The sequence below is a fragment of the Oryctolagus cuniculus genome, chromosome 3 (genome assembly GCF_051225735.1).
Source record: "Oryctolagus cuniculus isolate XC-2025 breed Fujian yellow rabbit chromosome 3, ASM5122573v1, whole genome shotgun sequence".
Taxonomy (NCBI): Eukaryota; Metazoa; Chordata; class Mammalia; order Lagomorpha; family Leporidae; genus Oryctolagus; species Oryctolagus cuniculus.
In genome coordinates this window covers 181,825,706-182,069,498 of record NC_142869.1, presented here as the reverse complement: position 1 = coordinate 182,069,498, position 243,793 = coordinate 181,825,706, and the positions used below count along the sequence as shown (strand labels likewise).

General features: G+C 49.4%; 5 protein-coding genes, 2 long non-coding RNA genes and 1 pseudogene across 40 annotated transcripts; 5 read left to right on the top strand and 3 right to left on the bottom strand.

Annotated features, from left to right (window-relative positions):
- Nucleotides 1-5,275: 5,275 nt before the first annotated feature.
- Nucleotides 5,276-6,483, bottom strand: LOC149127642 (uncharacterized). Its single transcript, XR_016231833.1, has 2 exons — nt 6,414-6,483; nt 5,276-5,427 (listed from the first exon to the last, which is right to left on the bottom strand). It is a non-coding gene; the product is annotated as an uncharacterized LOC149127642 (long non-coding RNA).
- A 1,596-nt stretch (nt 6,484-8,079) lies between these two features.
- On the bottom strand, nt 8,080-9,031 carry LOC149127641 (uncharacterized). Its single transcript, XR_016231832.1, has 2 exons — nt 8,903-9,031; nt 8,080-8,656 (listed from the first exon to the last, which is right to left on the bottom strand). It is a non-coding gene; the product is annotated as an uncharacterized LOC149127641 (long non-coding RNA).
- AGK (acylglycerol kinase) lies at nt 8,851-112,747 on the top strand. Of its 26 annotated transcripts, none has more exons than XM_089329647.1 (18): nt 9,346-9,365; nt 15,569-15,685; nt 16,076-16,193; nt 29,924-30,077; nt 44,418-44,457; nt 48,177-48,256; nt 54,994-55,069; nt 63,138-63,230; nt 67,546-67,578; nt 68,681-68,775; nt 77,580-77,649; nt 86,019-86,098; nt 93,649-93,706; nt 100,810-100,957; nt 101,347-101,444; nt 109,196-109,266; nt 110,797-110,881; nt 111,885-112,747. In XM_089329647.1, the coding sequence occupies exons 7-18, from the start codon at nt 55,049-55,051 to the stop codon at nt 112,020-112,022; spliced, it is 990 nt and encodes a 329-aa protein (XP_089185773.1). In that variant the 5' UTR covers nt 9,346-9,365; nt 15,569-15,685; nt 16,076-16,193; nt 29,924-30,077; nt 44,418-44,457; nt 48,177-48,256; nt 54,994-55,048; the 3' UTR covers nt 112,023-112,747. The 26 variants fall into 26 exon arrangements, 25 of the variants coding, with proteins under 25 accessions (XP_089185771.1, XP_089185770.1, XP_089185765.1 ...); XM_089329640.1 differs by lacking the exons at nt 9,346-9,365; nt 29,924-30,077 and adding exons at nt 10,154-11,987; nt 12,939-13,161; XM_070071395.2 differs by lacking the exons at nt 9,346-9,365; nt 29,924-30,077 and adding exons at nt 10,154-11,987; nt 12,939-13,161 and having other exon boundaries at nt 15,566-15,685.
- Nucleotides 112,748-114,356: 1,609 nt separating this feature from the next.
- On the bottom strand, nt 114,357-165,704 carry DENND11 (DENN domain containing 11). 5 transcript variants are annotated; one of them, XM_089329656.1, is made up of 9 exons: nt 165,341-165,704; nt 146,353-146,452; nt 145,442-145,600; nt 130,587-130,740; nt 124,266-124,404; nt 122,664-122,795; nt 122,361-122,511; nt 121,088-121,156; nt 114,357-119,268 (listed from the first exon to the last, which is right to left on the bottom strand). In XM_089329656.1, exons 2-9 carry the CDS (start codon nt 146,445-146,447, stop codon nt 119,073-119,075), a joined length of 1,095 nt encoding a protein of 364 aa, XP_089185782.1. In that variant the 5' UTR covers nt 146,448-146,452; nt 165,341-165,704; the 3' UTR covers nt 114,357-119,072. The 5 variants fall into 5 exon arrangements, 4 of the variants coding, with proteins under 4 accessions (XP_089185782.1, XP_069927494.1, XP_051691095.1 ...); XM_070071393.2 differs by lacking the exon at nt 165,341-165,704 and adding an exon at nt 164,267-164,464; XM_051835135.3 differs by lacking the exon at nt 165,341-165,704 and adding an exon at nt 163,696-164,142.
- A 19,734-nt stretch (nt 165,705-185,438) lies between these two features.
- WEE2 (WEE2 oocyte meiosis inhibiting kinase) lies at nt 185,439-210,342 on the top strand. Of its 2 annotated transcripts, XR_016231828.1 has the most exons (12): nt 185,439-185,910; nt 192,408-192,601; nt 194,385-194,436; nt 197,245-197,417; nt 198,852-198,973; nt 202,571-202,717; nt 203,528-203,635; nt 203,731-203,816; nt 204,482-204,652; nt 206,220-206,362; nt 206,817-206,938; nt 209,330-209,555. XR_016231828.1 is itself a non-coding variant. In XM_002721833.5 (11 exons), exons 1-11 carry the CDS (start codon nt 185,578-185,580, stop codon nt 209,490-209,492), a joined length of 1,692 nt encoding a protein of 563 aa, XP_002721879.1. In that variant the 5' UTR covers nt 185,439-185,577; the 3' UTR covers nt 209,493-210,342. The 2 variants fall into 2 exon arrangements, 1 of the variants encoding a protein (XP_002721879.1); XM_002721833.5 differs by lacking the exon at nt 206,817-206,938 and having other exon boundaries at nt 209,330-210,342.
- Nucleotides 210,343-212,179: 1,837 nt separating this feature from the next.
- SSBP1 (single stranded DNA binding protein 1) lies at nt 212,180-224,592 on the top strand. 3 transcript variants are annotated; one of them, XM_070069779.1, is made up of 7 exons: nt 212,180-212,593; nt 214,109-214,163; nt 217,083-217,143; nt 218,726-218,866; nt 219,047-219,134; nt 222,467-222,555; nt 224,442-224,592. In XM_070069779.1, the coding sequence occupies exons 2-7, from the start codon at nt 214,140-214,142 to the stop codon at nt 224,483-224,485; spliced, it is 447 nt and encodes a 148-aa protein (XP_069925880.1). In that variant the 5' UTR covers nt 212,180-212,593; nt 214,109-214,139; the 3' UTR covers nt 224,486-224,592.
- A 1,283-nt stretch (nt 224,593-225,875) lies between these two features.
- LOC127487941 (transcription elongation factor A protein 1 pseudogene) lies at nt 225,876-230,779 on the top strand (annotated as a pseudogene). Its single transcript, XR_016231827.1, has one exon. The product of XR_016231827.1 is annotated as a transcription elongation factor A protein 1 pseudogene (transcript).
- An 8,520-nt stretch (nt 230,780-239,299) lies between these two features.
- On the top strand, nt 239,300-241,402 carry TAS2R3 (taste 2 receptor member 3). Its single transcript, XM_051835128.3, has one exon. The coding sequence runs from the start codon at nt 239,649-239,651 to the stop codon at nt 240,597-240,599; it is 951 nt and encodes a 316-aa protein (XP_051691088.1). The 5' UTR covers nt 239,300-239,648; the 3' UTR covers nt 240,600-241,402.
- The last annotated feature ends 2,391 nt before the right edge of the window (nt 241,403-243,793 follow it).

The following is a 243,793-nucleotide window of genomic DNA, read 5'->3' as shown; positions in this document are numbered from 1 at the left end:
TTGCTGTATTTGGTAGTAGCCTCAGCTCTGTGTTCTGTCTTCTGTTTCAAAAACTGTCTCATCAACCATGTCAAATCTCCTGTTTAACCTACCACTGGGCTTTTTTATTTCAATAACCGTGTCTGGATGTCATGTTAGGATCTTTTAAAATCTGACTTTTTTCCTTGTGTCCTGTCTCCTTCTTAAGGTTTTAACATCTCTATGTTTTTTAGTACTTTAAACTGTTTGATTCCAAATAGCAACTCAATTGTTTAGAGTCTGGGCTCTGATTCTCCTGGTGTGTTTTTTCTGTTGACTCACTCCAAGCTCATTGCCCTTCATGTGTTCTGGGTTTCTGCTGAGGGTCCACTTTGTGGCCTGGTGCATGGGGATCCCCCAGACCCCTTTTGGACTTTCTCCTGTGACTCTCGAAGCTGTTATCAGTCTTGCACCACTATTTTTGTGTATCAGTTCCCCCAGCTTTGCGATTGTCACAGCAGTGTGGGTATTCGAATCAGAAACCCCACGGAGGCACAGGTTTGATATTCCGCTCTATTAGAGGAGGTGGCTTTCCGCCTACAGCTCTGGCAGGAGCAAGCTTCCTTGGGGAGTGGATTTGCTTTTTGTTGTAGCTCCTTCAGCGGTCTCACTTCCAGCCGCGCTGTGATTGGAGGGCTCACGTCTTCACCTCCTGTTCCCCCGCTGGGGCGGAGACCTGGCTCCTAGAGGCCTGAGGGTCTGAGCTGCAGACTGTGGGGAGCAACCCGGACTGGACTGAGTTACTGGAATTAAGACTTATTCTATGCATCTGCTCTCCCACAATATGGCGCTGGGAGAGGAGTAAACAGCTTCTACACAGCTGCCTCCAGTTCAGCCAATAAACTGTAGGACTTGCTCCTGATTGGAGAGCAGCGTACTCGGCGTGTGGGCAGCCGAGTTAGGATTGGCAGAGGAGGACTATAAAGGAGGAGAGAGACGGCATGCACCAGGAACATCTAAGGGGAACACCTGTGCAGCCCCCGAGAGAGCCGGCCGGCGGTGTGCCACTCCCCTGCGGAAGTGGGGAATGTGGCAGGGGGAACCGCCCTTCCACGGAGGTGGAAGGGACAGTAGCCAACCCGGGAAGAACCAGCAGCAAACCCGGGGAGGGCCGAGCAGATGAAAGAACAGCGCAGGGTCCTGTGTCGTTCCTCCATGAAGAGGGGGAGCGACAGCAGACATCACCCCAGGCCTCACCCCACTGTTGGTCAAGGGTTTCAGGCGTGGCTCTGTGGGATTTGCCTTTCTTCCTGCAAAGATCAGGTATTCACTTTGTATAATATTGTGAGGTTTCACCTGGGGTTTCCATGTATGGAGTAGGGAGGCCTGACAGGACTACCGCTCTGTCAAAACCAAAATTCCAAAAACCAGTGGTGTACCACATAATGACGTTTTAGTCAGCAGTGGTCCTGGAAGACTCCAGGGGCTGAAAGATGCTCTTGCCTGGTGACACTGTAGCTGCTGTGATGCCTAGCACGTCACACCGTGCAGTGTCTGTGTTGGTGCTGGTGGCACTGTAGTTGTGACGCCCTAGCACGTCACACCGTGCAGTGTCTGTGTTGGTGCTGGTGGCACTGTAATTGTGACGCCCTAGCACGTCACCCCCTGCAGTGTCTGTGTCGGTGCTGGTGGCACTGTAGTTGTGACGCCCTAGCACGTCACACCGTGCAGTGTCTGTGTCGGTGCTGGTGGCACTGTAGTTGTGACGCCCTAGCACGTCACACCGTGCAGTGTCTGTGTTGGTGCTGGTGGCACTGTAGTTGTGACACCCTAGCATGTCACACCGTGCAGTGTCTGTGTTGGTGCTGGTGGCACTGTAGCTGTGACACCCTAGCACGTCACCCCGTGCAGTGTCTGTGTTGGTGCTGGTGGCACTGTAGTTGTGACACCCTAGCATGTCACACCGTGCAGTGTCTGTGTTGGTGCTGGTGGCACTGTAGCTGTGACACCCTAGCACGTCACACCATGCATGAGTTTTTGATGGTGCTGATAAGCAGGCCTTCTATGCTTCCAGTTCTGTAGAATAATAGGAATCCAGTCAGGAACTGCACACAATACTTGATAATATAAATGCCTATGTTATTGGTTTATGTATTTACTATACTTTTTTAAAGTTTATTTATTTATTTGAAAGCCATAGTTACACACACACAGAGAGAAGGAGAGGCAGAGAGGGGGTGGGTCTTCCACCCACTGATTCACTCACCAATTGGCTGCAATGGTTTTATCTGCGCCGATCTGAAGCCAGGAGCCAGGAGCTTCTTCCAGGTCTCCCACGTGGGTGCAGGGGCCCAAGGACTTGGGCCATCTTCTACTGCTTTCCCAGGCCACAGCAGAGAGCTGGATGGGAAGTGGAGCAGCCGGGACTTGAATTGGTGCCTGTATGGGATTCTGGCACTGCAGATGACAGCTTTACCTGCTATGCCACAATGTCGACCCCTACCATAATTTTTAATCATTACTTTAGAGCATACTTCTACTTATAAAAAAAGGTTTGCTGGAAAAGTATGCCATGTTACACCTGTAGCACCTCATCCATCCTGTGCTCAGCATGTGTCTTTTTTTTTTTTTTTTTTTGACAGGCAGAGTGGACAGTGAGAGAGAGAGAGAGAGAGAGAGAAAGGTCTTCCTTTGCCGTTGGTTCACCCTCCAATGGCTGCTGTGGCTGGCACACTGTGCTTATCCAAAGCTAGGAGCCAGGTGCTTCTCCTGGTCTCCCATGGGGTGCAGGGCCCAAGCACCTGGGCCATCCTCCACTGCACTCCCGGGCCACAGCAGAGAGCTGTCCTGGAAGAGGGGCAACCGGGACAGAATCCGGCACCCCAACCGGGACTAGAACCTGGTGTGCCGGCGCCGCAGGCGGAAGATTAGCCTAGCGAGCCACGGCGCCGGCTAGCATGTGTCTTGAATGCACCATGAGACCACATAGGCATGTGTAATCACATTCCATGATGTCACACAATGATTGAGTCACTTAATGATGCATTTTAATATCGCCTTATTTGTTAAAGCAAAGCATACCTCTAAGCCTTTTTTGAAAATTTATTTATTTATTTGAAAGAGTTATACAGAGAGAGGAGAGGCAGAGAGAGAGAGAGAGAGAGAGAGAGAGGTCTTCCATCTGCTGGCTCACTCCCCAGATGGCTGCAATGGCTGGAGCTGTACCGATCTGAAGCCAGGATCCAAGAGCTTCTTCCAGGTCTCCCAGGCAGGTGCAGGGGCCCAAAGACTTGGGCCATCTTCCACTGCTTTCCCAGGCCGTATCAGAGAGCTGGATAAGAAGAGGATCATCCAGGACTCGAGCTGGCGCCCATATGGGATGCCGGCACAGCAGGCAGCAGCTTTACCCACTACGTCACAGTGCCAGTCCTGCCTGGAAACCTTATGACTATGCTAAGTTCCTGTTACTCTCCTAAATCCTTCATCTAAAGAGCAATTCATAGTCATAGGAAGTATAAAGATGCAAATTTTCAACTGTGTAGTTATGTATTAGGTTCACGCTATAATAGCTACAGTTTTGATTGAAACTTCATTTCCTTAAAACAAAACAAAATAAAAAACAACAAAGCAGAGATATTCTGTTGGACTCTATGCTCCTGGAAATGAGAACAATCTTTCAAGTAAACTTAAAATCTATTAAAGGTGAAATTTCCCCCTTTTTGCCCCAGGGTACTTCGAGACTGTGTTACTCTGAGAACTGGTTTTTATTTTATTTTATTTATTTTTAATTTTTTTTTTTACAGGCAGAGTGGACAGTGAGAGAGAGAGACAGAGAGAAAGGTCTTCCTTTTTGCCGTTGGTTCACCCTCCAATGGCCGCCGCAGCCGGCGCACCACGCTGATCCGATGCAGGAGCCAAGTGCTTCTCCTGGTCTCCCATGGGGTGCAGGGCCCAAGCACTTGGGCCATCCTCCACTGCACTCCCTGGCCACAGCAGAGAGCTGGACTGGAAGAGGGGCAACCAGGAGAGAATCCGGCGCCTCAACCGGGACGCAGGCAGAGGATTAGCCTAGTGAGCCACGGTGCCGACCGAGAACTGGGTTTTGCAAAAACAGTACTGGGGACCTTGCTTTGTATAAGCACCATTAGCCTATCTTGTTTGTTTTTGCTCTCATGTAAAATAGGCAGTGGGAAGTGCTAGCCAGGGCCCAGCCGGTCAGGAGGAGTAGGAGGCAAAGGATGACAAGGAGAGAGAAGTCACAGTTAGGACAATCGGGGCCCCTGCAGACCAGGGATGACGGAGAGCCATACAGAGGGCTCCTCCAAGTCCCCCGTGGTAACGTGGTAACGGGAAGACAGTCTCTCTGCTGGGAGCCCGCTGGGTTCTGGAAAGGCCTCATTTACATGTTTCCAATCTGGTAGTAGCAGATTCAGTGGATATTAAAGGTCATAATAAGGAAAGGATTTTAAGCATAAATATCACAGGAATACCATTTCATAGTTTTCTTCTTAGGGGGAAACCAAGTAGTCTAAAGAAGTCTCTATGCATAAGATAATTACATAAACTGACATGGATGTTACAAGTTTTTCATGTAATTCTCCTTAATGGACGTGCTGCCTCATCGGGGCAGCACTGTCCTCACGAGGAGATTTTGTCTGAGCTGCTCCAAGCAAGGCTCCTAAAGTGGCCCGAGCACCACGTCTTCCTCTGAATCGTCAGCTCAATTTTACTGTTAGTGAATCCATAGAAAATGAGCCTGGCCCGGGTTCGAGGTGCAGGGAAGTGAGCAGAGGATGATTTTTGGGACAGTGAAAGGCTGAGCAAGGGCAGGTGCTTGGCATAGCAGTGAAGTCACTGTTGGGTTGCGAGCATCCCATTCTGCAGTGCCTGGCTCTGCTTCACGTTCTAGGCTCCAGCTGTGTGCACCCCGAGTGACGGCTCAAGTGCTTGGTTCCCTGTTACCTGTGGAGGGGGCCTGGATTGAGCTCAGACCTTTCGTTTCAGCTGTGCCCCAGCTGTTGGGGTGTTTGGGAAGTAAAGCAGTGGATGGAAGAAGTCTCCCTCACTCGCTCGCTCTCAAATAAAATGCAAATGCATTTTTCAAAAGGGTTAAGCATTCCAGTGGTGACAACTCGCTTTTTTTGCCATTGATTGTCACCCTTTTCACCTCTTTTGAAAAGCAATGTCTTTATTGTATCTCTTACCCTCAGAAAGTCGATGGCTTGTAATTTCTTCAGTGCCCATTCAAGGAATGGAAAATGTGGACAATAAGAGAATCTGTTATTTCCCATAACAGGATGTCCAGCGTGTGGGGAAGCTGCAGACGCAGTGCAGTCAAATCACTCGGCTTGACGACATCATCAGGGACCCAGGTGCTTCCCTTCATCGTCCTCTGTCTTTGCCCCAGGCTGGCTCCCTTCAGGATCAACAGTGACCACGGCAGTTGCAGGCATTATGGACAAGATGATCCTGTCCAGAGGGAAAGATGGGGCCATTGCATTCTTTTTTTTTTTTTTTTACAGTTTTATTGAGATAACGCACATACCATACGACTCTCTCAATGTCTTTGATTCACTGGTTTTGAGTATACTCATAGAGTTGTGTGACCATTACCACCGTCAATTTGAGAACATGTTCATCAGTCCTAAAAGAATTCCCATACTATTATAGTCATTTTCCATTTCCCCCAAGACTTCCCCCAACCCCAGCCACAGGCAACCTCTAATCTACTTTCTGGCGCCGTGTCTTGCTCGGCCTTGGAGGTTTCATGCACATGGAGTCACACAGTATGTAGTCTTTAGGGACTGGCTTTCCACCTGGCTTTATGTTTTTAGTGTTGATCACCATTTCTTTCTTGAATCCCCTGTTTTCAGAAGGAGGTAACTCTCCCTAGAGATTTCTCAGCAGACTTCTCCTAAGGCTGTGGTCTAAACTGAGCTATGGATTGACTCCTAACCTAAGAAATGGCTGAACAAGAATTACTATTGGGGCTGGTGAACTGGCAGAACAAGAATTACTATTGGGGCTGGCACTGTGGCACAGTGGGCTAATGCCCTGGCCTGAAGTGCCAGCATCCCATATGGGCTCTGGTTCAAGACCTGGCTGCTCCACTTTCAGTCCAGCTCTCTGCTGGCCTGGGAAAGCAGTGGAAGATGGCCCAAGTCCTTGGGCCCCTGCACCCGCGCAGGAGACCTGGAAGAAGCTCCTGGCTCCTGGCTTCAGATTAGCGCAGTTCTAGTCATTGCGGCCAGTTGAGGAGTGAACCATCGGATGGAAGATCTCTCTCTCTCTCTCTCTCTCTCTCTCTCTCTCTCTCTCCCTCTCTCTCCCTCTCTCTCTCCTCTCTGTGTAACTCTTTCAAATAAATCTTAAAAAAAAAAAAAGAATTGCTATTAAGGATTATCTTAAAGAGTGCCAACCGAGCCCTCGTACTGGAAGTGGGATTGACCACTTACCTGTGACGTAGGTCCAGGCAGGCAGCGGTGGGGAAGGTGAAGGGTATGCCTGAACAAGAGTTGGTTCCTGTTAGGAAGGGAGGGTGGGGAGTGGGTGTTGGGTAAGGAAGTACAAGGTACACCATACTTTGCCAGTGCAACATAAGAGGTGCAGGTAGAGCAAAGACTCAACAGTGAAAAGGCCCATCCTTACCTGGTTTGTGCTGCTGCCACTCTTCCACTCCTCCTCTGTGTTTTGCACCTGTAACGTACAGACTCTGGGGCAGTCTTGACTTGGCAGTGAGCCGCTTGTCTTGCAGGAGCCACTGCACACCCTATCCCTGCTATCGAGTCTACCAGCAGGGTTAGCCAAGCTGGCCAGCTGTGAGGGCCTCATGGAAGTGGCAAAGGCAGGGAGGAGTAACCAAGAGGTGAGAACCCCCTGGTGCCCACTTTGCAGGAAATCAAAGGACAGTTTGGCAGCCACCTTTGCAGTCCCCGCTCTGTGTCGTTGACATATGCAACTGGGAGGGAAAGTCTGAGCCGTGGGTCACTCAACTGTGAAGACGCAGTCTGAGAATTACATCTTTGTGTGAACGTCATAGACCTAGGTGGTGTAGCTCACTGCACTTCTAGGCCATACACGCTTTCTGTATATGGTATAGCCTTCTGCTCCCAGGACCGTGATGAACAAAACATATGAGATCACAAGAGAAAACGATGCGATCAAGAGACACAGTGTGAGGCTGCTGCCAGCATTTACAGTAAATACCTTTTCATAAATAGAAAATCATTCTAACATAATTCTTTAAAAATGTTAAGCACATAAACCAGTGATGTGGTTGTTAGTAACGATCAAGGGTTAGGTCTTGTACATAATTGTATGTGCTATAGTTTTATGTAATTGGCTACAAGGGAGGCTCGTCGGCACCAGCACCACCACAGACAGGAGTGGTGTGTGGTGTTCTGAGGTCACAACATCGCCACGTCGGTAGATGACCGGCATTTTCCAGCTTTGGTTGTGGGACTGCCACCACGGATGCTGTCCTTCACTGGCAGAAATGTCGTTACACAGCAGGTATGTGTACATCGTATATCAGCTGGACTGAGCTGATCTGAAGCCAGGAGCCAGGAGCTTCTTCCGGGTCTCCCGTGTGGGTGCAGAGGCGCAAGGACGTGGGCCATCTTCTGCTGCTTTCCCAGGCCATAGCAGAGAGCTGGATAGGAAGAGGAGCAGCTGGGACATGAACTGGCGCCCCTATGGGATGCTGGCACTTCAGGCCAAGGTTTAGCCCACTACGCCACAGTGCTGGCCCTCATCCTACTTCTAAACAGGCATTTACCTCTATAATCCTCAGTATCAGACTGATCTAATGGGAAGCTACAGAGATTCAAGGATGGCCTGTCGTCATTCTGGGGAGACGCCTCAGATACGGAGCTGTAGGCACGGCTTCCTGGGAGTGACTGGACACCGTCAGCAGTTACTCCTATGCCCTCACAGGAATATGGGTTTATTCTATAAGCAACTGCAGTACATGCTTTCAGTTTGCTCAAAGTGTTACCGATTTGCTTATTAATACGAATATATTAACATATATTAACATATATTCATATTAATAAGCCATGTGGGCTCTTGCCACATATTCAGACAATTCTGAATACTGGCACAAATAGACCAGGCAGCATGTTAAGTTTTAGCTTTTATTCAGTGAGAGCAATGCATAGGAGAGTGAGGGCCCTGTCTAAAAGAGAAAGGGGAATCTCGCTTCTTACTGAGCACCAGTGGTGGACATGCAGGCCGGGAAGCATGCAGCAGGTGGCCCCAAGGCATGGGGGCAGCAAGGGGTGGGGCAGGGAGGGCAAAGGACAAGGCAAAGTGAAGAAAGGGGAAAAGGCAAAGAGGGGCGGGCCCACCGCAGGCACTTCCAAAGGGGAGCGGTTAATTAGCCTGATTGGCAGGTGGGCGTGCAGGTGTGGCCAGTAGGGGCCTGAGACACACAGGGGCGTGGGAAGGCGTGGTCCTCCAGCTCACAAGCCTAATCGACTCCATCCTCTGTGCCTACCACAGAGGCTCTGTACTGAAGGGTGTTGTCCGTCGGTGCAGCCGCAGTACCTGCACAGCAAGTGTTGGATGATGGATGAAGGAAGACGCGGCCAGGTCCTGGCTTGGTCCCCACGCCCACGTGGGGGCTGAGGACGGAATTCAGGGGGTCTGCACGGGCCCTGGCTTCTCTGTCGCTCTTTGGGTCTTTAGAATCTGTTCTCTGCGGCTGCAGAGATGTGCCCAGTGTCAGCCAGACCACATCACACACACACACAGCCCAGTGAACCCGCCCCATTGCGCGTGCTGTCCAGGGCCGGAAAATACAACCACTCTCCCCCACCCTCCTGGGTTTGCAGTTGGCCTCGATGCGGTAACAAGAAACAGACGATCAGAGAAAAACAGGCTCGTTCATGAACACGCGCAGGGCACGCGTGGGCGGGGTATCGCTCGCCAAGCCAGGGCTTACCCAGCACCTGGCGGCAGAGGAAAAGGACTTCGACGGACACATGGCAAACAAGCTGTATCAGGGAATTCGGGGGTCCCTTCCGGGGAGAGTGGGGGCAGGTGCGTCCCTGGGACGGAGGGCCGAGCGCCGCTGCACCTGCCGTCCTCAGAGGCAGGCGCCCGCGTTGGGGGCCGGAAGCCCCGGGCGCGGGGCGCTCCTCTCCCGACCTGCCGACCCGCCTCCAGGCCCCGAAAGCAGGGTCGGCCTCGGCAGGCGCGCCGGGACCCAGCGCCGGGCGACACTAGGGCGGAGGGAGGCAGCCCCCGGGGCGGTGGGCCCCGCCGACCCCTACCCCGGCGGCAGCGCCGCGCCCGCACGCGCCAGCGGCGGAACCCGAGGGCGGCGGCCGCGGTTTCCCTCGAGCGAGCGGGGGAATCTTGAGGGAGCGCACAGGAAAGGCAGGGCGAGCGCGGGCCCGGCGCGGGTGAGTGCGGCGGGCCGGGCGCGGGGCGGCGGGGCCGGGGTGCGGGCGCGGGGGCCGCGGTGCAGGCGCGGGGCTGGAGTGCGGGGGCCGCGGTGCAGGCGCGGGGCTGGGGTGCGGGCGGCGGGGCGGCGGGGCGGCGGGGCCGGGGTGCGGGCGCGGGGCCGGGCGCGGGGCTGGGGTGCGGGCGCGGGGCTGGGGTGCGGGCGGCGGGGCTGGGGTGCGGGCGCGGGGCTGGGGTGCGGGCGGCGGGGCTGGGGTGCGGGCGCGGGGCTGGGGTGCGGGCGGCGGGGCCGGGCGCGGGGCCGGGGTGCGGGCGCGGGGCTGGGGTGCGGGCGGCGGGGCCGGGCGCGGGGCCGGGGTGCGGGCGCGGGGCTGGGGTGCGGGCGGCGGGGCCGGGCGCGGGGCCGGGGTGCGGGCGCGGGGCTGGGGTGCGGGCGGCTGGGCCGGGCGCGGGGCTGGAGTGCGGGCGGCGGGGCCGGGCGCGGGGATGGGGTGCGGGCGGCGGGGCCGGGCGCGGGGCGCGGGCGGCGCGTGTGCAGGGCTCGCGTCCCAGCGCCGCCGCTCGCCTGCGGGCCGTCGGCTCGGGCAGCGGTGCGGAGTGGGGCCGGGAGTGGCCGCGCGTGGAGGGCGGGAGGTTCCTTCATGCCCGGCGCCTTCCCGGCTCTGGGGGGCCGGCTCTGGGGGGGCGCACACCCCACCTTCCACGGCGGGGGCGGGGGGGCGCCGTGGAGTGGAAGCGCTCTCTGGAACGCAGGAAAAGCTGCCTCTACGATACGGTACCTCGATTTTAGCCAAGATGCATAGCCTCTGATGAGATTGGGGAGCGAACATTGCCCCGGTTACTTTGAAGGGGACATGTGTATGTTACATGATGTCATGTGACATGTATGTTACGTAGCTGAGGATTGCATGTGGTGATGACAAATACAGAAAACGTTACAGGTGCTCTTCCCAGCCCCAGACGGTAACCGGAGCAGGTGTAGGTGGTCAGGGCGGGTGTAGGTGGTCAGGGCGGGTGGTGGCCCCTCACTGGTGCAGCCAGAACAGGTGTAGGTGGTCAGGGCGGGTGGTGGTCCCTCACTGGCGCAGCCAGAACAGGTGTAGGTGGTCAGGGCAGGTGGTGGCCCCTCACTGATGCAGCCAGAACAGGTGTAGGTGGTCAGGGCGGGTGGTGGTCCCTCACTGGCGCAGCCAGAACAGGTGTAGGTGGTCAGGGCGGGTGTAGGTGGTCAGGGCAGGTGGTGGCCCCTCACTGGTGCAGCCAGAACAGGTGCAGGTGGTCAGGGCAGGTGGTGGTCCCTCACTGGTGCAGCCAGAGCAGGTGTAGGTGGTCAGGGCAGGTGGTGGCCCCTCACTGGTGCAGCCAGAACAGGTGCAGGTGGTCAGGGCAGGTGTAGGTGGTCAGGGCAGGTGGTGGCCCCTCACTGGTGCAGCCAGAACAGGTGTAGATGGTCAGGGCAGGTGGTGGTCCCTCACTGGTGCAGCCAGAACAGGTGTAGATGGTCAGGGCGGGTGGTGGTCCCTCACTGGTGCAGCCAGAACAGGTGTAGGTGGTCAGGGCAGGTGTAGGTGGTCAGGGCGGGTGTAGGTCCCTCACTGGTGCAGCCAGAACAGGTGTAGGTGGTCAGGGCGGGTGGTGGTCCCTCACTGGCGCAGCCAGAGCAGGTGTAGGTGGTCAGGGCAGGTGTAGGTGGTCAGGGCGGGTGGTGGTCCCTCACTGGTGCAGCCAGAACAGGTGTAGGTGGTCAGGGCGGGTGGTGGTCCCTCACTGGCGCAGCCAGAGCAGGTGTAGGTGGTCAGGGCAGGTGTAGGTGGTCAGGGCGGGTGGTGGTCCCTCACTGGTGCAGCCAGAACAGGTGTAGGTGGTCAGGGCAGGTGTAGGTGGTCAGGGCGGGTGGTGGTCCCTCACTGGTGCAGCTGACCACTCTAGCCTTGGAATCCAGGTCCAGGCTGTGGCCTTGCTCCTTCCAATACGTTTTCCTGTAATCCGCAAGCCATTAAGCACTCAAAGCAGGGTTCTGCTAGGTCAGGACTGGCCTTTAGGCAGACTTGTCACCTCTTAGATTGTTCTCCGGCTTGCTGGCATTCTTTTCACTCCATGGTCACGTTGCCTGGTTTTTTTACTTTCAGTTTTTTAGATGTATTTATTTGTTGGGAAGAGTTAACAGAGAGAGAGGGAGAGCCACAGAGAGAGATCTTCCATCTGCTGGTTCACTCCCCAGATGGCCCCAGGGACCCCCGGCTGGGGCAGGCCTAGCCCGGAGCCAGGAGCCTCCTCCACGTCTCCCACTTGGGTGCCTTGCCTGACTGGTATCTGCGATCAAACTTGAGTTCCTTTAGGAGGATGAATACCAAGTCTGTCTGCTACCCAGTTTCTCCTGGCTTCAGGGGCTAAACCCTGACCTGCCGTGGGCATGTCCATTTGGTTGCCCCTCAGGCATCAAACGCAGTGTCTCCTCCAACCTTGCACACTGTCTCCATGCATGCAGTCCAGGTCTAAGGGACTGAAATCTATTCCTGGCTGGGTTCCTCCTCACCGCTTACAGTCAGTGTATCATCACGTGCTTCGAATTTCCATCAGGACCTCCAAATCCTCTCCGTCTTGCTTGTTCCTTCCTTCAGGTACCGCGAGATGATTCAAATAACTTCCCGGGGGCTTCTTGATGTTTATTTCAGCTTCTGCCAGTGCACTTTCCATCCTGCTACTTAGTGATCTTTGTGCAGTTCAAATATGATTGTATTTCATCAAGGAGTTTTCAACATAATAGCCAAAGTGCTTAGTATAGGTCTCTTCCAGTCTTCCTCCCAACCCCTAGTCCCTTATCTGAAAGCCAGTGGTTACTGGTTCTAAAACATCTCCCCACGGCAGTCATGGGCGTGCTTGTTAAAAACGAAGATAACAGCTGAATTCAGAGCACGTGAGATTCTTGTGTGGACGGTTAATGCCCAAGTGTGTATTTTTAACAAGCTCTGCCCTGGACCCTTGCTCTTTAGGGGTTCAGGACATGCTGCCCCAAAATGTGGTGCCTTGGCGTTTGAGGGACCAGCAGAGGCAAAGCTCACTCTAGGACTTTCTTCATTCATTCCTCCCACGCTCCTCCCCAAAGCTGGCCATCGAAGAATCCTCTGGCCGTTGTGTAAGGCCCTCCTGTAAGGCACCCTGCCTGTACCCAGAGGACATGGATGCCCTTCTCGCTGAAAGCAGAATCCAAACCAACAGGCCTTGCTGACTTGCCATGTTTATTACTTTTAGGTCATAGCTTCTGCCACTCTTATCAAACAGCATAAAAGCACACATTTCTGTTTCATTGAGTCTTCGTTTCTGAAGACTCCTGTGTCACGTAGAACTTGCATTAAATATATTTATATATTTTCTTAAGCCGTCTTTTGCTGTAGGGGTCTCAGCCGTGAACCTAGTGTTGGGTGAGGAAAAAGCCTCCTGCCCCAACACTGCCTCGTGTGTGTCTGAGCACACCTTCCTGTTTGTCCTGCCCTGTGTGCGTCTTAGTTGGGGCTGCTTTAACAAGATACCATAGACTGGTGGCCTAAGCAGTGGCTGTTTATTTGTCCTAGTTCTGGTGGTGCGAAGTCTGAAGTCAGGGTGCTTGGTAATGGCTCTCTCTCTCCTTGCCGTATCCTCATGAGAGAGGATGAATGCATAGATCTAGGGATCAGGGCTTTAACGTAAGGACGGGGCCACGCAGGTTTGCAGCATAGAACACACGCAGCTCCTCTCTTGTTCGTGATGACTCGGAAGCCGCCCCTGACCATGCCCCACCCCTGATGCCCAGACAAGGTGAGCTCTGGTCTTGTAGGCTCGCACTGAGCCCGTGCTCCCCACCTGGCATTCACCTGCCTGTGTTGCAGCCATAACTGTGACAGGTGTGACTCTGTCCTGGTGCCCGGCACAGGGCCTAGCACGCAGGTGCTTTGAAAGGCCTCTGGGATGAGGGAGTGCTTCAGAGCCAGAAGGAGGGGAGTTGAGGAATTCGGTGAGCCTTTGGGAGCCTCGGTACCAGCCCGGCTGGCAGGCAGACTCCCAGGAGGGCGGGCCCCCTGCCACTGGCTTCATTGCTCCTGGTGATGCCTTGTGTTTTAAAGAGTATTTGAGAGGTAGAGTTAGACAGAGATGGAGGGAGAGACAAGGAGAAAGGTCTTCCACCTGCTAGTTTACTCCCCAAATGGCTGCAACGGCCGGAGGTCAGCCGATCCAAAGCCAGGAGCCAGGAGCTTCTTCTGGGTCTCCCACGCAGGTGCAGGATCCCAAGGACTTGGGCCGTCTTCTACTGCTTTCCCAGGCCACAGCAGAGAGCTGGATCGGAAGTGGAGCACCTGGGACTTGAACCGGCGCCCAAATGGGATGCTGGCACTGCAGGCAGAGGCTTAGCCCACTATGCCACAGTGTCGGCCCTGATGTTTCTTACCTTAAGAGGAATTTTAAACAAAGGAGGCTAAGAGTGAGACCTTTTGGTGGAAGTAGCATGGTTTTTTATTTTTATTTTTTTTGTCTATTTACATTGCACACAGTCACAGGAGATTTTGTTTAACGTACATATTTAGCAAGTAATTACTATTCATCTTAGAAAACTTAGAAAACACATTGCAATTAAAATGTAAAATAAATAATAATAAAATACCATTAACTGTCCCCAACTTGGAAATACTTTAAGATTTTGTTTGTGATTATTTCTATTGGTATTTTTTTTAACTTACAATCTTTTTTTTAAAAAAATTTATTTTTATTTGAAAGACAGAGTTACAGAGAGAGAGGTCTTCCATCTGTTGGTTCACTCCCCAGATGGCCACAACAGCTGGAGCTGCGCCGATCCAGAGCCAGGAGCTTCTTCCGAGTCTCCCACAGGGGTGCAGGGGCCCAAGGACTTGGGCCATCTTCTCCTGCTATCCCAGGCCATAGCAGAGAGCTGGATCGGAAGAGGAGCAGCCGGGACTAGAACCGGCGCCCATATGGGATGTCGGCGCTTCAGGCCAGGGTGTTAACCCACTATACCACAGCGCCAGTACAATCATTTTTTTAAATAAGAGTCATCTCCCTTAAAATTTTTTATTTATTTATTTGAAAGGCAGAGCGACAGAGTGATTGGTTGATTGGTTGATTTTGTGACTACTGGTTCTCTCTGTGGTTAGGTCTGGGCCAGGCTGAAGCCGGTAGCCGGGTAACTGCATCCTGGCCTCCCACGTGGGTTGCAGGGACTCAAGCACGTGGGCCTTCATCCACTGCCCTCACAGGTGTATTAGCAGGGAGCTGGATCGGAAGCAGAGAGGTCAGGACTTGAAATGGCACTTGGGTGTGGATGCCAGCATCTCAAGTGGTGGCTCCACCCACTGTGTCACACACTGGTCCTTTGCACTCATTTTATTTTTTTAAAGATTGACTTATTTGAAAGGCAGAGTGACAAGGAGGGACTCTTTCATCTGCTGGCTTACTGCCCAGATGGCTGCAACTGTTGAGGTTAGACCAGGCTGAAGCCACCTGCCAGGAATTCTCTCTGGGTCTCTCATGTGGCTGTCGGGCTCAAGTTCTTGGGCCGTCTGCTGCCTGCCCAGGTCGTTAGCCGGGAGCTGGGTTAGAACAGAGCAATGTCGCCCCCACTCCCTTTTAACTTGATTGAAATATTACCAGTTACGTTTATTGTCTTGTCTATTTTACTTGATATTTTGAGGTTTTTCTGTCATGAAGAAAAACATAGATACTGTACACTGTACACCCTTTTTCGTAAAGTTGTGCTAATTTACCTTTTAGAAATGTGTGAGTGAGAAGCTGGCGCTTGGTGTAGCGGGTAAAGCTGCTGCCTGCAGCGTTGGCATCCCATATGGGTGCCGGTTCGGATCCCGGCTGCTCCACTTCCGATCCGGCTCTCTGCTGTGGCCTGGGAAAGCAGGAGAAGATGGCTGAAGTGCTTGGGCCCCTGCACCCATGTGGGAGACATGGAAGAGGCTTCTGGTTTCTGGTTGGTGCAGCTCCGGCTATTGCAGCCAACTGGGGAGTGAACCAGCGGATGGAAGACATCTCTCTCTCTCTCTCTCTCTCTCTCTCTCTCCCTCCCCCTCCCTCCCTCCCTCCCTCCCTCCCTCCCTCCCTCTCTCTCTCTTCTCCTTCTCTCTCTGCGTAACTCTGACTTTCAAATAAATAAATTTTAAAGAAAAGGGTGGTGAGTGTTTCCCTCATTTTATTTCGTCAGCAGTAAAAACCACCTACACAGCCTGTTCCGTGGGAGTGCTGCGAGTTCTTTGTCATCTGCATGCCTTCGAGCACTCAGGAGGCTGCACGTCTTCACCTCACCGTGTGCTGCTCCCCTGCCGTGAGTCTCCCTGCCCAGGGCCCAGTGCATGCCAGCATTTGGAGAAGCCCTTTACCTCGCTCGTGCGTTGTTGGGTCCCTTATTTGCAAGGACCAGCATGGAAGGATGGCAGAGTGAGACTCTAAGCAGGAACAGCAGAGGAAGCTGGGTTCCCTCTCTCCTGCCTTCCCCTCTAATGCAGTAAGGAAAAGCTGACCAGACCAGGGAGAAGGGGAGTGTCGGTGGGCTGCTGTGGAGGTGAGGATGAGGCCAGAGAAGTGATAAGAAGGAAGAGGAGCGGGGACGGGCAGCCGGAGTGAGAGAGGATGAAGGAGTGGACCACAGAGTCCCAGGGGTGCTCTATGTGCCTTGAATAATTACTTTTTTTTTCTTTTTCTCCCTCTAACCTAGCAAGTCCTTGGGAGAAGATGACTGTGTTCTTTAAAACACTTCGAAATCATTGGAAGAAAACTACAGCTGGGCTGTGCCTGCTGACGTGGGGAGGCCACTGGCTCTATGGAAAACACTGGTAAGTGTCTGGGAGCCCCCCCACCTTCTCCCCCAGCCCCCAGCAGCAGAACTGCCAGACAGTGCCTGAGCGTCAGTCGTGTCCAGCTGGGCTTGTCACTGAAATGCCGCATACGAGAAGCCCAAAGACAGAGGCTTCTCGTTGTGAGCGGTTCCGCCTCATCGCCCCGTACGCAGCTGTTACTCCCCTGCTGAGGGGGGCTCTGGCAGCAGGGGAAGGAAGCTGCCTTTACTCCTTCGATTACTGGGAGTCGGTGGTCTCCTGGATGTTACTGCGTCCGTCTCTCACTGCAGCCTCGTTCCCCTGCCTGGCCCTGCCCTGCCCTGCCGTGTCTCACTGCAGCCTCGTTCCCCTGCCCAGCCTGGCCCTGCCCTGCCCTGCCGTGTCTCACTGCAGCCTCGTTCCCCTGCCCAGCCTGGCCCTGCCCTGCCCTGCCCTGCCTCTCACTGCAGCCTCGTTCCCCTGCCCAGCCTGGCCCTGCCCTGCCCTGCCGTGTCTCACTGCAGCCTCGTTCCCCTGCCCAGCCTGGCCCTGCCCTGCCCTGCCGTGTCTCACTGCAGCCTCGTTCCCCTGCCCAGCCTGGCCCTGCCCTGCCCTGCCGTGTCTCACTGCAGCCTTGTTCCCCTGCCCAGCCTGGCCCTGCCCTGCCCTGCCGTGTCTCACTGCAGCCTCGTTCCCCTGCCCAGCCTGGCCCTGCCCTGCCCTGCCGCATCTCTCACTGCAGCCTCGTTCCCCTGCCTGCCCCTGCCCTGCCCTGCCCTGCCTCTCACTGCAGCCTCGTTCCCCTGCCCAGCCTGGCCCTGCCCTGCCCTGCTGCGTCTCTCTCTGCAGCCTCGTTCCCCTGCCTGCCCCTGCCCTGCCCTGCTGCGTCTCTCTCTGCAGCCTCGTTCCCCTGCCTGCCCCTGCCCTGCCCTGCCGCGTCTCTCCCCTGTGACTGGCTCCAAGCATCCTCTAAGCCTAGGGTAATTGAAACAAGACAGGACTTTAGCCGTCTGTCTGAATAAGAAATTCCGAGGACTCATGGTGTTAGTATTAGCCTTCCGGCACGGAAGGAGAAAGGCCAGAGCTCCTCTTTTGGTTTAATGTGATAGTAAGATTTAAGTAGAGAAACTTTTCAGAGTTACACAAATCATTGAGACAGCCAGTCACACTGCCGTCTTTCGGGGGTTAGGACTTTGTTTCAAGAGCACAGCAACACTGAAATGCAGGTGTGTGACATGCAGGTGTGTGACATGCAGGTGTGTGAGATGCAGGTGCGTGAGATGCAGGTGTGTGAGATGCAGGTGTGTGAGATGCAGGTGTGTGAGATGCGGGTGTGTGAGATGCGGGTGTGTGAGATGCGGGTGTGTGAGATGCAGGTGTGTGACATGCAGGTGTGTGAGATGCGGGTGTGTGACATGCGGGTGTGTGAGATGCGGGTGTGTGAGATGCGGGTGTGTGACATGCGGGTGTCTGAGATGCAGGTGTGTGAGATGCGGGTGTGACATGCAGGTGTGAGATGCAGGTGTGTGAGATGCGGGTGTGTGAGATGCGGGTGTGTGAGATGCGGGTGTGTGAGATGCGGGTGTGTGACATGCAGGTGTGTGACATGCAGGTGTGTGAGATGCGGGTGTGTGAGATGCGGGTGTGTGAGATGCGGGTGTGTGAGATGCGGGTGTGTGACATGCGGGTGTCTGAGATGCAGGTGTGTGAGATGCGGGTGTGACATGCAGGTGTGAGATGCAGGTGTGTGAGATGCGGGTGTGTGAGATGCGGGTGTGTGAGATGCGGGTGTGTGAGATGCAGGTGTGTGAGATGCGGGTGTGTGAGATGCGGGTGTGTGACATGCAGGTGTGTGACATGCAGGTGTGTGACATGCGGGTGTGTGAGATGCGGGTGTGTGAGATGCGGGTGTCTGAGATGCGGGTGTCTGAGATGCGGGTGTGTGAGATGCGGGTGTGTGACATGCAGGTGTGTGAGATGCGGGTGTGTGAGATGCGGGTGTGTGAGATGCGGGTGTGTGACATGCGGGTGTGTGACATGCAGGTGTGTGACATGCAGGTGTGTGAGATGCGGGTGTGTGAGATGCGGGTGTCTGAGATGCGGGTGTCTGAGATGCGGGTGTGTGAGATGCGGGTGTGTGACATGCGGGTGTGTGAGATGCGGGTGTGTGAGATGCGGGTGTGTGAGATGCGGGTGTGTGACATGCGGGTGTGTGATGCGGGTGTGTGAGATGCGGGTGTGTGAGATGCGGGTGTGTGAGATGCGGGTGTGTGAGATGCGGGTGTCTGAGATGCGGGTGTCTGAGATGCGGGTGCGTGAGATGCGGGTGCGTGAGATGCGGGTGCGTGAGATGCGGGTGCGTGAGATGCGGGTGCGTGAGATGCGGGTGTGTGACATGCGGGTGTGTGACATGCGGGTGTGTGAGATGCGGGTGTCTGAGATGCGGGTGCGTGAGATGCGGGTGCGTGAGATGCGGGTGCGTGAGATGCGGGTGCGTGAGATGCGGGTGCGTGAGATGCGGGTGTGAGATGCGGGTGCGTGAGATGCGGGTGCGTGAGATGCGGGTGCGTGAGATGCGGGTGCGTGAGATGCGGGTGCGTGAGATGCGGGTGCGTGAGATGCGGGTGCGTGAGATGCGGGTGCGTGAGATGCGGGTGCGTGAGATGCGGGTGCGTGAGATGCGGGTGCGTGAGATGCGGGTGTGTGAGATGCAGGTGTGAGATGCGGGTGTGTGAGATGCAGGTGTGTGAGATGCGGGTGCGTGAGATGCGGGTGCGTGAGATGCGGGTGCGTGAGATGCGGGTGCGTGAGATGCGGGTGCGTGAGATGCGGGTGCGTGAGATGCAGGTGTGACATGCAGGTGCGCGAGATGCGGGTGCGCGAGATGCAGGTGCGCGAGATGCAGGTGTGACATGCAGGTGTGTGAGATGCGGGTGTGTGAGATGCGGGTGTCTGAGATGCGGGTGTGTGAGATGCGGGTGCGTGAGATGCGGGTGCGTGAGATGCGGGTGTGTGAGATGCAGGTGCGTGAGATGCGGGTGTGTGAGATGCGGGTGCGTGAGATGCGGGTGCGTGAGATGCAGGTGTGTGAGATGCAGGTGTGTGAGATGCAGATGTCTGAGATGCAGGTGTCTGAGATGCAGGTGTGTGAGATGCAGGTGTGTGAGATGCAGATGTCTGAGATGCAGGTGTCTGAGATGCGGGTGCGTGAGATGCGGGTGTGTGAGATGCGGGTGTGTGAGATGCGGGTGTGTGAGATGCAGGTGTGAGATGCGGGTGCGTGAGATGCAGGTGTGAGATGCGGGTGTGTGAGATGCGGGTGTGTGAGATGCGGGTGTCTGAGATGCGGGTGTGTGAGATGCAGGTGTGAGATGCGGGTGTGTGAGATGCAGGTGTGAGATGCGGGTGTGTGAGATGCGGGTGTGTGAGATGCGGGTGTGTGAGATGCGGGTGTGTGAGATGCAGGTGTGAGATGCGGGTGTGTGAGATGCAGGTGTGAGATGCGGGTGTGTGAGATGCGGGTGTGTGAGATGCAGGTGTGTGAGATGCGGGTGTCTGAGATGCGGGTGTCGGAGATGCGGGTGTGTGAGATGCGGGTGTCGGAGATGCGGGTGCGTGAGATGCAGGTGTGAGATGCGGGTGCGTGAGATGCGGGTGTGAGATGCGGGTGTGTGAGATGCAGGTGCGTGAGATGCGGGTGCGTGAGATGCGGGTGTGAGATGCGGGTGTGTGAGATGCAGGTGTGTGAGATGCAGGTGTCTTAAACAGCCGTTGGGTTAACAGAACAGAGGAGCTGTGCGTTGTGTTGGGAGGTTTCACATGGGAAGGAAATTCAGACTGACGCTTTTATAAGTGTCCTCAACTCGCCACCTTCAGAAGTAGCTGTGATGCAGCCTGCTGTTTGCTGTGTGTTTTGCAGCCCTGGAGAAGTTGGGACAGACTCTCTTTCTCCAAGTGTTTGCAACGCTAAGTAGCTTGCATCTGAAGAATAGACCCAAGAAGTTTAAAATTGTTGTGTAAGAAGAGTTTGAGCAGAGATTTTACAAATAGGGAATACAAGGCGTATATTGTTTGACTTCTCCCCAACATTTTTAAATTTTCAATTTCACAATTCTTTTAAATTTACAAAACAAAAATTGAGTTCCCCTGTGCCCCCTCCCCGGCTTCCCCTGCTGTGGACATCTTGTATTGGTGTGTTGTATTTGGCATAATCCATAAACTATGCCGAGCTTCTGTTACTAACATCTTGTATTGCATAACTGAGTAGAACTGCCACTAATGATCCCCGCCCAGTTCGCCGTATATTTTTTACCCCAGCTCTCTGTCTCCCTCCCTCTGCTAGCCTGTCGACAGTCTGCGTCCAGGTTGAGAACCCCTCCCCTGCTGCACGAGGGAGAACGTGCGGTATAGTTTCTGTGTCTGGCTTGCTTCGCGCAGCCTGGCGTCCTGTAGGTGCATCACTTGTGCTGCAGACGACAGGATTTCATCCTTGAAGGTGGAACAGTTTTCCTTAAGCCCTCAAGGGAAGGCTCCTGCGCGCCTCTCCAGAAGCGTCCAGTCTAGGCCGTGACCAGTGCAGCCAGGGAACTGCTCACCCACTGAGACGGGCGGGTTTGGGGAGCTCACGGGTCCCCGTCCTGTATGTAGAGATACCATCATAATTTCTTGTGCACGTAGTCTGTGCACTTTAAACAAGTCCTGTTAGATGTCGAGCGTGAACAGAAGCCTCGCTCTGAGTTTGGTCTGAGTAAGCGTGAACCAGAAGTGTGGTAGGAGCCCGGAGACCTCCCTTTGCTGTCTGTACCTTGACTTTCCGGGCTACTGCCCCTCACAGAAGCCCCTGTCACCCCCTCGCCTCTCCTGTTCTCACCCTTTCTCCTGTATGCTTGGGTACTATTATGCCCCTTTTATTTATTTATCTTTTTAAAGATTTTATTTATTTGAAAGACAGGTACAGAGAGAAGTAAAGCCAGAGAGAGAGAGAGAGAGAGAAAGAGAGAAAGGTCTTCCATCCATTGGTTCGCTCCCCAGATGGCCGCAACAGCCAGAGTTGAGCTGATCTGAAGCCAGGAGCTTCTTCAGGTCTCCCACACGGGTGCAGGGACTCAAGGACTTGGGCCATCCTCTACTGCTTTCCCAGGCCACAGCAGAGAGCTGGATCGGAAGCAGAGCAGCTTGGACATGAACCGACGCTCACATGGGATGCTGGCGCTGCAGGCCGCGGCTTTAACCCGCTGTGCCACAGCGCTGGCCCCACCCCTTTTAATTTTAAATCGTGATTAAAAGGCAATACCGGATTTGCCGTGTTAGCCATTTATAACTGTAGAGTCCCGAGGTGTTGAGGATGGTCACATTGTTGTGTAATTGATGCCCAGAGCCTTTGTACCCACTAGGCAGGGCCCCGTTTCTCCCGCCAACCCCCCCCAGCCCCGGCAACTCCGTTCCTGTCCATTTCTGTGGGTTTGCTTTATATAACCCTGATAAGCAGAATCATACAGTATTTGGGTTTGTGACTGGCTGGTTTCACTGAATGAAACACCCGTGTAATAGCATGTGGAGGGATTTTTAACATTTTTAAGTGGAATAATGTTCTGTTCTGTGTATATTCCATATTTTCTTTACCTGTTGGTCTGCCAGTGGACGTGTCCAGGTCTTGTGAATCGTTGTGTGGGTAACTTGGGTGTGCAAGTACCTGAGTCCTGCTTTCAGTTCTCTTGGGTATATGCCCAGACGTGGACTGCTGGATTATATTGAGTTCTGTTTTTAATTTTTGAGGGGCCTTCATCCTGTTCTCCATAGCAGCTGCGTCATTTTGAAATCACACCAGTAGTACACTAAGGTTTCATTTTTGCATATTCTTACCAACACTTGTTATTTTTGTCCTTTTTGTCTGATAATGGCCATTCTAATGGGTATGAGGAGCTCCACTATACACTCTTCAACTCCATTTTCCTATGTGGCCTTTTCTTTTTCTTTTTTTTAAAGATTTATTTATTTATTTGAAAGTCAGAGTTACGCAGAGAGAGGAGAGGCAAAGAGAGAGAGAGGTCTTCCATCCACTGGTTCACTCCCCAAATGACTGAAACTGCCAGAGCTGAGCTGATCTGAAGCCAGGAGCCAGGAGCTTCTTCCGGGTCTCCCACACGGGTGCAGGGACCCAAGGACTTGGGCCATCTTCTACTGCTTTCCCAGGCCAGAGCAGAGAGCTGGATTGGAAGTAGAGCAGCTGAGTCTTGAACCATCGCCCATATGGGATGCCGGCACTGCAGGGAGTGGCTTTACCACTGTGCCATAGCACTGGCCCCCCTCTGTGGCCTTTTCAATCTTTCATTCAGAGCTAAACTCATTCAATAGATTTTCCTCTCCTCCCTGCCTCCTCCTTGTGCCACGTTCCGTCAGTCTCCATTAGAAGGGTTTCTCCAGTTCTGCTCATCTGTGTCCTGGCCCACTCAGCCTTAGACACAGTCGACTCTCCTTCAGACAGTTACTTGCCTCGCATTTTGGCCTCACATTCCTGTTTTTCCTTTCCTGCTCCTGGCGGTCCTTTCCTGTTTGTCACCACTGCTGCCTGCTCGGTGTTAGAGGAGCAGTCTTGCCCAGGGGCCCCTTCTCACGTTGTCCTCCCCGTAAGGTCCTAGTCTCTCACACTGTCTTCATTTACCAGCTCTGTACATCCAAATGCCGGGTTTCAGACCTCTGTATGCAGTCATCCCTTGTTATCTGAGTGGGGTGGTTCCAGGTTCTTCCACCCTGCAGACACCAAAATACAGAATGCTCAAGTCTCTTGTACGAAATGGCATAATAAATATTTGCACAAAACCTATACACTCGATGAATTTCTCAGAACACATCCCATCATTAAGTGACCCCTGACTGTATGCAACGTTGATACTGTGGGGCCGGCACTGTGGCATAGTGGGTAAAGCTGCCGCCTGCAGTGCTGGCATCCCATATGGGTGCTGGTTCGAGTCCCGGCTGCTCCACTTCCCATCCAGCTTTCTGCTGTGTCCTGGGAAAGCAGTAAAAGATGTCTCAAGTCCTTGGGCCCCCGCATCCACACGGGAGACCCAGAAGCTCCTGGCTTCTGGCATTAGGTCGGCACAGCTCCGGCTGTTGCGGCCATCTTGGGAGTGAACCAGTGGATGGAAGACCTCTCTCTCTCTCTCTCTCTGCCTCTATAATTCTGTCTTTCAAATAAATAAATAAATCTGGAAAAAAAATGCTGATGCTTGCAACCTGCCTTTGCCTCTGTACATCTGCTGCACAGAGCTGGGACGGCAAAGTTGGCTGCTAAGTTGTTGTCTTTTGTTGTTTGCCGAGAGAGCGGTGAGGGCTCTCAGCCCTCGGTAATTTCTCCTGCCTTAGCTGCATCCCTGAAGCCTGGCAGCTGGGAGAATCCATTGCAGGGGTGGGGTGGGGTGTGGCCTGGCTGGTCAGCTCACTGCTCCCGAGTCTGAAGAGCAGAAAGGACAGACCGACGGTCAGTGCAGTCGCGCGACCTCGGGATCACAGGGCCGCTGTCCCCGACACCAGCATCCCAGGGCGCTCGAGTTCTGTGGCTAGAGTGGCGCCTCGCACGTCCTGCCCTGTACTCCAAATCAGGACGAGGTGGAAATTACGAGTGACTTTAAGAACTGAGGGCATTGGATAATTGTTTAATCTTTGCCTATAATAACTAAAACAGTGTAAGTGCTATGTAAGTAGTTGTTGTTTAGGGATTGATGATGAGGGAAAAAACGTCTATGTATGTTCGGTACAGATGCAGTATTTTTGCATAGTTCCCCTCCTTGGTGGTTTTATCTGTGGCCATGGAACCCAAGGTTAGGGAGGGCTGATTATACGTCCAGCTGCTTGTCTATTGGGTGCTTCGCAGATGTCTTAAAGTAAGCCCTCTGAATCTTCCCTGCCACACCTGCTCTTTGGCAGTAATTGGTGCCGCTCACCATCCATCCAGTTCCCAAATCTGGAACTTGAACGTCATCCTCTATTCTTCCTGAGCCTCATTTCCACACCCAGGTCTCACATGCCGAGTGACTCCTCCCTGGGTGCTCACCCAGGTCTCACATGCCGAGTGACTCCTCCTCCCTGAGTGCTCACCCAGGTCTCAATGCTGAGTGACTCCTCCTCACCCAGGTCTCACATGCCGAGTGACTCCTCCTCCCTGAGTGCTCACCCAGGTCTCGTCTCAATGCTGAGTGACTCCTCCTCACCCAGGTCTCACATGCTGAGTGACTCCTCCTCCCTGGGTGCTCACCCAGGTCTCACATGCTGAGTGACTCCTCCTCCCTGGGTGCTCACCCAGGTCTCACATGCCCAGTGACTCCTCCTCCCTGGGTGCTCACCCAGGTCTCACATGCTGAGTGACTCCTCCTCCCTGGGTGCTCACCCAGGTCTCACATGCCGAGTGACTCCTCCCTGGGTGCTCACCCAGGTCTCACATGCTGAGTGACTCCTCCTCCCTGGGTGCTCACCCAGGTCTCACATGCTGAGTGACTCCTCCCTGGGTGCTCACCCAGGTCTCACATGCTGAGTGACTCCTCCTCCCTGGGTGCTCACCCAGGTCTCACATGCCGAGTGACTCCTCCCTGGGTGCTCACCCAGGTCTCAATGCTGAGTGACTCCTCCCTGGGTGCTCACCCAGGTCACAGGCTGAGTGACTCCTCCCTGAGTGCTCACCCAGGTCTCACATGCTGAGTGACTCCTCCTCCCTGGGTGCTCACCCAGGTCTCACATGCTGAGTGACTCCTCCCTGGGTGCTCACCCAGGTCTCAATGCCCAGTGACTCCTCCTCCCTGGGTGCTCACCCAGGTCTCAATGCTGAGTGACTCCTCCCTGGGTGCTCACCCAGGTCTCACAGGCTGAGTGACTCCTCCCTGGGTGCTCACCCAGGTCTCACATGCTGAGTGACTCCTCCCTGGGTGCTCACCCAGGTCTCACATGCTGAGTGACTCCTCCTCCCTGGGTGCTCACCCAGGTCTCACATGCTGAGTGACTCCTCCTCACCCAGGTCTCACATGCCGAGTGACGCCTCCTCCCTGGGTGTTCATTTCTCTTGTCTGCCCCGCTGTCACCAGCTTCGTCCCCACGAGCACCCTCTCTTGCCTGGACCCTTGCTCTTGACCTCCTGTCCGTTCACCTTGCACCTGCTCTTGCCTGTCTGACGGTTTTGCAGCCCATTGCCAGGCTGATCTTGTGCAAGGCTGGACACTGTTGCTTTCGTACTGAAGTGCAGAATTCTCACACGCCCCACAGAAGCTTGGCCCCATCTGTGCGCGTCTCTAGCCTTGCCCTGTTCCACACGTTACCATGTGGAGCTCCCGGGTGTCGCACAGTGGCTGCTCTTCCTGTTGCAGGATTCCGTGGCCCGTGCTAGTCCTCGTTGTCTCCTCCATGAGTGCTCTCCGGCTCTCTCCTTGCGAGGCAGCTACCATTTCTGCAGGTCTCGAGTGTTATTTCTTCAAGGAAGTCCTCCATGTCCCCTGCAGTCTGGGTTGGGTGGTCTTCGTCCGTCTTCTCCGTAGCACTGTGCACTTCTCCTGTGTAACGCTCATTCCTATTTTGATTTTTGGTTCCATTCGTTTCTTCTAAGACCGTAAAGGCAGGGCCCCTGTTTGTCTTGCCTGGTGTTGTCCTGAAGGCCCAGGCCATAAAAAGTAATTTTTTATGTATGGAAGTAATGTTTTATGTATGGAAGAGGGATAAGCAGGAGAATGAAAGCAAATATCAACTCAGAGGGCAGATAGGGAGTTCCTGCCTGGCCACTTCTGAATTCATAAATCCACGGTGCTGGCTTCTGAAGGAAACAATGCCCTGACTCCCTAGAGAGGTCACTCCTCTGCTTTCTGGGGCATTTATTTTGAATGTTCACGGTCTTGCTCCCTTCCTGCCTGCCTTCTATCCTTCTCCTTTGACAGCCTTAACCCCACTGCCAAGAGAAAGTAAGAGACGTGGGGCAGATGCCCGGCACGCATCAGTGCTCCCTTCCTGTCTTGAGGGTGAGGCGCCGTCTTCCTGCACCGGGCCCCCTGCGGGCCCCACTTCCTGCCCAGAAGCAGCCTCCCGGCCCTCCTCTCCCCGACACTGGGTCTCTGGTCCCTCGCCTGTACCCTGAGTTCGTACTTCGTGCGTCTTTCCTGGCTTAAACATGGCACTCAACTGGCAGTGCTGCCGGTGGCTCAGTTCCTCATTACCAGAGTGTGCCTGCGACAGTCTTTCCCCCATTTCTAGCCCAGCGAAGAGGCTGGTAGCATGGGAGCGGGCAGTGTAGGACAAAAGCTGTCCCTGGAGTCGCACAGAAGTGGTCACTTCCCAGCAGTGTGACCCCGGACTCTGTTGGTCCTTAGTCTGTAGAACAGCGATCTTTCCTTGGGGCATTGAGGAGTAAATGAAATAATCAAACAGTTCAAGCTGTTGGTGTGCTGTCTGCTAGACATAGAGGATCAGTGAATAGTAGTAATCGTGCGTGAATTTGGGGAAGTAGATTTTACTCGGCGCTTTGGAAGTTACAGTGCTGCCGGCGGCTGGGCAGGGGGGGCTAGGGACGCAGCTACCGGGGAGGAAGACGGGACCTAGTAAGTTGGTGTGGTAAGATCTGGTTTTATGTTTATTTCACCTTCCATGTGTAAGGAGACGGTTGTAAGACTGACACAGCCACCGCGCAAGAGGCAGGGCGCAGGCAGCTAGAAGCAGAGAGCCGTGTGGGCTCAGAATGCTGCCTTCACCTCTGGGGACCTGTCTGGCCCTGGACTGTTTGCCTTGGTCTTGGCTGGTGGGCCCTGGTGTGACTCTCAGCCAGGCCCATTGTCTCGTTCGGGGTGGCTCTGCTCCTGTGAGTTCCGGCCCCTGGTCCCCGCTTACCCTTTCGTAGGTTTGGGGGGGCTGTGCTCCTGTGAGTCCTGGCCCCTGGGCCCCGCTCACCCCTTCGGAGGTTCAGGGTAGCTCTGCTCCTGTGAGTTCCAGCCCCTGGTCCCCGCTCACCCCTTCGGAGGTTTGGGGGGCTGTACTCCTATGAGTCCTGGCCCCTGGGCCCTGCTCACCCCTTCAGAGGTTTGGGGGGGCTGTGCTCCTGTGAGTCCCGGCCCCTGGTCCCCGCTCACCCCTTTGGAAGTTCAGGGGGCCCCGCTCCTATGAGTCCTGGCCCCTGGGCCCTGCTCACCCCTTCGGAGGTTGGGGGGGAGGCTGCTCCTGTGAGTCCCGGCCCCTCGTCTCCGTTCACCCCTTGGGCTCAGCTTCTGACAGTCATGCAACCCCCCCCTCCCCCCATGTGAGCGAGGGCTCCCTCTCGTCTACTTCCCCAGAGCGTCCTCTCTCTCAGCCAGACTCCCGGTACCTTCCTGCAGATTCTTAACCTCACAAACACTGTGCATCCACCGTGTTACCCGATACAGTAATGGGCCATGGTCCTGGGCCTGCTTTCATAGGACTTTATTAATAGCGGAGGTTTCTCCCCAGGCATGAGAACGTTAGCCTTGATTACTGTATGCTAGCTTCTCTGAGCATTGGTGCAAGCCACCTTCCGATTCTGTGCTCAGAAACATTTCCTAGGAGAGGTGAAAGGGGATAGCTATGGTTTGCCTGAGGGATGTATTCAGTGTCATTCAGCTTTATTGAGAACTTAGTAATAATGATAATAGCTAATGTTTAGTCAGAGATTGCCATGTGCCAGACATGATTCTAACACTTTACAAGTACTTTTTTATTGTGGTGATAGTTTGATGAGCTGGCTATCAGTCTTAACACCAGCATGAAATTCCTAGCCCTACACAGATGAAGAAACTGAGGGCCAACGGCTGGCGCTGCAGCTCACTAGGCTAATCCCCCGCCTTGCGGCGCCGGCACACCGGGTTCTAGTCCCGGTCGGGGCACCGGATTCTGTCCCGGTTGCCCCTCTTCCAGGCCAGCTCTCTGCTGTGGCCCGGGAGTGCAGTGGAGGATGGCCCAAGTGCTTGGGCCCTGCACCTGCATGGGAGACCAGGATGAGTACCTGGCTCCTGCCATCGGATCAGTGCAGTGCGCTGGCTGCAGCGGCCATTGGAGGGTGAACCAACAGCAAAAAAGGAAGACCTTTCTCTCTGTTTCTCTCTCTCACTGTCCACTCTGCCTGTCAAAAAAAAAAAAACAAAACAAAAACAAAAACAAAAACAAAAAAAAAAAAAACAAAAAACAAAAACCAAAAAACAAAAAAAAAACTGAGGGCCAGCAAGATTAAGTACTGTGCCCAAGGTCACATAGCTAGCAAGCACCAGAGCCACAGTTCAAAGCCAGAATCCTGATCCTAGAGAGACTAAAGGCTGCCATGTCCCAGGTGCCCCGAGAGGTACAAAGAGCCCGGAACCATAAGCCCGTGTGGTGTAAGTGGGGTCGTCGTGATCTGGGCTCCCGGTCAGACCTGAGTTCAAGTCTTACTTGTGCCACTTTCTGGTTGTGTGACTTGGAGCAAGTTATTTAAGCTTGCTAAACATCTCTCCATTCACCACATTGCTGTGATGTCAGTAGTCACAGCTCCTGGTGCACCCTGCAGCTAACAGCCAGGCAGGCATTTAGCCTGGGCCACGCTACCAGTCCTGCACACTGCAGCTAACAGCCAGGCAGGCATTTAGCCTGGGCCACGCTACCAGTCCTGCACACTGCAGCTAACAGCCAGGCAGGCATTTAGCCTGGGCCACGCTACCAGTCCTGCACACTGCAGCTAACAGCCAGGCAGGCATTTAGCCTGGGCCACGCTACCAGTCCTGCACACTGCAGCTAACAGCCAGGCAGGCATTTAGCCTGGGCCACACTACCAGTCCAGCTGCCCGTGTGCTTTGTTGGAGTACCAGGGTTTGCTGCTCTGGCTCCTGACCCCAGCTTCTTGCTAACGCAGACCCTGGAGACGATGGTGATGGCCCAAGTGATTGGGGTCTTGCCATCCTTGTGGGAAACCTGGATTAAGTTCCCTGTCCCAGTTTTGACCCAGGCCGTTGTGGACATTTGGAGATGGAACCGGCAGGTGGAAACTTTCTCTCTCTGCATCTTAAATTAAAACATACGTTCACACATTTCTATTAGAGATGTGCAAGGGCGTATGTGCTTGTGTCTTATTTGAAGGACGCAAAGAAAATGTTAGAGATACCTGAAGAAAAAGAGAATTTTCAATCACATTATTATGGACATTTTAATCAGATAATTTTAGAGTAATGTGGCTCCCCATGTAACGTCACCCAGCTGTGGCAAATATCCACACTGCACTTTTAGCTAATATTGTTGGAGGCTACTGATTTGGAAGAGGCACTTGCACTGGGCCCAACAGACCAAATCTGTGTAGAGTTCACTCATAGTGTCAGCTTTGGATGGTGACAGAAGGCTCTGTAGCTCTTTTTGCTGCAAACAATCAACTAAGCTGTAGCCAAATAAGTTCTGACAGTGAGATCATGTTTGGGATTTGTTTTCACACATTCCAGTAAGAGATAAAGTAGAGGACGCAGGAAAATGAGATTAGTGTCTTCAAAGGGATAAGTCCTTAGACCAAGTGAATTTAGCAGGGTTTATTTGAGCAAAGCAAAACTGATTCCTGAGTTGAGGGCTCTGAAGAGAAGTTCCAGCGAAGTGACTGACAGCGCGCGCAGAGAGCAGAAGTGAGGCCTAGGAGAACTGTTTACATGTTGTTTTGTTCAAGAGAGCATCAAAGCAAGCTTGCCACACTGCATTGTGTCTTCTGAGTCGCGTGAGCTGTGACTCCCCTCCTTTGTAACAGTGTTCATCTGTTTTAGAAAGCTGGCGTACGTGTGCCTATAGACTTTCATCGGTGGGTAGGCCCGGCAGAGTGTGCAGACCAGTGCAGAGCCATGTGCGAGCCTGAAGTGGAAAGCGAAATAAGTAAAGCTGACCTTGACGTCATTTGGAATTGTGATTACTGTTTTCATGGTGGGTTTTTTGCATTCCTTTTTATTTTGTGCAGTGTATTAAAGTAGTTATCTCACTACATTTTGGTTTACCCTTAAACGTCGCACCTGAGGCCTGTCAACACCAGCCCTGGATTGTCCCTCCCATGTCTTGGTGACTGGTGATTAGATCCAGGTTCTAGGTCTTCTGTGGCTGTAAGGGATCTCCTAGGAGCTTCTTGGAATGCCGACTCTCGGGCTCCATCCTGAACCTGCTGCGTCAGACCCTGTGCTCCGCGCAGACCCCCAGGCGATCTGTCTGCACATCAGCATCTGAGAAGCACCGCTCTGGAGCCGTAATTTAAATAAAATTTAGTAGAGCCTGTTGATCGGGCTTGGGCTCCTGCACCAAACACTAACAGGCCAAACCAATAGACACTATGACCATAGTGGCTGAGCGTTGGGTGACTGCCAGAGGCCCTGCCGGCAGTTAACTAAACTGGAATCAGTTAACTAGTTAAGCTGTGGTCAGTTAGGCTTTCTGTGCTGTACTTCTGTTTTCCTAGAAATGCTCTCTGATCGTGTTGGCTGGAGTTCTTAAAACCAGTGGCTGCTTCTCAGAATGGTTTTGGTTTAGTTTTTATTTCAAAAGCCGAGAGAGTTAGAGATGGTCCATCTGCTGGTTCACTCCCAAATGCCCACAGCAGCCAGGGCTGGGCCAGGCCCTCGCCAGGAGGCTACAACTCAGTCTCGTCCCTGCTTGGGTAGCAGGGAGCCAGGATCACCTGCTGCCTCCTAGGTTGCTCATTAGCAAGAAGCTGGAATTGCAAAGGGCGCCGGGGCTTCCAGGGGCTCCAGGATGGGTTGCAGGCATCCGAGGCAGGTGTTTAGCCTCTGTGCTAAGCAGCTGCCTGCCCGTAAGGGATCGTCCACTCAGCAGGACTGATCGAGGTGGTGTAGGTCAACCGCCCGTTGCTCTGTGCCTGGACTGTGGTTTGCCGTCAGTAAGTGCTGGCTGTTACAGAACCACATGATTGGCTGGGTGTTTGCTCGAGGAAGCGGAAGCCAGGAGAAATAATTTTTTGGCTCCACCACTGGGATACTTGGTGATTTAGGAGGGGGAGAACTGGTTTGAGGAGGAGGTGTTAGGTTCTGTTTGAGACCGGAGCCGGACAACCAGGGGCAGGTGTGTGAGATTCCAGGGGTCAATTATGCGTGAGCCACCCTTGAGAGTAGACTCATATTTTTCCTTTTGGTGCAGATTATGGTTTTGTAACCTCCCGGACTTCGGTATCTCTGAGGTTTCTGGTAAACAGGTGTTTCACTGTGTCGTCAGTTCAGATCCCCCCCCCCCCCCGACGTCGCAGTCGGCGCACCATGGCCCAGCTGCTTCATGTAGCTGAGGTAGGGAAAGTTTCCCCACTCACAGCTTTTCCCATCGCAGACTAAGTGAAATTGGAAGGAAGCAGTTTGAGTTTGTTTTGCTGTTTTAGCCATCTTGAAGTTCATCTTTCATCAAGCGCTGATGCCGAAATTGGGGTGTTTGTGTGTGCTATTTAAATAAGCTCATTTATGGGCAATTAGGTAACACACATGTCAGCCCAGATTTGACAGGGAAAGGGGAATTAAAAAATAAAATGAAGTTTAATTATAGTCTCCTTCCTTTCAACTCTTCTGTTAGATTATCTAGAAAACAAATTCCTTTTAAAAAAACAGCCTACATTTGCTTCCTCTCATGTCTGTGGCCTGCAGGGGGGATGAGGTGCAAAGGCAGGGGGTAGATTTAACCTCCATTTTGTTTGCTGACTTCCTGAGATGGTCAGGGATTTTTATATCCGTGTGTGTTGTCCCAAAGACTGCAGAGAGAATAATCCTGGCTGAGGATCAGCATAACTAACCCCCCCACCCCGCCCCAGGTAGTAGCTGACACCTCAGAACTTCATGGTGCAGAATAGAACACTGACGAGAAGAGCTACCGAGGATCTGTGGGCCGGAAGTTGTCCTGTATCCTGGAGCCAAAGAGAATACCACTTTGTGCATGCTGCTTATAGAAAACAACTTGCTTGGTGGCAGGGAGGTGGGAAAGAACTCTCATCCTGTGCTGTCTTCTTGAATAGTATCATAATCTCCGTGTAATCTGTTTTCTGTGTTCTTTTTGGATGTACATAGACTGGAGTGCCTTATACATAACTTAGCCTAATTATGTGCTTATAATTGTATATGTAAATGTATAATGGCCGATGGATTGCAAAGAACTAGCATTTTGGTTGTCACCAAAACCTTACCTGATGGTGGTCCTGTCTGGCCTTGAGCATAAACATAGCAGCCAGTCAGTAACAGGACTTTTTTCCAATGTCTGCAGAGCTTGGCTAGCAAACTTTGGCCTCCATGACCATCAGGATGCTGAGAGAGCCCAGGGCTAGAATGAGAGTGTGAAAACAGAAGAGCTGCACGTGTCAGGAAGCCAGGAAGATGAAGGCCTTCTCCACGGTGTTTGTCTTGGTCCACAGAAGGCGGGAGGGAACTGAGAACTGACCCTCGGTTATGAGCAGTTGTGTCGGTCAGGGACAAGCCCAGATGATGAGCCTCGTTAAAGATGCATTTATTTGAGAGGCAGAGTTACAGATGGAGAGAGGGAGAGATAGGAACTTCTTCCAGGTCTCCCACGTGAGTGCAGGGACCGAAGCACTTGGGCCATCTTCCACTGCTTTCCCAGGCCATAGAGAGCTGGATCAGAAGAGGAGCAGCCAGGACTCGAACTGGGGCCATATGGTATGATGGTGCCGCAGGCTGAAGCTTAACCTGCCACACCACAGCGCCGGCCCCTTAGTTGGCTTGTTCCTAAGACCACTTGTTGGAGAGAAAATGTGATGGTGGCAGTAGTGTGAAGATGAATTGAGGTGACCACGTGGTGGCATTGGCTGGTGATGTGATGCCGCAATGGCGAGTGCTTTATTAACCACGTGTTGATCACTCTGGAATGTCTGTAGAGAGCAGATACAAGCAGAGTACTAAGGGGGAAGTTGCCAGGTTAAGAATCGGGAAACGTAAGTTTTAATGCTGCGCCTTTGGGCTGGCGTTGTGGTGCCGTGAGTTACGCTGCTGTGTGCAGTGCTGGCATCCCATAGTGGAGCCCAGGTTTAATTCTCGGCTGCCCTGCTTCCTGTTCAGCTCCCTATTCATATTCCTGGAAAAGCAGTTGATGGTGACCCAATCGCTTGAGCCCCTGCTACCCACGTGGGAGACTAGGGTGGAGTTCCTGACTCCTGGCTTGGGCCTGGCCCAGCCCTGGCTGTTGTGGCCATTTGGGGAGTGAACCAGCCGACAGAAGATCTCTTTCTCCATATCTCTACCTGTGTTTGTCACTCTGCCTTTTAAATAAATAAATCTTAGAAAGAAAACTTGTGTCTGAGACAAATCACGAGGCTGGAAGTTTTCTCGGACTAGATGTGTTGGTTATTTTCGAGGTACTGGAAGGAGATGAGAGTACTCTGGTAAGTGAGCAGCGCACACTTGTGTGGGGCTTGGACTTGAGACTGGAACCACACATGTACTGTGTGTGCCCACGTGCGTGTGGCTTTGCCCAGAGGAGAAACACTGCTCGAGTGGCCTTTGTTTCTGATGGGGCTCGCCATGCTCCTGGGTCGGTGGGGGTCCCGTGTGTGTGGAGCGGAGTGTGCCGAGCACTGAAGAGGACGCTTCCCAACCTGAGAGACTGAGGTCTCCAGGAAGTGGAATGTGGGCTTGCCGGGATGTGATGTAGGGTTTGTGTACATTGACAGATAAATACAGTACAAGTGGGGGTTGCAGACCTGAAGGTTAAGCCATGGTTAGGTGGTGGGCAGATCTTCTGTATTAAGTGGGACCAAGGCCCTCTGAGCAGGGTGACATGGGAACGTGAGCTGGATGAGCGTTGTGTGTGGTGCTTCATTCCTCACTGCTCGGGGTTACCACTCATTTCAGTGCTGAATTACTCTTTCTTCCTAGGAAGGAACTTGACCGCCTGCCTCCTTTCCTCTTTCCATTTTAGCACTTAGGTTCTTGGGGAAATGCTCTGGGCTCGCTTTGTGTGATCAGAAACGTTGCTCCTGTTAACTGTGGCGCCCACCAGCATCCGTTCCGAGACACCATTTGACTGCACAGTTCCCGAAGGCAAGGGTGGTACGCTTTTTCCTAGTCCAGGCGTCACTGCTGTGCACTTGTCCCTTAGAGCTGCTGGTGGAATTTTTCTTCTGCTTAAACCCTCTGAGTCAGCAACACGGATGATGGAATTTTAATGCCACTGATTATCTCTGTGTGCTTGTTTCCTCTGTTACGTACTCCGAGGAGTTATTAGTGGGACTGCTTTCTGCTGTCATGACAGAAGGGAACTTCTTTATTGTGTTGTGCTTGGCAGAGAAGCCAGACGGCTCCTCAGGAGCAGGAGCAGGAGGCCCTCAAACCCTCTAAAGTCACTACGCCCTGACTTGCTGGCACAGAGATCGTGATGCACTTGGAACTTCCTGACTGGGGGAAGTGGCTCTGCTTGTGCAGGGCACACCCACTGCAGACACCAGCTGAGCTTGTTTTAATGAGATGCTTTTGGGTGGGATCCCTAGGTGACTTCAGAATGGGGACAGGTGGCCAGAAAAACAAATGCATTCTTTGGGTTGTGTGGTGGGACTGAGCCCTGACCCTGTGATTCTAGACTGGGGTGGAAAACATGTAAGTCCTGCAGAATCATTTTGGTCTTGCCCTGCCAAGGCAACTGTTTGCAGGACTCAAATGCAAGGTGAGGTTAGAGATAAGAGTCTGTTCGTTATGCCAGTTTTCAGGCTTTGTTTCGATGATTGCTCCTGTCCCATCGTGAAGTCCAGGGCATCATCCAGTTGGACATGTCTTAAAAATGGAGCTCATTGGCTGGCGCCGCAGCTCACTAGGCTAATCCTCTGCGTGCGGCGCTGGCACCCCGGGTTCTAGTCCCGGTTGGGGCACTGGATTCTGTCCCAGTTGCTCCTCTTCCAGGCCAGCTCTCTGCTGTGGCCTGGGAAGGCAGTAGAGGATGGCCCAAGTGCTTGGGCCCTGCACCCACATGGGAGACTGGGAGGAAGTACCCAGCTCCTGGCTTTGGATCGGCGCAGCGCCGGGTGTAGCGGCCATTTGTGGGGTGAACCAACAGAAGGAAGACCTTTCTCTCTGTCTCTCTCTGTCATAGTCGAACTCTGCCTGTCCAAAAAAAAAAAAAAAAAAAAAAATGGAGCTCATTGTCAGTTGGAGTGAGGCTTCTTTGTTAGCTGGATCAAAAACCTGCCCTTCTAAATCAACTTTCAGTATGTTCCCAAAATTCCTAATGCAAATATTCACAGAAGCAGGAGAAGATAAAGTGTCTGTGTGAAGTTAAAATCTGAAAAGGGTATGGAAGATGACATTATTATGCTTACACGGGTTCCCGGGTGGACTTGGTGTTAAGCGGAATGCTAGCCAGAGTTCATTCTCTAATACAGTATCCATGTGGGATGCTGACACTGCTGGCTGTGCCTGCACCACGGTGTCTCCCCTCTACTCGTGCTCTTTAGAAATACCTCCTCTGGCTTGCTGGGTGGAAGGAGCACATTTTGGATCGAGAGATCTCTTTTCCCCCAAATGCTGGCTTCTCAAAATGAATGCGTTCCTCTTGCCAACACTCAATCTCTGGTGAAATCCAAGTGTCGAGTAGCAAGGGCCTGATTATTTGTTCAGTAGCACCTATTTTCTGCTAACTTTACTAAAAACTGTAAACACCCACAGACTGATTACCCAGTGCCTACATGGGCCTTGGTCAGTTCAGGCGTCTCCCTGGTTTCTTTGTCCCCACAAGTCACCAGATCTGATTCTTTGTGTTTCTTCTCCTAGTTTACTTCTGCTTCTTCCAGAGAAGAGTGTGCTTGCGTTTGTCTCTTGACGTTTCAGGGTGCTGATAGTGACTATTGGTACCACACTAACAGAATGTTTTTCTCTTTTTCCTCCAGTGTTTCTGCACAGATGTTTCTGTTATAGATTGTAGTTCAGGCAGTTCACTCAAAGATTCCAATAATTATGGGATGTTGCTTTCTTCTAGATTATTATTTGATGCCATTTTTTAAATTCCCCACCAGTGCTAATGCATGCTAAATGGTTTTTTTTTTTTTATTTTTTTTATTTTTTGACAGGCAGAGTGGACAGTGAGAGAGAGACAGAGAGAAAGGGCTTCCTTTGCCGTTGGTTCACCCTCCAATGGCCGCCGCGGCCGGCGCACCACGCTGATCCAATGGCAGGAGCCAGGAGCCAGGTGCTTTTCCTGGTCTCCCATGGGGTGCAGGGCCCAAGCACTTGGGCCATCCTCCACTGCACTCCCTGGCCACAGCAGAGGGCTGGCCTGGAAGAGGGGCAACCGGGACAGAATCCGGCGCCCCGACCAGGACTAGAACCCGGTGTGCCAGCGCCACAAGGCGGAGGATTAGCCTAGTGAGCTGCAGCGCCGGCCGCTAAATGTTTTCGATAACTGAGAAAAATACTGTCAGGCTGCAGGTTGTGGATAAACTCAAATTCGGTATGAAATGCTCATGGAGTGGAGGGATTAACTAAACTTTCATCGACGTGTATATTGTGACTTGTCAACACGGGGATGACCTTATTTCCTATTCCATCTGTAGTAACTGGCATCTCCACGATTATTCATTATTAAACACCAGTTTCCCGTGATTTGGTGTATTATATTTATTTGTACTGGTGACTAGTGATGTATCTGTAACGTTCTTTCAGTTGTTTGGGGTTCTACTTTACATGGATTGATGCTAAGGAAACAGTGTAATGTCTTTCTGGAAAACCGCCTGCTGTATCATTGTGTAACCCTTACAATTCTTCTGACCTAAATCCTAGTTAATCAGAAAAAAAAATCATTAGCATTTTCATTGTTTTCTTGGTATTCTCACTGGTTACACTATTGTCTCTCTCAAAATGGATGATTTTAGGCCCCAAAGATCAAGTGCTCCTCCGTGGGCTGCGTTTCCTCCTGCGTGGTCACCTGTGTTTTGGGCGGAATGATCCGCTTTTCCCACGTACCACGAGAGGCAGTGGCCATTGTCTGAGCGGGAGATTGGGTCGGGTGTGAACAGGGAGGTGCTGTGTGTGTAGGGAAAAGCTCTCCCCCTCTGCACACCCCTCTCAAATTCATTTCATCTTTGCTTCCGTCCGGCTGCTCCATGGACAACCAGTGGACGCAACCACTGGCAACATAATGGTTAATTATTCTAGGAAGCTTGGAGAAGTGGAAACAGTTGTTATCAGCATCTAAACTGGAAATCTGTTTTGAGTGAAGCAAAAACTGCATTTGCACGTACCGAGGGAAGAGCTGGTGATAGAAATTGCTACATGATTTGCTTCTAGACTGCAGTGGGAAATATCCTTTTTGGGAAATGGGGTGTATCAGTGTGAGTTTTCTCTCAATGTAAAGTTGTTATTGAAATAACTTATCTTATTTTGCAGTCGTAATCAAGCATTTATGGCTTGGAATAAATTGAGAGCATCCTATTACCTGACGTAGCAGCCAAGTTGGTATTCTTTTAAAGCCTCAAACAGTGACATCAGCAGATTTTTTTCTTATCCAGAGGCTCCTGATTTCTTTGTCAAAGAACCCACATTTTAGTTCTGGGCAGACATTCAGGGACTTTTTTTTTATATGAATACATTTTGTACCACCTTTTTTAATGTTGTATTTAGCTTCAGTCCTCAGGAGACAATTTGTATAAGGAAAAACATATGGGTTAGAATTTATATACAGTATTTTTGTCTGGTAACAGGGTCTCTGGTTCATATTTGGACTTCTGGCCAATTAACAATCTGGAACTTTCTGATGACCAGGCTCAGAATTCATCAGCCACTGGACGGTTCTCGTGGTGCATCCTGCTGCACCAAAACGAACTTGTCGGCCTCTGTAGAGGGCCTGGTTCCCCTCCTCCCCCCCTTCCTCTCTTATTTGAGAAGCAGAGTTACAGACAGAGAGGGAGAGACAGAGAGAGAAGTCTTCCATCTGCTGGCTCACTCCTCGAGTGGCCTCAAAGGCCAGAGCTGGGCTGATCCGGAGCCAGGAGCTTCTTCTGGGTCTCCACGTGGATGCAGGGGCCCAAGCATTTGGGCCATTTTCCACGGCTTTCCCAGGCGCACTAGCAGGGAGCTGGATCAGCAGTTAAGCAGCTGAGGCTTGAACCGGTACCCGTTTGGGATGCTGGCACCACAGGCAAAGGCTTACACCACAGCACTGGCTCCACACTAGTTCTATTTACATAGTGCGTGTGCATATGCACACACACACACACGCACACACACACCCTGGGATCTTCTTGTCTGGTGACATTTCATAATGGTTGGGCATTTTTGTCTTGTCCTACACTGTAACGACTCCTACGCTTGTCCTCTGGTGGTGATCACACTGGCGAACCTGGCCAGCTGATGTTTCAGGAGTCCCCTTCAGTTTTGTGGAGGACAGAGTCCGGCTGTCTGAGCACTGAGTCAGTCTCCTGCTCAAACATTTGCCACTTACTTATTAAACAAGTATTGAGTACCCTCTATCTGTAGGAGAGTGCTGTGGGCTCTGGAAGAGAGATGGGGAATTATCTAGGACTTCTGGCAGCTTATAACCCAGGAGGGAAGATAAAGCAAGAATTCTAGGAATGGTGCGAGGGCCTGAGGGTATTGCATTTGGCCTGTTTTTAAGGAGAGGAATGTAATGATCACATTGGGGCAGGCAATTGGCAGAGTACTCAGATCTGCACCCCAGTGCCCGGCTTCCAGTCCTGGCCCGGCTTCCTGTGGCTGTGCACTCTGGGAGGAGGCAGCAGTGACGGGCTGTGGACTTGGGTGGCTGCCACCCACACGGGGATCAGCCGTGACTTCTTCCTTGCTGGCTTTGCCCTCGCCCAGCCTGGCTGCCGCAGTCATTTGAAAAGTGAACAGCTGATGGGAGAAATCTGACTCCGTCTCGGTCTCCCCCTTTACCTTTCTGCCTTTGAAATAAATAAAATCAAAATTAAGGAAAAAATGATGAAATCCTGTTCAGTAGACTCCCCTGTGTCTTTTAGGAATAGTAAAACAAGCAGTTAGAGCAGGAGCGGCATTCAGGGGAAAATGGGAAATACGGAAAACTTGACCTCTTCCCGTTACGCACCAGATTTTTTCTGACTTTCAAGTGAAGTGCGGTGTCAACTTACTAGAGAGAGATTTGGCATTCTCTGACGATCATCCCAATATTCCTGCGTTTTTCCCTTCACTCTGCTTCTGTACTGTGCATGATTTTATCTAGTCTGATGCTTCTCCTGCCATTTTGGCCAAGTTGACTTTCTGGGACCCCAGACTGTGTTTCTCACCGTGCCTTAGACCCTCTGCTTGGCCTCCCGGCCGTCCAAGCTCGTTTCCTCTCGCATCTGGGCCTCCTGCTCTGTTCCATCTCCATGAAGGGCACTGCCTGCCACCAGATTGCTCAGTGCACAATGTGGGTTCCATTTTTGATCCTTTTTTTTTTTTTTTAAGATTTATTTTGAAAGATAGAGATCCGCCTTCTATTCACTCCCCAGATGACTGCAACAGCCAGCCCTGGGCCAAGTGGAAGCCAGGAGCCTCTTCCAGGTCTCCCAAGTGTGTGGCAGGGGCCCAAGGACTTGGGTCATCCTTGACTGCTTTCCCAGGCCATTAGCAGGGAGCTGGATGGGAAGTGGAGTAGCTGGGACTCGAACCGGCACCCATATGGGATGCCCGCACTGCGGACAGCGACTTTACCTGCTATGCTATGACGCTGGCCCCTGATCCCTCCTTTTCCATTAATTTCCATGAGCCGTCCCTGAAGTTTATCTCCCGTATTTACCTGCTGTGTGTCCTCCTTGTTGCTCTACCGCGGTCCTGTTCCAGTCACCAGCACTGAACCGCGTGACCGAGCGAGCCTCCTTGGTCTCCCCGGACTCAGTCTTACCTTCTGACCAGTGCCTGCCTTCAGTCTGCAACCAAAAGGGTCCCTGTAAAATGCACATCTGGCCACGTCAGTTCTCTTCAAACTCTGGGTCCTCATGGTCCTTAGAACAAAATCCAGAATGCCCTGAACAATGAGCAGGCCTCTGGGGCCCTGGTCTTCGCCTGGTTCTCGGTCTCCGGTCTGGCAGCGCCTGCACAGCTTGCTGCCCCCAGCTGTCCTGAGCTGCTCATGCGCTGGCACGGGCAGCCGTTTACATGCTGTTGCCTTTGCCTGGATTCTACTTCGCTTTTGCCTGGCTATTGCTTGTTTCTGTGCTGGACCTCGGCGTCAGTGTCGCTGTCTGTAAGGAACTTCTCCAATTCCTGCAGAGCTCGGTTAGACACCCTGTTGCGTGGCCCCTATGGAGCACATAGTGGCCACACTGCATAGTGGTTGCATGTTGATGTGTCTTCTTTCCCTTCTATGCTGGGAACGTAACGAGGCAGGAAAGTGGGGCTGCTTCGCCGGCACATCAGTGCCTGGCGTATTACCTACCAAGAACTGGTCCTCTACTCGGCCACCAGTCCTCACCAAGAGCCGCTGTTGGCCGGTGATCCTGAGGGACCCTGCTCATTGCGCCGTGCTGGCACTTACGTTAAATGAGTGTTTTCCTACTTTGGGGAGCTTAATCACACCTGAACCTTCAAACAACATTATCTAAATGTAAATTGTGGAAGTTGTATTAGATGAGGCTGGGAAGCAGTTTATGAATTTACTGTGCCGTGAAGTATACCTTTGAAGATTTGTCCACCCAGCGTTGACTGAAGTCAAGAAGGCACCCGGGCAGTTCCGTGGAGTCGGGTCGGCAAAGGGCTACAGCGCAGCTTCCCGGCCCGCCCTGCCTGCAGCCAGCTTCCCATCTCTGAGTGCGTGCTGTGTGTGACGTCCTCACGCCTGCCTTGCGGCGCTGTGACGGAGATGAAACGTTGATGAAGCAGCTGCTGTTGGGTGGTTACCGTAGGATGTTAAGTTACCTTCAGTTCCAGCTCTGCTGCTCTTACTGAAACGCTTTTGGGTTTCCTTTCTGAAATGGCTTTCCGAGCTTGCTGCGGACATCAGACAGTCTCAGTGGAGACATCTTTTTTTTCCTTTGAGGATGTGTTTGATTTTTAGGAACAGCCTGGTTCAAAGAGTAGGATCAAGATAGTTGCCACCTGCTTTTGATATCGAAGTGAAGTATGATTGTGAGATTTTCTTCTGTAGTAGCCGACGTGGTGCATATTCCGCCTTCCTTACCGGTGGCATTAACAGTGTATTCCACTTGGCATATTAAATTCAGAGTTAATTCCAACAGACTTTTGACTGTGAGAACACTCTGATAAATCAAGCAGCGTTAAACTCGAGATTGAGATCTTTAGATACGTGTCGCAGCCATCAAAACTTGGCTTGTGGCAGTAAAGGGTTTGGGGGGGTGAGTATGTGGTGATGACTTAGAGGAGCCTGATGCCTTGCAGTGTCTGTCCTTTGTGGAAGGGTTCTGGAACCTGATGGCAGAAATGAGGCAGCATGGGCAGGGATGTAGACAGGCTTGCAGCCTTCACAGTTTCTTTCAGAGCTTGTGCGGGAAAATCCGGAGTGAGTTCGCAGTGTAAAGGGTTGGAGGCACAAAGTAGTGTTTCTCTGCAAACAGCAAAGCACGAGGGCTGGAAGGTGTTCCTGGGGCCATGTGGAAGGTGGGCGGGGCATCGGCGCAGTCCAGGGAGAGCCAGTGGCCAGTGGCTGTGCCCACTCAGGGCAGTGTGACTGGCGTTCAGTTTCAGCTCTCCTTGTGTATGGTCAGACATGTGAAGTATTCATAAACTACGAGGGTTGTTAGTGTTAATTGCTTTAAACTGCTTTGCTGGTTTTTACCACATTGACCCTATCCTGTTTAGTTGGTTGCTGCTCTAAGATGACTCACTGACGACTGATGGTGAGGAAAACGGAACAGCAAAGCACGAGCATGCCTGTGTTCTGGGGAGGGAGAAGGTGGCACAGCTCCGCTTGCCGCCCGGGCGGGAGCAGAGTCTCACAGGGCCTTGTTGTGAGGACCCAGACTCCACCAGGCACTGGTTCCCTAAAATCTCTACCGAACAACCTGGGCTTTGAGATGCTGGTTCTCTTTAACGGAAGCTTATTCTTGGGCTTCAGACGTGCAGCATTGGTTCTCTGCGTTGGGCAGTGGTTTCCTGTCGCGGGAGGTTGCTCGATGGAACGTGGGCGTATCCTGCAGCTCGGCGGAGGGGAAGACCAGTCACTGAGCAGCTCTGACTGTGGCCGTGGCCAAAGGCAGCCGGTTGCTTATTTTCATTTATTCTCATTCAAATTTCAGTACCAAAGTGGACTTTGAATAACTGAAAGTAGTGCAGAATTCAAGGTCCTTGATGTTAGAAAAAGGAAGAGAACATGGCCTTTCCTTTCTTTGAAATTTTTTCTGCTAGGTTGGTTATTGGTCATCTTTTCTAGGTATTAGTTGCTATTTTTTTTTTTTTTTTTGAAAGAGTTAGGGAGGGAGGGAGGGAGAAGCAGAGATTGTCCGTCCTCTCTGGTTCACTCCCCTGATGGCCACAGCAGCTGGAGCTGGGCCAGGCTGAGCTGGGGAGCTTGTTCCTGTTCTCCCACGTGGGTGCAGGGCCCAAGGACTTGGACCACCTTCTGCTGCTTTCCCTGGTGCGTTAGCCAGGAGCTGGATCGGAAGTGGAGCAGCCGGGTCTTGAACCAGTGCCCCCACCCTGGCCCCATGTAGGATGCTGGCGTCTCAGGCAGAGGCTTAACCTACTATGCCAAAACACTGACCCCTAGTTTCTTGACTGAGGTTAAGCAGGTTGAAGTTGTCAACGTGGGTAGCACTGACTCTAATGGAGAAGATTCTGGAGCTATCTAGGCAGTTAGCACTATTTAAAGTCCTCTCTGGTTTATACCTCCTTTAGAGCCCTTTTGTATTTAATGTAATTCTTATTTATTGCTAAATAAACTAGATACTTTGGTTACATGACCAGGAAATTGTACTTTTTCACATGGATACTGCAAGAATTTGTTGAATCATGCTTAATCTCACATCTTTTCCACTTAATTACAGTCTAACTGTATTTTTCCATTTTAGAGATGATTAAAACATTTATTTGCATCCATTAACCAGTACAAATATGAGCATTTAAAAAAATTTTTTAGGTCATCAAATTCTGAGAGAAGGTTTTCATTTTTGGAAGCCAAAATTTTGCCTCTTGACAGAATTTTCCATTCATTATATAATTGAGTGTTTGACAGTGATAAAAGAAAACAAAGGACTTATATAAAACAGTAGCAAAAGCAAGTAAACATCAGATTTATTTCTGGCAAATGACCTTAGTAATTTCCATTGAATATGAATTCCATTGAATGCAGGAGGCAAATGACCTGAGTAATTTTTCCCTGGTTAAGAAATTGTGGGAAGTAGGGAATGCGTGTGTGTGTGTGTGAATTTCTCACCATTGTTTTAACAAATTCCCACAAACTTAGAGGTGCAACAGTGTCTCATCACACACGCGCTCTGTGGATTCGTGGGTTGCCCGGGACTCGACCTTCTGGGGGCTCCAGGAGGCTGTCCACTCCCTGGCCTTCCTGTTGCTGGACTGCTGCTTGTCTTGATGCCTGCTCAGCCTCCATTTCCAAAGCCATCAAGGCTGTGTGCTTCTGACCCTTCTTCTTCTTCAAAATTTATTTATTTATTTGAAAGTCAGAGTTACACAGAGAGGCAGAGAGAGGGGGAGAGAGAGGTCTTCCATCTGATGGTTCACTCCCCAGTTGGCCACAATGGCTGGAGCTGTGCCGATCTGAAACCAGGAGCCAGGTGCTTCTTTCTGGTCTCCCATGTGGATGCAGGGGCTCAAGGACTTGGGCCATCTTCTACTGCTTTCCCAGGCCATAGCAGAGAGCTGGATCAGAAGTGGAGCAGGCGGGACTGGAACCGGTGCCCATATGGGATGCCTGCACCGTAGGCGGCAGCTTTACCCACTACGCCACAGTGCCAGCCCCTTCTTTGTTTCTGATAATATTTGGGAAGGCTGTGCTTTAAGGACCCTGTGGTTAGCTTGGGCCTGTCCAGAGAATCTAAAATAATCTCCGCATCCCAGGTCCTAAATTTAACCACAGCTGCAAAGTCCCTGATGTGAAGTGAAGTAAGGTGTCCTCTGGCGATGAGGATGTGGATGTTTTAGGGGGAGGGACGCTGTCCTACCAACCACAGGACGGAGAGACTTGCATTTAACACAAAATTTCATTCAGAGAACATACATTTTTCAGAAGTGCCCGTGGTTTGTTACCGGGTCCGTAAGAAGCTTCCACGTGGCGTTTGAGGGAGGAGGTGTGTGTGTGGTCAGGATCTCGGCTGTTGAAGCTCATGGCCGTCTGCTTTGTTTCTTTCGACAGTGATAACCTGCTGAGGAGAGCGGCCTGTCAGGAAGCCCAGGTAATGCATTCTCGGGACAGAGTTACGGCTCCTTATCTCCACGGTGCAGGAAACCCAGGCCGCCCCTAGGACATGGCAGTGCTCGTGTCCAGTGTTTCGGCTCCTCTTCCCCAGCGTCAGGGATGAATCGGGCTGAGAGCCAACTCCGAGTAGAAGGGGAGGAAGCTGTCCACCTGCTGAAGAGCAGCTCTGGCGCCCGCCCCTTCAGCCTGGGTTGCTCTGGATCATTCCCAAGAACGCATACCTGGACTGGCTGGAGCTCTGGGAATTTGTTTCTGCAGTTGTCCTGGAAGATCTGGCTAAACTGTGAATCACCACTGATCCAAATAACCCCCAAGGATATCAGTTCAAAACAGGTGTTGCCGCTGAAAGTCAAATCCTCTTAAAATGGTTGATTCATATTTTTAAATCCCATCTGTTTAGCACAGCTGATTCTTACCATGTGTCCTGCTTGCCCAACTCCATGAGGTTTACTTAAATACTCGTTTGTCTGGGAGCATTTATAGCTGAACGGTGAATCCTTTGAACTGTAAGACCATAGTTCTGCTCCTCCCTCCCGGTTTGTGCGCTACACCTTGGGGCTGGATGGCTGGGACTCAGTAACTGGTTATATGGCAGTTAAGCTTATGACGTCAGAAGTACCACAGAAGAAACGTGAAGGTAAAAAAAATAGCAAAGGGATAAAGAAGTTAGTCAGAGAAGTGGTTTTCTTTTTTTTTTTTTAATAGAAAACATTTAATAAATTTCAAAAGTGCAACTTTTGGATTATAGTGGTTCTTCCCCCATAACCACCCTCCCACCCACAAACCACCCCATCTTCTACTCCCTCTGCCATCCCATTCTTCATTAAGATTCATTTTTAATTATATACAGATCAACTCTATACTAAGTAAAGATTTCAACAGTTTGCACCCACACAGACACGCAAAGTATACAGTACTGTTTGAAGACTAGTTTTACCATTAATTCTCATAGTACAACTTATTAAGGACAGAGATCCTACATGGGGAGCAAGTGCACAGTGACTCCTGTTGTTGATTTAACAGCTGACACTCTTATTTATGACATCAATAATCACCCAAGGCTCTTGAGACAATGAAAGATTGAGCTGCTAAGGCCATGGAAGCCTCTTGAGTTCACAAACTCCAACCTTATTTAGACAAGGTCATAATCAAAGTGGAAGTTCTCTCCTCCCTTTAGAGAAAGGTATCTATCTCCTCCTCTGTTGGCCCCTACAGAAGTGGTTTTCAGAGTTCATGCTTGTTTCTGAAACAAATAACCATGAAGACAGATGCTAGTCACAAATTTATCTCTTTAAATCCATGTTTTAAGAATTTTATTTATTTTTTTGTTTCAATGTGTTATGATTCTAAGTTGTTTTGGAAACCAATTCAAATAAACTTCAGTAATAACTGAGGTGGTCACTGCCCCCAGCTGGCCATTAGCAATGGAGACTCCTCTTGGGAGAAGAACTGGAGCTTTGAGTACATAAGATTCTAGGAGCCATGGGATCAGGACAAGGAGGAATAATGTAGTTGTGTAGATCTGGAATCTGGCATGCTGGAGAGCCTTGTTAATTAAATCACTTCTGGCCACATTCAAGAAAGGGTAAGAAAAGAACAAATGACAGTATTTGGACATTTGTTGGCAAAATGCTAAGTCTAAGACTGAAAACAAGGAAATGATAACAACCAGCACCTTTCTATATGTAACATATGTATATATATAAACAGTCCATCAGAAATAATCTGAAGGTTTTTGTTTTTGTTTTAGAAAGATTAATTTACTGGGGCCAGTACTGTGATACAGAGGGTTAAAGCCCTGGCCTGCAGTGCTGGCATCCCATACGGGTGCTGGTTCGAGTCCCAGTTACTCTGCTTCCAGTCCAGTTCCCTGCTGATGTGCCCGGGCAAACAGCAGAGGCTGACCCAAGTGCTTGGGCCCTGCACCCACATGGAAGATCCAGAAGAAGCTTCTGGCTTCAGATTGGCTCAGCTGCAGCCATTGCAGTCATTTTGGGAGTGATCCAGCAGATGGAAGACCTCTCCCTCCCTCCCTCCCTCCATCTCTACCTCTCTCTCTCTCTCTCTCTCTCTCTGTAACCCTTTCAAATAATAAAATCCTTTCAAAAAGATTTATTTATTTGAAAGGCAGAGTTGGAGATACCTTCCATTCGCTGACTCACTCTCCAAATGGTTGCAACAACTGGGGCTGGGCCAGGATGAAGCCAGGAGTCAGGAACTCTATCCTGCTCTCCCAGGCACATTAGCAGGGAGTTGGATCAGAAGCAGAGCAGCTGGGACTCACACTGGCGCTCATAGAATATTGGCATTGCAGGAGGCAGGTCAACACACTTTGCCACAAGTCTGGCCAGAAGCGTTTCTTCAAAGCAAGAAATCATCAGTCATGAGAAAGAATTTCTAGTGGATTGATAGTAGATTTAGTGAGTTATTTGATAAGAATCTTTGCATAACTTCAATTTTTCTCCTGTCTCTCCTTTCTAGAATTCTAGAATTGTAGAACTTGCTGCCTTGGTCCATCCAAGACTTTTTTTTTTTTTTTTTTTTTTTTTTTGACAGGCAGAATGGACAGTGAGAGAGAGAGACAGAGAGAAAGGTCTTCCTTTGCTGTTGGTTCACCCTCCAATGGCCGCCGCGGCCGGTGCGCCGCGGCCGGTGCGCTGCGGCCAGCGCACCGCGCTGATCCAATGGCAGGAGCCAGGTGCTTCTCCTGGTCTCCCATGGGGTGCAGGGCCCAAGTACTTGGGCCATCCTGCACTGCACTCCCGGGCCACAGCAGAGAGCTGGCCTGGAAGGGGGGCAACCGGGACAGAATCCGGTGCCCCGACCGGGACTAGAACCCAGTGTGCTAGTGAACCGCAGCGCCGGCTCATCTAAGACTCTTATCTTTGCCCCTCTTAGTGCTGTCGCTCTCATTCTCTTTGTCCACCTCATTCTCCAGTCCAAATATAATGGCAGCCGCTCCTACTCAGCCCCCATTTTCACTCCCCAGATCTAGTTCTCTGCCTCACCCTTCATTGTTCTTTAGCGCTGAGACAATGAAAGATTGAATTTTGGAGTTAGGTAAAAATTCTTGGCTTATGACTTTGAATAACTTAACTTTTGGAATCTTGGCTTTCTGATCTGTAAAAATGAGATTATTCAATACCTCTGTGGTTTCTAAGAATTATGTGTGTAAATGTGCAGCTGTTCGGGGCCTAGTAAATACTAACTGCATTTCTGTGTGAGTTGCTGTTGTCTAGTTAGCATTCAGAGTTGCAAAGAGGAGGAGGCAAATAGAGGGGTTCATTTCTCATATGTATAAAGATATGAAGATGAGTTGGTAATAAATATTTTTATGAACAAGCTATACCAATAAAAGTTGAAGAAAAGGATTGTACTCAGAAAACTAAACACTCCCTCCAGACAGCCTGTGGTGTTACAGGTTTTATGTTTATAAAGAAACCTAACCATATCTTACAGAGAAAAGAAAAAGTTACTTTCCTCCCGTAGGTGAGGCAAGGTGTTTATTCCAGTATAAAATTGAGCCTTCTGCCCTTAAATAATGGTACACTTTTGATGTTAATATGCGATCATAAAAGATATGGCATCCACTCTGGGAAGAAAACCAGATCTATAGGAGTGAGTTTTTTGGAATTGAAGAATGTATGTGATCTGAATGAAAGGACATTTGTAGAAAGCTGTTCTTTTTTTTTTCAGGTGTTTGGCAATCAGCTCATTCCTCCCAACGCACAAGTGAAGAAGGCGACGGTCTTTCTCAACCCTGCAGCTTGCAAAGGGTAGTTCAGTCTGTGCTGTGCTGTGTGCGGCGTTTCTAAGCGGGAAATCGCAGCGCGTCAAGCAGCTGGTTAGATTGTGTAGAACTGGAAGAAGGAGCTTCCGTACTCCTTTAGCACTGAGATTCATCTGCAATGTAGAAATAACACTTAATAAGAAATAGCTGTAAAGCGAATCGATGCTTAGCCCAGTTGTCTGATTGCAGTCTAATAAGCATTCTAGAGTTAACACACTCAAGGAAGTCTCCTCTGCTTGAACATAGTCCCCATGGGAGCGGCTGCTCTGCTGTGTGGCGTAATTGTTGGTCCATTTCTGTCAACAGGATGTTCAGAGATGGCTAAGAGCACCGGGGGCTGGGGAGGGCAGAACGTTCTTCCCGGAAGGCTTGGAACCTCGAGCGGGGTCTTGGGGAAGACACTGTTCTCCTGACTGAGGAGATGGGCCCTGGGGCGCGAGGGCCCTGCGTGTGCCCGTTTCGTCACAGGGCAGTCTGCGAGGAGAGTGGGGGAGGAGCTGGGGTGCCGGTAGGTAGTGATGGGTTCGTGGGGTTCACCGACTGCACCAAATGTAGCACCAGAAGGGGAGGCTGCGGGGGTTGGGCAGCTGGGAATTCAGTCTATTCCCCGGAACACATGCCATAGGCAAAAACCTCGTCGGCAGTGTTAGTTAGATGACAACTCTCATTTGGAAAGGTGAATACAGAGACCCCTAATGCCTTTGGAGGAAATCACTTAAAATTTACGTTAAAAAAATGTTGAGGAAGAAAAAAAATGTGATCCCTTTTATTTTCCTTCTGCCCACAACAGCTCATGTGGGCTTTCCTGAGGATTCGTCGTGCGCCACCCAGTGACAGGGACGCTCTGACAGGTGCATTGTTGCGCAGTTGGGCCATGCATTTCATTTTGTTCATTTTGTTGTGAGATTCCGTTGAGAGCACGCGCACTAACCTCGATGGTATAGCTTATTACACACCTAGGCTGCATGGTGTAGCCCATCACTCCCGGGTTAGTGTGCTACTGAAGTAGATACAGGCAGTGTGGTTGCAGTAGTATTCGTGTATCTAAACACAGAAAAGCACAGTGAGAGTACGGTGTAGGGCCAGGCATTTGCCCTGACCGTGAGGGTGCTGGTTAGGACGCCCATGGCCGTGTTGCCTCAACTCAATTATTTGTCTGCCCTCAGCTCCTAACTCTGGCTTCCTGCTGTTGCAGACCTTGGGAGGCCGTAGTGATGGCTTAAGTAATTGGCCATCTGCCACCCACATGGGAGACTTGGATTGAGTTCCTGGCTCTCAGCTTTAGCCCAGTCCTCACTGTAGCTGGCATTTGGAGAGTGAACCAGCGGATAGAACTTTCTCACTCTGTCTCTTTGCCTCTCAAATAAAAAATTTAGAAAATATGGCATGAAAGATGAAAAGTGGGGTCTGTGCAGTACACCTCCCACGACTGGGACTGGCCGTTGCTGTGGGCGAGTCCGGGGTGAGTGCCTACGACATTTTATACACTACAGTAAAGTGTACGTGGGGCCACAGTGGGTGTATACACATCTTTCTTCAGTAATCACTGTAGCTTACTGTGACTTGTATGCTTTATAAGCTTTTTTTTTTTTACTCCTGTACTAATACTTAGCTTAACTTTTTAAACTCTTCTGTTAAAACTAAGACACAAACACGCTAGCTTTGGCCTGTCCGGGGCTGGCCTCGTCCGTATCACTGACTGCCACAGCTTGTCTCACTGTGGTGAAGACACTTGTCTTCAGGGTGGTCACGTGCACAGAGCTGTCATCTCCTGTGGTGACAGTGCCTTTTGTGGAACAGCAGCTGGAGGACCAGCCTGAGACTGCTCTTATAGTGAACCTTCTGAGTAAGGAGTACGCTCTGCCGTGATGACTGCAGTGTGTACAATAGCCAGTGACTGGATTTATTATTATCACTACCATGTACTTCAGGTTGAACGTCTGTAATCTGAAAATCTGAAGTCTGAAATGCTCCAAAATTTGAAACTATCTCAAAGTTTCAGATTTTTTTTTTTTTAAAGAGGTGTTTATGTGAAGGGCAGAGAGAGAAGGAGAGCGAAGTCTTCCATCTGCTGGTGCACTCCCCAAATGGCTGCAGTGGCTGGAGCTGAACCGATCTGAAACAAGGAGCTAGAAGCTTCTTCTGGGTCTCCCTTGTGGGTGGCAGGGGCCCAAGCACTTAGGCTGTCTTCCATTGCTTTCCCAGGCCATTAGCAGGGAGCTGAATGAGAAGTGGAGCAGCTGGGACTTGAACTGGTACCCAAATGGGATGCCAGTGTTGCAGGCAGTGGCTTTACACCCTACACCACGTCACCAGCCCAAAAAGTTCCGAATTTTAAAACCTTTTTTTTTTAAAGATGTATTTATTTGAAAATCAGAGTTAGAGAAAAGGAGAGGCAGAGAGAGGGATAGGGAGGGAGGGAAGGAAGGAGGGAGGGAGGGAGGGAGAGAGGTCTTTCATCCACTAGTTCACTCCCCAAATGGCCGCAACAGCTGGAGCTGTGCTGATCTGAAGCCAGGAGCTTCTTCCGGGTCTCCCACGTGGGTGCAGGTGTGGGGAGCAACTCGGACTAGACTAAGTTACTGGAATTAAGACTTATTCTATGCATCTGCTCTCCCACAATATGGCGCTGGGAGAGGAGGAAACAGCTTCTACACAGCTGCCTCCAGTTCAGCCAATAAACTGTAGGACTTGCTCCTGATTGGAGGAGAGCAGCGTACTCGGCGTGTGGGCAGCCGAGTTGGGATTGGCAGAGGAGGACTATAAAGAAGGAGAGAGACGGCATGCACCAGGAACATCTAAGGGGAACACCTGTGCAGCCCCTGAGAGAGCCGGCCGGCGGTGTGCCGCTCCCCTGCGGAAGTGGGGAAAGTGACCAGGGGGAACCGCCCTTCCACGGAGGTGGAAGGGACGGCAGCCAACCCGGGAAGAACCAGCAGCAAACCCGGGGAGGGCCGAGCAGACGAAAGAACAGCACAGGGTCCTGTGTCGTTCCTCCATGAAGAGGGGGAGCGACATGCAGGGGCCCAAGGACTTGGGCATCTTCTACTGCTTTCCCAGGCCACAGCAGAGAGCTGGATTGGAAGAGGAGCAGCGGGGACTCAAACCGACGCCCATCTGGGATGCTGGCACTGCAGGCAGCGGCTTTTCCCGCTAAGCCACAGCACCATCCCCAGAACATTTTCAATTTGAGATTTTTGCATTAGAACTGGTCGACTGGTAAAACTTATGCAGGTATTGCGAAATCTAAAAATAGTGGATTGAAACTACTTCTGACTCCACTCACTTTGGATAAGAGATACGGAACCTGTGTGTACTGTATACAGTTGGTGCGCTATACGTTGATATAACCAGCAGCATAGCTTTGTTTATCTGAGTTGCCCACAAGGGTGCAGAGGTCCAAGGACTTGGGCCATTTGCTGCTGCTTTGCTGGTCACAGTAGCAGGAAGCTGTGTTGGAAGCAGAGGGGCGGGACTTGAGCTGGTGCTCCCGTGTGGGCTATGGTGTCACGGGCAGTGGCTTAGCCCACCGCGACACAGCACTGGTCCAGCTTGGATTCTGTCAGCTCTCAGTGACGTAAAACGAGAACAGCGACCACAAAACCGTGGCTGGGAACAGACTGTAAAGGGGTGAGGTCAGTGTTGTCTGAGTCAGACACAGCTCTGGAGTCGGTTCCTCTAGACATTTCTTGGGAGACAGTGGGGATTCACAAACAATGAAGACAAATCATGCCTTAAAAATAAGTTTTCTTTATTTGAAAGGCAGAGGCAGACAGGGAGACCAGTCTCCCACCCGCTGGTTGATTCCCCCAGATGCCTGGGCCAGGCTGCAGCCAGGCGCCCAGGACGCAGTCTGAGTCTCCCTGTGCATGGCAGGGACTCCACACAGCGTCGGCACCTGCTGTGTCTCGGGTGCACGTAGAAGAAGCTGGACTGGGAGCAGAGCTGGGGCTGCAGCCAGGCTCATGCTAACTGCTGGGTACAGTGCTGGCCCGTGCTTCAGTTCTCATCCAGTTTCAGACTTCTGCCCAGGTTGCCTCGGGGGGCTGTGCCCCTGCTTAATTGAATGTTTGCCCAGCTTTGCTAGAGCTGCTTCCCTCCGCCTGTGAACAGAGCAGTCATAGTGCCTGTTGATCACTGTTGTGTAATAGCAGTGCCGAGCGTTACCACCAAGTAAACAAGCTTGACCCCAGAGCCAGCGCTGTGGCGCAGCGGGTAAAGCCGCCACCTGCAGCGCCAGCATCCCGTATGGGCGCCAGTTCGAGTCCCGGCTGCTACTCTTCCGATCCGGCTCTCTGCTATGGCCTGGGATAGCAGTGGAGCATGGCCCAAGTGCTTGGGCCCCTGCAGCCACATGGGAGACCCGGAAGAACTCCTGGCTCCTGGCTTCAGATCAGCATAGCTCCGGCTGTTGCGGCCAACTGGGGAGTGAACCAGCGGATGGAAGACCTTTCTATCTCTACCTCTCTCTGTAACTCTTTCAGATTGAAAAAAACAAAAAAACGAAAAAACAAAACAAAAAAACAAAAAAAAAACAAAAGCTTAAGCCCGACTGAACACCAAGATCACTGATTAGTCCGTGCTGGCCTGTGGCAGAGGACCATAAAGAATTTGGTCTGGGGCCCGGTCTGGGTGCTGTTAGGCTAACTGGCTCTGTGAAACTGTGGGAGTCATTTCTTGGATCCTTAGTTGCTCACCTGTAAAATCAGAAAGGAAATGGCAGGTACGAGGTAGAATGGGTGATTTGGCCTTAAATGAGACACTGCTGTGGGGCCATGATCATCATTCCCATCCTGGTCAGCCTTCATGGGAGCTGCCGCTGCCCGGTCTGAGCTGTGTTGAGGACATCCTCCCCTTCGCTCTCCCATCTGCCCTAAAGCTCTCCACCTCTCTGCTGGCCTACTTAATGCCACTTGTGTGTTCTGTTCCTGTGCTAGAGACCTAATAAAGTGGCAGCTTGCTAGTTTCTGATGAAGCATGGCAATTTGTTTAGCCTCTAGTCAGCTGTTTTGGGTTCCGACGTCTACGACATCTCCACCTTTTGCATGTTTCCGTAGCTGTTTCAGAGTTTGACACGTAACTGCATTTGCACTTCCGAGGGTGGACTCTTGTTTGAGGTTGTGGTGCCTCTGTCCGAGGGCAGGCTAGGACACCGCCCCTGGAGGACGGCCCTCTTTTCTGGAGGCGTCCCGTGGAGCAGGCGAGCCCGCCTGCTCCGCCACACTGCGGCTCCATCACGCTCCAGCTCCGCTTCGCGAGGCTGCAGCTGCTGCACTCTGGTCCCGCCCCATCATGGCTCTTCCCTGCGGATGATTTATAATTTATCGTGAAGCTGATTTAAAACTACATAACAGCTTAAAGAAATAAGATGACTGTGTTTAGCATTAATTAATAATGCATTAAAGAGCAATTGTGTGCACATCTGAGAGCCTGGAAATTGCTCTAAGTACATGAAGTTTTCCTTCAGCCCTGGTGCTATCTCACCCCTAATTATGTAGTAAATAATAGATTTTTCCATCTTTTAGAGGGAGCATTGGGAATCAAAAGGATTCACCCTGGTTTTAGAGCTTTTCTGGACCTGTGGCGTTGTAGATGTGCATGACAACCCAAGTGCTCCAGTCACGGTCTTGACCTGGGTTGGAGATGTTAGCTTTGTCTGTGGGTGTGGCACGTCCCCTTCTCCAGGGTTTGCTTTTAGGAAATGACAGGCCACTCGATTGTTACGCTTTACTACCTACTGGACTTTGAGACCAGTCCCTGGCCGGGGTCGGGGAGGGAGGACTTACAGCTTCTGCAGTCCTTGCTCCCAGCTGTGTTCTCTAGCCTGACCTGAACTGGACAGTAGCTCCCTTCCACAAGACGTCGCGGTTGGATCACTTCCTTCTCAGACTTGCCTGTCTGCGTTTGGGACGGAGCATTCCTTCAGACCGCCCGTGTCCTCTCAGTGTGCCACCTGGCATCCTGGGGGCTAGGGGCTTCCAGCGGTAGCAAGAGCGGCTGTCCTGCAGTGCCTCCTGTGCAGTTCCAAAGGCAGCTTGGCCATGTGTGCCCCCACAGGTCTGCAGAAGGGCGTGGCTGTGCCTGCAAGGTCGAGGCGTGCCGCTGACCGGTCTCCTGTTGCCACATCAGATCATTTCTGACTTGATCCTTTCCTAGCAGAGATTCTGCTTTCATGGAGAAGATTTTTGCTGTGTGTGCGGGGATTTCACTGTAGGCTTAAAGTTCAAGGAATGGAGATAGCCCTGGTGTTGGAAATTCTTAGAACTGATGTATCTTTCCTCACAAGATGTTTACTGGGCTAGAATTGAAGGCACTGTTTGACTCCGTTCTCTGGCCAAACGAGAAATGTTGCAGTAAGTCGCTTCCCTTTTCCCACCGGGATAGAAGTTCCACGAGCACACGTGGTTTGGTCTGCGTTGTCACGCCCTGTCCCCAGCTCCTCCAGCCCTGTCTGTCACACGGTAGAGGCTGTTGACAGGCATTGAGTGTGAGCTATGATACGCAAATGGGCACAAACTGACGCTACAGACGGGGCCAGCTCATGAGAGCGTGAAGGTTCTAGTTCTCAGTCCATAGTAGTTCATGCTCCTTGTTCAGCCTCCTGTGCTTGACCAAAGAAAGAAGACCCGTGTCACATGGTCTACCCTAGAGAACATGGTTGGGCTTTTTATCCTTCTCCTGAGAACTTGTGGTGAATACTTATACTTTCTCTTTTGTCTGCAGCAAAGCCAGGACTCTATTTGAAAAAAATGCTGCCCCGATTTTGCATTTATCTGGCATGGATGTGACCGTCGTTAAGGTGAGAATGGCTCTGGTTGTTAATTTTCTTTTTTTTTATTTATTTTTTTGACAGGCAGAGTGGACAGTGAGAGAGAGAGAGAGAGAGAAAGGTCTTCCTTTGCCGTTGGTTCACCCTCCAATGGCCGCCGCTGCAGCCGGCGCACCGCACTGATCCGATGGGAGGAGCCAGGAGCCAGGTGCTTTTCCTGGTCTCCCATGGGGTGCAGGGCCCAAGCACCTGGGCCATCCTCCACTGCACTCCCTGGCCATAGCAGAGAGCTGGCCTGGAAGAGGGGCAACCGGGACAGAATCCGGCGCCCCGACCGGGACTAGAACCCGGTGTGCCAGCGCCACAAGGTGGAGGATTAGCCTATTGAGCCACGGCGCCGGCCTATCTGGTTGTTAATTTTGCCCAAGCTACCACTCCTTACAACATGCGCTCTTCTCTTGACTTCATAGCAGAAGTCACTTGCTACTAAGACAGGAGCAGAAGACTTAGTGGGGTGTCCCGTTCTGAGAATTAATGAGAGCCGTTTTGTTTTTTCCTGAACATTGTCAGCTTTTTATTTTCAGAATAGGACTGGCTGTGGCTGATCGCTTGATACATATCACCTGAGAGGCAGACTGAAGGGACATTCCTTGTGGAAGAGGGAAGTTTTTAAAACTAGGACTTCTTTTCTTGGGGTGGGTGATGGGACTCCGTGGGCTAGGCCGCCACCTGGGACACCTGCACCCCATGGGAGAGTGCCAGTTTGTGCCCCAGCACCTCTGCTCCCAGGCCTTGCTGCTGCTGTGTCCTGGGAGGCCGTCGATGATGGCTCGAGGACTTGGACCACCGCCACCTACGTGGGAAACCCAGGTGGTGTTCTGGGATCCCGACGTAAGCCTGGCTGCTGTGGGCATTTGGGAAGGGAACCAATGGACGGAAGATCTCTCTCTCTCTCTGTCTCTCTGTCTCTTTCTCACTCTTCTTTCCAGGTGGATGAAAATAAAGCTTTTATAGAAGAACGTTTTTCCTGAGAATACAGACCTTCACGATTGAGTAGTAACTTTCTTTTTCACAAATAAGTACAAACTTTTCTCTCTGGTAAGGGGTTATCTCTGATGAGGAATTTAACTTTGTAGATCTCAAGAGTTTGTGAGATTCGAGGCTGGCGTTAAGGCACAGCACGTTAAGCCACTGCCTGCAACACCGGCACCTCGTTTGGGTACTGGTTTGAGTCCCAGTTGCTCCACTTCCAATTTAACTCCCTGCTAATGTGCCTGGGAAAGCAACAGAAGATGGCCCAAGTCCTCGGACCCCTGCACCCATGTAGGAGACCCAGGTGAAGGGTTCTCTCTCTCCCTCTCCCTCTCCTCTCCCTCTCCCTCTCTCCTCCTTCCCCCTCTCTCCCCTCCCACTCGGACCTTCACCCCCTCTCCTCCTCCATGTGTTTCTAACTCTGCCTTTCAAATAAATCTTCAAAAATTATTAAGATTAGAAAAGGCAACAAAATGAGTTAGAAGAAATTGTTTGATTTCAGTAGGTGACTCAGAACACCACTTTGTTGAATTTTAATTGACTTATGTGTGGAGGTGTACATAGGAGTCTGTGTTTAGTGAAATTAGAAATCCCGCACTCTGTAGATTTGTCTGTTGCTCAGTGTAGTTTTGTCCATTTTTGCTCCTTGAGAATGTTATTAGGTACAATAAAGTTTCAATTTATTTGATTTTCTTGCATTTTGACCCTATGATAGAGTGACTCTCTTTAGCATTAATACTAGCTTTTGCTGTCATTCTGTCTTACCTGGTATTAGTATTAATTATATTAGCTTCTTGTATATTTTTTGCTGTTATAATATTTTTGAAAAAGGTCTGTTTGAAAGGCAGAGTAAGAACTGGAGAGATGGTTCTTCCGTTGCTGGTTTACTCCCCAGCCGGCCACAGCAGCCAGGTCTCGGCCAGGTTGAAGCCAGGAGCCAGGAATTCTGTCCGGGTCTCTGACAGGTGGCAGAGAACCAAGTCCTCGGGCCACCCTCTGCCTTCCCAGGCGAGCGGAAGTGGAGCAGCCAGGCCTCAAAGCGGCACTCCGGTATGGGAGCTGGCGTCTTGAGGCAGTCTGACCTGCTGCACCACAGTGCGGGCCCCACTGCGGTGCTGCGGTTTTGCACTCTTTTTCTTTCAACATTTTTATGGTCTGTATATTTAAGTTGCATCATTGATTAAGGCATGAGAACAGGATATTTTGAAGACTTGGCACACCCCTCAGTATCTAGCTAGGGAGTGGCGCCTCTGACACACCCCTCGGTGTCTAGCTAGGGAGTGAGGTCTCTCACACACCCCTCGGTGTCTAGCTAGGGAGTGAGGTCTCTCACACACCCCTCGGTGTCTAGCTAGGGAGTGAGGTCTCTCACACACCCCTCAGTATCTAGCTAGGGAGTGGCGTCTCTCACACACCCCTCGGTGTCTAGCTAGGGAGTGAGGTCTCTCACACACCCCTCGGTGTCTAGCTAGGGAGTGAGGTCTCTCACACACCCCTCAGTATCTAGCTAGGGAGTGGCGTCTCTCACACACCCCTCGGTGTCTAGCTAGGGAGTGAGGTCTCTGACACACCCCTCGGTGTCTAGCTAGGGAGTGAGGTCTCTCACACACCCCTCAGTGTCTAGCTAGGGAGTGAGGTCTCTCACACACCTCCCTGTGGCCTCGGTAGGCAATGACGTCTCTGAGCGCCTCTTGTGTCTTTAGGGTGCTGCTCACCTCTGCTGGCCCTGCGGTCTCCCCTAGGCGTCTTTATATGGCCGTTGTGTTCCCTGAGGCTAATGTCATTATCTCATTATACCCCTTTGTCTTTTAACAAATAAGGATACAAATAATTTTAACAAATAAGGATACTTTCTGTATAACTTTTTCTGTATAACTGCAGTGGCGTTTTTATATCCAGTGAAAGTAACAATTCTTATGTCATCTTATGCTAGCTAGCCCGTGTTCAAATTGTCATGTGACCCATGTATTTGCAATTTCCCCATTTTAGATACTTATTACTTGCAAGTACTTAAGTATTATGTGTGTTACATGCACAGAAACTAGAAATTTAAAAGGATGCTGTTTCAAAATTGGTGTCCTCACACGTCCTCACTCCTGCATTTCTTCCTGGTGTAGGGTTTCTGATGCTATTTGCTTTTTTTAATTTTTTTTTTTTTTGACAGACAGAGTTAGAGAGACAGAGAGGAAAGTCTCCCTTTTACCGTTGGTTCACCCCCCAAATGGCCGCTACGGCCCACGTGTTGAGGCTGGCACACCGCGCTGATCTGAAGCCAGGAGCCAGGTGCTTCTCCTGGTCTCCCATGGGGTGCAGGGCCCAAGCGCTTGGGCCATCCTCCACTGCACTCCCGGGCCACAGCAGAGAGCTGGCCTGGAAGAAGAGCAACCGGGATAGAATCCGGCGCCCCGACCGGGACTAGAACCTGGGGTGCCGGCGCCGCTAGGTGGAGGATTAGCCTTGTGAGCCGTGGTGCCGGCCCTCCGATGCCATTTTCTAAGAGGACGCTGTCAGTCCTGTGAGTTCAGAAGCTGAGAGACGGTTCTAATTTTGAGAGCTCAGACATAACCCTTAACATGGCGGGCTGTGGGTTGAGCCACTGATTGCAGTGCTGGCATTCCGTATTAGCACTTGTTGAAATCCTGGCTGATCCAGCTCCTTGCTCATGCATCTTGAAAAGCAGCAAAGAATGGCCCACGTGCTTGGGACCCTGCACCTATGTGGGAGACCTGGAGGAAGCTCCTGGCTCCTCACTTGGACCAGCTGGGCTCTGGCCATTGTGGCCATTTGGGAGTAAACCAGCAGATGGAAGCGCTCTCTCTGTGTCTGTGTCTCTGTCTCTGTCTCTCTCTCTCTCTCTCTCTCTCTCTCTCTCTGTAACTGCCTTTCTTAGGGAAGGAGAGAGAGGGAGATATCTTCCATCTTTGGCTCACTCTCCAGCTGTCTGCAACAGCTGGAGCTGGGTGGATCTGCAGCCAGGAGCTCGCGGGTCTCCCAGGCAGGTGCAGGGCTCAAGCACTTGGGCATCTTCAGTGCCCTCCCAGGTGCGCAGGGAGCTGGATTAAAAGTGGAACAGCCAGGATTCGAACTGATGCTTGAACGGGATGCTGGCGATGTAGGTGGCGACTTTACCCACTATGCCCCAGTGCTAGCCCCCACATTTAAAATATTTAAAAATAAATTTTAACATATAGATTCAAAAAAAATTTCTGAGGCAGATTTCCCATCAGCTGTTTCACTCCCCAAGTGCCTGCTTTGGCCTCGGGGTGGGAGTAGAAGCCAGGAACTCAGTCCGGGTCTCCCGTGTAGAGGGCAGGGACCCAGCTGCTTGAACCGTCTCTTGCTGGTTCCCATTAGCAGGCTGCTGGAATCAGGAGCTGGTTCCTGGTTCCTGGTGTTGAACCCAGGCACTCGAGTGTGGGACATAAGTATTCCCATTGGTGTTGTAACTGCGAGGTCAAATTCTGCCCCTAATGTAGTCTGTTGAATTTGTCAAGACCTCTTAAAATTTTGGTTCTTTCATTCATGTACTCATTCTTATTAAATTTTTTGTGCAAATTTATTGTGCCTACTATGAGCTAAACTCTGTTGTACGTCTTGCAGATACATTCTGAACAAAACAGACTCCTTATCTGTACTTAAAGGGCTTTCTTTCAAAGTTTGAAAGGTGGAACATAGGCAAGAAGCAAATGCATCCGTTGTCAGATGGTGACGAGTGCTGAGAAAGACGGAGCAGGGGAGGGGGCAGAGCGGGGGGAGCAGGCGGAGCAGGGGGAGGGTGGCAGGGGGAGGAGGGGGAGCAGGGGGAGGGGGCGGAGCAGGGGGAGGGTGGCAGGGGGAGCAGGGGGAGGGGGCGGGGCAGGGGTGGGGGCGGGGCAGGGGAGGAGGGGAGCAGGAGGAGCAGGGGGAGCAGGGGGAGGGGGCGGAGCAGGGGGAGGGTGGCAGGGGGAGCAGGGGGAGGGGGCGGAGCAAGGGGAGGGTGGCAGGGGGAGCAGGGGGAGGGTGGCAGGGGAGGAGGGGGAGCAGGGGGAGGGGGTGGAGCAGAGGGAGCAGGGGGAGGGTGGCAGGGGAGGAGGGGGAGCAGGGGGAGGGTGGCAGGGGGAGCAGGGGGAGGGTGGCAGGGATGCTGTTTTAGTGGAGGTGCTCAGTGAAGGCTGGGCTGACTGTGAACAGAGGCCTGAAGGAGACAAGTGAGCCATGCAGATGCTGGAAAGGGAACCCAGGCCAATGGTACGGCATGTGCAAAGTCCCTGTGGCAGCGTACTCGGTGTGTTTGGAGTGGAGTGTGCAGAATGCGAACGTGAGAGGGATGAGGTTGGAGGAGGAGAGGCAGCAGCAGCAGCAGCCTGTGTCAGTTACGGATTCAGTAAATTGCCTTCATCTCCCTCGCGTTACTTCAGGTGAGGCAGAAGAGAGAGCCTCAATGAAATGTCCCTGGTTATCTGCCAGCGCTTTGACCTCATTCCATTAAGCGTTTCACTGTAGGCAGGCGTAGTCATTCGGTAGCTGATCCACGTGACTGTCTCCTGCACACTGTTTCTAGATGTTTTTATAGCCTGCCCACAGGTCTGTCAGAGAACTTGCCAGGAGGAGCCTTGCTGAGGACCAGATAAACTGTCTCTGGTTTCAGAGACCCCTGATCCAGGCTCTGCCAAAGAAGGAAACGAGGATGGTCTGCAACGATTTGTTCTCAGCAGACCCAGGCTGATTCCTAGTGGCCGCGTGTGTGTGTTCAGAACCAACCTTTACTCAGGATTTTAAATTGTAGTCAAGGTATTCGCAAATATGTAGCTGGTGAAGCCAGTCATTGCGTTTTTAGAATAAAAGTACAGCTGTTCGTCGTACAGCTCAGCAGTGCTATGCTGGGGACTTCCCGCCTGCTGTCCGCTGTGAGTTAATGTCATGCTAGGACCCCCTGTGGTGTGTTCTCATGCCGGTGGGCTGTCCAGCCCAGGGCCGTTTGCAGACCCCAGCACGGTGGCACAACACCTGTGCTGATGACCTGCAAGCCCCTCCTGCGCACGTGGTGAGTGCTCACACGACTCAAGTTCACCGTCTGATCGTCAAGGACCAGCCCAATGGAACGATGCGTATTGGAAGGTGAGGGGCAGAGGGACTGGCAGAGAGCCCCGGTGCCCTCCTCGGCTGTGCCGGCCTCTCACCAACCTGGAAGCTCCCTGGACTGTGTCTGAGGGTTTATGGAGTCCTTGTTAAGTAGCCGTGGTTGAGTAAGTCAGGGGTGGCTGGCGAGCGAGCCTGCCTCGGGGCCCTCGCCCCTCTCCTGGGGATGGGGTTAGAAGTTCCAACCTCTAACCACCTTGCCGGCCCTTCTGGCCACCAGTCTGCATCTTGAGACCATGGAGGGACCCACAGGAGTCAGCTCATTAGCACAAGCTCTGGTATGGCTGGGACAGGCTCGCCGTGAGTATTGAGAGGCCCTCTCGGCTCTCAGGAAAGCCCAGGAGGTGCAGGAGCTCTGGGCCAGGAACAGGGGACAGAAGCCAAGGAGATGTTTTATTACAGCTCTGATGCCGCAGCCCAACTGAAAGCTGATCTTTGAGATTAACAATCTGAAAATTAATGAATAATCTTTGCCTATTAGTTTCTCTAGAGTACTGTCAATTGGAGGAAGTGTTTGCTGTTTTAGAATTGGTTGCATCATGCCTGTTAAAATGTAGGGTTTGGTTATAGAGGTGTGCACATCATTGGCGACATACATGCTTCATTTAGTCTATGTATCTGCAATGACGTGCTCTCAATAAAAATGATACAGCTGAGGTACTGTTTTGTGACCACGCAGGCCTGTGTGTGCGATCAGAGCAACCATAATAATCTCTTTATTTAGTACAGCACCAATTATGAATATTTACCTTGCTAGATACTTTACATACTGCTTTTGTTTGTTTTGTGTATGTGTGGGGGGGTGGTTTGTGTGTGTTTTAAAAGATTTATTTATCTCATTTGAAAGGCAGAGTTGGGGCCAGCGCTATGGAGCAGTAGGTTAATGTTCTGCCTGTGGCGCCAGCATCCCATATGGGCACCGGTTCTAGTCTTGGCTGCTCTTCTTTCAATCCAGCTCTTCTATGGCCTGGGAAAGCAGTAGAAGATGGCCCAAGTGCTTGGGCCCCTGCACACATGTGGGAGACCTGGAAGAAGCTCCTGGCTTCTGCTTGGACCAGCCGATGGAAGACCTTTCTCTCTATCTCTCCTTTTCACTGTCTGTAACTCTACCTCTCAAATAAATGAATAATAATAATAATAATAATAAAAGGTAGAGTTATGGAGAGAGAGAGGGAGAGACAGAGGTCTTCCATCCACTGGTTCACTCCCCAAATGGCTGCACTAGCTGGAGCTGTGCCAGACTGAAGCTAGGAGCTTCCTCCAGGTTTCCTACATGAGTGCAGGGCCCAAGCACCCTGGCCATCTTCTCCGTTCCTTCCAGCAGCATTAACAGGGAGCTGGATCGGAAGTGCAGCAGCTGGGAATCAAATTGGCACCCATATGGGATGCTGGCTCGCAGGTGGTGGTTTAACCCTCTGCATCACAGTGTCAGCTCCTACATACTGCTTTAACAGTATGATAAGGAAGCTATGATTACCCCCTCCCCCAGTATATAAATTGAAAAGGAAATGAAGATCCCGAGAGTTTAAGGCCATCCAGTAGCAGAGTTGAGATTGGATCTGGGTGTCTGGGGCTCCCAGATCTGGGCTGTTTGCATTACGTCTGCTGCTTGTTTGCATACACACTGGGCTTCCTGCTTCAGATGGAGCGCAGCGGGTGAGTGATGGGTGGGATCTGCAGTAAACGGGAAGAGCGTCCCTTGACGAGCTGGCTGGCTGACAGGCCAGTTGTCAGGTTTGAATTTTAAAGTAAGGAGCTGACTATGTGGTTTCTGAGGTTCTCGTTGGGCTCTGAAACTGTGAAAACTATGCATAATGATATGAGCTGTTTTCATATTGACCAGTTGCGTTCAGTTTAAGAAGACAGTCAGTGTAAAACTCTGATTTTTAGCCTTTGGCCTTGTGATGCAACAGCAATGGGTTTGATCAGGGCTTCCTCTGTATTTCAGACAGATTACGAGGGACAAGCCAAGAAACTCCTGGAGTTGATGGAAAGTACAGATGTGATCATTGTCGCTGGAGGAGATGGGACCCTGCAGGAGGTATGGCTGTCTTTCTCTTTGCAGCACTTTGAAGGTGAGAAAGCTAGAAGTGAAAATTTAGAGCAACGAGATAAGGTAGTTACAACTTACGGAAATGACCTCTTTCATTCTCTTAGGGTTGTTGCTCTGAGACTACAGCTGTCAGCTTTCCTTGTGTGCTTTTATTTCATTGCATTTTATAAACTCTCCATGCAGCATGTGGAGGGTTCATATGTTAATCAAATTTGAGTTTAATAAAACAGACAAAACGCTAGTGGGGGAATAAGCTTCTTATGTCTTGAGGATTCGTATAAATTAGCCCTGCTTGTAATGGAATCATAGTTTTATTATGAGGAGAATTTTTTTAAAGATTTTTAAAAAAAATTTATTTGAAAGGCAGAATTAGAGGGAGAGACAGAGACAGAGATCTTCCATTCGTTTGTTCATTCCCCAGATGGCTGCAATGGCCAGGGCTGGGCCAGGCTGAAGCCAGGAGCCCAGCTTCAGGGTGTCCACATGGGTTTGGGACCCAAACGCTTGGGTCATCTTCCACTGCTTTCCCAGACACATTAGCAGGGAGCTGGATCAGAAGTGAAGCAGCCAGGTCCTGAACTGGCATGTGGGGTGCCAGCATCGCAGATGGCTGCTTAATCTTCTATGCCACAACACTGGCCCTGAGGAATATTTAGTAAAAATTAAGCTGAAGGGGCTGGTGCTGTGGCTTAGTAGGTTAACCTTCCACCTGCGGTGCCTGCTTCCCACATGGGTGCCCTAGTGCAGGCTGCTCCTCTTCTGATCCAACTCTGCTGTGGCCTGGGAAAGCAGTAGAAGATGGCCCCAGTGCCTGGGTCCCTGCACCCGTGTAGGAGACCTGGAGGAAGCTCCTGGCTCTTGGCTTCGGGTCCACTCAGCTCTGGCCATTGTGACCATTTGGGCAGTGAACCAGCGGATGGGAGAGCTCTCTCTGTCTCTCCCTCTCTCTGTAACTCTGCCTTTCAAATAAATAAATAAATCTTTTAAAAAACTAAAAATTACTTGTAAGAAGATGGATTTGTCCATTCACACTTCGTTTCCATCATTTATCCTGTTATCACAGTGCGACATTAATAGGACGAGGTATGTAGGTGCAGAGTGTGCGTGCGTCTGCCTTTGTTTTAATGTTAGATAGCTTCAGTGAGGTAACACCACACAGCTACTAAGGTGGCCCAGAACCTGAACACTGACAGTATCAAGGGCTGGTCAGGCTGCTGGCCACAGTGCAGAACGGTGTAGACAGTCCAGGACAGCTGGGTGGTTTGTTAAACTGAACGGATTTTACTGTGTCATCCAGCGAGCACACCCGTTGATATTTACACAGAGGAGCTGAAAACCTGTATCCACACAAAGCCATACACATGGTTATTTGGGACATCTTTGGTCACAGTTGCCAACACTTGGAAACAACCGGCGTATCGTTGAGTAGTGAATAAGTCAAGTGTGGTACTTCCAGGCAGTGCCGTGGCACTCAGCACTGGGAAGGAAGGAGCTGTCTAGCCCTGGGAGGGTCGGGGGACCTGGTGCGTGTTTTAAGTGACAGAGAGGCTGATCTGGAAAGGCTGTACTGTGTGCGTCCAGCCTTTTGATGTTTGGGAGAGGGGAGGTGATGGGGACGATAGAGCGTGTTTGTTGTCGGGGGTCGGGGGTGGTGGATGGTCAGCACCCAGGGCTTCCAGGGCAGTGAGAACAGCCGCGAGGATACTGTAACAGGGGTGCGTGTCATCCTACGTGTGTCAGAGCCCACGGACAGAGTGACACTTGAGTGAACTGTGGACTTTGGGGGCAGTGTGCCGGTGCAGGCTCATCAGGAGAGCAAGTGTGCGTCCACTCTGGTCAGGGACGCCAGCCGCGGGGGATCAGCCGTCTGTGGCCGCAGGGGGACAGGGAAAGTCGGTTTCCCTTCCTCCCAGTTCTGCTGTGAGCCTACCGTTGTTTTAAAAAATAAGTCTCACTATAAAGAAATGTTACACGCTCGAAAAGATAAGTGTACTTACTGATTAAATATCACACGGTGTACACAGGTAATGAGACATAAATGTGCGCAGTTTCCTGTTACACTTTTTAAAAAATAAGAAAGCAGTTGAATAACCATGGCATGTCCTTGCTGCTTTGGTCCACCGTTCCCTGCAGATGTCCCCTTCTCACGCCGACGCGTGCTGTCGTGTGTTGGAAACCCCCGGAGAGCCCAGCGCAGGTGGCCTTGCCCGGTGCTCAGTTCTGGGTCCTGTGTCCCACAGTGCGCGTCGGTGCCTCCCCTCTGCTGGCCTCCTGTCTCTGATGGTTTCACTGGTGTCCAGGGATCAGACGCCAACAGCACACAGGGCACTGGCCTAAAAATTCTGGGAGCCCTACTAAGCTCCTTTTTAAAAAGCTGTGCTAATGGCCTTGTAACTGTTTCTATGGCTTTGTAATGAAGTGTGAACAGTACTGATGACACGCCGGACAAGAATGAAGTGGACCACTTGGTCCCTCACTTAATCCTGGGATCCAGTGAGGCAGGAAAAGATGAGAGATCTGCATCAACCTCTACTTTATAGGATGTCCTTAAAGATACCAGATTATGTTTGAGGATACTTCCAAACGTTTGTGAAAAACAACTAAAAGATAAGTTTATTTTTATGTAAAAGAAGTTTGAAATTCTTGTATCTTTTTTTTCTAAAAGTATTTTTCATAAACTTTTTGGATATCCTGTAAATGCCTGGATTTCAAAATTCTCTACACCAAAATCAACTTCGTGTTTTTTAGAGTTAGATAGAAGGAGAGATCTTTTATCTGCTAGTTCACTTCCCAGATGGCTGCAATGGCCGGAGCTGGGCCAATTTGGAGCCAGGAGCTTCCTCCAGGTCTCCCATATGCGTGCAGGGGACCAAGTCCCTGGGCCATCCTCCACTGCCTTCCCAGGTACACCAGTAGGGAGCTGGATTGGAAGTGGAACAGCCGGGACACAAACTAGTCCCATATGAGATGCTGGTGTCGCAGGCCGTGGCTTTACCTGCTCCACCACAAAACCGGCCCCCAAAATAAACTTAATTCTATTGTCCATGGACTTTTTAAAGTAGCTTCATGTTTGGTAGAATTACAGTGATGTATTGCTTTATAAAAAAGGATTAGGGGCAAGGATTAGGGGCCGGTGCTGCGGCCCCTAATAGGCTAATAGGCTAATCAATAGGCTAATCCTCCGCCTGCGGCGCCAGCACACCAGGTTCTAGTCCCGGTCGGGGCGCTGGATTCTGTCCCGGTTGCCCCTCTTCCAGGCCAGCTCTCTGCTGTGGCCCGGGAGTGCAGTGGAGGATGGCCCAAGTGCTTGGGCCCTACACCCCATGGGAGACCGGGAGAAGCACCTGGCTCCTGCCTTTGGATCAGCGCGGTGCGCCGGCCGCAGCACGCTGGGGCGGCCATTGGAGGGTGAACCAACAGCAAAAGGAAGACCTTTCTCTCTGTCTCTCTCTCTCACTGTCCACTCTGCCTGTCAAAAAAAAAAAAAAAAGATTAGGGAGAAATATTCCAAAATAAAAATAAGTGATTAATATTTGTTAACTGTAATGGATTTATGGGAACTTAATTCTTCTTGTATTTTTTAGTTTTCATAAGAATACTATTCCCATTTTCCTACTCAGAATAAGAAACGTTTATTTACTGAGTACAGACTTCTCTGAGTATAGCAAGGTGGGTTTGTTTTTTCCTGTGTGACTATTTCATAATGTAAACTAGGGTCTCTTATCTAATTGATATGTATTTCACATTTATATAGAGCCTGACATATAGATACCAGTAAGGTTATGTCACATAGAACTTAAAATACAACTTTAATAGTATGATGTAGAGTTTTTACAATTGTTGTGTCTTAGCCTTACTATTGATCATAAGTCGAGAATACAGTTTATTTTAGCTCTGACTGTAGTGGAGAATGCTGTCTGTTTTAAGATCTAATACATCATTTAAAAAACACTTCGTAAGAACTTATTGAGAGGCCAAGAGAGAGCTCCTGTCTAGTGGTTCGCACCCCACATACCAGCAGTGGCCCTGTCTGGGCCAGGTCTCATGTGGGTGGTTGGAACCCAAACACCTGAGCCAGTGCCACTGCCTCCCAGGGTGCGCATCGACTGAACTGGGACCCGGAGTCCAGCGCAGGCACTCGGATATGGGGTTCGAACGTCTTAACCGCTAGGCTAAACACCCATTCCCCAGTTCATCTTGTAACATGTTTCTAGGACCAAAACAAGGGTAAGTGTTTGGTCTGAAAATTGGGTCCATTTCCTTTGTGATGAAATCCGTGTTTATAACTTTTTTATGTCTGCAGGTGGTTACTGGACTTCTTCGAAGAGCAGACGAGGTGAGCCGTGAAGAAAGTAGTTGTGCTGTAGCTTTTCCTCTTCTGTTCCTTCACCTCTCTCCTTCTGTTTCCTCCCGCCACCTCCCTGGTTACCTTTCACAGCAGGCAGAGTTGGGCTTTCTTGGATTTTAGGCCAGAAAGTACAGCTGCCTGCGTCATAAAGGTCTCCATTCGCTTTGGTAGTCCATCGTATCCAGGAGCTCTTACCAACTGTTGTTGGAACACAAAGTCTCCTGTGGACTCACGTGGGAATAGATTGTAGCCAGCCAGCAGTTGAAGGAATGATGATGCCTACAAACATCAAACACGGAGAAGGCAACTTTCTGATTTTCCACTTCTACACAGTTTTAAAATTGAGAAAACAGTACTACAGATTGTTAAGGAATGTCTCACTCTGTAGTGAAAGAATAATAATCTAGGTGAAAAGGAGTTGCACCGATCTCAGGATTGGGGGAATAGGAATGATTGGAACAAACTCCAGTTATATCTGTAATCATTTTATTTCTTGAAATGTCTGAAGCAAATTGGCCAGTGTTAACGTTTGTTAAATGTGATTTGCGGGCCCATGGCGTTGGCAGTGTTACTTTGTGCGCTTCCTACAATAGTGTAAAATAGTTCAGAAGTCACAGAAAGAGCCTTCTGGCCCTTGGTGCTCCAGAGTCTTGAGGCCCCTTGCAGTCCCGTAGTGTTGTGGCCTTAATTAGCTGCTGTGCCTTCTGCTACCTGAACGTTCGCGTCGTCTAACGCACTCGCGCCTCGCTGGGCACTCTACACGTGGTAGGCCCTCCCAGTTGAACTTCGTCTGCAACTGTGAAACACGGGGAACCGTGCGCAGTGGTCTCGTGTCTGCAAATCCTCGCTCTGTCGACCAGTTTTCCTTCCACTGCTTGTCACTAGTGGGTACTGAAGCCTCCCTCTGAACTGTAGGCCGCTTGCTGCATCGATTGCTGCTCACTGCGTGTTGTTGGATTGCTGGGGTAGGGGTGGGGCAGGGAGCGGGGAGGCACAGCGGGCTCAGTGCTGTCGCGGCGGGCACACCTGCACATCGGTGTGAGGGCTCGCTTTGTGACCCTAACAGTACAACCTCCTCCTCTTCCCCCAGGCGACCTTCAGTAAGATCCCCATCGGATTCATCCCACTGGGGCAGACCAGCAGTTTGAGTCCCACCCTCTTTGCCAAGAGTGGAAACAAAGTCCAGTAGGTGTTCAGTGTGGAGTATTAGCATGTGTGGGTGAGCAGGCCCGGGAGTGAAAAATGCATGCATGCATGCATGTGTGTGTGTGTGCACGTGTATGTGTTTATGTATGTGTGTATGCACATGTGGGTGTTTATGTGCATGTGTATGTGTGCATGTGTGTATATGTGTGTGTACACGTGCGTGCACTTGAGTTCCCTGAAACTTTACATATTTGAGAGAAGGAACTGTGTCGGAGTTCCACCTCTCCATTCCTTGGAAAACTTCTCAGAACTCTGATAATCTGGTAGGTCCAGGGCAGGTGTGGAGATGAGTACTTCAGGTCCTGTGTCCGCTGTGAATGCCGTATCCCTGAGCCAAGCTCTTTGTGCGTTTTCATAGTAAGATTCGTCAGGGGAGACGGATTTGCACTATTTGATTGCTTTGAATAGACGTGGTGACAAGCAGCAGCAAGCTCCTTGTAAAGACTAAACTGGTAGCCTTGGCTTCATTACCTTGATATTGTGCTTGGCTAAAATAGTCCAGCCCTTGTGGGAATGCTGAAAGTGGTAGACAGTGTGGAAGAAGCGGACAGAGAAGGTGGTGTAGCTCTGATGGTAAATGAAATCGCCGTGAGTCTAACAATGCCGGCCGAGTTACTGCCATTGTTCTCCGTTCTTAAAAGCACTGGGTGGGTGCACTGAGCTCCAGTTTTTCAGGAGGGTAGGGATCTTGAATTAGATACTGGCTCTCACGCTGGTCAGTATGCAGTCCTGGGCAGATCTGAATGGTCCCCGCTAGGAAGGTGTCTGAGGGAGCAGGTGCATCGTTCCTGTACGCCGTGAGACGCTGGAGGTGGTCAGGAGTGAACAGTAGTTGAATGAATCCATTTTCTTTTCCTGATTATAGCCTATAAATGCCTATATTTTAGTTATGCTGTGGAATTCCTTGATTGGGTTAATTTTGTGACCTCGTTTTTCTTTTGATTTTTGGAGTCAGTTGTTATTTTTGACAGGTCTGTATTTTTCATATAAGCCGTGGTCCATATATCAAATACTAGGCATGCACTTAAGACGTTTATCAGACCTTCATTCAAACTCCTCTTATACTTAAGCTTTAATTTATCTACTCACCAACCATCCTGAGGCCTAACAGGAGAGATCATTTCAGCTAACCATACTTTTTATTTTTAGTTTAGAATTTTTGAGCAGCTATATATAATGACAATGAATTACTGAAATATTTGTGCTTATCTGAGATAAATGGTCCCTGGTTTGGCTTTTGGTTACATTAGAGAGCTTATTTTTCCCTTGGGTCAGTATAGATTATTTGAACTGCTTTAGTGAACATTTTCAAAAACAAATGTCAGTAATCAGAGAGATACCATTTTCCCTGGAGAATCCCTTGCCTGTCCAAAAGCCAACTTATGTGCAGTGCAGCAACTGTGAGAGCCAGAGATAGCATTCAGTTTTAGGGGAGCTGGTTTCCCCTGTAATTAAACTGCTGTAGTTGCTGCTTCTATTGATAATTTAAAGATTTCTGAAACAATTTATAAACATGCCACAGGGCTCTTAGGTAATTGAGTAAGCCTACCGTGGGTTCAGATTTTCTGTAGACTTCTTAACGCTGCAGGTGCCTAAGGCTGTTTACAAAGAACTAGGCTTTGCTCTTTGTACTGCTGTCAAGATTGTCGGACCATAATTACTACAAAGGAAGAAAGAATCCTGCATTTGGAGTGTTGGGGGTAAATAATCCTTAAAGTGCTGTTCGCTGCTCCATGTGGCTTTACTAACAGCTGTAAGTTACTGCCGGAGAGTGATAAGTCTGAAGTTTTGTTTTGGTTGTCTTCTGCTAAGCAATCTAGAAAAAAACTAACATAAAGAGAGTTTTCGAGTTGTGGTTTTCTTTTTCTAAGACCCGTCTTTCAAAGGCACTTACTAGACTGTCGCTCCCCCTCTTCGTGGAGGAACGACACTAAACCTTGCCTAGGCTTCATATCCGAGTCACGGCACCATTATGTCGCTCCCCCTCTTCGTGGAGGAACGACACTAAACCCTGCCTAGGCTTCATATCCGAGTCACGGCACCATTATGTCGCTCCCCCTCTTCGTGGAGGAACGACACTAAGCCCTGCCTAGGCTTCATATCCGAGTCACGGCACCATTATGTCGCTCCCCCTCTTCGTGGAGGAACGACACTAAACCTTGCCTAGGCTTCATATCCGAGTCACGGCACCATTATGTTGCTCCCCCTCTTCGTGGAGGAGCAACACTGAACCCTGCGCTGTTCTTTCTGTCTGCTCGGCCCTCCCCGGGTTTGCTGCTGGTTCTTCCCGGGTTGGCTACTATCCCTTCCACCTCCGTGGAAGGGCAGTTCCCCCTGGCCGCATTCCCCACTTCCGCAGGGGAGCGGCACACCGCCGGCCGGTTCTCTCGGGGGCTGCACGGGTTCCCTTAGATGTTCCCCATAGATGTTCCTGGTGCATGCCGTCTCTCTCCTCCTTTATGGTCCTCCTCCGCCAATCCAACTCGGCTGCCCACACGCCGAGTACGCTGCTCTCCAATCAGGAGCAAGTCCTACAGTTTATTGGTTGAACTGGAGGCAGCTGTGCGGAAGCTGTTTACTTCTCTCCCAACGCCATGTTGTGGGAGAGCAGATGCATAGAATAAGTCTTAATTCCAGTAACTCAGTCCAGTCCGGATTGCTCCCCACACTAGACGTCTTGCTGTGCTGTCTACTCTGCAGGAAGAGCCGGGCCTTCGGATCCTTTCAGAAGGAACCTGTTCATACATACAAAGTTCATCTAAACTGAATCTCCTTTTTAACTGCTTCCTACTTCCCAGGCAGCATTTGTATTAGAGGAAAACAATGCATGCAAATTTGTTGATAGAGAAACAAAGAAAGTATAACAGTTTGAACGTGCTGACAGAGCGAGTGTGAGAACCGAGAACTTGGGCGTTTGAGTGGCGTGTGTGTTGTGGGGATTTTAGTTTCTGAGGTTCTGCCTGCCTGGTTCACTGGCTCGGTGTTTACATGTTAAGCCTGGCCACACTGATGGCGGAGGGCCTGAGGACAACACAGCTTTTAGATGCGGCATCTCCTTTTGGGACTCCGTCGACACCCATTTGATGTGGCCGCAGCAGCCTCACGTGAAGAGAGCCCCTCTTTGGAGTTAGACCGAAAGTCGAATTTCACTCTGCCCCATGCTCGCTCTGTCACTGTGGGGATTTAATTGAATCTCTGTGAACCTCACTTTCCTTGGCTGTGTTTATCAAATACACGATAGCAGTATCTGAGAAAACTGACAATGCTAAACGTCAGGACTGCTGGGCGTCCGTAGTTAGCACGGTGAGGGGCCTCACATTGAAGACTTCAGTTAGGAGGAACAGAAGCTGATGATACACAGATGAACTGTACCTTTCCTGATTCCAAATTTTGTAATTAAATGTAAACAAAACCAGAGAAGTTTCCATTCTACTGATAACTGATTCACCTAGAAAAGGTTTTCAAGAACATTTTATAGACATTCGAGTCAGGTGCCATGGAAAGACGACTTTTTCTCCCAAAGATACAGTATTGACTCGACCTGCACATCTTCTTTGAATGGAAATTACATAATTTCTAAATAACTCATATCTTATAGTATAAATTAAAGTCCAGACAGAATATTTACTTTCATTTCATTAATACAAATTTTCCTAAAATAATTATATAATGACAGTAAAGGTGGTGGAATAACAACATTGCTGAATATAAGAAACATTTGAAATATTTAAGGATAAATCTAACAAAATGTGTAAGATTTTTATGCTGAAAATGTAGAACTTGAAGGAGAGAATTCAAGAAGACCAAAATAAAGGTATTATCTGTGTTCCTGGATTGTAAGACTCAACACTGAGCTGTCAGTTCTCCAAATTGACCTATAAAGTCAGCACAACCCTAATCAGGTTTCCAGAAGGATTTTTGGTATGAATTGACAGATTGATTCCAAGATTTATGTAGAAAAATAGATTAGAATAGCCAAAAGAATTTTGAAACAGAAGCAGTTTGAGAGCTCATCAACTTACCCTGTTCTACCCTCTAAAGCTGTAGGGATTGAGGTAGTGTGGTGTTGACAAAAGAGACATAAAGATGCGTGGAAGAAAAAGTCCAGAATTAGGCCCACACATGTATGGGCAGCTGGTTTTTCAACAAAGGTGCCAAGGTAGTTCAGTGGAAAAAAGACAGTTTTTTCAAGAAGTGCTTGTGGGACAGTTGGACAACCGTATACAAAGAGAATAACCTTCGGCCTGTGCATCATATTATATATAAAAATTAACATGAAATGGTTCAGAGACCCTATCTTTAAATCCTATAATGGTAAAGCTTCTAAAAGAAAACCTTCAGTTAATAGGTAAATGCAAATTGAAATAAATCCATGAAATGCCACTACACATCTATTAGAATTGTTTATACAAAACAAAACCAAAAATCAACCACCAAAACCTGGAGTGCTAAGTATACGCAGCAATTTAAGCTCAATTGAAGGTACTTCAAAAAGTTTGTGGAAAAATGGGATTAAGTGTATTCCTGGTACAAAAAAATTTTTGGAACCCATGCCTAGTTTTTTCATAGTACCATTTTCCATGAACGTTTTGAAGACCCGTTATTGATTTGCGGGTGTGAATGCAAAATGGTATAGCCACTATGGAAGAAAAGTTGACCGTTTCTTACACAACTAAACACATACTTACCTTATGCACACCAGTGACATTTCTATATGTTTCCCCAAAAGAAATGAAAATGTCCATTTAAAAATCTATATATGAATATTTATAGTAGCTTCATTCCTAACTGCCAAAATCTTGGAACACTGCCAATCATCTGTTGACAAATTCATCAACACAAACAAATCTCAAACTCACACTAACAGAAAAAACTTGAATTTCTTGATTCTGATGTCTGACATTCTGGAAAAGTCAAAACAGGAGCTGCTGGTCGGGGCGAAGGATTGGCTACAGGGCGTCTGCACTGTTGGAAATGTTCTCTGTCTTGGTCATGGTGGCGGCTGCGTGACCGCGTGTGTTTGTCAAAGCGTGTGCAGCAGTGTGCTTCAGGGTGAATTTTACCGAGCGTAGGTGGTACCTCCCCAGGGCTGGCGTTAGAGGTCATGTGAGGAGCTTGGAAGCAGCCACTCTGCCTAACGCCAAGTAAAAGCTGAGCAACACTGAAAACAGCACTGCTCTGGGACCTGAAGGGGGGACAGGTTCAGGGCGGACAGCTGCCCTCAGGACTGGAGGCCGGCAGGAGCCATGATTTGGTGGAGACTAATGGCAGAAGCCGCCGTGGGAAAGCCTGAACAGAGCCTGGCAAACGCTGGACATCAGAACAGTCGACTCTGACAATTAGACCTGCAGGGGGACCCCGCTGTTGTGAAATTTGCCTTCAGAAGCTCTCTCAGGACCCTGCAGTGACTATCAGAAACCTCATGCTTTTCACATGGGGAAGGGGAAGGAGAAGGGGAAGGGGAAGGGGAAGGAGCCATTTGAAATACGCCAGAGCAGATTGGTTTTCAGAGCCTACTCTCAGGAGAAACAGGTTGACCAGAGGCTGACCTAGTGGAGCGTTTTCAGGGCTTACTGAAGCTGGGTGAAGGAAAATACCTGACTCCAGTCAGTTCTAGCCATCCTGTCGCACCTAAGGAGGGGGAAAAAGGAATTAAACTAGAAAGGTAACTGGAAAAATCTCCAAATCCGTTGAGGTTACACAACATGCTTCTAAGTGACACATAGATCAAAGGAGAAATGAAATTGCAAACAGGAAATCAGTAGGAAAAAAAAGCAAACCCAATGCTAATTATTTGAAAAGATTGATGGAATCTGTAGCCAAGCTAAGAGAAAAAAGACACAAATTCTCAGTACTGGTAATGAAAGAGGACATCACTACAGATCTTACAGAAATTTAAAAGGATGATAAAGAATAGGAAGGACAACTCTGCCCACAAATTCCTGGAAAGACGTAATTGTCCCAAACCCACACGAGAAGTGGGCAGCAGGTGAATGTACTAATAAACTGTGGTGTGTGCAGACTCTGGAATATGATTGAGCAGTGAACAGAAACGAGCCGTCAAGTCTGAAAATGCCTGGAGGAACAACCTCAGTGCCTCTCACTGAGTGAAAGAAGGCTCTCTGGAGAGGCTGCATCCTGTGATGGAGCCAGGAGACAGGATTCTGACGACCTGAGAGAGCATCCTGTAGGATCAGCGGGGGATGCACTGCACCCCTGCAGAACGTCCAATACCAAGAGTGGCCCTGGAGGCAAGGGTGAGTTTAGGGTGATAGTGAGGGGTTAAGGTAGGTTCCTCGTTGTAGCAAACGTACCAGCCACTCTGGCGGGAGATGCTGTCCGTGTGTTGGAGCAGGAGAAATGTGGGAGTCTATGCACTTTCCTCTTAGTTTGCTAAGAGAGCCTAAAACTTCTCTAAAGAAGTAAAGTCCAAAAAATAAGTTAAAAAATTAGTTTTTTCAAACTGAAGTAATTTGCCTTCTTAGTGTTAAGAAAGAACTATTAATTTCTTCTCAGTTTGGTTAACATCAACGTGGACTTTATGTGGCTACCCTTTGTTATAGTTCATTTCAATTATGTATTAACCCTTGTAGTCCATTATTAAAGTTCATTCATATGGGATAATTTGAGTATTAGGCTAATAACTATATTACATTAAAACATCAAGTGTATATTTAAATCTTTGAGCTGGTAAGGCTAAGAAAATAAAAGTGAGAAACTGGTGACTTTGGGATGATGGTAGGGAATCGGCTTATTTTGAACACTGGTTAAAATGAATTTATCCTGACATTCTTGTGTGACCTCTTCTTTAGGGTATCCAAATTAAGGATGGATGCAGAGACTCTTTGTAAGCCAGATGAGAAATTAGAAGGGGTAGCAGAATTGAAAGGTCACTGGTTAGTAACTGTTAATACGTGTAGGTAGTGATTTTCAGAGCTTGCCACAGTCGTGAGAATCAGCCAGGTAGTGTCTGAGCTGGCGCACCACCACGTATGGGGAGTGTTTTTCCCAAAACTCAAGAAGCCAAACCGGATGCACGTTTTCTATCCTAGGTACAAATTTTCAGAAAACACAAGAAATGTAGATATGTTAATATTATGGGATGCAGTCAGTAAAATCCAGACCCTCATATACTTAATAAAACAACCCATCTCTTCAAGTAGGAAAAAGTAAAGGAGAGAAAATGAACCTATGGGCTTCAAGAGACTTGAGACATATGAACTAAGTGCAGTAGATACATCTTTTTTGGATCTGCTTTGAACATATGAGTTCCTTGATTAAATGTAACCATTGACTAAATATCTGCTGCTATGAAGGATTTTTACTGTTTGAGGTGTGATAGTGACAACTTATGTTATTTTTAAGTCTGTCTTTTGAAACACAATGAACTATTTATGGGTGAAGGGTATCCAGGATTTACTGCGGTTGACACGGGATGGGGTGATACATAGGGAAAATGAAAGGAGATAAGCTTGGTCATGAGTTGGTAATTGTTGAGGAGTTCATGTTACTGGGCTCTGTGCTGTTTTATAGACTTGAAATTCTACAGCATATAGTCATCCAGCAAATAATTGAGAGCCTACTGTGTGCCGTGCACTGCTAGACTTAATTATATTTTGTTTGATAATTAGATGTAAATTATCACTAGCCTGGTGGAAATTTTGTTGTCCAGAAGGAGGCAGATAAAAAAGTAAAGAACCATAAACTGTGACGCACTGTGAAGAGAAAGTGATAGTTCCCTGGTAGAAAGTTAGAGAAGGGCCCAGGTCTGGGCTTGCTGGTGTGGGCCTCTGAAGGCACACAGGTGGTAGACTTGCAGGCAGGGGTTGGGGAGAGGACGTGGTCCTGTGGGTCTGCTGCTCGTCGCGGCTGTGAGAGAGGGTGTCTTCAGCCACGTCTGATGTGTTTCTGTTGTTGACAGCATTGCGGATTTGTGTGTCTAAGTTTGAACAAGCATGAACTCCAGAATTGAGTAGTTAACACACTGTGAATGGGTGTCAGTAGTAATGTGTTTTGATTCATCGTTACCTATAGATTCTTAAATGGCTATCCAGGTACAAATAAGAACACATTTTTGTCTTTGAATAACAGAATCATCAGTTAAAATGAAGCCTACTTCCTGGTAATCTTGGAAAATAAGGGAAATGTATTTTGGGTTCTGGGTTATATTTTGCTAAGAAAACTACAACAAATCCTGTCATTAGCTACCCTTCTGGCTGTTAGGGTAAAAAGAAATACTGTTTTTAGAAGTATGTCAGGTTCTAAAAATGAATAGAAGATTTTTTTATTCATTTAAGAGTCATATTTTCCAGTGTTAAATATGCAGGCACAATGTGGAGACCCAGCAGATGTTAAATAAGTAAGTGATATCTTGTATGAGCTTCTCCTCGCCAAGGCCTGCTCTCTCTGAGCCCCAGTCAGAGCCTTCTACTCTAGTTGTGCCCACTAAGTTTGCAGTTTTTGAAAATATTCCCTTCCTGACAGGGCAAGAGGGTGTGTGTGTGTGTGTGTGTGTGTGTGTCTATGGCTAGGTGTGTGTCTGCATGTGCATGTGTGTGTCTATGGCCAGGTGTGTGAGCGTGTGTGTGTACATGTCTATGGCCAGGTATGTGTGTGTGTCTATGGCCAGGTGTGTGTGTGAGTGTGAGCGTGTCTATGGTCAGGTGTGTGTCTGTATGTGCATGTGTGTCTATGGCCAGGTGTGTGAGTGTGTGCATGTCTGTGGCCAGGGGAGGTGTGGCTTGGTTTTCACAGCACCTGCTTTCCTTCCCGTTCTCTTTCAGACATATCACAGATGCCACGCTTGCGATTGTGAAAGGAGAGACAGTCCCACTTGATGTGTTACAAATCAAGGTAAAGTCTTCAGATTCTCAACAATTATCGAAGTGATACATAGATACTATTAAAGAAATATGGCAGTTGGAATTAAAGTGAAAACAGTCCACTTTCCCTTCCCATTCCAAGTCTTACCCCCAGGAAAAACTACTTTCCCTGGTAATTCTGGTTGCTACAACTAATTTACTAGTGTTACTGCTTTTTTAAAAAGTGGAAAAACATAAATCAGAACCACCACGTTAACCATCTGAGGTGTGTGATGCATTACTGTGGAGCCAAGAACGCTGTTTCTTGGTTTACCAGTTCCAGACTTTGATCCTGTGACTTCTTGATTGAGTGAAGATACTTGAAAAAGTTCATGGAAAATGTGTATTAAGAAAATGTATAGCCAGCGCCGCGGCTCACTAGGCTAATCCTCCGCCTTGCGGTGCCGGCACACCGGGTTCTAGTCCCGGTCGGGGCGCTGGATTCTGTCCCGGTTGCCCCTCTTCCAGGCCAGCTCTCTGCTGTGGCCCGGAAGTGCAGTGGAGGATGGCCCAAGTGCTTGGGCCCTGCACCCCATGGGAGACCAGGAGAAGCACCTGGCACCTGCCATCAGATCAGCGCAGTGTGCCGGCTGCATTGCGCCGGCCGTGGCAGCCATTGGGGGGGTGAACCAACAGCAAAAGGAAGACCTTTCTCTCTGTCTCTCTCTCTCTCTCACTGTCCACTCTGCCTGTCAAAAAAAAAAAAAAAAAAGTATGAATTGGCTCAAATTTTTTGCTACCGAAATCTTTTAATTCCATTTGAACCAGAATGAACTTTTAATTTTCCCACAGTTTTTGTAATACTCTCGTAGGTAAGAATTCCTCTGCATCTCCTCCAGTCTGTTCACTGTTTTTGGTTCCTCTATGGGTTGCCTTTGAACTGTGAGGCGCTATCTGCCGCGGTGGCTGCTTTGAGCAGTGGCAGAGCTGAATAAATGCAGACCTGGGCGGTGACCGATTTCCTCTTCGCCCCTGCTGCCTCCGAGCTGGGACCTTTCCGTGCAGCCTGTCTTCCCGGAGTGCGGGTCGCTTGGTTGTCTGGTACCATCGGCTCTCTGACAAGCTTAAGAGAATTACGCTTTTGTGGATTTTCTGGCGTTTTTTTTTTTTTTTTTTTTTTTTTTTTGACAGAGTGGACAGTGAGAGAGAGACAGAGACAAAGGTCTTCCTTTGCCGTTGGTTCACCCTCCAATGGCCACCGTGGCCGGTGCGCTGCGGCCGGTGCACCACGCTGATCAGATGCCAGGAGCCAGGTGCTTCTCCTGGTCTCCCATGGGGTGCAGGGCCCAAGCACTTGGGCCATCCTCCACTGCACTCCCTGGCCACAGCAGAGAGCTGGCCTGGAAGAGGGGCAACTGGGACAGAATCCGGCGCCCCGACCAGGACTAGAACCCGGTGTGCTGGCGCTGCTAGGCGGAGGATTAGCCTAGTGAGCCACGGCGCCGGTGATTTTCTGGCTTTTTTAAAATATTTATTTATTTGTTTTACCTTTTTAAAATGGGAATGCTGTTCACGTAGCTTCTTCCATCCTGGGTGGGAACAGAGCTTCTGTTTTTCTGGTAGGCTGTCCAGTGTTTACTTGCTGACTTGTTGATGAACTCATGAATGGTTTCAGAAGTATACTTAGTATTCACTGATTATGCTCACTGAAGGCGGTCGGAGGCAGTAAGGCCCAAGAGCAGTGAGCATGCGCATCTGTACCGTTCATTCCTGAGAAAAATAACCGGGACGCCGTGAGGGGACGGCTTTCAGAGGCAGGGCAAGAACAAGGCAAAGAGGGGCCAGCGCTGTGGCATAGTCGGCTAAGCCTTTGCTTGCGGTGCCGGCATCCTCTATGGGCGCTTGTTGGAGTCCTGGCTGCACCACTTTGGGTCCAGCTCCCTGCCATGGCCTGGGAAATCAGCAGAAGATGGCCCAAGTGCTTGGGTCCCTGCACCTGCATGGGAGACCCAGAAGAAACTCCTGGCTTCAAATTGGCCCAACTCTGGCCGTTGGGGCCATATTAGAAGTGAACCAGTGGGTGGAAGACCTTTCTCTCTGTCTCTACCTCTTAGATAGATAGATAGATAGACAGACAGACCTTTTCTCTCTGTCTCTACCTCTTAGATAGATAGATAGACAGACAGACAGACAGACCTTTTCTCTCTGTCTCTACCTCTTAGATAGATAGATAGATAGATAGACCTTTTCTCTCTGTCTCTACCTCTTAGATAGATAGATCGATCGATCGATCGATCGATCGATTTTTTAAAAAGGTGAAGAAGTACTCACAAACCTATGGGCATCACAGAGGCGTAGTAGCCAGCCCAGTGGTGTCCTACTCACTGATGTTAGGAGTTTGAATGTCAGAAAGAATAATGTGGTGGTTATAATGCCATGAATAAAAATAAAGGATCCCTGACCCCCGGTAACTTCTTCACAGGTTTAGCAGTGCTGCAGAACTTACACACACGCACAGACGGTCACTCTCAGGCAGTGTTGGGAACCTATGTGAAGGGTACAAATGCTCAGTGTACTCTTCAAGTATGTTTGATTTGTCCAGTAACCATTCCAATTCTTGATCAGAATCTTCTCTTTAAAAAATTTTATTCATAAAAAAAAAACACTTATTTGGCCGGCGCTGTGGCTCACTAGGCTAATCCTCTGCCTGCAGCGCCGGCACCCCGGGTTCTAGTTCCGGTCGGAGCACCGGATTCTGTCCCGGTTGCTCCTCTTCCAGTCCAGCTCTCTGCTGTGGCCCGGGAGGGCAGTGGAGGATGACCCAAGTGCTTGGGCCCTGCACCCCATGGGAGACCAGGAGGAAGCACCTGGCTCCTGGCTTTGGATCAGCGTGTGGTGTGCCGCCCACAGCGGCCATTGGGGGGTGAACCAACAGCAAAAGGAAGACCTTTCTCTCTGTCTCTCTCTCTCTCGCTGTCCACTCTGCCTGCCTGTCAAAAAAAAAAAAAAAAAAAAAAAAAAACAAGAAAACAAAACAAAAAAACCACTTATTCATGTAAATTCACCCCCAGCCCCCAGAAAGACCAAATTCCTAAGTAGGCAGATCCATGAAGTTAAATAATCCTATGGATGTTGAGCCCTGTGTACTCTGCTCATATTTCTTATATTTCCGAGAGGAGTCCCCCCACCTTGTCATCATTCCAGACTTGGGTCCTGGAAGGTCTTGTGTATAGAGTTTGCTTTGAGCATATTCCCAGCTGGTGAACCCAGGAGCCCACAACCTACTTGCCTTTTATGTTCCTTTTTTCTTCATGCAGCAATGTCAGAACTGTCCATCACAACCTCCCTGGTCATGACAAAGTGATTTAATTTCTATTTGATCTTTTAGTATATAATAAAATTGTCCTCAAAAAATGGTACGGCTATGCTGAAAGATGTTCCAGCCTACGAAAGGTGTTATAGATGCTTATCTATGAAAATATTATTTTAAAATATTACCAAAGGAAAGCGGTCAGGATAAGTATCTTAGTAATGGAGTGACTTGCTGTTTCTTATACATACCTGAATTTAACTGGAATATCTTGCCTTGCTTATATTTAAATCTCTTGTCTCTCTCTTTCCTTCAAATATACTGACTTGGTGAACTGATGAAACCAGGGTTAAATTTACTACAGGCTCCGTATTTTCATGACAGCCCAGGAAACAAAGCTTTGAATCCATTCCTAGAAAATGTGGCGCGGCAGCCTCTAGTTTGGTCTCTGAGGAACCCAGCTAAGTCGAATTCTTGCTCTTTTTCCCCCTCTTTCTGGAAATTGCTTTCAGACATGGAGAAAAGCATTGTAAGCCCAGGCCTGATGCTGCATCCTTCACCTTGTGAACGATAGCCCCAACCCCATTGAACTGTAACACGAGATTCTCCAAAGAGAAGAGAAATTGTAACAGTGCCGTATGCTTAGCTTTTACACTGACCAGTGGTCACACCTCCAGCTCTGTATGTCAGCAGGAATATTTTGCCCTCGTAAATAGAAGACATCTGGTGATATGAGTAATTGTCCCGGAGACCGAACTAGGATCTAGGTTTACTGCCTCAGTCCGTTGCATTTTGCACTTCACGCCTTGTCAGGTGGTGTAACAGGTGGCACCATCCTGTGACTTTGAAAGAGCAGTTCTTCCAACAGAAATATCTGCACTGCCTAAGAGCTGGCTGTAAAGAAACTGCCAGAACAGGTTCAGAAATGTTTTCAACTTTTTTTTTAAATCAGATGTTTAGATGCTGCCAACCCACAGCCAAAGGGCCTATGCCAGAGAGGGGGTTGTGGGGGCTGGAGTATCTCCCTCTCCCCTGTCGTTCCTGGCTAGCTCCGTGGTTTCTGTTTTTTCAGACCCTGGCTTTAACCATTCTCTTCAGAGGTGCTTGGAGCCCCTTGAGAATTCCTTCTACCTCCTTCTTTTCTCTTGATCCCGGATCCCTGAAATTCCTAGAGGAGGCAGAAATTGTCTTCCTGTCCTTCAGTCTTTGCGTGGTATTCCAGCCAGCTCCTTCTGACTGTGTGCCTGTTTTGTTTTTTCTTTTTTCTTAAATTTTATTTAAGTTACACAAGTTTCATGTATTTCATCAGTACAGACTGTGTTTGTCGATTGACCTATTCATCTCATCATCTGATACCTGCCAGGACCTGATGTTTTGTCTCTTGGCTCCCCCTGTGTCCATCTGGCCTTGCTTGCCTTCACTGTGCTCGTGCGTACTCAACAGAAGGGACCGGTCTCTATCACTCACTTGCATTTCACGTCTGAACGGCGACAGCCATGCTCAAGTCACTGTCTGAAGATACACAGGTCGTGTGTGTCTGGGTGCTCACTTACTGTCCAGAGCCGTTCTTACCCTCCTCAGTGAAACCTTGGGGTTACAGGCTTTTCCCTCAACCCTAACAGGAAACCCCTGAAACACTTCTCCCAGACGAAGAAAGCAAACAGTGTTTGTTGTTGTTGTTGTTGTTTTCTTTGACAGGCAGAGTTAGACAGCGAGAGAGAGAGAGAAAGGTCTTTCTTCCGTTGGTTCACCCCCCAAATGGCCGCTATGGCCGGCGCACCGCACTGATCCGATGGCAGGAGCCAGGTACTTCATCCTGGTCTCCCATGCAGGTGCAGGGCCCAAGCACTTGGGCCATCCTCCACTGCACTCCCGGGCCACAGCAGAGAGCTGGACTGGAAGAGGGGCAACCGGGACAGAATCCGGCGCCCCAGCTGGGACTTAGAACCCGGGGTGCCAGCGATGCAGGCGGAGGATTAGCCAAGTGAGCCGCGATACCGGCCTGAAAGCAAACAGTGTTAGAGCTGTCAGCAGGTCTTGCCCGTAGCACACAATTCAGAACATCGTTTCTCAAGGAGCCGTAGTTGTGCTGAAGGGTCCTCCGGGGGGGCTGGCCCATTAGCTCAGGACCGCTTCTTTAAAAAAAATTATTTGAAAGGCAGAGAGAGAGGGAGGGAAGGAGAGGAGAGGAGATCTTCCATCCACTGGTTCACTCCCCAAATGATCACAGCAGCTGGGGCCGGGCCAGCTGAAGCCAGGAGCTTCCTCCGGGTCTCCTACATGGATGCAGAGGCCCACACGGTTGGGCCATCTTCCTCTGTTTTCCAGGCACATGAGCAAAGAGCTGGATTGGAGCAGCTGGGACATGAACCAAAACTCATAAGGGATGCCAGTGTCCTGGGTGGTGGCTTAACCCTCTGTGCCACAACACCAAACCCAGGAAAACTTATGTCTCTCTCCCTGTAGAATTTATAATGCACACTGACATATTAAAGACCTCAGTTTCTGTCAAGATAACTTGTTTCCAATTGGATAGCTTTGGTGTTTGCTAGCTAATTTCACCATGGCATCCTCTGTGGTACCTTCTGGAGTGCTTGTTAAAGTGCCTTAACCTTGAAATGTTCGTCCAGGGACACAAAGTTGCAGTCAGACAGGAAGGGTAAGCTTTGGGTCTGACTCACAATAATAAAAACATTTTAGCACAGCTAAAATTGCATTTCAAAATTCTCACCACAAAAAAATAAGGGAGTTGGTGGATATGTTAATTGGCTTGATATAATAACTTTGCATCGTGTATGTACATGAGGTCATCACATTGAATCCCGTAAATGCCAGTTAAGATAATGAAAGCAAACAGGTTTATGCTTCGTGCTGCCATGTGCAGTGCTTGCCCTGACCCGTCGTCCGTCACTGTCAGTACCGCGTCAGCTCTCAGTAACCGGCAGTCACCCCTCGCTCCGTGTCTGAACTGTTTGATTCCATCCTCCCCGCCCACCGCCTGCTGTTCCTAGCTCCTCTGTCAGTGCAGAGGAGGAGACTAAAGGAGAAGCTTCTACTTACCAAGTGCTCTCTCGCTCTTCCGGGTTCGTGGCGATTGTTGGGTGCCTCCCATGACGTAGTTGTCTGGTGTCGGAAGCCTTTCCTGGCTTCACCTCTAAGTTCCCAGGTTCGGTACCCTCGGTCCCTGGTGCAGATTCTGAGACGAGGCTGTCAGATGGCTCAGAGTCTGTTGCGTCTGCAGTGTCCACTTGGCGCAGGGAGGCAGAAGAGTCCTGGCCGTGCAGCCAGTGAGTTCCTCACACCCGTCTCCACGCTGCCCTCGAGTTCCTTCCTCCTCGCAGCGAGCAGAAAGGCACATCTGTGCAGGCAGATGCCCAACACTGGGACAAGAGGCCAGCATCTTTTTTTTTTTTTTTTTAAGTGTTGTTTTATTTATTTGAAAGAGATACAGGGAGAAGTAGAGACAGAGGTCTTCCATCTGCTGATTCACTCCCCAAATGGCTGCAACAACCAGAGCTGAGCTGAGCTGAAACCAGGAGCCTGGAGTTTCTTCCGGGTCCGTGTAGGTGCAGGATCCCAGGCACTTGGGCCACCCTCTGCTGCTTTCCCAGGCACATTAGCAGGGAGCTGGATCGGAAGTGGAGCAGCTGGGACTCGAACTGGCTCCCATATGGGATGCCGGCGCTGCAGGTTGGGGCCTTAACCCACTGTGCCACAGCACCTGCCCCAAGAGAGGCCAGCATCTTGTAGGTTTTCCTGTTCATGATTCTCCCTCACTTGGCTTTGGCAGAGTTGGAATGGGAGTACAGTGGAGTTGGAGGGCTGCACCCCCTTCCCTAAGGAGAAGGCGTAGAGTACTTCTCTTCCAGTGCCCAGGATTCTCATCAGTTCTTAATTTTCTGCTTATACTGGTTGTGGTGGGGCGATGACTTGGTTCTAGAAATTAAAAATGAGAGTGAGACAAAGAGTGCCCATCCACTGGTTTGCTACCCAAATGCCAGTGGCAGCCAGCACAGAGGGGACACTGGGGCCAGAACCTGGGAATGCAATCCAGGTCTCCCATGTGGGAGGCAGGAACCCAGGCACTCTGCTGTATTACTAGTTTTTTTGTTTGTTTGTTTTTTTGACAGGCAGAGTGGACAGTGAGAGAGAGACAGAGAGAAAGGTCTTCCTTTGCCGTTGGTTCACCCTCCAATGGCCGCCGCGGCCGGCGCGCTGCGGCCAGCGCACCATGCTGATCCGATGGCAGGAGCCAGGTACTTGTCCTGGTCTCCCATGGGGTGCAGGGCCCAAGCACTTGGGCCATCCTCCACTGCACTCCCTGGCCACAGCAGAGAGCTGGCCTGGAAGAGGGGCAACCGGGACAGAATCTGGCGCCCTGACCGGGACTAGAACCCGGTGTGCTGGCGCTGCAAGGCGGAGGATTAGCCTAGTGAGGCACGGCGCCGGCCCTCTGCTGTATTACTTGTATCTAAGTATTACTTGTACTTAACTTCCTTAAGGAAGGTTGCTTATGGAGTCCAAACTCTTAAACTCTGTAAACTTCATTGTTATGAATTGCTTAATTCACGATTTGCTGGAAACTTGCTGATTGGGATATGCAGTGTTTGACCACAAAGCTTTGGGCTAAATTCACCTCGGTTTTTTTATGGTGTGCTGTGAAATACTTGACTGAATTTTCAGATGTTCGAGTGCAATATTCTGAAGTATCAGGACTTGAGGGCTCTGGCCTTCCAAAAAGAACGCTGCTTAAATCATCTTCGTGCTGGACAAGTATGAGGCACTTGAAAAAGTTCATGGGAAAGTGGAATAAAAGATGCTTGTGTGAGGAGAGGAGTGGCTGCTGACCGAGCGCTCCCTGAGTGACGGTCTGCGGGTGGCAGTGTGTCCCCTCGCAGCAGGTTCAGGAGCTAATAAAGAACAACTTCTTGCATGGCTTCTTCATGTCCTCCTGCTGGGCACTCACAAGGTTCATTTCTTCAAAGTTGGAACGTGCCTTGTAGAGTTCGGGTCTGATAGAAAGCAGGCCGTGAGCGTTTGCTGGTGCCTGCCCATAGAGAGTTGCCAGTTGCCGTACTTGTTAATCTAAATGAAGTGCATTTAACTTCCAGGGTGAAAAGGAACAGCCTGTGTTTGCGATGACTGGCCTGCGCTGGGGATCCTTCAGAGATGCCGCTGTCAAAGTTAGCAAGTAAAGAACGACCATCCCGATGTGTGACTGTCTTTAAGATGTCTTTGCTGTCCTGGTCTTTGAGGTTTTAATGTGCAGTGATCTGCTGGGGATAAGTCTGGTGGGCCTGGAGTGGAGTTGTGTGTGAATAATGAAGGTCATACAGGTAGAGGTTGCAGAGGTTATAGAGGTCATACATAAGAAGGTAGAGGTTATACCCTCGGGGAAGACACTCGCTTGCTGGGAGTTGAAGAGAGAAGGGTGTGGCGCTCTCTTCGGAGGGCAGCCTGCGGTTGAGTGTAGCTTAGGCTCAAGCTAGACTGAGCAGAGAACGGGATTTCCTGTCCTGCTTAGCTGGGCACCAAGCCAAAGGCGTGCCTATGCCATGGCCTCCTGGAGCTCACAGACTATTCCAGAGGGGTGGTGTTTTTTCTTTCTTTTTGAAAGAAAAGCTTGAGAGACCACATGCTGCCCCTCTTAAGGAAGGGAGGCAGATAGCAGCTGTGTTATGGAATAACAGGCCTGTTGAGTGGCCGTCTTTTCCTGGAAATGGACTTACTCCTGGAGATCCATTGCTTGAAATGAAACTTGGCTTGGAAAGAGGGTGTGAGCAGGCCCATTGATGTGTGTGAGAGAACAGGGACACTGTGGGTTCACGTCACACCTGGGGGCTGCTGTTCATCCCTTACTTTTCTTACAAAATGAGGGCTTCCAGTTTTAGTTACAGTTTAACTGAATTATGACTGATCTCCCACAGCTCTCATCAAGAAATCCCTCTTCGTGTCGTGGGCCAGCCTGCCACACGGATTACAAAAATGTCTCACTTGTGTCATTTTATCATTTCTGCTAATGAAAGCCCCGACAGAAGAATGTCAGCGGGAGACACTATTGTGTTATATTACACCCTGTATTCTTAAATACTCTATGTCTTTATTTTCAAATGTGCTCTGGTATGTTGATGCCACCAATTGCTTTGTGTTCTATGCACAACCTCAAATTTCAGGAGCTCATCAAGAGGAGTTGTTTAGCATTCCCTGAAAAAGTCTGTGAGAGCAAATTGTTTTCCAAATGCTTTAATTAATAACTAAACACACGCACAGGTCGGCGTTTTAGGAGTATCTTGCCCTTTATTTCAGTTTTTTCTGAATGGTGAATTCTAACATTTTAGTGATGGTTGTAATGCCCGGCTAGTGCTGTCTGCCGAGTTGCTTTGTGTTAAGGAAGAAACAGTAAGGACACAATAAATCATTTCTTCACTGGCCATGGGAAGACTGCAAGCATAGTGTCAAAATGTGCTGCTGGTGGAGATGAAAGACCTGCCGACAGTATAGAAGGTAGTTAGCTGCCTGAGCTGGATGTGTTTCTGTTTGGCTAACTGGTTTAAAAAAAAAAACAAGCAAACTCTAAGGAAACACACACACACACATATATATATAGGGGGAAAATCATATGAGCAAGGATCTCATTAGTAGCATCAACTTGAATAATAATTTAGAATGGTTCTACATTGCCCATTGGATTTTTTTTAATTTATTTTTTAAGGAATACAAATTTTATAAGTACAACTTTGGGAATACATTTATTCTTCCCACCATACCTGCCCTCTCACCCACACTCCCATCCTCTCCCTTCCTCCTCCTCCCTCTCCCCTTGCCAGTCCCATCCTCCATTAAGATTCATTTTCAGTTAACTTTGTGCACAGAAGACCAACTCTATCCTAAGTAAAGATTTCAACAATTTGCACATACATACACACCAAAACACAAACTGTTTGAGAACTAGTTTTACGGTTAACTCATAATACAACTCATTGAGGACAGAGGTCCTGCATGGAGAGTTAGTGCACAGTGACTCCTGTTAATTTAACAGTTAACATGCTTATGTATGACATCAGTGCCCACGCAAGGCTCTTGACATGAGCTGCCAAGGCTATGGAAGCCATCTGAGTCCACAAACTCCATCAGTATTTAGACAAAGCCATAAGCAGAGTGAAGTTCTCTCCTCCCTTCAGAGAAAAGTACATCCTTCTTTGATGGCCACTTCTTTCCGCTGGGGGTTCATGCACAGAGATCCTTCATGTAGGACATTTTTTGCCCCAGTGTCTTGGCTTTCCATGCCTGAAATGCTCTCACAGGCTTTTCAGCCAGACCAGGAAGCCTTAAGGGTTGATTCCAAGGTCAGAGTGTTACTTAAAGCGATAGTCATTCTGTAAGTCTGCTGAGTGGACTGCTTCCCATGTTGGAACGTTATCTCCTTTTTAATCCTATCTACTATTATTGCCAGACACTTGATCCTATTTGTATGATCACTTTAACACTTAATATGATCACTTTAACAATTAAGATGGAATTTTTAGCACCAAGCTTAATGGGATTTGGAATCCTATGACAAGTTTTTTAACTGTACCTTTAGAAGTAACTCTGTAGAAATGTATGCAGAACTATACAGCTTTACAGTTACAAACTTCCTCCTCCCTCTCTTATTCCCACTCTTATTTTTTATTGAGATCTACTGTAAATTGACTTTATACACATATGATTAACTCTGTATTAAGTAAAGAGTGCAACAAATAGTGTGATGAAAAAACAAAAAACTGAAACTTGTCAAGACAAGGGTAGCTCAAGTCATTGCTTCTCGGGGCCAGTTTCACTTCTGCAGGCTCCCTTGTAGGTGCTCTGTTGGTTCTCACAGAGCAGGGAGAACATACGGTATTTGTCCCTTTGGGGCTGGCTTATTTCACTCAGCATGATGCTTTCCAGATTCCTCCATCTTGTTGCAAATGACCAGATTTCATTTTTTTTTTTTTTTTACTGCTGTGTAGTATTCCGTAGAGTACATATCCCATAATTTCTTTATCCAGTCTTCCATGATGGGCATTGAGGTTGATTCCATGTCTTAGCTATTGTGGATTGAGCTGCAGTAAACTTGGGGGTGCAGATAATTCTTTTTTACTGATTTCATTTCCGTTGGGTACATTCTGAGGAGGGGGATTACTGGGTCATATGGTAGGTCTATATTCAGATTTCTGAGGTATTTCCAAACTCTCTTCCATAGTGGTTTTACCAGTTTACATGCCCACCAACAGTGGATTAAGGTACCTTTTTCCCTACATCCTCGCCAGCATTTGTTGTTTGTTGGTATCTGTATGAGAGCCATTCTAACCGGGGTGAGGTGAAACCACATTGTGATCTTGATTTGCATTCCCCTGATGGCTAGTGATCTGGAACATTTTTTCATGTGTCTGTTGGCCATTTGGATTTCCTCTTTTGAAAAATGTCTGTTTAACTCCTTGGCTCATCTCTCTCTCTTTTTTTTTTAAAGGTTTATTTATTTATTTGAATGTCAGAGTTAAACAGAGTGAGAAGGAGAGGCAGAGAGAGGGAGAGAGGGAGGGAGGCAGAGAGAGAGGGAGGGAGAAAGGTCTTCGATCCGCTGGTTCACTCCCCAGTTGGCCGCAATGGCAGGAGCTGTGCTGATCTGAAGCCAGGAGCTTCTTCCAGGTCTCACACACGGGTGCAGGAGCCCAAGGACTTGGACCATCTTCTGCTGCTTTCCCATACCAGCAGAGAGCTGGATCAGAAGTGGAGCATCTGAGACTCGAACCGGCGCCCATATGGGATGCCGGCACTGCAGGCAGCAGCTTTACCTGCTACGCCACAGCGCCGCTTGGCCCATCTCTTAACTGGGTTGTTTGTTTTGTAGTTGTGGAGTTTCTTGATCTCTTTGTAGATTCTGGTTGTTAATCCTTTATCAGTTGCATAGTTTGCACATAATTTCTCCCATTCTGTCGGTTGCTTCTTCACTTTCCTGTTTCTTTTGCAGTATGGTAACTTTTCAATTCGATGTAATCCCAGTTGTTAATGTTGGCTTTCACTGCCTGTGCCGCTGGGGTCTTTTCCATGAACTCTTTGCCAGTGTCTTGCAGAATATCCCTGATGTTCTCTAATAATTTGATGGTGTCGGGTCATAGATTTAGATCTTTAACCCATGTTGAGTGGATTTTTGTGTAAGGTGTAAGGTAGGGGTCTTGCTTCATGCTTCTGCACGCAGAAATCCAGTTTTCCCAGCACCATTTATTGAATAGACTGTCCTTGCTCTAAGGATTGAATTTAGCTCCTGATCACATGTAAGTTGGTTGCAGATGCTTGGATTGACTTCTGCTGTTTCTGTTCTGCTCCATTGGTCTATCCATCTATTTTTGTAGCAGTACCATTGCTGTTTTAATAACAACTGCCTTGTAGTATGTCTTGAAATCTGGTATTGTGATGCATCTGGCTGTGTTTTTGTTGTATAGGATTGCTTTAGCCATTCGAGGTCTCCTGTGCCTCCATATGAATTTCAGCATCATTTGTTCTAGATCTGAGAAGAATGTCTTTGGTATTTTGATTGGTTTTGCATTGAGTCTGTAAATTGCTTTTAGAAGAATGGACATTTGATCATATTGATTGTTCCAATCCATGAGCATGGAGGATTTTTCCTTTTTTTTTTTTTTTTTTTTTTGTATCATCTTCTATTTTTTCTTTAGTGTTTTATAATTCTCATGGTAGAGATCTTTGACCTCCTTGGTTAAATTTATTCCAAGGTATTTGATTTTTTTTTTATTTTGTAGCTATTGTGAATGATATTGGTCTTAGAAGTTCTTTCTCGGCCAGCGCCGCGGCTCACTTGGCTAATCCTCCGCCTGCGGCGCCGGCACCCTGGGTTCTAGCCCCGGTTGGGGCGCCGGATTCTGTCCCGGTTGCTCCTCTTCCAGTCCAGCTCTCTGCTGTGGCCTGGAAGGCAGTGGAGGATGGCCCAGGTGCTTGGGCCCTGCACCTGCATGGGAGACCAGGAGGGGGCACCTGGCTCCTGGCTTCAGATTGGTGCAGTGCACACTGGCCATAGCTGCCAGTTGTGGGGGGTGAACCAACGGAAAAAGAAGACCTTTCTCTCTGTCTCTCTCTCACTGTCTGCTTGTAAAAAAAAAAAAAAAAAACCTCTCTCAGACATGGCATTGTCTGTGTGTGTTTTGACTATATATCCTGCTACTTTAGCAAAGTCTTCCCTGAGTTCCAGTAGTCTCTGAGTGGGGACGTTTCGATCCTCTATATGTAGAATCATGTCATCTGCAAATAGGGATTGCTTGACTTCTTCCTTCCCAATTTGTATCCCTTGGATTTCTTTTTCTTGCCTGATGGCTCTGGCTAAAACTTCCAGGACTATATTGAATAGCAATGGTGAAAGTGAGCATCCCTGTCTAGTACCGGATCTCAGTGGAAATGCTTCCAACTTTTTCCCCTTCAATAGGATGCTGGCTGTGGGTCTGTCATAAACTGCCTTGATTGTGTTAAGGAATGTTCCTTCTGTACCCAATTTGTTTAGAGTTTTCATCATGAGAGGGTGTTGTATTTTATCAAATGCTTTTTCTGCATCTATTGAGATAATCATATGGTGTTTGTTCTGCAGTTTGTTAATGTGGTGAATCACATTGGTTGATCTTCGAATATTGAACCATCCCTGCATACCAGAGATAAATCCCACATGGTGTGGGTGGATGATCTTTCTGATGTGTTGTTGGATTCGATTGTAGAATTTTGTTGAGGATTTTTGCATCTATTTCATCTGGGAAATTGATCTGTAGTTCTCTTTCTCTGTTGCATGTTTTTCAGATTTAGGTATTAAGGTGATCCTGGCTTCTTAGAATTTGGGAGGATTCCCTCCCTTTCAGTTGTTTTGAATAGCTTGAGAAGAATTGGAGGTAGTTCTTTAAATATCTGGTAGAATTCAGCTTTGAAGCCATCTGGTCATCGGCTTTTCTTTATTGGTAGGGGCTTTATTACTAATTCAATTTCTGTCTTGGTTATGGGTCTATTTAGGTTTTCTTTGTCTTCATGGCTCAATTTAGGTAGTTTGTATGTGTCCAGGAATCCATCCATTTCTTCTAGGTTTCCCAGTTTGTTGCCATACAGCTCTTTCAGAATGGACTAGAAGGTTTTTACCCGCTACGCCACAGCATCGGCCTCCCATTCACAATTTTTGGCCCTTCTTAATTTCCCTTACCAGTAAAGAGTCATCAGTTTATACTGTGTCATATATAGTCACTTTCTGTTACCTCTTTTGGTCTTATTTCTTCAAATCATAAGCACTCAAGGATAGGGATCTTATACTGTGAATTTCTTCTGTTTCATTCAGGTACATAGTTGGTGCTAAGTAAATACATAATGACCAGAATCACTAGTGCACAGTTAAGGTGGGGTGATTGGTAACAGATAAATCTAGGAGAGGAATCTACTGTATGGTAGTGTCTAATTCCAACCAAGCACCTTCCCTGTATTCAGTATCTTTTATGTATTTAGATTTAGCAAAATGTAGAGATCCTGTTCATTCCCATGCAGCATTCGACATCTCAGAGCTTCGTAACGTGAGTGACGTGAAATGGCCTGTGTGTATGAGAGGAGACGGAGGAACGGACCCAGTCAGAGAGCTCAGGCTCGGCCCCGGGTGACGCAGCCTCCAGCAGGGAGCTCACGCGCGGCCCCGGGTGACGCGGCCTCCAGCAGGGAGCTCGCGCGCGGCCCCGGGTGACGCGGCCTCCAGCAGGGAGCTCACGCGCGGCCCCGGGTGACGCAGCCTCCAGTCAGAGAGCTCAGGCGCGGCCCCGGGTGACGCAGCCTCCAGTAGGGAGCTCACGCGCGGCCCCGGGTGACGCGGCCTCCAGCAGGGAGCTCACGCGCGGCCCCGGGTGACGCAGCCTCCAGCAGGGAGCTCGCGCGCGGCCCCGGGTGACGCGGCCTCCAGTCGGGAGCTCACGCGCGGCCCCGGGTGACGCGGCCTCCAGTCGGGAGCTCACGCGCGGCCCCGGGTGACGCAGCCTCTAGTCAGGGAGCTCGCGCGGCCCCGGGTGACACAGCCTCCAGTAGGGAGCTCACGCGCGGCCCCGGGTGACACAGCCTTCAGTAGGGAGCTCACGCGCGGCCCCGGGTGACGCAGCCTCCAGCAGGGAGCTCAGGCGCGGCCCCGGGTGATGCAGCCTCTAGTCAGGGAGCTCACGCGCGGCCCCGGGTGACGCGGCCTCCAGTAGGGAGCTCACGCGCGGCCCCGGGTGACGCGGCCTCTAGTCAGGGAGCTCACGCGCGGCCCCGGGTGACGCGGCCTCTAGTCAGGGAGCTCACGCGCGGCCCCGGGTGACGCGGCCTCCAGCAGGGAGCTCGCGCGCGTCCCCGGGTGACACATGTGCGTCCTGTGTGACTGTCCCATCCTCTTTTGTGGCTCTGTGGGGTGAGGGGCACTCCACCATGTTCTGTGGTTGGAGGTCAGTACTACAGCAATACCTGCCAATCTGAGGGCTCGGGAGACTGGTTGTATATCCCTTACAAACTGCAAGAAACTCTTCTGTCTAACTACGTACTATTGGGCATTGTGTTGAAACGCAAATCAACAGTTCACTCTTGTGCTGAGCCGTGATCTCGAAGCCTCCCAGAGCAGCCCCTCGCAGTAGAGGTGCAATCTGATGTGTTGTGTGTCCTGGACGGTACTGATCACCGTGATAGTTACTCTCATATCCTAAGCTGTGCTCATCTTGTCTTTCTCAGGTACTGGTATCTCGGACCTTTAAAAATCAAAGCAGCCCACTTTCTCAGCACTCTTAAGGTAAATGCAGTTTGCATGATCAAGACTTGCTGTGTTTGCTTTGTTGTTTCTCTGTGATGTGTTTATTTGCGATAGTTTAAGGGTTCTTGCTACAGATGCACATGATATACTCCAGCTCTAAAGTGCGGTATTTTGGTCACATGCAAATATGGAAAACATTCCTGTTTGAAAAGCATCAGCCCCCAACTGCCAACTCACCCCCCCCCATGACCAAACCCATATTAATCTCTCAAAATGATGTATTTATGTATTTGGTTTTATTTGGAAGGCAGAGGGAGACACACATGTACACACACATGCACATGGCGCACACACACACAATCTTCATCCATTGGTTCAGTCTCCGTATGCCTACAATAGCCACGGCTGGTCACAGGCAAAGCCAAGAGCCAGGAACTCCATCTGTGTCTTCTATGAGGGTGGCAGCAACCCAGCCCCTGGGCCATCATCCACTGCCTCCCAGGCACAGCAGCAGGGAGCTGGGTGGGATGCCCAGAGTAACCAGGGTGGCGCTGGCACTCCTGTGTGAGATGTGGGCATCTCGAGAGGTGGCTCCACCCCCTGTGCCACGGCAGTCACCCCTGGGTTTCTCCTTAGCAATCTACTTCTTTGTGCTATTAATTCACACAGTCTGCTCGGACTTTGAGCAGAGTAACATATGTTTCGTCAGTTATTTGTAGTGTGTCTGTATTAGTAGCTGTAAATGGAGTTTATATCAGAATACATCTAATTATACAGGCTCACCTATAATATATTTCAAACTTTTCTTGCTAAATGTGGATAATGGTTACTATATTGGATAGTCCATATATAGAATATTCCCATTATCAGAGAAAGCTCTATTGGGCATTGCTTCTGTGTTGGTATAGAGAAAAGTGTAACAATTTATATGAATGAAAATGCTAATGAAGTCACCTGTGACTGTGGACTACATATTATGTTCCGCTTTTATGCAGATCAAAGTAGTGTATTCCCAGTTTGTCATCTGGAGGTTGGCAGATAAAGTTTGAATGTAGTGAGAAGTGTGGCTCCAATGTTACTATCCAGAGTTATCAGACTTTTTCTTTTCTAATTATAAAAGTAAGATCTGTCATTATAAAACTTTTTGGAATAATAGTTCCCTTTACCTGCTAAAAAATTCCAGTTTTAAAAACTCAAGTGTAAAAAGCAAAAAGTACTAGAGGTAAACCTGTGTGAGTTTCACAACAGATTTCCGAGAACAAGACCTTTCTGTATCTGGGGTCAACTGGGTTAATAAATGTATTTCTCAGGGAGCAGTTCCACTGGGGGAAGAGTGAGTGGATTCTGGAAGAAACAGGAGCTATGTGTTTAAATGTTAGAGTCCAGGAGAATGTAAACTGCTTTCATCCGTTTATTTAGCTAACAACTGTCGATATATTCTTGAGACACAAAAATCGAGTAAGACAGCTTTGTTGCCCTCAGGAAGTAGTCTTATGCTGGGGCAGAGGTGCAGGTAAGGAGATCCGTGGTTTGGCAGGTGTGGAGAGAATGAGACGGAGTGGAGAGGAGGGCCGTGTACACCTGACTGCAGGTCAGAGAGTCTTCCTGGGGAACGTGGTGCTTAGGGAACTTGGAATACATATGCAGGACCAGATAAAGGGCATCCCAGGCAGGAGGCAGGACGTGTGAACTCCCAGTGGTGTTAATATGGTAATTAATTGCTGTCCACACAGTAGGCTGGCAGGCAACAAAGGTAGAGGGCCAGAGAGTGGAAGGGCAGGGCAGGCTTTGAGGTGCCCTTGGACTTACCCCCTTAAAGCACTGGGGAGTTAGTGAGTCTTGAGCAGAGGTGTGACGTGAGCAGAGGTCTGACGTGAGCAGAGGTCTGACGTGAGCAGAGGACTGACGTGAGCAGAGGTCTGACGTGAGCAGAGGTCTGACGTGAGCAGAGGTGTGACGTGAGCAGAGGTGTGACGTGAGCAGAGGTCTGACGTGGGCAGAGGTGTGACGTGAGCAGAGGTCTGACGTGAGCAGAGGACTGACGTGAGCAGAGGTGTGACGTGAGCAGAGGTGTGACGTGAGCAGAGGTCTGACGTGAGCAGAGGACTGACGTGAGCAGAGGTGTGACGTGAGCAGAGGTGTGACGTGAGCAGAGGTGTGACGTGAGCAGAGGTGTGACGTGAGCAGAGGACTGACGTGAGCAGAGGTGTGACGTGAGCAGAGGACTGACGTGAGCAGAGGTGTGACGTGAGCAGAGGTGTGACGTGAGCAGAGGTGTGACGTGAGCAGAGGTCTGACGTGAGCAGAGGACTGACGTGAGCAGAGGTGTGACGTGAGCAGAGGTGTGACGTGAGCAGAGGTCTGACGTGAGCAGAGGACTGACGTGAGCAGAGGTGTGACGTGAGCAGAGGTCTGACGTGAGCAGAGGTCTGACGTGAGCAGAGGACTGACGTGAGCAGAGGTGTGACGTGAGCAGAGGTGTGACGTGAGCAGAGGTGTGACGTGAGCAGAGGTGTGACGTGAGCAGAGGTGTGACGTGAGCAGAGGTGTGACGTGAGCAGAGGTGTGACGTGAGCAGAGGACTGACGTGAGCAGAGGTGTGACGTGAGCAGAGGTGTGACGTGAGCAGAGGTGTGACGTGAGCAGAGGTCTGACGTGAGCAGAGGTGTGACGTGAGCAGAGGTCTGACGTGAGCAGAGGTGTGACGTGAGCAGAGGACTGACGTGAGCAGAGGACTGACGTGAGCAGAGGTGTGACGTGAGCAGAGGTGTGACGTGAGCAGAGGACTGACGTGAGCAGAGGTGTGACGTGAGCAGAGGTGTGACGTGAGCAGAGGTGTGACGTGAGCAGAGGTGTGACGTGAGCAGAGGTGTGACGTGAGCAGAGGACTGACGTGAGCAGAGGTGTGACGTGAGCAGAGGTGTGACGTGAGCAGAGGTGTGACGTGAGCAGAGGTGTGACGTGAGCAGAGGACTGACGTGAGCAGAGGTGTGACGTGAGCAGAGGTGTGACGTGAGCAGAGGTGTGACGTGAGCAGAGGTCTGACGTGAGCAGAGGTCTGACGTGAGCAGAGGTGTGACGTGAGCAGAGGACTGACGTGAGCAGAGGACTGACGTGAGCAGAGGTCTGACGTGAGCAGAGGTGTGACGTGAGCAGAGGTCTGACGTGAGCAGAGGTGTGACGTGAGCAGAGGTGTGACGTGAGCAGAGGTGTGACGTGAGCAGAGGTGTGACGTGAGCAGAGGTGTGACGTGAGCAGAGGACTGACGTGAGCAGAGGTCTGACGTGAGCAGAGGTCTGACGTGAGCAGAGGTGTGACGTGAGCAGAGGACTGACGTGAGCAGAGGTGTGACGTGAGCAGAGGACTGACGTGAGCAGAGGACTGACGTGAGCAGAGGTGTGACGTGAGCAGAGGTGTGACGTGAGCAGAGGTCTGACGTGAGCAGAGGTGTGACGTGAGCAGAGGTCTGACGTGAGCAGAGGTGTGACGTGAGCAGAGGACTGACGTGAGCAGAGGTGTGACGTGAGCAGAGGTGTGACGTGAGCAGAGGTCTGACGTGAGCAGAGGTGTGACGTGAGCAGAGGTGTGACGTGAGCAGAGGTGTGACGTGAGCAGAGGACTGACGTGAGCAGAGGACTGACGTGAGCAGAGGTGTGACGTGAGCAGAGGTGTGACGTGAGCAGAGGTGTGACGTGAGCAGAGGTCTGACGTGAGCAGAGGTGTGACGTGAGCAGAGGTGTGACGTGAGCAGAGGTGTGACGTGAGCAGAGGTCTGACGTGAGCAGAGGTGTGACGTGAGCAGAGGACTGACGTGAGCAGAGGACTGACATGAGCAGAGGTGTGACATGAACAGATATGCAATTTATTTTTTTTTTATCTTTGACAGAGTGGACAGTGAGAGAGAGAGAGACAAAGGTCTTCCTTTTGCCGTTGGTTCACCTTCCAATGGCCACCACGGCCAGCGCACCGCGCTGATCCGATGGCAGGAGCCAGGTGCTTCTTCCTGGTCTCCCATGGCGTGCAGGGCCCAAGCACCTGGGCCATCCTCCACTGCACTCCCGGGCCACAGCAGAGAGCTGGCCTGGAAGAGGGGCAACCGGGACAGAATCCGGCGCCCCGACCGGGACTAGAACCTGGTGTGCTGGCGCCGCAAGGCGGAGGATTAGCCTAGTGAGCCGCGGCGCCGGCCAGATATGCACTTTAAAAAATTGTTCGGCAACAGTGTGGACGAGAGATTGCATATGAGTAGCTAAAGGTGAGGGCATGAGATAGAAGATTGCTGTAACCGCAGGGAGAAGCGATTAGGTATAGACTGAAGTGCTGAGTGTTACCAGCAGAGGGTGCATGAAAGAGCTTACGGAGGGGGAACGGGCAAACGCTGGAAGAATATGGGTTTGCCAGAGTTTGGTGTGAGGCGCTAGAGTTTTGTAACTAGAGTTTTCTATCAGTGTGAGGGTTAGAGTAAGACCAAGTGTGTGCAGAAAGACGAAGTTTTCAGTTTGGTTCACACTGAATTTGTCAAGCCCACGGTACAGACAAGTGTGGGTAGAGTTGTGATTCAGGCCTGGAATTCGGCAGAGGTCTGGGCTGAGGAAATCCATGTGGATGTCTCTGAGTGCAGCTGTGGCATTGACACTGTGGGGGTGGTGAAGTTACCACTGCTAACAGCTGGCCAGGAACAGCCCTGAGGAATATGAGCATTTAAAGGGCCAGAAAAGACGACGAGGGCGTACTAAGAGCAGATCTAGGAGGGGGCGCTGACATAGAAGCCCACAGAAGTGAGAATCCCAGGAAGCAGCAGCAAGTGTGTGACTACAGACAGGACAGTGTCCACTGACTCGGCAGCCTCCAAGCTGGTGGCTTCCAGACTGGGGAGGCTGCAGCCATGTTTAAGAACGCTCAGGAACGTATGGGGGACGAGGCGGCGGCAGCGGCAGCGAGCGGAGGCCTCTCAGGCCAAGGAGTTTGATTTGCAGAGAAGGCGAAAGTTCTAAGTAGGGGTCGGTGGAGTGTTGCTTTTTTGATTGAAGAAATATCCTTGCCTTTACACTCCTAAGCACAAGAATAGAGTGGGAAGAGGTGAAGAAAAAGGAGAGAGGAAAGCATGAGTGGTTTGGTAAGGCCCACGCCAATAGAAGTGTGTGGGAGGGATCTTAGCCCTGGGCTGTCCCAGGACAGGAAGGGACACCTTCCTTGATGCAGGAGAAATAGAGAATAGGTGCTACAATCTTGCTTTCATCTGCAAGTTACGGAAGTTCTCTCCTGTCCCTGCTACTCTCAGGGAAGTGCTGAGAAGGAGGTGGGTGGTGGCGGGGGTGGGGTTGGGGGAAACATGAGAGAGCAGGTTCAGGGGGATGATCAAGCGGCTCTGAAGCCCTGAGACCAGGGATCTGTGGGGACCAAGAATTTGGGTGACTGGACGGATTCCCGAGCCGTGACGTAGTGACAGGTGTCTCCACAACTGGGCTTCTTGGCAAGTGCATTATGAACGAAAACAAGGGCCAAGGAAGCAACAGGAAGTAATTAACAAGGCGCTGAGAAAAACAGAATGGCCAGCGAGCGGAATTCCCAGTGGGGTTAGCATCTTCAGGGGCCAAACAGTAACATCCCTGTCCTCTGCCTTTGCATTCGGACCGAATCATGCAGTCGTTCCTAGGAACCCGGCAGATGGGGATGGAAAGTGTCAGTTTTATGCATGTCGCAGGAGGGAGGGACACAGTTTCGATGCAGGGTCACAACCTGACTTCCTGGTGCCACAGACTGGACTCGTCCACTGGAAGTGGCTTCTCCAGGGCAGAGACCACCGCAGTGAGCTTCCTGTGGGAAGCCGCAGCAGAGGCGTGCCTGGAGGACAGCTGCTGGCAGAGGGGCGGGAGGAAGGGGCGGGGCCGTGGGGCAGAGGGGCTGGAGGAAGGGGCGGGGCCGTGGGGCAGAGGGGCTGGAGGAAGGGGCGGGGCCGCGGGGCAGGGAGGAAGGGGCAGGGGCCGTGGGAAAGAGGGGCGGGAGGAAGGGGCGGGGGCCATGGGGCGGGGGCCGTGGGAAAGAGGGGCAGGAGGAAGGGGCGGGGGCCGCGGGGCAGAGGGGTGGGAGGAAGGGGCCAGGACCATGGGGCAGAGGGGCCGGAGGAAGGGGCGGGGGCCGTGGGGCAGAGGGGCGGGAGGAAGAGGTGGGGCTGTGGGGCAGGAGGAAGGGGCTGGGGCCATGGGGCAGGGAGGAAGGGGTGGGGGCCGCGGGGCAGGGGGCAGGAGGAAGGGGCTGGGGCCATGGGTCAGGGAGGAAGGGGCAGGAGCCGTGGGGCAGAGGGGCGGGAGGAAGGGGCCGGGGCCATGGGGCAGAGGGGCGGGAGGAAGGGGCCAGGGCCATGGGGCAGAGGGGTGGGAGGAAGGGGCCGGCCGGGACCATGCCTCAGCCCTCTGGACGTGGGCAGGAGTAAGTGGTGAAGCTGAGACCTGCTTCTTACTGTTTGTAATTCACGCCATGGAAGCTTGAGAGGAGGGAGAAGTTTACCCTGAGACTCTGGGTACGTGGGATGTGGGTGTGACTGGAGAGTAGGAGATCAGAATTTTCGCTTTTCAGGATGTAAGGGCCAGGGTGTGGCCACGGGAAGGGCTGGCCTGGTGAGTCAGAGCCGCCGTCAAGGGGTGAGGCGCAGACACCATCAGGTGACTCAGGACGACACTGGGCCGGGGGCTCCCAGAAGTAGAAAACAGACTGCAACCTGAGGCTGCTGGGCTTTGGAGCAGAGGCGAGAAGCCTTGGGCCGACTTGCAAGCCTGACCAAGCCTGGCTGGCCTCTGTGATGTGGGTGCAGAAGTGAAGTAAGTGCCGGATGCAACTGGCTGATTTCATTGTTGCGTCACCACGGATAGCGTTTTTAGGGGATGACTTTATTCATGGGTTTTTGGACCAGTGTAAGCAGTGGTTATCGGTCCACTTGGATTTCCTGCTCTGTGGTAGAGCGGTGGTGGCAACAGCCACGGGGTCTGTGGTTCTCAGAAAGGAACTGTCGCAGGAAACGACACTTGAGTCCATGCACCGAGAGGTGGCCCCAGCAAGTAGAGCTAGAATATCGATGTTTGCAGAGACAGACTCCCAGAATGAAGAATCGTGTGTGACGAAAGCTTTTCTCTTCTCATTTAAAGGAGTGGCCTCAAACGCATCAAGCCTCCATCTCGTACACGGGTCCTACAGTGAGACCACCCAGTGAGCCAGAAGGGACCCCTCCCCGGCCGTCTTTGTACAGGAGAATATTGCGAAGGCTCGCGTCATACTGGGCACCACCTCCGGAAGGTGAGCAGCGTGGTGACGGAAGGGAGATGAGAGCGCCCGAAAGCAGACCCCCAGAAATCGGTCTAGAGCCTTAGCTAGCACCGAGGTGGACCTGAAGGGTCGTTGAAGGCAGCCTTCCGTGTGCCACCAGGGTAGGCCCAAACGAGGCCCCAGCGATGGGCCCAGGAGGCTGTGCACTCTCCCTGACACTGACGCTGACGCCAGCACAGCTACTTCTGGTGTGGGTGTTGCAGACACATCCCACTTGGAGCCTGGCTCCTTACCCGTTGTGTCTAAGAAGGGTGAGGGACGGTCAGTAGAAGGGCTGGTGGAGCTGAGTGGACTGTGCTGCTAGTGGGTGGTGAGTTGTTGGTGCAAGAAGTTGACTTGTGCCTGTGCGTCTCCCACAGCCCTCTCCCAAGAGGTGAGCCTGCAAGACTGGAAGGAAGTACAGCTGTCCACCATTGAACTGTCCATCACAACACGGAACAGCCAGCTTGACCTGACGGTGAGTGTGCTTTTGCTTGAGAAACATCTGGTGTCTGGGAAAACTGACCAAGGCTACGTGTTCTTGCACTGATTGATTTTGACCCTGTGCAGACAGAGAGGAACCGATCAGGAGAAAAGGGGTGTGTGTGGCTGTCAAGGAGTGCAGAGGTGCCGGGGAAGCTCCGTGGGCTCTGAGTTAGAGTTCTGGCCGTTGCGTAGTGGCCTGTACAGATGAAAAGTTACCTACTCCTTGGGGCCGGTGCTGTGGTGGAGTGGGTGAAGCCGCCACCGGCAGTGCCGTCATCGCATGTGGGCACCAGTTCATTTCCGGGCTGCTCCACTTCTGATCCAGCTCCCTGATGATGCACCTGGGAGAGCAGTGGAGGATGGACCAAGTGCTGGGGCCCTGCACCCACGTGGGAGACCCGGAGGAAGCTCCTGGCTCCTGTGCCGTTTGGGGAGTGAACCAGTGGATGAAAGTGCTCTCTGTCTCTCTCTTGTTCTCTAACTCTGGATTTCAAATAAATAAATCTTTTTTTTTTTTTAATTTATTTGACAGGTAGAGTTATAGACAGAGACAGAGAGAAAGGTCCTCCCTCCTTTGGTTCACTCCCCAAATGGCCGCCATGGCCAGCACTGCACCAATCCAAAGCCAGGAGCCAGGTGCTTCCTCCTGGTCTCCCATGCAGGTGCAGGGCCCAAGCACTTGGGCCATCCTCCACTGCCCTCCTGGGTCACAGCAGAGTGCTGGACTGGAAGAGGAGAAACTGGGACTAGAACCCGGCGCCCATATGGAATGCCGGCACTGCAGGCGGAGGATTAACCAAGTGAGCCACAGCGCTGGCCCCATCAAATAAATAAATCTTAAAAAAAAGTCCTACTTCCATTTGTCACTGGGATAAAAAAGGATGCAAATTTTACTTATGTCAATACTTTATTTTTAGATACAGTCCTTTTTTAAAAAAAATTTGAGCCAGAGCTCCCATCTACTGGTTCAGTCCTCAAATGTTTGCAGTGAATTCAATCCAGGTCTCCCCTGTAGGTAGCGGGAATCAGTCACTGAAGCCAGGGTCCACCTCTCCGCTCTGGGTCCATGGCAGCAGGAAGTCGGAGTCAGGACCTGGAGCTGGAAATCAAACCCAGGAGCTCTGATACGGGAGCAGGCGTCTTCACCACCAGGCCAGAGACCTGCCCCAGCAGCCATTATTTTTGTGATGGTATTGAATCATAGCTTCAGAGCCCCGTAAAAAGAAACACACACATACACATGCCTGTGTTTGTATTCATACATGGTTTTGTCTTAGTCCTGTCTATAGACATGCATTGAACAACATGGTATCCAGTAGCCATATGCTAGCTACCTAAACTTAAACTAATTACGATTAAAATTTGAAACTCAGTTCCTCAGTCGCATTAGCTACAGTTCAAGTGTCCACTCTCATGCGTGGCTGTCAATACCCTGTGTGTAAACCATTCTCATCAGCATAGACAGCTACAGCGGATAGGGCTGCCATAGACAACACACCAAAGACAAGTTCAAATAAGGCAGGAGTTGGCAAACTGGTCTGCCATGTGTTTTTGTATAGTTCATAAGCTAAGAATTGATTTTCTAATTTTAAATGGCAGAAAATGAAAAGAATAATGTTTTGTGATACAAAGATGTCAAGTTTCAGTATCCAGAAATAGTTTCACTGGAACACAGCCGTGTTCATTCCAAAACAGATTCTCTGGCTGCCCCAGTGCTACAGTGGCAGAGCTGGGGACTGCGCAGAGAGACTGTGTGGTCCAAAAGCAAAAACCATTTACCATTTGGCCATTTACAAAAATCATTTCTGACCCCCATATAGAGAAAACTTTAGTAAATTTATGTTAATGAGACTGCAAGTAGAACAGCCATTCATAACTGTGGGTTAACAGGTTTTTTAATAAAGATTTTATTTCATTTATTTGAGAGGAGAGGGAGAGACAGAGAGAAAGGTCTTCCATCTGCTGGTTCACTCCCCAAATGGTTGCAATGGCTGGAGCTGCACTGAACCAAAGATAGGAGCCAGGAGCTCTTGTCTCCCATGCGGGTGCAGGGGCCCAAGCACTTGAGCCATCTTCCACTGCCTTTCTGGGCCATTAGCAGAGAGCTGGACTGGAAGAGGAGCAACTGGGACTAGAACCCGGTGCCCATATGGTATACTGGTACTGCAGGCAGAGCCTTAGCCTACTATGCCACAGCACCGGCCCCTAATTAATCAGATAGTATGTGCACAGTTGTCCTGGCCACTTGGAAAACTGGCAGATGGAGCTGGAATGTGGTGAGGCGTTTGATTCCAGTATTAAGACTCAGAACAGTGAGTTGTTTCTAATTGTTCTCAGGAAACACATGTCCACTGCAAAGCACCTGGAAAGCATAGCTCTCCCATGAAGAAATCCACTTGAATTAACTAAAAATAAAATAAATAAAGCTGTGAACGGGCTCGTCAGTATAAACCTGGCAGGACAAGGTCTTTTTCTTAGCACGGCATCTAAGGCAAAACGCGTATTAATGCATTTGTCTACGTGTTAAAAGACACCATAAACAAACTTTTTAATGAGAAATTGGCTGACTAGTAGGATGTGATAGACTAAGAACAAATGGCTTTCCTTATAATAAAGCCTTAGTGTAAACTAATAAGAAATAGGCAATGCGGTAATGTGAAAATGCACAAAGGAAAGCGTGTGACATGCACTCACAAATGATGAAGCTACCAAATGCTTCTATTTGCTGAACTTGTACAAGCTAGGCCCTGTCCTAAGAATTTTTCGTGTGTTAACTTCTCCCTTGTAACTGCATTATTAGATACAACTTTTGTCTGAATTTCAAGGGAAGGACAGAAAATGTGCTCAAGGTCAAAGAAATGTGGATTAGTGACTGGAATTGACATCCAAGCTGGACGCATGATGGATAGCACTCGCTGGAACAAGCAGCCGCCTGCGTTTCTGATGGAAATGCCAATGGGACGCCTTTCTCAGTGGCAGCTTGCTTGTCCTATCAAGTGTATTTCTAGGAATGTATCCTACAGAAGCGATCAAATGAATCTATAATGCAGGCAGTCCTTTATTTCTTACATAATGAATTTGGAAAACATAGGTAAAAGTGAGATTACGAAGGTTTAAAGAAGTAGATTCTGTCCCAGAAATACTTTAAAAAGAAAGATAAAATTTCTAATTACACATTTCCCCTCATCCATTCTTTGATACTGCGTACTTCCCGTGTTTTGCTCATGTTCTTGTCTCTGATGATTGAATACCAATGAATGGACTGAGTTTAATGAGTACATGATTGTGGCTTGAGATTAGTTATATTGAGAATTCAGTCAGTTTTATCTTTGTCCCAGTTATAAACGTCTATGATACTGTGCTGCTTATCACTGATTTTCTTCCCTCACATTTCTTTGTAAAAATAAAAGCAAATGCAATAAAATATTCAAAGAAAACGAGGCTGCATGTAACAGTCCAGAATGTTCATTTATCATGAAAAGCAGCACATTTGGAGTCTGAAAGAAGCTGTATGAATGTGGATTTGTGAGAACTGAGTTCCCTGTACAGCTGTGTTCACAGTATCTGATAGCAAAGGATAAGGAGCAAATGCGTCCGTTTAATGAACTGGTATATGTAAGGTTATAAACGTGATTCTATATTGGTTTGCATGGAAGGATGCTGATCATATATTGTCAGGTTAAGAACAAGGTTACAATAATTTGTATGAAATGACTGCGTTTTTTATTTAAAAGGAAATTCTAAAACTGGATTTCATGGATGATGGCGCTAAGGCTCCAATTTGACGTTCTTTCCAAATGGAAAGCCAGCTGTCCAAACACCACTTCTGCAAATGTCCCTTCTTTCCCACTGGTCTTCAGGAAACCTCCGTGTACGTCAGGTGTCCATATACATGTAGACGTCTCTAGTCTGTTGCTCTCTTTATTCTGGTACTAATAATCTGCTTCTCTTAGGATAGTATTACATTCCTCTGTTCTGTTCTTTTTCCCTAAAGAGTCTCCTGGCTATTCTTGGCTCTTGGACTTCTATAAATACTGTAGAATGTTTATTAGACTCCACATAAAAGCGCTGTACTGATCTGGGTTGCATGTGCGGATAGATGAGTCCTGAACCATGCAGCGTGTGTCTTCACTGGTCAGCCTCAGTCTCTGTCAGTGACGTCTGGGAGTTTTTTATGTAGGATTCTGTTGGGACCGGCACCGTGGCTCACTTGGTTAATCCTCCGCCTGCGACGCCGGCATCCCAAGTAGGTGCCGGGTTCTAGTCCCAGTTGCTCCTCTTCTAGTCCAGCTCTCTGCTGTGGCCCGGGAGGGCAGTGGAGGATGGCCCAAGTGCTTGGGCCCTGCACCCCATGGGAGAGCAGGAGAAGCACCTGGCTCCTGGCTTCAGATTGGTGTAGCTCCGGCCGTAGTGGCCATTTGGGGGGTGAACCAACGGAAGGAAGACCTTTCTGTCTCTCCATCTATCAAAAAAAAAAAAAAAAATCTGTCTTCTGCTGGATGTATTTCTTGAAAATAGTTTCTTAAAATGTCATTTTCTATCTGATTTAGTAGATAGGCATGTAATTGGTGTTTACATTGATGCTGAATTAGCAGTCTAAATTCTTACTGATTTTAGTTTTTTTGTGTGGATTCTGTTGGATTTCTTGGCGGTTCCGTCAAATGAGACTGCAGACGGTGCCCGGTTTTGTTTCCTGCTCGGAGTTCTCAAGTTCACACCTTTCATCTCACTCCTGGACAGTGTTGTGTAGAGGTCATGGTGGTAAGGGCCATCATCTGCCTGATTAGAGAAGGGTTCCCGGCCTCATTCTCCTTTCTCAGGTTGAAGTTGCCTTCCATTCCCAGTTTGTTAATAGTTATTATCTGTTATCGTAAAAATCTTTCCAGCCTCTTCTGAAATGGTCAATCTTCCCATTTAATCTGTAATAAATTTACTTTTGAACGTTGATATGAGACTTTTGGCCAAGCTGAAGCACCAGGTTTACCTTTGCACCTTACAGTCGGGGCAGAATCTGAAACAGTGTTGACAGACAGTGGTCTGAATTAAGCAGCGAGGGACTGACTCCAGACAAAAGGGAATCAAACAAGACAAGCCCTCTGCTGGTCCCAGCCTGCTGCTGGAGAGGCTGCAGCCTGGGTCAGCTAAGGCCCCGCGGGGTCCCTTTGTGACCTGAACAGCCCGCGTCTGGACTGTGGAGGAACAGTGTGTGTTTCTGTTAGCATGAGAAAGAAAAAGAGGAAAAACACAAAGTGTTGAACTCTTTACCTATAATAGAGTTATAGATGTTAATAAAAAACAAGACTGGGAAGCGGAGGAGGGTATGGTGGGAAGAATTACTATGTTGCTAAGGTTGTATTAATGAAATCCATGCAGATAAATTTTAAAGAAAGGCCTTTGAGAATTGAGGGTCATCGAGACAGCCAGCAGAGCATGAGAGCCGCGCCAAGAGGGAGCCGGAGACCTGCAGGTTTCCTGTGGCGTCGCCGGGGAGTGCCTGCTGGGACAGGCCCGTGGGAGAGCCCCCAGGCTGGAGAAGGAACTGGCCGCCCTGCACAGCCAGAGGCTCCGTCCCGTCACAGGGCCGGGGCTCCGTGTTCCCGGCAGCGGGTCCTGTCAGACTCAGGGTTTGAGGAGCTGCTGCAGGAAGCTGGCGCCTCAGCAGTGGGCGAGATTGGCTGAGGCTGCCTGCGGTCTCCTAGCTACGCGCAGGGACTGAACTCCAGGGCTCCATGGAGGGGGCTGTCCCGCTGCCTGGATTTGTACGGTCTCCGAGCTAAGCATGGCTGTTACAGTTGTGGAGTTTTTTAAAAAACAGGAGTGTTCTCTTGTCACACGTGAATATTGTTTAGAATTTGCATGTCAGGGTGTGGAAGGCCATCCTGGACCTCAGCCACATGGCTGCATGGCCGCTGGTGCGCCTCCATGGCAGAGCCGAGCGCCCGGGGCGGGGCCTCCTGGCCCTGGATGGACGAGGACCGCTTTCCCCACCTCCACTCCCGGTGGCCGTTCCGCCTGTGCCCCGGACGCGCGGCCTGCGGAGGAGGTGCTTCACCGCCTCGCTGATGCTGCTTTGGACCGACTCCTCCGGCCCCCCGTCACCGCATCACATCCCTCTTCCTGCGTTCCCTGGACCCGGGCCCCTCCTGCTGCTTTCCCTAGGCTGCTGTTTCCTGGCTCACTGCCCCCCGCGCCATCCCTACTCCTGCTCTGATTCCCAGCCCAGCAGCCCGAGGATCCTATTAAAATGAAGCCTGAATGGTGCCCCTTCCCCTCTCTGGAACCCTCCCGTGGTTCTCCGCATCACTCAGTCTAAGAGCCTGATTCTCAGAGAGGTCTACAAGGGCCTCCTGACGGAGCACCCCCGGTCTCTGTCCCAGCATGCCACTGCAGCCGCACTGGCTTCCTGGCACAGGTCAGGCACACTCCACGGCAGCCCCCTTTGCAGGGATACCCCTCCCCCGGGGCCAGTGGCTCTCCAAGTGTGGCCCCGACACTGGTAGCATCAGCCATGCCTGAGACTTGTTTGCAATGAAGTCTTGGGCCACACCCCAGATCTGCTGAACCAAAAACGGGGGAAGAAGCCAGAGTCTGAGTTTGGTTTGGAACCCACAGGAGCAGGCCTTGAGTGCTGTCAGGCCCTTGGGGATACCTGCTAAGGTCTGAGGCCCCGGGGCTGGGCGCCCGCAGTGCTGGACCGCTTCCCCTTTCAGGCTCAGCGGTACTCTTCCAGCTGGCCCCCTCTCCCGTCAAAGCCACCTCGCGCTCCTCGTTCTAGGTCTTTGGTCGCATTTCCTGCTACGTTGCAATACAATTCCCGCATACTTGCCTCCAGATAGCCTCTGTAACTCAGGATTTTATTACAGTTTTTCATTTCCTCCGTTCCCTACAGTTGAATGTAAGCTCTTTGCAGGCAGAAATTTGTGATTTTGCTGATGTGACCCGGGCTCTTCTTGGTACGTGGTTGGTGCCCATGAAGTTGCATACGAACCCTTGAGCAGAGTGTCCCACTCTGTGTCTTGTAATTCCTAGTTAAGGGAGGTGACTGTGCTTTAGTTGTACCCTTTAGCTTTAGGCATAGGCTTTAGGCTCTCAGAAGGCTGTGGGTTGTCTAGGTTACCGAAAAGAATTCCATCTGAAGCTCACAACGCGTTGGTATTTATAAGAGGCTGGGTTTGTATTGCTAGGCACAGACTGGTAGCAATTGTGAGGAGTGGTGCAAGAACCAAGTAGGTTTTCATACCCACTTCCTTGCAGCTCAGCTCTTTCTGTGGGTAGACATGGAGAGGTCTCAGAACATTATCATGGACTAAATGGATGCTGTTTCCAACTCTGGTTGCATACAAGTTTGAGAGCATGCTTGAAACCCAGACACCCGAGCTCTCCAGCCCACGCAGCTGGCGGTGGTGCGGTGTGTGCTGTGTTCAGTGGGCACTGAGAATCGCTGGCACGGGTGGGCAGAAGGCATCCTAGGGACTTTAACAGCCACGATTATTACTGAGTGGCAGAACTTCAAAAACCTCTGGGGTCTTATTTTGTGTACATGGTACAAAGCAGCAAATGCATTGAAGCAAGCCGTGCAGATGAGTCTGATGTAATTCTGCTTCAGTAAAGCCCTGGGGGAACTAAAGGACTAAAAATCTATTCTGGATTCGGCCACTAGAAGTGCAGCTTCCCAGTGGGAACCTCGGGAGACGACCGTGCGCGGGCCCGGGGTACTGACGCCTGTTTGCTTGCCTCCCTCAGAGCAAGGACGACTTCATGAACATCTGCGTGGAGCCCGACACGGTCAGCAAAGGAGACTTCATAAGCATAGGGTAGGTGGGCGGGGCCCTGGGGGAGGGCGGCTCGGGGCTGCGGACTGTCCGCAGTGCCCACCGCACGCCCCGGCCTATGTGGGAATTGTTTCTCCTGGGCCCCTCTCCTGTCCATTTCAGAAGATCAGAATGGAAGAGCAGTTTTTGCCTTTTAATTCAAAGTAGGAAATTCAGTGTAGCCTGGCAGCAAATCGAGAACTGTGGTTCTGGGGTCAGAGACGTGAATGCAAGTCCTGACTCTGGCCTTGGGCCTCAAGTCACTGAACTCAGGGTCGTTTCCTCTCTGGAGCGGGGTGTACAGTCGCCTGTGCTGCCTCTGGCCTGCTCTCCAGCCTCAGACAATGGGATGCGATCGTGCAGCACTTGAGTACCCCTTACCACTCCTGTCCTGCTCCCAGGCATGGATGAGAAGCTGGAAGGCGTATGGAGGGTTCTGGGGCCTTTCCCAGACGGCATGGCCTTCCCGGGCCAGCCTGATTTGTTCAGCCCTGTCTCTGCCAGAATCTCATTGGCTGAGAATACCGTAAGCTGCACCGAGCAGCTGGGGAGTTGCCATGCCGACTGGCAGCTGCTCAGCCCGTCTTCCTCTGCTTTGTCTCGGCGCTCCCCCTCGTGCCCGTGCCCACCGAGGAGGTGGACGTTTCTGGGGCAGTGGCCGGTCGCCATGGCTACGTCGTTAGCTGCGGCAGCAGCAGGAGGGCGTGCATTGGGCGCTGCGGCCTGTTTACTGGCTGTGTCTGGTGAGAGGAGCAGAGCCTGTGCCGTCTCTTACAGTGTCAGGGAGTCTGCTCCCTCATGCTGACGTCCCCACCCAGAAAACCCATCAAGTTCATGCCTGAACTTCACCGCTCTCTGGTACACGGGCTTGCGAGCAGCAGCAAGTCTGCTTTAGGTCCTTGAAGGACGTGAAATCCAGTGACGCACGCAGGCTTCCTCCGCATGTCGGACTGGGGCACTGGCGAGTTGCTCTTGGAAGCTGACACAGTTTCGTCGGTTGTCCATTAGTGCTAAGTAGAGGACTGACTGACGGGGTCACTTCTACCTCCTCCTCCTGACCGTGCCTAGCCACCGTGGGTACATGTGCGTGTGCACGGTAGCTGTACGCCACAACCATTTAGTCAAAGATAGAAGTAGACTGTTAATATAAGTGTAGGGAATTAGAGACCTTCTAAGACTGGTGGTTCACTTATATAAAAGAAACGTGTACCTTAAATTAGAATAAAAATGTTCTCCAAGAATCAGAAGAATGAAATAACAGAAATTCGGTACTTTCTCTGAAGAATTTCATTTCATTCTAATTTTTGCATTTAATTTAAAATAAACAAGTCAGAGAAAGCTGCAGTTTGCTTTCGCAATCTTGAATGTAGCAGCGCTGAGCAAGCGTCACCGGGAGACAGTCTATCACAGGACCCCACGGCTCACAGGCCATCTGTGTCTCTGCTCTCACACAGAGGAGGAGAGAACCTGCTGTACCTTTGGTCTAACGTGGTTGCCATTACTGGTTTAAGCTTGCTTTTCCTGTACCCACAGAAGCAAGAAGGTGAGAGACCCCAGGCTGCATGCGGATGGCACCGAGTGTCTGCAGGCCAGCCAGTGCAGCCTGCACCTGCCGGAGGTGAGGGGCAGCGGGCCGCGGGTCCCCTCTCGAGGCAGCTCGCGCTTGCCCGGGCTTTGTCAGCTCCTGGGTCACGTGAGGGAGGCAGACCTGAAGTTTGCAGTGTCCTCGAGCAAGGACCCTGTGGGCGCCGGAGCCTTCTGGGTGCGAATGCGCAAAGCTTCCTAGGCTTGGGTTAGGACGCACGGAGAATTCTCTAGCTGCAAGAGCTAACAGTGGGTTTTATTTTAACGTCTTTTATTGAGGACCTGGAAGTGTTTTTCATTTTGGCACTGAGTTTTTCTTTATTGGGAAATGACCCGCGTGGGAAGAGTTGGGAGTCTAACCTGAATGCTGAGGGCACTGACAGCCCCGGCGAGGCAGCTCGCCTCCACAGAGCAGGGAGGACCAGCGTTTCTCCACGGCTTACAGAACAGGTTTTTACAGAGAATAAGGAGGAAAATAAATCAGTGGATTTAAAGGCTTTCCCAAGAAAATTAAGCTTTCTTTTCATTTGAGAAAGATTAGGGCCAAGAAGGGAGCTTATGTTCATGAATCCCTTAAAGATGTATGTTTTAGTAAGTGTTTGAAGGAGATATGGAAAACTACTGGATTGGGGGATCTGGGTCTTCCCACAACCGGTGCTGTGGCCGGTGCAGTAGGCACTGAGAGAGGTCTTCCATCTGCTGGTTCTCTCCCGATTGGCCACAATGGCCAGAGCTGCACCAGTCCAAAACCAGGAGCTTCTCCCTGGTCTCCCACACGAGTGCAGGGACCCAAGGACTTGGGCCATCTTCTACTGCTTTCCCAGGCCACAGCAGAGAGCCGGATGGGAAGTGGAGCGGCAGGACTCGAACCGGCACCCACATGGGATGGTGGCTTTACCCGCTGCGCCACAGCGCTGGGCGGAGATGTTTGGAAAGACCAGTAGGCTGCATCCCCGGGCCCGGCGTCCCCCCAGGAGCTGCGCTGCCGGGTCGCGGGCGGGCGGGCGGGGCCGTCCTGAGCGCTGCTCTCTCTCCAGGGCACAGGAGGCGCTTTCAGCATCGACAGCGAGGAGTACGAAGCCATGCGCGTGGAGGTCAAGCTGCTCCCCAGGAAACTGCGGTTCTTCTGCGACCCCCGGAGGAGGGAGGAGATGCTGCAGGGGGCAGCTCCGTGAGCGGCCGCGGCGGGGGCGCCCGAGACGGATCCCCAGGGCCTGCTCGCGGCCAGTACCCTGCGCGCCGCCCGCAGCACGCCCTGCCCCGAGCGGCGATCCGTCCTCCGGGCTGATTGTCCCTTGTCTGCCCCGAGTGGACGGAGAGGACTCGAACTTTCTGCCCAAGCACAGCCGCCGCAGACTAAGTCCTCAGTGTGTTGTCGCGTCCAGGAATCCCGGGGCAGTGCCTGCCTTCCCCGGCTCCCGGCTCCCATTTCTAGGCTCTTCGTGGGTGTTGCTACCGTGGGGCTTTGGTTCAGTTTGTCCTCAATCCAAAAACAGTTGTGAGGCCATGTCCCTAGTCAGCCACCGCTAAAATACGGTAAAAGCCGAGTTGTTTCAAGCTGTCCTTTAACTGTTGGTCTGCATGAGAGCCTCCCGGGGTGGGCCTCACTCCCAGGCTGAGCTAGCAGTTTGAGGTGAGCGCCAGAAACGGCAGCTTGCCACGCTCCCCGGTGACAGTGTCCCCCACCCGTTCTCGGGAGAACGTAGCCGGAAGCGGCGGTCACCGCCTCTTCCACTCCCGTCTCCTGCAAAGTATTTTGAAAAATCATGTACCCCTCACCCATCCCAGTCGACGTCTGGAGTCTTTCGTGGGAAGTTGTCTAGTTGCCCAAGTCTGTACTTCCTGGTGTCATGTAAATATTGGTATTTTAAAATAAAAGCTGTTACATCACTCTTTTAAACATACTCAGTGTAGTTTAAATTCCACAGCAATTATTTATGAATGAACTAGTTCCTCAGTAGCTACCGTTTTTAAGTTGGTTTTTCTCCTGGTGTGTGTGAATTTTGTCATAATGTGATCTATTCTTACTGCTCACCCCAGCTACTTGTCAACAGCAAACAGCAACACTCACTCCCAAGGCTGACACAGCTGCTGGTATATAGCTCATGTTCATGTTTAACTTGGAATTTTTCATTAGGATATTCCTTGACCAAGAATACACATGATATTCATAGCTGAGATGAAGTGCAATGTCAGTTATATTCCTTGCTCCATTGTCACACGTCAGACTTCGCACACTGAAAATCAGTGCTCTACCAAGTGTCAGTTGAAAGCAGAGCACTAGAGCCCGCCCGACTGCTTCCTTACCATCTGATGCCACCACGGACTCTGTCCACAGGGAGGTGGAGATGTGTCCCTCTCTTTCTGGAAGGGGAGAAGTAGGGAGGCAGAACAGGTTCATTTTCAAACAGCTCAAGTTAGAATTAGAGGTATGAGTTTATTTTGGTGCAGAAACAATTTCGAAAGCCATGTGTGGTTTTCCACAGTAGACACTTTCACCTGGAAATTCTGCACTGAAACAAACTCAGTTTTCATTTTTTTTCTGGGAAGACCACTGCAAGAAATTCCTGAATGATGATCACAAAAAAATAAGGCTTCCGTATCTGGTATTGTAAGGAAGGAAATCCCGTCCCATGGAAGGGAGAGGGGAGGCCCCTGGGGCTGGGCATCTGGAGTAGCCGTCAAGAGGGCTCCTGGCTCCAGCTTCCTGCCCAGGTGCACCTGGGAGGCTCTGGGTCCTTGCCACTCACTGGCTCTGTCCCAGCCCTGCTGCAGGCACCTGGGTGATAACTGCTTGAGCGAGGGTTCGGCACCGCCTGGGCCTGCAGCAGCGTGGGAAGGCCCAGCAGACGGTCGGGCTGCCTGTGCGGGGGTTCCAGTCACAGCGGTGTGCTTTGTCTCCTCATCCAGATCACTGCCTGTGAGCACTGGGCTTCTCTCTCGTTCTCTGGATCCTTGTCTGCAGAAGCCCGACTGCTGATCTGTCTGGAGAACCTTAGTGCCTCTCCTCCTGTTTAGTGCAAATCATCTCAGCTCTTAGTGAAAGTTCTGTTCTTAAATGTAAAGCTTATTTCTTCGCCCCATGGCTGATTGGCATGCAAAGTTATAATTAGTGAGTGTCCTTGCCTTACACCTGCAGCTAACCCTCAGGCCCCACCACCACAGGAAGCAAAGGCCCGAAGTAGGAAGGTGACTGAACACAGGTCACCTGATCCCAGAGCCACCACTGTCAGCCACCTAGAAACCCCCCAGAAGGTTAAAGATAGAAGCTTAGTGTATAATCTGTCCACACAGGTACCTACTGGCCCATACGTTTTACCAAAGGTCCATGTGGGGTTCTAGAAGCTCCCTGGTGTGGCTCAGAGTGCGCAACCCTGCCTCTTCGGGACGGGGACGGTACCTGCTGACTGTCCAGACCCTGGCCGCCTCGTCACCAGCACAGTCCGTGGGCAGCCCTGCCGGGAGTAAACCGCGTTCCCTGGACCAGGTGAAGGACTGCAGCACACAGATTCGTGTTAAAATGCACTTTAATTGTAAAAATCGTTTTGTGTAAATATAGTTATACATCTACCAGTCTGCACACGATTCTTTATGTATACAGATATGATGCACACGTCCTCCGTAGCACAGAACAAACAACCTCAGCTGTAGGGTTAACGCTGCCTTTCACTGGGCCCCTCCAGGACCACCATCAAACACAACAGCTGTGTGCAGGGCTCCAGGGCAGAACTGAGAACTGTCTCGCTCATTCTGTAATATGAGGTAAACACTTAGAAATAGATTCAGTTGCTCTTATTGCTATAAAATCATGCTGGGGTGTTAATCAAAATAGGGTTTTTACATTTAAGGCGACAGGGAGGCTATGTTGATCCTAATTTGGAAAAAAACAAAAATCAAGAAAACAGTTTTTCCAAGGAAAAACTTTTCAGGAAAGGTTCATTTTCCAGACCTCTATGGAAATTGAGTCAGCAAGGTCAGCCCAGGCTGCACAGAGCACAGAATTCCCCCCGGTCTTCACTGGGGGCTCTGGGACGTGCTAGACTCAGACCTTCCCCTCCTACTGCTAGTGGTACCCGAGCATCCCTCCGTGGAGGTTTCCTTCTGCCGATCACCTCTGGCTGGCTGACAGCGCCCTGTCTCGTCCCTGCATTCCCCACCCGTACTTAGAAAGCCAATCTACTGGTCTACACAGGTACTCTGTAGCAACATAGGTCACTCACCTCTCCTCCCTTGGGGTTAAATACGTCCTCAGAATTTAGGGCCACACCAGCTCTAAAAGCCCATGCTATGCTGGAATTCTAGAATAAATTCCAAAAAAACTGAAAAGAAGGCTTTCTTTCTTCATCGTTCCCTTCCTAAATCTGTAATTTCATTCAATGGCCCCAAGATTCCAGCTCCAGAAGTGGATTAAAGTGCCAGTCAGCAAACTACCTCCAGCTCGCCTCCGGTTGCCCCAGAGGCCCAACAATCATAATGGTCATGCCTCCCTGTTCCGCACCAGAGCTCTGCTTACGGGGCACCCGTCTGCCCCATTAGGACTGGCAGGCTTGGCCTCAGAAGAGCCCAGGTGGGTATCACAGAGCAGTCTGTTCACTCCAGCACACTCAGAGTAAAACTTCTCTGGGGTCTCAGCTGCTACCCAGTTACAGAACTTTCCCTTCCTTCTAGAGTCGTGGTTTGAACTTCCCCTGCATTTAACATCTTCATACTTGGCTCAGCACATAGAAACAGCAGTATAAAAATAAACTTCCAATGCTCGTAAGACAGACATTAACTTATTCACAGTCAGCCCTTCCCACAGCACTCCGTGCGCCAGCTGCTCCTGGGAACAGAGGTAGATTAGTAAGGAAAATGGAATACGAAAAACCCACGACTTGGGAGTCAGAAGAGGTTTTCCTGAAATGAGAGGGGTGGGGCCGGGCCTGCAGGACCCCCACCTCAGGAGTGGGGAGGAGGAAGCCCACACAGGGCGCGCTGGGCCCATTGGGGAGCTGTCCTCACACCAAGGCAGTCACTGCCAAGCCCAACAGTGTCTAGTGATTGCACTCGCCCCAGGCTCCACCCCCCTCCCTGACCTCCAAGGATGGTCCGCCTTGGGCCTGGAAGCAGCTCAGCCCATTCCCTGGGCCACCCAGGTCGGAGGGGAAAGCAGGCTCCGCCTCTCCTGGGGCGCCACTGCCCTCCCTCCGAGGGGCTGATCCTCTCTGCTCTTCACAAAAGGTCGCCCCCGGCCCGGTCAAAGGTGAGTCACTCGGTTGTGTTTGGAGGGCTTTCAGTGCACCCAGACAGACACCAAGTAGTCACCAGAATGACAAGCAGTGAATCAGCTGTGATTCTCCTGCTAGCTGGAATGTCCTGGGTGCTGTGTGACAGAGGACGCCACTGTGGCTCCTGGAATTACCCACCCCGCCTAGAGCGCTAGGTGGAAGAGAACAAGGTGCGCTCCAGCGGCAGGTTCCAAGGCAGAACTCCGGTCAGAACGTCAGAAAATCCAGCACCCCCGCCTCCCCACACACACGGAAGAGGAGACGCACAACAGACGCCGCATGTGGCAGGCAAGTGCCTTCCAACTCACTGCAGTCCTAACTTAGAGACCCTGCGGGCCCGAGCTGGGACGCCGACACCGGGATGGATCTACGCCAGGCATATGGAAGGCGTCACGTGTCACTACAGCCACAGCTAACTCTAAAATCATTTGGCCCATATTTTTGAGTCTGGTGGCAGACAAGGCCCTACCATTTCTGACTCCTTCTAAACAGAGTCCGAAGCCAGGCAGCAACTGGACCTCTTCCCAAAGGCTGAGAGCTGCCGTCCGCTGAGCCCGCACTTGGAAACATCCACGCCAGCGGGCCTTTGTCACATCCTGCCTGGACAGCAATCCCCACAAGGAATCGTGACACCTGGCGTTTTCTCCAGCTTACACAGGAGTGATAGGACAGGCCCAGTGTCATGGGTCACTCGCACTTGGGCAGGGACGGCAGAAGGGAGCACACCCTCGGTTTCCAGTCGTCAGAGTGCCCACCCCTACAGAGGGTGCACACCCGGACCGCAGCCACCAACTTCGAACAACGGCAGCTGGCGGGTGAGCGGTCAGTGGACGCACCCAGCTCAGCTTCTGCCACGACTGCGGAGGCCCCCATCCCTGCCAGGGAGCGGGCAGCTGGGCCAAGGCAAACCTTCAAATGGGGACCTTGCAAGCAAGAGGCCGCACTCGCCGACTCAGCAAGACACGCGCCGTTTACCCGTGTTGGTCAGCCAGGCCGGGGTGCCCCGCACCAGGCTCCTGCCCCTTGAGGAAGCTGACGAGCTGGGCAGAGACTCAAGTTTTGCTTTAGGGTCAGCTGAGTGCAGACCCCCTAAGGTGTGACACCGCCTCACTGGTCCATTGCCCTCTGGGACACCCGTGCCTCGGGGCTATCTGATTACGAGGCGGGGACACACACAGACACCAGGAGGACAGCAGGGAGACCCAAGGAGCCCGGAAGCCCCGACTCACAGCGGCAGTGAAAACAGGACCTCATTGCCACCCTGCTAACCCTCAGCACGAGAGGGCTCAGGTGCACAAGTGCTTCAACACTGTCCGTGCAGCCCCGTCCCGGTTCCAGGAAGTGAGGGTCTGCCCGTGCCCTCCCCCTCCAGGAGTCAGGCCCCGCCCCTCACCCCTACCCCTGCCTCTAGCCACCCACTGAGCCCTAGGAGACCACTAGAAGCAGCCATTACTTGACCCAAGTAAGAAAGTCCCTCCCTCCAGAGAGGCAGCGCGAGACGGCCACTCAGAAAGGGGACAGCTACACACAGATAGCTACACACAGTGGTTTTTCCTTTTGTAAACACACATCTTACTGAAATGATGGCTGGCCCCACACTGCAGAGAAAAGTGTTATTAGTTGCACATTTCAGTAACCAAACCTATTTATATATTTACATAAGTAAGATGTCCCCTTGATTCAGTGTCTGCACTTGTGTGGATTCCTTCAGTCTTAAACTCTTTAGCAAGGAGCAACAGCGGAGATTTTTTTTGATTAAAGCAGTTAAGCCCTAAGAACCCAGTCTTGAGACAGAGGAGTGAGCCTTCCGTTCGGAGGTTACTTCTCTCTGCTGTGTCCATGCCTGGCTGATCCTGACCACAGGCACGGCACACGGGTGGCATTTCCAGGTCGGGCGGGGAAGTGAGAGACGACTTATCACCAACCACCGTATCCCAAGCCGAAACCCTCCACTAGGGCGAGACCCCGACGACTCGGAAGAGCTGGCTTTCCGAGTACGAGTAACAGTCGCCCTCTCACTGCGGCTGCCAGCCTCAGGGCACAGGGTGGGCTAGGGGCCCGCGCTCCCCGCAGCGTCTCGGAGCAGGCTGGTACGTTCACTGCGGACACGCGGGCTTCCTGGAGGAAGGCACTGTCAGATTTCCTAGCAAGTCCTGTCTTAGGTCTCTGGAGCCCGCTACTCGGCCTAAGCGTGTCACTTCCACGGGAGACGCGTGTGAGGCCCGACACGCACACAGGCGCGTCCGCCGCAGGCTCCAGCCTCTGCGCACTCGGCCGCTCTCTGTCCTGCACGCGTGCCAGGGCCCCGCCCTTTACCACCACCCCGTACTCCAAAAGCACACTCAGCCCTGCGAGTCCATTTGCTTGCAAGTTCCAGGTCCAACACCGGCCCTTAGGAATTTGCCGGCTCAGCCCAAGAGCAGGGGACTGCGACAAAGGAACAGGACACCGAGTGGCCACCATGACCTGCCTCTGAGGAGGACGTCCAGGCTCCACTCTGACCTCAGGCAGAGCAGTGAGCAACCTGGCCCTGCCGGTCCTCGCAGAAGCCGGGCTTGGGCACATCCTTCTGCCTCTCCTTGTGGCCCCCACTCCCGTGATTCCCCACCGAGTCCTAGAACCGACTGAAAACCCTTGCAAGGTCTAAGGCCACACTGGACAGCTGGCCGTCTCGTTCCTGAACACATCCCGCGACAGAGACCAAGGCCACTTTCCGAGCAGTCACCCTCGGGTGTCCAGAGCTCAGCCCGCTCCTGGCGACGCAACTCCCGACACCACAGCCAAGGAGCAGGCAGCTCCGGGAGACAGTGGCGGAGTCCTCATGGCAGGACCCGAGCAGGGCACCCTCCCCTCCCCTCCGGAGAAGGAAGGCAGGAAGTCACGAAGCGGACGCTGGCTGGGAAGCAGGAGCCGTCAGAGGCGAGGCCAGCTCCGGCTGCCCGGGCCCGCGCCCTCTGCCTACGGGCAGCAGGGGTTGTCGATGACCAACATGACGTCGATGCCGTAGGCCTCCAGCAGGTCCATGAGAAAGCCGCGGTCGCCCTGGGGGTCGAGACCCATGCCCCGCGCGTGCTCTGCTGTCAGAGTTTTGTCCTGACTGGCGGACACCTCCAACAAAGTCTGAAATATCCGGTTGTTCTGCTCCAGGAAAAACCTGCGTTTGTAAGACAAGACACAGGGCAGGGAGGAGAAGACAAGACAGAAAAGCTCGCCAGAAAATCCACACACGGGGAACCAAAACTCGACTGCTTTGGGGCCGGCGCAGTGGCGTAGCAGGTAAAGCTGCTGCCAGCGTCCCATATGGGTGCTGGTTCAAGTCCCAGCTGCTCCACTTCTGATCCATCTCCCAGTGCCAGGAAAAGCAGTGGAAGACGGCCCAAGTGCTCGGGCCCTGCACCCACGTGGGAGACCTGGGAGAAGCTTCTGGCTTCAGCTCAGCTCCAGCCATTGTGGCCATCGGGGGAGTGAACCAGCGGATGGAAGACCTCTCTCTCTCCCTCTATCTCGATATAACTCTGCCTTTCAAATAAAAGAAACAAATCTTAAAAAAAAAAAAAAACTATACTGCTTTGTGTAATACACGTTTAGATGACTTCAAAACAAAAATATTTTTAAAAAAGAAAAGGACACAGGGTGCAAGTTCAAGTCTCATTGCAGTGCTTGGCGCGCCTCACAGGACGGCGAGGGCGGTCTCTGAGCGCCAGCCTGCTGATGCCAGCACTGCACCTGCTGGGTAAGAGGGGAGTGAGGAGGGCCTTCCGCCCAGCTCCAGGGCCCTGGGACGGGCAACATCAGCCAAAGCAACCCGCTAACCCGGGTCTGAGGCCAAGGCTTGCAGGGAGAGACTGAAATCTACTTTCCAATCCAGGACCTCAGTTAGGAGCAGCAGCTGAGCCTCACTGGAGAAGAGGCGGGCCCTGCAGTGCGCCACCCACATGGCCCTGCCTGACCCCACCCACGAGGTCCTGTAGTGCGACACCCACGCAGCCCTGCCCGGCCCCACCCACGCGGCCCTGCAGTGTGCCACCCACATGGCCCTGCCTGACTCCACCCACGCGGCTTGCAGTGTCCCACCCACACGGGAAGGGCGGCCCCAGGAGGGGGCAGGCGCAGCGACCTCGTGAGCCCGGGGTCTGGGGCTGGAGGGGGAAGGGGGAGGCAAGGCGCAGGCCTGGCCCTGGCACGGCACGCCTGTCCCCCAGTGAGCACTGCTCGAGTGGACAGGGATGATGCACAGCCTGACTCTGCAGTCGCTGCGTCAGAGCCCTGGCGTATGAATGAGCCCACGAGGGAGGCAGCAGCGCCCGCAGAGCCCTTGGCTGCAGCCTTGGGCCCAAAGCCGCCGTGGGCGCTGAGAAATCGAGACCACACCGGGGTCCAGCCCTGACACCCACACACCTACAGGGCGCCGTGTCAGAAAGGGCTCTCAGAGTCAAGTCTGCCGCACCTGCGCACAAACGGCCACAGCCCAGCCAGAAGCCGTCCCCCACCCAGCCCACCGCACCCCGGACCTGGGGCAGGAGGACCAGGCAGGAAGAAGGCGGAGGGGGTGGGGTTCCATCCTGCGAGAACACGATCCGCGCCTAAGGGCTGAACCACGACTCTGCCCCCGCGCCACGGGAAGCAGCTCATCTGACTCGGGCGCTATGTTTCAGATGGTCCCCTAATGTCAGTGCAGGCACTGCCCCCCTGGGAGGAAGCGGCAGCTGACAAGTCCCGGTCCCGAGGGACACACGGAGGCTGTGTGGTGGCTCCAGGCAGTGAGCTCCACAGAAAGGCACGCGGGACCCTCCCATTCCTCCACCGACATGCCCCTGCCTCCCCGCCTCCCCTGGGGTCCCCGCACGGCCTCGCTACAGCGCCCCGTTCTGAGTGTCCCTGGACACAATGAGGGACATCCTGGGCCGCAGCGGGGACAAGGGAAGGGGCCGGGTCGTCCTCCGCAGGGCGTGCCGCCGCCCAGGGCCACTCACAGCACAAAGAGGTCCTCTTCGCAGGGGCTGTAGTCTTCCTCCACCTCCTGGGAGTACAGCAGCATCTGCCTGTGGGCGGGAGGCAGGTCAGCGCCCCGGGGGAGCCCAGCCACGGGCTCAGCACCAGGCTGCACCGGCCACAGCAGGCCCCTGGGCTCGAGGCACGGAGGGAAGGGACAGGAAGGGTTCGGATCCTACGTCCAGGGTCCAGGGCCAGCTGTGCCCCAGGTAATCCCAGGTGAGTGACAATCTCCCCTACCTGTCCATGAAATGGGGACGGTGACACGTTCAGCTCACAGGACAACTGGACTGAGATGGTGCACAAGCCTGTTTCTAATGCAAAGTAGATGCTGCACACTCACAACCAGACCTAAGGGTCGCCTGGGCAGTTTCTGGACGCAACTGCCTTCCCTGGGCTCCACAGGTTCCCAAGTGCATCGGGAGGAAACGGCCCCCAGGGACGCGCCCCTCCCATCAGGGCAGCAGGCAGGGAGCCTGCCCTACCCCACTGCAGCGCCCCCTTCAGGTCCGGCTCCGAGGCAGCAGGCCAGCCGGCAGGAAGGCCCCGGGAGGGACGGCTGGCAGGTAGGACAGGCTTCGTGGAGAGGCACCCCCAGCCTGGGGCCAGCCAGGCCTCTCTCCCAGTGTGGCAGGTGCCAGTCTAGGCTGTGGCCACCAGCACCCACGGCACACGCGGCATGGCCCTGGGAGGGACGGTGGGCAGGCAGGACAGGCTTCGTGGAGAGGCACCCCCAGCCCGGGGCCAGCCAGGCCTCTCTCCCAACATGGCGGGTGCCAGTCTAGGCTGTGGCCACCAGCACCCACGGCACACGCGGCATGGCCCCAGGAGGGACGGCGGGCAGGCAGGACAGGCTTCATGAAGAGGCACCCCCAGCCCGGGGCCAGCCAGGTCTCTCTCCCAGCGTGGCGGGTGCCAGTCTGGGCTGTGGCCACCAGCGCCCACGGCACACGCGGCATGGCCCCAGGAGGGACGTCAGGCAGGCAGGACAGGCTTCATGGAGAGGCACCCCCAGCCCAGGGTTAGCCAGGCCTCTCTCCCAGTGTGGCAGGTGCCAGTCTAGGCTGTGGCCACCAGCACCCACGGCACACACGGCATGGCCCCAGGAGGGACGTCGGGCAGGCAGGACAGGCTTCGTGGGGAGGCACCCCCAGCCCGGGGCCAGCCAGGCCTCTCCCAGCGTGGCAGGTGCCAGTCTAGGCTGTGGCCACCAGCGCCCGCGGCACACGCGGCCCGGCCCAGGGCTGCCGCTACCTCTGCTCGTTGAGCCGCCGGTACTTCTCCCTGTCAGCGCTGTTGAGCTTCAGCAGGGGCTGCAGGTGGTCGTGGTGCGTCCTCACGTTCTGGTTATCCACGTAGACGTCGTATAGCTCCCGCTTCTCCTCAAATATCTTCTCTGTGGTGCCTGTGGGCCGAGGTCAGGGAGGTGGCAACCCTGGGGCGGGACCTGAAGGGAACTGGCCCAAGCCCAGTGGGAAACAGAGCAGGAGCCCGGGTGTGAATGTGGGAGGGGGCTCAGGCACGTGGGCAGGCGGGGTGAGGCCGGCCGGTACTCACAGGCCACATAGGACACCTCCACCTCCAGGCTCTCGATGTCGGCCACGTTCACATAGAAGAAGGGCTTGGACTCGGGAACAGTGCCCCCAATGCCGGGCAGTGACACGTTGGCCAGGCAGCAGCAGCAGTACACTGCGGGGAGGGGGGAGGGGGGCGGTCAGGAGAGGCCTGCGCCCCCCCCAGCCCCTTCCTCCTTCGAAGCCTGCTAGTCAACACCTTCTCTCCACGGTCAGCAGGTGGGCTGTCCCCACCCGAACTCATGCTGAGGGGCCAGCGTTGTGCTGCAGTGGGTTAAGTGCCACGTGCAGCACCGCCCATAGCGGAGTGCCAGTGTGGGTCCCGGCTGCTCCACTTCTGATCCGGCTCTCTGGGAAAGCAGAAGGCGGCCCAAATGCTTACGATTCTTGCCACCCATGTGGGAGTCCTGGATGGAGTTCCAGGCTCCTGGCTTCAGCCTGGACCAGCCCCAGTAGTTCTGGCCATCTGGGGAGTGAACCAGCAAATGGAAGATCTCTCTCCCTGTCACTGTACCTTTCAAATAATTCATCTTGAAAAACCAGCACAAACTCGTGTTGAGGCTTGGTCCCGGATGTGGTGCTGGGCTTTTAGGAGGTAATTGGGTCCCAGGGCTCCACCCTCACGAAGGGGTTGATATAGCTCCCTAGAGTCCAGGATCTCGAGAGCAGCTTACACAGGGGGCCCCTCAGCTCCCCTCCCCTCCACACATGCCTGTCGTCTGCGTGCACCCAGCCTCCCACCACGAGGCCCTCACTGGAAGCCAGTCATGCTCTTAGACGTCTAGAACTGTGCGCCAAGATAATCCTCTCTCTGTATAAAGTTACCCACCCTGGGGGGTTCGTTTCAGCTACGGGAAACTGACTACGGCAGGAGCCGGCTAGTGCCGGCATGGGCGAGCCTCCTCTCCTTGGGGTCACACCAGCACCCTGCTCACCGACCCACTAGGCACTTTTCAGTCTTCCTCTGGACGCTGTGGCCTCTCCCCTGCTCCAGGCTGGCCTGCTGGAACCCTTGCCTCTTCTGGCTCTCCCTTCCTCTGCCCGCCCCATCTCCGTCTCTGTCCTGCTACCCTGGGTGCTGCACCTGCTGTGCCCGCATGCTGCCCTCCCCCCACCCTCTCCCACCCTCCGAATCCCTTTTGCAGTGCAACTTTGCCCCAAAGGACCTGACCCAAACCTACGAGGGCCTGGCACACAGCCTCCTGCGCAGCTCTCACAGGCAGCACACCCCGTCATGTCCCAAGTTAGCCCCACACCTGTGCCTCCCCAACCACCCCAATCCTTGTCATCTTGGACTCCAGGACCTCACACAGAACAGCACCTCGAACACCACCACCCGCCCCCGCTGCTGCCCAGGGCATCTCGGGCCTGCTGGGGCCCACCGTGCCTGCTCTAATCCAGACCCCCACCTCTCACCAGAGTACTGAGGTGTCCCCAGCCCCCCAGGGCCCACGTTGTGAACACAGACCCACGCGGGCCACCGCTCCGCTTCCAGCCCCTGACACGGCCCAAACCCTCGCAGCCGCGGTCAGCAGTGCGGAGCCTCTGGAAGAACAGCCCGCCCCCCGCCTTGCTTTCCAGTCACCTCTATAGCACACGACGCCTACGGGCGGCGGGGAGAAGATCAGGATGCGCTTTCGAAGTAAGGCAAATTTCCAGAGGATGAGGATCTGTTCGCCAAAGAACTTGATAAACTGAGACATGCAGCCAGCTGGGTGTGTGATCTGCAAGAATACAGGGGGTTGGGAAGGAGGGAGGGAGGGACAGCTCGTTAGGATGATTGCAAAAATACACAGTGCAGCTGAGTGCTCAGTTCTGCCGCACTCCCCAAAACACAAAGCACAGCCACACAGCTCTGCTAGGGGGTGGGTATTTCCACATAAAATGACACTTGTCACCTTAACCGTCTCAGGTTTAAACCGGACCTCTGCACTACAACAGCTCCCCTGAGACACAAGTTTGAGTGTAGGGATCATTACCCACTTTTCTGGGAAGAGGTACATAGGAAGACTGCTCAATTTAACATTATAAAGGATCTCTGAAGAGACAGGGCACATGAATGAGAAAGTGCAACTCAGGGGCCGGCGCTGTGGCACAGCGGGCCACGGCCTGCAGCGCCGGTACCCCGTGTGGGCGCCGGTTCGAGTCCCAGCTGCTCCACCTCTGACCCAGTTCTCTGCTATGGCCTGGGAAAGCAGTGGAAGCTGGCCTAAGTCCTTGGGTCCCTGGACCCGCCTGGGGGACCCAGAAGCAGCTCCTGGCTTTGAATCAGTGCAGCTCCAGCCATTGCAGCCATTTGGGGAGTAAAGCAGTGGATGGAAGACCTCTCTGTCTCTGCCTCTCTGTAACTCTGCCTTTGAAATAAATCTTAAAAATGTGCTATGTATGTATATATATGTGTGTACATACATACATACATACACACACACACACTAGAATATTTGGCCATGAAAAAGAATGAAATCCTGAGACTGCAGTGAAATGGGTGGCATTGGAAATCATTACACTAAGTAAAATAAGCCAGGCCCAGAAAGACAAGAACCACATTTTCTCTTTCATATGGAAATTTACTTACATTTTTATATACCGTATTCTTTGGTACCTAAGCGGGCATACATGTCGTCTTCACTGAGTTACACATATTACATAACACACCCTTCTTTGTTCATTTTATATCTTTGCCATGAACCCCACGTTGCGTGTTCTTATGTGTATGTAAATGTTCATATACGAAGTGAACGTGGCAAAGCGCTGAAAACTGGCAAATCCATGTGTCCCCACTGAACTCTGTATACTTCTCTGTCCTGAAGTGTTCCAAAATAAACATCCTAAGAAGAGCCACTTGCCTGTCCTGGCCCTGCCACATAGCAGCAGGGAGGCCTGGGAGAGGGAGCTGCTGTTTCCGGGGCACCCGCCTTAGCTGGGAGGTGGGCGGAGCACCACCACCTCACACCGCCACTGAGACCAAGGGACACAAGACGGGGCGTGCTCGGCTTGTCGCCCAGGCCCACGTGCGGGGACCGCTGCTGCCACTGACCAAACAGGGGTTTCCAAGCGGGTGCCTCGTGAGACTTTTAGGGACACGGGCCAGAGCTGCTGTGACAAAAGGCGCCAACACCAAGGCCACCTGCTGTGATTCAAGCAAGGGGAGCCCTCGGGAGCCCTGAGGCAGCAGTGCACTGTGTCTCCTGCAGCTGCAGGAGGAGCGCCCTTCCCTGGCGTCTCCCTGTCCTGAAGCCGCCGCCCAGCACGCCCTGGCCCTGGCCCTGGCCCTCTGCCTCTCCTCAGCCTCCATCCAATTCCTGAATCCCTACGAGAGGTACCGTGGCCAGGCCTGCTCAGGCCTCTTTCACGGAAGTCGGACAGGAAAGGGAGCCCACGCACATCCCAGGTCCACCGCGCCCTCCCCATGCCCATCTTCCAGCCCTTAACGTGCGCTTCCAGGGCACCAGGCCCTGGCAGGGCTTGTACCAGTGTGTCCTGGGCATCTGAATCTACAAGGATCCATTCAGGTCGTCCTCCTCTGCCCGCTCATGGATGTAGTCATTCAAGAAAGACGTCTTACGGGCTCACTTTGTATTCTAGTCCCAACAATGAACAGAAAAGCCCCAAGCTCTCCTTGCTGTAGTTCACAGGCCAGCAAAACAGACAATTCCAACACAGCCCGAAGGCAGCGGGGATGGGAGGCGGGCAGGAGGCCAGGGCGGCGCACGGGAGGGTGCCTCACCCCTCTCTGGGAGTGATATCTACATCAGCTCACACAGAGGCCTGGAGACAAGGGGGGACATGCCACTTGCTGGGAACAGCGAGCTCAGTGCTTGCCGAGCCCAGGTCTAGGGCTGGAAAGTGCCGGAGGAGCCAGGGCAGGTGCCGTCTCCTCTCCTCTGAGTGTCAGAGAGACTCACACCCTCCCTCACTCCCCTGTTCAACTGCACAGCGCACAGACACTTCTTGTGCAAACCTGGGGCTTCTCCTCCCATTTCCCAAGCCGGCACACCATCCCTCCCACGCCCCTGGACCCCACCTGACCCATCCGGGGGCTTCTCCCTCCCATCTCCCAAGCCAGCACGCCATCCCTCCCATGCTCCTGGACCCCACTTGACCCACCCGGGCCGCACCCGAGGCTCTGCCCCACAGCCCCCTGTCCGTTGCACTCCTATCTGCCCGGGGAGCAGTTAGCAGCCACCATTGGATCTCTGCCTCTGTCACCCCTCCCACCTCTGCCTCAGTCTTCCCTCTCACTCCTGTACCAAAAACTCACTTGTTTAACATTTCCCCTTACAAACTGTGTTTATTTTGCAATAATTCACTGACTACACTTGGGATTTTTGAACTTGTTCCCATGAATGTCATATTTCAATAAACAGTCTGAATAAAAATTCTTTAGTATGTGCACGTGTGTGATTTTCTATAAATGACAAATGGATTCATGTCATATATGCCGTTTTTTAAAAAGTCGTGGCATTTTTTTCTGGTCCCATCCTTGTTTATATGGATAGGCACTGTCTTTCCCACACCCTCCCTCTCAATAACCTAGTATGTGCATCCACGCACGTTTTCCCATGTTCATGTATGCATGTGTGTCTACCCATATCGATATTCAAGGCTGTGATAATTCAAGAAAAGCATGATCGTATCATACAGAGTTTCCTGTACCAACAGCCCTGGGAAATCTTCCACATGGATTTCTTATGCTCCACTCATCTTCATAATGGTCATGAGAGTTGGGCATCTGGTTTTTGATCCTTCAACAACTGGATGTGCTTCACACACATCATGTATTGTGTGCTACACACACATCATGTGGTAGTCTTCTATCTGCAGAAGTACATCATTGTGGTGGGCTTCTACCTACAGAAGGGACTGACACACAAGACTGCTGGACAGTTTAAATACGTTGGCATCTCGTGGTGTTTCAAGATTCTCCACATTTGTATTGCAACCCATGAAAGCACCCTTCTCCCTGCGGCTCACAGGATGCAGCAGGTGGGACTGAGCGGCCCTCAAGCAGAGCAAAAGCATGTGGTGAACCTCCCTTTTCTGTGCTGTTTGGCCTCTCGGGAGAGGGTTCCAGAGACAGTCGGGTGAGCCTGCTCATCTCTATAGATTGGGAGACAGTCCTGGAGCAATTTGACTCAGCAGGAAAAAAGGGGCAGAGTTAGGAACAGACAGAGGCAGGGACTTGTGTCAGTACAAGCCCGGAATCCCCCAGATGCCTACTCTGACCACTGGATTGTCCCTCAGCCCAGGCCAGGTGGGGGGAGAATCTGCAGACCAAGTCTCCTGGGCTCCCACACCAACAGGCTTCCCTCAGGCCCTCTCAGCGGGAGGCAAGGACGGGAGCTGGGCGGCAGGAGGGAGGCAGCAGGAGCTCCCTTCCATTTCCAGCCCTGGAAGTCCCTATGGCGCCAGCCTCCAGCTCTTCTTAGTTCCCTCAGCACACGCCGGGTCACACACCGAGAGGGACCAGCATCAGATGCGCAGCACTTCAGAGGCTGGGCAGTGCACAGCCCCTCTTCAAGCTCCTGTGTTTTTTTGTTTGCTTGTTTTGACAGGTGGAGTTAGACAGTGAGAGAGAGACAGAGAGAGGTCTGCCTTCCATTGATTCACCCCCCAAATGGCCGCTATGGCTGGTGCACTGCACTGGTTCGAAGCCAGGAGCCAGGTGCTTCTCCTGGTCTCCCATGGGGTGCAGGGCCCAAGCACTTGGGCCATCCTCCACTGCCTTCCTGGGCCACAGCCGAGAGCTGGACTGGAAGAGGGGCAACCGGAACTATAACTCGGGATGCCGGCGCCGCAGGCAGAGGATTAGCCTAGTGAGCCATGGCGCCGGCCAGCTCCTGCGGTCTTGATAATGCCACGTCCCCGTGTTGTCACTTCAGCCCTCGCACGTGTGGCAGACTGCCCGCCCCCGGTATTTGCAGCCTTATGGGATCCATCTTCCTCTTGAGCTGCTCGCTGCTAACCAGGAGGATACGGCAACACTGCAGGGCTTGTCACTTCCAGGATTAGGTTACAAAGGATTCTCTCTTGCACCTTTCTGGAAAACTGTTGGCGAGTGTTGATGAAGCAAATGGTCACCTGCTAAGACCCACATGGAAAGATCTCAGGGAAGCCTCCAATAACCAATCAGCGGGGTGCTGAGGGCCCCCAAGAAACGCAGCCTTGCAACGCCCACAGGGGCTTCCCAGTGGGCCCTTCCCCGCCAAGCCTTCAGACGAGGCCTTGCCCTGGCTGCTCCCCGACCACAGTCACGCGAGAACCCGTGAGGCCCGTGAGGCCCCGGCTAAGCCCTGCCAGGATTCCCAGTTCTCAGAAGCTGTGAGATGATGCAGACAGAAGGCTACAAGCCGCCATTCTGGGCAATTTGTGACACAGCAATAGATGACTAATATGGGATGGCAGCTGTGTCTGAAAATTAGTAATAAGTGAGTTACCTCATTCCCTCCTCACTCTCTGTCTATATTACCCGTTCCTTGTACTGAATTACTATAAAATACCCAATACGGCTTCTGTTTGCCTAATGAGAATTTACTTACAAGGTTCTCTACAACCTGATTTCAACCTGTTTTTCCAATCCTTTATCATGGAACCCCGGTCACAGTAGTTTGCATGTGTCCCGTGAATGTCTCTCCCCTGTGTTCACTCTGCAAAGGCAGTGAGCTGGGGTAGGGAACACATAGTGGCTTTGCTACCAGGCCCAGGTTTAAAGCCCAGCACTCTCTCCTGCTAGCTTCGAAGTCTAAAGCGAATCACGGACCCTCCACGCCTCTGGTGCCCTAGCTGGAAAGCAGGGATTAAAGAAAACACCCCCCCGTAAAGAGGGGGCAACAGGTATCGATGAACGGCCAGCATCAGAAGGCGCGGAGAGCGGCCGACCACAGATCCACCTGCTGCTTAGACCTCCCGCAGCCTGGAACTAGCACTCCTCACTTCCCACCGGTCAGGGACCAACTGGTCTTCCGAGACGCCGCCTCAGAGCTCGCCCCTAAACCCGTGGCGCCACTTCTGCGCCAAGGGAGCCCTGCATGTCACAGAAGCATCCTGGGACCCACACGGGACGCGGGACGCGGGGAAGATAAAGAGGAGGTTCCCATTCGTAGTTGTCTTTGTGCTCGACCAGCACTGAATGCCTGGCCCCGTGTTTTGTTAACCGTAAACAACACATCCTAGCACTGCAGAAAAAATACAAAATAAAGCAACATCAAAACTATCGTAACTGGGGCTGGTGCTGTGGTGTAGCGGGTGAGGCTGCCACCTGCAGTGCCTGCATCCCATATGGGCACCGGTTCGGGACCTGGCTGCTCCACTTCCAGTCCAGCTCTCTGCTATGGCCTGGGAAAAGCAGTGGGAGATGCCCAAGTCCTTGGGCCCCTGCACCTGCATGGGAAGACCCAGAGGAAGCTCCTGGCTTCAGATCAGCACAGCTCCAGCTGTTGAAGCCAACTGGGGAGTGAACCAGGGGATGGAAGACCCCTCCTTCTCTCCCTCCCTCCCTCCCTCTCTCTCTCTGCCTCTCCTTCTTCCTCTGTGTACTTTCAAATAAATAAGTCTTTTAAAAGAAAAAACTGTCATGACTAAGAAATGCCATACCTGTTCATCAAACTCTCCATTTTTATTTCAAAGGTCTGGTTTTCAATCAGTTGAAGCCGGACACCCAGGAGTCTAGCACGACTGGCCTGTTTGCCACCCACGGCTTCACATTATGATCATGGAAGTGTCTAGAACATGTACTGTTTAAGACAACTTGCATCATGTTGTAAATGAACCCAGATGCTTATGTTATAACCCTAACTGTCGAGGGCAGCCTTTTGACATGAGCCCAGGACATGCATTGCTCGTTAACGTTACCAACAACAACCATCCCATCACCAGTCCAGCTGTGCGTGGGTCTGGTGGACCTCACCTTCATCTCGGGGTACATGTAGCGGTGGATGGAAGGCAGCCAGCACACAGGGGGCAGGCTCCCGCCTCTCCCAGGACCAGCATGCAGCACTCCCTTCTTGTCCTCGTAGAAGGCGGCCAGGTGAGAGTAATGCCCCGGCGTCTCCAGCTGGTGTCTGCACAAGACACACACACAGTCAGTGCAGCTCTGTAACTTACTCCCCCTCCAAAAGCTGCAAGGCAAAGGCCCCGATGGGCTCAAAGCATGGCCACGTAGAAGATCAGTAGGAAAGCCCCTGACAGCATCCTGTAACACACTCCCCTGCCCGTGGGAACAGCCGGAACCAACAGAGGATGACTAATGCCTATTGTTCGGCAGCAAGGTATGCGAAGGCTCTGCTGCCGCTTGTTTACTCTGGGAAGGGGCGGCTGGGAAGACTACAAATCCCTGCTTTCATAAACTCGGTCTTTGTTTGGAACTCATGCTTGCTGGCTTTGTTACTACGAAAGAGTAAGGAGACACTCGGCCCTGGATGTCTCAGATACGGGAAAACAGTTATTATTAGATCTCACTGAGGGCTGCTCATTTCTGCAGCAATCAAGAAGAAATACAAAGCATCAGGATCTGTTCATTCCCAACCCTCCCCCTGCTCCGGTTAGAACTGTGGCTCTGGGTAGACACGCCTAGCGACCCCCAGAGAAAGCAGCATTGAGGCCCCAGACCACGTGGACAACAGGGAAACCCGCCTCCAGGGCACATGCAGCTGTGTTGTGAGGCTGTTAGAGCTAGTTTAAAGCGTTGTTATGGGTTGAATTGTGTCCCCCCGAAAGATATGCAGGAGATACCCCAAGTAACGTGGAATGTGGCCTCATCCGGACAGGTTCTTAACAGAATTAACCAAGTTAGAACGCCGTCAGTAGGGTGGGCCCTGCGGACACACACACACAGAATGCCATCTGAACACGCAGGCAGAGATTAACATGATGGTCTACAAACCAAAACGCAGCAATGCTAGCAATTCAGATGTGCAAAGAGGAACCCAAAGTGCTTCCTTTACGTGCAAATAGGACCGTCCTTGAGTGGCCTGCCGAGGCTGCCAAGACTGACGGTAAGGACAAAGCCATCTGTCAGTTACGACAAAGGACAAACAATCCGTGCTTGCGAGCTCTGATGTGGCACCTGAAACAGCGCCTGACAAGCATGACTCGCTCACGTGGAGACGGCACTACACGTGTGTGTAGGCATGTAAAGGAGAAAACATCGTACACACAGCGCTCAGTGGGGGTCTTGGAACCCACCCACTGTGAGTAGGTGTCGAGTAGCAAATGTTACTACTAGACGTGGCTGGCTGGACTTTTCAACGTTTTCTAGAATATCTGTATGTTAGTTTTATGAGTAAACTCCATCTTTTAAAACTCTGCACTATGGAAATTTTCAAACAGAAAGTAGAACAAACCCCACGTATTCATCACCCAGCTTCGATGACGGTCAGGATTTGATCCATACGTTGACATCTATCCCCCTTCTACTACCACTGCCTCTCCTGAAATGCCCTTAGCAAACTGCACATCGTAACATTTCACTCATCTCGTTATACTTTTCTGATAGTCTGCTTAAAAAATATCACAGCACGTAACCCCCACGCCATCACCCCACCTAGCAGAGTCAGTGACGACGCCGTAACACAAACTGATCACATCAGATGGAGCTGACGGTGCCCAACGTGCCGTGTCTGCACTGGTTTGTCTGAACTGACACCTAAGCAAGACCCCAGAATGCAGCTGCCTGTCCCCTTTATGCCCTAACAGGTGCTCTTCGCTTTTCTAATTTAATGCTTTCATTTCTATAATAGTTCTCCACTCTCTTCTGGTTAATACAAAATAATTATAGAAAGGACACCCTGGAGAGAGATTGACTAAAGTGACAGAAGAAATAACGACAAGTTAGCTTGTGACATTGAAGTCTGAATGAATAGAAAGCAGACACTCATGTTGGAGAAACCAGGTCTAAATAAATATCAAAGCCACTGCTGTGTCACGAAATATCCTTGCCTGCACCCGGGCCTATGTGAACTCCACCGCTCGCTTTCCTTACTTTCTGTTGAACAAGTGCCTTTTCTCACCCAACTCCCCAGTCCTCTTTAATTACCAAGCTGGAACACCTTCCTTGTTATGACTAAAATCCAGAAGCCACAGATGATTAATGAATTCAAAGAAGAAAAACATGTACACGACAAGAGAGTAATGTTAAAAGAAAAATGATGAGGTGGAAACTATTTTCAATTTATTACACAAAGAACAGATTTCCCTATTACACAATAACTAGAAATAAAAAAGGCCAACAAAATGTAGCAAAGGCTGGAAATGGTTCACAGAACAGAAGATACAAATGACTCAAACATTTACAAAAGCGTTCAACCTCCCTTATGATAAGAAAAATGCAAATTAAAACTATACTGATGTGCTCTTCTGCATCCATCAGAATGTCAAAACCTCAAAGCTCCCCTATCTGGATTGGCAGTGCCGTAATGGAACATTTTCCTGCATTAACGTTGAGCACCCAAATGCACAGCCTCACAGATGGCAACGTGACAGCACCTGTCGAGATTACAAAGACACACACCCTTTGAACTGCCAATTTCATTTCGGGAAATTTAATGTGCAGATACACCACTCAGGTGTGAAATCACACTGTTCCTAAGTGCAGTGTTATTTCTAACAGCAAGACTGGAAACAATCTAGCAGTCCATCAATGATGACCTGATAAACAAAGTGCTGCTCTATACAAGGCATGAGACACAACTGTAAAACCTAACAAAGAAGGGGGTCAGTGCTGGGGTGTAGCGGATAAAGCCGCTGCCTGCAGTGCCAGTACCCTATACGGGTGCTGGTTCAAGTCCCGGCTGCTCCACTTTGGATCCAGCTCTCTGCTATGGCCTGGGAAAGCAGAAGATGGCCCAAGACCTTGGGCCCCTGCACCCTCGTAGGAGACCCAGAAAAAGCTCCTGGCTCCGGAACACCCCAGCTCTGGCCATTGTGCCCACTTGGGGAGTGAACCAGTGGATGGAAGACCTCTCTCTCTCTCTCTCTGCCTCTCCATAACTCTTTCAAATAGATAAATCTTCTTAAAAATAGTTAAGAAGTTTCCGTGTGAGCTCTCCCACACTGTGGGGAAGAGAGAGCCTAGATGGAAAGCAATGGTATGACGTGCTGTCTTTTGCATGAAGAGAGACTGTAAGGGTCCACATCTGTATTTCTGTATGCACACACCCAAATTCCAGCAAGACAAATGAGACACTGAGAGTGACCACTGCGATGGCTGAATGGGTGTGGCACCTGGGTGAGGGCGGCTCCTGTGAGGCCACTGGTACCGACCGCCACTCTCCTCCTTTAGGAGTAGGCCTTCCAGACTGTAGAGGGTCACGTGGACACCCAACGCTCACAGTTGCCAGACTCCCTTGACAGAAGGTACAGTGGGTGGCCAAAAACGGGCAAAGTCTCCAGCCCTCTGCGATCTCCGGTCTTTCCTGTCCTGTAAAGGGTGGCACATGAGCTGGTAGCAGTCCCAGCCGCCTCCTCACACGGGACTGCTTCTGTCGGAGACTCTCGCCAAGTAAAGCTGCCATCCACTACCTTGCTCGAGCCACGGCACTTTGGTTCTCTGCTTTGTTACAGCCACGCAGCCGGTATTCTAGCTACAGCAGCAATGATATCCAGAAACGAGTTACTGCAGTATCAGAAACCGCACTGTGGGGCCGGGTGCTGTGGTGCGGCGGGTTAAGACACTGCTTGGAATCCCCACCGAGTGCTGGTTGGTGTCCTGGCTGCTCTGTTTCTGATCCAGCCTCTTGCTATTGCATCCGGGGAAGGCAGCAGATGACGTCCCAAGTGCTCGAGTCCCCGTCACCCATATGGAAGACCTGGATGGAATTCTGGGTTCCTGGCTTCAGCCAGGCCCAGCCTGGGCTATTGTAAGTGTGGGCAGTGAACCACTGGATGGAAGATTCCTGTCTCTCCTTCTCTCCCTGAACCCTGCAATCCCCACCTTTCAAGTTGATGAAAATAAACTTTTTAAAAACCGCATTGTGGTTTGGCATTAGTAGCTGGAAGTGGAGGGTGATAACAGGCTGTCAACCACGATGCTGGTAACCTGTATATTGCTGCACGACATTTGGCTACAACTTCTCTACTTTGCATAACCGACCCTGTGTGACCTGCAAACACAGCTCCAGGGGAAGCGATTATAAACCGAACGTGAGGGGCACGGGGGCCGGCGCTGAGGTGGAGCAGGTAAAGCCGCCGCCTGCAGTGCCGCCATCCCATATGGGTGCCGGTTCAAGTTCCGGCTGCTCCACTTCCAATCCAGCTCTCCGCTGTGGCCTGGGAAAGCAGTGAAAGATGGCTCAGGTCCTTGGGCCCCTGCAACCAAGTGGGAGACCTGGAAGAAGCTCCTGGCTCCTGGCTTCAGATCCGCACAGCTCCAGCCATTGCAGCCAAATGGGGAGTGAACCAGTGGATGGAAGACCTCTCTCTCTCTCTCTGCCTCTTCTTCTCTCTGTGTGTAACTCTTTCAAATAAATAAATCTTTAAAAAAAATAGAAAGGTAACGTGAAGGGTGTTGACTGCCTGTTGGTGCTCTGAGTGAGCTACTGTAAAAGACGAAGCAGGCAAGACGTGGTCAGTCCGTGAGCAGGAAGTCAGGGGAATACAACCGAGTGAGGGTGACGTGTTCCAAGTTGTCCAATTCACTTCGGTTGAGACTCCAAAAATCTGGGGTTCCAACCAACTAGAAAACCCACTGCCTCTGTGTCCCAAAAGTAGGAGACAAGAGCCCCTCTCAAGGTTGCTAGGAAAGTCTTAAGTATTCTTAGGCAGACAGGAGTGTCTGCCTACTTGCAAAGATCAAATTTATGGTACAGCCTCCAAGGAGCTGCTCTGAAAATACGGGAAAGACGGGCCAGGAATACCAACCAGCAACTAACGTGGGATCCACTGACCTCAAGGGCAGGTAGGCGGTGGATGGTTTCACCCAGGATTGACTGAACACAAACAACCCAGAGGCCTGCTTGGTTTCTGAGGGACAGGTGTTGGTACACGCCTGGCCTGCAAACGCCTGGGACTCCTTAGCCCTAAAGAAACCACTGGACCCCTGAACCTATGCAGCAGGAGGCGTGCTGAAGGCTGTCCAGCCTCAAGGAGGACATTGGCTCCAACGCCTGCTTCACACAGAGGAAAAAGGAGAAAGAACCGGCGAGAGAGCCAAGCCAGGAGCCACAAGGAAACAGAGGGCTGCGCACGGCGACACAAAGGCTACCGAGAGCATCCTGCACTGCTGGAGCCTCCGTGCTGGGCTGCAGTTTCAATGCCGTGACTGGTGAACGGCGGCCTGCATTTCCCGCTCTGCACCGCGGTTCCCACGCCACCTTCAGTGTTGTCCTTGGAAGGTGGGCAGTGGAGAGACTGGTCTCTGCTCTTGTAGGCTTTCAGGGTAAGAACCGTGCCTGCTGTAATACTGACCACTGCTGCAGGCCACACAGGAAAACTGGATTCCTGACCGAGAATTCCCTGGGGAGACTCTACGGCATCTCCTGGGCTGGGGGAGCGGCCTCGATGTGGGAGGAGAAGTGGACTCCACACCTGGGTAGCCAGGACACACTGAGACAAAGGCTGCTTCATTTCCCCCTGAAAAACCCCCTCTTCTCTCAACACCCATTCATGCTGACTCCTTGTTTGTTGATGAAGGCCTAGGATTTTAACTGGACAAACCCATCAACCTGGAGGTGACATTTCCCGCTCTCCTTCGTGGTTAGGCATGTATTTGTGATGGGTAACTTGACAAGGAACTGTAAGACCTGGCTTGTGCAACTTCAGTCTATCCCTCTTCCCTGTGGGCTGAGTACAGACACAGCAGCACTGAACACTTGGACAAGAACACCTTACACTACCCCCACACACACACTCGCTCACTCTCTCTCTCTGGATGTAGCAGTCCCCGAACAACACTATGGCACAGCAGGCTAGGAGAGAATGCTGACATACAGTCCAAGTCTTTAAAGAAAAAAACTGTCAACCCAGAGTACTGTACCCTGCAAAGCTATCATTTAAGAATGAACGTGAAAGACCTTCCATATCAGAAACTGAAAGAAATCATTGCCACTTGCCCAGCCTTACAAAAGATGCTCAAAGAGGTGCTACACAAAGAAACACAGAAAAAGGAACATCCCCTATGAAAGAAGGAGAAGGCAGAAAATCTCCCAGTGAAAATACAAAGGAAATCCAAAGTAAAAAATAGGAATATTAATGGAAAAATGGCAGGACAAAGTTGTTACTTATCAATAGTAAACTTGAGTGTAAATGGCCTCAACTCCCCAGTTAAAAGACACAGACGGGCTGAATGCATTAAAAAACAAAACCCATCTATGTGCTGCCTACAAGAAACACATCTCACCAACAAAGATACACACAGACTGAAAGGGAAAGGATTGACAAAGACATGCCATGCCAACAGAAACCAAAAGAGCTGGTGTAGCCATCTTAATATCAGACAAAATAGACTTTAACATAAAAACTGTTCAGAGAGACAAAGAAGGGCACGATGTAATGATTAAGGGATCATTTCAGCAGGAAGATGTTACTATTATAAATGTATGTGCACCTAATTGCAGGGCACTGGGCTATTTAAAAGAAAAGTTAAGGGACTTAAAGGGAGACTTAGACGCCAATCAATAGTAATGAGAGACTTCAATGCTCTATTTTCAGCAATGGACAGATCAACCAGAGAGAAAATCAACAAGGAACAGCAGATTTAATCGACACTATAGACCAAATGGACCTAACAGATATCTGTAGAACTTTTCATCCTACATTAAAGAATACACTCAGCAGTGCATGGAACCTTCTCTAAGATTGGCCACATACTAGGCCATAAAGCAAGTCTCAGCAAATTCAAAAGAATCGAAACCATATGATGCAGCTTCTCAGACCACAGTGGAATGAAGTTGGAAATCAGCAACTCAGGAATCCCTAGAGCGTATGCAAACACATGGAGATTGAACAACATGCTCCTGAATGAACACTGGGTCATAGAAGAAATCAAAAGAGAAATCAAAAACTTTCTGGCAAAAAACTAAGATGATAACACAACATATGGGATACAGCAAAAGCAGCATTAAAAGTTCATAGCAATAGGTGCCTACATCAAGAAATTGGAAAAGCACCAAAGAAATGAGCTATCAATGCATCTCAAGGATCTAGGAAAACAACAGCAAAACAAATCCAAAACTAGAAGAAATAAACTTAAGGAAATCAAAAAAATTAGACCCAAGAAAATACAAAAGATTAGCAAAACGAAGAGCTGTTTAAAAAAAAAAACTGACGTACCATTGGCCCAACTAACAAAAAATGGAGAGAGAAGACCTAACTCAGTAAAATTAGAGATGAAAATGTAACAACAGACACCACAGAAATAAAAAGAATCACCAGAAATGACTACAAAGAGCTGTATGCCAACAAACCTGGAAACCTAGAAGAAATGAGATAGATTCCTGGACACATACAACCTACTTAAATTGAGCCATGAAGACAGAAAACCTAAACAGACCCATAACAATTAAGAGAGGGAATCGTCCCAAATTCTTTCTACAAAGCAAGAATCACCTTAATTCCTAAATCTGAAAAAGACGCAACAGGGAAAGAATTACAGACCAATTTCCCTGATGAAAATAGATGAAAATTCCTCAACAAAACTCTAGCCAATCGAATGCAACAACACATCAGAAAGATCATCCACCCAGACCAAGTGGGATTTATCCCTGGTATGCAGGGATGGTTCAACATTTGCAAATCTATCAATGTGATACACCACATTAACAAACTGCAGAAGAAAAACCATATGATTATCTCAATAGATGCAGAGAAAGCATTTGATAAAATACAACACCCTTTCATGATGAAAACTCTAAACAAGTTGGGTACAGAAGGAACATTCCTCAGCACAATCAAGGCAGTTTATGACAAACCCACAGCCAGCATCCTATTGAATGGGGAAAAGTTGGAAGCATTTCCACTGAGATCTGGTACCAGACAGGGATGTCCACTCTCACCACTGCTATTCAATATAGTTCTGGAGGTTCTAGCCAGAGTTATTAGGCAAGAGAAAGAAATTAAAGGCATACAAATAGGGAAGGAGGAATTCAAACCACCCCTATTTGCAGATGACATGATTCTATATATAGGGGATCCAAAAGATTCCACTAAGAGACTACAGGGAAAGAGTTTGGTAAAGTAGCAAGGATGTCAAAGATCTCTATGATAAGAATTACAAAACATTAAAAAAAGAAATAGAAGAAGATACCAAAAAAAAAAAAAAAGGAAAAATCTTTCATGTTCATGGATTGGAAGAATCAATATCATCAAAATGTCCATTCTTCTAAAAGCAATTTACAGACTCAATGCAAAACCAATCAAAATACCAAAGACATTCTTTTCAGATCTATAACAAATGATGCTGAAATTCATATGAAGGCACAGGAGACCTCGAATGGATAAACCAATCCTACACAACAAAAACAAAGCTGGAGGCATCACAATACCAGATTTCAAGACATACTACAAGACAGTTAATTATCAAAACAGCCTGGTACTGCTACAAAAATAGATGGATAGACCAATGGAACAGAATAGAAACACCAGAAATCAATCCAAGTATCTACAATCAACTTATACTTGATCAAGGAGCTAAAACCAATCCCTGGAGTAGGGATAGTCTCTTCAATAAATAGTGCCGGGAAAACTATTTCCACATGCAGAAGTTTGAAGCAAGACCCCTACCTTACACCTTACACAAAAATCCACTCAACGTGGATTAAAGACCTAAATTTATGACCCAACACCATCAAATTATTAGAGAACAGTAGGGATACCCTGTAAGACACTGGCACAGGCAAAGAGTTCTTGGAAAAGATCCCAGAGGCACAGGCAAAGCCAAAATTAACAATTGGGATTGCATCAAATTGAGAAGTTTCTGTACTGCAAAAGAAACAGTCAGGAAAGTAAAGAGGCAAGCGACAGAATGCGAAAAAATATTTGCAAACTTTGCAATAGATAAAGGGTTCATAACCAGAATCTACAAAGAGATCAAGAAACTCCACAACAACAAAACAAACAACCCACTTAAGAGATGGGCCAAGGACCTCAATAGACATTTTTCAAAAGAGGAAATCCAAATGGCCAACAGACACATGAAAAAATGTTCAAGATCACTAGCAATCAGGGAAATGCAAATCAAAACCACAATGAGGTTTCACCTCACCCCGGTTAGAATGGCTCACATGCAGAAATCAACTAACAACAGATGTTGGCAAGGATGTGGGGAAAAAGGGACACTAACCCACTGTTGGTGGGAATGCAAACTGGTCAAGCCACTATGGAAGTCAGTCTGGAGATTCCTCAGAAACCTGAAGATACCCCTACCATTCGACCCAGCCACCCCACTCCTCAGAATTTACCCAAAGGGAATTAAATTGGCAAATAAAAAAGCTGTCTGCACCCTAATGTTTATTGCAGCTCAGTTCACAATAGCTAAGACATGGAATCAACCTAAATGCCTGTAAATGGAAGACTGGATAAAGAAATTATGGGATATGTATTCTATGGAATACTACACAGTGGCAAAAAATAATCCAGTAATTTGCAACAAAATGGTGAATCTGGAAAACAGCATACTTCATGAAATAAGCCAGTCCCAAAGGGATAAATACTGTATGCTCTCCCTGATCTTTGACAAGTAACAGAGCACCAAAAAGGAAACCTGTAGAAGTGAAATTGACACTTTGAGAAGCAATGACTTGAACAGCCCTTGTCTTGATTGTTGAGGAAGTCTTTTTTTCTATTATTTTCTTTTTATACTTTTTTTTTTTGACAGGCAGAGTTAGACAGTGAGAGAGAGATACAGAGAGAAAGGTCTTCCTTCCATTGGTTCACCCCCCTAACAGTCACCATGGCCGGCTTGCTGTGCCGATCCAAAACCAGGAGCCAGGTGCTTCCTCCAGGTCTCCCATGTGAGTGCAGGGCCCAAGCACTTGGGCCATCTTCCACTGCTTCCTGGGGCACAGCAGAGAGCTGGACTGGAAGAGGAGCAACTGGGACAGAATCCAGCGCCCCAACTGGGACTAGAACCTGGGGTACCGGTGCTGGAGGCGGAGGATTAGTCAAGTGAGCCACAGTGCCAGCATCTTTTTATACTTAATACCATTGGTCGAACTCTTTACTTAACATAGAATTATTTAAAGGTGTATAAAACCAACTGAAAATAGATCCCAGTAAAAATTAAGAGTGGGAATAAGAGAGGGAGGAGCTATATAGTTCAACACACATTCCTACAGACTTACCCTTAAGGGTAAAGCTAAAAACTTGCCATGGGACTCCAAATCGCATTAAGCTGGGTGGTACCAATGCCATCTTATATGTTAAAGTGATAATATTAAGTGTGTAATTGATCATATAGATAGGACTAAGTGTCAAAGGGATTCCATAAATAAGACCAAGTGTCTGATAATAACAATAGATGAGAGTTAAAAAGGAGAGACTATTTCAACATGAGAAGCAGTCCACACAGCCGACTCATAGAATGACAACTGTTTTATATAGCACTTTGACCTCAGACTCAGCCCTTAAGGCATTCTGGTCTGGCTGAAAAGCCCAGGGGAGCATTTCAGGCATGGAAAGCCAAGACACTAAGGCAAAAGGTGTCCTACGTGAAGGACCTTTGTGGGTGAGACCCCAGAGGAAAGTAGCAGCCATCAAAGGAGGAGGTGCTTTTCTCTGAAGAGAGGAGAGAACTTCCACTTTGCATATGGCCCTGTCTAAATACTGATGGAGTTTGTGGATTCAAAAGGCTTCCATAGCCTAGGCAGCTCATGTCAAGAGCCTCAGGTGATCATTGACATCACACATCAGAGTGTTAATTGTTAGATCAACAACAGGAGTCACTGGGCACTAACTTCCCATGCAGGACCTCTGTCCTCAAAGAGTTGCATTATGAGAATTAGCTGTAAAACGTGTTCTCAAAGATTTACCTCATTTTAGTGTATTAAGTGGAGGACATGCTCATGTGTTGTAAGTGATAAGTCTAAGTGCTCGCAAAGATGTATCATTCTTAGGTTCTTCTTTAACGATAATTAAGTTTCTAAAAAGAGAATTACCTTCAAGACTTGGTGACTCTGAACAGACCTTGTCTGGACTGCTGAACAGCAGTTTTTTTGGGTTTTGTTTTTGTTTTTCTCTTTATTTCTCATACAACGTGTTGAACTCGTTGCCTAGAATAGAGTTAATTTTCTGTGTATAAAGTTAAATGAAAATAGATCTTAGTAAAAAACAAGACTGGGAACAGGAGAGGGAAGAGAAAGTGGGGCGAGAGTTGGGTGGGAGGATGAGTATGGTGGGAAGTATTACTATGGTCCTACAGTTATACTTATCAAATGCATGCAAATATTTTAGAAACAATTTTTACAATTTGATTCCCCCAAAATGTTCTTTTTAAACTCCGTATGTTACTTCTGAGAAACAAAACTCAGTAAACATTTCAAATACAGAAAAAGATAGACACATGAAGGTGTTCACCCCACTCCAAAAGGAGAAGAACAGCTTTTTAAAAAATCAGAAATATGCCAGGGGCCGGCGTTGTGGTATAGCAGGTAAAGCTGCCGCCTGCAGTGCCAGATCCCACATGGGCGCTGGTTCAGGTCCCAGCTGCTCTGCTTCCCATCCAACTCTTTGCTGTGGCCTGGAAAAGCAGTGGAAAATGGCCCAGGTCCTTGGGTCCCTGCAACCAAGAAGGAGACCTGGAGGAAGCTCCTGGCTCCTGGCTTCACATTGGCACCGCTCCTGCTGTTGTGGCCAACTGAGGAGTGAATCAACAGATGGAAGACTTCTCTCTCTCTGCCTCTCCTCTGTATGGCTCTTTCAAATAAATAAATAAGTCTTAAAAAAATGCTAAACACTCAACCATGGGGAATAAGAAGTACACTAACTCTATATGGCATTATAGCACTATTAAAATCATCAAAATAATAAAAATGGACACAATGCAGAAGAAACATATGCACAAAGGATGTTTCTGAAGACAGAAAAAAAAATCCTTGAATATTTATTACAAAACGAGAGGCTCCTAAAACTGAGAGGTTCCTAAAAGTCAGACATATCGAGGCAGGCATTGGGGTGCACCAGGTTAAGCTGTGGTTGGGATGCCCATACCCCGTCAGAGTGCCAGTCTGAGTCCCAGATCCTTCACTTCTGATCCAGCTTCTGGCTAACGTCGACCCTGGGAGGCGGCAGGTGGGCGTGAATGGAGTTCAGGGTTCCTAGCTTCAGTCCGGCCCAGGCCTGGGTACTGGGGAGTGAACCAGCAGATGGAAGGTGTGTGTGGGTGTGGGTGTGGGTGTGGGTGTGGGTGTGGGTGGGTGTGGGGGTGGGGGGTGTGGGGGTGGGGGTGTGGGTGGGGGTGGGGTATGGGTGTGTGAAGTTCCACATTTGCAGGCAACTGGGGAGTGAACCAGCAGATGGAAGGTGTGTGTGGGTGTGGGTGTGTGTGGGTGTGGGTGTGGGTGTGGGGGTGGGGGTGGGGGTGGGGGTATGGGTGTGGGGGTGGGTGTGGGTGTGGGTATGGGTGTGGGGGTGTGAAGTCAGAACCATCACAGAGAAAGAATCCATGGGAATGTGAACAGAAGAAACCCCCTAAAACAACTGATTTCAGAAGACAGCAGTGCGTGTCTTCAGCACCCCGAGAAGAAAGCAGCATTGGAGGACCTCACACCCGGCCGTGATCCCTTCTCATAGAAGAAACACAAGTGTTTCATGGGAAAACCCAACCAACCAAGAAAGAGCCAGGAACGGAGCCAGCCACAGGGAAGGCCTGGCAACGGCTGTCAAGCCCACTCACATACATAATGAAGAATTTAAAGAACTGTGAAAATTACCGTTGCAGAACTAAGTGTAATGAATCTTCCAACAAATAAAAATTGAGACGTGAAGTAGGACAGAGGAGCTGGGGACGATAATACCACCCTGTCCACAGCAGAAACGGAAAACCACCAGCGTCACCCACACCACGACTTGTACACGCTCACCTGTTATTTCTCAAGAAGGATGACACAGAAAGCTGCTTTTCAAAATGTTCTGTAAAAGTTGGGGAAATATTTCAAGGAGTTTCATAAAAACACTTGAGCTCTGACAGTTCCTTCAGTTTCATGTACTCTTTTCTTCTCATGCGAGATGTGCAGGTAAAATTATTATTTAACACTTTTCATTCAAACAGCCTGATTTTTTTCTACAACCTGATATTTGATGGCATTAAATCTTCATAAAATATTAATCCTATTTCCATAGTCATTTCTATTCTAGATTATTATTAACTGATACTGATAATGGATCTCTCTAATAATTGGTAAGTTTTTTAAAACTTTTCACTTAAATGTTTTTGAATAAACAGTTTTCCCACAAACAATATAGTTTTGAACAATAAATAAAGCTTCTTTCCAAGATTATGATCAAGACAGATGTTTCACAAAAATCTTTAAATAATGATAAATGTTTAAGTATAGGGGCCGGGGTTGTGGTGCAGCAGATTAAGCCGCTGCTTGTGAGGCCAGCATCTGATATGGGTGTCAACTGGGGTCCGGGGGCTCCACTTCTGACCCAGCTCCCTGCTAATGCACCTGGGAAAGCAGAGGAAGATGGCCCAAGTGCTTGAGTCCCTGTACCCACGTGGGAGACACAGAAGAAGCTCCAGGCTCCTGACTTCAGCTTGGCCAAGGTCCAGCTATTGCAGCCATTTGGGGAGTGAACCAGTGGATGGAAGACCTCTATCTCTCCTCCTATCTCTGTAACTCTGCCTTCCAAATACATAAAAAATAAATCTTTAAAAAAATCTGTCTCTACCTTTAAAATAAATCTTTTTTTAAAAAAGTATAAGCTATAAAAGCCTACGTATATACTACAATGCCAAATGTATTTAAAAAAATAACTATCTGAAACACCAAGTGACCAAGAGAGAGGGAGAGAATCAATCTTCCATCTGCTGGTTCACACCCAAATGGCTGCAATAGGCAGATCTAGGCCAGGCCAGAGCCAGGAGCTAGAACTCCATCTGGGTCTCCCGAGTGGGTGTCAGGGACCCAAACACTCGGGCCAACCTCTGTTGTCTTCCCAGGCCCACTAGCAAAACGCTGGGTCGGAAGCAGACCTGTCAGGGCTCACTCAAATCAGGGATCCAACATGGGATGCCGGTGTCACCGGCAATGGTTTAACCCACGGCACCACAATGGCGTCCCTGGCATGTATTTTATCTTCAGGTATACACACGGACATATCAGGAAAGGGGCAGATATGCTAACCCTCTAACAGTGCCTCAGGGATTAAGGACAGATTTCCCCTTTAAACTCAGAAATACTGTTAAGTTTGCAAAGGTTAAAGAAATACGTAACCTAACAGTTCTGCTGCTTCTGTTAAAAATTCCCTTCTTACTACCCCCAAATAACAACAGTTACCCCTAAGTAACAAGTGACTAGACTTCAAAAAAGTTCAGAATCTGTTCTGCCTGCCTGAGACCAGGAGGTGGTAACTGTGTACTTGTCAACAGATATTTAACAAAACTGATGTCATAATTCAATGTGAACTCAAAGCACCCGCTTTCGTCACTGTGTGAGGAGTCCTGGTACAGGCTGGAAGACCACGCCTGGACTTGGGAGGCGGCCACGAGGTTCTGGGACAGGCATCTGTTGTTCCAGCACACGGCCGCCAGCCCCCGGAACCCGGAACACACGCATCAGCTGGCTGAGCCTGCTGCCTCCCCACACAACCATGTGCACGGGAGCCACGTACCGAACCTGGTTCTCCAAGAAGTGCATGTAGCGGTAGAGCAGGGTGTAGGACGGAGACAGGATGCCCACCGACTTCATGCGCGCACCACGCTCCAGCTCGCTCTCCACGGGCATGTTGGCGAAGCAGGCCAGGCCGAAGAAGGGCCCCTTTCGGAAATAGCTGAAACAGAGAGGCTTGGAATCAAGGAGCGGTTTGGTGGTGGCTTCTCTTTGAGACGCAACCCAAAACGCCGCAAATTAACTGTGTCAGCTTCGGGGGAAGAATTAGTCCCAGGCTCCCAGATGGGAGAAACAAGGCTAACAGAGACTGCAGAACTCGCCAGGGGCCACGCGGCCAGGGCTGGGCCTGGCCCTTGGTGCACCTGCTGTGGCTCCCTTCTCCCCGGCACCGCAGCCGGAGCGCGCCCCACCATTAGGCCCGTCTGGGGTTCCTACTGCTTCCTCAGCATCGCCCATACTGATTCTCCCCGCACTCCCCGAGTCGCACACGCTTAGTGGAGCTGCCATTTTATCTCGTCCCCTCTCTCACACTTGCATCAGTCCTGGTTTCAGTCCAGTGCAAGGAGTAAAGCCACCGCCTGGCCCCCAAGTCCTTCCCATGCTTCTCCTCACTGCACAGGGCGACCAGCTGGCCAGACTTGAAGCCGGGGGTTCAAGTTAGGTTAACCCAAACTGAGCTGAAACGCCTTTTTTGTTAATACCAAGCTTTATGGTAGAAGCTCTCGGCTTTTTGGGGTCATGAAGTCCACCCAGAACTTGACAACAGCTAGAGACCTTCTTGCTAGAAAATGGACATCACGTGTATCTCACACGGCACCTGAGGCCCCCTCGTCACAGCCCTTATGTTCTGGGAAGCTGCTGGCGAGAGCGGGCGTGGACAGGCACAGATGAGGCAGGGTCTGGAGTCCTTACATGAAATCGGACTGAATTTTGTGGGACCCACTGGCCATAGACTTGAACTCAACGCCTTCAAGGTCAATATCTTGAGGTAAGCACCATTCCACCATGTTTCCTGCGGGAAAGCAAGGAGACAAGTCAGAAACAGAATCTCAAAGGGATGGGCTTGCTACAGAGCCTGGCGCCCGCGGCGTCTCAACGACATGAGGCACCGAGATACCCAAGGGTTCTCCCGTCACCCTAAGCCTCCCAGGAGGGCAGGGCACGGCCGGCTTTGGAGGGACAGTCCGCTTCCCTCTGCGACGCTGTCCGTGGTTCTGCCTCTCTGCTGGCCACAGCCAAGCCTCCCCCCCGCCCCCCCGCCCTGGCCTCTGTGGCTCTGCCCTTCTTCCTTCAACCCCTGGACATCAAGCTCCCAACCTCACCTTTCCATGGCTATTCATGACCTTGAAAAACCCCAAAACTGTTTAAAAAAAACAAATCCTCATTCTCATTGACCTCTTCATGGCACCTACTAATTTTGAAAAAATTCCTGCCATCACACTGTACCCCGTGAAGATGTGCAGTTAACGTCCATTCAAACAAATACATTACCAGCTTTTCTTTAAGGACTTGTCACCCCTTCCCCCTCCTCCCTTTCTTCTCCCCCCTCCCGCCCCACTTCCTCTCTTCTGTCAAGGTCCTTGGTGCCAACCTGACCCTTCCCGACTCCTTGCAAGGCAAATGGCCAAGGCTAAGCTGCACAGGGCATCTTCTGAGGCAGATAAGAGGGAAGTTCCCGAGGCTTCAAAGAGCCGGCTGCCTTCTACTCCCCGCCCCCCGCCCCACACCACGTAGTGGCAAATTCCCTCCTTAACACGATAAATACCTCAGTTCTAAACGTATCTTTTCTCCCCCCCCCCACCCCCACAGGCAGAGTTAGACAGTGAGAGAGACAGAGAGAAAGGTCTTCCTTTTTCTGTTGGTTTACCCTGAAAGTGGCCGCTATGGCCGGTGCGTTGCACTGATCTGAAGCCAGGAGCCAGGTGCTTCCTCCTGGTCTCCCATGTGGGTGCAGGGCCCAAGCACTTGGGCCATCCTCCACTGCCCTCCCGGGCCACAGCAGAGAGCGGGACTGGAAGAGGAGCAACCGGGACTAGAACCCGGGGTGCCGGTGCCGCAGGCAGACGATTAGCCTAGTGAGCCACGGCGCCAGCTAAACTTGTCTTCTAAGAACAGACTGCCACCCCTCTATGCTTCCAATCAAGCAGCCTCTCTCCATCAAGGCCGGTCTCCGTCTCTCCTTTCTGGGGGTATGAGGGGCCAGAACCCGAGCTATTCCAAACCTAACGTTTCCCATGAGTCCCAGGATAGAATACTATTTCGTTTCTTTTTCTACGTCTCTGACAGTGCAGCTCAGCTTCTCTCCCCAACTCTCTCCTCTCTCCCAAAGTGAGTCACCCATCGATTCCGCACTTCCAGAATTTGGTGACTCATTCACTTACCATGAATAACTGGGCTGGCGCCGCGGCTCACTAGGCTAATCCTCCGCCTTGCGGCGCCGGCACACTGGGTTCTAGTCCCGGTCAGGGCGCAGGATTCTGTCCCAGTTGCCCCTCTTCCAGGCCAGCTCTCTGCTGTGGCCCAGGAGTACAGTGGAGGATGGCCCAAGTGCTTGGGCCCTGCACCCCATGGGAGACCAGGAGAAGTACCTGGCTCCTGGCTTCGGATCAGCGCGGTGCGCCGGCCGCAGCGCGCCGGCCACGGTGGCCAATGGAGGGTGAACCAACGGCAAAGGAGACCTTTCTCTCTCTCTCACTGTCCACTCTGCCTGTCTAAATAAATAAATAAATACATAATAACTGAGTTACATGTTGGAGATGCAAAGTCAAGTGAAACACAGTCCCTGAACTCAGAGCTGGAGCTCAGGAGACCAGGGTGAAGGCTGAGAGCTCCAACAGACGGTGGGATTTCAGCACGTGCCCACGACAAATACCCTTCCGACTGACGAAACCAGAGGATGTTATCTGGAGGCTGGAGAGAGAACACTAGCGAGGACTCCCTACTGGTTTCATGCATATTAAACATTTTTCAAAATAAAACACTAAGGTACTTGTGAGATTTCATTTTAGCACAAACTTATTAACACTCCAAATCCCACTCTCCTAGGCCTGAGCACCACCAGCAGTAATCCTAGCCAACAGTGTTTGCAGATAATTGTTTGGGGCATCAGAGAGCACACAACGCAGTCTCAGGGCAGGGCAAGCATCAGAGGGGATTGCCAGCCCCCCTTCTCCAGCCCCAGGCGCTCTGTTTCTTTTCAAGGAAGGAGTCAGGATTCCAACTAATCAACTCACCAAAACAAAAGCATGAACAGGGAATTGAGATTTCATAAAACGGAAAGGCATTGTTGTGTTTGCCAGGGTGAAGGACAAGGAAAAGCACGGACAAAGAGGCCTGGTCTTGGCAATGAACGTGAGCTTTCCAAAGCAGATTTATTTATTTATTTTTTTTTTTTTTAAGATTTTATTTATTTGAAAGACAGAGTTAGAGAGAGAGGTGGAGACAGAGGGAGGTCTTCTGACTGCTGGTGCACTCTCCAAAAAGCCACAACGGCCGGAGCTGGGCCAAGCTGAAGCTAGGATCCAGGACTGCTTCCCATGTGGTGACAGGGACCCAACCACTTGACCCATCCACCACCTCCCCCGACCTTAGGTGTGCATCAGCAGGAAGCCAGAATTCGGAACAGAGCGAGGACTTGAACCTCGGCGTTCTGTATGACACAGGTGTCCCAACCACTAGACCAAACACCAGCTCCTAGGTGAGCTTTTTAAGTGCCTGGATTTCCCCCATCCCTTTATTCCACCGCATCAGCCATGCCCCATCCCGCAAGAGTCTAGTGACGCCCACACTCTCGTGGAAAGCATTACAGCAGCTGAGAACTTAAGAAGGGGCCGGGGCCTCCCCTGGAGCCACAGAATCAGTCTTCCTTCATCCCATCAGATGAGAGACTGCTGGTGTGTACCGGAGACAGAACGTGCACACTCCCCAAGCCTCCGTGACGGCAGCACACGGCCAGCACAGCAAAGGGACAGCCTGCACGGCGGTGCAGTGACCCTCAGTAGGCTTAGTCCAGTGCCCAACGCCTGCCCCGGTGCACACCCCACTGGCTGGAGCAGTTTCCTTCCTCCAGCTCAGCCTGTCCATGACCATTCGGTAACTCACTAAACCTTGAACTTCCTTGTACTTCCATGTGAGTCTAGGGAAGTCCAGGAAGATCCACCAGTCACACCCATACAACCCCGTGAACATTTTCTGCATAACCAGCACCCACGTCGTGCAGTAGAGACAGGAACATCTGGCCTGGGTTGGGGTAAGCTGGCAGTTTTGATGCTCATATCCCGGGTCAAGGCGCCTGGTCTGGTAGCTGCTTCCAGCTCTGGACTCCAGCTTCCTGCTAACGAAGAGCCTGACAAGGCAGCTGGTGATGGCTCAAGTCACTGGGTCCCTCCACCCTTGTGGGAGACCTGGATGAGTTCCCGGCTCCTGCTTTGGCACCCGGCCATTGAAGACATTTGGGAAGTAAACCAGTGGATGTGAGCCCGTTCCATCTCCTAAATTCATTAATTTTTAAAAACCAAAAAATAAAAGAATTTAAAGAACATTATCTGGAGGCCAGCGCTGTGGTATAGCGGGTAAAGCCACCACCTGCAGTGCCAGCATCCCATATGGGCGCCGGTTCAAGTTCCTGCTGCTCCACTTCCAATCCAGCTCTCTGCTATGGCCTGGGAAAGCAGTAGAGGATGGCCCAAGTCCTTGGGCCCCTGCACCCACGTGGGAGACCCGGAGGAAGCTCCTGGTTCCTGGCTTTGGATCAGTACAGCTCCAGCAGTTGTGGCCAATTAGGGAGTGAACCAGTGGATTGAAGACCTCTCTCTCCCCCTTTGCCTCTCCTCTCTGTGTAACTCTTTCAAATAAATATAAATACATCTAAAAAAAAAAAAAAACATTATCTGCACATCAGAAGCTTCCCTGCAAGCTCTCTAACGAATCCTCTCGTGATTAAGTATCCCGACGAACAGGAATCAGCTTTGCGTTTTTTTAAATTCCTGCAAGCACAACCCATCCGTCTCCTTCGCTGAGCGATGCTGTAAGCCTCTTCCAGGGTGCGTGCTGCAGCCTATCCCCTCCTCCTAGCACAGGCCTGTGGCAGTTTACCTACTTACCTGCTGGTGCGCACTGAGCGTGTTCTGGTTTAAAGCTACGAGGGTACTGAAGTTCATGGAGATTCATGGAAATGGGAGGAAAAAATATTTTTTAAAGATTTATTTATTTATTTGAAAGTCAGAGTTACACAGAGAGAGGAGGAGAGGCAGAGAGAAAGAGAAAGAGAAAGAGAGAGAAAGAGAGAGAAAGAGAAAAAGAGAAAAAGAGAAGGGGGGGGGGGGTCTTCCATCGGCTGGTTCGCTCTCCAATTGGCCGCAATGGCCAGAGCTGCACTGATCCAAAGCCAGGAGCTTCTTCCGGGTCCCCCATGCGTGTGCAGGGGCCCAAGGACTTGGGCCATCTTCTACTGCTTTCCCAGGCCACAGCTGAGAGCTGAATCAGAAGTGGAGTAGCCGGGACTAGAACCGGCACCCATATGGCATGCCGACACCACAGGCGGCGGCCTTATCCATTAGGCCACAACGCATGCCCCAGGAAAAAAAATAATTTTGATAAAAAAAAATTTGAAAACCATGTATATGAGGGGAACTTCCAAAAAGTTAGTGGGAAAAGTGTATTATGGGAAAACTAAGAGATTTTCAAAATGTGTGCACCATAAACGTATTGTTCAATTCCGCTTTCTCTCACCGGCTTTTGAGGTACACCTGTATCGCACCGGCACTGCTGTGAGCACTCCTGCGTGTCAGGTGGTGAGGACCTGGCTAGGCTGAACTACCCCTCTTGGCACTGCCTTCCTTGTGCGGTTCCAGCTGAGACCCGGGGGGCAGGACTGAAGCAGTAGCTGGGTCGTGTCTGCACCCAGAAGCTGGTGCAGGAGCCTTGTGCACCGGCTGTGTGCCTGCAGGCAGCCACCGCGGCGAAGGGCGGCAGCCAGGGCCACTGGTGCCGCAGCCACCTTCCCCTGGCTTCTTCCCGCATCTTCTCCAATTCCCTAAGCCAGGAGCACAGTCAGTTCTTCCACAAGGAACGTCGACGTCGGCTTCTCCTGCAGGACATCCCTCTTGTCCAAGCTGTAGCCAGTGACAGTGACTCAGGGTCACATCTACCCTGACCACCAGCTGCTGCTGCTTCCCCACTTGACCCTAACTCTGTCCACTAGAGGCTTGAAGCTACGCCGTGGCACACAGACAGCAGCCTCACACGGACTGTCGAGCTGGCTCCCCCGATTGCGCAAGATCCAATCCCACCTACGATGAGCCGTCAAACATTCACGGCAAAGTGCAACTAAATGATGTTTATTTTGGTGCAAAACAATTAGAAACCCAAGCTTATTTTTTCATAATACACATTCTCCATGAACTTGGAGGAGACTCTTCATACATCTTCTAGCTGTTCTGTTTCTGACTGGACCTTGACTGACACAATGTGCACACATTTCTGTTGGTCCTAGGAGTAAACCGCTTTTAAAATGTCTGCAAATCAAGGAAACCTCAGGGAGTCCCAAACCAGTGTTTCCCAAAGCTTATGTTAGTAGGGCTTTTAAAAATAATAAAAATTAAAACAGAGAAAAAGGCTTTTTGGCAAAGTATCCTCAGGTAAACAAAGACATCGACAGTCTTCTCTCGCAGGAGTTTTCAGGGCCTGTCACACGCTGCTCTGCACGGTTCATCTCTAGATCGACACAGCGCCCCAAATTATTGGGCCAATAAATCTATTTTTCAGGAACTTTTAAGTAGAACACATTTTTTGTTTGTTTCAAAAAGTTGGTATAACAGGAACTCCAAGTTGCCCCTCGATATCCAAACATCCACTCATCCCTCCCAGTAAGGAACAGATCTTGCTATTTCTTGCATGGTGCATGCCCCCGTCAACGGAGTACCTTCTCGCACACAGGGATGGCTACGGGAGTCACTCGGGGCAAGCAGGACGTGGGCAGAGGAGAGCTGCAGTTTCCAGAGTGAGCCTGAACGGGAAGGCGTGTGCTGCCCCTGTCTCGTCCCGCTGCCGACAGCGTGGACGTGCTGACTGGGAGAGGACGCTGGGGCCACAGGCAACCTGACCCGAGCTCCCTGAGTGACCCTGTCCATCTGATAGGCCAGCTAGCTCCGGTCTGTCCCATGAGAAATAAAGTCCTATCTTGATGAAGCCACTCCTGCCTCGGGGCCTTTGTGTACATGGGCAAGCCTGTGTCCTACTCGTGTGTGGGAAAAAATGGAATTAAAGATCAATCTAGGCCGGCGCCGTGGCTCACTAGGCTAATCCTCCACCTCGCGGCACCGGCACACCGGGTTCTAGTCCCAGTCGGGGCGCCGGATTCTGTCCTGGTTGCCCCTCTTCCAGGCCAGCTCTCTGCTGTGGCCCGGGAAGGCAGTGGAGGATGGCCCAAGTGCTTGGGCCCTGCACCCCATGGGAGACCAGGAGAAGCACCTGGCTCCTGCCTTCGGATCAGCATGGTGAGCTGGCCGCAGCGCGCTGGTCGCGGTGGCCATTGGAGGGTGAACCAACGGCAAAGGAAGACCTTTCTCTCTGTCTGTCTCACTGTCCACTCTGCCTGTCAAAAAATAAAAACAAACAAACAAACCAGAAAAAAAAAAAAACAGATCAATCTATGCTGGTACGAAATGTCCTTCTGAAATTCAAACCTAGGTTTTCCGTAACACACATCTCTGATGAAATTTTTCAAGATTCCTCATGCAGCTGACCTACAGGATAAGGCCCCACTCCTGGTCCTAAAGCCTGCCTCCTGTCCCTGGGCCAACGCCCCCTGCACAGCCGCACCATGTCGGTTACATCCTGCAGGTCAGGAGGGACCCGAGCCCTGCGGGTTGGGAAGAAAGGTCCCTCGGGCTCAGGCTCCACAAAGCTACTCTGGATCGGACGCCCTTTATCACTGGACGCACACACGAGCAGAGCAGATCCGGTGACTACGGTCCCTCGCCCAGCCTATGACAACCACGGCTCCGATGTCCGCCTCCCGGGAGACTGCGGACATCCAACGGGAAAGACATTGGCTCGCTCACGTCACAGCCCAGACACGGGCATTAAGGAAGCAAACAGCTTTACTAAGGACAGCCATGTCTTTGCAGAGCTAATTGATGAAGTAGTGTTAATTACCCTGGGAGAGGTAATGATACTGAGCTTATGTAAGACAACAGTCGCCTTCTTAGTCGGCACTCAAGCGTTTAACAGAGAAGTATTACCATCTCTGCAATTTACTTTCAAGTGGTTCGGGGGAAAATATAAAAAATGTTTATCCAGGGGCCCAGCATTGTGGTGTAGTGGATAAAGCCGCCACCTGCAGTGCCGGCATCCCATATGAGCACCGGTTTAGGTCCCAGCTGCTCCACTTCCAATCCAGCTCCCTGCTAATGGCCCGGGAAAAGCAGAACACAGTCCAAGGGCTTGGGCCCCTGCACCCATGTGGAAGACCCAGATGAAGCTCCTGGCTTTGGTGTGGCCCACCTCTGGCCATTGTGGCCATCTGGGGAATGAACCAGCAGATGGAGATCTCTCTAAATATATATAACTCTGACTTCAAATAAGTAAATAAATATTAAAAAAATAAAAATAAAAACTAAAAGAGTATATCTGTATATATCCAGTTCTACTTTAACACTTGCTGAATTTGTGGCAATGCAACTGATATATTAGGAAACAACTCGACCACAGAGACTTTCCCACGTGCTTATGCTATACATCTAACACAATTCCAATTAAAATCCCTGCAAGTGATTCTGTGGATACAAATTAATTCTTATGTTTATATAGAAAGGCAAAATACCCAAAACAACCAACATGTTCTGAAGAATAAAGTTGGAGGCCTAAAACTACCTAACTTTGAGATTCACTATAAAACTCCAGTCACGAAGGTTAGACAAACAGGTCAATGGGACAGAACGGACAGCCTGAAACAGAGCCACACAGACACGTGGAAGTGACTGATCTTTGTCAAAGGAAAAAGGCAACACAACGTAGAAGGACCTTCCTTACAACAGATCATGCGGGACACTCAGACGTCCACACGCAGAAACGGACTCTAGACACGGACCTACGCCCGTCAGAGAGATTCACTCAGCGTGAGCAGCAGACCTAGCTACGAGGTTATAAAACCTCTAGGAGAAAACCGGGGTGCTCTTGAGTTTGGTGATGGACAAGCACAATCCATGAAAGAAAAGGTGAAAAGCTGGACTTCATTAAAATTAAAAACTTCTGGGGCAGGCATTTGGCACAGTGGCTAAGATGCCAGTGGGGACACCTGCCTCCCACAGGAGGGCCTGGGTGCGAGTCCCAGCTCTGCTGCCGATCCCAGCGTCCTGCTAACGCACACCCTGGGAGGCAGCAGAGGGTGGCTCCGCCGGTGGGGTCCCTGCCGCCCACATGGGAGACCTGGACGAGTTCTTGGCTCCTGGCTTCAGCCTGGCCCAGTCCCAGCTGTTGCAGGCATCTGGGGCGTGAATCAGCTGGTGGGAGATCCGTTGCCCCTCCCTGCCTCCGCCTCTTTCAAATAAATTAGTCGACAGTTTTAAAATTATAAACTATGATTTGCCAAACACTATGACTAGAATGTAAAGAAAAGTCACCCACCAAGAACATAGTTGCTGAACACCCATCTGTAAAGGAGAAAAGGAAACTTAGAAACGCAACAACAGGGCAGGCATGTGATACAGTGGTTAAGCTGCAGTTGGGATGCCCACACCCCATACGGAACACCTGGGTTTGAACCCCAGCTCCACTCCTGATTCCAGCCTCCTGCTAATGCAGTTGGTGACAGCTCACGGAGTCCCTGCCCCCACGTTGAAGATCTGCATGGAGTTTCTGGCTCCTGGCTTCCCCCTGGCCTAGGCCTGGCTTTTGTGGGCATTTGGGGAGTGAACCAGCAAATGGTAGTGTTCTCTTTCTTTGTTTCTCAAGCAAAATATAAAAATAAAAAAAAAAACTTAATAAAAAGAAAGCAAAACTCCACATGGGCAAAAAATCCAAAGAGACACTCCGCACAGAAGATACACAGATAGCAAACGAGCGTTTGAAAACATGCTCCACATTCTAGGTCACCAGGGGTTGCAACAACACAAAGAGACACCACTGTACACCTATTAGAACGGCTAGAATACAAAAGACCAAACGCCCAGGGCGGATGAGAATGTGGAATGACAGGAACTCCCATTCATCGCAGTGAGTGTGTGGAATGGTACAGCAAACTGGAATGAGAGCTGGGCCGTTTCTTACAAAACTAAACATACTCTTATCATTTGATCCAGCAATTACGTTCCTTTGTATTTACCCAAATGAGTTGGAGACACATGTGCACACAAAAACCTGCACACAGATGTTTTTGGCAGCTTTCCTCAGAATTGCTGAGAACTGGAAGCAATCAAGATGCCCTTCAATGGATGAATGGATTGAAAAGACTGTGGGGGCATGCATATGATGGAATACTATTCGGCAAAAAATGAGAAGTGAGTTATCAAGCCATGAAAAGACACGGAGGAACCCCAAATGCATATTGCTAACTAAGAGAAGCCAGTTTGAAAAGGCTATGCACAGTATGACTCCAACTACGTGACAGTCTGGAAAACGCAAAACCAGGGACAGTAGAAAGGTCCCTGGGAAAGGAGGAACACACAGGTGGTGCACTAACTCTTAGACAGTGAAACTAATCTGCATAATACTGAAAGATGTGAGACTGTACGTTTTTCAAGACCAATGGAACTGAACAAAGGGTGAAAACCAATGTAAACTATGGACCTTAATAAATAATGAGGCCACACGGGCTCATCAGTTGTAACCACTAAGGCAAGATGTGAATTACTCTGACCATTGAGATTTTGATCTTGAAAAACACAAAGTGAACATGGAAAACCATACCCAGCTCCATCAAGCCACGTGGGATTAAGGCACCCACCTCACACTGCTGCCTGAGGCCACTGCGCTGAGCCAAGCACACCCAGGTCTCGTGTGACAACAGCACAGAACTCTGGTGGCCCCGACACTGCCCTGCACCTCCCCAGCTCAGCCACCTCCATAAGCAAACTCCAGGTCTTCTGCGGGTAGTTTTACATGGTACACACCTCTTAACCACTTAATAGGCAAAGCCGTCCCGCATCTGTATGAGCTTCTATTGTTTCTATGGGGTCCGTCACTGACAAAGGTTTTGAGTATTGTGCCCTTCACCCCATGCTTCTCGCAAACCCTGGGAATTCTTGCTGCACAATACTTCGGTAATTTCCAGAACACACAGCTCATGTTAGAGGGAAGCTGGCTGTGTAAAGATCAAGCAAGCGTGGAAAACGAAACAGGGACTCGCGCTGAAAGGTACCCAGGCTCTCACCGCACAATTCTCTCAGCTTTTCTAAGGTTTGAGACAACTTCAATATGCAAACTGAAATTACTGAAATAACAGACGTGAAAAAACACAAGGAAGCCATAAAGGGCTTTGCAAAAAAACAAAAGACCTGAGGCAACGTATCACAGCCAGCAGGGAAGGGAGAACTGCCTGAGGTCGCCTTCCGCAGAAATGTTGCAACAACCGGTGACCAATTTACACAAGAATTTGTAGCAGTTCAGGGGAAAGTGATTTTTGTAGAAATAGCAATGCTTCGTGATCATGGTCTCTCCCCTGCCAGGTAAGCAGTGGCCATTGAGGGGTGAACCAACGGAAAAGGAAGACCTTTCTCTCTCTCACTGCCCACTCTGCCTGTCACAAAAAAAAAAAAAAAAAAAAAAAAAAAAAGAAATAGCAATGCTTAGGGGAAGTCAATGTCGTAAACACCTAACACTGAACACCTCCTATCCAGGGTTTGCTCTTCGCACCCCACATATCCTGGCCCCAGGGGCTGGGACCTGGACAGACTCAATAGAGGAGTCAAAGGGAGGGGAGTGGCCCCTGACAAGCCCAGGTCCCCACCTGCTCGTTCCTTTGTCATAGTCTCCCCCTTCCTGGGTGACACCTGGGCCCTGCCTAGCTCCTCCTGCAAAGACAACTCAGGAGGCGGCTTCGCAATCTGCTCTGCGTGAGCTCAGCTGGCCTTCGGTAAACTTGGCGGAGGATAACTCGGCAGCGGCATGCCAGGTGCTGAGCTCATGCACCTGGCAAATACACATCCATCGGTGTGTAAGGGAACCTGGGCAGGTGGCTCAGTCACTCCAGGAAGCCGTGAGGGCGGGGCCAGGCCTGGCGGAGGATGTGCAGGGGGTCTGACCTCTGCCACCCTGTGGCCCCCAAGGTCAGCCTGGCAGCGGGAAGTAAGCTGCCCCGACTGCACACTCGGCGGCCTCCACTTCCCAGCTGCGACTGTTGCAGAGCGAGATGGCCACACTCCTGGGCACTTTGAATTCATCAGCCACCATTTCCAGGGAGGACAGACATGAGCTGCTGCTACTGCTGCCTGTTGGAAAGTTCACCTCAAACATTTCAGGCAGACAACGCAATCATCTTGACCTAGAACAACGTCTGCACATCGCACCCAGGCGACCTTGCTTCTTCCTCCTCCCTCTGCTGGGTGGTGCCCACTCTGGACTTCCTCTTGAGCTCGTTGGCCTAGAAGACACTGCTCAGCTCCTGCCCTCATCAGTGGCGCTCGGCGGCAGGTGCCTCTCTCCCTGAGTTTTACTCTGCCTCCCATTAATGCACACACAGGCCCTGACTCCCTCGGAAAGTAGGAAGGACTCCCGTCTCGGGAACAAAGGCAAGGATCCAGGAGCACCCAGGGTCCCTACAACACAGTCCCTACGCAAAACCACCTCTTCAGTGGCCACCAAATCCCGGAGATGGAAGACACCCCAGAAAAGTATTGAGTTCAGACCCCCACAGCCCCCACCAATTGGCGCCTGGTCTTCAGTGGTTTGAAATGCTCCTGAAACCACCTGGGATAAGGGAGGGCCGGCAGTGGAGTATAGCGGCTAAGGCTGTCGCCTGGGACCCCGGCATCCCAGAAGGGCCCTGGTTCCAGTCCCGGCTGCTCCACTTCTGATCCAGCTCCTGCTAATGGCCTGGGAAAGCAGTGGAACATGGCCCACGTGCTTGGGCCCCTGCACCCAGAGGGGATGAAGCTCCTGGCTTTGGCCTGGCCCATCCTTGGCCATCTGAGGACTGAAGCAGCAGATGGAAGACAGCACCCCCCCCCCTCTGTAAATGCATCTTTCAAATAAATAAATCTTTAAAAAAAAAAAAAAAGCCTGAGTCAGGAAGAAATTCATCCTGGTGATTTAAAGTCAGCCACACGCCAATCTGAATATGGCTGAATTCCAAGGCATTCATTTCACAAAGGCAAAACCTTCCGCTTCCCAGCCCCCTCTAATGTGCCACTGGGCAGTGGTGTCGGAGGGGAAGAGTGCAGGCCCAGCAGGCAGGGGACCCGGGCTCTGGCCTCCCCCCCTCAGGACCCTGGGTGAGCCGAACGCCAGGCATCTCTTACTCTCGACAGCCTAGACTTGGGCCGATCAGCAGCAAGGTCCTCGCAGCACTCAGCACAGTTCCTGGCGCAGGTGGGCATTGTGACAGCCACTCCTGCCTTCTCGCGGCACGAGAGGAGAAACGGCATCCACAACAGACGGCCACTGACTGACGTCTCCTTGAGAACCGCAAGCAGATGAATCACCCAGAGCCGGGCAGAGTCTGCCAAGGTGGGACTCATCGAGTCAACCACAAGTGTGCTGCGCTGACATCCAAAGGAAACCACAGAGAAAGGACAGTGACAGAACCGGCCAGCAAGAGGCCTGCTCTTTGCGTCTCCAAATTTCCCACTCACATTCCACTTGGTCGCTAAGCCACTTCCCACTTGCCTGGAGTCAGGACCTCGGCAGAACTCCAAGTTACACCATGCCTCTCTCATCTCCACTGTTTACAAGAAATGCTTATATTTCGTTGAGTATACAGGGAATCAATGGAGATTAAAATGAGTGTGTGAAAGGGGCTAAAAATATATCTATCCGTGGACCACTTAGATGCACTAAATTAAATATGTGTTTAAATATAACTTGGGCACTGGCTAGAGGCCAGGGAAAAGCAGGTAATAAGTAATTCATTCCTAATTAGCAAGAACAAAAGAACTATCTTGGAAACCCCAGCAGATGACCTGCCCCTCAGCACCCCTTCGCCTTCCAAGCCACTCCAATACAAAGGCACACAGCAGAGGAATTTCCCCAGACCTCCCCAGAATAATTCTGGATGAAATGTAGCAGATTAAAGTGAATGCCTTAGAAACAAACAGTCCAAGGAGGCGGCTTCCCAGGGGACCAGACTACGGAGGTCCAAAGGCTCAGGTGCACACGGTCCTCGGTCACCTGGGAAGACAGCTCCTGCCACCACCATGGGGCTGAGCTCCCTAACTGAGACAGCACCACTTTCCCTAATTAGGCAGAGAAAAGAATTTTCCTAGACATGCAAAGAACAAGATAAAACTTAAGGCTCTAACTCATGGGGTTGAGCACAATGAAAAAGCAACACGCTGGCTGCCAACCTCTTCCACACGGCTTGCAGAGCTGGCATCTGGGCTGGGTTTCAATAGCAGCTTTGTAGCCCAGATGGCCAGCACCACCACCCTTTGGCTCCTGCTCCAGATAGAGCTGAGAGTGTGAGTGTGTGTCAGTGCGGGCACACACATCTCACCTTGAACTTGAAGCCCCATCCTCATGTCGTTTCTGCATCCAGCAACCATAACTTTCAAGCCATGTGTCCGATGAAAATAATCTTGGATTTTTCCTAGGAATGCCCAACCTTACAATATGCCAATGAGTCACTCTTTTTTCCAAATATAGCAGAGAATCACCAAGTACATTCCTACCAAACGCAATTACTCCAACAAGGATGGGTCTGGTCCTCCCTCACTTTCCCTCTTACATCCTCTTCCTCACAGAGGTACCCACAGCTACGCACTCCCTTCTCCTCCACCATGTCCTTTTCTCTCCCTCGCTACCCCCTGCTCGCTCGCTCTCGCACGCCCTCTCTCTCACACACACGCACCCTGAGTTGGACACAGGCTAACCGTTACTCACACACCAGGGCAGCTGCATGAAGAATACCCCCTGGTTTGGGCAGTAAGTAACTGGGGAGGTGGGGAAGGAGTTCTGGGAATGGAACCTGAGGACGCAGCTGGGATGACGTAGGAGAGCCGCTGGATGGGCAGGCCAGAGACAGAACCTGTGAACAGATCACTCCCACATGATGGCTTCTGTGCTATGCTCTCATTTTGATACAGAAGCCAGTATTCACTGTGTTGCTTTTGGTAAATTAGCCTAAGGAACAGCAGAAGTCTGGCTGGACCAAAATTAAACAGGAGCATACAGCAGACATGCCTCGGGAGGAGAGAGAGAGAGACACAGGCCTAAGGCCAGGAGACAGCTCTGGCCCACAAAGTCTCTGGCCCACAGGGCAAGCATGTCTGTCTCTCTCCAGGACACAGCTCAACCAGCACACAGGCGCTCACCAGATACTCTCTTAGGCTCCTTGTCACAGTGCTAACCCTCAATGTCCAACGACCTCAGTGGCACCCATTCATTCTATCTTCTGCTTTTAGATACGCCGTATCATTCTTATGTAATATTTTTACAGGATGCAAAGTGCCATTTTGGAGTGGATGACAAAAGAGCCAAGAATATGAAAACAACTGCTCTCCCAGTCAACCACGGCCAAAGCTAGAAGTGCTCCACACTCACACATTTCCTTCTCTCACCGTCTTCCTCTCCTTCCCCCTCCTCCCAGAACTCGGGATAGGTAACGGGAAGTTAGGGGGCAGAGGTTCAGGCAGGATGGCACACTGTTAAGACAACCAGACTCAGAGTCAAGTAGTTAATGAGTAGTGATATTTCCAGATGACTTAACCGTCTGTGGTCTGTTTCCTCATGCATAATTGCATACAAATGACCGGCAAATTGGAGGGTAGCATTTAGCATTAAATCAAACAGCTTAGGGGCCAGTGCTCTGGCACAGGGGATACAGCCACCCCCTGCAGCGTCAGCAGCCCATACGGCTGTGTGTTGAGTCCTGGCTACTCCACTTCTGATTCAGCTCCATGCTAATGCACCTGGCAAAGCAGCAGAGGATGACCAAAGTCCTTGGGCCCCTGCACCTACGTGGGAAACCCAGAGAAAGCTCCTGTCTCCTAGCCCAGCCCAGCCGTTGTGGCCATTTGGGGAGTGAACCAGCAGATGGAGGATTTCTCTCTGTAACTCTGCTCTTTCAAATAAATCATTTAAAATGGAAAAAAAAATCAAAGAACTTAATTGTAAATGCCTGTACAAGGTACCTAAGTATCAATAATAATCCTTTCTTTCACAATAGTGTTAGTCTGAAAACCATTGAGTGCGCACACACACACGTGCACACCCCACATTCACCAACCCATAAAACCATTCTCACCATTCTCATTGGCTGTGACAGAGCATGGGAGAGGGTCACAGCTCCTTGGTGCTTTCTATCCACTGATCAATATCAATAATTACCAATGTGATCAATTCTATCTGTGGTTAGTACAGGATTTTTTGTCTTTCTTTTCCCTAGAGTAGCAACCAGGCCACCACTAAATCAGACCCTGTTAATGTTCCCTTTCCGTTTTTTCTGGTTACTCCTAACATTCTCCCCGAGAAGGAATCTTGAGCTTGTGGACGGATAGTCAGGTGCGGTGACGGGCATGAGGAAACACGATCAGGGACCTAGGATGGCTCCTGTTAGGATGTGTCTACTTTAGAATGGTGTGGATGTGATACGTGCACAGTAGACGGGCTGGGACGTTCAGCTCACTTTTCAGCCTACAGTGGGTTTATCAGGAAGTAACTTCTGGCTACGTTGAAGAGCATCTGTGGTTACAAAGTATCTTTTCTGGGGGTGGGGGGTGGGGTCTGGCTTTAAAGATCATTTTGGTCAAAACTGACCAGTATTTTCAAACCATATGCCAGTCAGCCAGTATGTGTGAAGCACTGAAATACACGCGTATCTAAAACAGCCTCCCTCATTGCAGAGGGGTCAGCCCTTCCTGAAACTAAGTACAGCAGGGCGCATGACTTAAAAAATGTTTGGCACCCACAAAAGCTTATCTTTTAATTCCATTTTCCATGAACTTTTGGAAGGGTCCTTGTAACATATGTAGCTTCATGTGTGTAGTGGTTGCGAGTAGAATTTCCGAAGCGGCTCACAAAGCCCTGGCCATGGAGTGGGGCAGAGGAGCAGAGCAGGCGGGAGAGGGCCTGTGTTCTCTCCACCAACTCTTGTCGCTACAAATGGGACCTGGACTCGGGGAATCCCGCATCCTCCCGGCGTCCCGCGCACCCAGAATCCCTGACCAAGCCGAGCCTGCCCAGTTACAGCAGCATCCGCACACTGCGCCCTGACCCTCCCCCCGCGCCCCACTCCCTGGGTTCGCGTTCACCCTCATTGGAGGAGTTTTTCCAACAAGCACCGCACACTCCAGCAACCCCAAGGCCCACGCCCAAGTAAGTCACACCTGGGTGTTCCTAAGCCCCGGGACCCTGACTCCAAAACCGAACCGCGGGGCAGCCGTGGGGTGCGGACGCCCCTCCCAGCCCACGCCGGGCTTCCCGCGAGCACAGACTCGTGCCCACCGTTTCCATCCCCCGGGGGCTCTTCCCGCCCTTAAAATGAAGCACGCCCCCTCCCCCCCACCCCGCTAAAGACTCTGAGATGACCGGTTCGTGCTCCACACGTCCCAGCCGGAGCCCGTTCGGGAGGCGGACTCCCCCGGCCCCGGCCCCGGCCGCATTCATTCCCCCACAGCACGCAGAGAAAGTGAACTTGGCCGCTGGGAAAGTTACCGCGGAGGGAGCGGCGGGGCGCCAGGGCGAGCGGGCCAGGGCCGGGGACGCCCGGGGCACTCCGCGCCGGGGGGCGTGCGCCCGGGGCTTCCCTCCTCCCCACCTGGGAACACTTTCCATCCCCACGGGAAAAAAAAGCCCGTGTGCGGGGTCACAGGCGCGACGCCGACACTGGAGAGGCAAACACGATCGTAGGGATGGGCACGACGTGGGAGCAGGGCAGTGGCGGGACGGAGACCCGAGCGGGGTCGGCGGGGGCCGAAACAAAGCCCCGCGGGCCGGCTCTGAGAGGGGACACCCCGGACCCCGCGCTGCCCGGGGTCCACGGGCGGGCAGGGGGTGCAGGTGTGCGGGTGCGCGCGCAGCGAGCTCCCCCCCCCCACCCGCCTCTACAGCGCGGGGGTGCCCTGCCCCTTTCCGCACCCCGGGCCCCAGGGCGGCTCTCACCCGAGCGGGGATCGAAGGTGACCACGAACACGGCCACCACCTGGTCCTCCTCCACGTCGCGCAGCTCCAGGCGCCCGGGCTGCAGCAGCACCTCGGAGGCAGCCGGGCCCTCGGGCTCCCGCCTCGCGGGCAGCTCCGCGGCCGGCCGCGCGCCCCCGCCGCCGCCCCGGGCCCGGCCTCCCGCGGGCAGCTCCGGGGCCTGCGGCAGGGAGACGGCGGGGCCCTCGGCCCAGCGCAGCAGCGGCGCGGCGTCTCCCTGCTCCACCATGGCGAGGCGAGGAGGGGCCGCGGGTGCGCGGGGCGGGGCGGGCTGCGGGAACTCCCTCGCCGAGCCCGCGCCCGCCCGCCCGCCTGCGCCTCCGCGCCGCCGGGGCCCACACCTGCCTGCTTCCGCCCGGCAGCGCTCGGAGCGCCCTGCAGCCCTGGCGCGTCTCCGGCGGCGGGAGGAGGCGGCCGGAGCCTGTTTGGAGGCTGGCTGTGCGCCTGTACGTGTGTGTGCTCGCGTGTGGGGAGTGGGTGGTGCGGACGCGCAGCCTCGGGTCGGTGCACCTGTGCGTGGGTCGCTTCTCACCTAGGATGCCGTGGTGTAACTGTAACCACCGTCATTTTCCCAAGTACCCTGGGCACAGGCACGGTGACACGCATGTGTTACATAACCCTGAACGTGTGCCCAAGCTACTAGGAGCGGGAAAGTGAAGCCGAGGCGAGTGGCTGGCTACCCAGGTGTTGGGAATAAAAAGACCGGCCCGGGCCGCGGGGCTAGGGCGTGGAAATCCCACGGTTCTGCTGAGAAGGCAGACTGATTGGGATGGGGGTGGTGACGACCAGCTGGAGGGACTTAAACCAGGCGCGGGGGTGTTTGTGGGGCGGGAAGGTGTTTCCACGTAGGATCAGCCGACGAGTCACTAGGTGAGGCGGCCTAAGTAAGCCCTAAAGCTGATGGCTTTGGAAATTGATCTCAGCATTGCCTATGACTCCCCAGCCCCACCCGCCGCCAGTTTAGGTTTAGAATTAAAATTCAGAATGCCTCAACCGCTGGGGCTGATCTGGTAGCTGGTGGCTCAGAAGAGGGGTTTGTGAGTAGCAAATCGGAATGGCCACTACAACAGCGAGACAGGATGAGGTCGCAGAGAACTGATCGAATACAGAATTCAGCCAGGGCTCAGAAAAGCTCACGGCCTGCAGGTTCTCAGAGGGCCCGCGGGAGGTGTGCCGTAGGTGGTCACGAAGACCCACGCCCCAGATGCCAGGAACGCAGTAACGGTTTAGCCTTCTTCCCGGGAGATAACCGGGCAAGGCTGCTGCTTCAGTCCAAACCCTATGGCAACAACGCAGAAAACTGTGGGAATGAGGACTGCTTCCGTTATCTATAGATTTAGGTCAACCTCTCCCCCTCCCCCAAAGGCAAACAAGGGACCATGCAGGACTCAGGAGCGAGCCACTGAGGCGCAGGTGCAGGCCAAGACCAGGGCGCCCCACACTGGGTCACACACGGGACTCCAGGGCAGATACTCAGACGCCCGGCCACAGCCAGAGCGTCCGAGGTTGGGACTTCTATGGTGCAAAGTGCGAAGTCAGGGTTCACAGAAACTCCTTAGCAGTTTCTCAAGAACGGGCTTTCTCCCCGGGGGGCCTCCTTTCCTACCGTTTGTGGGAGTAGCACCCCCGTCTCGTCACCTCCTGCTTTAGTACTCAGGCTCTGTATATCCCAGGAAATAACTCATAAGTGCTTCCCTTGGTTGGCTTATAAACAGGGAGAGCTGGCCCTGCAGTCTTTTCTCGTTGTCGCCTCTATAGAGCGTATTCTAGCTCGCCAAGCGCTCTGTCTTTGCGTCCCAGCTAATGCACACTCTGGTGCGAGGCCCGCGCACTGCAGGGATGGTGAGCGACAGCGTTCTTTGGCAAGAAGCTCTGTGACCCTGTCTGCTCTATTAACGACCACGCCCACTGTGTAAAGGGCAGGCAGAGGGGGCGTGGCTAATTCAGGGCAACACTGATTCTATAGGATGGAGCTGATATTGGCGCTGCTTCTCCAATCAGGTTGAAGGTCACGTAGCTAGGATAGCTTTCCAGGTGGGCCTCATGGACCCGGGCCACACCCGGGAGCTCTTTCCCTGATTGGCGGGAGGGGGAAAACCTGCCGGGGACTCCTTCCGCCGGCCAGCAGTCAGGCTAACTGCAAGGGCTAGGCAGGCAGTCTCACGGGGTCACCCACAGTCTGGGAGGCAGCAGGTGATGGCTCAAGTGGTCGGGTCCCTGCCGCCAACATGGAAGATCTGGGCTGAGTGCCTGGCTCCCAGCCTCTGCGTGGCCCTGCCCTGGCCACTGTGGGCCTTTGTGGACCAGAAGGGAGCTCGGTCTCTGTGTGTGTCAAAAACTTAAGCGGAAAAAAGGGAGGAGGGGAACAAAACCAAATGCTGAAGGGAAAGCTTCCACGGCAGACCGTGCAGATCAGTTTGCTAATCCAGAGAGTCATCTCGTTCAGCCCTGATTGAAGAGAACTGCCAGCTAATGGCAGAAACAATGGCCACCACCGTCCACAGCCTCCAGACTTCTGACCGAAAAATGAAAATGGAGCAAGCGTTCTGCCCAGCGGCTGCCCTAACCACTGCACCCAGACCGGCTGCGGACGGGAGCAGAGCTGTCAAGGGGTATTTCAGATGACAGGATCAAGATCCTGAAGGAGTTCTTTGAAGAACTGGAACAGGAACGGAAACATGGTTTTACCCACGATGATCCTGAAAGCAAAGCAGCTGGAAGATCTGTATTTCTTTTTCTCTTCAAAATAAATAAATAAATAAATAATAAAATAAGCAATCTTTTAAAAAGTGGCTGCTAAGAGGTGGAAGTGGCCTAGACAAAGCGAAAGTGGACTTGTCAAGAGCAAAGGTCAGGGCCGGCGCTGTGGCGCAACGGGTTAAAGCCCTGGCCTGAAGAGCCCGCATCCCATATGGGCACTGGAAGAGGCTCCTGGCTCCTCAGATCAGTGCAGCTCCGGCGGTTGCAGCCATCTGGGGAGTGAACCAGCTGATGGAAGACCTCTCTCTCTGTCTCTACCTCTCTCTGTAACTCTGTCTTTCAAATAAATAAAATAAATCTTAAGAAAAAAAGCAAAGGTCACAGCAAGACATTTTTCTTGTTGGCTTTCTGGAGGGCCTAAGGATGGTAACATCGGCCTGTTCTGAGTCTTTGGAGAAAGTCAGCCAAGGCCTTAGCAGAAACGGCACAGGGACGATGTCACCAGGGGGCCCTTCCCCAGGAGGGCGCGGGTCCTGCTCCTGGCTCCCAACAGACCAGGGCAGCTCTTGAAGAGTTTGCATTTGCATTAGGCACCCCCTAATTCCTTTTGTTCTCTATCATACAAAACCTTTAAAGGGCCTCCATTTTCCCTTCAATTAATAATGTGAAAGGTCCCCTGATCTGGTTGAATTCGCAGGACCCTCAGTTCCTTAGAGATGGACTACGTGACTGGCGTCATTGTCTTGAGCACTAAGGAAACAGAACAGATAAAAGCAACCCCGGGCAAAGGGGCTGACGAGGAACATTCGGTAGGTGAGGACCTGGAAGATCCAGGTAAAACCAGAGGCAAAGCCTGTGGGACGGGAAAGGCAGTGCTGAGATGCATGATGACTGTTCACACCGTGGAGTGGTCCAGAGGAGCACTTGTTGGTGAGAACAAGGTCAAAGGGCTGACCACGCTTCGTGGGGTCACTGACGTGAAAGTAAAGCTGCCCAGAGCTGGGAAGGCTGCACAGTTCTAAATTACAGAGTATCGGTAGGATGCAAGTACCAAAGTTTGCAAACTATGTATAAGGAAAGGACCAGATAAGACAGAAACCAACATTTGCCCTAAAAGTACCTCCAATACAGCAGAGAATTCCATCAAAAAGCTTCCTCAAAAATTCAACAAACTGAGGATTTGGCAAGTCATTTCTAATAATAATGTCGAATAATCCTAAGCCAGTCACATTCCCACAAAAGAGAAACCAACTTGGAAATTTTGCAGGAAAAGGGACAGAAAAGTCTAGAAGAATAGACTCTATATTATTTTTGTTCTGGTTTTGGAAGTCATCCAGTCTGTTAGACAGTCTATCCTGCAAATAAGAAAGCAAGGTTTTTTTGACACCCAGAGGAAACAAACTTTAAAATGAACCAAGGTTCTACATAGCAAAAAGTAGCACTATGAAAAATATACATATTGTCCAATTACAATTAAGTAACATTTGACTTCCGACTTAATATATGTACTTGTCTACCTAAATCCTAAGCAAAGCTGAACATAAACTGTGTACCTACTGTCTTAACAGCTGTCTGCCTTGCTTCCACGTTAACTGGCTATTCTGAGGTGCTGTGGGTGCTCCTCTGTCTTTGGTTTCTTCTAAAAAATGTTTGTTAAAAAAGTTTATTATTTCAACTCTTGAAAACATTGCCAAAGTTTCTTAGGAATAAATCTCCACATTCATAGAATAATGTTGCTAAATAATTCACAAAGGACAGGAAAAATAAAGAATTCATATTTAGCATTTACCGTGGGTCACTCATTTTATGTTTAAAGATTTATTTGTTTTGTTTGAGGAGCAGAGTTGCAGAGAGAGAGGGAGAGATGGAGACTAAAAGATCTTCCATCCACTGGTTCACTCCCTGGATGGCCACAATGGCTGGAGCTGGGCCAGTCAGGAGCCAGGAACCAGGAGCTTCTTCCAGGTCTCCCATGCAGGTGCAGGAGCCTAAATATTTAGGCCATCCTCCACTGCTTTCCCAGGCACTGGCTGGGAGCTGGATTGGAAGTGGAGCAGCCAGGACTGAACCAGCGCCCATACAGATGCCAGTACTGCAGGCAGTGGCTTCACCTGCTACGCCACAGCACCAGCCCTGGGTCAGTCATCTTGTATTTGTCCCAATAATCCAATCACATACTTCCCACTCCATTTAAAATTGGGAAAACCCAAATGTACTTTTTGCTTTCAGGGATTCAAAAGTCAATAAGACAAAATGCTGTTAACATTAAATTTTTTAAGTATCACAACTCTACTGAATCAAATGCCTCTGAAATAAAAAAGCAATATTACATCATCTCTTCAAAACCAACACTAAGATATTAGGTTGGTATAAAAACACTGAATAAATTAACTTTGAATTTGTATGAGTGGATTTTAAATTAACATCATTCTCAGAACTAAAAGTTAAACTGAAACTGAAAAGTGGTTTCTACAAAAAAAAGTTTAATACAGTATGATTTGGGTTGAGTTACGCTCTCAGCAAGTATCCCTAGAGTGAAATTTAAAACTATTTCTTGGTACATTATAAACATTATTTCCATAAATTCCCATTATTAAAATAAAAACGAGGGATAGGCCATTAAGTAAGTTAAGATGCCCCCATCCCACACGAGGGTGCTTGGGTTCAACTCCCAGCGCCTCGAGCGAGCTTCCTGCTGGGGCAAACCCAAGGAGGCAGCAGTGAGAACTCAAGCAGTGGAGTCCCTGCCACCATGTGGAGACCTGGATTAAACTGCCAGCTCCCGGCTTTAGCCAGGGCCATTGCAAGCACTAGGGAGTGAACCTGAAGGTAGGCGCTCTCCCTTTCTCTGCCTCTCAAGTAAAAGTAGACTAAAATAACCACAGTGAAAAACAGAGATGCTTGGCAGATTAACCCCTACACCGAATGCTGAAAACTCACAGAATGGCGTAGTTATTGGCTTCTAGACCCCTCCAAGTTACTCAGTAATACTGGTAGTGATTCAAATATCCCTGCAAGCATTTCTTTCTGGTTCTATTGATTCCATTATTCCTATTTTCTTTTATTTATTTATTTATTTATTTATTGACAGGCAGAGTGGACAGAGAGAGAGAGAGACAGAGAGAGAAAGGTCTTCCTTTGCCGTTGGTTCACCCTCCAATGGCCGCCGTGGCTGGCGTGCTGCGGCTGGCGCATCGCGCCGATCCAATGGCAGGAGCCAGGTACTTATCCTGGTCTCCCATGGGGTACAGGGCCCAAGCACTTGGGCCATCCTCCACTGCACTCCCTGGCCACAGCAGAGAGCTGGCCTGGAAGAGGGGCAACCGGGACAGAATCTGGCACCCCGACCGGGACTAGAACCTGGTGTGCCGGCGCTGCAAGGCGGAAGATTAGCCTAGTGAGCCGCGGCACCGGCTATTCCTATTTTCTTATTCTTTCCCTAGACATAAGCAATTCTGACTTCTAGAAATAATTATTTCGCTCTAACTGGTTCTGCTCATTTTTAAAAATAAGATTTATTTATTTGAAAGAGTTAGAGGGAGGGAAGAGAGGCTGAGTGAGAGTCTTCCACCCACTGGTTCACTCCCCAAATGGCCACAACAGTGGGGACTGGGCTGGTCCAAAGCCAGGAGTCTGCGGCTTCTTCCAGGTTGCCCACATGGATGCAGGGGCCCAAGCCCTTGGGTCATCTCCATTGCTTTTCCCAGGTGCATCAGCAGGGGGCTGGATTGGAAGTGGAGCAGCTGGGACTTGAAACAGTGTCCATATGGGATGCCGGCATTTCAGGTGGTGGCTTTACCCGCTATACCACAACTCTGGCCCATCATTTTTCAATGTATAATTACTTATAGTATTTTATGTTTAATTACAAATAACACGTAGTCATGAGGAGGAAAACACATTTTATAAAAATAAAATTGTGGGGAGTCAGTGTTGTGGCGTAGCTGGTTGGGCCACTACCTGTGATGCTGGCATCCCATTTGGGTGCCAGATTGCATTCTGGCCACTCTGGTTCTGATCCAGCTCCCAGCTGACGCCCTGGGAAAAGCGGTGCACAGTGACCCTAGGCGCCGGGGCTCCCGCACGGTGACCCTAGGTGCCGGGGCTCCCGCACAGTGATCCTAGGTGCCGGGGCTCCTGCCCCTTCACAGATGAAACTCCAGGCTTTGGCCTGGTCCTGTTGCAGCCATCTGGGGAATCAACCAGCAGATGAAGATCTCTCTGTGTGTGTGCATCTCCCTTCTCTATGTAACTCTGCTTTCCAAATAAAATAAATCATTACACATAAGTAAAATTTTAAAAAGTGGGAAACGTGTATATCACACTATAAGCTGTTTTTGACAATGTTATCTTAAACATTCTATCTATGGCAATATACATTAACATGTAGAAATGAAAAAGTATATGATTATTTAACCTATCTCTGATGATGGAATCACCTTCCTGTTTAAAAAGCTATTACAGGCCGGCGCCGCGGCTCCCTAGGCTAATCCTCCGCCTGCAGCACCGGCACACCGGGTTCTAGTCCCGGTCGGGGTGCCGGATTCTGTCCTGGTTGCCCCTCTTCCAGGCCAGCTCTCTGCTGTGGCCAGGGAGTGCAGTGGAGGATGGCCCAGGTGCTTGGGCCCTGCACCCCATGGGAGACCAGGAGAAGCACCTGGCTCCTGCCTTCGGATCAGCGTGGTGCGCCGGCCGCAGCACACCAGCTGTGGTGGCCATTGGAGGGTGAACCAACGGCAAAAAGGAAGACCCTTCTCTCTGTCTCTCTCTCTATCCACTCTGCCTGTCAAAAAAAAAAAAAAAAAAAGCTATTACAAATGATGTTGCTAAGAATATTCTTGAAGTACATTTTAAGTGCACATCTTCATCAATCTTTGCGAACATTCATTCAAGCAGTACCTAGATGAAGACATAAAACACCACCCAGAACGTTTTGTGCTCTGTTCCAGCCACTATCCACTCCAACATGGGTTTCAGCACTTTCCTGATTTCTAAACTGGATTAACTTTTGCATTTGGTATCATTTCTAGCAATTTTCAGTTTTAAGTGATTCATCCAAGCTGTCAGATTTAGTTGTAATTTGACCATTTTCACTGCTAAAAAAAGAAGTATGGCATTCTGTTATGCCACTCTATCACAATATATTTAATCACTTCAAGGTTGCAGGATGTCCCAGTGTTTCTTGATTTCACTGTAAACAATGGGTCCATGAACATTCTTATACAGGCAGGCCTCACTGAGAACACACACACACATTCTGAGGCGTGGATTACTGGGTTGTAGGATATGGATGCCACAAGAGTCTCCTTCAGTAACCACCAAGCTGTTTTCAGAGCGCTTTTCTCAGTTTCCAATCCCAACACCAGCTCCGGCTGTCCCACACTGTAACACCTGCTACTGTGAAGTGTCTGCTTGTGCTCCATGCTGCGTTTGTATTGTACTTCCTCCACAGCTAGTAAGGTGGAATAGCAGTTCATGCTTGCTGAACTGTTAGACATTCATTTGCCCATTTTCCACTGGCTTGCCTTTTTAAATGCAGAGGAAAGGGGGCGCTAAACTGAATTAAAAGGTAAATTTACTTGAGTGCAAAAACCTGTTGAAATCCATGCTTAGTTTTCTATGCATTTTCCAATAACTCTCTGAAGATCCCTCCTATGCATGGATTTCAAAAATTTTCCAGACTAAAAGAAACATATCTCTTAATTCCATTTCCACAAACTTTTTGAAGCACCCTAGTATAAATACGTGTTACTAAGAGAAGGGTATAGACATTGCATCTTGTATTCTGTCAGATCAGTATTTTGTTTTCTTTTTTACATTGAATTATTTGGAGGCTAAATAAAGGCAATATTATTTCACTTAATATTTATCTCCATGTACAATTTGATGTAAAATAAATTTATCACATTTTGTTTGCATGGCAAAAAAGTGTCTTCAACTTGATGTAGTTTATGTTGAAAAAAAGTTAATAGCGTCTATTTTTATCTTTTAATTTTCCATAAATTTTGAAGTCTCTTCACATATAGACATTTCAAAATGAGCTCACCTAAACACTGTATGTCTAAATTCTAAAATAAATTTATTTTACTTTCTCAAATATTAAATAGATCAACATTATATAAACCACAGGAAAGGACTTTGAATTATAGTATCACCACTGAGTTGATGTTTTGCTTATTGTTATCAATCCTAAGATGCGAACTTTTGACTTAACATTTTAAAATTTATTTTCATTTTATTTTAAAGGCAAAGATCTTCCATCTGCTGATGCATTCCCCAAATGCCCAGAACAGCTGGGGCTGGGCCAGGCCGAAGCCAGGAGCGGGAACCCAGTCTGGGTTTCCCACGTGGGCGGCAGCGACCCACATACTTGCACCCTCACTTGCTGCCTCCCGTGGTGTGCTTTAGCAGGAAGTCGGATCAGAAGCCGAGGAGCTGGGACTTGAACCAGAGACTCTGACGTGTGTTCCAGGTACTCCAAGTGGTGACTTTACTGCACCAACTGCCCACCCAGTTTTCAACTTTCACCACCACCCTGGTGACTCATGGCTGCCACTGACCTCTCCTGGGGTCCGGTTCTCAGAGGGAATTTTGATTCGCAGCTGTCAGTCATCTGGAGGCTCTACCAACCCCAAACTTCTCTGAGTTAAGTTCCCTGCTTGAGGTTCTTTGGACCAGGCTAGTGGTAGAAATTCAAAATTCAAGCTACCTTGAACAATGGTTTGTGGTTCAACTTTTTCGGTGGGATTTTTTTTTTTCCACCCTCCATTAGTCAGAGAATCTGGCATTGGTTTTCTTTGTGTGGGAACTTTATTTGCCAATTTTATATTGAGTATCCTATTAGATATCCATCTTGGGTATTTTTTTTTTTGTTCTTAGTGGCATGTAAATTTAATGGTATATTCTAAAATAGATGGTAGATGTTTTCCTCTTCTTTGTTTACATGTTGAAATTATGTTCTGGCCCACGCCGTGGCTCACTAGGCTAATCCTCTGCCTGTGGCGCCGGCACCCCGGGTTCTAGTCCCGGTCGGGGAGCTGGATTCTTTCCCGGTTGCCCCTCTTCCAGGCCAGCTCTCTGCTATGGCCCGGGAGTGCAGTGGAGGATGGCCCAAGTGCTTGGGCCCTGCACCCCATGGGAGACCAGGAGAAGCACCTGGCTCCTGGCTTCGGATCAGTGCGGTGCACCAGCCACAGTAGCCATTGTGGGGGTGAACCAACGGCAAAGGAAGACCTTTCTCTCTGTCTCTCTCTCTCACTGTCTAACTCTGCCTGTCAAAAAAAAAAAAAAAAAAAAAAAAAAAAAAAAAAAAAGAAAGAAAGAAAGAAATTCTGTTCTGTATTGTTTGTGTTCTTTTCCCCTTAGCATCAGAGTGTGAACGTTTCGCCTCCTGTGGATGCTCGATAATTTACTTGACCATCTGTCATTGTTGGATGTCAAACCCTTCCTTTTTTTTTATTAGAAAGGCAGAGTTACAGAGAGGCCAGAGGCAGAGGCAGAGGCAGAGGCAGAGAGAGAGAGAGAGATCATTCATCTACTGGTTCACTCCCAAATGACCACAACAGCCAGAACTGCTCAGATGAGGTGCCAGGAGCTTCTTCCAGGTCTCCCATGTGGGTGCAGGGGCCCTAGGACTTGGCCCATCTTCTACTGCTTTTCCAGGCACATTAACAAGGAGCTAGACTGGAAGTAGAGCAGCCGGGACTTGAACCGGAACCCATGTGGGATTCTGGCACTGCAGGTGGCAGCCTTACCTGCTACGCCACAGCACAGCCCCAAACTCCTCCCTTTTGGGTTGGGCCTATTTTCATTCTTACTGCGTCCTGTGATTCTGGGCCCTGTGCTTGGCACTGGAACAGCCGTGAGTAAGACAGACATCCCCTCCCATCAGGCTCCCAGACCAGCAGGGCAGGCGGCTAGCGGGCCAGAAATGAAATGGAGAATGAGAGGTGACAAGCAGGGCAAATGCTAGCAGCCGTTTAGGCTGCTTGAGATTCATCACAGATCCTTTGAAGGGGCAACACTGGGCTCAAGTGCATTTATGTGTCTCAGGTTCTTGACTGACTGTGCAACCAAATTGCTGAGGCACAAGTATGAGTGGGTACCAGCTGCATTTCACTGGTGCTCAAATTAGGTACTGCCACTTAGCATGCCTCCTGCTGCCTGCCGGATAAACACGGCACATAGCTCAGGTTTGTGACTGAACCCAAGCATGTTTTCAGAATCTTTGTGGGTGATCTGTGGTTCTTCAGGGCACTGTCTGTCCTTTATAATCTGTGCCCAGCTGTTTCCTGGGGTCACAGACTCTCATCAATCTGCATCAGTTCTTTATCCAGTCAGAAGACTTATCTTTTGTCTGGAAGAAGTCTTACTAGTATTTCTAACTTTTTACATGTTTTGATGCCTTTTATGATTTATGAAATATAGAAGTTTAAAATTTTATGTAGTCAAACCTATCAACTGTTTTTGTGACATCTTAAGTCATTTTGACATTTAGAAATTTGGTCCCCACTCAGAAATTGGATGAATATTGATTTTTATTTTCTTCTGGTTATTATCTATTCAATGTATATATTGATATATAGAATGAGATTGAAAATTTTTCATTGAGTCAGTAATTGCTATACTACTTATTGAACTGTCCTTTCACTTCTGTCTTGTAATTTCTCTTTAAAGTACAATGTTTCATTATGGTATTTACCAATCTATGTACAATATTCAATTATGGTACTTACCAGTCTATGTACAATATTCCATTATGGTACTTACCAGTCTACATACATTATTCCATTATGGTACTTACCTTTCTACATACCATATTCCATTATGGTACTTACCTTTCTACGTACCATATTCCATTATGGTGTTTACCAGTCTACATACAATATTCCATTATGGTACTTACCAGTCTACATACAATATTCCATTATGGCATTTACCAGTCTACATACAATATTCCATTATGGTGTTTACCAGTCTACATACAATATTCAATTATGGTGTTTTCCAGTCTATGTACAATATTCCACTATGGTACTTACCAATCTTCATATAATATTCCATTATGGTACTTACCAGTCTACGTGCAATATTCCATTATGGTGTTTACCAATCTACATACAATATTCCATTATGGTGTTTACCAATCTACATACAGTATTCCATTATGGTACTTACCAGTATATGTACAATATTCTATTATAGTACTTACCAGTCTATGTACAATATTCCATTACAGTACTTACCAGTCAACGTGCAATATTCCATTACGGTATTTACCAGTCTATGTACAATATTCCATTATGGTGTTTACCAGTCTACGCACAATATTCCATTACGGTAATTACCAGTCTACGTACAGTATTCCATTACGGTAATTACCAGTCTACATACAATATTCCATTTGGTGTTTACCAGTCTACATACAATATTCCATTTGGTGTTTACCAGTCTAAGTGCAAGATTCCATTTGGTGTTTACCAGTCTACATACAACATTCCATTACGGTACTTACCAGTCTATGTGCAATATTCCATTACGGTACCTACCAATCTATGTACAATATTCCATTATGGTACTTACCAGTCTACATACAACATTCCATTATGGTACTTACCAGTCTATGTACAATATTCCATTATGGTGTTTACCAGTCTACATACAATATTCCATTATGGTGTTTACCAATCTACATATCCTTTGCCACTGAGCTGTACATTTTCACAGTAGGTTCACACTAATTTAATTTTCATGAATATATTACAGTTTTATTTCAAAGAGTCTTCTCCCTTCACTCTTCTTTAATAAAAAGCTTCAGCTTTTCTTGGCCTATTATTTTTTCTATGTGAACTTTACACCCAGTTTCAGGAAAAAGTGAGCTTTTCTATTCAAGTTGCATGAAAAATACATATTTACTGGCGAAGAGACACCATCTTTATAGCATTAAGTCATTTATTTTCTCTTGCAGGGACAGTCTTCCATCCAGGGCAGGAACAGGCAAGGGGACCTCCATCCATGATCAAGTTACATAGTAAGTAGACCAGGGCAAATACTGCTGACCCAGACAGGAGTCCAGAATGTGGGACATGCTGAGGTGTAACAGGGATAAAATTAAAAATGTAAGTGGATGGAATGAAGGAAACAGACATCCTAATGGTCTGAGGAATAGCTACACAGTTGTCTGTCCTAAGAAATTAAGTTCTAGAGTCAGGCCGGCGCCGTGGCTCACTAGACTAATCCTCCGCCTTGCGGCGCCGGCACACCGGGTTCTAGTCCCGGTCGGGGCACTGGATTCTGTCCCGGTTGCCCCTCTTCCAGGCCAGCTCTCTGCTGTGGCCCGGGAGTGCAGTGGAGGATGGCCCAAGTCCTTGGGCACTGCACCCCATGGGAGACCAGGAGAAGTACCTGGCTCCTGCCATCGGATCAGCGCGGTGCGCCGGCCGCGGCAGCCATTGGAGGGTGAACCAACGGCAAAGGAAGACCTTTCTCTCTGTCTCTCTCTCTCACTGTCCACTCTGCCTGTCAAAAAAAAAAAAAAATTAAGTTCTAGAGTCAGACTGAGAAGACCAAGGGTGAGCACATCCAGGGACTTCCTGGGCGCCCCAGTTCAGCTCCAGCCTCCCTCCTTCCTGACAACTATTTTGTGCACTGGCCACACGAGCTGTAATGTCATCCCTGCCTGCACTAACTTGCCTTCACTCCTCCCAAGTCATCTGTGCTTCAGGTTGGAGTGGCCCGAAATCACAAACCACAGACGCTGCACTCAGGGGTGGGCCAGGAATGGGACAGAGACTGATGATGTGGAATACACACTCAGAATTACCAAGTTGTTTAAAACCAGCACATTCATTGTGTTTAGCCCTTTTGAAACTAAACACGTGAAACCCCATAGTAGGTCTCCATGTCTTTCTCAGTGGTCTCCATCATGGGGATAGACAGAACACACAGCATGCTGGATTCACTCTGCAAGGACTGAGTGTGGCTGTAGTCCAAGTCCAGTTCCAGGAAGTGGAAATGGAGCAGCAAGCGTGGTAACCTCTGTGCTCATGGAATTTAGATCCCACTGGGGTGGGATGGGAGAGGCAGGCAGTTTTAAAGATGTACAATAAACACCATCATGTGCCATGATGATGCTTCAGTCAACAGACCGTGTACACCACAGAGGACCCATCAAATTGTATCTGCCTCCTAGAGATGCCATAGCATTCTTTGTCTAAGTACAATCTATGATGTTCACTCAGTGACATAATCACCTAATAACACATTCCTCAGAACATATCCCCTTCAAGAAGGGATGCAGGGGGCCGGCGCTGCAGCTCACTAGGCTAATCCTCCGCCTGCAGCGCCGGTACCCCAGGTTCTAGTCCCGGTTGCTCCTCTTCCAGGCCAGCTCTCTGCTGTGGCCTGGGAGTGCAGTGGAGGATGGCCCAAGTGCTTGGGCCCTGCGCCCGCATGGGAGACCAGGAGGAAACACCTGGCTCCTGGCTTCAGATCAGTGCAGTGCGCCAGCCATAGTAGTCAATGGAAAAAGGAAGACCTTTCTCTCTGTCTTTCTCAGTAACTCTGCCAGAAGAAGGAGAAGGAGAAGGAGAAGGAGAAGGAGAAGGAGAAGGGATGCAGGGGCAGGCGCCGTGGTGTAGCAGGCCAGGCCACCGCCTGCAGTGCTGGCATCCCATATGGGCTCCAGTTCGAGACCCAGCTGCTCCACTTCTGATCCAGCTCTCTGCTGTGGCCTGGGAAAGCAGTGGAAATGGCCCAGGTCCTTGGGCCCCTGCACCCACATGGGAAACCCAGAGAAAGTTCCTGGCTCCTGGCTTTGGATTGGCGCAGCTCTGGCCGTTGTGCACATCTGGGGAGTGAACCAGTGGATGGAAGACTTCTCTTTCTCTCTGTGCCTCTCTGTAACTCTGCCTTTCTAATAAATAAAACAATCCTTTTTTTTTTTCTTTAAAGCCATGCATGGCAGTTGTGCACAACGATGCCTGAGGTGTGATGTAGTGGTAAGTGTTGTGAAGGAACGCAGCACACAGTCAGGGGCGCAGAGTTGGTGACAGGCACTGTTTGGGGTTGTTGGGGAAGACCTTTCTGGTAAGTGACCTGACAGCAGACATCTGGACAAAGTCTCATCGGGGCAGCAAAAGAGCATGCCGGTAGGAGCAAGGCCCAGGGCACTAAAGATGGGGCATCTGGAGGAACAGTGAGGGGGAGACAGCAGAGCAGACAGGTGGGGTGGGCTACAGGACCCTTAGGCACCGGTGCAGGGACTGGCTCTCTATCCTTAGTGACGTGGGAGACCCTGGAGGATGTGCGTGCAGGAACTGATTTACTTTATAAAATGACCCTATCAGCTACTAGGTGTAGAATAGAGCAGAATGAAGCAAGGGTGACAGCGGGGACAAATACTAGGAGAAGCTACTTCCCACAGCGAAGAGGTGAGGCCAGAAGCGGGAGGATTTCTCATAGACTGGATGCAGGGTTGAAGACAGAGAGGAGTGCTCACGAGTTTCCGTTTGCCGAGGCAGGAGGAATGGGTTTGGAGGGAAGTTCTGGACGTGGTAGGACGAGGTGCCTGCCAGACATCCAGAGGGAGATCTGATAAGGCAGCTGCAGATCTGAGGTTCACAAGATCTGTGGTGTGGATATAAATACAGAGGTTACCAGCTTACAGTGCTTCAGGCTACGGCTGAATGATATTCCCACGGCGTGAGGTCCATAGAGAGGAGAGCGTTTGGGGTACTGAGCCTTGGGCCCTCCAGAATACAGAGTGGGTACTCCGATATGGAATGCAAGCAATTTACCACCGTGCCAAGTGCCGGCCCCGGGGGACCTTTGAGTTGGCTCAGAAGGGTGATGAAGTGGGAATGTTTGGCCATTTACTAGTGCCTTCCAGAGCCCATCTCTTGGGGCACAGAGAATAACTTAAGACTGAGGCACACGGGGCCTGATGTGCAGTGGGTTCAGCTGCTGCCTGCAGCATCCCACATGGGCATGGGTTCCTGTCCCAGCTGCCCCACTTCTCCAGCTCTCTGCTATGTCCTGGGAAAGAAGCAGAAGATGGCCCAAGTCCTTGGGCACCTGCACCCACGTGGGAGACCAGGTGAAGCTCCTGCCTTCTGGCGCTGATGTTATGGCCATTTGGGGAGTGAACCAGTGGATGGAAGACCTCTCTCTCTCTGTCTATGCCCTCCGTAACTCTGTTTTTGAAAGAAATAAAAAGTCTTCTTAAAGAAAAACAAAGACTGAGGTACAACAGATCGAGCTCTGAGAAGGAGTTGGTGTAGGTCACACAGGCAGCCTGTTACCCACTCTAATTCTAGTGACTCTGGGAATGGCCACAGTCCAACTGTGGCTAACAAAGACCAAAGTCTACACCATAGTTCCAACATACCTACTCCTTGGCGTATGGGCAGTGTACGCTGATCCTTCCATTATTGGGTCAGGATGTGTTGCTGTTCTGAGGACACTGTGCCTTGCTGGAAGTCACGCAGCGTGTCTCTACTGTAACGGCTATGTTGATGACTTGCCCCTGCATCCAGGAAGAGAGGCCTTGACGAGAGGAGCAATGCACTGAAATCTGTTTGATTTAATCACTCAGTAAACTGACTGATTTCCAATTAGCAGATTAACCTAGGGATTTTTTACTGGTGTAGCAAAGTACTCATGAGTAAAATGATGTTATTCATTGATTTACTATAAAATATCTGAGCACCCACCCCTCACAAAGTTGCATATAGAAATGAAACAAAATTGTAAAACTGTCCACAAGTTCGGAAGTTGGGCTGTGGGTACACTGAGATTCATATTACTATTCCCTGTTTTTGCTATGTTTGAACATTTCCATAAGAAAAGGTTAAACAAAAAGAAGGAGATTGCCAGAGACAGGTTCTTAGGCTTTGAACTGACCTCTGGGCTTTATCTTAGCCTTACTGTAATCTGTCCATGGAAGTCAGTTCCACCAGCAATGCCGTCTACTAGAAGTGGTCTTGCAAGCAGTTTGAAATGAGGACTGTGATGGACAAATACCAGGAGTTGTTAGTGATTTACATGGTAACCTTCAGATTCAGTGTGTCTGCTTCTGAACACTCTCTCTGCAGGAGGGGAGTAGATGAGGAGTAGGCTCCTGCTTGGCTCACTGCCCTTGTCTTGCGAGGAGAGCTGTGCAAGCCAGGAGCCCCCGAGACGCCCAGCTTCAATGGAGCCAAGTCCAGCGCAGCTGCCCTACTCTGCACCTGCTCCGTGCCACCCCTGCTGACTGGTCTGCCCAGGGAGCTGGTCAACATATGTTCGTAATGAAATTGTTCTGTTTTTCCTCGAGTCACTGCAAACTTCCCCCTGTGGAGCTGAAGCAACCCTTCCGGCTGTGGTAAGATACTGAACAGAACAAAACCAGGAAGCATTCAGTGTTCGGGCCAGCAGACCTTGAAGACACTGCTGCTTACGACTCACCAGTGAGCTGCAGGAGGACAGCTCATCCGTAGTTGGAGGCCCATGTCTCAGACCTTTGCTTGATGCTTTATTGCTTCTACAGGGCACATACTGGTGAGAAAGGTCACTCTTCTCATCCACTAGCCTGGGGTTCTCTCAGGTTGGTTTCTCTTCTTCAGAGTCCATGCCCAGTAGGCTGGAGGTCCAGAGAGTCTGGAATCTGCCAGCTTCCCAGGAAGATGGACAAAGTGTCCACTTCAGTTTGGGGAAGCAGACTTCTCAATGGTTTCTAAAGGGCCAAGCCCCTTAAATATATGATAGCCCAAGATCACTGGTTTTCCAGAGGCTTAACTCAGCTTAAATATACAATGTTATAGATCTTCATTTCTTTTTCTTTTTTTTTTTTTTTTTTTTGACAGGCAGAGTTAGTGAGAGAGAGAGACAGAGAGAAAGATCTTCCTTCTGTTGGTTCACCCCCCAGCTGGCTGCTACGGCCGGCACTGCGCCGATCCAAAGCCTGGAGCCAGGTGCTTCGTCCTGGTCTCCCATGCGGGTGCAGGGCCCAAGCAGTTGGGCCATCCTCCACTGCCTTCCCGGGCCACAGCAGAGAGCTGGACTGGAAGAGGAGCAACCGGGACAGAATCTGGCGCCCCGACTGGGACTAGAACCCTGGGTGCCGGCACCACAGGCGGAGGATTAGCCTAGTGAGCCGCGGGGCTGGCCAATAGATCTTCATTTCAACTGTTCAAGGTCGTTGTTCGGCCTTTTCTCCTTTTTCTTTTCTTCCTTGGAAACAAGACTCTGAAACAAATCTCTCATCTTCCACGGCCTCAGCTGTGTACTTCAGCAAAGGAACAGCCTGCTCCAAAGGCGAATACAAATGTCTACCTCTGGCAAAATCATTTTAACAGATTTTCCTGTTTCTGCTCTTTCCATCAAAGTCCACAGAGCCAAGGCTGGTCCCAGCGAAGTCTAAGAGCTCCCTCAAGGCTCAGCAGCTGTACGACAAGCGCCTCCCCCGAGCAGGTGGTTTACGGAGCTCAGCCCTGAGATGCAAGATTGGATTCCGTCCTGCATAGCTTACCGTAGGGAGTTTTGTGTTCCTCCGTGCAGCAACTCCTACTACAATACGCCAGCCTCGTGATGGAGCAGGTCAAGCCTCAGCTGGTGACGCTGGCATCGCCTATCACAGCGCCAGTTCAAGTGCTGGCTGCTCTGCTTCTGGTCTAGTTTCCTGCGAATGAGCCTGGGAAACCAGCAGGTGATGGTCCAAATACTTGGATCCTTGTCGCCTGTTGTGGGAGACCTGGATGGAGTTCCTGAGTCCTGGCTTTGGCCTGGCCCAGCCTGGCTGTTGCAGGTGTTTGGGCAATGAACCAGTGGAAGGAAGATCTCACTCTCTCTCTCTTTGTGCTTCCCCTTCTCTCTCTGTCACTCTGCCTTTCGACTAAGTTAATAACTAAAGTAAATACTCAAACTTTTACAAAAAGGAATTGCAAACAAAACTGAGATACACTCATCTTCTCAAATCTACCCAGAAATGATTTATTGAACATGGATTATGTGTCAGGCATTAAGGGAGAAACCTTTTCCTGTTCCTATGCCACAGGTTACATAGTTGCACTGCGGAGGCTTCCTCTTGACTCTGACCTGAAGCCTCGTGTCCGGGAAGGGTGTCTGTGGGATTAGCATGCCCGAGACAAGAGATGGGGTTTTTCAGGATGCAGACGCTAAGAATGCAGAAGAGAATAAAGCATGAGAACCAAAACAGGCGTGATGTCCACCTTCAGAAATCCTTCTGGGTCAGCGACTGCCACGTGTTCGTCAGTTTTCCAGGCTGAGGATATCTCTTTTGCGCTGGTTGTTAAACCTTTCTTATTCTAAAAACTTCGCCACAACCATTACCTTTTGAGTGACAGTGCATGGAAAAGTGAATAGTGCGAGTTTCTAACAGAAGTACTGCTGATCGCATGGGATTTAACCCATCCCAATGGCACGGTGGCCAATGTAGTCATAAATAAGGGCAACTGAGAAGTACAGCAAGGGCTAGAGGAAAGACGGGGTGACAGCAGAATAATAATAATAATAATAATGAAAAATCACCATGCTCTGCCTGAGGAAGGCCCGGTGAGCCCGCCTGCAGGACCGTGGCACACGCAGTGCTTTGCAGCAGGTCGTGTGTGCTGAAGAAAGCCAGCCTCTGGCTGCCCTGGAGAGACAGGAGTGACAAGTCACCGGTCAGCACCACGGTGCAGGAAAGGAGTCATCGCACCTGGCCTGCCGATGTGTAAACAGCCCAGCGTGGAGACGCGGCATTGCTGGTCACCTGTGGACTCCTCCCTGCTCCGTGCCGATCTCCGACACAGGCGAGCAGAGAGCTGGTGCACGCTGTGAACAGCATGTCACCTGCTGGGAGGTCCCCGAGACGGCTCGTGTGGCTGGGACAGGCAGGAAGGGCTTCGGGAGGATTCCGTGAGCTCCCAGCCACAAGCCGACTTTCAGCTGAACGGACGCTGCCACGGCTCCTGCTCGGTTTTCATCTGGATCACCTCACCAGCGGTTCTGGAGTGGGCAGCCGTGAGATCAGAAAGTGGCACAGGGATCCGTGAAGGGAGAGAAACGGGAGTGGGTGACAACACGGCGACGGCGACTAATAGAAACAAAGTCTGTTTGAACTCATCCAGCTGCTGGGCTGCTCAGTGCCTGTCCTGGGGCCACGTTTATCCCATAATGGATTCTCCTATTGGGTCCCTCCAGAGCCTTCTTAACCGTGCTGAGGGGCTTGTGTGTTTTCATTCTCCTTTCTCCTGAACTTCCTGTCACATGATTATCTCCTACAATGTGGTATCACTGGGGTTTTTTGCTTTTTTTAAATTATTTAGGGGCCGGCGCCGTGGCGCAGTAGGTTAATCCTCCATCTGAAGTGCTGGCATCCCTTATGGGCGCCGGTTCTAGTCCCGGCTGCTCCACTTCTGATCCAGCTCTCTGCTATGGCCTGGGAAAGCAGTGGAAGATGGCCCAATGGGAGACCTGGAAGAAGCTCCTGGCTCCTGGCTTCAGGTCAGTGCAGCTCCGGCTGTTGCGGCCACCTGGGGAGTGAACCACCGGAAGCAAGGTTAAATAAATTATTCATTTATTTATTTGAGGGGCAGAGAGTAAGAGTTCCTATCCACTGGTTCATTTCCCAAATGCCCGCAACAGCTTGGGGGCTGGGCCAGACTTGATTCAAGAACTTGGAACTCAATCCACATCTCCCATGCAGGTGGCAGGGACCCAACGTTTGAATCATCGTTGCTGCCTCTCAGGGTGCCCGTGAGCAGGAAGCTGGACGTGGGAGCAGGGCTGGGGCTCCCAGGACACCGTTAGGAACATAAGTGCACCTGACTCATCTCAGGGCACTCCGATGTGGGCGCCGTAACCACCAGCCCCAACAACTGTTTCTCTCTTCTTTTGTATTTGGTATACATATATGCTGTGTAAGGATCAGCACGCCATGCTGTACTGAGATCCCCAGAACTTGTTCATCTTATAAGTGAAAGTGTCTCTTTGATCAGCCTCTCCCGAGCCCCCAGCAGTCACCATTCTACTCTGTTCCTCCTTAGATGCTGCACATGAGTGCTGTAGGATCTTTCTGCCTGGTTTATTTCACTTGTCATAGTGCCCTCCGGCTCACCGGGGGCTGCCACACGTGGCAAGATTCCTCTCCTTTTCATCAATAACACGCATTTTCTTCATCCATGCATTCATCAGTGGGCCCTTGAGCCATTTCCGGACGTCGGTATCGTGAACAATGCTGTTCGAGGTGCCGATTCATTTTCTTTGGGAATATTCCCGGAAGAGGGATTGCTGACTCAGCTGGTAGTTCATTTTTTTTTTCTTCAAAGAGTTTTTCAGCCTTCTCATGGGTCCCTCTGAGAAAGAAATTAATGATGTGTATTAAAGACACCTAAACAGAAACACATTTTTAACAAAGAAAGCATTTTTGATGCTTTTTTTAAGGTAATCAAAATCTGCTTAAATGTGTTATTGATCTTTTGAGCTCTTCTTTTCTCAGTTTAAAATTCCGATCAATTCCCTGGAAGTTTTAACTGCTAATGCCAGGTTGAAGGAGGATGCCTGAATTAGGGCAGGTGCGTTTGGCAAAGATCTGAGGTGTGTCTCTCTCAGGGATATGAAGCTCCAGCCAAGACATGTTAGAGGCTGTTTAAGGATCATTATGATATCCAGGTGATGCTGGATTGTAAGTACCTGCTGTTAGCCATTAGGTAGGTGAGGACGGTGCTATTTATAAATGGCAGGTGTAAAAGAGTGAGACTGAGTTCTTTCCAACAACGAGCTTGGTCCCAAATTGGCAAATGGGTGTTCTTAAAGCTGTGCTAAATGAAAGGAATTCCACTATCTCACTAGCACATGGGTGCAGGGAGGCTCTGTGGGGACCCAGAGAGTTCTATACATAAACTGGGTTTAATTGCTCAAAGAGTTACTGGAGCTGTCTTTAATCAGAATGGAAATAGGATAAGGTGAGGCCTTACAGATGCTAGTACTTAAGGGAGAGAATGAACAGCGTGTCTCAGAGCTGTTAGCTGGTAGAGAGAAAGGCAGGCTGGAGCTGCGGAACTTGCTGGTTAAATTCTTTGGGCCTCCTTCCTGCCTTCTGTGGCTTCACAGCGTTTCCTTCCATCAGTCCTGCTGCCTGTGTTGTAAAGCTCTGTGGCTGAGATGGATGACAAGGGGAGTGACCAAGAGCCAGTTCAGAGATTAAGCTTTTCCCTTGGTGAAGAAGAGACTGAGAACAAGGAGCAGAAGGAAGCAGGAGAGAGCAAGGAGGCCCAGAGCCAGACGCCAGAGAAGAGCGGGGGTCGGGACTCAGAGTCTCCCAGGACACCCGTTAGGAACGTAAGCGAACTTGACACATCGCAGGAAAAGGACAAATCAAGTCCAGATCCGGTTTTGTGCACTCCAAAGTCGGCCCCTCCCAAATGTCTTGTGACACCCGCGCAGTCGGACAAGAGGAGCAAGATGCAGTCTGGCGGCAGCCCCTCTACTCCCAAAGTAAGTTGTGCGGAAGCGGGACTCGGTGGCCAAGACCTGTTTCTCTTTGATTCAGCGGATAGAGAGGACTTAGTTGTTTACACATAGGCTGTGGGTATCTTCAATGACATCAGTGTCTACTGGTGAAAATGATGTTTAAAGTTACCAGAAAACATATAAAGTTAGATATCTTCCCATTGTCTTCTCAAACCCACTGGCACCAGTAACTATTTGGTACTGGTGAAAATGATGTTTAAAGTTACCAGAAAACATATAAAGTTAGATATCTTCCCATTGTCTTCTCAAACCCGCTGGCACCAGTAACTACTTGGTACTGGCTGCAAATAAATCTTGGGTGGGAAAAGGTTCCTAGTTAAAGAATGATAGAACTAGAAGGAATACTGAGATCCGGAGCCCAACCTAGAACTTTAAGTATGAGAAAATGGAGGTTCCAAGAGAAACTGGCTTCCAGCTCGGGGAACTCCTGTTCCCTCCTCGGTCTGGTGGAGCACAGGCTCCTCTGGCCCATGAGGAGTCTTCTAAACTGAAGACGGCAAGTGAACAAGGGTCCCCTGAGAGCGTATTCTCTTATCCTTACTGCGGCTAGGGTCCGGTCACATTGTTCACGGCATTGAAGCCAGGGTGGGGCAGGCTCGTGCTGTGTAATCCTCTGCTTCCTGCTGGCTCTGCTGGAGGTACTTAAGATCATCCTAATTACATCTGTAATCCTGCCTGCAGCACAGCCTCTCTCAGCGGGTTGCTTTGGTACCTGCTGGGTGTGTGTACCACGTCCACCAGGAAACCTTGAGCTGCGCTTCTGAACTGCAGGCACGAGAACATGGCTGGATGTCCAGCTGTGGGTTTCTCAATGGTCCCAGTAACAACCAATCATTTTGAGTACTTTTGAGCACACTGTGCATAAGGAACGTAACAGTGTTTGCCTTCAAAGAGCTTACAGTCTAGCTGAGAGAGAGACAGATTTTGACTGACTGTGCCATTAGACGCTATGTGATAAGTGCTTCAAGAATGGCCAGTGCTCTGGGAAGATTGTTCTTAGTGGTGTGATCAAGGAAGAAATAAAGGTGAAGGAAGCATTGACAGGCAGTGAAGGTTCATACAGTTTTTTAAGAAGTTAGGCAGCTTGACCCACTGTACCAAGCCCTGACCTCAGGTCATACTGTTGTGCTATGATGGAGAATGTGACTGAGTAGGAGGGCACAGGCAAGAAAATGACACGTTTCCGGGGGCAATAAATCCCCTGTGATTCAAGGCACTGAACACTAGTTGGGATCACATGGAAGGAGCATTAGAGAAGGGACTCGGGGGTTGGGACTAACTGGACCCAACTGGACCTTCAAGTCCTTCCCTGTGATGCTGTATCTTTATGGGGGCTGCCTTCTCACTTCCTTCAGAAGCCGGGGAGTTCCTCTCATTTCCCTTAACTGCCCAGAGCTCGCTCTTACAGACCCACTCTGTGTCAGCTTTCCAGACACTTGCACCTGCTTTGTTTCCAGGAAGAATTTCCCAAGACTTGTCTTAAGCTATATTCTTCGAGATTTCAGAAGGATAACACAATTATTTCATTCTGGCAAGAACATCCACATTAGTGGATGTTACTAAGAGCCTTCCCTACATTGTAGGTGAAGCTCACAGAATCTATTGGCCTTCATATTACCAAGCTAAAAGTTCTGAAAATTCTGTGCTGATATGAATGCTTTTTTTTTCACCTGAACATTTAAATTTAAAAAAAAAAAAACATTTATTTGCAAGAGTTAGAGTGAGAGGGAGAGACAGGAGAGGGAGATCTTCCATCTGCTGGTTCACTGTCTAAATGGCTTAATAGCCAGGGCTGGGCCAGGCCAACACCAAAAGCCTGGAACTCCATCCAGATCTCCCACGTGGGCAGTGGGGACCCAAGTACTTGGGCCGTCTTCCACTGCTTTCCTAGGTACATTGGCAGGGAGCTGGATCAGAAGTGCAGCAGCCAGGAATGAGACCGGTGCTCATGTTGGATGCTGGCAATGCAGTTGCTGGCTCAGTCTGCTGCAACACAACGCTGACCCCTAAGCATGTTTATAACTCATAGAATGGTGACTAGCGCATTGCCCAATGTGTCTTCTGAGCAGAGTTGAAATTAATTTCTGGTTCACTTTATTTTTTAAAGATTTATTTATTTACTTGAAAGAGTTAGAGAGAGGAGAGGCAGGGAGAGACAGAGGTCTTCTACCCAATGGTTCACTCCCCAGTGGGCTGCAATGGCTGGAGCTGTGCTGATCTGAAGCCAGGAGTTTCCTCCAGGTCTCCCATGCAGGTGGGAATCAGACAGCAATTATCTCTCCAGGTTGACAGTTCCATCCTGTGAGATTTCCAGGAGTCCAAGTGGAAGTCTCAAAGTCGAAATACTCCTTTCAGACCCTTAAGTCTAATGAATTGTCAGATGTTCAAACCCTTTGGTCAAAATAAAAGTAGTAATTTATGTAATCTAGGCATCTTGACCAAAGCTGTGGGCCAGATCTAATCAGAGTTGAGCTGATCACTCAAACATTTTTAAAAGCGGCAAATAATGTTAACTCCTTTAGACTCAGTTCTCCCAAGCAATCAAGACTCAATGAAAGCAACAGAAAACATAAGAAACTTTCTCCCCAAGACACATAAAATTCTTGCTACGTAGGGTCGGTTACAAACACGGAAAAATCTTGAGTGAAAGGATTAGCATGTGACATCAACATTTGAACCCATTACTTAGGACAGTTAAATACGGTATGGAACAAAGAAGTAAGAATCGGGTAATACTGATATGTGGACTTCTAAGATATAGGAGCTAACTTTAAAATAATTTTCCTTCTAACCTCATCTCAACTAATTTTTCACAAGCCTTTTACAAAGTACTTCCTTCAGTTCCTCTTACTGAAATTCTGTTCTCAACCTTTGTCACCAAAAACACATTCTCATGCTCATGCCTCCCTCTACATCTTTCCTTCCTACCTACGGTTTCCTTCAGTTCACATCCTGAAACAATTGTCAGTACCTCTAAATGAAAAAGAAAACCATCCTTTAATAAAAGGACACACAGAATTTTCACCCATAATTACACTTTCTCTTTGTTTACACAAACCCTAGAAATCTCTGGAAAAATCTTCAAACCTATAGGACAAAACATCACCTCTATAAATATAACTGCAAATATTTTCAGAGACTCACAATGGTCACAATGACAAGCTGGCAGTGTAAAGTGGTTCAGGACGCACAGCAGGGGTTCACAGGCGGTTTCCTGCTTTCGGCTCAGGACTGATGGGAGAGGCAGTGGCTACTGGCTAGTTGAGTTTAACGAGGCATATATTGGCGCCAACTGTACACAGAGGGATCTTAAATAGGTGGGCAGAGAAACTTCCATAATTTAGCGAGGAAGAAAATGGGAACCCTTTGTGTAAGAGGGACCAGGGTCCTGCTCTTGTTAGCCTGGAAAAAACATGGCCCTGCAGGGGCCTGCGCTGGTGGTAAAAATAGTAGCTTAAGGGAAACTATCGTAAGACCAGTTCTTGCTAGAGCTTCTTAAAACGGTGGCAAAGCAGAGTGGGGAAATGGGGCACGTGGCATCCTTCAGTAGGGAGGGCTGACTGGGACCAGGCGTTGGGCCTTGCCTGGACACACACAACATTCCCCCTACTTCGCGACATCTGAGTGAAGGAAGGGGCTACAGAACAGATGCTGAGCAGGTCAGGCAGACAAGAGTGCCAGGAGGGCCCAGGTGGAGTTTGCAACAGTAAATTGGTTTGGGTCTCTTGCAGGATACTTCTCCTGCATGAGTATGGTAGAGAATCTTCGAGAGAGACAGGGCAGGGGAGGCCGAGGTGGCTAGGTTAAGAGAATGGGCAAGCCTCTGTGTCCACGGAACACTGGCCTCCCTCCGGTAGACCTGGCAGGGGAAGGACAGAAAGGGGGAGACGTGGGGCTTCCAGAGAATAAGGCCGCTGAGTCCACCACTACTCTCATCCTCTCCTGGCTGGCTCTGTGAAACCCGTTAGGGACGGCTGCTCAGGGGATCTTGTCTTTGTGTAGGGATTTCTGATGTGGGACAGAGTATGGCAAGCCAAGTACCAAAGTTTAATGAAGTGTACCTGGTAGACCACGCAGGTGTCTTAGGAAACAGCTAAGTCAGTTGTGCTTATTTTGAACCAAAACTCAATCTTCATCCTAAATTCACAAGAAAATCATGAGGTTTCCCAGTGATGGCTTTGTCTGGCCACAGCCCCCAGGATTATTCACTCTATGATCTCTAAGACATACAAAAAACTCTTGATTTGGTAATATTTTCCTCATTTAAGAAAAAGGGGCCGGTGCTGTGGTGCAGCCGGTTAAGCCATGGCCTGCAGCACCAGCATAACATACGGGCCCCAGTCTGAGTCCCTGCTGCTCCACTCCTGATCCAGCTCCCTGCTAATTGCCTGGGAAAGCAGAGGATGGCCCACATCCTGGGGCCCCTGCATTCATGTGGCAGACCCAGAGGAAGCTCCTGGCTTTGGCCTGGCCCAGCTCTGGTTGTTGCAGCCATTTGGGGAATGAACCAGCAGAGGGATAACTCTCCTCTCTGTCTCTCCTCCTCTCTCTGTAACTATTCCTTTCAAATAAATAAATCTTTAAAAAACTAAAGGCCATGTGTGTACTGCAGCTTGCTCCATATCCGCTTATTCGATGCTTTATTACTAAGTCCAATATTCATTCTGTGTAACTCATTCTTTCATGTGTGGTCTGGTTTCTGCTTTTACGATGAGAAGTCGGTCTGGTTTCTGCTTTTACGATGAGAAGTCACGGGCAGTGACTACTGCAAAGGTAGAAAGTTTGTGGAAGATCCCCCGTGCAATGACAACCTGAGGCTCCATCATGACCCCAAGTACGCTACTGGACACTTGGATCCATGACGCAGGATTGCTCTGGCCCCTACACCCAAGGGCATGATGGCATTCTGCTCTCTGACAACTCTTTGCCCTGTGGTGTAGTTCTGGTCTGGTTTAGACCTGTTTCCTCTTAGGATTCCCAACATGGAGTGGTTCATCCTGCATATTTTCCTGCTTACTGGCACCTAATCATAAGGCTCTGAATCTTAAGGGTTTTATTTTATTTTTTTACATTTAAAAAGATTTATTTATTTGAAACGAAGAGGGAGACGGGCAGAGACAGCGCTTCCATCTGCTGGTTCACTGCCCAGATGGCTGCCAGGGCTGGGCCACGCCAGGCTAGGCTGAAGTCGGGAGCCTGGAACTTCATCTGGGTCTCCCAGGTGTGTGGCAGGCAGGGGCTAGGTAATTGGGCCATCTTCCACCGCCCTCCCAGGTGCATTAGCAGGGAGCTGGACTGGAAGGAAGTGTGACTGCAGGGAACCACAGCTTAACTGGTTTGAATGGGTTCCCTTTATCTCAAGGGTCCTTACTATCTAATTAGATGATAATTCTGAATATCAGCTCGAATCAAACAGGCAACATGACGTGGCTTTAGCATTTATTTAGTGAGAAATATACAGGAAAGTGAGGGCTTTTTTTAAGTGAGAAAGGAGTTTAAAAGCATGAGCTGAGGAGTCCACACTGGCAGAGAGCAGGCTGTGAGCCACGTGGGAGAATCCACGGGCCAGAGCCATGTGCAGCAAAGTGTGTAGTTAGGAGTAGCCACAGGTAGCATAGCAAATGGGCAGGAAAGAGGTGACCAGAAGGCCGTGAGCCCAGGACAACGCTCCTCCACATCTTTTATCTGCTTCCGAAAGGGGAGCAGTTATGTAATGCAATCAACAGGTGGGCATATACAGGTAGGAGCATGAGATCATGAAAGGGGGCAGGGGGCATGGTTTTCCAGCTCATGAATCTAATTTAATCCTATCTGCCTGCCCAGACCAGTTGTACCACAATACCAGCCCCAAAGGACTTATTTTAGAGTACTGGTTTTCGGTCACTTTACTCCATTCACAGAGCTCCGAGAGGAGTGAAATTGAACACTTATTTTTTCATGTTTAGTTTGAAATCTTTCTGAAACACTGAACTGCTGATTAATAATGCTGTATGCCTTAAAAGCTAGAATTCATCTCTGTACCCATCCTTATCTCGTCCAGAAAAATGGTACTTAGTAGGCACCAAACACACACTTGGAATGAGTAATTGAGAAGTTAATGTATAAACCACGAAAGCACGAGACGAGGTATTTGCATGGTCCTTTTGAAGTCCTCATCTTCGAAAACTGGAAGGAGGACTAAAATTCTTTTTTTCATAGCCAGTTAACTGAAAATCCCAGGGAAAAGGGGAGAATTAATAAAAGAGATTCTTGGGTTGATCTCTTGAGTGAGAACATTTAGAGGTAGACACTGGGATTCTGTATCTTTTGTGACAGCACCAGTTACAATGCAGCTAGTTTGCAGGGAACCAGATAATCTCTAGAGCCCCTTTCAGGGAAACATTGTTTGGTTCAAGTATTAGCTGGCTAACCTCTGCAACTCTTCTTGACTGTTCTGCCTCCCTCTTGTCCTCTTCACTCAGAACCTGCAGAGCCAGCCTCCGGTGATCTCCTCCACGGGCAAGCTCTCCTCTCGAAGCTCTAAGAGGCTCACACCTGTTTCCTTCAGGGATGAGATGACCTCACTGGCTCTGGTCAATATTAATCCCTTCACCCCCGAGTCTTACAGAAAGTTATTCCTTAAAAACAATGGCAAGAGAAAAACCCGAGGAGATCTGTAAGTACATAGATAACTACAATTTTGAACTGACTTTCCTTAGTCGATGGGTAACAAGAGTGTTAAAGTAGGAACAAGAATTCTATCTGGATGGAACTGAGATAATGTTTACACATTCCCCCTCCCTGAATGCCAATGTTGGTTTTAATCTGCTTGTCACAGAGATTCTAGAATCTTCCCATTCTGAAGTGCACTGTAGATACCTTCTCTTTAAAAGAGCAGGGCAGAGTAAGCAATAGATCTTGGATTTCCATTAGGAAGTTGAAATGGCTAAGGAATTGCATTCAAAGGGTGCATCTCTGACTTCCATTAGGAGGAAGTTGAATTGGCTATGGAATTGCATTCAAAGGGTCTCTTCAGGTTAATACAAGGCTAGCTGTTGGGGAAGGCATAGCTACACTTCGGAGAGCATATTGCGGCCTTGGCTGGAGCTTGTGTGACAGATAGTGAGGGTCACAGAAAGGATTTGGATTTTTCTGCAGGTAATGGAAGATTGAAGAGAAAGATAAGTGTTGCTTTCAGAGGTGCTACAAAGTGGAAAGCCAAACTTCGCTGATTCACAATGGCCACTTAATGTTAGAAATCCAAATAGATCGTATATGTTACTCAGAGACATTTCTTTCTTGAATACTTTTTAATGGAAGAGAAGTGCTTCTAAAAGATGGCAATCTTTTGGCTCACAAAATAAATGCGCGGCTACCAGCACAACATTTGCAGATCACTTAATGTGCCCTACTGGGCTGTTTCTTTGGAATCGGTGACTCTATTAATATGAGATTGGAGGCCAGAATGTTTGCTCATCACCATCTTCTGAATCTCAAGTGAACATCAGCACAGCTACATTCAGCCTACTTGGTTTCCAAAACTTCTATTGGTTTTAGCTCTTTGGGAATCTTTGTAAACTACCAAGAAGAAAAGACAGCTCACTTGAATTCCTGGCAATTAAAGTGGTGACAGTTTAGTAATGTTTAACACTTCAGAGAAGGTATTTTTATCCCTTATTTTATAGAAGTATTACAACGTAGCATTAAAGTAACAAGTGTCCCCCTCTTCTAACCCCCTTTCCTCCTCACTCCCCCTCCCCTGCCCCTCCCCCTCCCTCTCCTTTTCTGTTCCTCTCCCTCCCTCCCTCCATCTCTCCCCTCCACCCCGTCACTCAATAGATTCTCTTTTTAAAAGAAAGATGGTTGTCACTGACTTGAGCTCTTTGAAAAGCAATTGAAAATATCTTAGCTAGGGTTAGAGGTCATTTTGTTCTACTTACTATCTGAGTGAATAAGGCCCGGGAAGGAAAGGGTGCTGGAAAGACGGAGCAGTGTGGCCGTTAGCGGTAAATTCTCTGGGTTAGACTGGTTTCAATTCCCAGTTACGCCACGTACTAATTACAGTACCCAAAGTTATCTAACCTCTCTGTGCCTTGGTTTCCTCATTTGGGGATGAAAATATCCACTCCATAGCTGCATATATGTTCTATGCTATTTCTTCCTGTTCTAAGTGTATAGGGTTCTACTTGCCTAAAACCCCATTCCTTTCATTCTTGATCTCCGCTTACAAATCTCTGTTCTAGGAAAGGTTTTAACTCTCTGACTTACGGGGTGCTGTCCATGGTGTCTCTTAATGCCTTGTTCTAATCCTTCCCTAGATTCTTATATTAAATTCTTGATGATCCCTGCCCCCAAGTATAAGTTGAAGAGGGGGGAGGAATTCCCTACAACCTAGAATAGAAACAAGTTCGTAGTTCATAAGTGCTAATCATACATTGATATAACTTTTTTTTTTAAAGTGAGGAAGCTGGTCCGGAGGAAGCCAAGTTAGAGCAAGGGTTACCTGCCAAGGTGAGCATTGTTGTTTGGCCCTGCTGTCATAACAGATACTTAATCATGTTTTCCTCTCTCCCATCCTCTTTATTTCCTCTTGCCAAGCATTTATAGCGTTGTAAATGTGCATTGCAGATGAACTTATCTGGACTCTAGTCAAGGTCTATATTCTTAGCCAGTTCTTACTCTGCCAGGCAATGTCTGATATATATTGCTGAATCATTACCTTAAAGCATTTTTAAATTAATGGCTTCTGCTTGTATCTTTTAAGTAAAAACTGTGTGTGGTACAGAAGTGAGGGTATGATCCACATATGGAAAATGGAGAAACATTGCATAGAGCTGCGTATTTATATGTAAAACTTTAGCTCTTAAATATCCATATTTATTGGCTTTTATAATATTTACCATCTTTGATCTAGTATCCTTCACCTGATAATCTAAGAAAACAGTATTGTAAATATTTCCCCTAGAGATGTTCATTGCATCATAACTGCAATCGCTAAAAAAAGGGTGGGAAGTGTTGAATGCCTAGTAATAGAGCGATAGCTAAGGTCATTATGGCTTTAAGTCAGTGTAAATTTAAAATTTAAGTCAGTGAATTGCCATTATAATGTTAATAAAATGAAAATATGCCTATGTTCCATTTCAATGTTTATTAAACTAAAAATTTAATATGTTGAATGATTACAATGATGTACTTCACATGAAACATAGTATAACTACTGTTTCTTCAACAACTTGAATGCTGGGAATTTGGTTGTTTTGCCTTTTAGCTTCTGAAATTTTTTGAAGCAAGTTTTATTTTATTTGAATAAATAAAATTGGTTAAACTTAAATATCTGCATTTGGCTTCTTTTTTTGTAAAGATTTATTTTATTTGAAAGACAGTTACAGAAAGAGGTAGAGCCAGAGAGAGAGAGAGGTCTTCCATCCCCTGGTTCACTCCCCAAATGACCACAATGGCCAGAGCTGAGCTGATCTGAAGCCAGGAGCCAGAAGCTTCTTCCAGGTCTCCCACATGGGTTCAGAGGCCCAAGGACTTGGGCATCTTCTACTGCTTTCCCAGACTGTAGCAGAGAGCTGGGCCACCAGAGGAGCAGCCAGGACTCGAACCGGCACCCATAGAGGATGCTGGCGCTGCAGGCCGGGGCTTTCACCTGCTGCGCCACAGCACCAGCAGCATTTGGCTTCTGTAATTACCACTGATAGAGGCCAGGGCGGGGCAGTTTTCCTTCACACACAAATGTTTCTGACTCATGGCTTCACTCCTTTACCCTTGAATTTTATTCCTAACTTATAAGTTGTCTCCTGGTTTTAGATAGAAATGCCAACAATATTTATTGAACATTCAGTTGTTCAAAGCATTAATTGTGTTTAGGCCCTTTAAGGTAAAAAAATTACACAAAAGTAATTAAGAACTTTATAATTTCAACATAATCTATACATAAATATGAAGCTAAAAGATGTGTATGTATATTTGGGCAAACATGATGTATATATACATACTCATACATGTATATTTAAAACATAATGGTTCTAGTGAGAAGAAAGATGTGGGTAGAAAAGATAGTATCTTAATATAGTTCTAGGCAAAGGAAGTAAGTGACTTAATGCTATGAAGGCAGGGAATAGTTTACGCATGTGAAAAGGGTGGGGTAGGTGGGTAAGTGGTTGGAGTTGGATTATTTGGTATCAGAGATAAAGGTGGTAGGTGGTGGATATGCAACTGGTAGAAGGTCTTGAGTTCTGTTGCTATAAGTTTGAATTTTTCATGGGAAACAATTATGTGTCTGTGAAACTATGGTATAATTTTGCAAAAATAATTCGTACTGTTAAAGGAATTTGAGAGAAGACTAATAGCTGTGGCAAGTCCATACGTGGAGGGAAAAGAGATTTTCTAAGGGTAATGAAAATTGCAGATCTTGCTGATGAAGTGATTATATTTGGATGCTGAAAATGAAGAACTAGTTAGAGTCAAGATTTTAAACTCTTACAGAAAAATTCTTGCTAATTAGAACATTGGGAAAATAAAAGAGTTTGGAAGATAAGTCAGCATGGATTTAGATTCATATAGATTTTGGTCAAATTTAAGAACTTACGTGGTGGACATTACACTAAGATGTATTACATATAATGTGTAATGCATAATTATAATATACTTTACAAACATATTTATCCTCATGTAAGATTTTAAAGTATCTGGAGGAGTAGCTGCTAATGATTCTCATCTTACATATGAGAAAACTGATGGGAGGTCAGTGATTTGCCTGGGTTATTTCCATTCGGGGAGAAGAATGAGGTTGCTAGTTGGCCAGTATGGGGAGTGGCTGCTATGCTTCAGCACACGCTGAGTTAACCAGTTCAACGATTCTCTTCCACACACTCAGATTTTATTTCTTGAACAAGTACGTTTATTAAGCTTGAGGTGGAAAAGCATCTCGACCTTGAAATGGGCGGGTAAGTGTCAAACAGGCAGAGAAGAGGTGGTCTTTGGTCTTAAACCTGACTCGCCCTGCTCCCTGCCATTCTTTCAGAGGGCATAAACTGCGTGTGAGAGGCATCCCTGTGGGAACGCACAGGAAAAGAATAGGATGGCCAGAGGAAGATGCAAAGAAAATGTGAGAACTGCCATACAGAGTTGTGCGTAAGGTTACGAAGAACACACAGTGGTCAGCGATTAGAGAGACGGTGCTGCCATGGATGTTGGCGCTGCATTTACCTCAAAAGTCTGAATTTAGAAACATTTAGGAGTGTAATTTGTTTCATGTTATTGCTCACAACACGTTTGGAAGAATTAAACTTCCTTTTTATTAAAATGTTTTAGAGATGCGTCCTGCGAGAAACCAACATGGATGCCCGTTATGAAAAGGAGTTCTTGGAGGTAGAAAAAATTGGGGTTGGGGCATTCGGTACAGTCTACAAATGTATTAAGAGGCTGGATGGATGTGTGTATGCAATAAAGCGTGCTACAAAACCATCTGCAGCATCTTCAAATGAGTGAGTACCTTTGAAATGTGTCAGAAATACAGACTTGGATTTGGAGAGATGTTTCTTGTCAAGATATTTAAAATGACACTGATATTAAAACATGACATTGCTTCTTTCTAAAAATTTCCTGCTCTTTCCCACTACATGATGTTTCACTTTCATAACCTTTGAGTTTTTCAGATCAAAGTTGGTATTTTCTGAAATGTAGCATTTCAGATCATGTTTCATTTTGGGTGATTTCTTTGGCTTTTGCTCTGTATCACTTGGATTTTATTGCTTTGTAAATACAGATTTGCAGAATGAACTTCTGGTGCCTGTAGAGTTCACCAGGGATATTGCCAAATGGGAAGTTATTATTTATTTTGACAGAGTTAGAAAGACAGAAAGGTCTTCCTTCCGTTGGTTCGCCCCCCAAATGGCCACTACAGACAGCGTGCTGCACCGATCCGAAGCCAGGAACCAGGTGCTTCCTCCTGGTCTCCTATGTGGGTGCAGGGCCCAAGCACTTGGGCCATCCTCCACTGCCCTCCCGGGTCACAGCAGAGAGCTGGCCTTCAAGAGGAGCAGCCGGGACAGAACCGGCGCCCCAACCAGGACTAGAACCCGGGGTGCCGGCGCCTCAGAGGATTAGCCTGGTGAGCCGTGGCGCCGGCCTGGAAGTTATTGTTAAATCACTGGTCTTTCTCTACTTTGCATAAATAATAAATTCAATAGTTAAGTTTCAGAGGCAAGAGCAATTATTAGTGGAAGTTTTTATATCATTCCCAGAATTAAATGTTCAAAAGTTCTTTGTTGTAAGGATTCAGCCAATGCTTTTTATGAACTGACGTAATATTGAACATGTTGGATCTGAAATTACATTATAGCTTTGGAATTCATTTTTATACTGAAATTCATCCAGTACTATATTTTACCTTTCTCTGGGGCTTTCCTAATCCATACTCGATTTCTCTACTTAATGTTGTTCCTGTGACTACATTTTGTTTGAGTTTAATAGTGAACCTCATGACTGTATAACCCTCACAGAAGAGACACAGACCCTGTTACACAATGTCCACAATCATGCTTGTTATGCCCATTAAGATTTTTTGATTATTTTATAGTGAATTAAGACCCAAAGCTTGCTTGCCACTGAAGCAGTGACCACTCAAGGCTTCTCTACATATGTTAGAGTCAGAAGAATGGTACACTTTGGTACCAGCTCAACCAAGGTTCTGGTCATTGATGCAATGTTAGCAGTGTGACTTTGGGCTGGTCACTTACTTTCTACAAACCTCATTCTTTCCATGGTTTTATAATAGATAGCTATGAAGACTAGAGTAAGCAAGCAGTAAGCACTTGATGAATGTTCTGCCATTGTTAGTAATACCCCACAGATAGTCCTTTAAAACATTTAATGTGTATTATCTTGCTTGGTTTTCTCAGTGCTTTTCTGTCTCCTAGGAATTCGGATCTGCGGGAAGTGTATGCCCATGCAGTGCTTGGGCATCACCCCCATGTGGTGCGCTACTACTCTGCATGGTCAGAAGATGACCACATGATCATTCAGAACGAATACTGCAATGGTGAGTATGGTGACCCTCTATCAACAAAGAGGGAGATGAGCTTCCCAGGTCTTCAGAGATAAGCTTTGCCTCCCCCAAATCTTATGACAAGTATAGCAGAGTCATACCTTAAAGTCTGTGCTACAATCTTGAGTGGACAGCTGGAGAAAATCTGAGTTGAAAAGGAATTTCCAGGCTTATACTCTTATCAGATTTCTTTCAGATATATGAAGCTGAAGAATAATATCACTCTTTTCACACTTAATACTTAGAAAACTTCTTATGCTAGTATTTAAATGGCAAATCTTTTTTTAACCATTTGCTGCATATTCTGAGTGATACACACATAGGTACATTGAAGGTAAACTGCCTTCATCATGCTTTGGTTTGCACAGAAAGCTTTTGAATAATTTTCAGATAGACTCTTAAATAGGAGGATTCTTCCTGGTTCTTACCTTTGAGCTCTGGTGTTCCCACCAGAGTAGGTGCACGGGCTGGGAAGCTGGAGAAGACTTCATATATTCTGTCCTTGAGAGACACGCATACCGAGTACCTGGTAACCCTTTTCTCTCTACTTGGATCATAAAGAGCAGTCCTTCGGTTTATCACATTTATAATTTGTTAAACAGTCAATACAACAGTAGAATAGAAAGTGCTACAAACTGAGTAGAAGTGTGCTCTTGTTCTAGAAGGAGCAACGCATACTCTGGCCACAGTAATATTTCATCACCACACCCCTCTCCCCCACGCACATTCACACGGTTCCTTTCATGATGCAGTTTGTTTTAGCAACTGCTGTAACCACCAGGTGATCTGAATTTCCAGCCTGGCTTGTGAGGACACTGATTACAGTTCATTACACAAATGAAGTAAGTTACTGAATAATACTGTACAATGCTAGAAACATGGAGAATAGTGCATACGTTCTACATAATCTGGAATTTTTCTTATTCCTTATTCTCTTGTAGCCTTGTAATTTTATAGTATTTTTTCTTATAAGCATACCAAAAATTCCTTTTGCTTATGATAGTCTCTCTGAGGAAACATGGATCACTTATGCTGATGATTGGAAATTTGAGACTTTTCTTAATCTCTTCGTAATTCCTACTTATTGCAACCTGAGATTGCTCTTTTTTCCCCTCCCCTCTCTATGGGCAAGATCGATTTCCGTACCTTTTAGCTATTAACAACTATTGCATGAAATAAAAATTAATGAAGAGAATTGATTTTTAACCTGATCTGGGACAATGTTTCAATATTTTCCAGAAGAATAAGATGGGGTGATTGCTACTACTGAAATCACCTCTTCATCCATTTGGGCGTTTGAGGCGCATCTATAGGCTTGACTCTGTATGAGACCGAAAGGTAAACACTCTGGAAGGGAGACAAGTCCAGGGACGTTTACTTGTTCTGCAACAGCAAGTACACAAGGGACAATGTGGTGCAAAGCTGGCTGGCATGAGTGGATAAAAAGCAGAAGACACTGGGAGCAGGAGGTGGTGCGGCGAGCTGCAAGCAGCCGGGCTACACTCCAAGTCCAGCAGACCTTGCTTCAAAGCCCAGCTGTGCCACTTACTAGTTGTGTATCTGCTGAGACCCCACTTAACTCCACTGAGCTATGGGACAGCCATACTTACCTAAGGGAATAGTTTCAGGGGTAGTCTAGGCCAAATGTCAGCACAGTGTCAGTATCTCATACATAGTAAAAACTCAGTAACAGTTGTTATTAGAGGAGCCTAAGAAAGCTACATAAATGAGGCAAGACTTGATCTACACTTGGCAGAAGGATTTCTATTCATTTTATTAAAAATGGCAAGATCTTGGCCAGCACTGTGGCTCATTAGGCTAATCCTTCGCCTGCGGCGCCGGCACTCCAGGTTCTAGTCCCGATTGGGGCGCCGGTTCTGTCCCGGTTGCTCCTCTTCCAGTCCAGCTCTCTGCTGTGGCCTGGGAAGGCAGTGGAGGATGGGAGACCAGGAGGAAGCACCTGGCTCCTGACTTTGGATCGGCGCAGTACACTGGCCGTAGCAGCCATTTGAGGGGTGAACCAACGGAAGGAAGACCTTTCTCTTTCTCATTGTCTAACTCTGCCTGTCAAAAGAAAAAAAAGACAAGATCTCGCCCCATTTGCAGCTGAATAGTATTCCACTGTGTTAATGTACCACAGTATTTTTCCTCCACTCATCAGCTGATGGACACTTGGGTAGTTTCCATTTTTTGGCTATCATGAACAGTGTTAAAAAACATGGGCATATATATAGATAGCTTCAAGTATGACTTTTCATTTCCTTTTTTTTAAGATTTATTATTTGAGAGGTAGAATTAGAGGGAGAGACAGATCTTCTGTCTGCTGGTTCACTCCCCAAATGGCCGCAATGGCTGGAACTGGGCCAATCTAAAACCAGGAGCCAGGAGCTTCTTCCGGGTTTCCCAAGGGTGTGTACAGGCCCAAGCACTTGGGCCATCTACTTTCCCAGGCCATATCAGAGAGCTGGACTGGAGCAGAAGCTGGAACTTGAACTGGCACCCATCTGGGATGCCAGCGCCACAGGCAGCAGCTTTATCCACTAGGCCACAGCACTGGCCCCTGATGTCCATTTTTGGCTGCAGCATATAGTAGTTCTAGTTTTTTTTTTTTTTTTTTTTTTTTAAGGGAAACTCCATGTTTTCCGCAATGACTATACCAATTTACAATCCCATCAACAGTGTAAAAGGGCTCCCTTTTCTATACATCCTCTCCACCTACTGTTAGCTTCACTCCAGTTAGATTGGCTCTTAGGAGAAAGATATATCCATTGTTCTTCCTGATTTGCATTTCTGATTAATGATTTTCTTTTTAAAAGATTTATTTATTTGAAAGCGTTACAGAGGCAGAGGGGGGAGAGAGGCAGAGGCAGAGGGGGGAAGAGAGGCAGAGGCAGGGGGGGAGAGGCGGAGAGGTTGGTTCACCCTCCAATGGCCGCCGCGCTGATCTGAGGGCAGGAGCCAGGTGCTTATCCTGGTCTCCCATGGGGTGCAGGGCCCAAGCACTTGGGCCATCCTCCACTGCACTCCTGGGCCACAGCAGAGAGCTGGCCTGGAAGAGGGGCAACCGGGACAGAATCCGGTTCCCCGACCGGGACTAGAACCCGGTGTGCCGGCACCGCAAGGTGGAGGATTAGCCTATTGAGCCGCGGCGCCTGCCCCATGTTATGTTCTTAATGGAATTAGACTTAGAATCAATTTTACTATAATTACTAACGACCTATAACTACTAGCTTGACACGGAAATGGAAATAATCACCATTACAATATTAGCTATACAATAGGGCTTATTGGCCATCTGGTTAACATTAGGTAAAACTTGAAATGTTAGTTGGTACATCCTCAAGGTAGAACAGCCACTTACTGGATACTTGAGATACTCATTTTCTTTTCCTTTTTAAAAGCCCTTTAATTCTTCATATTTGTAATACAGACAGCAGATAATATCATGCTTTGTAATAACACTGAAGTAATCTAGTTTCAAGACTTCAGTCCAATTAATAAGGAATTTGAATATTTGTCATGTTTTCACCTGTAAGACTTATGTGTTTTTTTTTTTCATTTCGTGGGTCTCTTTTTTTTTTTTTTTCCCAGGTGGGAGTTTGCAGTCTGCCATATCTGAAAATGCTAAGTCTGGTAATCATTTCCAAGAGCCAAATCTCAGAGACATTCTTCTACAGGTTTCTATGGGACTCAGATACATCCATAACTCTGGCATGGTACACCTGGACATCAAACCTAGTGAGTGTGGTCCCTTCTGCTCTTCCTGTCACATTTTTTTTTAAAGATTTTTTATTTGAAAGGCACAGTTAGAGACGAGATGAGACAAGAAGAGACGACACAGATCTTCCACGGCTCCAATGGCCAGGGCTGTGCCAGGCTGAAGCCAGTATCCCAGAGCTGCTTCTGGGTCACCCACATGGGTGCAGGGGTTCAACCACCTGGGCCATCTTCTGCTTTCCCAGGGACACTAGCAGGGACATGGATCAGAAGTGGAGCAACCAGGACTTGAACTGGCATCACAGGTGGTGGCTGAACCTGCTACACCACAACGCCGGCCCCTATTTTGTTCTTGCCCATCATCGACACCTGTGCCTGAGGGTCTGTTGATTGTCACAGGTAGTATCTGCTGGCAGAACCCCTTTCTTCCATTTGTGTCCCTTACAGAAATCCAGTCAAACAGCTATTAACAAGTCCCTGTTTGGGCCTAGAGGTCAGAGAGGGAAAGACTGTTTCCTATGTAGTGAGGCAAAAATCAGAAAATGGATACGTCATGTACGACATAGATAACAGATTGAATGTTGTGTTGATGACTAGTGCTACACTTTCTGATTTCAATGATCAAAGTAAGCAGAAATGAATGGTTTTGTCATTTGCTGATTTGAGACTACAGTGCCCTGCTACCAGCCTGTTAGGGTGGGGAACCTTTGCAGTTCAGCGTAAACAGATGTTATATTAACCACTTGCTGTTCTGCAGTGATACAAGAAAAAAGAATCTTAGGGGTGTAAAACCTGAGGAATCATTACTTTTTGTCTATTCTGTATTTTCAGGTAACATCTTCATTTGTCATAAGGCGCAAAGTGACTCCACTGAAGTCCCAGAGGAGGTTGAAAATGAAGCTGACTGGTTTCTCTCTGCCAGTGTGATATATAAAATTGGTGGGTCTGCCTTATACCCCACCAGTAACTGTCAACACTTACTCCAATTCTAAGACAGACGTGCTTTTAAAGAACTCTTTTCTTTTTCTTGTTAGGTGACCTGGGCCATGTAACATCCATAAGTGAACCGAAAGTGGAAGAAGGAGATATCCGCTTCCTGGCTAATGAGATTTTACAAGAGGTACAGTTTGTTTGTAGTCCACTGACACTTTTGACTCTAAAACCAAGGCTCACAGTGCAAAACATGAAAAGTATACATCCACCACTTCAACTTGTAACATAGACCAGACAGGAGAGAGACTCCCAAGTCGAGAGGAAATCTCAGTCAAGGATGAAACAGTATCTGTGCAGTGCTTTCTAAGAGTCCTTTGCTGCTTCTACTTTTTCTGGGAGTTGCTAATCCCGTGGATTGCCTACATGAACAAAGCCTGTCCTTCAAGTCCACGCTGTCCCAGCCCATCTTTAGTCACTGTCCATCTCCTGGGACGTCTGTTCAATCACACTGTGAAAGATTAACTTCCTCGTAGGTGATAATTAGGAAAAGAAAAGAGTCTGTTCTTTCTGTGATCAACCAATTTACGCATCAAGCCTTTTCAAGTCTGACGGAGCAAGACAGGGCTAGGATTCTGCCTTGGACTCTCCGAGCACGTCAGTGTTAATTGGGTAGATCTGTGCTCCCTCTATCTTTTCTATAAATAAACCACCAAGTACAGTGAATGTTACCTTCTCCGCAGTATTTGCTTAGAGCTTATAAACATTCAAGTGGACCTCTCCTACCAGGTATATTTTAGTTTAGACTCGCTCTGCTTGGAAAACTAACTGGCCTTCCTATCTTCTGTTTTGAAGGATTATAAAAACCTCCCCAAAGCAGACATATTTGCCTTGGGATTAACGATCGCAGTCGCTGCAGGAGCAGAGTCGCTGCCTGCCAACGGAGCTGCGTGGCATCACATCCGCGAGGGTAACCTTCCAGACATCCCTCAGAAACTCTCTGAAGACTTCCAAGATCTGCTTAAGGTGACAGCTCGTGAGATGGAGACGAGGAAACGCCTCTTTTTTTTTTTTTTTTTTTAATTGTGCCAGCAAGTAGTCAGAGAAAGGAAAAAGGAGATGTTGCTAGTATCATTAATGGAAGGAATAAAGAGGCAGGACCATGACTAGGAATCCCAGAAGATACAGGATGGATTTTTAAAAACTTAAGGAAACAATGTAACAAAGTCCTTCATGTTAGACTAAAAATCTTGCTGTGTTTTCTCCTTTGTCCTATCTAACTACCCTGTGAAATGGGAAGCTGGCATGTCATTCTGCAGTTGAGGAAATCAAGGCTTAGTCGCTCCTTGACTCTTGCATTTGCTTAACTCCAAAATCAAAAGTACTACTCCAGAGTTCTAGCTACTGCCAATGGTACTGGCCACTATATTTCTAAAAGAATGAGTTTTGAGTGTATATAGGAAAGTGTAAGCTTCTTTGTTGGTAAGTGACAATGCCAACAATTATTTCTTTCTGAAAGGCATAATGTCAATTCAGAAATATGTATGCTATTTGTACATATTTGAGTATCTGTAGGGACAAAATGGGAGGGTATTATGTGGAAACAAAGATTATCAAAGCTAATACTGTCAAGCTGAGAATCATACCCAGAAAGTAAAAACATGACTTACTTCCTAACTTAGGGAATAGGATTGGTTAGGATGCCTAAAATCTTATCAATATCTACTGACTTGAATTTCACTCTTTAGCGGAACACTTCAAATGCAGCTATGACCTTGTTTTCCTTCCTGTTTCTGTTTGCTTTCCTGGAAGAAGGAAAGCCTCTCCTTACCGTCATCTTTGGTTCATAATTTTTCATCTATTCCTACGTGGAGCTGCTCATAGAATGAGCTGGTACCTACTGAGTACCTGTATGCTGGCCCTGTGCTAGACAACACTGTACATATGTTAATTCATTTAATTCTCACCATGGTCCCAGAAGCTAAACATAATTATCCCAAATTTCAGGAAAGGGAAACTGAACTTCAGCAAAGTTTAGAAATTAAAGGGCAGAGCTGGCTCTAAACTTGGTCACCAAAACAAAGATTTTTCTCATGTGACATTATTAATTGCTATACATAGTGAGATTTTCTACATTCAAATCATCGTGGGTTACAGACATCTGATACCATGAGGTAAATGCTTTAGGAATATTGCCATGGTAGGTGTGAAAAAGGAGCATGAGGTAGCAGAAAATGGGTTGAAATAAGAGTTGGGAAAAGTAGGGTTTGGTTTTGGTCCTTCCAATAACTTGGATAAGTCACTTTCTACCTCAGGCCTCAGTTTCTTACCCTGTTAAAATTAAGGCATTAGAATAGTTATACAGCCATTCAGCTCTAAAACAGGATACTTAGAGACAAGTTAAAGATGTAGACAACTGATGCTACCAGACACGGAATATCCTCTTGTCCAAGGTGGAGCTAAATTTTCATCTGTTTCCTCTGCCTATTTCTCCCACAAAATCCACTCACAGAACCTGGGTTGGAATGGGCTTGAGTGGGAAGGCTTTCCCAGTAATGAAGCTTCTGTGTTCTTTTTGGCCACCTGACATCAGGAAATGATCCATCCTGATCCAGAAAAGAGACCTTCTGCGGCCGTTCTGGTCAAAAACCGAGTTCTGCGGCCGTCCCTGGGGAAAGCGGAAGAGCTCCAGAAGCAGCTGAACTTGGAAAAGTTCAAGATAGCCACACTGGAAAGGTAGTCTCGGTGTTCAGTGTCAGGTCTGCTGTGCCTTCTCTAGGGACCCGAGCTTGCATGCAAGGGGACCTCAACAGTTGTGTGGAATTAGAAGATAAGTTAGGGGTGGGCATTTGGTGCAGCAGTTAAGACATCACTTGGGATGGCTGCATGGCTGTATCCCATGTCAGTACTTATGTTCTAGTCCTGGCTGCATTCCCAATTCTAGCTTCCTGCTGCTGTGCACCCTGGGATGCAGCCAGGGATGGCCCAAGTAGCTGAGTCCCTGCTACTCCTGTGGGAGAGCTGGACTGGGTTTCCCTGTCAGCCTGGCCCAGCCCTGGCTACTGAGGGAATTTAAGGAGCGGGCCAGCAGGTGATAGCAGTCCCTGTGTTTGTCTGCTTCTCTGCCTTTTAAGTACATTTTTCAAATAAATTAATTTTTTTTTTTTTTTTTTTTTTTTTTTTTTGACAGGCAGAGTGGACAGTGAGAGAGAGAGACAGAGAAAGGTCTTCCTTTGCCGTTGGTTCACCCTCCAATGGCCGCCGCTGCAGCCGGCGCACCGCGCTGATCCGATGGCAGGAGCCAGGATCCAGGTGCTTTTCCTGGTCTCCCATGGGGTGCAGGGCCCAAGCACCTGGGCCATCCTCCACTGTACTCCCTGGCCATAGCAGAGAGCTGGCCTGGAAGAGGGGCAACCGGGACAGAATCCGGCGCCCCGACCGGGACTAGAACCCGGTGTGCCGGCGCCGCAAGGTGGAGGATTAGCCTATTGAGCCACGGCGCCGGCTCAAATAAATTAAATTTTAAAATTTAAAAAGATAAGTTTATTGTGATCAACTTTGAAATCTATGCATAGATTTTTCATGACACCTATATTCCATGCACTTAAAATGTTTTAAAGAAACATTTATTTGAGAGGCAGAGTGAGAGAGTGAGTTCCTATCCACTGGTTAACTTCCCAAATGTTGGCAGTGGCTAAGACCGGGCCAGTCTGAAGCTAGGAGCCTGGAACCCAACCACCCGAGCCATTACTGCTGCCTACCAGAGTCTTGCGTTAGCAGGAAGCTGGAGCCAGCTACTGAATCTACATATTCTGATATTGGGTGTGGTTGTCTTAATTCCTAGGCTAAATGTTTTTGCCTCCATGAATTTTTTTTTAAAAATTCTTGTATTTATTTGAAAGAGTTAGAGAGGAGTGGGGGCCTGGGGGAGAGAAGGAGAGAATTTCCCATCTGCTGGTTCACTCCCCAAATGGCTGCAAAGCCAGGGCTGGGCCAGACCAAAGCCAGGAGCCAGGAGCTTCTTTCAGGTCTCCCACATGGGTGCAGGGGCCCAAGCACTTGCACCATCTTCTTCTGATTTTCCCAGGGCATTATCAGGGAGCTGGATCAGAAGTGGAGCAGCTGGGGCTCAAAGCAGTGCCCATATGGGATGCTACAGGCAGTGACTTTACCTGCTACACCACAGTGCCAGCCCCTCCTCCATGAATTCTTTGAAGATCCTTTATGCATGGATTTCAAAATCCTTTTGCACCAAAACAAGCTTATTTTAATTCCATTTCCCACAGACCTTCTGGAAAGACCCTCATATTCAGCTCTATAATACATAGGTCCCTGCTCATGAGGAGGCTGGCAGCACAAGACTCTTTAAGTATGAGACTAGGAGGCTCTGTGACTAAGCTGCTTGAGAGAGAATCCCAGCTGACGCACAGGAAGCAAAGTGAGGACTACAAAGAACTTTGACTATAACTGGTAGAGAAAAACTAGGATTCTGAGTGACAGCAGGTAACATAATGTAGGAGAACCAAAGGATAGGTGGATAGACCCCCGTTAGAAACCTGTTACATTTCAGGGGTGAGCAGGATAGACCCCTGTTAGGAACCTGTAACATTTCAGGGGTGAGCAGACAGATACTGTCCTGGCACACAGTTAGAGAAAAAGAACTTCTGAGCAAAGAAAGCAAGTCAATCTCTTATTCACGGAGGCTTGTTTTTATGCATGCCTCCATTGATTAATCCAGTCCTCCATTAAACCACTGGGTATCAATTAAATGGGGTGAGGTTGGGGAAAAGGTACAGGTAGTGATGTCTGAGCAGCATCTGAAGGAAAGTTTACAAGATCATATTTTCAGTAATGTACAGTATGTAATAAAAGGAGGGAAAGAAAAACGGTCTTTGCTTAAATTAAGCTTTGAGGTACAACTTACTATGGGTACGTAACCCACCTTGGAAAAGTTAGCATGAAGAGTCCCAAGCTGCTTGGCTGGCCATAAGGCTGCTGAGATTCTGGGCATCCAGTGAGGTCTTGCTAGTAAGCCAGAGGCAATGTTTTTGCTCCAGGTTTGAGTCCTACTCTCCCATGTAATAAGGTATGGTTGTATGCACATATACTTGTGTGCAAAGAATGTAAGCTCCTCTTAATGTCTGGCATGTACATCCTGTGAAGCCAGCTACGGAGGCACAGGTGCTGTCAGCCAGTGCCAGTGCTGGGCCTATGGCACTTTGAGGTTGTGTGAATCGTGGGTTGACACTTATTCTGGAAGGGGCTGGCTAGTAAAATTGTTCTTGTAGGCCATACGATCTAATGTAATGACTCAGCTTTGTAGTTGAGTTTGCTGTTTTAGTGTGCATGTGCTGTTCTAATGTGAAAACAGCCATTGACAATATATATCTGATTATATATAAGAACCAATGGCAGGCCAGATTTGACCTGCAGCCTGTGGTTTGTTGATTGCTGTAGCTTCTCAGTTAGCCTGAGGAGTTGTTCACTTAAAGACCACTTATGCTGCAATCAGTGAGATCTGGAAACGGAACCCAGCATGTGTCATGACATGGGTGAGCCCGCCTTTCTATGAAGCTTGCATTCAGAACTGAATTTTATACAGCTCAGACTTCCTTCTACAATACTGAAATAAGAACATCTATGTGCTAGTTTTGGTCTGTGGTTGGATGTGAAGTAACATATGCTTTCCCACTTTCACGGCAGGGAACTGAGAGAAGTGCAACAAGTCCAGTCCCCCCAGGGAAACAGCTCCCACAGTGACCCTGAGGTCTCTGGGACGCCTACAGGATCAAGAAGCACAAAACGCCTGGTGGGAAGAAACAGTGCCAAGTCTTCAAGCTTTACCCTAGGGGAATCTTCCCCATAGGAGCTCCTTCAATACCAACCATATAGCCTCCAGTAGATAGATGCTGACCATCTCAGCCTTCCTCTCACACGTGGAAAAACTAATCAACTTGAATGCCCAAAGATCACGGAAGTCATCCTAGTTTACCACTTGTAGCCAAGATCTTTAAGCTTTTAAGGCTTCCTATTACTCATGGTCCCTGGGGCTATAATTGGTAGCCATTTGCCTTATCTACTGCCATATTCCAAACACCACTTATCAACTTATTTGGTTCTCAAATTTTTTGGATGAGCAATGGGAAACATGGGCTTTGAGTTGCAAAACGAAAAGGAAATGGCTCTTGAGGCTGGCTTATGGACGACTAAACGGTTGTTGTTGCTCATTCCCCCCACATCCCAGGATGTGGTTTTGGTTTGCAGGGATGGGGTACAGGAAAACGTGCCTGGGTTTCAACAGTGCTTCCCGGTTATGTGATACTGCTTCTGAAAGAATTCCTAGTCCCTTCGAGCAAGTAGTCCTGATATTTTCTGGGTGGAGAGAAATCCCTTTCTCTGATACTGTATTTACTAAACGAAGGCCTCACCGTTGTGTGAGGTGGTAGAAGTCAAACTCCTTGAGCTGGTGGCTGTGGACAAGAGCCGGCAGGCAGAGCTTCCGTGGTTTACCGTGGCTGTTACCCCTCACTGTCTGCCCTGACCCTCCCCTGGGTGTTCTTAGTGGCTCTGACTTTCTAGGTGTGACCAATGCCTCCTGGTTTTATCAGAATTTGACTTTTTTCCCCTGTAATTTTATCATTTTATTCAGATTCTTTTCTGTTTTTAAAGAAATAGGGTACTTGTAAATAAAGGTTTTTATCTTGTTCAAAGCGGAACATGGGTAAAAGACTTTTCTTGGTAATACATAACAAGAGACTGAAAGTTTATATTGGCAAATGCTCTGGGAGTGAATTGGAGTGAGAATCAAGTAGGTCAGCAGTAACATGTCTGGCAGCAATGCAGCTTCAGAGGGGCCAAAGCAAGTGGTGGTCAGGCTTTGCCATAAAAAATGTTGGTCATAAAAGTACTCTAATTCCTCTTTGTCATCTTTCAAATTTTATTTTTTGAAAAGGGATGGGGAGGGGGGTGAGATCTCATCTGCTGTTGTATTCCCCAAATGCTTGCCACAACTGGGATTGGACTGACACCAGAAGACGGGAACTCAATCCAGGTCTTTTTTTAAGATTTTATTTATTTACTTGAGAGGTAGAGTTACAGTGAGAGGGAGAGACAAAGGTCTTCTGTCCACTGGTTTACTCCCCAAGTGGCCACAATGGCCGGAGCTATGCTGATCCAAAGCCAGGAGCCAGGAACTTCCTCCCGGCCTCCCACGAGGGTACAGGGGCCCAAGGACTTGGGCCATCTTCCACTGCTTTCCCAGGCCACAGCAGAGAGCTGGATTGGAAGAGGAGCAGCTGAGACCAGAACCAGCCCCCATATGGGATGCCGGCACTGCAGGCGTAGGATTAACCCACTGCATCATGGTGCTGGCCCTTCAATCCAGGTCTAGTGTGTGGCACGGACCCGACCACTTAAGCCACTACCTGATGCCTTCCAAGGGGGCACAGCATCAGGAAGCCGGACTTGGAGTAGAGCCAGGACTCAAACGCAGGTGTAGCAACAGGGGATCTGGGTGTCCCATTACTGCTGTGCCATCTTAACTGAGGTAATCTTTTAGTGATTAAGAGCTTTTCTGCTACCTTATTTCTCTTCCCTTCACTTTTAAAGATGGTTTCCAAAAACTGAATAATCATATAAATTGTCAGAACAGCAATTTTTTCCATGCAACTAAGTGTAATATGGCTCCACAGCCCATTCTTGTTTACTGCTATTTCTGTTTACTGGACGTCATTCGAGTTTTAAAATGAGTTTAGTGTGGAGTGAGCGTTTGGTGTTAGATGCCCCTGGCCCATACTGGAGTGTCTAGGTTTGACAAGGAGCTCTAGCTCCTGCCTCCAGCTTCCTGCCAGTGCAGACCCTGCAAAAGTAGTGATGATGGCTCAAGAAACTGGGTTCTTGCCACCCACGTGGCAGATCCGAATTGCACTCTCGGCTCCAGCCCTGGCTGTTGTGAGCATTGGAGAGAGAATTAGTGGTGCTGGAGTATCCTCCTCTCTCACACACCCTTTCAGCTCTTACCAGCCCCCTAGCTCACATACCCAGGCCATTTCTTCTACAGTAGAGTGAAAGGTCAACCACGAAGTCTAAGCTGGAAAATGCACATTATTGGCCGGCGCCACTGGCGCCGCCATAGCTCACTAGGCTAATCCTCCACCTGCGGTACCGGCACCCCGGGTTCTAGTCCCGGTCGGGGCGCTGGATTCTGTCCCGGTTGCCCCTCTTCCAGGCCAGCTCTCTGCTGTGGCCAGGGAGTGCAGTGGAGGATGGCCCAAGTGCTTGGGCCCTGCACCCCATGGGAGACCAGGAGAAGCACCTGGCTCCTGCCATCGGATCAGCGCGGTGCGCCGGCCGCGGCGGCCACCGGGAGGGCGAACCAACGGCAAAGGAAGACCTTTCTCTCTGTCTCTCTCTCTCACTGTCCACTCTGCCTGTCAAAAAAAAAAAAAAAAAAAAAAAAAAAAAAAACCCACAATGAGCAAACTACCAGCATGTTAAGGTCACTAAGCTCAATTTGTAGTATTTGACTGTCGCTTGGCCACGGAAAGTCAGACACGGCAGCTCTCAGCGGAAACGCGAAGGGACCACGACTGGACTGCAGGCCTCTGCGTGTTCTGCAACGTCGCGGGTTTCTCTAGGTGGCCAGCCCTCGGCCCTGGCTCATCCCGGCAGCATTAGGAGGCCGGGGCGGGGCTACGCTCGCATTCGCGTTCTCCGCCGCCTCCTGGCGTTGTGCTGGGAACGCTATCGCAATTGCATTAAACACTTGAAGTCGGCCGAACTCGCCACCGGGCGGCGTCGATCCAGCGCCCGGAACGCCCGAGTTCCGGAAACGCGTTTGCAGCGGTTGTGGCCGGCACCATTTCCACGGAGCACGCCTGTGACTTCCTGTTTCCTCTTTCGCGAGCAGAGCTTCCTGCGTGCACCGGAAGTAATCCTAGGGCTGGAGGCCGTCGGCTGGAGCGCCGGGTGAGGGCGGGCGGAAGCGAGGACGCGCGCCGTGTGCGGGGCCGGGTGCGGGGCCGCGTCCGTGTCTGGCTGTTCCCGCGCGGGCGGACGCGCGTGCGGGGTGTTCCCAGCCCACGTGCGTTGCTGGGTGGGAGCGCAGCCCTCGGGAGAGCGCGCGGGCACCGTGGTGGGGCGCCCGGGGTCCCCGCGGCGCCTTGCCCTGTGCTGACGGGAATGGACCGGACTTGAGTCTGATGACAGCAGCAGCCGTCGCGTCTCGCTGTGCACGGGCGACGGCCTCGGGGCTGGGGAGGCTCGGCAGTGAGTGGGTGGGGTCTCGTCTCTGCCCCGAGCTCGCGTGTTAGTGGGATTTGAGAAGCCCGCGGGTTGAGGTGGAACTGACCACTTTTTGGACGGGTTGGAGGAAAAGGAAGTTAAGTGGGCTCAGAGAGACTCGCAGGTGTGTATGTTAGTGGGGGGGGGCGCTGCCGGACGCGCGGGATGGCGCGCGGGTGCGGGGTGCGGGTGCGGGCGGGGATGACGCGCGGGTGCGGGGTGCAGGCGGGGATGGGGCACCGGGCAGGGATGGGGCTCCGGGCAGCGCGGGAGGGGGGGGGGGTGGAGCGCCGGGCAGCGCGGGGTGGGGGGGAGGGTTGGGGCACCAGGCAGGGATGGGGCACCCGGCAGGGGTGGCGCCCCGGGCGGCGCGGGGACAGGGGTGGAGCACTGGGCAGTGCGGGGTGGGGGGGATGGCGCCCCGGTCAGGGATGGCGCCCCGGGCAGGGATGGGGCACCCGGCAGGGGTGGCGGCGCGGGGAAAGGGGTGGAGCGCCGGGCAGCGCGCGGGGGGGGGGGGGGGGGCGGGGATGGCGCCCCAGGCAGTGCGGGGACAGGGGTGGAGCACCGGGCAGGGATGGCGCCCCGGGCGGCGCGGGGACAGGGGTGGAGCACCGGACAGTGCGGGGACAGGGGTGGAGCGCCGGGCAGCGCGGGGTGGGGGGGATGGCACCCCGGGCAGGGATGGCGCCCCGGGCAGGGATGGGGCACGGGCAGCGCGGGGGCGAGGATGGCGCGCGGTTGCGGGGTGCGGGCAGGGGTGGGGCACCGGGCAGGGGTGGCGTCCCGGGCAGGGATGGGGCACCGGGCAGCGCGGGGGCGGGGTGCGGGCAGGGGTGGAGCGCCGGGCAGCGCGGGGGCGGGGTGCGGGCAGGGATGGGGCACCGGGCAGCGTGGGGGCGGGGATGGCGCGCGGGGGCGGGGTGCGGGCGGGGATGGCACCCCGGGCGGGGCGGGGACAGGGGTGGAGCACCGGGCAGTGCGGGCAGGGATGGGGCACGGGCAGCGCGGGGGGGGGGGGGGATGGCGCCCCGGGCAGGGATGGGGCACGGGCAGGGGTGGCGTCCCGGGCGGCGCGGTTGCGGGGTGCGGGCAGGGATGGGGCACAGGCAGCGCGGGGTGCGGGCAGGGGTGGCGCCCCGGGCGGCGCGGCCCTTGCCCTTGCCGTGGGATGTAATGCGCGCTCTTCTTTCCCTTCAGGACCGGCAGAGGTAGACTGAGAAGAGCAGCCATGTTTCGGAGGCCTGCGTTACAGGTAGCCGCTGCCGTCGCCCGGCGCGGAGATGGTCCTTGTCAGCGCTGGGGGAGGCCCCGGGAGCTCACTGTCCCCTCCTGACGGGGCGCGGAGGGACTTGGCCGCAGGTGTTGCAGTCTGTCCGCGATATGGGGATCCGTGTGTAAGACGTGTGCTTGCGCCCGCGTCAGCGACCGGCGTCCTGTGAGGGCGGTGGGTCCCGCCCCGACCCGTCCTCCTTAGCGATGCGCCCTCATCTCCCTGGGCGAGGCGCTCGCTGTGTCCACTTCCCTCTCGGCACCGCCGGCCCCGTCAGCAGCCATGCGGCCAGCCTGTGCCGGCCTGTGCCGGCCACACTGCAGGCCCGTGGTCTCCCTCACAGCACCTCCTGACGAAGAACCCGCCTTCCGTGGAATTGTTGTCACCTTGTACCCACTTCTCACCCACTCTCGTGGGCTGAACGTGAAACACAGAAAGTCACTGTTGTCAGTAGTGGTGCAACTACGAAGTCCTTAGCTCCAAATAGGAGTTAACACTTCAATGTAAAAAGTATCGGGTTCAATAATGCTTGCCCTAGTTTTGTTTTTCTAATAGGCCTTGATTTTTATGTGCACAAAATAAGACTTTTCTATTTTATGAGACTTACAAACTTGGGCTTGTTAGAACAAATCAGTACGTTTCTGAAATTACGGCACAGGTACTGGTGACAGTTTGATTCTGTAGTATGCCATAACCTGCATCTTTTTTCTTTTTTCTTACCCATCCTTCACCCCTCATGTTGAATGACAGCATTGTACGGAGTCAGCAGTGCCCAGAACAGCTGTGTATTCCTGCCTCTGCGTAACCGTTTCTCTGGTGAAGTGGTTGGCTCTGAGTTCTGAGTGCAGATATGTGTCCTCGTATTGACAGTTCTGGAACGCAGTGTCCCTGAAGAGGCAGCAGAGGGCAGGGGGAAAACAGCTCGCAGTGTCAGGCAGCCAGGTTTCCAGTCATGGCTTCCTGCTGTTTCCTGCAAGCTCACGGGCAGGCTTTCCCTCTCTGAACTTCAGTGTCTTTAGCTTTAGAGTGGGTGATTTCATATCCCTTCTAGGTTTAGTCTGAGGATTAGTTGTTAACAGATACAGCACTTAGCAGCTGCTTAGTGATGATAGCTGATTAAGTGCTGTTATTATGAGGCCGTGACAGCCACATCTTTGTACTGAAAGGACCACATTTATTTATGGTAGACTATTATTCATTGATCCTTTGAAAGCACAGAATTCCCCATCAAATAATTATGGAACTCTACTGGGCTAAACTCAATACAGAGGCTCTTTAATTTTTTGCAATAGCCTTGTCTAGAGTATATGTTACTCAACACTTTTACTCATTTTGCTTTTTTTAAAGATTTATGTATGTATTTGAAAGGCAGAGAAAGATCTTCCCATCCACTGGTTCCCTCCCAAAATGGAAACAACAGCTGGGGCTGGGCCAGGCCAAAGCCACAAGCCAGGAGCTTCTAGGTCTCCCACAAGAGTTCAAGGGACCAAGCGCTTGGACCATCTCCCACTGCTTTTCTCAGGCACATTAGCAGAGAATTGGATTGGAAGTTAAGCTGCTGGGTCTTGAACCAGTGCCAGTATGGGGTGCCAGCCCTAGAGGTGGAGGCTTAACCTACATCACAGCCCTGGCCCTTCTTTTTTATTTATTTATTTTTTAAAATATTTATTTATTTGAAAGAGTGACAGAGAGAGGGAGAGACATCTGCTGGTTTACTTCCCAGATGGCCACAATGGCCAGGCCTGGGCCAGACCAAAGCCAGGATCCAAATTCCTTTCTAGTCTCCCATGTTGGGGGGCAAGGGCCCGAGTACTGGGACCATCATCTGCTGCTTTCCTGGGTTCATTGTTGGGTAGCTGGACTGGAAGTAGGGCAGCTAGGACTTTAATTGGAACTCAGATTTGGGATGTCGGCCTTGCAGGAAGTTGCTTAACCTGCTTTGCCTCAAGTCCAGCCAGTACTCATTTTTAGATGAAATGGGTTAATCATATTTGAGGTATCCCTAATTCCTTGTGAGCTCAAAAGGAGCAACCAGGGGAAGGGAGCCTCTTAGACTCTGCAGGTTTTACCCATAGGGACTCTGACTTTGGTATCTGTGTCGGAAAAGTTGTTTATGTAATGAATATAAGGAATGTGTTTTCCTTGGAATTTAGCCCATTTCTCATTCTCTGTCACGTATGACTGAGAGGGAGGCTTAAGCAGTGGCTTTGCATTTATTCTATATATTCTAACAGTTGTTTGATCGTTGTTCTTTATGTTAGTGAATGTGTTTAACATTGTTCTAATGATGGACTGAATGTGTACACACCTTAGGTAAATCTAAATTTCTTAATTTTTAAAGTCTCCTATAACTGAAATATAGTAGTAAGATATCAGCTGTTTATGTTTAGAATAAGATAGCAGCTTGTCTGTTCTACTGAATGTGTGTAGTCCTTGCTTCTTCCTGTGTCTTGGGCTAATGAAAACTGTATTTTTTAATCCTTGGCAGCAGTTCTTAAGCGCAGTGGTTTAAATGCACTGTCATATACTCTATTGTAAAGCTAGTACCATTTTGATTTTACCTTTTGTGTGCAAATATAAAAATGTCGTAATTGGAAGCGGAGCAAGAGAAAACTGTTCCTTTGTTCCTTGTTCCACAAAGGGAACAAGAGAAAATGGTAGATTATCTCTTGTGCTTGTTCCTTAATACTTCTTGTACCTTTGGGCCTCTGCAGTAGGCTACTTCTAAAGCGTTTTCCTGGTTGTCCAGGCACTGTGTGCTGGGAGAACTTGGGGAGGGTTTTGCTCCTCTGGAGCCCAGGGGAACTACCGACTGAATGCTGCATGAATAACAGAAGGGCTTCACTTGCGTTTGCCTTTGCTAAACAGTTAAAGCCATGATGATCATGTGTTCTCTTCTAGGTGCTTCGTCAGTTTGTAAGACATGAGTCGGAAATAGCTAGCAGTTTGGTTCTTGAAAGATGTAAGTATCTAATTTCCAAGTTTGAAATGTTACTTTTAGTAATGTGCTATGCTCTCAGGTGTGCTGGAGCAGAGGTGTTCTGGTTTAATCGTGTTAGACGTCGTGTCTTTGGCTTGTCTTGGCCTCGCTGCAGTAGGCTGCAGGTCCTAGTATAAATGAGGCCTTTCTCCTCATTAGCCAGACACTGCTCATTCTTCTCCTTGAACCATTTCTGATATTAGAATCTTTCCAGGTTATGTTATGTGAGGCTGAGATTGTGAAAAATATTGTTGCACAGAGATATTTCAATAGTCTTAAAAAGATTTTTGGAGCTCATATTTGTTGTTATAGTTTCACAGACATTGTTAAAAAAGATATTGTGAAAAATAATTTAAGATAGGGGCTGGCATTGTCGTGTAGCTGCCTGTGATGCCAGCATCCCACACAGGTGCTGGTTCTTGTCCTAGCTGCTCTACTTCCGATCCAGCTCCTTGGGATGGCCTGGGGAAGCAGTGGAAGATGGCCCAAGTGTTTGGCACCCTGCTACCCATGTGGGAGATCCACGTGGAACTCCTGGCTTCAGCCTGTTTCAGCCCTGGCTTTTGTGGTCATCTGAGGTATGAACCAGGAGATGGAAGATTTCTCTCTCCCCCATCTTCTCTGTAACTCTGACTTTCAAATAAATAAACCTTAGAAAATTTTAGATAACATAATAAGTTTGTTTTGTGGGGCTCCTTTCTTATGACTGTTTCCTCCTTTCTTGGTAACCCTCATTTTTCCTCCCAATCTCCATTTATTTACCCCATTTACTTATTTCTGATTTTATAGAATTTTTTCTGATTTTATAGAACTGGCTTTTGCTTAACACAGAGGTTAAAGTTGAAGTAGTGTTTGTAGCTATTCCTTTTCTGGATGTTTCTCTGAATCTCGGGTATGGATTTTTTTTCTTTATGATTTATTTGAAAGGCAGAGTGACAGAGAGAGGGAAAGACAAAGATCTTCCATCTGTTCCTTTACTCCCTGAATCACTAATGATCGGGGCTGGGCAAGCCGGATGGCAGGAGCCAGGAACTTCATCCTAGTCTCCCACGTGGGTGGCAGGGACGCAAGTACTTGCCACTTCCCAGGTACATTAACAGGAAGCTGGATTGGAAGTGGAGCAGCTGGGACTCGAACCATCACTCAAGGGATTCTGGTGTCACAGGCATCAGCTTAACCCACCACAGCACAACACCGGCCCCATCAAATGTGAATTTCTTAAATAGGCAATATGAGCTGCTGTAACAAAATGCCATAAACTGGGTGGCTTAAATAGCAGACGTTTGTTTCTCATAGTTCTAGAGGCTAAGACCAAGACGTGAGAGTCAGCGTTGGGCTCTTGGGCAGGGCTCTCTTCCTGATATCTTACTGTGTCTTCACATGGAGAAAAACCTGGCCTCCTCCTCTTGTTACAAGACACCAATTCCAACATAGGGCCCTCGGGACCTCATCCAAACTCAGCACCCCTGAAGGCCCCATGTCACATTAGAGCTTAGGGATTTTCAGGGGATAGCTAGTTCATAGCAGGTCCTCAGTCTCATTGTATCTTCACATTGCATTTCAGCTCTGAATCGTGTGCAGTTACTGGGGCGAGTGGGTCAGGACCCTGTCATGAGACAGGTGGAAGGAAAAAATCCAGTCACAATATTTTCCCTAGCAACAAATGAGATGTGGCGATCCGGGGATAATGAAACATACCAGATGGGTGAGTATAAACGGCTGGGGTCTTAATTTTATCAGCAGGGACTAGACATTGTTGCCAGTTATCTGAGTAAAGATAAACCACTTTTGGACAGGTCTGTCCTCTTAGAAATTACGATACTGGTTTTTGCTCGGCATGTCACCTGCTGCATTTGTGACCATGTCTCCTATTCTTGTGATTTAGGTGATGTTAGTCAAAAAACAACATGGCACAGGATATCAGTATTCCGGCCAGGCCTCAGAGATGTGGCGTATCAGTATGTGAAAAAGGGGTAAGTTGAAGGGAGTCCTTGCGATTGAACGATCGAAAGGACTGATACCAGTGTTCTCATAGCAAGGGCCGTGTGCCTACTCCTTTGTCCCTCAGCACTGCCAGTTATATTCAGAGGGACACTAAGTTTACAGTAACAAACGCGTGACCTGTTGCTGTGTGTGTGACTGATTCAAAGATGTATAAGACAAGGCAAGAAGTTGTAATTTAGTTTGAGTAACCTGTGTGCATATAGAAGTAGGTGAGGCACGAAGGAAGGCCGTGTGTGCTAAGTACCATTTGAGCAAGGAGAACACATGCGTCTCCGGAGTTCTGTGCCTCCTTGACCAGGAACTTGTCCTCCATGTCGCGCCCTTATCAGTGGATCTGGAATGTTTGAAACCTGCTACGCTGAGTTATGGTAAAATCCATAGTAGAGCTCGTTCGCTTTGGGAATATTTGGATGGCTCATGAGTAAAGGTGTCTTTTCCAGACTCCTAGAAGGGCAACAGTGTGTGTTTAACAGCACTTGCATTAATAGTTACACATTTAGAACTGTGATATTTTGTAGAAATAATCAAAGGCCGGTGCTGTGGTGTAGTGGGTTAAAGCCCCGGACTACAGCGTAGGTATCCCATGTGGGCGCCAGTTCCACTCCCGACTGCTCCATTTTCTTTTCTCTTTTTTTTAAAATATTTATTTATTTGAAAGAGTCACACACACACCCACACACACACACAAGGGGGGAGGTATTCCATCTGCTGGTTCAGTCCCCAATTGGCTGCAACGTCCGGAGCTGTGCTGATCTGGAGCCAGGAGCTTCTTCCGGGTCTCCCATGTGGGTGCAGGGTTCAAGGACTTGGGCCATCTTCTACTGCTTTCCCAGGGCATAGCAGAGAGCTGGATCAGAAGTGGAGCAGCTGGAACTGGCGACCATATGGGATGCCGGCACTGCAGGCGGTGGCTTAACTCGCTGCGCCACAGCACCTGCCCCCTGCTCCACTTTCAGTCCAACTCTCTGCTATGGCTTGGGAAAGCAGAAGATGCCCAAGTCCTTGGGCCCCTGAACCTGTGTGGGAGACCTAGGGGAAGCTCCTGGCTCCTGGATTCACATTGGCCCAGCTCCAGCCATTGCAGCCACTTGGGAAATGAACCAGCAGATGGAAGATCTTTCTCTCTCTGCCTCTACTCTCTGTAGCCTTGCCTTTCAAATAAATAAATAAATCTTTAAAAAAATCCAAACAGTTCATTAAATATAATTTCCACAATGACTAAAATTTCTATTTCTTTTCAATATCTCCATACGTTTTTTCAGATATATCCCGATTACCTTTTGCATATGAGTATGTTCGTATATGAGGGGGTCTTCATTTTTGGAAAATGCATATTATGAAAAACTAATGTATGTATTTCAGAAATGCACCAAAGTAAACATTTGAATTCCATTTTCCATGAACCTTTTTGAGATAGACTGGTATAATCTATTGATTGATCTGTATGTTTTCTTAGTACCTGATCATTTCATTAGTTTGTATTTTTTTAAAGATTTATAAAAATTTATTTCTTTGAAAGGCAGTTTCGAAGACAGAGGAGGAGAGAGTGAGATCTTACATCTGCTGGTTCACCCCTAGATGGCTACAATGACTAGGGGACCCCAGAACACCATCATGGTCTCCCACATGTGTGGCAGGGATACCACTGCTTTCTGGGAGCACATTAGCAGGGAGCTGGATCAGAAGTGGAGCAGCCAGGATTCAAACTGGCACTCATATGGGATGTCACTGTCCGGGGCAGCAGCTTAACCTGTTGCACCACAACACTGGCCCAGTTTGTCTTCTCTTGTCTCCCCTCCCTTCCCCTCCCTTCCCCTCCCTTCCCCTCCTTTCCCTTCCCCTCCCTTCCCCTCCTTTCCCTTCCCCTCCTTTCCCCTCCCCTCCCTTCCCCTCCCCTCCCCTCCCTTCCCCTCCTTTCCCTTCCCCTCCCTTCCCCTCCTTTCCCTTCCCCTCCCTTCCCCTCCTTTCCCTTCCCCTCCCTTCCCCTCCCCTCCCTTCCCCTCCCTTCCCCTCCCATCCCCGACAGGCAGAGTTAGACAGAGAGAAAGGTCTTCCTTCCGTTGGTTCACCCCCAAAATGGCCGCTGTGGCTGGCACATCGCGCTGATCAGAAGCCAGGAGCCAGGTGCTTCCTCCTGGTCTCCCATGCGGGTGCAGAGCCCAAACACTTGGGCCACAGCAGAGAGCTGGACTGGAAGAGGAGCAGCCGGGTCAGAACCGGTGCCCCGACCGGGACTAGAACCCGGGGTGCCGGCGCCGCAGGCGGAGGATTAGCCTAGTGAGCCGTGGCACCAGCCCAGTTTGTCTGTCTTTATTGTGCTCTACTGGTGGACTCTGCAAATTGATGCCATTGTGGCCATTTTCTACCCTTTGAAGTCGTAGTTAGAATTGTCATGTAGTTCAGCTTTCTAACTAGTCTGGAAATAGGCCTGGTAATTAGCTCTGAGCAATAAGCTGAAAACTTTAATTTATAATTTTAATTAAGTCACTTGAGAATAAGATCATGAACATCACTGTTTAGAAGGGAGTCAGTAAATGAATGAAATCAAATCTGTTAGGGATTCCAAAATTGAAGGTCAAGGAAACTGACACTTTGGAAATCATTCTTAGAGTTAAAATTTCTACTTTGTTGTCCTTCCAACTCTGTGGTCCTAAAGGTTACTTTTCTAAGTTTTAGCTTAAGATTTTGAACATCTTTTTAAACATATATAAATAAAACAACTGAGAGGTGGAAAAGTTGTCGTTTTTACCTAGATGTGCCAAGTTTCTTTATACATTCTGTTTCAGTACTTTTTTTTTTTTTTAAGATTTTATTTATTTGAGAGAGTTACACACAGAGAGAGGAGAGGCAGAGAGAGGAGAGGCAGAGAGAGAGAGAGAGGTCTTCCACCTGATGGTTCACTCCCCAGTTGGCCGCAACGGCTGGAGCTGTGCCGATCTGAAACCAGGAGCCAGGAGCTTCTTCCGGGTCCCCGATGTGGGTGCAGGGCCCAAGGACTTGGGCCATCTTCTACTGCTTTCCCAGGCCATAGCAGAGAGCTGGATTGGAAGCGGAGCAGCTGGCTGGAACTGGCGCCCACGTGGGATGCTGGTGCTTCAGGCCAGGGTGTTAACCTGCTGCACCACAGCGCTGGCCCCTTGTTTCAGTACTTCTAATTCTGAATTTTGAGAAATGGTAGCAAAAATGAGGTATGATTACAAATGTCCTTTGTAGTGTGTACTTCTTACTGCCCTGACCTGATTCTGTTCTGTCAAGCATATAGAATCTCCACACTGACAACAGTACATTTTCTTTATGTCAGGTCTCGAATTTACGTGGAAGGGAAGGTAGACTATGGTGAATACATGGATAAAAATAACGTGCGGCGACAAGCAACCACCATCATCGCTGGTAAGGCGCCTTCTGTTCTTCACTTCTTTCTCTTTCTTTTGAAGCTCGACTGTGTTGTGAGTAACTTTGAGCCTGTTGCCCTATGCTGTCAAGATTGTAAGGCAGCTCATCAGAATTATGACTCGGGTTTTTCTGTTTACGAAAAATTTGGACCTTAATGTGTTTTTGTAGAAAAGCGTCTTCATACTCAATTTTAGTGCATAAGTAGCTTCGGAGTAGAGTATGACATCAAATGTCTGTGTGAATCCCTGTTGTTGAAAATCAGAAAAACTTACAGTATCTTGTTGAATGACCTAAGCAGAGGGAGCAGTGTGTGCCAAGATAAGAGTTACGCTGATGTGAGTGGTATTAGAGATGGGTGAGCTCCCAGCATTTAGCTTCATCATTTGTCAGCTGGTGGCCAGTGTTGGTTCGTTTATGCCCCCAACCACTAGTCTTCCTCCTGTATTATTTTGAAATGAGTTCCAGATACTATGTCATTTCACTGGTAAATTCAGGTAGGTATCTCTGAAGGATGAGATACCTTTTTAAAAATATAACTATATGCTATTACCACATTTAATTTTATGAAATGATTCTTATATTTTTCCAAATATAAAAGTGTTTAAAGTTCCTTGATTACTTCATAAATAAGTGTTCCTACATTATTGCAAACATACAGTCATTACTGTTTTCTTTTTATTTCTCCTTTAGCCTTATACTCACCCTGCTACGTTGATAAATTATAATTTGTTGTAAATGATACACTTTCTTTCTGGTGAATTTCTTTGGAAGTTAATTGACCTTGAAGACTAATGTAGATCATTTCCTACCCTAGTGTATGTTCCGCTCTAAACCGAGTTCGCAGGCAAACTTTGGCTTGTTGGGATTGTTAGGGTCTTATGTACCAAGCCAAACAGAAGCATTTCAGATTTGCTACCAGTCTGATTTTTTTCTTGTCACAGTTTTCACTGGTGTGGCAAGTTAACTGTAGGTTTGTGACTGATAGTAAAGCTACATACATTTGAATGGAAAGAAACAGACTTTAACTTGGTTGATCTGTTTTACAGGATTTTTCTTTCCTAGGTATCATAGTGTAACTTTAAATAGGCACCAGTGGATGGCACTCTTGGCTTTATACATAGTGATGTAAATTTCAGTACTTAGTAACCATTCTGCACCAGAATACTGTTTTTGGAAGAGTACAGTCATGAACAAATAGAGATTATCTATTAACTACTTTGTAGTTCTACTTACCTCTTTGCTTGTCCTTAGGTAAATTTCTGGAACAATATTTTAATAGCAATATCTATTTTTTTGGGTAAAAATCCTTGTTCTGTAATATATATACCAAAATGTATATACCAAAAATGGGTATATAAAAGTTACTGTTTTATAACATAAAAAAGAAAGTTCTTCTATGTGAGTTTTTAAACTTACTTAAAACTGATAAATCTGCCTTTACAAATAGGGCCGTTTATGGGCCCTGTCCTTCCTCCATGGCGTCCGCGTGTGGAATGATTGTGCGAGGCCGTGCTGCCTGGTGTCAGGACATCGGCCTGGGCATTGCAGGCATCCACATTGCTGACAGTTCTGCGGGAGGCTGCCGTTGAGAAGACTTTAGCTGAACTGTTTCCAAGGACAACAAGAACGATCTCCTCTTCCCATAGTGTCTTAATTGTTGGACAAGCAGCCAAAACCAAGCTTGCAGCTCCATTTATGCCTACTGTATGCGGCTCTCATGAGGGAACAAAACTTGCGGAATACTTGAACATTCATCTAAATTAGTATTAGTATTAGTATTAATTAGTGATAGTATGATAGTAATTAGCATTAGTATGAGGGGAATTATTAAAGGAGGTCATGCAAGAGTTCTGGAAATAATACTTCTGCTTGCTTCTTTGCAGATAACATTATCTTTCTGAGTGACCAGACGAAAGAGAAGGCATAGAACGGATGATTCTTCTTTGGCCGTTGTTTGGTATAGTCTCATTTCCAAATCATGTATAGTCTTTATAGTCCCCAAGGACAAGAATTAAAACACTGTTTTGTATAAAATGAGTGATAATGTTTTTCCTGGCTGTCGTTCCCTGTCCCCTTTCTGTAGCATAAACCTAGGTAGCTCACATGTATCCGGCATTTGTAGTTGTCCTTTATGGGTGGTTTCTTTGTATGGGTATGTGAAATAGGGTACATGTGCATCTGTGGTGTCATGGCAGAGGGATACATGTCCTTAGGAAGTTCTCCTGACTCGTGCATGCTTGTAATGCAGTATTGATTCACCCACTCGGTGTTTATTGAGCGTCACTGTATGTCAGGCATTTTACCCTGTGGTTGTGATTATTGATTTTCTAATCTCTTTCCCTGTAGCATTGAAGGCAAGTACTGAACCTTCTCTGTGAACTTGTACCTTAACCGGTGCTTTCCTCAGAATAGCTGCCCAATAAATGTTGACAGATGAATGATCCCAATGGGATGTTAAGCTTTATCCCAAATTGAAGGGAGTAGCTGTACAGTGGTTAGTGTCTAACCTAAGTGGCCTCAGGCTAACCTACCTCTTCACTTCTTTTGTTTTTGGATAGTTTTATTAGTAGCATTTATGAGTCATAGTTTACCAGTAGTCACATTCAGAAATAAATCTCCTGATGTCTGGTTCCATTTTCCTCTTATCTTTCTAAGCTCTTCTTCTCTGTCCTTTGAAAGTCTTGTCCAGAGTGCTCTGAAGGTGAGGATGGGGTCCTTACTAACAGTAGCCTTTGACATTGCCTCCTTAAGATATTGCATTTTCTGTTTATTTTTCACATGATCTCTTGTTACACACACACAGGTCATTATGTATACACAGTTACTGTTTATGTTGCTTTGTTCAGATTGTAGAAGTCCCTTACTTTGCATAGGCCATCTGCTCCAGCTTGGCTGCTACTACTGTTTGCTCAGGCTATGTGTGCCATCCTCTGTGCCTGAGTGTGGTACTGACTGTGACTTAGGTCCTGTTGGACTTCACCATTTTCAGAATTCATGTGCTATATTGGCCCCTGACTTTTGTTTTCCTTAGCATTGTCTACATACCTGAGCACCTGTTTTGTGTTTACTGTGCACTTTGGTGAGGAAGGATGGAGTACCTCAACTTCTTCCTGTCCTTACTTCGGCCTAATAGAAGATTAATGCCTGTGCCTGTGTCAGCAGTCTTCAGCAGCTGGGACTACTGATGAGCATGTCAGCCTTGCTGAGTTCACACGCTGTAACTGTCTGGTGATGAAGTTCCCATTCCTATGCAAAATTTATGTCTTCCTTTAGCAAAGCAGCTTTTATACTTAAATGCTGCAAGAGGTATGCACATTAGCATTCCAGTGAAAATAGGGTGACAAAATCTGTGCTTTGGGAAAACCGCATGGTGAACAAAAGTGCTTGGTTCCTGACCCACACAGTTCTGAGTCCAGGAGACGTGGACAGAAAGAGTGTGTCCGGCTCCTTTCCAGACCCTCCCACTGGACGTTGCCTCTCAGCTCTGTGACCCTGAAGGGCCGGGAGGCTGCGACAGCCGACTTTCAGAGTCCGGTGGAGTCCCCAGCAGGTGTGTGATTTTTGACAAACCTAATGGCCCTAAACCAGCAGATCTGCTGGAGCATAAACTCTGGCCTCCCTACATAAGCAGCCCCACCTGCCTGAGCTCCCCGGCTGGTTTAGGCACAGAATAGACTTGTGGAACCCGATAATAGCAGTCCATTGTAGTGCTCTTCTAATCCAGCTTTTGGGTCTTGCATTTCCCTTTTTGATGTGGTGGTGTCAGGAATCACTCTGTAGAAAACTGCCACGTGGCTTTGATTTCTGGATCCTTTGTCACATGGAAAGATGAGTATGACACACAGAGAAGTGGGAGAAAAAGTATCAACTAGATGTGTGGTGTTACAGTATTTCTGAAAACAAATTATAATTAATGTAAATGTGTGCTTAGAAAAGTCTGGAGGAGAGGCTGTGCTCCTCTCTGAATGGGGGTATTATGTGTATTTTCCTTATTTCTTTACACTTTAGTTTTTTATGCAGCACTGAGCATGTATTACTTGTATAATAATTAAAAACCTTTTCATTTTGGAAAAAATACCTTTTCATTATTTCTGAACTAGGCTGGCTTTACTTATTGACTTTCAGCCAGCAGTGTTTGATGTAGTGGAAGTAAGCAAAAAAATCCTTCCTATCTTTTTCCCAGCCAACAGCATTTTAGCATTTAGCAGCTTGTGCTTGTATACTCCATTAATTTCTTAGTGCTTTAAAGACCTGCCTTTGTAAGGTCCACTGAGTGCTGCCAGTATAGTTCCCAGTCATTGATTTTTCAGACAGTTGCTGGAGGATTAGTCCCGAGACACCACTGTAGACATGCGTCTGTGTCTGTCTGGGGAAGTGTGTCTTTTGCAGGGATTATTGTCATTGGAAACTGGGCCACACTGGCCTGTACAGCTCGTAAAGGAGAATGTGTTGGCAGTTTCGCTCTGTGCCCAGTGGTGATCATTGCATTTCTTGAAGGTTAATTATGCTCTATTCAAATTACCCTTTTGTCCCCATCCAGCTCCACTGAGCACACCGACACTATTGGTCTTTGCAAATGTTTGTTGGTCAGTTGGATTAGACTGAAACTTTGGTAGGAAAATGAGGGCAGGATCTGGAATATATGCTCTCAATACTGGTGGGAGTAACAGCAAGAAAATTATTGCAGAAAAAGAAATAATCCCAGGTTAATGAATTATAGGAAAATCTCTTGAGAGGTGACTAATGGCTGACACTCCTTGTGTGCTTACTGTGTGTCAGGCACTAGGCTGAGTAATTTTAATTATTTCTATTAACTATTACCCTAAGAAGGAGGTCCTGTTATTGTCATTTTACAGGTGAGGTAAACCAAAGCTGAGAGATTATCTAACTTGTCAAAGTCGTGTGGCTTGTGAGATGCACACCTGGAGTTTGAATTCAGGTGTGAAGTTTGCATTTTGCTTTCTGCCCACTGCTTGCTTCCAGTTGCACTCATATTTCTCCCCGCCTTGTTTGTCCACTGTGATGTTAACCATGCAGAGTGCGTCAGAACCACGCCAGGACTTGGCTTGAACACATACTGGATACTTGGTAGGAGGAGAGTTGTGAGTGAGGAGAAATGTGTCCCTCGGGCACTGAGAGTTCGGGGAAGCAGGTGCAGCACTGAGGCCCCTCACTGCTGGTCTGCCTCTGCCCACCCAGCCCACAGTCCACTACACTCAGGGCAGCGCGTAGCTTCTCAGCTTGTTGCTAGCATGCAGCCAGCAGTAGTGAGACTTCCGTGTTCTTACTCTTCATCCATTGGCTCTTTGCCCCGTTCTGGGGGTGGGGTGTTTTACAGGCATCCCCTGTTCATATTCAGTTTCTCTGCCCCACCTGTCATTTGGGAAAAAAGTGATGTATAAAAATATGTCAGAGTTCAAGCTTTCAATTCAGACAGCCTGGATTTGAGTCCCTGCTGTTCCTTCACCAGCCCAGTGTCTCTGGTGGGTTATTTTTCTCTGCCCCAGCTTTTTCTGGTTTTGTTTCCCTCGAGTTCAGCATGGATGATGGTACCTACCTTACAGGCCTACTGTGAAAGCACAGTAAACAGTACTGTAACTTAGTTCACGCTTAGGAACAAGTACCCAATACATGTTGGCTGTTATTATTGTGGTAGTCGCTATTTTCCAAGATGCATCTTCAGTCACTGTGCCCATCTTACCAGACTTCATGGGGTATATCTGAGAGCATGCTCATCGTAGAATAGTTTATTGTATTTTACGGTTGGATTGAGGTCTGTGGATGCCTGAGTACTTCACATTGGTGGTGTTTTTAGTCTTCCATATATATGATTATCTGGGTGCCTTTTTGAAGTTCAAAGTCAGTGGGGTAGCTGCTGTGTTGTACGCCCATGCGGAACCTGCATTTGGGGATGTGGTGCTGAAGGATTTCGCCGTTCAGGACGACGGAGGTTGGGTGGGAGGCTAAGCAGAAGCCTCTTGGTGTGATGTGTGAGGATAGCACAGACGAGAGCGGCTAGTTTTCACCAGAGGGAGTACGTGAAGGAAGACCCAGAACCAAGTATGTGAAGCAGAGAGAGGATGTGAAAGATGAATCTGGGCCAGAGAGCTTGCAGAGGGTCTTGGCAGTGAGGAGCCACAGACGGGTGGAAAACAGGGCTGTCTCATCAGAACGGTGCCTTCTCTGTAGGAGAGCGAGAGTGACAGGTCGGGAGAGGGAAGGCCTAAAGACAGGGAGCTGCTGTGAAAGTCCTCGAAGGTCAACAGCATGGGGATGAGAGGGGCCGTGAGGGGCACTTGGTATTCAAGTTGATCCGTCAGATTTTGTTTTTATTTGTTTGAGAAGCAGAGAGAGATCTCTGTTGGTTCACTCCTCAAATGCCTGTAAAGACTGGAGCTAGAAGCTGGGAGTCCAGTCCAGGTGTTATGTGTGGGTGACAGGGACCCAGCTACTTGAACTGCAACCTGCTGTTTCCCAGGATCTGCAGGAAACGAATCCGGAGTGGAGCCTGGACTCAAACCCAGGCCTCTGGTATGGGCTGCAGGTATCCCAGGCAGTCCTAACTGCGGGGCCAAATGTCCTCAACATGGGTTAATTATAAACTTTCTGGCTGGTATTTGGCAGAATGCTGACCTTATTTGAAGTCAAAGAGAAGTTAAAAGAGGTGTTTTTTTTTTCTCCCTGCAAAATGCATACTAAACAGGTTTTGTGAGATAATTCTCAAATTTTGTTAGGATTCCAGCTTTCTGTTGTGGAAATCGTATTAGGGGACAGATTTCCAGTTGCCTGCCTGACTTAGGATGTCCCTGGGATTTGTTATGATCACAGAGGATTAGATGACAGACATGGACGCAATACTGGCAGTTCCTAGGAGGAGGGCGTGTCATGCAGGGCCATGTGGGGAGGCAGCAAGGTGGGTCGGGAAGCAGAAGGACAGGGGGAAGCAGAGGCCAGAGCGTGTGTTGGGATTTTCCCAGCAAGCTGAGCAAGTTTGGCATGCTCTGGGCGATGGGGTTGAGTCCTGGTGCTCAGTGCCAGCCTGGGGCTGACAGATTGCAAAAAGAGTGGCTAGGAGATGGACTCAGGGTTGGTGGGTTTGCATGTCAAAGGTGTGCTCTCAGACAGGTTGTTGACTAACCAGGAATTCACTAACATTGGGAGGGGCAGGCCTTTCCTTGGTCCCCAAGATGACAAAGCGTCACACACTATGAAAAATAAAAATGGAGGTCTGGGCCTGCTGTGTGGGGCTCGCTGGACACGGGGCCTCGCTCCTGCTCTGCGTCCTCTGGCTGCCAGCTTCTGCCACACGGCAGCCCCAGTGGCTGGGTGCAGGGGAGACCTGCCGGCACATGGAGGACGAGCTGTTCCGCGCCTGCTAGAGGTGGACAGGATGGTGAAGAAGAACGTGGCTGGAGCATTGGATTCGCTGGAGGAACTGAAAGTATTCCTGTGACCCTGGAATTAGAGTCCGTGAGAGTCCGAGTAGGAAGTTACATCTTCAGCACAGTCTGTCATCGAATCCTGGAAAAAGCTGTTCAATGAGCCATCAACAGAAAAAGACCTTGAAGAGAAGAAAAAAGACTGTAGCTACTCACAGGAGAGCCCTGAGGCAGGAGAGTGACTCCAGTGGCAGCCTGCGCAGCAGAAACGGTGGGAAATGCTCCAGACACCGGCGGGCACCAGGTGCTTCTGGTCCGTGCAGTGGAAGTTGGGGCGTGCTGGCCGGAGCGCTCCGAACAGGAGACGACATGTTGCTGTTGGAGCTGAGGAGAACAGTTGGGTCTGAAATTGAGGAAGCTGTAAACCCAGAAAGAGGAATACAGACAGGAAATTCAAAATAGAGTGCAAAATAGGATACCCAGTCTTTTTAAAGATGCAGGAAATCCAAATTTAAGGGAGAATGCATTGTGTGGTAATACTCCTCCTGACTTATTTGCTAGAATGGTGGCAGAGAAATTGGCTAGGGACGAGCTCAAGGAGATGCAGAAAACCTTGGCCAAAGAAGTCATCAGAGGACCTCAGGTGGCCGAGACAGGTGGGACCCAGACTGGCTTGTTCACATGTGGCAGATGTAACAAGAACTGCACCTGCACTCAGGTGCAAACCCATAGTACTGATGAACAGGTGACCAGATTTGTTGTCTGCAACGAATGTGAAAATCTATGGACATTATGTTAAGTTGGAAGAATTGGCAAAACATCTGGACCATTGAGAAAACGGATTTTGTAATTAGCTTTAAAACTAGGCCAAACTGTGGTGCAGTGGGTTAATCCTCTGCCTGAGGTGCCAGCATCCCATATGGGCGCCAGTTCTAGTCTCGGCTGCTCCTCTTCCGATCCAGCTCTGTGCTGTGGCTTGGGAGGGCAGTGGAGGATGGCCCGGCTGATTGGGTACCTGCACCCACGTGGGAGACCAGGAAGAACCACCCGGATCGGCACAGCTCCGGCCGTTGCGGCGATTTGGGGAGTGAACCAATGGAGGGAGGACCTTTCTCTGTCTCTCCCTCTCACTTCTGTAACTCTACCTCTCAAATAAATAAAAAATCTTAAATAACAAAACAAAACAAAACAAACTAGGCCAAGCAACTAGTGTTTACCTGCAAAGCAGATTTTTAAAGCAGCACTCATCTCTGATTTCCACAGAACATCGCTCCCTTACTGCCTTTGTAGTCAGATCAGTAGGGTCCCCGTATAATAATTGTATGGCATCTGTTTTAGAACTTTGTTTTTCTTCTTTATAAGTAAATTGATATTAAACTTTCATCAATTAAACTTTTGGCAATTTAAGTTTTTTTCCTCCTTAAAAAATCCTTTAACTTCTGTAGTAGACATTTTCTGTCACTCTGTTAACCCATAAATGAAAATGACATTGTTTTGTGTTTTGGCATGTACTTACAAGAACTATTAAAGGAAGATAAAAGGTAATATAAGTTTACCAAATATGGTGTGCATTCAAATGATACTTGATTGGCTTATCTAAATTACACATATTTTTACTAGCATATGAATTTGATCTTAATTATTCATAAGCCTGGGATAATTAGATATTTTGCTTCTGTAACTAAGCGTGATCATCATTTCTTGTAATTTTTTGTACATGTATATTACTTGTTCTTAATGGATTTTACTTTCAGAAATATGACTTGACTTTGTTGAAATCGCTTTGATTTTGTTGTTTATTTACCTGTTTGACCTTGTAGTGTATCTTAGTTTTGTAGAAACTGCTGTTGTAGTTTAGTGGGATTTTCATGAATGCCCTCACAGGCAAAGAACAAAGGCTTCTGATGAATTTTTCCCCTTCATAGGAAGACATACTGAGAAGAAAATGTTATTATGTTGGTATAGTAAACAGCTCATGACTTAATTTTGATTTGGACATTTATACTGACCGAGGATTAAACATAAGGATGGTATAAATCAATAAAGCTGTGATCTTTCGATATAGAAGTTGCTACAAAATATTTTTGTCCTGAGTCTTATTTACTTTTTGTTACATGATGATGAATAAGGTTGTTGAACAAACTGAAAATAAGGACTATTGCAAGTAGTTTTATGATACAGATCTTAAAATTAAGTGTTACGTTCTGTTTACGTGTGCACCATTTGTTCTGGTCGAAATAAGAAAAGTGTACCCTACGGTATGCTTGTTCTAGCACAAGTTAAGGCCACTGTGCCGGAGCTGCATTCTCTCAGACATGGGCAGAAAGACCTCGGTGTGTGCTTTGCACTCTCGTGTGCCCTATTTTCCCATTTCCCTAAGTACAGATCATTTTGATGTGTTACAGAAAACATGGAAAGGGCCCACCAGGGCATCCCTGCTCTGTCAGATCGTAGGTGAATCTTTTGTTTTATTATTTTAAAAACAAGGTTTTGGCTGGCGCCGCGGCTCACTTGGCTAATCCTCCACCTGCAGCGCCGGCACCCCGGTTCTAGTCCTGGTTGGGGCGCTGGATTCTCTCCTGGTTGCTCCTCTTCCAGGCCAGCTCTCTGCTGTGGCCCGGGAAGGCAGTGGAGGATGGCCTAAGTGCTTGGGCCCTGCACCCGCATGGGAGACCAGGAGAAGCACCTGGCTCCTGGCTTCGGATCGGCGCCGTGCTGGCCTTAGCTGCCATTAGGGGAGTGAACCAATGGAAGGAAGATCTTCCTTTCTCTTTCTCTCTCTGTCTATAACTCTACCTGTCATGAAAACACAAAACAAAGTTTTGACAGAATGAATTTAAAAATAATAAAGTAAAAATAGTCCCACTTTTAAGTGATTCATTTAAAAATTTTGTAATTCAATGAAGATTCTTGTTATTAATAAATAGGGGCGGGCACTGTGGCATAGTGGGTAAAGCTGCCACCTACAGTGCTGGCATCCCGTGTGGGCACTGGTTCAAATCCTGGCTGCTACTCTTCTGATCCAGCTCTCTGCTATGGCCTGGGAAAAGCAGAAGAAGATGGTGCAAGTGATTGGGTCCCTGCACCCATGTGGGAGACCCAGAAGAAGCTCCTGGCTGCTGGCTTCGGGTCAGAGCAGCTCCAGCCATTGTGGCCAACTGGGGAGTGAATCAGCGGCTGGAAGACCTCTTTCTCTCTCTGCCCTCTCCTTCTCTCTCGTCATAACTCTGACTTTCAAATAACTAAATACATTTTTAAAAAAAAATAAGATCATGACTATTTCACCACCTAGTAGCCTCTGTTATTTCTGTATTTAAGAACCTGTATTTTATTGGGGTGATGGTGTGTCTCCTCCTCTGTTATCTGTATTTAAGAACCTGTATTTTATTGGGGTGATGGTGTGTCTCCTGTTATCTCTATTTAAGAACCTGTGTTTTATTGGGGTGATGGTGTGTCTCCTCTTCTGTTATCTCTGTATTTAAGACCTGTGTTTATTGGGGTGATGGTGTGTCTTCTCCTCTGTTATCTCTGTATTTAAGAACCTGTGTTTTATTGGGATGATGGTGTGTCTCCTGTTATCTTTGTATTTAAGAACCTGTATTTTATTGGGGTGACAGTGTATCTCCTCTTCTGTTATTTCTGTATTTAAGAACCTGTGTTTTATTGGGGTGACGGTGTGTCTCCTGTTATCTCTGTATTTAAGAACCTGTGTTTTTTGAGGTGATGGTGTGTCTCCTCCTCTGTTTTCTCCGTATTTAAGAACCTGTGTTTTTTGGGGTGACAGTGTGTCTCCTCTTCTGTTAGGGCTTTACCAGGAGTCTGTGGGCAGGAGTCATTTGGTGATGTTTCAGGAGGGTTCTTCTGGGAGCTGTCCATTGGGAGACTCAGCGTTTGTGCGTCTCCAGGCCTTCGTCTGCTGGTTTTGTTCTTTGTTGAAATGTGTACGTGATGACTGAGACTAGTTAACCATCGTGGAGCAAGAGCCAGTCTTGAGGATGGAAGAAGCTGGGGTCCATGGCCACCTGGAGCTTTCGGGCCAGTTGTGGGCATTCTACCTCTGGATTTCTCTGAAGGACACAAATAAACAGCTTCCTTGTTTAAGCCACTTACTCGTGTTTTGTTGTAAACCTAATCTGTAGAACTTCACCCATTATCTTACATTATCTCCATGTACACATCAACTTTCTACACTATTCCTTACATGACCTTTTACTTCCAGTTGAAGCCAAGTCTTATGTCTACTCAGTGTTTCAGATTTTTAAACCAGGTCTCATACATTTGGAGAGGGGACTGAGACTTTAAAAATAGATAAAACCTTGGCCGGCGCTGCAGCTCACTTGGCTAATCCTCCGCCTGCAGCGCTGGCCCCCGGGTTCTAGTCCCGGTTGGGGCACTGGATTCTGTCCTGGTTGCTCCTCTTCCAGGCCAGCTCTCTGCTGTGGCCAGGGAGTGCAGTGGAGGATGGCCCAAGTGCTTGGGCCCTGCACCTCATGGGAGACCAGGAGAAATACCTGGCTCCTGGCTTCGGATCAGCGCGGTGCGCCGGCCACAGCGCGGCAGCCATTGGAGGGTGAACCAATGGCAAAGGAAGACCTTTCTCTCTGTCTCTCTCTGTCCACTCTGCCTGTAAAAAAAAAAAAAAAAAAAAAAAAAAAAAAAGAGAGAGAACAATAATAGAATCTACCTCCTGTGCTGAAAATGAAATGAATTGGTACAGAAACCTTAAGATGGTGCCCAGCACATAATCACCATGTTACTTTCTAGCCTAAACAGTGTTAACATCACAGATAAATCATGACCATTGTCCCTTGGATTTTTGTAGTGTAGGGAATTCCCTTTACTTGCCAGTGTGAGTGCACTCAATTTCAAAGACCTGTCTCAGGAGTAGCTACTTCGTCCAGTGGTTTTGCTCTCCACATCTCACGTTGGAGTATGTGGGTTTGATTCCTGGTTCTGACTCCTGACTCCAGCTTCTTGCCAAGACAGACCTTGGGGTAGTGGGCAGTAGGTGATGGCCAGTTTCCTGCCACCTGTATGGGAGAACTGAGTTGAGTCTCTGGCTTCCAGCTTCATCCTGCCTCAGCCTGGCCCTGGTCATTATAGACTTTCGGGGAGAGAGCCAACAGATGAGATCATATCCCCCCACCCTTTCAAATAAATAAAAATATGTACATAAAGAAAAGATCCCAACAGCTCCTCTTTTAAGCTTATAATTACTCCAGACGGAATTTGTTTCCTTCTCTTTGCAAACACTAAGTTTTAGCATTGGTCACATCGTTATGCCTGTGCGTGTGGCTTACAAGACCTTGATTTCCTGCACCTTGCACAGTGCCTGTCAGTAGATGCTCAAGAAATTATATGAATAAATGGCAGATATAAGAATAGATCTAGCTTCTAGGTGCCTTATTTTTTCCATTGTTAAATTACCTGAAACCTAATGGTACAAAATTAAGACTTCAGTTGAACACAAAAATGAAGCAATTCTGGATTTCAAATTTCCTAGGAAATTTGTATATTCAATATATACATTTCAAAATAGATTCTACCATGTCCCCAGGACAGAGCCTAGGACTTGAATATCCAGTGAATAAAGTAACACACTTTGGAGAATGAGAGGGGCACTATTACTGATTACTTGAAGTGACAAGCGCGTATCAGGACTACCCTGGAAAACTGGGAAGTAACGATTCAGATAGGAAATTGCTGCATTGAGAAACGTACAAAATGACCCTAGTAGTTCAGTGTAGGTTCCCTGGACAATGCGCTAGGTGAGAGGAGAAGATTTCTTCCAACAAAAAGTGCTTCCCCTAAGCTCAGTTTCCCATAGAATTTGTGACTCCTTGCAGTGGGAATTGTAACGTCCCTTGGGTTCCATGGTCTGAGTTGTTGGTGATATTCCAGACAACTGTTATTTTGTGGCAGTAAGTGAATTGTGTCCTTACATGGTTGCTTTTACACTTCAAAAAAGGACAGCGGGGAGGATGGAGTACTTCCATTAGTACCCACCAGTGCACTGCCAACCCAGCAGTACCCTGGTCCTTGTGTGTAGCAGGATGAGGAAGAACCATTCCTTCATACTGTTGACTGACCTAAGCTTCCTCGACTCACTTACAGATTATTCCTTAGCATAATCCATCCATGTGATATCATAAAATTTACCTTAAATCCTGGTACACAATAGGAGGATACCTAGAGGAGACTTTCAGGACACAATTTAAGAAGTTTGTATTATTTTGGAGTAGGAAGCTGTTGAAGTATCCTAAGTAGCAAAGTGAGATGGTCAAATGTACATTTGAAAAGTTTATTATTATTTGAAACGCAGACCTATAGGGAAAACGAGATATCCTCTATCTGCTGGTTCCAAATGCTCTCAAGAGCCCAGGCTGGACCAGGCTGAAGCCAGGACCCCAGAACTCCCTCAGGGTTTCCTGTGTGGGTGGCAGGGACCCAAATACTTCAGCCATCGCTTGCTACCTTCCAGAGTACACGTTTTTAAGAGGCTGGATCAGATTTGGAGCCAGGACTCAAACCCAGGTACTCTGATGTGGGATGCAGCTATCCCAACCAGCAGCTTACCTCTTGTGCTATAGCACCTGAATTAACATTTTAAGATCTTTCTTGTGGTATATAAGGCTTTTTGTTATGGAGGAAAAGATTAGAAGTGGAGAAATGGGAAGTCATCAAGTAGATCAAATAAAAGATGATGGGCAGCTTGGATCAGGATGCAGGCAGTGGAAATGGGAAATGGAAGACGTATTTTGTACTTAGAGTGAATCAGTCACTGATGAATTGATGTAGGTGAATGAGAAAGAGAATAATCAAGGTAATAGGTGATGGTGATGCCAGATTTTAGCAACTAGATCTGGTTGCCATTTGGTGAAATGGAAGATTCAAGGTGAGAAGGGGTAATATGTATTTTTAAATGAGAATAAATTGAGATGCTTGTTTGGGACATGGTAACTCTGAGATGGAAGGAGAAAAATAATAGGGCTAGTAAAAAGGATCAAACATGAAATGGTATGTGAATTACATTCTGATGTGCTGTATGTTCTTAACTTTCTCCTAATATAGAGATAGAAGTGTCTTATTGTATTTGTTCTCATAAGGGATATAAAGGGTATTAGGAGATGAGAAAACATTTCAGTCCATAGAATGAGGCCAAGATACAGGGTGAAAGGTAGATTGTGGGGTATACCCTGATGTCCAGTTACTATTTTTTTTAATTTATTTGACAGGTAGAGTTTACACACACACACACACACACACACACACACAGAGAGAGAGAGAGAGAGGGAGGGAGGGAGAGAGAGAGAGAGAGAGAAAGGTCTTCTCTCCTTTGGTTTACTCTCCAAATGGCTGCAATGGCTGGATTTACGCCGATCCGAAGCTAGGAGCCAGGAGTCTCTTCCTGGTCTCCCATGTGGGTGTAGGGGCCCAAGCACTTGAGCCATTCTCTACCGCTATCGCCACAGCAGAGAGCTGGATTGGAAGAGGAGCAACCGAGACTAGAACCCGGCGCCCATATGGGATGCCAGCGCTGCAGGTGGAGGATTAACCAAGTGCACCACGGTGCCAGACCCTCCGATTACTATTGTAATTCTACAGCACGGGGTCAGGAAGCATATGGGTCAAGTGGTTAACCAGGCCTGGGAAAAGCTGAGGGTCATTAATACAGACTGTGTTTATTCCTGAGTGTAGTCCACAGTGCTCCATAATCATCTTGCACGCTACACAATGCCAAGATCACTAAGGTTCACCTGGTTCAGTTGAGACTAAATCTCACTCTTCAGATTCACCCTCTGTCACTCATGAATTTTTAAGGACCTAAATATATATCCTCTGTCTCTGTCATGGATAATGTTTCTGAAGTGACTACCTTTCTTTCTTTTTTTTTTTTTTTTTTTGACAGGCAGAGTGGACAGTGAGAGAGAGAGACAGAGAGAAAGGTCTTCCTTTTTCGTTGGTTCACCCTCCAATGGCCGCCGCGGCCAGCGCACCGCGCTGATCCAAAGCTAGTAGCCAGGTGCTTCCTCCTGGTCTCCCATGGGGTGCAGGGCCCAAGCACTTGGGCCATCCTCCACTGCACTCCCTGGCCACAGCAGAGAGCTGGCCTGGAAGAGGGGCAACCGGGACAGAATCCAGCGCCCTGACCGGGACTAGAACCCGGTGTGCCGGCACCACAAGGCGGAGGATTAGCCTAGTGAGCCGCGGCGCCGGCCGGAAGTGACTACCTTTCTATCTTGATGACATTGATTTCTTTCTCCCTCTCCCTCCTTCAGGTCAATTTGTTGTTGTTGTTGTTGTTGTTGTTTTTTTGACAGGCAGAGTTAGTGAGAGAGAGAGAGACAGAGAAAGGTCTTCCTTCCACTGGTTTACCCCCCAAATGGCCGCTACAGCCGGCACGCTGCACTGATCTGAAGCCAGGAGCCAGGTGCTTCCTCCCAGTCTCCCATGCAGGTACAGGGACCCAAGCACTTGGGCCATCCTTCACTGCCCTCCCGGACCACAGCAGAGAGCTAGACTGGAAGAGGAGCAACCGGGACAGAATCCGGCGCCCTGACCAGGACTAGAACCTGGGGTGCTGGCACTGCAGGTGGAGGATTAGCCTAGTGAGCTGCGGCGCTGGCCCAGGTCAATGTTTTAAAATGGTATTTATTATAAGTCATTGTTGGGTTATAAAATCAGTTATATATGATGTGATGCAAGCAGTATTGAAAATATAGAATAGGATAGAAAATGTTAGAGTAGCACTCATGTAGAAAGGGGACACACAGTTTTATGAAACCTTTGTGTTCTCAGAATACATTTATATATAATGTATATAGAATCTATATATGCATCCATTCAGATTCTGACACACACACATGCATGCATACACATGCACATAGCCTTGTAAAAAGTATTGTTGGTCATTACCCTTAGGTAAACAAGGCTTTTTAAATCAATAGATCTGTATGTGATCTCTGTCAGTCTGAACTACTATTGATTTATCATTACAGTGGTCATGTACCTGGAAAGTCCGCAGTTTGATTAGCTTATTTGCTGTCTTCCTTATCGATACTGCATATATTCTGATAATTCATCATTTCTGATGATATGATTCACTAGTGAAGAATTATTTGGAGCCTCTGCATGTAACACTTTTAGGCTTATGCCTTCTAATTTTAATCCTGGACGAGTGGCATTGCATTTTTAAAAATTTTACCATTTAAGCTTCTCTCAAGGTGATGGCTTGTCTTTCATGGTGGAATTCTGATATTTTCCCTTTTCTGTTTAAATCTCTGAGTTGTCCCTCCCAAAGAACAGAGCTTCTAGCTCTTCTGAGTGACCCTGTCCTTCTTCCTTTTAGTTCCAGCCACCTGTCTGTTCTGGGTGACTCCATGCCCTACTCCTTTGGAAATGGACTCCAAGTCCACCATTTTTGTGACTCAGATCTCCAGTCTCAGTGTGAAACTGGACACTACTCTATTTGCATGTTAGCAAAGAGCGGCTGATCGTAGAGGAAACGTGACAATCCGTGTCATCTGTGAAGAGGACAGACAAAGAGCTGAAGAAGATTCATTGAACTGTACTGCGACAGACTAAGTTGGGCGGAGACAAGAGACAGGTACTGTGAAACAGCAGGGTGAAGAGACTCAAAAGTTTCAAGTCAGCCAGGAGATTACGTCTATCAACAGAGAGGACCAAGAGCAGGGCAGCCTAGCTGCTGACATGCTGGGAGTCGTTGAGAGGCTGTCCCTGGTTCTGTCGGTCACCCAGTTCATTGTGGGGATTCTTGCCAATGGTTTCATCGGGTTGGTCAACAGCAGCAAGTGGGTCAAGAGCAAGAGCATTTCTTTGTCTGATTTCCTCATCACCAACCTGGCCTTTTCCAGGGTCATTCTGCTGTGGATTTTCTTGACCGATGGTCTTTTACTAGTGTTCTCTTACGGGACACATGACTCAGGGATAATGATGAAAGTTATTGATATTTTCTGGACATTTACAAACCATTTGAGCATTTGGCTTGCCACCTGTCTTGGTGTCCTCTACTGCCTGAAAATTGCCAGTTTCTCCCACGCCGCATTCCTCTGGCTCAAGTGGAGAGTGTCCAGGGTGGTGGTGTGGATGCTCCTGGGGGCACTGCTCTTTGCCGGCAGCAGCACCGTGTCTCTGGTCAATGAATTCAAGATACATTCTGTCCTCGAAGAAGCTGGTGACTCAGAGAATGCAACTGAGCTCACCAGAAAGAAGAAAGGAGAATATGAACTGATGCACGTTCTTATGGCTCTTTGGTACTCCCCTCCTTTGATTCTGTCCCTGGCCTCCTACGTTTTGCTCATTCTCTCTTTGGGGAGGCACACACGGCAGATGCAGCAGAATGGCGTCAGCCCCAGAGACCAAAGCACTGAGGCCCACAAGAAGGCCATCAGGATCATCCTCTCCTTCCTCTTCCTCTTTCTGCTCTACTTTCTTGCCTTTTTAACTTTATCCTCCAGTGATTTCTTACCAGGAACCAAGGTGGTTAAGATGATTGGTGAAGTGATTACTATGTCTTGTCCTACTGTCCATTCATGTATCCTCATTCTAGGGAACGACAAGCTGAAGCAGACATTTGTGGGGATGCTCCGGTGTAAGTCTTGTCATCTGAAGCCTGGATCTAAGGGATTCTGTTTCCCTTAGAGGGCATAGGGTGGAGCCCAGGAGTCCTGTGGCCTGGCTCAAGTCTTTGGGATCCTCCTGACATTCCCGTGGTACCAGTTCTGTGACATCAGTAGGAGAGAGACACAGCTGGTTCTGAAATGGTTGCTTTGGAAGCGGTAAAACAGTCTTCGGGAATGTCAAGGTAATGAGAACCCTGGAGCTGTAGTTCAGTCACCATCAGGTTAGCTTAATGAATCTGAGTACATTTCAGCTTAAGTTTGGCACTGCTGTAAATAAAATAGAGACTTCAGTTACAAAAGCTTTGTACCGCTCTAGATGTGGGTTTGAATTCTGGTTGTGTCAATTTCCCAAGGTTTTGGCCTCGTGTGGATTAGTTTAATTACTTGTCTGATTTTTTTCTTCCATGATTTTAATATAACATCAACTTCATAGAATAATAGAGAGTCAGGAGATAATATTTTAGGACAGTGTGTTGTGTAAAATGCTTAGTAAGTGAAGGCTATTATAACTAACAGTCATAGAGCAAGAGCAGTTCCCGTATAATACCAGTTTCTGCAGCCCATTGTGTGATGAAGAAGGCACTGGAATGAAAATCAAGACCTTTGGATTCGAGGTTCTAATCTGCTCTTGGGTTTTATGGTCATCTTGTTAAAGTAAATTTACATTTTCTAAACTGGGCAAAAACACCCAACCACTTCTTCTTTTTTAAACTGAGATGCTTATTTGTTTTTAATTTACAGAATCTTATTGAATTTAATGTGAGCAGTTTCATAAGTTTGATTAATCTTATTTAAATTGAAGTACATTAAACGCTGATTCACTTCCTGTCATTGAGCAGTTTTGATGTTAGTGGGAATATTTTTATTTTACATTAAATATTTTTATTTTACATTAAAATTCTCAAACTTGTGTATATGTTCAGTTAGCACAGATGGTATTTCTGTGTTTGTAACAATATTTTGGCTCTCGAATGTGGAGTATTATGGCTGAGAATGTGTTCACTGACGCCAGACACCCTGGGCTCGCTCCCGGCCATGCACCTTGGGAGCCGGTTCCTTAACCCCTCTCTATTGCCCTTCTTTGTTTTTAAAGTGGTAATAGTAATGGCGTTTTTTATGGGGTTGTTGGAAGGAATGAGTGCGTTAGCACATGAATGGTGCTCAGAGCCCTACATGAAGTAAACACTCAGTAAACATTTTATTATTGAAAGGGGTATATTTTGACATAGCCTGAAGGATTGTCACATTGCTTGACATTTAGTCATATGTAACCAAAAATCAATTTGGGGATTATTCTGAAATTTTATGTATTAATTTTTGAGATTGTAGGAGTAAAATGGCTTTTGATGTGCATATTTGCTTGTAATTTTATTCCTGCCTAATGAAGAAACATCTGTGAATATTCCTAATTAAGAATAATTTGTGATTCATTTACAATTCACTAAAATATAAAAATTTAAAAGTTACTATTTTTCTCCATCTGCAATTTCTGCAATTAGTAGAAATCTGGGCTTCTTTTTGGTACAGAGGGGTTTCACTGGGTAAATTCGTGCTGCTTTGCTTGGCATCTTTGTCCATCTGACCTGCTCTTTAATTCAGCCTCACCCACTCTGGAACTCTGCTGCGATGTCTTGAACAATTTCTCTGCCTTGCTCTGACTTTATAGTTCCTTAGTCCTTGCCTGAACTCCTGATTCTGCCAGCTGACCTGGCTGTTGGGATTCCCTTTCTCTTGGTTGAAATCAACATCGCTCTGGAGGTTTTGACTTAGCTGTTCTTTGGCTCTTGGTGCTTTCAGCTGACTTTTGTAGGAATCCTCCCCTTATTTTTCTACCACGGCCCCATGAAATTCTACAGTGACCTAACACATTCAGGCATAGTAAACATGTTGGTATTACTGCCGCTGTTAGCTTCACGGGTGCCTGTAGTGTGACTGGAAAGTGCAGAATGCCAGGTGGGGAGTCTGATTTGGTTCCCCAAGAAAAAACGTGGCATTTCCATTTCACTCCAAACTTCCTCTTTCGGAGTAATTAGTCCGAGGTGACTTCTGGAAGACCTCTGACTTTGTTCTATGATTTCAGCTCTGTGTGGACTGCGTTTAAGTTGGTAGTGAGACTGGGGCATAGGTCTAGGTTGTGGGTGAGTTTCTGGGAAGAGAAGTCTCACCTATTGCAAGCGGCACCATGATGGAATTTTGGCTAATTTGGAGAGGATTTGGTCTCCGATTCTATCACAGGAAATGCTTTCCGCCAACTCCACACTGAATCCCAGGGCGTGGGTGAGAATTACCTGGTATCTTAGTCCCTGGATTGAGAAACCCTGAAAGATGCCACCTTGTTTGTTTTGTTTTGCTTTTGATTAATTACCTTTGGTTGTTAACCCCTTAAGACTCTTACATTGAGTTGCTTCACGCACAAGGGAACAGATTCCTCTTCAGAATGGAATGTAGGTGGTCTCTGCATTCGGAGCCGGCTGCATGCGGAGCTGGTTCTGAAGGTGCACGTCCCGGCTGGCGCCGCGGCTCACTAGGCTAATCCTCTGCCTTGCGGCGCCAGCACACCGGGTTCTAGTCCCGGTCGGGGCACTGGATTCTGTCCCGGTTGCCCCCCTTCCAGGCCAGCTCTCTGCTGTGGCCAGGGAGTACAGTGGAGGATGGCCCAGGTGCTTGGGCCCTGCACCCCATGGGAGACCAGGAAAAGCACCTGGCTCCTGGCTCCTGCCATCGGATCAGCGCGGTGCGCCGACCGCAGCGCGCCAGCCGTGGCGGCCATTGGAGGGTGAACCAACAGCAAAGGAAGACCTTTCTCTCTGTCTCTCTCTCTCACTGTCCACTCTGCCTGTCAAAAAAAAAAAAAAAAGAAGGTGCACGTCCCCTCCTGACACACCTCTCTGGTATATTCTGGGGGTTTTGACACACGGAGCAGCAGTAGCTCATGAGACTTCCACTTTCCAGTTTTCTGTCAGGGATTCCTGTGTCCTACGTCCTCTGAGGCTCCTTCTCATGAGTTAATACTCCGATTCCTGGACCACTTCATAGACCCTGACTCTTAATGACCTGGAACTGTAGTTTGGGTCCAGGAGAATTTTAAATGAAAACAAACCAGAAAACCCCCAAAAATACTTTTCAACATTTTCCAAACAATTTCAGTGCCTGCAAGTGTTCTTTACATTGTGAAATTTATCTTATATTTTCCAAAAGTACATGAACATGGCC

Coding starts and splice junctions, on each gene's coding strand:
- TAS2R3 (XM_051835128.3), top strand. CDS start 239,649: ATGCTGGGAGTCGTTGAGAGGCTGTCCCTGGTTCTGTCGGTCACCCAG.
- SSBP1 (XM_070069779.1), top strand. CDS start 214,140: ATGTTTCGGAGGCCTGCGTTACAG. Junction 217,144..218,725: donor CAGTTTGGTTCTTGAAAGAT/GTAAGTATCTAA, acceptor ATTGCATTTCAG/CTCTGAATCGTGTGCAGTTA. Junction 219,135..222,466: donor TATCAGTATGTGAAAAAGGG/GTAAGTTGAAGG, acceptor TCTTTATGTCAG/GTCTCGAATTTACGTGGAAG.
- DENND11 (XM_051835135.3), bottom strand. CDS start 163,963: ATGGTGGAGCAGGGAGACGCCGCGCCGCTGCTGCGCTGGGCCGAGGGC. Junction 145,601..146,352: donor AAAATTCAGTCCGATTTCAT/GTAAGGACTCCA, acceptor TCTCTGTTTCAG/CTATTTCCGAAAGGGGCCCT. Junction 130,741..145,441: donor TTCTTGGAGAACCAGGTTCG/GTACGTGGCTCC, acceptor TGTCTTGTGCAG/ACACCAGCTGGAGACGCCGG.
- WEE2 (XM_002721833.5), top strand. CDS start 185,578: ATGGATGACAAGGGGAGTGACCAAGAGCCAGTTCAGAGATTAAGCTTT. Junction 197,418..198,851: donor TCTGCAGCATCTTCAAATGA/GTGAGTACCTTT, acceptor TCTGTCTCCTAG/GAATTCGGATCTGCGGGAAG. Junction 203,817..204,481: donor CTAATGAGATTTTACAAGAG/GTACAGTTTGTT, acceptor TCTGTTTTGAAG/GATTATAAAAACCTCCCCAA.
- AGK (XM_089329638.1), top strand. CDS start 8,943: ATGGCAAACAAGCTGTATCAGGGAATTCGGGGGTCCCTTCCGGGGAGA. Junction 63,231..67,545: donor GAGATGGGACCCTGCAGGAG/GTATGGCTGTCT, acceptor TTATGTCTGCAG/GTGGTTACTGGACTTCTTCG. Junction 67,579..68,680: donor TTCTTCGAAGAGCAGACGAG/GTGAGCCGTGAA, acceptor CTCTTCCCCCAG/GCGACCTTCAGTAAGATCCC.